The 247,936-nt window shown below is 37.9% G+C and overlaps 3 protein-coding genes and 1 long non-coding RNA gene across 11 annotated transcripts; 1 reads left to right on the top strand and 3 right to left on the bottom strand.

Annotated features, from left to right (window-relative positions):
• Positions 1-4,921: 4,921 nt before the first annotated feature.
• Positions 4,922-56,623, bottom strand: ACADL (acyl-CoA dehydrogenase long chain). 2 transcript variants are annotated; one of them, XM_019446111.2, is made up of 11 exons: positions 56,430-56,623; positions 51,039-51,194; positions 42,905-43,042; positions 40,723-40,887; positions 33,465-33,531; positions 28,355-28,519; positions 27,462-27,563; positions 26,238-26,351; positions 15,405-15,532; positions 11,467-11,553; positions 4,922-5,808 (listed from the first exon to the last, which is right to left on the bottom strand). In XM_019446111.2, the coding sequence occupies exons 1-11, from the start codon at positions 56,504-56,506 to the stop codon at positions 5,715-5,717; spliced, it is 1,293 nt and encodes a 430-aa protein (XP_019301656.2). In that variant the 5' UTR covers positions 56,507-56,623; the 3' UTR covers positions 4,922-5,714. The 2 variants fall into 2 exon arrangements, with proteins under 2 accessions (XP_019301656.2, XP_019301658.2); XM_019446113.2 differs by lacking the exon at positions 40,723-40,887.
• Positions 56,229-233,829, top strand: LOC109265129 (uncharacterized). Of its 4 annotated transcripts, none has more exons than XR_008423126.1 (7): positions 56,229-56,353; positions 62,000-62,153; positions 120,859-120,930; positions 217,685-217,830; positions 217,920-217,988; positions 218,087-218,189; positions 233,666-233,829. It is a non-coding gene; the product is annotated as an uncharacterized LOC109265129 (long non-coding RNA). The 4 variants fall into 4 exon arrangements; XR_008423125.1 differs by lacking the exon at positions 56,229-56,353 and adding an exon at positions 56,585-56,916 and having other exon boundaries at positions 62,026-62,153; XR_008423124.1 differs by lacking the exon at positions 56,229-56,353 and adding an exon at positions 56,585-56,916.
• Positions 120,493-142,618, bottom strand: MYL1 (myosin light chain 1). Of its 2 annotated transcripts, none has more exons than XM_019446118.2 (7): positions 142,358-142,618; positions 130,216-130,243; positions 126,246-126,389; positions 124,169-124,342; positions 123,639-123,716; positions 121,381-121,423; positions 120,493-120,809 (listed from the first exon to the last, which is right to left on the bottom strand). In XM_019446118.2, exons 1-6 carry the CDS (start codon positions 142,481-142,483, stop codon positions 121,395-121,397), a joined length of 579 nt encoding a protein of 192 aa, XP_019301663.1. In that variant the 5' UTR covers positions 142,484-142,618; the 3' UTR covers positions 120,493-120,809; positions 121,381-121,394. The 2 variants fall into 2 exon arrangements, with proteins under 2 accessions (XP_019301663.1, XP_019301665.1); XM_019446120.2 differs by lacking the exons at positions 130,216-130,243; positions 142,358-142,618 and adding exons at positions 130,497-130,521; positions 131,278-131,382.
• On the bottom strand, positions 194,145-231,126 carry LANCL1 (LanC like glutathione S-transferase 1). Of its 3 annotated transcripts, none has more exons than XM_019446116.2 (10): positions 231,063-231,126; positions 230,659-230,755; positions 227,220-227,337; positions 211,882-212,089; positions 203,492-203,627; positions 202,792-202,938; positions 200,399-200,581; positions 198,424-198,600; positions 197,867-197,939; positions 194,145-197,244 (listed from the first exon to the last, which is right to left on the bottom strand). In XM_019446116.2, exons 2-10 carry the CDS (start codon positions 230,737-230,739, stop codon positions 197,168-197,170), a joined length of 1,200 nt encoding a protein of 399 aa, XP_019301661.1. In that variant the 5' UTR covers positions 230,740-230,755; positions 231,063-231,126; the 3' UTR covers positions 194,145-197,167. The 3 variants fall into 3 exon arrangements, with proteins under 3 accessions (XP_019301661.1, XP_019301659.1, XP_019301662.1); XM_019446114.2 differs by lacking the exon at positions 231,063-231,126 and adding an exon at positions 230,842-231,056; XM_019446117.2 differs by lacking the exon at positions 231,063-231,126 and adding an exon at positions 230,930-231,056.
• Positions 233,830-247,936: the final 14,107 nt, after the last annotated feature.

Below are 247,936 nucleotides of genomic sequence, written 5' to 3'. Positions count from 1 at the left end.
AAAAAAGTAATGACATAAATCTCATATCTTATAAAAATTACCAAATGGAACACAGACCTAAATGAACAATGTAAAATAAAAAATTCTTAGAAGAAAACAGGAGAAAAACTTTATGACTTGAGTGTGAGCAAAAAGTTCTTAGATATGATACCAAATTCATGATCCATAGAAGAAAAAATTTCCAAATTCATGAAAATTAAAAATGTTTGCTCTATAATATCCACTTCAGAACTAGCTACAAGGGGTGTCTGGGTGGCTCAGTTGGTTAAGCAACTGACTCTTGGTTTTGGTTCAGGTCATGATCTCACAGTTTGTGGGTTTGAGCCACGCTTCAGGCTCCATGCTGGCAGTGCAGAGTCTGCTTGGGATTGTCTTTCTCTCCCTCTCCCTCTCATTCCCTCTCTCTTTCTCTTAAAAATAAATAAATAAACTTAAAAAACAAGAGAGAGAGAACTAGCTACAGATAGAGAGAAAATATTTACAAATCACATATCCGACAAAGGACTTGTATCCATTGAGGAAGAGCCAGAGACTGACGACCTTGCACATTTCCACACAGAATACTTGGTGAGCCCCCTGGAACACGAGAGCATGGGAGACTTGTGAGGTGCTGCTACAAGCTGTTTCTCAATGGCTTCCCTATCTACCCAGACAGCCCTCATTGTTTCAGGTTCTTATGGGGTATGAGGTTTTTCTGCCTTGTCACCCGTAAGGCACACCTACAGCTATAAAAGTAATGAGCAGCCATCATGGAATGGAATCTGCAACAAGAGAGTGTCCCCTCATTCCTACTATAGTCATCTGGCTTCTTTTGGCTTCTTTTGTTTCAGTGTCATCCCACACAAAGGCCACAGAGAGTGGATACCTTTAAGCTACTCATCTTTTAACTCTGTGTAAACAGTAAATTTAGTCAAAAAAGGGCTCATTGTTTATTTACTGGCTGAATCTGTCAGCCTGGCTTTGCCTTGTGCTTGACAGTATTAGAATAGATAAAGAATTCTTGAAGTTTAATATTAAGAACAAGCAACCCAACTAAAAAATGGGCAAAAGACCTGAACAGAAAATTCACCAAAGAAGGTATATGGAAGGCAGTACTTACGAAAAGCTGTTCAATATCATTAGGCATTAGGGGAATGCAAATTAAAGCCACAGTACCATATCACTACATACATATTAGAATGACTAAAATAAAAAATGCAGTGCTATAGAAGATTCAGAGCAACTGGAACTCTTGCATTGTTGGTGGGGAGCAAAATGGTTCAAGTATTCTGGAAAAACAGCTTGGCATTTTCTAGAAAGTTAAACATACAATTACCTTTATGACCTAACAATACCTTTCCTGGGTATTTAATCTCAGCAACCAAAATGTTGTAAAGCAGATGAATGAATGAATAAACTGTAGCCCATCCACAAAGTGACATACTATTTAGCACTAAAAAAAGGAACACCCTATTCACACAACATGCATAAACATTAAATTCATTTTGCTAAGAGAATGAAACCATTCTCAAGAAGTTACATACTGTATGATTCCATTTTTATGACAGTCCTGAAACAACAAAACCATAATAGAGAACAGATTGGTGGTAAAGGGGGAAGGAGAGTTAGAGGCACAAGAGAAGGTGTGACTATAAAGGATACAAGGTATTTTTTGGGGGTAATGGAACTATGGTAGGGCTTGCATGAATCTATTTACATGTTACATTCAGAGAACCAAAAAAGGCAATTTTACTGTAGGTATATGTACCAAAAACAGGGACATTTACTACATGTTAATTTGCAAAGTAAAATTTAAAAAGACAGAAACAAGAGAGAAGGGAGAATTGTTATAAGATTTAAGAGACAATAGGAAAAATGCAATTTGTGGACGTTGTTCAGATCCTGATTTGAACAAACCAACTACAAGAGGCATTCTTGATACAACCAAGAAAAAAAATCTGTTTAATTTGTATCTATTTATTTTGAGACAGAGAGAGAGAGAGAGGGAGAGAGAGAACCCCAAGTAGATTCCACACTCAGCATAGAGCCCAATGCAGGGCTCCATCTCAGGACCCACAGGGAGGTCACAACCTAAGCAGGTGTCAACATATCAATAGCTACCCAGGAGTCCCAACCACAACACTTTTAATGTTGATTTGGAACTGGAAGTTAAATTTAAGTTTTTAATTATAATGATGGCCTTGTGGTTATGTAAAAAACAAATCTTCATCAGTTAGATATTTATTCTGAAATATACGTGTGTGTGTGTCTGTGTGTGTCTGTGTGTGAGAAATAGGATTAAGTCTGGGATGTGATTTTTAAAAAATTGAGAAAAAAAGTAGGGAAGGTATATTAGCAAATATTGAAGCTAGAGGTTCATCATACCATCTTTATTTTTTAGTATGTTTAAAGTTTTCTGTAATTTGTCTTAAAAATAGAAAATGAGATTTCAAAAAGAGAGTAGAACTTCCTTTCCACAGTTAGTATAAAGCAGAAGATATGATAGGCCTACAGGTGGTTTTCATCTCAATGTCAAATCTTTCCAATGACTCCAAATAAATAAATGCTGTGTGTGCCAAAAATAATACTGACATATGAAAAAAAAAAGTCTCCTAGAAATCTTTCATCTTGAACAATGAACTCCTAAAATTACTAGATTAGTAAAGATTTGCAGTCAGATTTTAAAATAGCAAATCAAAACAGCTTCTTTTACATATTTCCACTTTCAACGACACTATCAAAGAAATAAAGGGCAAAAATAATTTTATAGCAATAATTATGATTCTAAAAACCTCAGCTAAAAACCAAAATTACTCAGGCTTTCCGATTCTCATTAATTATTTACACAGTGTGGCTTTCTTGCTGTGTTGGTCCAGTCTGTTCTTTTGAGCATTATTATTATTTATCATTTCTTGAGCACTTAGCACAGCGTGATATACAGATGACAAATTCCCTCCCTAGGGGACAACAATGAAAGCCACACAAGCAAAATACAAAGATTAGCTATTTAAGAAATGAAAACTACATGAAAGGTTAAAAAACACATTCTGTATTCCCTTTTTTTGCTTTCAGCTTTAAGCCCAGGATACAACACATATTTCTCTTAGGGGCCCAAAGCAAGAGTGAAATTGACAAGACAAAGAAAACAACTGGCTTAAATAGATAGAAAACATCCTAGACATCATTCCAAAAAGATACCCTATCTTACAAATCCTTTTCCTTTCTGAGGTATAAAAATTACTAAAACCTATTCCCAGCTCTAGTGGACTGTAATAGCTTTGTGCGTGGTGTATGATTTAGGTCTGCCCAGCGACTTTTCTGTTCCCTTTTTTTTTGATGATACCACTCTCTGCTTCAGGAACTGCTTCCCCTAGTCTGTGTATTCCTGATGAGACTGTCAATCATAATGCACCTTTCCCCTACCTTATAATGACATTGTGCTGAAAGCTGTAGGCCTAGAGAAGCCCAAGGTCATTTTTACAGACCGTGTAATGAAATTTCTCTACAGAGTCCATTAGGCCAATTTGCAAAAAAAAAAAAAAAAAAAAAAGTAAAATAAATGGAGGCAATGTAAGTGCTGGCAGTTCTAAGCCCCAGAACCAGGCTTTCTGAGACCCTGGTTCCTATAGTTCTTTACATTGTATGAGCTACTCCACAATCCTTTTAAGCTACCACATTCGAATTTGTGCTTACAATAGTAAAAATTAGGTTTCTTTTGTCATTTGCACCTGAAAGAATCCTGAGAAGTTAAAAGAACTTACCCAAGGTCCAGTGTCTCCTAAAAAGTAGAGTCATTATTCAAACTCAGGTCTGTGCACCTCTACATAGTAGGCTTTTCTTACTATGGCAATTTACTTTTTATGCTACGGATGTTCCTAAAATCTAGTTTCATTAAGATTGAGAAAGGAAGGAAAAGGAGCTGGGAGGAGGGGGGTCCATCTGTCTAATCCAATCTGGTTTCTTGGTAATAGGAGGGAGGTGAAAATTTATTTTAACCTGTTTTGCCTGGTATTTAAGGTATATAAACAAGAACTCCAGGTTGGGACCATACAAACTTCTATCCAAGAGCAAACCAAAGGTGTGGAATTCTAGGAAAGAATGGTATCAAAGTATTTTCTCTTCCCTTTGCTCTACCCAGTTGTAATGGTTGCATTAAAAAAAACGATGTTTGATACCAATAATACCAAATAAAATGTTTAGGTTTTCTAAGTTTACCAAGAATACATCTATTTGTTTCCATTAAAACTGTCTTTATTCACTGTATTGCAAGTATATGTAAAAAGAAAAAAAAAGTACTGAAATAATTCTAGAAGAATACAAATTAAATTAATGGTTTGTTTTTTGATAATAATTACTTTTAAGTGTCAAATCAAATGTTTCATCACTTTCTTATTTTGTTTTATTTATTTTACTTTTTAAAAGATTTTATTTTTAAGTAATCTCCACACACAATATGGGGCTTGAACTAATATCCCTGAGATCAAGAGTCTCATGCTCTATCAACTCTGCGAGCCAGCCACACACCCCCTTGCCTTCCTATTTTAAATGTTTACTTTGTTATTGCAGTTATCATGATTTGAAAGCATCTTGTTGTTTTTATTTAGTTCTTACTTAATTTATTGTAACTTACTTGTTTATTCACTTATTAGCAGGGATCTTGCCAGTTTCATTTGCCATCATATTTTTAACAGTTTAGCTTATAGAAGACACAATGTACTTGTTAAACAAATTTTTAAAAGTACACTGTTCCAAAATAAAAGTCACTGTTTTGGTATCTATAAATATACCAATATATTGAAACTAAAGGATGATAAATGATTCTGTGTTCTACTATAAATTAAACTGGGATGGTATCTGTTGAAAAGCCCAAGTGCCAGTAGATAAGAGAAACAACCACATTCTCTTTTTTTTTTAATGTTTATTTATTTATTTTTTTGAGAGAGAGAGAGCACAAGAGAGAGCAAGCTGGGGAGGGGCAGAGAGAGAGGGAAAGAGAAATCCCAAGCAGGCTCTGTGCTGTCAGCATAGTCTGAAGTGGGACTCGAACTCAAGACCTGAGCCCCAGAAACCAAGAGTCAGACGCTTAACCAACTAAGGCACCCAGGCACCTGATAAGCCACCACATTCTCTAGCTGGAGTTGGGCAAATGAATGCTCAGTTTGAGTCATAGTGGATCCAAGGCAATAAGGCAAGAGGGCTTCCTGCTTCCACTAAAAGCACTCATCACCGTTTCATAGAGACTCTTCATAAGCTTTTGTTTGAAGAAATGATTCCACTGCTTAGAAATAGGTTTAGGGGAGGGTGGTAGAAAACATTTGCATTGTATATTATATTTATTTTTCCCTTTCAAAGTCAATGATCTCTAACTGCTATTAATGTTTTTCTAGTATAATAACAAAACTATTGCTGTCTCAATTTGAAAGCAATTATTTTTTATTTATTTATTTATTTTAGAATTTTAGGGAAAAACCAAACACCAAGGTTTCTAGAATCAGAAAATCTTTGCCTTTTAGCTATATAAAAATTAAAAGTTAAGCCTATACTGGACAATTTTAGAATCTTTGAATTCAAAGATTTCTCCTATCATTGTACTAATCTCATATATGATTTCTCTTTCAACAGAGAGAACATATAAAAACATGTTTAGCATTTCCTCCCTTTCCAGGTTGCATTTTATCTTGAGTAGATTTAAAAGCAGATTAGTTGTAATAGGATTCCAGGATGTGGGCAGATGTCTACTTGTCACGGATGATCTCTCTTGCAATCAGCTCCTTCATTATTTCATTGGTACCACCATAGATTGGCTGAGCGCGGGCATCCACATAAGCTCTAAGTAAAATCAGAAGATTGAATGAATAAATAAAAGATATTGGAAGTTATAAGTTTTGTCTCAGCAGGAAACTATTGATTCCTTTAATGTATTCATTTAATGAAATCCAAAAAATAAAAGTTCTCTATAAATTACTTTTTTTTTCAGTATGGCATTCATCCTAGATTTGTATAATTATCAAATTCTATTAAGGTACTGATCATTTGTACAGCTTTTAGTTTGCTTGATGTTTAGATTACAATTTAGATTACAATTTCAAAATAACATTAAAAAATGTTTATTTATTTTTGAGAGAGAGGGAGCATGAGCAGGGAAGGGACAGGGAGAGAGGGAGAGAGAATCCCAAGCAGGCTCTGAGCCATCAGCACAGAGCCCGATGCAGGGCTTGAATTCACGAACCTTGAGATCATGACCTGAGAAGAAACCAAGAGTTGGTCGCTTAACTGACTGAGCCACCCAGGAACCCCAATAATAACATTTATTAGTATGTTTCATTTGATTTAATTTTGTAAACTTTAGCACATATACTAGCATTCTAAAAAAGGCTGTTTCAGATTTAGAGTGGATAGAATGTCTCAATTTCTTATTATCTTTAATGTTTCCTTAAAAATGTTGAAATCCACTGGTTTTATAGGAAACAAAAGAGAAAAGAAAGTATCTATTTTCTAACATCCCTTAGATTTCACCACCACTGCTGCCATCAGGAGTATAAATCGATGCTTTAGAAAATATTACTTCCCACAAAGTTAACAAGTAACTTATTTTTTAGAAATGGTTAATAGTCATTCCAGTAATGTATGACATTAAAATACTGAGTAGCTGAGTTTACTCTCACACACACACACACACACACACACACACACACACACGTTACCAGGAATTCACTTTCGGTAGCAAAGATAGCAACCGTGATACTGTATAGTTGTTTTTACCTTTTCTCATTTCATTTTATCCTCTCAACTCCAGCATCAGGAAGGATAAATATTATTATTGTTTTGTAGGTAAGGGAACTGAGATGCAGCGTAGTTAATACACATATTAATTAATGGTTGTTATTTAGTGATCACATAACAGATAATTGACAGGCTGGATTGAGAAGGTAGGTATCCTGCCACTTTGGCAAGTATCTTTTTTATTATATCATAGTATTTTCATTGGCCCAAGCATGTAGGATTAGTTATTGAGCTTTGGACTCAAATTCAAAGGCATTTTTTTTTTCAAGCATAGAATCTATTTTTGGTTTTTGCTTTTTATTTTTTAATGTTTTTTTAATTTAACATTTGAGACAAATTAAATATGCTGGCTCTCTAGGAACATGACCAATACTGGACTCTTCATATTCTTCATGGTACCTTATAAAAAGTAAGCATTCAGTAAATATTTACTGACTTAGTGTATTACCAAGGAATTTTAGAGTCTCAATACCTACTTTTTGTTGAAACTTGGAATCTAAAGACATTTGTATTTTCAAGTATATATATTTTTTCTTTTGAACAGATTTCATTGTTGCTCACAAAATCCAGCACTTGCAGATGGAGAATCTACGTGGCACTTTGGCCTACTTCAGCAATCTCAACGCTTTCAGACATTTTTGGATTGGATTGGGCTTTTTTTTTTTCTTTTTTTCACATTAAAGAAATTCCAATGGAGTAGGTAATGAAAGAGATCAGTAGACCTTTTATAGGTTACTAATTAAATTCAGTCATCAACTAAAATTAACAGAGAAAGGCAGCAGAAGGAATGTTTAACCACACAGTGATGGAGCTCTGTATCTCAGGCTATTCTTCCTAGCATGGCAGAGAGGTCTTGAAACGGCAATGCTTAAACCTCACCTCTTACAGGCCCCAAGCCTAATGAGTAAGAGTGAAATAAGTTCACTAGCTTAAGACCAGTTATTTAAAAAAAAACAACAACAAAATGAAACAAAGCAAAAAAGCAAAAAAAAAAAAAAAAAAAGAAAAGCACCTGTTTTATCTGCAAAATGAAGACTCAGCAACACACACACATAAATACACAAATAAAATAGCTTAATTCGAGGATATAAGAAACACCATTAGAGTGATTTTTTTTCCTATCAAATCAAAATCTGTGCACTGCAACCACATAACCCCTAATGTGTCTAATCAGCCTTTGATATTATCTACTACTCTATCTCTTGTCAACTTATGAAAAGTTCTTTCCTTGTATCTCTGGGGTGAGAAATAGCAGTCTAGTTTAAAAGTTCATACAATCTTTGAACTAACAAACCAGCCAAGAAGGGGATTATTATTCTTGAAAGGAAATATAAGTCTCTCAAATTGAAACCAGGGATTTCAAATAAGCCATCAAGCTACAATTTTTGCTTGCTACTGACCTGAAGGAATCGCCTCTAAGAAAACACAGAGCAAGACTTACTCTGCGCTCTAATCTTAAGTCATGTGGATGGGTGACCCCTCACCTCATGTATCTTCCTTAGAACCCGAACTAGACTAGACAAACTAATCCACTACATGTTTACATTTCCAGCAGCGGTTGGAACAACACATTTAAGTATAAAAATAGTACATTCATTATGATTTGACTTTCTTAGCATTGTGAATATTGTGAATAAGATGGATTAATACTATGAATAAAACATGAAAATGCACAGAAAAAAATTCCAGTGATGATTTAATTTGTGCTAGCATAACTCAGTGTTTACTTCTGATTTCATGACTACACAAAGATAAAAAAAAAATCTGCTTTTGATTAAGGCTCGTTTGAAGTAGTTCTGAAAGGATATACCAAAATCCAAGTCCAAGGATTGCCAAAAAAAGAAATATATAAATAAAATCATTTAGTTACTTCACGTCTACATTCCCAAAGAAAGGAAAAGCCCTAGTTGTTGCTGAGTTTTTATAAAGGTTATAAATTATACACACCCTGTGATTAAAGCTTTCTGAACTAATTTTACAGAAAATTAGCAGATTATATCTATGCTGCAGCTTCTGTTCTTAATTTAACTTAACTAAAATGTTTATTTTCCTCATTAAAGACCATAAATGTATCAAATGTTTCCAATTATGTTTGCCAAAATGATAAATGTCAAAGTCAGTTTGAATACTAATTTGATAATTTTCCCTTTAGATAGTATGTATTTACATTAAAATTAGAATAGAAAAAGTTTTTTTTTTTAAGTTTATTTATTTTTGCAAGGAAGAGAGAGTGTGTGTGCACAGGGAAGCAGCAGAGAGAGAGGGAGAGAGAGAGACAGAGAGAGAGAGAGAGAGAGAGAGAGAGAGAATCCCAAGCAGGCTCTGCACCATCAGCACAGAGCCCAATGCAGAGCTTGATGTGGGGCTTGATGTGGGGCTTGAACTCACCAACCATGAGATCATGACCTGAGTCAAAGTTAGACACTTAACCAACAGAGCCACTAGGAAAAAAAAAAAACAAACCAAACCAAAACAAAACAAAAAACAAAAAAACCTAGAAAACACTAAAAAAAACTAAAAACAAAAACAAAAAAATCTAAAAACTAGAAAAAGTTTTTAGAAGCCCATAGCATCCATATTCTCAGATTCAGAACTAAACCAGACCTGTCTCCATATAGTAAAACTTCTTTAAGTAAGTTTTATAAACTGAAAATATTGTTAAATTAGAGGAAAGGTTTATTTTCTAGAGCGATGACGAGAAATGTCAAGGGGAAGAGGGAAAGAAGAGATTATGGAAGTGGAGAAAGAAATATAGAAGAGGATGCTGCCTAGTGACAAACCAGTACTGCTCCAAACTAATAAGAATATTCATGTGTAAGAGAGTAAAAAAGGGTGCATTTAATTTCTTTGGAAGGAAATAAAAATTATATCTGGAAAAAATTATTACTTTTAACTTGTTTCTTAGAGAAAATAATCAAATGCTTAAGATATGACAACTTAGATCTTTTTCATGTGCAAGTTTTTTCCTAAAGTGCCTTTTTTTTTACTTTTAAAAAGTGATATTTTTAAAAGAAGACATATAAATGACCAACGGTATATGAATAAATGCTCACTGTCACCAGTCATCAGGCAAATACAAATCAAAACCACAAGGAGATACCACCTCACACCTGTGAGGATGGCTATTAACAAAAAACAAAGGCCAACAAGTGTTGGTGAGAATGTGGAGGAATTGGAACCCCTGCACACTGTTGGAGGGAATACAAAACAGGGCGGCTGTGATGGAAAATAGTATGGAGGTTCCTCAAGAAATTAAACAGAACTACCACATATCCTAAAATTCCACTTCTAGGCATTTATTGCAAAGAATTGAAATCAGGACCTGCAAGCGATATTAGCACTCACATGTTCATTGCAGTATTATTCACAATAGCCAAGATGTGGAAACAACCTAAGCGTCCACGGACAGACGAATGTATACGGAAAATGGAATGGAATACTAGTCAACCTTCAAATAGAAGGAAATTCTGCAATGTGTGACAACTTGGATGGACTTGAACATTCTGCTACGTGAAATAAGCCAGTCACTGAAAGACAAATACTACATGATTCCTACCTATAATGAAGTATCTAAAATAGCCGAATTCACAGAATCTAAGAGGTATGATGGTTGTCAGGAACAAAGGAAGGGGATAATGGGGAATTATTAATCAATGGGCATAGGGTTTCAGTTAAGCAAGATGAATAGGCCTTAGAGATCTGCAGCACAACGTTGTACCTACACTTAACAGTACAGCATGGCGGGGCGCCTGGGTGGCTCAGTTGGTTAAGCATCTGACTCTTGATTTCGGCTCAGGTCATGATCTCACAGTTCTTGAGTTCAAGCCCTGCATCAGGCTCTGTGCTGATAGTGCAGAGCCAGCTTGGGATTCTCTCCCTCCTCTCTCTCTGACCCTCCCCTGCTGACATGGACGTGTACTTTCTCTCTCTCTCTTTCAAAATAAATAAACATTTAAAAAAATACAGTATGCGACACATAAAAATTTATGAAGAGGGTAGATCTCATGTTAAATGTTCTTGCCAGAGTAAAATAAAATAAAATAAAATAAAATAACTAATAGCCAATGCAAATTAAAGGAAGAATAATAACCTATTTTCTATGCATTATGTTAGCACAAAGTTTAAAAAGCAAGAACATTCATAGTTTAGGAGGATAAGTTATCCTCAGACTTTTTTCATTTGAGTAAGAGTTGCTACTAACTGGAGAAAATGATTGGGCAATGTACTAAAATTTAAAATGTGCATATTTTTGAAATAGCAATACTACTTTTGGAATTCTGTCCCATTGTAATCGAAAACACATGTATCTAAGACAAACGCATAAAGGTGTTCTGTCGCAGCATTCATTGCTTGTCATAGCAAAAAAGTAGAAATAACCAGATTATGGTTAAGCAATAAAATACAATATTCAACTATAACAAAAGTGATATTAGTCCTGTAAAACGATTCAAATAAAGCCAAGTTTTATTATATACTGATCTCTTCCCTTTCTTTAAAAGCGATAAAATCCTTTCTTTAAAAGGTTATCAGGTGGGCTGATAACCTGAAGCTGTTTCATCTGGTTGAACACACTCTGTAGTCAGCTGACAAATGCAAAGATTTTGCATCTCTTTTCCCTCTACACTCAATGCACAAAGTACAGTAAAGAAATTTTCCTTTTTCTTCACATCATCCAGAAGTGCGTACCACAACAGCCATACTCACTTTGTAATCGGGTACTCCCACATGTATCCCCAGGCTCCATGGAGCTGGACACAGTCATAAGCTACAGTGTTTTGTAACTCACTTGCCCTGGATGACCAAAATGAAAAGCAAAAAAGGAACATTTGAAATGGGTTTTCGCGAGGTGCTTCACAATCAGGAAACAAATAATTTATGACTGTTTAAATACATACATTTATCAAACAATTACAATTAGACATATTAGCCAACAAGAGAAGACTGATATAAATTACATATGCAATAAACTTCTGGAAAATTTTCATGTAATGAATACTTTCTGCATCAGTTGGTTCTGGCTGGGTTTTTGTTAAAGCTAGAAATAAAAAGTGGAAAGCATAGTCTATTAGGTTTTGGGCTACTTTAGGCTTGAGAAGGACATAATAAAAACTTGAATTTTGTCTAATTTATTTAAATTCTCCATATAATCTCAGTTAAGTGTACAGTTATACAGCCATCTATTTTCTTTTGCATCGTGATACGTCTTTTTCTCCAAAGATGCCACTTCTACCCGAAAGTTGCAATTCTGAATTTCAGTAACTGTGAAAAAAATTTTTTAGAGTTTTTCAGAAATAAACTGAAAGTAAAAGTAAAAACCTAAAAAGTACTATTAAAGTACATACCATCATATAGGAAACTTTTAAAAGATTACTTGGGTATTATTATTCCCAAAGTATATGTATATTAATATGAAACACTTGAGAAATATTCTTGTTTGGTCTCATCACAGTAATTTTAACTACCATTAAAATTCATAAGATAACTGGTAGGGATTTTATTCATCTCAACATAAAAATATAAGTTCAAAATTCTTTTCACCCCATTTTTCTTTTTTTTCTTTTTTAATTAGAGATTCCTTTTCATGTTTATTTAGTTTTGAGAGAGAGAGAGAGAGAGCAAGCAGAAAAGGGGCAGAGAAAGAGGGAGACACAGAATCTGTAGCAGGCTCCATGCTGTCAGCACAAAGCCCGACATGGGGCTCAAACCCACGAACTGTGAGATCATGACCTGGGCCAAAATCGGACACTCAACCAAATGAGCCACCCAGGCATCTCATTTTTCCCTTAAAAAAATTTTTTTTTAATATTTATTTATTTTTGAGAGACAGACATAGTGTGAGTTGGGGAGGGGCAGAGAGAGAGGGAGACACAGAATCCAAAGCAGGCTCCAGGCTCTGAGCTGTCAGCACAGAGCCAGATGTGGGGCTTGAGCCCACAAATCGTGAGATCATGACCTGAGCTGAAGTCTGGCACTTAACCGACTGAGCCACCCAGGTGCCCCTCCTTTTTCTTTATTTTTTTTAACCTCTGCCCACAACATGGGACTTGAGCTCATGACCCTAAGATCAGGAGTTGCATGCTCTACTGACTGAGCCAGCCAGGCTCCCCTAAAAGTATTTTTCAATAATGGGAAACCTAAAGCAAAAGTAAGCATAGACACATTTGCCTATTTTAAATAATTTTTAACTCTCAGCAATAGCCAAACTATGGAAAGAGCCCAAGTGTCCATTGATTGAAGAATGATAAAGATGTAGTATATTTATATAATGGACTATTACTCAGCCATTAAAAATAATGAAATCTTGCCATTTGCAACAACGTGGATGGAGCTAGAGAGTATTATGCTAAGCGAAATAAGTCAGAGAATGACAAACACCATATGATTTCACTCTTATGTGGAATTTAGATACATGTGGGAAACAGATATACATATGGGAAGGGGGGAAAAAAGAGAGAGAGAGAGGGAAGCGAACCATAAGAGACTCTTCATGATAGAGAACAAACTCAGGGATCGATGGAGGGTGGTGGGTAGGGGATGGGTTAAATGGCTGATAGGTATTAAGGAGGGCATTTGTTATCATGAACACCGGGTGTTACATGTAAGTAATAAATCACTAAATTACACTCCTGCAATCAACATTACACTATATGTTAACTAATTAGAATTTAAATAAAAATTTGGGAAAAAAATAAAATAACTTTTAACTCAAGCCATAAGACAGGTGAGGATGTTTCTAAAAAGTACAGCAACAATATAATGATTAACAGGTAAGACTCAGGAGGCAACAATATTTGGAATTCTATAAATTTTTGTATTTTGCAAGTATTTTAGTGAAATATTCACTGGGTATAACTAGCTGCTTCCTCTCCTTCAATGTGAAGTAACAGTATGTCTATAAACTTGGTGTTTTTAAGAACAATGAGGTTAATAGCTATCTGAATATTTTTTTCTAAAAATACCTTACCTAAAAAATTTTACACTTTTCTAACTAGTCACAGGATTTGCTATAAATGTACATGTAAAATATCTCCCCCTAAAAGAAGTTCCCAGTAATTCCACATCAGTTCCAACCTGGCAGTTTTATTATTTTGGAATCATTTCATAAAGAACTATTCTGCATACTTCTCCACTCTAGTTCTGACTGAACTGAACACAGGTTAATGAATAATGACAGGAATTTTCTTCTAAGTTATTTTTGGGCTAATGAGATATGAGAATGTTTGTTTTTAAAACAGAGGAAACCAAACCCATTTTCAGTATCTGATTTAAACTATGTTCTTGCATCTTAAAATACACAAAGGCCTTATAGGAGTCTCTTTTCAATTAACTCATCTTTAATACAATTGCTATTCATCTTTAATACAAATGAAAGTTCTTTCCAAATTTAATAGGACACTTTCCCTTTCACTTAATAGAGCATGTGCAACTTCTGATTGGATAATCAATTTTTCAGAAATTTTTCTTAGATCTGGACACATTTTAAAATAAAAAATGGAGTCTAATCTACTCATTTCAGAGATATCAAAATGTTGGCCCAGAGAGAATTGTTAATATTTTTAAGTGTATTTATTTTGAGAGAGAGAGAGAGAGAGAGCGAGCACAAGAAGAGGAGGGGCAGAGAGAGAGGGAGAGTGAGGATTCCAAGCAGGCTCCAAACTGTCAGCACAGAGCCCAACTCGGGGCTCAAACTCATGAACTGTAAGATCATGACCTGAGCCAGAATTAAAAGTTGGACACTTAACCGAATGGTCACCCAGATGCCCCAACCCAGGGAGAATTAAATTTAATTATAGTTATTTAATGAAAGAATTGGGATTCAATCTCAGGACTCTAAGTGGTGCTGTTCTTTTGTGGTCTCACTATACTGCCACTCATCAGATAATTTGAAATTAAACTACTACTTGAATGAGTTAATCAGTCATCCTACTTCAATACCTTAATATCTTACTCTCTTTTTTAAATGTTTATTTATTTTAATGTTTATTTATATTTGAGAGAGAAAAAGAGAGAGAGCATGCACGCATTAGTGGGGGAGGGGCAGAGAGAGAGGGAGACACAGAATCTGAAGCAGGCTCCAGGCTCTGAGCTGTCAGCACAGGGCCTGATGTGGGGCTCAAACTCACGAACTATGAGATCATGACCTGAGCCATTAACTGCCTGAGCCACCTAGAGGCCCCAAATGTTTATCTATTTCTGAGAGAGAGAGAGAGAGAAAGAGAGAGACAGAGAGACAAAGTTCAGAAAGCGTGTGTGGAGTTGGGGAGAGGCAGAGAGAGAAGGGAACGGAGGATCCAAAGGTACCTCTGTGCTGACAGCAGAGAGCCCAATGCAGGGCTCGAACTCTCAAACCTTGAGATCATGACCTGAGCCGAAGTCAGACTCTTAACTGACTGAGCCACCCAGGCGCCGCAATATCTTATTCTCAATTGCAAGCTAAAAGTTAAATCAACTTGAGTAATTTTTAGCACACTATAAATAGGCTTAATGGGGCCTTTCAGCGTTTTTTAAAAAGTTGGTTCCTACTGTTAGTTTTCATTTTCACAGCCTTCTTCTTTTAAGACCCTCAAGATTGAGTTTAAAGTTGGAAGAATTCCATAACAGTCTATGCAAACACCACATTTTAATTACTGAGGCACGCATACCAATATTTCGCCATGGCAGCAGTGGCAGAGTCCAGACGTTTCTTTTCATGCAGCTGGAGACAGCTGTCCACAAAAGCTCTGGTTACACAAATGTGTGTTTTTAATTCTGCCAGCTTATGCTGCACTGTCTTGAGTTTAAAAGAAATGAAAGGGGGAAAAAAAGTGAGCATACTAAAAGAGCACATTTTTAGTCACCTAGCATATCTAAAATTATATAATAAAAGACCTTTAGAGCAAAACAAAAGTGGAATTACTGTTTGTTTGTTTGTTTGTTTGTTTTTTTACTCTCCAAAAGAGGCAAATATTAACTAAATGGCTTAAATTTAAAACCCAGAATACTCATCACCACTAAGGAAAGTTGTACTAGAAGATGGAAAAAAAAAAAAAAAAGATAAATGATAAATAACATCTCATGTTTTAGATTAAAAAGTTTAGACCATTTAGGGAAACTGCCTGAAAACCAGCATGACTTTAATAGGTGAGCACCATCTTGTGGTATAGTCCTTTAAGTACAGCTGTTAAAAACACATTTTCCTCTGGAATCTAAAACCATGAAGAATTTCTCTCTCTCTCTCTCTCTCTCTCTCTCTCTCTCTCTCTCTCTCTTTCTATTTTAGAGAGTGAGAGAGAACTGAGGAGAGGGGCAGAGAAAGAGACAGAGGGAGAGAGAGAGAGAATCTTAAGCAAGTTCCATGCTCAGCATACAGCCTGACTCAGGGCTCCATCCCACGACCCTGGGATCATTACCTGAGTCAAAATCAAGAGTGGGTTGCTCAACTGACTGAGCCACCCAGGCACCCCCCCCATCCTTTTTTTTTTTTAAGTATACATATTTTTTTAATTAAGTATATATATTTCTCTATTCTGATTCTTTGTTCTAGAGTAAAATAACAAAGTAACAAGCTGGAAAGACAACATTAAAAACATTAATTAAACATTATTTTATATTGGGAAGTAGTTAATCTAGATCAATAGAATGCAGTAGAAGAACGACATCAGCACTCAAGAGATCAAAGTCGTATCCTTCGGCCTCTTCCACCTCTCTCCACCCTCCCCCACTGACCCCCCTCAATAGCTAGTCTCTAACTTGAACTGAATGGTCTGGAATGGTCAACAACGTCAACATATTATACTTTCTCTTGCCAGCCACAGACAACCTATAGCAGCCTTGGAAATCATTCTATCTAGACTATTCTCAAGTGTTCTTGACTGCTTTCATTTCAATCAAATATTTTTACATTCCAGATTCTTGGCTCCCACACCTTAAATTCTGAGTTTACAATTTGGTCTCTTTGGCACCAACTTTTGAACCTCCTTCAGGAAACTGACTTGATTTTGACATATTGGCTTTCCACTTTGAGTAACTCCCCAAAATACACCCCATTCTAGTTGACCTCTCAAGTTCAAGGCCCAGGACTGGTCAGCTGGCTTTCCCTTCCTTATGAAAATACAGGCAGAAACAGAGTTTTGATCATTCTGCTATGGGATTTATAAGTGAGACCTTCACTGTGGCTAAAAAAAAGCATGGAAGTTAGTGAAAAAGGTTGCACAGTTCAACTCAAACAAGACATTAATATGCCCCACCTATGTACTGGCAAGTTCAAAACCAAGATTGAGTTCCTAATAGGAAGGCTTCAGGGACCAGATTCTCATGAGGATGCTGGCCCTGCCTGCCATTCGTACTGGTTATAGCAATTCTCAAACCACAAAACTGAACCTTTCAACATCATTGTAGTGGGGACAGTTTGGGAACTTTCCATTTCTAGAAAAGGAATATAATAAGACCGTGGACCAGGCAAAACCAGGGTGTCAGGAGGAGTAGGAACTCTGAGGGACAGATTCCTCAGAGGTCTATCAATATAACTACCATACTAATGAAAAACCCAATTGACTGCCTTTCCCTTGGCTTTATTCCATCCTGTTCTAGAAACAGACAATATAGCTGGCACCTAATGGTTCTAAAACCAAACAGTAGGATGGCTGATGCCACACATTTTCCACCTCTGTATCCTGGCCTCTAATTCAGAACATGCTGGATCACATCAAAACTTTCTTCCCCTCTCACTCTTTCCTTACATTGTCTATCTCCCTTTCTATCCATTTATATGTAATTAGGCCAAATCTCTACACAATAAATCAGCAAAGAGTTTCCCACCTCTGCCAAGATTACTCATAGAAAATCTAGAGAAAGAACAAGAAAAAAAAAGTGGGGAAATATTCTATACATTGAAAACAGATGAGTATATATTCCCTCTGAGTCGACTCCTGGCTTCGTTCAAGGACACCAACCATTATACTTCATTTGGAAGATAAGGGAGAATCTGACAAGTGTCCAGATAGTTTTGTCCTCTCCCTATTGTGATGGCACACTTGAAAATTTATGTACTATTTACAGTATGAAGGAATCAAGATCTCTAAGCCCAATTCCCTTCCATGAGAGCTGTTTTTCTGGGAATTCTGGGAGCTTCCAGAAGCTGAAGTTAAATTTTAGACCAGGATGGGCTCATTTAGAACTCTTTCTTTTAAAAGAAAAATGAAAAAAAAAAATTGTTTAATGTTTACCTATTTTGAGAGAGAGACAGAGACAGAGAGTGAGCGGGGGAGGGGCAGAGAGACAGAGAGAGGGAGACACAGAATCTGAAGCAGGCTCCAGGCTTCGAGCTGTCAGCACAGATCCCAATGCAGGGCTGGAACCCAGGAATCATAAGATCAAGACCTGAGCCAAAGTTGAACACTTAGCTGACTGACCCACCCAGGCGTTAAAGAACTCTTTCTTTAATTCGCTTAGTGAGGTCCACAGGTTTGAAGAAATTAATGCCTCCAAGAGTACATAATTTACTCTCTGGGGATAAACAGATTATATTTGCATATTCTTGGCATCACATTGGGTGTTACTATATAAAATTTGTCTGGGTTCTTCACCACAGACATTGTATCTAGCTTTCAGAAATTATTGTGTAATGGGTGGTGGCTAATAATTGTACCACACATTATTAGCAAGGTGTTTTTTGTGAATGATCAACACTTGTAACACTACTTTTAAACATTCATTACTAATCGCTAATAGATAATACTACAGCTAGCATTTAAAAAAAATTCCTCAAAACTTACTAAGTGCATCGGATCAAGTCTCTTTCAGAGTTCTGAATGACATTATTCTCAGAATCATGGAATTATAGAATTGGAATACACTTTGGAGAGGTTATTCAGCCCATATTCCATTTAAACAATACTGTTAATTGTACTGTAATATATTATGATTCAAATATAAAATATAACATCTTCGGTTTGCTACCTAATTTTATAATTAACCCCACACTCAAGGTCTTAAGAACAGGATAATTACATTTTGGAGGAATGTAAGGAAGAAGTATCATTTTTTTTTTCCTCTCCTATCCTTTTCATAATATTCTGTGCCCTTAGACTCAAGAGCACATCCCACACAGGAAATAACTAAAGTTTGTCTTAGAAAAGAACATTACATTTTCACTTCATCGCCCATGGGTGAGGGAAGTGAGGAAAGAAAAAAGGTCTATCTACTTTCAATTTCTGGGTAGTAAAACTAGGATAGGAGTTAAGAGTGTACGTTCCAGGACCGCCTGAGTGGCTCAGTCAGTTAAGCGTCCAGCATCGGCTCAGGTCACGATCTCAGGGTTCCTGGGTCCCAGCCCCGTGTCGGGCTCTGTACTGACAGCTCGGAACCTGGAATCTGCTTCAGATTCTGTGTCTCCATCTCCTCTGCCCCTTCCCAGCTTGTGCTTTGTCTCTCTCTCTCTCTCTCTCTCTCTCTCTCAAAAATAAACATTTGAAGTGTCTGGGTGGCTCAGTCGGTTAAGCATCTGACTCTTGGTTTTGTCTCAGGTCATGATCTTCCAGGTTTGTGAGTTCGAGCCCTTCATCGTTGGGATCTGCGCCGACAGCAGGGAGCTTGCTTGGGATTCTGTCTCCCTCTCTCTCTGCCCTTCCCCCACTCACGCTGTCTCTGTCTCTCTCAAAATAAAATAAACCTAAAAAATAAACATTAAAATTTAAGAAAAGATTTAAAAAAAAAGTGTAGTTTTCAGAGCTATAATGTCTGTGTAATCTTGGGAAACTTGCTTAACCTCTCCATGCCTCAATCTCTTTATCTGTAAAATGAAGTTAAAAAGAATGCTTATAAAGAGAGTTGTGAAGAAAAAAACAAGATAATCCATTTAGCACAGTGTCTAGTACATGGGAACAATGTAACAAATCAGTCATTATCATTATTTAATAACTGAATTTTACCATTTTATTATCTATTCCATGGAAAAATCATAAGATTTGACATCAAATATCTCCATATTTGAATGGATGAAAAGGAATAAAAATCTTATAATAATTGCAACTTAAGTATGGTTAGGTCTCTATTCTACAAAGAAAATGATTTTTTTTGTGAAATGCACCGAAATGGTCAGAAAGGCCCCAAATGTTCAAAATTCAAGCATAACAAAGATAAAGGAAACTGAATAGTTAAATGATTGTAAAATGACATTTGGCTAAGTATAATACAACATTTAAAGGTCTTCTATTTCATATTAATAACTGGAACAATAGTGTACCAAGCTCTAGAATAGGAGGTGTAACCATATATTGGTCATTCATCTTCTTTGAATACATTCCTAGATTGACTATGAAAACATTCAAAGATCTTTATTTCAGTACAGCAGAAAGATTAGAAGAAATATCCCAGAAATCTGAGAACATAATAAATTTACTTGAAAAACCAGACTACAGGTAACATAGTACACTGGTGGAAGTGATACTACTGCCACCTAGTGACAGTTTGGTAAACTCCCTTTGAAAGACGGTAGTGCTTCATAAAATAGCGCTCGCTTTGAAAAAGATTAAAACTATATTCTCTCTTTTTGCTGTCAAAGTGTATGTATTTATTTAGTAAATATTAGTCAAATACACATATTACAGACTTTTTTCTTCTCTGGGAAAACATTATACCAGTTTCCTATTTCCTTTATGGTCAAATGTCAAATCATATTTAACGTTCTGAGCTATAAACAACCTGGGTAATATCATAGTCATCTTTATTGTAATTTAATATGAATTCCATAAAAGGAGATGTAGATTTCCAAGGGGATGGAAAACATGCCTATTTGATTTACTTTTTATAGTGTCCATAACAGGGCCAAAGGCGTGAGGTGGTGATGGTTGGTTTTCAGAAGCAAAAGCTATTACAGGCACACTTTGTTTTATTGCTCTTTGCAGATGTTGCATTTTTTACAAATGAAAGGTCTGTGGCAAATCTGTGGAGCAAGTCAACTGGTGCCATTTTCCCAATAGCATTTGCTCACGTGTCTCTGCGTCATATTTTGGTAATTTTCACAGTATTTCAAACTTTTTCACTATCATATTTGTTATGGTGATCAGTGATCTTTGATGTTACTCGTCTTCTTGTTTTGAGGCACCATGAACCACGCCCATATAAGATGGCGAATTTGATCGATGCATGTGCGTGTTCTGACTGCTCCACTGGCCAGCCGTTCCCCATCTCTCCTTCTCCTTGAGCCTCCTTATTCCCTGAGACCCAACAATACTGAAATGAGACCAATTAATAACCCTACACTGGCTTCTAAGTGTCCAAGTGAAAGGAAGAGTCACACGTCTCTCACTTTAAATCAAAAGCTAGAAACGACTAAGCTTACTTATGTCAAAAGCCAAGATAGGCTGAAAGCCAGGCCTCTTGTGCCAGTTAGCCATGCTGTGAATGCAAAGGAAAAGTTCTTAAAGGAAATTAAAAGTGCTACTCCAGTGAACACATGAATGACAAAAAAGTGAAGAAGCCTTTTGCTGATATGGAGAAAGTTGTAGTGGTCTAAATAGAAGCTCTAACCAGCCACAACATCCCCTGAAGCCAACACCTAATCCAGAGCAAGGCCCTAACTCTCTTCAATTCTATGAAGGCTGAGAGAGGTAAGGAGCTTGAAGAAGTCTGAGGTTGGCAGAGGTTGGTTCATGAGGCTTAAGGAAAGAAGCCGTCTCCATAACGTAAATGTGCAAGGTGAAGCAGCAAGCGCTGATGCGGAAACTGAGGCAGGCTATCCAGAAATTCTAGCTAAGATAATTAACAAAGGTGGCCACACTAAACAACAGATTTTAAATGTAGATGAAACAGCCTTACATTGCAAGAAGATGACATCTAGGACTTTCACAGCAAGGAAGATGACAATACCTGGCTTCAAAGCTTCAAAGGACAGCTGACTTTCTTATTAGGGGCTATTGCAGCTGGTGACTTTAAGTTGAAGCCAATGTTCACTTACTATTCTGAAAATCCTAGGGCCTTTAAGAATTATGCTAAATCTACTGTGCCTCTGCTCTAGAACTGGAACAATAAAGTCTGGATGACAGTACATCTATTTACAACGTGTTTGGCTTATTGCATATTTTAAGCCCACTATTGAGATCTACTGCTCAGGAAAAAAATTCCTTTCAAATATTACTGTTCATTGACAATGCACCCGGTCACCCAAGAGTTCTGACTGAGATGGACAATGAGATTAATGCTGTTTTCATGCTTGCTAAGACAACATCCATTCTGCAGCCCATGCATTAAGGAGTAATTTTGATTTTCAAGTTGTATTATTTAAGAAATACATTGTATAAGGCTGTAGCTGTCATAGATAGTGATTCCTCTAGTGGATCCAGGCAAAGTAAATTGAAAACCTTCTGGAAAGAATCTACCATTCCAGATGCCATGAAAAACATTCATGATGCATAGGAAGAGGTTGAAATACTAACAATAACAGGAGTTTCAGAAGTTGATTCCAACCCTCCTGGATGACTCTGAGGGATTCAAGACTTCAGTGGAGAAAGTGACTGTGGGATGTTGTGGGAATAGCGAGAGAATTAGAATCGGGAGCCCACAGGTGCCTGGGTGGCTCAGTCAGTTGAGTGTCCAACTCTTGATCTTGGCTCAGGTCATGATCTCACAGTTCATGGGACTGAACCCCACATTGGGCTCTGCGTTGACAGCTTGGGATTCTCTTTCCCTCTCTCTCTCTGCCCCTCCCCTGCTTGTGCACACACCTCTCTCTCTCTCAAAAGAAATAAGCTTAAAAAAAAAAAAAAGAAGTGGAGCCTGGAGATACGACTGAATTGCCACAATCTTATAATAAAACTTTAATTGATGAGGAGTTGCTTCTTATGGATGCATAAAAAAAAAGTGGTTTTCTTGAAATGGAACTACTCCTGGGGAAAATGCTGCGAAGATTGTGGAAAAGAAGACAAAAGATACAGAATATTACATAAATTTAGTTGATAAATTTAGTTGATAAAGCATCAGGTTTGAGAGGATTGATTTCAATTTTGAAAGAAGTTCTACTGTGTATAAAATGCTATCAAACAGCACTGCATGCTACAGAGAAATTGTTTGTTGAAGGAAGAGTCAGTTGATGTCGCAAGTTTTGTTGTTGTCTTTTAAAAAAGGCACAGCCACCCAGCCTTCAGCAACCACCACCCTGATCAGTCAGCATCCATCAACATGAAGGCAAGACCCTCCATCAGCAAAAGATTACCACTCACTGAAAGGTAGATGATGGCTAGCACTTTTTAGCAATAAAGTATTTTTTAATAAAGGTATGGACACCATTTAGACATAATGCTATTGCACACTTAACAGACTACAGTATAGTGTAAACACAACTTTTATATGCACTGGGAACACAAAAATTTCATTATTATCGCTTTATTGTGATATTCTGGAACAGAACCTGCAATACTTCCGAGGTATGCCTATAACGCACTTTGGGTAAAGTTCCAAAAGTCACAGAGTAATACCACTTCGTATTGCTAGCAGCTTATAGTGTGTATTTTCAGAATCACACCTATCAAATTACATTTCAGCATCTAACCTTTAGAAGGCAGTCAATACATATTTGCTCAGTGAAACAAAATGGAATAAGTTATGTATATCACTATTTCTCAAAGGGAGACTCTTGGCATTTTGAGTGAGACAATTAGTTGCTATAGGAAACTATCTCTGAATTACAGGACATTTAACCATACTGGCCTCCAGAGCACTAAATACCAAACACACCCCCAGTTGCTGTGTACCCCACCTCCTGAGGGGTTCTAAATGCCTGAGGGGAAGAGGGCAATCACTGAGAATCACTCATAGGTATAAATTAATGATATGCAAATTAAAAGGAATTTACAGTATAAAATCCTCACTCTGTTTTTGTATAAAGTCAATTCTTCTCACTATTTTTTAAATGTTTATTTATTTGTTTTGAGAGACAGAGAGAGAACACGAGTGGGGGAGAGGCAGAGAGAGAGAGGGAGAGAGAGAATCTCAAGCAGGCTCTGCACTGAAGTGTGGAGCCTGACCCAGGGCTCGAACTCCTGAACTGCAAGATCATGACCTCAGCCCAAATCAAGTATTAGATGCTTAACTGACTGAGCCACCCAGGCACCTCTAAAATCCTTACTCTTTTTAAAATTTTTTTTATTATTTTTTCCTTTAAGTTTATTTATTTATTTTGAGAGACGGAGCACAAGCTGAGGAGGGGCAGAGAGAAAAAGAGAATCCCCAGCAGACTCCGCAGGGTCAGTGCAGAGCCTGATGTGGGGCTTGAACTCACAATACTGTGTGATCGTGACCTGAGCCGAAGTCAGATTCTCAACCGACTGAGCTACCCAGGCAACCCTAAAATCCTTACTCTTAAGGAAATCACAATTTAGGAAAGTCAAGTCATACTGCTTTTTTAAAATGTTTTCTAAAGTGTGTGCCTCATGTTTACAGATTCAGAACAACTATTTTTGGATCTGTTATGCCAATAAGAAAGTTAGGATCTAAAGAAGCTTTTTCAGAATGGAAAAAAGTTACTTTGATGAACAACGGAATAGGTTCCCTTTATTGGAACAAAATAGAAGACGACATTACATAAGGCAAAAATAGCAAACTGTAATGAGTGCTAAATTTGCCAGGCAATATTCTGACCACTTTGTGTATATTATCTCAGCTAATCCTCACAGCAATTCTATAAGGTAGCTACGGATATCATTCACATCTTGCAAATAAGAAAATGTTTCCTAGAGAGATCACACAACCTGACTAGACCACGGAGATCCAAGTAGCTGAGCTAGGACTTAAAAATGACTGAAGTTAATTCCATAAAGCTGGTCCTCAAAGGCTACCAAAGTGTTTCATCTCCGCCTTGCCCTTCACAAAGCCCTTCATAAGCCATTCCACTTGAAACTGTTTAGGTAGATTTCCAACTCCAGGTTTTTTGCTGGCAAAATGTTGAAGCAACTTTATGGCTAAATTGTTTATAAACTTTTCTTTCATTTAAGAAGAAACTAGAGTCTAATATTTGATTGGCATGGTTAGTGATTATGGCCACCTTATGCTGAGTTTTTTGGCAAATACCTTAAACTTCCTTGCAAAACCTTAAACAATCATCCACCTTCTCTGTGTGTGATCATCAACAGCTAAATCCTTCTAGTAAATCTAAAACACAAAAAAGCAGAAGGTACCACTATACACCCATAATCATTAACCTTATCTGAGTCCTCAATACTGCTCACAGCCTTATTATATTTCTCTAGTTAGTTCAGTCTCTTACTTTGAAAGGGTATTTCAAATATTCCTCTCTCTCCATGGACACCTGCATGCCCCCTTCACTCACCTCTTTTTCAAGAGCTGAGTTTCCCTATGTTATTTAAGGAAAATGGAAGTCTTCATAAAGAGCTTTTGCAATTTTCTACCAACAGAGCTAAGTGTCTGACTGAACCCATACCCATTCTTTCCTCTTTTCTTCCCGTTACAACGGAGGAAACACCTCTGCGGTGGAGGTGGGAAGGACTACCTTTCCATATGCTTTCACACCCACACCCTGATTCTTTCTCAAATATCATAGCAGTTGTCTTCTTCATATCTACAATCTTTCTTTCTTTACTAAATCATTTTTCTAGGTATTAAAACATGCTCCCAGGGGCACCTGGGTGGCTCAAGTTGGTTAAGAGTCAGCTCCTAACCAACTTCACCTCAGGTCATGATTTGAGGTTTGTGAGTTCAAGCCCCACGACGGGCTCTGCGCTGACAGCTCAGAGCCTGAAGCCTGCTTCAGCTTCTATGTCCCCCTCTCTCTCTCCCCCTCCCCTGCTTGCTTTCTCTCTACCCCTCTCCTGCTTGCTCTCTCTCTGTCGCTTAAAAATAAACATTAAAAAGTTTTTTAAAAAAGTGCTTCCAGCATTCTTATCCTAATAATAACAAAAAACCCTTAAATCTTACAAATATGTCACTTGACCCCAAGATTCTACCTGTCACCCGCCATCCTCTTCTTACTCCCTAGTAACCTACCTACCATTCACAGCCAAACTCAGGAAAGAGCTGTGTGCCATCAGTATCTTTACTTCCTCATTTCCATTTACCCCTTTACTTACTCTGGCCTGGTGCAACCACACTCTAGTCCGTTATCAGCTCCCTATTGCGATGTCCAATGGGCACTCTTGATTCTCATCTTGTTTTCCCTTTAAGCGACCTGTGGCCCTACTCCTGCCTACTTGAAATCTCCTTTTCTCTTGGCTTCTATGACCCTACTTGCTTGATTTGCTTTTTTCTTTCTAGTCCTTCATTCTGTGTTGTCTTTGCTGGTTTTTCCCTACTAGTCCACCTTTAAATACTAAATTTTTCTCAGGACTCTGTCCTAGGACTTCTTATCTTACTCTCTACTCTTTATCCCTCAATGGTCTCATCCACCTCAATGGATTCTAATACCACCTCTATGAGAGTTATTCCATATTTGTGTTTAGATGAGGAAACTGATGTCGCTCAATACTAAATCATGACAATAAGCTTACCTGTAGATGTGCAACTGTTTTCCCAAAAGCTTTTCTTTGTCTAACGTAATTCCTGGTTTCTTCGAACATGAATTCACTGGCTGAAAGTCCCATTTCAGCAATCAGTAGCCTTTCCTATAACCCCAAATTAGGTCTTAAGCATCATTCTAATTCCACAAGATTTTGATGATAATAAATTCAATAAATAATCGTTATAAAACTCCTAAAAGTTAATTTATTTCTTAATTCTATAAGAAAATGCTCCCATAGATTTATAAGAATATTGGACATAGCCATAGTAATTCTTTAAAACAAATCCTTTATTTTTATAAATGTCTGTCTTTACTACATATACATATATACATAATTTATTTAATTCCTTCATCAGTCATCTATGAGAAAAGAAATATGAAATTGTTGACTTTTATTTATTGATCTCTGCACACTGCATATTCTAATAGGTCTATGGAAATCAACCTTTTAAAGTGGATAGGTTAAATTCTGCCTACCAGTATCCATGGTCAGTTTAAATCCATCTTGCTGGTGATTTTTCTATTCTGTTCTATTTCCATGGCAGTATTCCTAACCTTGTCCCCAATTTAGCCCAGGCTGTGGCAGTCACTAGACAAATGCACCTATGTTTCTATGCTGGCACGTGAGGTTCAACAATCACGTAGGCACTACACTCCAAAAACACAGATGTGAGAGCTAACTATGATGGACTACAACTTTTCAGTATGATGATTCCCTGGTATCATTAAAAAAAAAAAATCCTGCCAAATATTTTGGCTGATATTTCCTTACAAGGAGATAAGAATTCTTGACTTGTAGCTAAGAAGCTAAAATCATTCTAAGAAGGTATCACAGAACTAAAATACCTAATTTTCCTACTCATTTATAAGCTTTGATTGGATATCCTTGAGTTCAGTTATTTACTTATCTAGGCTACAAAACTCAGGTTTTTTGTTGGTTGGTTGGTTGGTTTATGTAGGCTCCACACCCAGCACAGAGCCCAACGTGGGGCCTGAACTCATGACCCTGAGATCAAGATCTGAGCTGAGATTAAGAGTCAGATGCTTCACTGACTGAGCCATCCTGGCACCCCAAGAAGTCAGGGTTTTTTTCAACTTTAACTTTACTCAAATGATTGGCTATGTCATAAGTTTTATATGCACGAATTTACATAGTTCTATTTCATACCACTTTATTAACTAATCAAAAGATGGAATACTTAATAATTCTGACCTGTGGAAGTTCTTGCATGAGGTGATAGAAGCCTTTATTCTCTTCTCCAAGTAGGGCACTAGCTGGTAACCGTACATCTTCAAAGAATAATTCTGCAGTATCCTAAGGGATCACACAATTAAGTACAGAATGATCTCACTTAAATCTCCCAACACTCTAATGAGGTGACTATTATTTCCATTTAAGAAAACAAAAACAAGAACAAAAGAAACTGGAAGCCAAGTTGGAGTAGTTAATGAATACATCTAGTAGGTAATAAACCATGGATTCAAACCCAGATCCATTTGATTCTAAAAATTTGTGGCTTTCCCACTGCAATACACTGTCATTTTTCTTTTTGGTAATGAAAAAGCTACCAAATAATTACCAAATAATAGAAAAATATTTTCTGCTTTTATTCCATAATTTTCTTCAATCAATTTAATAGAAGGTCTATTAACATATAATTTTGCCATTTCTGAAGCAGATATTCAAAATATGCTGATTCACTTCCACTGCTGAACAACAGAGATAATTTGGATAAATGGAATAAATCTCTCTTACCATTTCTTTTCTTTTTTTCTTTTTAACATTTGTTTGTTTGTAGAGAGCAAGCACGAGTGGGGGAGGGACAGAGAGAGAGTGGGAGAGAAAGAATCCCAACCAGGCTCCGTGCTGACAGCACAGAGCCTGATGCAGGGCTCAAATTCACAAACTGTGAGATCATAACCTGAGTTGAAATCAAGAGTCAGAAACTTAATCAACTGAGCCTCCCAGCACCCCTCTCTTTCCATTTCTGAAAAGCATATTTTAGGAATCTGGCATAGGAAGGTATGATTTGCTATATGTAGTTCTATAAAGTATATTTGAGTACATGCAATTATTTGTAATTAATAATTCATATTGTGACTTACCTGGGCTTTTAGTCCCATTTTATGTAGCTTTCGTCCCTTGATAAATCCTTTCATTCCATTTTCCACCAGAAAAAGGCTAATGCCATGGGCAGGAGAGTGAGCTTCACGATTTGTGATTGCCACTACGATCACAATGTCACTTAGCTGCCCATTACTGATGAATACCTGCAAACCCCAAATTTACTGTGACACTTCACAATAAACCAGGTCGATGTTTAAGTCATGGTGGGAGGAAAGTATATTCAAGAAGACTAAACCAGACAAGACATGCTTTATGCCTCTCTTTGTACTCTACCCAAATATCTTCAGTGTTGATTATTCATATATGAGGTTATTAAAAAGTACAGGGAAAACAACCCATTGCTTCAAAGAATGAAGTCAGTACATTTTCATTCCATAATTAATACTGTAAATAATGAACAGAGCTTATTATGTCTTTTCTAAATTAAAGCAAAATACTCTATGATAACTATATGATAAACTATATTTTAGAAAGAAACTGCAGATGAGAAAAAGGAATCTGTTCTAAATGGCAACATTAAAGTATTTGTACTCTCACAACAGTTTTTGCAAAGGCATGGATTTGATTTTGATGATGGATGGCCTACTTCTTTCCAAATGGCCTCAATAAGGAGATAATGATTAAAGAGGGATAAAATAACATACTAAATAAGAGATATTAGATTACCAGATGATATTTATTTATCAAACAAATATACCCAGCACAAATTATTAACTTATTCTGTGCCTTTCTTGGGTCACCTCAAGCACTTCCATGGCTTTAATTACCATCTATCTGCTAATGACTCCAAATCTTTAAGTGAAATTTCTTGCTAAGTTTCAGACCTGTCTACCTACCTGCCTCTGGAGAGTCCACCTGATGACTCATGGGTAGAACATATCTTTTCCTACCCTTAACTCTTAACTAATCTTGAATATAAATCTATTTTTCCTATCTCAGTGAATGGTGCCAAAAAAAAAAAAAATCATGTTATCATCTTGCTTCATATTCAATTTGACTTCTAATTCTCTCTAATCCATTTCAATACTTTATGAATCCACTCACTTCCTTTCTCTTCTATTGCCATTACCTTATTTCGGGGCCTCATCATTTCTTAAGTTCCTACAACTGATGTCCCTGCACCTCTATTATTCATCATGATCTCAGAGACCTTTTTTACAATGCAATCTAATCATATCATTTTCATATTTTGAAATTTCTGAATAGCTCATAATAGGCCTCAGGATAAACTGTAAACCTTTAGGAGGACATATAAAACTCATCAAGAACTGGCACTAGCTTATCAGTCCAACCTTATCTTTTATCTCATTTTTCTCATTCCCTGTCCTTAGGTCAACTCCACTGAACTATTTGCTATCCTTTCTATTCTAAGGTCTTCTTTACCTATGTGTCTTCAGAAATCTTGTTTCCTCCACTGGGTGGCTATTTCCCAACGCTGCTAGGATAAATCCTACCATTCTGGACTAAAGTCTTCCCAAATTCTCCAGGCCAGATTAAGAGCTCCTGTAAGCACTCTGAATTCACCACCATCTTAGCATTTATCAAACTGTATTCAAATGATCTATTCTTGTCTCTATCCCTTTGAAATACTAGGAGTATAAAATGGCATCGGTTACTTCTATCACCTAACATCTATGCCCTTTATAAGATTTATCTTCTCAAATCCACAGTGCTGTACATAAAAATAATGGGAAATAAGCCAATGATGTTAGTGTTGTGTACATGATAGCAAGTGAAGGCCGTGGTGGTGGCCTGGTTATAAGTGACACAACAATCAGAGACCCTCAACATTTCTCTCTACAAGGAACTCCTCAAGGGCAGGGACTGTCATCAGTGCTTAGAGTAGTGTTTGGCATATAGAAGGCTTTCAAGGATGTTTGCTGAATAAATGAGAAAAATGTGTTCCTAGAAAAAAAAAATTATACATCATGGCCAATGTATTTTTTTCTACAATATTGCTCCATTATACCACTTGCTCAAAAACCTTTCAAGTCTCCCAATTTCATATTTTTCTAAGAGAATAATGACCATCTGTGTAGGTGCACAGTTGAATTGCTGAAATAGCGCTTTTCTGTTCTGAATCACATGTCCAGGGATTAGTGTCTATAAGCTCTAAATCCACGGCCTCAGACATATATTAACAGAGGTTATTATAGATAAAAGACAAACAATGGAATGAAAGGAAGGGAGGAGCTGTTTATACGAAAAAAATCGTTCACTTTAACACCCTGACTTCAATTTGGAAAAAGTGAATAGAATTCTTCAACAGTTTTTCTTAGACACAATTATGGAAGAAGGTTAATCGATTCTGAACCATGTCTGCAAGAGTCCAACAGAAGGCGAGTATTTCCAGCATGACTGCTTTCCTTTTCTTATAAGAAAATTCTCTTTGTAAAAGGACTTTCTCAATTTCGTTCTTAATTATGACAGTCAAAACTCTTAATAGGGCTGGGATTATCCCTACTGAGGGCCATCATTTTTTTGGGTATTGAATGTTTATAAGTTCATTGTAGACGTTATATATAGTATATTGTTATAAAGAAAAAAGAAAAAAAATCCTCAAGTCCGTCATGTAGATATCATTATGAATTTCCTTTCTGTTTTTTTTTTCCTTTTAACATAGTTGAAATGTATGTGCATTTTGTTACTTAGCTGAAATCTAGGTGTATAAAAGTTAATATGATCTCTTCACTTAATTATTTTCCTAAGCCATTAAAAACTTTGTGTCGACACTTTGATGGGCACATCTTAGGGTCATTTTTTTAAAGTTTATTTATTTGTGGGTGGGGGGGGGGCGGAGGGAAGGGCAGAGAGAGGGAAGAGAAAGAATCCCAAGACACAGGGATTGGTCTCTCGAACCGTGAGATCACGACCTGAGCCGAAATCAAGAGTTGATGCTTAACCTACTGAGCCACAAGGCACCCCTTAGGTCATCTTATTGAGGTACTATATTCACTTACGTATTCCTTTACTTTTGCTTCCTTTCAATTTTTTGTTATTTCTAATAGAGGTTTGGACATAGTCAGTGGAGTTTTCTTGGGTGGTTCCCACAGAAGAACTGCTAACAAAGCTGGAGTCATAAGAGAATGTGTTTCCCATTTGATCAAATATCTTAGTCTTCTGTGGCCCTCTGTGTGCAGAGTTAAGTGATTATTATACTGGAATCATCTTTATTATAATCTTTATTATACATCTTTACTATAATCCTTAAGACAAATAGTTTAGACTAAAATTTCTAACAGTTGGGGGGAATAAGCTTAGGAATTCCCTGAGGTTGCACCAATGGCTTAACAAGACATAAGGAATTAGAAACCCACAGAATGAACACACCCAAGTTTGGTTAAATAAGATTAGGTAAACAAAATTAGGTAAATAGGTTGCAAAGGCCCCAGTATAGGAGAAAGGTATAGGAATAGGAACCAGGATGTTTTCATCATCCAAAATGAGGTAAACAAGATTAGGCATTCAGGGTGAAAATGCCCCCCCCCCCCCCAAGTTAGTACAGTAACAGAAAGCTGCTTTCACAGGAAGGAAGGACAAAAACAGGAAAACAGGACTTTGGACCACAGGAGGATGAAGTTGCCCAGAGCTGGAGATAATTAGCAAAAGAAAGATGCCTTGTTGACTCTGAGGTAGCATGCTCTGCTGTTCTTGTCCCCTAGGCCAGTTTAGGTAAACAGAGGTGGCGCCTCATGTCTGCTGTAAACAACTTTCCACCCAGCTCCAGGTTTAGTGTTGACCCAAACCCCTAACACTGAATATCTTCAAAACCCCCTTTCCCTCATGCCCATGAGTTCATGTTCACGATTTCATTGTCTCTTTGTGTAAGTCCATCACGCTTGTAAGCCTTCTGGTCCTAATAAAAATGGAACAAGGACCCTTATTCGGCACTCTCGTCTCCTCCCTGACATTAGCCTCTCTCACATTTCAATCCTGCATCTGCTCTCTTGCTGGACAAGAGAGAACGCCAGACCTAGAGTCTATGACAAAAAGTATGCTTGGGAAAATACTAGTGACTCAATCTATAAAGATAATTTCCTAGGGCATAAGACATACTATACCAAACTTTTAGAGGTTTATAATGCACATTAGCATGTCAAAGAGTGAGAAATTGCACACATTTTCTAAATTTATTTGACACCACAAATACTGGTTTTTTGTATAACAACTATGAAACTAGATTATGAAATGGTCTTTAGACCTGGGCTGCTCAAAATGTGTTCTTCAGACCCATTCCAGTCCACAAACTGCTATTAGTCCTTGACAACATAAGTACAGAAATCAAGGCTGTTTACAAAATTGAGAGCAATTTGACAGTAGCACAACATTCAAACTTGTGATTTTGTAAATGCAAAGGTATTAGTCTAAAACTAATTAGAAGTTTTAAAAAAATTCAAAGAAAACAAACATAAATTAGTTCTTCAACAGGCTTTGAAACAATTTTCAGAAAGACCTCCTTAGTTGCAGAAAATAAACATCTTTCCTTCACTTAACACTCAGTCAACAATAAATATTTACTGAGTGTATACCAGACACAGTTTTAGGTAAACAAAATCCTCTGTCATCAGTGATATTAGATTCTAAGGGATGTATTTACTCCTAAGCCCATCTGTAACCTTAACTGGAGGGGCTTTCCAATTCATCTAGGCTGATGTGACTCTCAGAAGGACTGAAGGGCTCTCAAATTCTATCAAAGCTATCCTTCTTTCCTAAGAACTTTTGAAAGTCTTCTTGATATTTATAAGAAAATCTTATCTCCAATTTTTCACAAACATCAAGTTTATTAATTATCGTTTGTCTCATATTTGGACAATGTGAGCCTCTCCTTCCCCTTTTCTGGCTTGATAAGGGTCGTTTGGACAGTAAAACATTTGCCATAATAGTGAGGGGAGCATGTAAAATGGAACATACAAGAAGAACAGATCTCATGTAATATAAATGTTGCAAAGTTCACATTGTCCCCCAAACAAAACAAATACTTACATGAGTCCATAGAATGAGACAATCAATAATGAGCACTCTTTGAGACACTGTTACTTGTGGCATGGACTCTGGAGAGAAGGGCTATGGGAGCCCCTCTTTACATACCTTGCTTCCATTGAGAATCCAGTCACTCCCATCCCTTTTGGCATTTGTTCTTATTCCTTGCAAATCACTATAATTTTTTAAATAATGAAGGAAAATTCATTAGTTGGTGCAAACTAAGTTATTCAAGTATTGTTGTATAAGTATGCATATAATGTGCTAATTCAAACTGTTCATACTATGAAAAGAATTGACTTCTAACTAACATTAAGAATGTTCACACAAATGTACTGAAAAACCACATCTGATGTATTATATTCTAAACCACTTACACAAATGAATATATGATTAAGATTACATAAAGTAGCCAGATTTTATAAAGCATAAAAACTCCCAAGTAGATCCCCAAATTGGACTCAGATAGCATCTCAAAGCCCACTATATTTGAAATTATTTGCCACCATATATCTGCCTCCCTCTATTCACCTTGATTCCTTCCCTTATCTCTATTGATCAAAAGTTAGCTATTTAAAAGACTTATGTCTCAAATGCTTCCCTTAACAAGACTGCTCTAAAAGTAGAATAGATTATTTTTTCTAAGTATAAAATAAACAAATATCCATAGTTAAAATACAAAAGATAGACAATATTTCTGACAAAGAAAAAATACTGAAAAAAAAACTTACTTCCTGGAATAAACATTTCTAAAATACAACCTTCCAGAATTTTTCAGTGAAAATAGATACACACATATACATATTTTTATAAAACCAGAGCCATACATATGATTTTGACCTCTTAATAATATCTAATGTTTTTCTATACTTTCATTTCTATCAATGGCATAGAATTACATTGTATAGCTTTATCATTTTTTAAAAACAATCTATTATTGAATACTTAGTTTTCCATTTTCATAAATATCCTACAATGAATACCATCATGTATAAATAGTCTACATCACTTTTTCTGATTCTTCTTCTTGAATATGGTCTTTATATTGTAAGTCAGTATGAAATATTAGTTCTTAAAATCAATACATGGCTTATTAAAATACTTGTTCTATACAGGGCCATACCAAAAGTAACAAAGGTAATGACACAGCTCAGTTTGTGGATTAAAAAAAGCTCTTGAATGGTAAACATGAAATATTAAAAATATACTACTAAAATATATACTACTTAGTATTGCCAAGAATTCAGACCCTTACAATAATCGTATTAAGTAAGTATCACTGATACAGACATTGAGGTTCAGAGATTTCACCCACAATCACACAGCTGGTGTCAGAATACTCTGGATCCAATGTCATCATAGATTAGCTCTATGAGTTTGGTTACAATACTTCATTTCTCATTTTCTGTTCTCCTTTACATAGGAATCACAGTATATCTTCATGTAGATTATTGTGATAGTCCAAACAGAAAATCAACATGAAAGATACAAAATGTTAAGGTATCCTACAAATACACATAATTACACATTAAGGAGTCTCCTATGTACGTGGAAAGGAAAAGAGGCAGGGATACTCTGAATCTTTTCTAGCAAACTCCACCTTTTTTGGTGAAGGCCAAATGAAAGCAAGACTGTAAGAGTGGCCAAGTTGTTCCTAAAATCCGGCACAACAAACCATCTCCCATCTTTATTCCTTCTCTCCCACATGCTTTTTCTTTCTTTCTTTTGGAAGTCCTGAACACTCAAACACTCTTCTGCATCTGCCGTCTTCCTTCACTCCTGCACTCACTCATATGGCCCCTTTGCTCGGCTCTAAATACCTGACCAATTTGCTACCCTTCCATCACTTATACCAGCCTTCCAAACCATCTGCCTCTTTTCTCCATTCTCCTTCTCAGTTTCCATCTTAAGCATATTCACCTAACCCCAGATGAGGACAGAGAATTTAAATAAGCACAAATCAAGCAGCCTTTGTTTGCTTGTGTAAGTTGGGGACAAGTTAGGATCTCTGATTTATATTGCCTCTAAGTGAGAACTAGCGTTCAGTGGGTTGCAACAGGAACATACTGTTCCAGAGCTAGCATGATGTAATCCAAATTTTGGTCAGTCAGTCACTTTTCTTAGAAAAATTATCTAACTTAAAAGCAAAGGAAGATTAAATTTTTATTTCTTTTAGATCACATTTTTAGGCAAAAGAAGCAAACAAAAACCTTTTACCTTTGGCAAAACTAAGAATCAGGATTGGCCTCTAATAATAGGTTTATACTTGGGAAGGAGAAATACAATTCAAGCACGTTGCCAAGTCACACTATGGAGCGCTAAGCCATTTAAAAATAAACAGCAGTGTCAGAAAAGCAGTGCAAAACATGAGGGCCTGATCTTTGCAGAAACAAGCCTTGGGTTTTCAATTACTGCTTCTGCCACACCTTTAGGTTGTTGCTCTGCACTGCCTGTTTCCCGTTGGCCTAGAAGTTGCTGTTCCCTTCAACATAAACCCTTCCCCTTACTGTGCTGGCCTGTCACAGCACAGTACTGTCTCTCTTTACACTCTCTTTCACCACAAACTCTGAAAGATTAGTCTGTGTTCTCTACATCTGATTTCTCAATACCCAACTCTCTTCCAAAGTAGCCTCTCCTCTCGACTGAAATGACGATCTTTCGATTTTCAGGCAGTGGCCTGCCATGACCTTTTCTCAACTCTCAACATTTTTGTGGCCTCGACATTATTAACTTCTCACTCCTGTCCTATCACCTTTTCAAAGTCACTTCACCTCATGCTCATGACAGAGCACTGGTGTAGATCTCCTTCAGACTCAATCCTTTTGTCTCTGTGGCTGCCTTTTGTACAGTTCCAAAGGAAGCATAATGCCCAAGGTTTCCTGTCTGCTCTCCTTGTCATCCTTGAGGGTCAGGTCCCACTGTGTGGAAGCTCCTCCCCTCCATTCTTGCAGTTGGTTCTTTCTCATTTGTCACATCTCACTTTATTATTTTTTTAATGTAGTAATATAGGTGTTTATTTTATTTATTAAGTTTTTAATTTTAATTCTAGTAAATAGATAGTGTTACATTAATTTCAGGTATACAATATAGTGATTCAATAATTTTATGTGTTATTCAGTGTTCATCATGATAGGTGCACTACTTATTCCCCATTGCCTATCTCACCCATCCCCCTCACCTCCCTCTGGTAAGCCATCAGTTGGTTCTCTATAGTTAAGAGTTTTTTCTCAGTTTGTCTCTCTCTGTCTTTCTTTTTTCCCTTTGCTCATTTGTTTTGTTTTTTAAATGTCACATATGAGTGAAATCACACAGTATTTGTCTTTGACTTATTTCACTTAGCATTATACTCTCTAGCTCTGTTCATATTGTTGCAAAGGGCAAGATTTCATTCTTTTTTATGGCTAAGAAATATTCCAAAGTACATAAATATATACCACTTCTTTATCCATTCATCTATCAATGGACACTTGGGCTGCTTCCATAATGTGGCTATTATAAATAATGCTGCAATAAACAGAGGGAGATTTATTCCTTTGAGTTAGCATTTTTGTAATTTTTGGGTAATTGCCTACTAGTGCAATTACTGGATTGTAGGATAGTCCTATTTTTAATTTTTTGAGGAAACTCCATACTGTTTTCCACAGTGGCTACACCAGTTTGCATTCCCACTGAGAATGCATGAAGGTTCCTTTTTCTCATCTTCACCTACACTTGTGGTTTCTTATGTTTTTTGACCTAGCCATTCTGACAGGTGTGAGATGATATCTCATTGTAGTTTTGACTTACATTTCTGTGATGATGAATAATGTTGAGCATCCTTTCATGTGTCTGTTGGTCATCTGTATGTCTTTGGATAAATATCTGTTCATGTCTTCTGCCCATTTTCAAATTGGATTGTTTGGTCTTAGGGTGTTGAGTTGTAGAAGTTCTTTACGTATTTTGGATACTAATCTTTTATTGGATATGTCATTTGCAAATATCTTCTCCCATTCAGTGAGTTGTCTTTTAGTTTGGTTGATTGTTTCCTTTGCTGTAAAGGAGCTTTGTATTCTGATGTAGTCCCAACAGTTTATTTTTGCTATGTTGCTATGGCTGATGTCAGAGAAATTACTGCCTGTGCTCTCTTCTAGAATTTTTATGGTTTCAGGTCTCACATTAAGGTCTTATACATTTTGAGTTTATTTTCATGTATAGTGTAAAATGGTCCAGTTTAATTCTTTTGCATGTAGGTGTCCAGTTTTTGCAACACCATTTGTTGAAGAGAGTTTTTCTAATTGTATATTATTTCCTCCTTTGTCAAGGATTAATTGACCATATAATTGTGGGTTTATTTCTGGGTTTTCTATTCTATTCCATTGATCTATGTGTCTATCTTTATGCTAGTACTATACTATTTTGATTAGTACAGCTTTGTAATATGACTTGTAATATAACTGGAACATTCTCCAGAATAGATCACATATTAGGCTACAAAACAAGTTTCAACAAATTCAAAAAGATCAAAGTCATAGCACGCATCTTTTCTGACCACAACATTATGAAACTAGAAATCAACCACAAGAAAAAACCTAGAAAGAGCACAAATACAGGGAGGTTAAATAACATGCTACTAAGCAATTAATGGGTCAAATAAGAAATCAAAGAAAAATCAAAAAGTACATAGAAACAAATAAAAATAAAACACAATAGAATGCAGCAAAAGCAGCTCTAAGAGGGAAGTTTATAGTATTATAGATCTACCTGAAGAAGCAAGAAAAATCTCAAATAAACAACCTAGCCTTACACCTAAAGGAGCTAGAAAAAGAAGAACAAACAAAACCCCAAACCAGGAGAAGGAAGGAAATAATAGAGCAGAAATAAATAATATAGAAACTAAAACAGCAACAAAAACAACAAACAAAACAATAGAACAATCAATGAATCCAGGAGCTGGCTCTTTGAAAACATGAACAAAATTGATAAACCTCTAGCAAGACTCATCCAGAAAGAAAGAAAGAAAGAAAGAGAGAAAGAAAGACAGAAAGACAGACAGAAAGAAAGAAACAAAGAAAGAAAAAGAAAAAGAAGACCCAAATAAACAAAATCACAAATGAAAGAAGAAAAATAACAAATACCACAGAAACACAAACAATTGTAAGAGATATGGAAAATTTTATACTTAGAAGAAATGGATAAATTCCTAGAAACATATAATTTACCAAAACTGAAGCAGGAAAATATAGAATATTGGAACAGAGCAATTACCAACAAGGAAAGTGAATTAATAATCAAAAAACTTCCAGCAAACAATAGTTCAAGATCAGTGAGCTTCATAGGCAAATTCTACCAAACATGTAAAGAAGAGTTAATACCTATTCTTCTCAAACTATTTCAAAAAATATTGGGCACCTGGGTGGCTCAGTTGGTTAAGCATCCAGCTCTTGATTTGGCTCAGATCATGATCTTAGGATCGTGCTGGGCTCTGTGCTGGCACCCTGCTTGGGATTCTCTCTCTCCCTCTCTCTCTCTCTGCCCATCCCCCACTTGTGTTTGCATACTCTCTCTCTCTCAATAAACAAACAAATAAATAAATAAACATAAAAAGAAACTATTCAAAAAAATAGAATAGGAAAGAACACTTCCAAATTCATTCTATGAGGTCAGTATTACCCTGATACCAAAATCAGATAGCCCCCACAAAAAACGTGCAGCACAGGCTAAAATCTCTGATGAACATAGATACAAAAATCCTCAACAAAATCCTAGCAAAACGAATCCAACAATACATTAAAAAAAATCATTTACCATGTTATTCCCAATCAACGTGATAAATCACCTCAATAAGAGAAAGAGTAGATGCAGAAAAAAAAACCATTTGATGAAGTGCAACATCCAGATAAAAGCTCTCAACAAAGTAGGTCTAGCGGGAACATATCTCAACATAATAAAAATGTCATATGAAAAACCTACAGTGAACATCATACTCAATGGGGGAAAACTAAAAGTTTTTCCCTTAAGGTCAGGAACAACACAGAACTGTCCACTGTCACCACTTTTATTCCACATTGTACTGAAAGTCCTAGCCACAGCAATTAGACAACAAAAAGAAATAAAAATGCATCCAAATTGGTAAGGAATAAGTAAAACTTTTGCTATTTACAGATAACATGATACTATATATAGAAAACCCTAAAGACTCCATCAAAAATGTATTGGAACTGAAATGGATTCAGTAAAGTTGCAGGCTACAAAATCAATGTACAGAAATCTGTTGCATTCCTATATACTAATAATGAAGCAGCAGAAAGAGAAATTAAGAAAATAATCCCATTTATACTTGTACCAAAAATAATGAAATATCTAGGAAGAAACTTAGCCAAAGAGGTGAAAGACCCATACTCTGAAAACTATAAAACACTGATGAAAGAAATTCAATACAACACAAAGAAATGGAGAGACATTCCATGTCATGGGTTGGAATAACAAATACAGTTAAAATACCTATACTACCCAAAGAAATCTTCAGATTTAATGCAATCCCTATCAAAATACTAATAGCATTTTTCATAGAACTGGAACAAACTATCCGAAAATTTGTATAGAATCACGAAGGACCCCGAATAGCAAAGTGATCTTGAAAAACAAAACAAAACAAAACAAAACAAAATAAAACAAAACTGGAGGTGTCACAATTTGAGATTTCAATTATATTGTAAAGCTGTCATATCTCAGTTTACATGTAACTACTTTTTATAGGCCTTCTCTAGCACTCATATCTAAATTCATTTTTTTCCTTTTCTACCAAACACACATACACCATTAGTCTCTAGCATAGCACCATGTTCCCTTCATAGTACTTATCATAATTTATAATTAGGAATATATTTATTTTTGTGTTTCTCATTATTCTCCTCAATAAGCACAGAGACCACATCTGCTCTAGTTCACCACTGTGTATGTGGCACATTACAGGCACTTAGTAAGTAACCTTCAAATGACTGAATAAATGATCTTATTCTTTCTCATTGCTCCAATTCTTGCCACCCCAGCTTGCATCCAGAATCCCAAATCTTTCCTGGACATTGCCATGTGAATGTCGCACCACATCCAAAATCTACCATGCTCCAAATTCTAGTCATACCCTACCATTTTATTTGCATTGCCCTATATTAATATCTGAAAAACAGCATATATTATGTTTTATTGTTCTTTATATATGATAAGGCCTTATTTTCCTACTAGGCTTTGAAGTTGCTTGAGATTGTAAATTGAGCTTGTGTTAATCTTTGTATCCTTCCTCGTACATCATGCAAATATTTATACTGTGAAAATATTTGCTGTTAGGGCACTGCTTCCAAAAATCAAAACCAAATCAATGTTGATTTACCTTCCAGCCCCAGGCTCTGTCATCGCTAGGGCGCCAATACATTTCCCAGCAGTCATCTGGGGGATGAAGTGCTTAATCTGTTCTTCAGAGCCATAGTTTACAATATAGGGCATGACAATATCTGAATGAAGACTAAAACCTGGGCCTGTACAATTTGAATATGCTCTTAGAGAGAGAAAAAAGAAAATTTAAAGCACAAAAGAGTTATTTTGTTCTGCTTTCAGTTTCTTTGATTTTCAACTAAAGAACAACAAATCATTAAATCTTATCACATTGTGTCACAATAGCCTGTCTCCCCACAAACCTAGAGCTCCTGAGGATTTTCTCTTTGTTTTTACTAATCTTTTAATTTTTGCACATTGACAGTACTGTAACAGAGCTCCATGAGTACTTACCTAATGAATTAAAAGATAAAACATTTCAAAGTATGGATCACCTACAAGTGTATTACCCTAACATAGCAACTGTTTTCATTTTGGCAAATTACCTTTGCCCATAAGCATATATTCTAATATAGTTGCAGTCGTGGTGTGAATTTGTACTTAACTAATTTTTTTTAAGTGTTTATTTATTTTTGAGAGAGAGAGACAGAGTGTAAGTGGAGAAGGGGCAGAGTGAGAGGGAGATGTAGAATCCAAGGCAGGCTCCAGGCTCTGAGTTGTCAGCACAGAGACTGTCTGATGCAGGGCTCAAACTCACAAACCGTGAGATCATGACCTGAGTCGAAGTCGGATGCTTAACCAATTGAGCCACCCAGGCATCTCGTTAACTATTTTTTTTTTTTATTATTATATGGCATGAAAAAGTCCTTTTTTTTTTTTTTTACATGTTGTCACAACGATAATCTGAAATAGCTATAAAGTATTCCAAATTGTTTATGTAATATAATTTACATTTTTTTTTTTTATAATTTACTTATTCATTCTCCCAATACCAGACATTTAGATTGCTTCCATATTTGGATGTTTATGATCTAACATGATAATGATTTCTGTACATAGCTCCTCTTTTTTCTATTAAATTATTTCCTTAAGATAAATTCTCCAAAGTGATGCCCTGGATCAAAGAGCAGAAACATTTTCATTTTTTGAATGAAAATTGGTGAATGCTTCACCAAAGCATTTGTTGTTCTAATTTATAATGCCACTAATAGTGTGAGTATGCCATTTTCATGGCAACCTTGTCAGCAGAGGGTATTATGATTTTGAATTTTCACTGACTTTTGCAAATACTCAAAATGATCACCTCCAGGTTAATTTAATTTACATTTGATTGGCAGTAAGGGTGAGCTTTTTTCATCTAGAAGAACCTATTTGGGGGTGTCTAGGTGGCTCAGTTGGTTAAGCATCCTCCTTCGGCTCAGGTCATGATCTTGTGGTTCGTGAGTTGGAGCCCCTTGTGGGGCTCTGTGCTGACAGCTCAGAGGTTGGAGCCTGCTTCTGATTCTGTGTCTTCTTCTGTCTGCCCCTCCCCTGTTCATACTCTGTGTGTGTGTGTCTCTCTCTCTCAAAAATAAATAAACATTAAATAATTTTTTAATAAAAAAATAAAAGAACCTGGGGCGCCTGGGTGGCGCAGTCGGTTAAGCGTCCCACTTCGGCCAGGTCACGATCTCACGGTCCGTGAGTTCGAGCCCCGCGTCAGGCTCTGGGCTGATGGCTCGGAGCCTGGAGCCTGTTTCCGATTCTGTGTCTCCCTCTCTCTCTGCCCCTCCCCCGTTCATGCTCTGTCTCTCTCTGTCCCAAAAATAAATAAAAAACGTTGAAAAAAAAATTAAAAAAAAATAAAAATAAAAATAAAAGAACCTATTTGTATTTTGTTTTGATGAACTGTTGGTTCAAATCTTTTGCCCATTCATCAACTGAAACCTTTATTTCTTCTTGTATATTAAACTTTAAGTATATTTGATGGGGATATTTTTCCACTTTTTTTTTAAAAGAAGAAAATGAACACATAAGGCAATTAGAAATGAAGCAATCTCTAATTTTCAGCAGCAACTATTTTAATAACTTAATAGGGCATTTTTCTATCTTCACACATTAAAAAATGTGCAAATGATACATATATTCATTCGCATTTTAGTTTTCAATATTATAAGATTAGAAAGCATATTTTATCATCTCAGAAAAGTGAGCAGTGTGCTTACAAAACAAGATTCCACCTCAGATGTCTGTATACTTACTGTTCTTCCCACATTATAGCTGCTGAATACAAGTCTCCACCAATACCACCATGATGCTTTGCAATATTGACACCGAGAAGTCCTTGTTTGCCAGCTTTTTCCCAAAGCTCCCTGCTCACTTCTCCAGCTTTCTCCCATCTGCAAATAGCAAACATTTTAAAATCAGAGAAGCTTTCTTCATGTTATTTAAATGGTCATAATTTGAATTTATGAATGATCTTGTACTGGAATGTTCCTTTAAGGTAATTGTTGTTGACATTGGCCATAACTTTCTATTTGCATTGGACTCTTTCATCATTTCTCTCCTTATTCTCTTCTTTACTTCTTCATATTTGCCACTGTTCTCCTCCCTTGACTTTTCATCAGACCTATAAATTACATGTACTGACATTCATGGGTACAGTTTGTCTCAGCTGGTCCTCTTAAGATGGAATCTTAGTTGTGCCATATAGTCATGGGAATCTGTCCAACTTATCCTGTAAAGGCAATAGCCCTCTGTATATTTCCTTAAAGTGCTGAACTTAACGGGATGAGCACATAAAAAGGTGACAAGAGCAGACAATCTTATTACAGTTTAAGTTGGAACAACAGAAGCACATAAGCATCTTGCAGCACAACTGCTGTCCAATGAACTTCTGAAAAGAGTGGACATTCGAATAAGATTGGGCAACCTCTGCTTTTTTAAAAACAAGAATAGCAGGGCGCCTGGGTGGCAAGGTCAGTTAAACTGTTAAGGGTCTGACTCATGATTTCAGCTCAGGTTATGATCTCACAGTTTGTGAGATGGAGCGCTGCACTGGGCTCTGTGCTGACGGCTTGGGATTCTCTCCCTCTCTCCCTCTGCCCCTGCTCTGCTCACACGTGCACTCGCTCATTCTCTCTCTCTCTCAAAATAAATAAACATTTTTACAAAATGAGACAGGCATGATGAGGAAAGAGATAGCTAGTTGGAAATAAAGAATCTGAGAATTTTTGTTTCATTTTATTTTTTTAAGTGCGAGTTAGATATACTTACCAAAAATGAGGTATATTTTTGGAGATACTGATGAAAGGGAAACACAGATGCCTCAAGAAATTTTAAAAGAGTTTGATTATCATGTATGTTTTGATGTACATATTGCCTAAATTAGCTCTGGAAACATTTTTATCATTAATCTCAAATCTGTCAACTTCTATCATTTTTACTTCAAATCTTCATCAATAATTTTTCTGGAACAAAGTTTCGAATCAGTAGAGTAATGAATAAAAAAGATTCTCCTAGAGTGTACCATAATAAATTTCTTTCTTTCTTTCTTTCTTTCTTTCTTTTTCTTTCTTTCTTTCTTTCTTTCTTTCTTTCTTTCTTTCTTTCTTTCTCTTTCTTTTTAGAAATAGTTGCTTTTCACCAAAGACTAGTCATGGCATTAGGTTTAGCTAATTTTGGTCATTTTTATAGAGAAAGCATTAATAAAATCTTAATGGAAGCTATATAAATATGTTTTAAAAAACATTTTAATTATAGTAAATTACTGGCAGTGAATGAATTTTAGAAATATAGCAAAATCCTACTTTCATAGAAATGAGAGTGTTTTGGTCAAAAAAATAGGTGATCACTGCCTAAATAACCCAGAAAACCACCAGAAGACAAGCAGAACTGAGTCTTGGGAGCCAAGCACAGACGAGAGGCCCACGGAAGAGGGTAGGAAGGGCGGTGAGGCGGTGCGCGCTCCACGGACTGGTGGGAGGGAGCCGGGGCGGAGGGGCAGCCTCCCGGAGAAGCAGAGCCCCCGAGTCTGGCTTGCAAAAGCGGAGGGGCCGGACGGAGTGTGTTCTGACAGCGAGAGGGACCTGACATCTGGAAGGTTATAAACTAACAGCTCTGCTCGGAGAACGGGAGGGCTGGGGGACAAAAGGAGGGAGAGTTGCTGAGCCCCGGGACAACAGAGCTCAGCTTGGCGGGGAACAAAGGCGCTCGCCAGCGCCATCTCCCTTGCCCATCCCCCAGCCAAAATCCCAAAGGGAACCAGTTCCTGCCAGGGAACTTGCTCGCTCCGTGCAAACACCCAACTCTGTGCTTCTGTGGAGCCAAACCTCTGGCAGTGGATCTGACTCCCTCCCGCTGCCACAGGGCCCCTCCTGAAGTGGATCACCTAAGGAGAAGCGAGCTAAGCCTGCCCCTCCTGCCCCCGTGCACCTTGCCTACCCACCCCAGCTAATACGCCAGATCCCCAGCACCACAAGCCTGGCAGTGTGCAAGTAGCCCAGACGGGCCACGCCACCCCATAGTAAATCCCGCCCCTAGGAGAGGGGAAGAGAAGGCACACACCAGTCTGACTGTGGCCCCAGCGGTGGGCTGGGGGCAGACATCAGGTTGGACTGCGGCCCCGCCCACCAACCCCAGTTATACACCACAGCACAGGGGAAGTGCCCTGCAGGTCCTCACCACTCCAGGGACTATCCAAAATGACCAAACGGAAGAATTCCCCTCAGAAGAATCTCCAGGAAATAACAACAGCTAATGAACTGATCAAAAAGGATTTAAATAATATAACAGAAAGTGAATTTAGGATAATAGTCATAAAATTAATCGCTGGGCTTGAAAACAATATAGAGGACAGCAGAAAATCTATTGCTACAGAGATCAAGGGACTAAGGAACAGTCAGGAGGAGCTGAAAAACGCTTTAAACGAGATGCAAAATAAAATGGAAATGACCACGACTCAGATTGAAGAGGCAGAGGAGAGAATAGGTGAACTAGAAGATAAAATTATGGAAAAAGAGGAAGCTGAGAAAAAGAGAGATAAAAAAATCCAGGAGTATGAGGGGAAAACTAGAGAACTAAGTGATACACTAAAAAGAAATAATATACGCATATGTGGTATCCCAGAGGAGGAAGAGAGAGGGAAAGGTGCTGAAGGGGTACTTGAAGAAATCATAGCTGAGAACTTCCCTGAACTGGGGAAGGAAAAAGGCATTGAAATCCAAGAGGCACAGAGAACTCCCTTCAGACGTAACTTGAACTGATCTTCTGCACAACATATCATAGTGAAATTGGCAAAATACAAGGATAAAGAGAAAATTCTGAAAGCAGCTAGGGATAAAAACTCTCTAACATATAAAGGGAGACCTATAAGACTTGTGACCGATCTCTCTTTTGAAACTTGGCAGGCCAGAAAGAAATGGCAGGAAATCTTCAATGTGATGAACAGAAAAAAATATGCAGCCAAGAATCCTTTATCCAGCAAGTCTGTCATTTAGAATAGAAGGAGAGATAAAGGTCTTCCCAAACAAACAAAAACTGAAGGAATTCGTCACCACTAAACCAGCCCTACAAGAGATCCTAAGGGGGATCCTGTGAGACAAAGTACCAGAGACATCGCTACGAGCATAAAACATACAGACATCATGATGACTCTAAAACCGTATCTTTCTATAATAACACTGAATGTAAATGGATTAAATGTGCCAACCAAAAGACATAGGGTATCAGAATGGATAAAAAAAACAAGACCCATCTATTTGCTGTCTACAAGAGACTCATTTTGGACCTCAGGACACCTTTAGATTGAGAGTGAGGGGATGGAGAACTATTTATCATGCTACTGGAAGCCAAAAGAAAGCTGGAGTAGCCATACTTATATCAGACAAACTAGACTTTAAATTAAAGGCTGTAACAAGAGATGAAGAAGGGCATTATATAATAATTACAGGGTCTATCCATCAGGAAGAGCTAACAATTATAAATGTCTATGCGCCGAATACCAGAGCCCCCAAATATATAAAACAATTACTCACAAACATAAGCAACCTTATTGATAAGAATGTGGTAATTGCAGGGGACTTTAACACTCCACTTACAGAAATGGATAGATCATCTAGACACACGGTCAATAAAGAAACAAGGGCCCTGAATGATACATTGGATCAAATGGACTTGACAGATGTATTTAGAACTCTGCATCCCAAAGCAACAGAATATACTTTCTTCTCCAGTGCACATGAAACATTCTCCAAGATAGATCATATACTGGGTCACAAAACAGCCCTTCATAAGTATACAAGAATTGAAATTATACCATGCATACTTTCAGACCACAATGCTATGAAGCTTGAAATCAACCACAGGAAAAAGTCTGGAAAACCTCCAAAAGCATGGAGGTTAAAGAACACCCTACTAAAGAGTGAGTGGGTCAACCAGGCAATTAGAGAAGAAATTAAAAAATATATGGAAACAAGCGAAAATGAAAATACAACAATCCAAACGCTTTGGGATGCAGCGAAGGCACTCGTGAGAGGAAAATACATTGCAATCCAGGCCTATCTCAAGAAACAAGAAAAATCCCAAATACAAAATCTAACAGCACACCTAAAGGAAATAGAAGCAGAACAGCAAAGCCAGCCTAAACCCAGCAGAAGAAGAGAAATAATAAAGATCAGAGCAGAAATAAACAATATAGAATCTAAAAAAACTGTAGAGCAGATCAACGAAACCAAGAGTTGGTTTTTTGAAAAAATAAACAAAATTGACAAACCTCTAGCCAGGCTTCTCAAAAAGAAAAGGGAGATGACCCAAATAGATAAAATCATGAATGAAAATGGAATTATTACAACCAATCCCTCAGAGATACAATCAATTATCAGGGAATACTATGAAAAATTATATGCCAACAAATTGGACAACCTGGAAGAAATGGACAAATTCCTAAACACCCACACTCTTCTAAAACTCAATCAGGAGGAAATAGAAAGCTTGAACAGACCCATAACCAGTGAGGAAATTGAATCAGTAATCAAAAATCTCCCAACAAATAAGAGTCCAGGACCAGATGGCTTCCCAGGGGAGTTCTACCAGACGTTTAAAGCAGAAATAATACCTATCCTTCTCAAGCTATTCCAAAAAACAGAAAGGGAAGGAAAACTTCCAGACTCATTCTATGAAGCCAGCATTACTTTGATTCCTAAACCAGACAGAGACCCAGTAAAAAAAGAGAACTACAGGCCAATATCCCTGATGAATATGGATGCAAAAATTCTCAATAAGATACTAGCAAATCGAATTCGACGGCATATAAAAAGAATTATTCACCATGATCAAGTGGGATTCATTCCTGGGATGCAGGGCTGGTTCAACATTCGCAAATCAATCAACGTGATGCATCACATTAATAAAAGAAAAGAGAAGTACCATATGATCCTGTCAATCGATGCAGAAAAGGCCTTTGACAAAATTCAGCACCCTTTCTTAATAAAAACCCTTGAGAAAGTCGGGATAGAAAGAACATACTTAAACACCATAAAAGCCATTTATGAAAAGCCCACAGCTAACATCATCCTCAATGGGGAAAAACTGAAAGCTTTTTCCCTGATATCAGGAACACGACAGGGATGCCCACTGTCACTGCTGTTGTTTAACATAGTGTTGGAAGTTCTAGCTTCAGCAATCAGACAACAAAAGGAAATCAAAGGCATCAAAATTGGCAAAGATGAAGTCAAGCTTTCGCTTTTTGCAGATGACATGATACTATACATGGAAAATCCGAAAGACTCCACCAAAAGTCTGCTAGAACTGATACATGAATTCAGCAAAGTTGCAGGATACAAAATCAATGTACAGAAATCAGTTGCATTCTTATACACTAACAATGAAGCAACAGAAAGACAAATAAAGAAACCGATCCCATTCACAATTGTACCAAGAAGCATAAAATACCTAGGAATAAATCTAACCAAGGATATAAAAAATCTGTATGCTGAAAACTATAGAAAGCTTATGAAGGTATTGAAGAAGATATAAAGAAATGGAAAGACATTCCCTGCTCATGGATTGGAAGAATAAATATTGTCAAAATGTCAATACTACCCAAAGCTATCTACACATTCAATGCAATCCCAATCAAAATTGCACCAGCATTCTTCTCGAAACTAGAACAAGCAATCCTAAAATTCATATGGAACCACAAAAGGCTCCGAATAGCCAAAGTAATTTTGAAGAAGAAGACCAAAGCAGGAGGCATCACAATCCCAGACTTTAGCCTCTACTACAAAGCTGTCATCATCAAGACAGCATGGTATTGGCACAAAAACAGACACATAGACCAATGGAATAGAATAGAAACCCCAGAACTAGACCCACAAACGTATGGCCAACTCATCTTTGACAAAGCAGGAAAGAACATCCAATGGAAAAAAGACAGTCTCTTTAACAAATGGTGCTGGGAGAACTGGACAGCAACATGCAGAAGGTTGAAACTAGACCACTTTCTCACACCATTCACAAAAATAAACTCAAAATGGATAAAGGACCTGAATGTGAGACAGGAAACCATCAAAACCCTAGAGGAGAAAGCAGTAAACGACCTCTCTGACCTCAGCCGTAGCAATCTCTTACTCGACACATCCCCAAAGGCAAGGGAATTAAAAGCAAAAGTGAATTACTGGGACCTTATGAAGATAAAAAGCTTCTGCATAGCAAAGGAAACAACCAACAAAACTAAAAGGCAACCAACGGAATGGGAAAACATATTTGCAAATGACATATCGGACAAAGGGCTAGTATCCAAAATCTATAAAGAGCTCACCAAACTCCACATCCGAAAAACAAATAACCCAGTGAAGAAATGGGCAGAAAACATGAATAGACATCTCTAAAGAAGACATCCGGATGGCCAACAGACACATGAAAAGATGCTCAACGTTGCTCCTTATCAGGGAAATACAAATCAAAACCACACTCAGATATCACCTCACGCCAGTCAGAGTGGCCAAAATGAACAAATCAGGAGACTATAGATGCTGGAGAGGATGTGGAGAAACAGGAACCCTCTTGCACTGTTGGTGGGAATGCAAATTGGTGCAGCCGCTCTGGAAAACAGTGTGGAGGTTCCTCAGAAAATGAAAAATAGACCTACCCTATGACCCAGCAATAGCACTGCTAGGAATTGACCCAAGGGATACAGGAGTACTGATGCATAGGGGCACTTGTACCCCAATGTTTAGAGCAGCACTCTCAACAATAGCCAAATTGTGGACAGAGCCTAAATGTCCATCAACTGATGAATGGATAAAGAAATTGTGGTTTATATACACAATGGAATACTATGTGGCAATGAGAAAGAACGAAATATGGCCTTTTGTAGCAACGTGGATGGAACTGGAGAGTGTGATGCTAAGTGAAATAAGCCATACAGAGAAAGACAGATACCATATGTTTTCACTCTTATGTGGATCCTGAGAAACTTAACAGAAACCCATAGGGGAGGGGAAGGAAAAAAAAAAAAAGACGTTAGAGTGGGAGAGAGCCAAAGCATAAGAGACTCAGAACAAACTGAGGGTTGATGGGGGGGAGGGAGGGAGGGGAGGGTGGGTGATGGGTATTGAGGAGGGCACCTTTTGGGATGAGCACTGGGTGTTGTATGGAAAGCAATTTGACAATAAATTTCATATATTGAAAAAAAAAAAGTAGGTGATCAGTAATTAATCAGTTATGCAATATACATCTCATCCAGTAGTAAAAATACTTTAAGGTGGTCCATTGCCAACCAAGATTTGTCAACTGGTCTGTTGAGCTTTCATGTATTTTAATTCACTCATGAAGCAGAAAAAAAAAAAAAAACATTTGGAATTGACTAGTAATTACTTAATTGCCATTTAACCAGAGTATTCAAAATACTACTCTTAGCTTGAGCTGCAAATTTTCAAATTTACTTACTTTTAATTGTATATTTTAAAATTAATTTAAATAGCTTTGGACTAACTTAAGAATCCTGAGATCTTAGAGTATTACAGTTAAGAACAGCAAAATGTTAATAAAGCAATTAATACAGTATATTTTCTGTAGAACAACATACAACATTCTAGGAAATGGTTCGTTTTTTTCTTTTTTAAATTTATTTATTTTGAAAGAGAGAGAAGAAAGAGAGAGCGGCATACGGAACATGTGAGAGGGAGAGGGGTAGGGAGAGACAGAATCCCAGCAGGCCACGTGTTGTCTGTGCAGAGCCTGACTCAGGGCTCGAACTCATGAACCCTGAGATCATGACCTGAGCCAAAATCAAGAGTCAGACACTTAACCGACTGAGCCACCTAGGCGCCCCTAGGAAATGGTTCTCAATGTTCTCTTTATGCAAATTACTTTAAAGGAAAATGTACCACTTACTCTGCGTGGTGAGGAATCACTTCTTCTTGAAAAAACTTCCTTACACTTTCCCGGAAAATGTCATGTTCTGAAGAAAAGATTCTTCGAGTTCCTATATCTGTTAATTTTTCAGCAGAAGGAGTTTCTAGACGTTTCTCCTCTCCGGAATGAGAAAATCTTTAAAATATACGTATACATTAAGAAAATTAAGTGAAATTGTTACCCTTCATACCCAAATTAATGCCACCGAACAACATGGAAAAATGCTGATTTTCTTTCCCCCAGAGACACTATAGAGGTAGGTAGGAAGAGTGTGAAATTCGACAGACCTGAACATTCAGACAAATCTGAACATTACCACTTTTGATAGGATCTACCTCACCTGGATGAGATCAAGTAGTATGTTCTTACTCAGCTCACTCTTCACTTCCAAACCCATGACTAACCTACATGTCTGAGTTGAGGTAAAATGGTGTTATCACATGATGCAAATTAAATGATGTAAAAATTCCAAAACCACCATAGAATATTGATAAGTATTCATGTCATGTACAATATTTAAGATATTAACATTTCCAAATTACTATTTCATACAGTACCACCATAGCATATTGAAAAGTTTTCATGTCATGTACAATATTTAAGATGATATTAACATTTCCAAATTACTATTTCATTCAGAATCGCACAATTTGAAATGGCAGGTGTGTAAGATACAACTATGGCGATGCTACTGCCATATTAGAGGCAACCTGGGTATAAATTTAAAAAAAAAATGTCCATGAATCTCTGTAAGGATTAGTACAGAATTATTCAAGATCTTTGGAAACTGACCCTTCCCTCTCCATACCCCCCTCATACTACACTTAAAGTAAGACTGTTTTGTAGTTCCTTTTAGTTCAACAGTCTTCAGATTTATTTCCCTCTTGGGGTACTCCTGAAAAGATTCTGAAAATCTGTGTGTCAGTTTGTATAATTCAAGCTCATATTTAAAAAACAAAACAAAACAAAACTTTTTATCATATATCGAAATATTAGCAAAGGATGTTTTTCTGTTTTGCATGAAATGCTGTTTGGGGTTTCTCTCTTCCTTAAATGGACCCTTGTTTGTTTGTTTGTTTTCTCTTTCCTTTCCTCCTCCTCTCCTTCTTCACATTTTTGTTTAAAAGACAGTCTTATTTATGGGCAATTAGGTTGTCTCAACCTTTTTTTCCCCATGAAATGAATTATTTTTACTTTATGCATTTTCATTTAACGCTATGAATTGAGTTGTGTCCCTCCCAAATTCATGTTGAAGCTCTAACTCCCACTGTGATTTTACTGAGTTAGTTAAACGAAGTCATGTGGGTGGGATCCTAATCCAAGAGGATATGTGGCCTTATAACAGGAAGAGAGATCTCTCTCTATCTCTGTCTCGCTCTCCCAGTGTGCATGAAACAAGACCATGTGAAGATACAGAAAGAAGGCAGCCATCTACAAACAAGAAACAGCGCTCTCACCAGCACTTTGATCTTGGGTTATCCAGCCTTTAGAACTATGAGAAATAAATTTCTGTTATTTAGGCCACCCAGTCTATGGTATTTTGTTATGGCAGCATGAGCTGAGTAATACATTTAACATGCATTTTCTGTCATTGTGCTTTAGGTTTATCTTTTATATGCAACTTTTAGTGGAGTTTATGAATATAATTTGAGATGCTTTTTAGGTAGTAGTCGTTGGTTGTGAACATGCAGTACTACAAATTTTATACTCAGTCTGCCTTTTGCCTTCTTAGTTACTACCCATTCATCCAAATCATCATTTTTAATAGCTTATTCATTCATTTGGTCAACAAATACTTTGAGTACCCTTTATGTACTAAGGACTGTTCAGGTAACTTGGGATACAACAGTGAGCAAAATAAAGATCCCTGTCTCCAGATTCACATTTCTAGAAGGAGAGTCTGAATAACTATACTATTTATAGTAAGGAAGCAAATTAAAGCATATATGAGAAGATGATAAATTCTATGGAAAAGAAAAGCAGAGTAAAGATCAGAGTGTGTGTCTGGAACAAGGCTGGGACATTGGCTGCAGCATGGAATAGTGCGGTCAGGGTAGGTTAAGTTAGAAAAATGAGAATTTGAGCAAACGTCTCAAGGTGACAGTCAAGCAGATTTCTCAGTAGAATTTAAGTCAAGAAAACAATTAGAGCTGGGTGCATGGGTAGCTCAGTCAGTTAAGCGTCTGACTGCAACTCAGGTCATGATCTCTCAGTTTGTGGGTTCGAACCCCACATTGGGCTCTGTGCTGACAGCTTGGAGCCTGGAGTCTGCTTCAGATCCTGTGTCTCCTTCTCTCTCTGCCCTTCCCCCCGCTCATGCTCTACCTGTCTGTCTCTCTCAAAAATAAACACTAAAAGAATTAAAAAAAAAAAAAAAAAGCAATTAGAGCAAAAGCTGTCAGGCACGATGGTATTTGATGCATTCTAGAAAGAGTGGGGACACCAAGTGTGGATTGAGTGCAAACAGTAGATGAAGTGAGAGGTAACAAGATCAGGATGTACAGGGGTCTTACATACCACTGTATCGTTACATCAAATAGACTAAAATTTACTTTATCCTCTAATTGAAATGATTGGTTCCAATTTCCTGCTATTGGAAATAAAACTATCATGCACACTTTTGTCCATATAGCTTTTCTTTTCCATACTGAGAATTTTTCCTCAGGATAAAAATGTGCTGAGACTAGGCAACTGGTGCTCTGCAACACTGAATCATTTGGTAACGTAATTAACAAATAACAGAATGGAATTTATATTCCAGTCTGCCTGGATCTTAAAATTTTATATCCCATATTACCTTAAGAAAACCTTGGAATATTTCTAAGTTAAATACACCAAGACATTAGAAAGTGAAAGAAGTGCCAGAAAGAATAAAGACTTTCAGGTCAGTCAGAAGTATTCAAGAGAGCATATGAAGAAGAAAACCAAAACACTTGCACCAAGTATGTTGGTACATCCATTTCTTGAAGACCAAGAAAACTTCACTGAATTGGCCCCTTTTCTCCCTATAAAGACCAGGAAATCTGTACAAAAAGAAATTTCTACCAATTTAACAGGCTAAGCTCTAATTGTTAGTTTTACATTTTTTTAAATGTTTATTTATATTTGAGAGAGACGGAGACAGAATGTGAGTGGGTTAGGGGCAGAGAGAGAGGGAGACACAATCCGAAGCACAGAGCTTCAGCACAGAAGCTCTGAGCTGTCAGCACAAAGCCTGACGTGGAACTCGAACCCACGATCTGTGAGATCATGACCTGAGCTGAAGTCCAACCGACTGAGCCACCCAGGCGCCCCTAATTGTTATTTTTAAAAAACTTCATTTACATTATAAAAGGGAGACAGCTTCCACCAACACCTTCAGCAATACTTGGGAACTGGTTACAAATATACAATTTCAGATCTCACCCCAGATCTACTGAATCGAATCTGTATTTTTTTTTCATTTTTTAAGTTTTATTTATTTATTTTGAGAGAGAAAGAGACAGCATGAGCAGGGGAGGAGCAAAGAGAGGGAGAGAGAATCCCAAGCAGGTTTCACACTGTCAGTGCAGAGCCCTATGTGGGGCTCGAACTCACAAACCGTGAGATCATGACCTGAGCTGAAATCAGGAGTTGGATGCTTAACTGACTGAGCCACCCAGGCACCCCAGAATCTATATTTTTAACAACATCCCTGAATGATCCATATGCACATTAAGAAGCCTGCTATAATAAAACAGTCCCAAGCCTATTCAGATGGTCCCTCAGGTCCTCCTTTTCCCAAAATTCCCTGTGAGATTTTCTTCCTATACTTCAACCATAATAACTTACCCCAACAGACGTAATGCAGAAACAGATATGAGAATTGGGCTGTCTTCTACTAAATCGGACATTAAAGAATCCATGAAAATGTAAATAATGTCTCTCTTCTTGTTTTGAAAAAGCTATTTTTCATAAAAATGTTATTTATGTTATCATGCAATGGGCTTATTATTGTTACTTTTACTTATTTATTATTGAGATATAATTGACATAATACCATTACAGTAGTTTCAGATGCACATGATTTCAATATATGTATTCACTGTAAATAATCAACACGGTAAGTCTAGTTAACATCCATCACTACACATACTCATTTTTTCCTTCTAATGACAACTTTTAAGATATACTCTTTTAACAACTTTGAAATATACATGCAGTATTAACTATGGTCACTGAGCTGTACATTACATTCCCATGACTTACTTTATAGCTGGAAGTTTGTACCTTTTGACCCCCTTCACCCATTTCCACGCCCTGCCCCCAACCACAAATCTGTTCTCTGTGTCTAGGAGTTCTTTTTTTTTTTTTGCTTGTTTTCTGTAAGAGTCAACTTCTAAGTGAAATCATACAGTATCTGTCTGACTTACTTCACTTACCATAATCTCTATTGTTCCTTTTAATGAACTAAATTATGTACTTGTACAATTGGTTTTGTAGATATCTTTTGAAACCCATATGGATAGATACAACCCCCCCCCCCCCCCCCCCCCCAGTAAAAACAATCTCTGAGGTGGTCCTTTAACTTTCAGGGCATAAAAAAGTAGTGACACCAAAAATCTGAGGATCACACTCTTATGACGTTCTGGGGAAGAGCTTAGAAAAGTATGTGCATCCTAAAGTCAGGTCACCGCCTCGGTGAAGTCTTCCCAACTCTCCTCTGGAATAACACACATGTTTCCTCTCCCATAGCATCTCAGAGTTCCACCAATGTTATAATGAGCTAGTTTATCATTCCTGTCATTCTCCTTAATAGCGAATCCCGGACGCTTCCAGTTTATCCGGTGAATGGATTTTATATGATCTAAACCTTTTGATCTTATAAACACTACCTTAATAGGCACAGAGCCACTTAGAAACTCTATTAACTCTTCTGGATTTAATTAATTAAAGGATTTGTTAAATAAATCTCAGTGTCGTTGTGTGATGGGGCTGGTGTCAGGTCTTTGCTGTCCCAGGCTGCCTTCTTCGGGGCACTCCTCCACATAGGCTTCGCAAAGGGTGCTCCTGCGATCTCCAGATCTGCCAGTCGGGGAGTTCCAGTGACCCGTTCACAATCAGGACGCGGCCTTCAGCCACCTTTCTAAGATGAAAGGTTGCAGCCCGAACTCGAGCAACCCCGCGGTGGGCTTTCCCGCGGTGAGGCGGTCACGGCCGACACCCCCGCCCGCCCTCGCCGACGCGGGTCCCACCAGGCCCAGCCCCTATCCGCGGAGTCTCCCGCCCAGACTGGCGCGCCTTGCGCGCCGCCGCGTTCAGGGTCCCCAGGAAGGGTAGGTGTCGCCGCCCGTACCCCTTAGACCACCCCCTGCCCCCGGGCCGTTCAGCTGGAGCCCTACGGACACTGACCTCGCGGCCGGCGGTGAACGCAGGGCACAGCGGCCACCCGACATGCGCAGGGAGCTGCGGAGCAGGCGTGCAGCCATGGCTGGACGGCGAAGGGAGGCCGGCGCTCAGGATGCCACTCCTCGGCGACTCTAGGGCGGAGTTCCCCGCGAGCCGACAGTCTTTCACGGTCCTACTCGGCTTAATGGGGATAAATGCGCCCGGCTGCGGAGCCGGAAGCCAGAAGACCTGCCAGCCCTCGAGCAGGCGGGCGGAGCGTAGCCCAGCGTTGCAACACTCCCCTCTTCAGAGTCGCAGCCACCCAAGTAGTATTTGATTTGAATTCCTGCTATGCCAGTTTACAGAAGTCATGAAATACTGTGTAATAACCAACATTCCAACGGGATGATAGTCTGAGCTGTTGAAATTTACGAACTTGGTTTTTGGAGATGGGAAATCTCTGAAGGATTTTGAACTCCAAACAGGGTTTGGCGAGTGGAATTCTAAGGAAGTAAGGGAGGCCATTTAGACCATTCGACTAGTGAAGGACAGTTATCAAGGCCTGAACTTGGGCAAGTGAAAACAAGATTTTGTGTTTTCTTAATAAGTTCAAGAAATCAAGAACTTATTCACTGAATGCAGAATATCAGGAAGTTAAAAACTAAAAAGGGAGTTAATACCGATCAGGTATTAATATTAGGTGAATAATACTTGTTGACTTGAGGGAAGCACCGGGCTTCGTGCAGGCTTTCCAAAATTCTAGACTTGGCTGGCTGGTGGTCTTAGGACCTCCGCCATTAGGAGTCTGTGCCGGGTATTTATAAGCTTCATGGGACCAGACTTGGTTTTTCAAGATGGTAATTGGCTGATCAAATTACCTGTCTGTATGGGGCAATAAGAGACCTTTTTCTGCATGATCTTGCTGAACGTCTGAAAAAAAATAATACAACACTGCTTTAGAGTGCCTCAGTGTGGTCTGAGAATCAGGCAGCAGCAGCACTACATTTTGAATCATAACATTTGATGATGAGGTCCAGGATCCTATGGTTACACATCTCACAGGTGATTTTTTTTATAGGCTTATTAATTCACTTTTAATTACCTCCTATGAAAACACTGTGGTGGCAACAGCTGGAGACTGGATCCTCTGCATGGAGACTCTTCTGTGTTTTACTAGAAGGTTCATGAACTCCTGTTAGGGAAACTTGGTGAACGGGGCCACTTTCTAGAGGCTGTCTTGTTGAGATAGCCATAGATCTTAGAGACGGCATAAAAGGTGACCTTGGCAAAATTGCCCGTGGTGGCAGTGCAATCTTTGGTGTAGGTGTGGCTGTTGTCTCTATCAGTTATCCTCAGCAGCTTCTTGGGCCCAGATGAGTCTAGTGCTTCCAGAGGAAGCACTACCAGCTGGAAGCACTACCAGGCTAGCCATACCAGTGATGAAATTTGAAGTGGGGTTTGCAAGAAAACGGCTAAGAAAGAATTATTGAGACATCTTTGGTGCAAAAAAGGTGATTTTATTAAAGCACGTAAACAGGACCTATGGGCAGAAAGCGCTGCACTGGGACTGTGAGATGCGACTGATGATAATACTTTCAAGTTTGTGAAGGGAGGGGGGTATAGCTAACTTAGGTCTCCAAGGAATTTCTGGATGCTGAAAGTAGGGTCTCACAGGACCCTGAAGATTTAGCTATTCTCAAGATAAGGTTGCTTTTAGTTTAGTTTTTTTTTTTTAATGTTTATTTATTTTTAAGAGAGAGACAAAGTGAGAGTGGGGGAGGGGCAGAGAGAGAGGGAGACAGAATCTGAAGCAGGTTTCAGGCTCTGAGCTGTCAGCACAGGGACTCACACGGGGCTCGAACCCAGGAACCGTGAGACCATGATCTGCGTGGAAGTCAGATGCACTGAGCCACCCAGGTGCCCCTAGTTTTTAAGGAAGTGTAAACGTTAAGGCATTATGGCAACCATAAAGGTCTTGGGGAGTGTTACATGCTGCAGGTCTCTGACATCTATCAGTGGGTTGCAGGCTAGAAGGGAATTTAATTTAAACTACATTTTTCTTGCCTTTATTTACCTCATTTCCCCCCCTGAACAACTTTGACCCTTAAATCTTTAAGGTTGTTAAAGGCAGAAGGTCTCATCTTCTGTAGCATCTTCATGCTGCAATAAGGGCGTAGAGATGGGCTTACCTAAGGGTCAAGGCTAGTCAGTTGAGAATTTAATAGGAGTTAGAAAAGCCTAACTGAGCAGTATCTAGAGGGGATATCATATGGGAGTTTTCTTGAGGAGAAAGGATCATCTGTTGGCTTGAAGTTATAGCATTGAAGGAGTCTCGGCACCAGGTGGAGAGTCATGGGAGAAAACAGCAAAACATGATTAAAGTAACAAAAAGAGGCCCAAATAAGAGTCCTTTGATAGTTGACAAAAATCTTCCTTTAGTTCGGTCCAGGAGTTCAACCACTTATTAAAGGAAAGACAAGGATCATTTAAAGTGCCAATTTGAGTATTTTTCAGTTAGAAACTCAGAAATATTTCTGTGGTAATCTGAATGTATACACAGCACTTTGTTTTTATGAGACCACAAATTCCACCTGTGCAACAGGTAAAATATCTAAGGCATTTTATTTTGAAGAATTGTTTAATGCATTTGAGTTATTTTAGTGTTTAATAATTAATATAATGTTATTTTGAGAATCGTTTAAGGCCTTCATTGTGTAATAGGTAGTGTTAATCATCATACAGATTCTGTTTTGCTTAGTCAGGTGATTAGTAAGTGATAATTATAGAAACAAAAATACAGGTTAATGGTTAAAGCAAAATTATAAACCCAGAGTCTGTCAGTTCTACCAGTGAGATTTTTAGATGTTAACCTTGAGGCATCCTCAGATAGACTGAGAACAGGCAGCAAGAATCAGATGGGGTTTTCTGGTTTGTAATTCAAATGTCTGTGGTGATCCATCTGAATGGCCCATAGAGCAACAGGCACAAAGATTGTCTATACATGAGTTTTGTGACAATTTCTCTGAAGTTTGCCTCAAGTTGTCTAGTGTAGGCAAACAACAAACATTTAAAGGCAATCAGAACTAGAATTTAACATCCATAAAGGTGCGTTATTGAAATATAATTTTTCTCTCTAGTAACCCTGATTTCCAGAGAGAGCCAAATCAAGATGAATACATTTGTAGAATGAGTCCACTTTTAACAAACTCAGCCTAATTATTTACATCAGCTCATCAAGAACAGTGATTGGTCATATAGATCTTTTAAAATTTGCTTTGCTGGAACTTTTTATAAGGAACCTCTAGACTGAACTTCTAGTAGCCTCGCCAGGCCAGAAGCCAAGCCAAGTACTTGCCATCAGACATGCCTGCAATACCTATAGGATTCTGTGAATTCCTCTTCATGAGGTCCCCAAGGTATCCTGAGGTTCCTGCACCTGCCGGGAAGTGACCTTCTTTACTCACCTAGTAAGGCTGCTGGGAACTCTCTAAGCGAGGTATCAGACCAACATTTCCAAGGGGCTTTATTGGCTTCATGCTTCATAAAGTCAACCTTAGTTCCTTAAAACTGTCTGGTCATATCTGAGTCTATGCATGTCGCTCTCAAATATGACATTCCAGTCAAACCCTTGGTAAAATAACCAGTACCTCCAAGGGTGAACTGTTACAAGGAGAACAGATTCTTATTGAATTTATGCAAATAACTGTAATGACCATGAAAGAAAGAATCCTTATTGAGAGCTTTTGAATTTCAGAGGGTTCAGGTAGGGAGAAGATTAAATGCTTTATTTTGTTCACAAAGGAATATTTTATCACATTTTTGTAAGTCATAGGTATCTTAAGAGAAAGTTTCCTTAATCTGGAAGAACAAACATTAGAGGACAAGCAATATTTCCAACAAGAGTCACAAAAACTATAATTTTCCTTTGTGTGTGTGTGTGTGTATATATATATATATATATATATATATATATATATATATATATATATGTAATTTTTGAGCAGTGACAGCATTTACCCAAGCAATACAACCTCAGGTTTACCATTATTTGTTTGATAGTGAGGAGGAAGCATAAGGCAGGCTGAGGGCAAAGTATAGGCTGACAGCAATCCTGCTTCTCCCCACCTCGCAGGTGGAATATGTGTGATATTCCTTGGATACTCCTGGCCACCCAAAAACAAAGGAAAGGGGTTTAAGTGCTTGCCATGGTGATGTGGGAAACTAAGGCAAATGAAAAATTAAATTCCCTTACTGCCTACAGTCCACTGACAAGTCCTTGAAACAGGCAGAGTGACTTCCCTCTATGAGCTCAGCTGCCTCCGTAATGACACTTTGCTGGGGGCAAAAGGGAATCTTGGCTTAACATTATCCTGACCGCCCCCCACCCCAGGGTCCTGTAAGTCTACTTTAACATATAAAAATTCCTTTGGAAACTTCCTTTATCTCAACTACCCTAACATATATGCTGGCAATCATAGCCTAAGCTTATGGCCCCCTGATATACATCTGAAGGGTCTCATGACTGAGGTTTTACTAAATGGCAATAAATGGTGTTTTCCTAACAGCATCTCCCTTCTCAAGGTCCTGGAAACTTTGCTTCCAAAATGCCTTAGAGACTTACTCCATCCCTAACTCCCTCTCAACCTGAGGGTATATAATTAGTTACCTGTCACAACCTCAGGGCAGCTCTTTCTGACCACAGGTCCTGTCCCCATGCTTTAATAAAATTACCATTTTGTACCAAAACCCCATCACTCACTGCCCTGTGTCTATAGAGAAGTGGGCCAAGACCATGCTCCAGCATGTGGCAGAGGCTGTCTCCTTGGAGCACATAACACCCAGAAACAACTTGGTCATTGTAGTTCCGGATGGTGAAAAATGCCTTGAACTCAGTCTACTGGCCAGCGCAGGTCTCCTTTTGCATGGCCCTAATCTTTAAAGAGACACATTAACAGAAAAAAAGTTGATCTCAAACTCCTTAATAGGCAAGGAGAAGAGTTAGAACGCCAAGGGATATGGTATGATGTGTTGACCTTTGGAGCCAACTGCCAAAAAAAGAATTCTTGAGACATCTTTGGTGCAAAAAGTGGTTTTATTAAAGCATGGGGACAGGACCCGTGGGCAGAAAGACCTGCACTGAGGTTATGAAGAGTGACTGATTATATACTTTCAGGGTGGGAGGTGGGTAGGGACAGCATAAGTCTCTAAGGTAGTTTGGAAACAAGGTTTCCGGGACCTTGAGGGGCTAGCTGTTGTTAGGAAAAGGTCATTTATTACTGTTTAGTAAAAACTTAGTTATGAGACCCTTCAGAAGTATATCAGTGGGCCATAAGCTTGGAGTATGATTGCCAGCCTATATCTTGGTACAAGAAGTTTCCAAAGGACTTTTTATATGTTAAAGTGGACTTACAGGACCCTGGGGGTTTGGGATAATGTTAAGTTAAGATTGCATTTTGCCCCTTAGCGAAGTGTCATCATTGAGACAGCCGAGCTCCTAGAGGAAGGTCACTCTGCCTGTGTCAAGGACTTGTCAATGGGCTATAGGTTATAAGGAAATTTAATTTTTCATTTACCTTTCTTTCCCACATCACAAGGAGTTTATCTTCATGTCCTTGACCAGGAGGCCCAACTTAGTGAGGAGATATCCTTGGCCTTGCCTTGGCAAGTTCTGCAGCCTCCATCTCACCTGGACCACATCTAGGACCCGGACTAGGGCACTGTTGCTGAAGCCTCTGCATAGAACTTTCTGTAAGTGTAAGCTGTTTTTATTCTCCTCCACTCACATATTCACATTTTCAGGTAATCCTGACTTTTAATAATGGCCTTTAATAATCAATTTGACAACAATCAGATTTTTTCTAACTCAAATAATTGGCTCTGATAGTGATATTTCAGATCAAGAAGATCTGAACAAGATAAAAATTCATTTGCCTCAAGAGGAAATAGAAGTTTTGGGGCAGACCTATGGGGGAGCTGTCTGAAGCAAGCAGGCCTTTGTGGTACTTTGTGGCTATGTTTTGAGTCTCTGAGCAGGACCAGGCATGCCCATGTAGATGGCAAAGGCAAGATTTCTCTAGAGAGTTTTAGAATTATTGCCAAATCCCTAGGAAATGCAGTAACGTAAGTGAGGTGATTTGAAGTGTTGGGGTCCAGAGTCAATGGCCAAGAAAGATTTCTTGAGATGTCTTCAGTGCAAAAAGGTGTTTTTATTATAGCATGACAGGACCCTTGAACAAAAAGAGCTGCACTGAGATTCTGAAGAGCAGTTGACTGTATACTTTGGAGTGGGGGGTGGGGTGGGGCGTGTAAAGACAAAGGAAATTTCCAAAAGGATTTTCATATGTTAAAGAAGACTTGCAGGATCCTGGAGGCCTGGCTATTGTCAAGCTAAGGTTCTTTTTCCCTCTAGCCAGGCATCACCATTAACACAGCTGGGGGAGTCCCTGGAGGAATGTTACACTCTGTGTCAAGTATTTGTCAATGGGCTGCAGGTAAAAGGAAATTTATTTTTGTCCACGTTTCCTTTTGCCTTTGTTCTCCACATCATTGAAGAAACCCCAAGACTCCTAATTTTAGAGGCAGTGATTAGTGATGTTTGTGGAGATGGGTTTCATTATACATTTCCATTTACATGAAGAGATTAGGAAGATATTATCTATGTGTTTAATGAAATACAACATTAAATGATCTATAAGCCATTTTCAAATGTGAAAATACTAAATAATTGTTTTGGATACTTGCCATACCTCCTTGAAATGTGAGCTGATTGCCCCCTTGACATGTAATCTTGTTATTTTGCACCTTTATCTCTTCTTTTCCTCAATGAACTTTTTTGTTTTTCAAAATAAAGTTTTTTTGAGCACTTTAGGTCATCTTAATTTTTCATCAAAATTAGCTCCTTTGTGGATAGATTGGATACATCATGTCCCGTTCACTTCTAGTGTATATTTCCTAAGAATAAAGGAGTTCTCTTAATAACTGTAGCACAGTTATCCAATGTAGAAATTTAACCCTGATATATATTCTTTATTTAGTTATATTATTCTTATTTTGTAGAGTAAGCTGTACTCCCACTGTGAGGCTTGAATTTACAACCCTGAAATTGAGTCACATGCTCTACTGACTGAGCCAGCCAGGTGCCCTGAACCCTGATATAATATTCTTAAATTATATCTACAGTCCATATTCCAATTTCAACAAGTGTTCTAATAATATCCTTCCATTACAGTGAAGTCTGATAAAATAAAAAATGGAGATCAGCCCTTAAAATTGCCTGAGTGCACAAAACCAGTTCAGTCATAAAACTGAATGTAGCTTATTTTCAAGACTAGCTTGACCTGGGTCATTTATTCCTACTGCCTCTGAAAATCGCTGGCAAAACTTGAACTCTTTTTCCAAGATTGATATGAGGACCAACTCCCTTTCATTTAAGAAAATCCCAATATTATAAATAATAACTAACCACTGTGAAGAATAGTCACTGTCTTCCTTACCATACAGTAGTGCTTCCCCAATTACCTGCTGGGGATAAGTTCCAAGACCCCATAGTGGATGCCTGAAACCCTGTATATACCATGTTTTTTATACATACTATTGTACCTGGGATTCAGGGGTGCAAGAGCACCTGACTTCTGGGGTCTGAAACAGACTGGGTTCAGCAATTCTCTGCTGACGAAATCCAAAAGTGGAGAAACCAACTGTGGTGAAACAAGAAAGGAATGTATTTCAGTGAGGGCAACACCAGGAAGACCGTGGACTAGTGTCTCAAAGACTATCTTCAAAGTGCTGAAATACTTCCAGGTTTATATAAGGAAAGTCTGGGGCAAAGGTGAGTGGGTCCATGTGGGTAGGCAGTGAAAGTCAAGTCAATCATTGTCTTAGAGTTAATCCAAACTTATTTGTCAGGTCTTGCTGGCTCAGGGCAGCCTTATTGCTTAAGAGGGTAGTTTGGATTCCCATCAGGGGATGTTTCGGCCCCAGGGTCTTCTTTTTTTTTTTTTTTCTTTTAATGTTTATTTATTTTTGAGAGAGAGAGAGAGAGAGAGAGAGAGAGAGAGAGAGAGAGATAGTGCAAGCTAGGGAGGGGCAGTGAGAGAGGGAGACACAGGATCCAAAGCAGGTTCTGCGCTGACAACAGACAGCCAGATGTGGGGCTCTAACTAATGAACCATGAGATCACGACCTGAGCCGAAGTCAGACTCTTAACCAACTGAGCTACCTGGGCACCCACCCCCAGGGTCTTCTCCCTGAGTCAAGAAACAAACTGGAAAGAAGAACCCAACTAGAAACTGTGAGGTCAAAATGCGGGCAGCAGAAATCCTCCTTCACTATGATAAAGCTTAATTTATGAGTTAGGCATAGTAACAGATTACCAACAATAATAGAATAATTATAATAATGTACTATTAAAAAGTTATGTGCATATGATCTCTCAAACTGTCTCATTGTACTGTACTCACCATTCTTCCTGTGATGTCTATGTGATGAGATGTAGTGAGGTGAATCACGTGGTCACCATGACATAGTGTTAGGCTACTGACGATTTGTCAGAAGGAAGATCCTCTGCCTCTGGATCACAGATGACCATGGGGAACTGAAACTGTGGAAAGCAAAACTAGATTGGGGTGGGGGTGGGGTACACTACTGTTAAACTGCTTTATAATAATAAACCCCTAAGCCTTATTCTATGTTTTGGTTTGAGTGCTTCCCATTTGTGAACTTTTGGTGTGTGCGGAAGAAACTTTTACTAATTACTTCTTCAATGATTCACTGGTTTGATTTGGCTATTTCTGAACTTACTGACAAGTCCAATGTAGAATATTTTGTTATCTTGCCTCTCTAATATCCTTTCACCTGGCACAGTTCCTTTTGTCTGATAATTCATGACATTAACATTCTTTGAAGAATACAGCCAGGTAATTTCAAAAATATAATTTATTGTCAAATTGGCTAACATACAGTGTCTAAAGTGTGCTCTTGGTTTTGGGGGTAGATTCCCGTGGTTCATCGCTTACATGCAACACCCAGTGTTCATCCCAACAAGTGCCCTCCTCAATGCCCATCACCCATTTCCCCCTCTCCCCTGCCCCACCATCAACTCTCAGTTTGTTCTCTGTATTTAAGAGTCTCTTGTGGTTTGCCTCCCTCCCTCTCTGTTTGTAACTATTTTATTTCCCCTTCCCTTCCCCCATGGTCTTCTGTTAAGTTTCTCAAGGTCCACATATGAGTGAAAACATATGATATATGTCTTTTTCTGACTTATTTCACTCAGCAAAAACCTTCCAATTTCATCCATGTTGTTGCAAATGGCATGATTTCATTTTTTCTCATTGCCAAGTAGTATTCCATTATATATATAAACTACATCTTTATCCATTCATCAATTGATGGACATTTAGGATCGTTCCATAATTTGGCTATTGTTGAAAGTGCTGCTCTAAACATTGGGGTACACGTGTCCCTATGAATCAGCACTCCTGTATCCTTTGGATAAATTCCTAGTAGTGCTATTGCTGGGTATTAGGGTAGTTCTATTTTTACTTTTCTGAGGAACCTCCACACTGTTTTCCAGAGTGGCTGCATCAGTTTGCATTCCCACCAACAGTGCAAGAGGGTTCCTGTTTCTCCACATCCTTGCCAGCATCTGTTGTTTCCTGAGTTGTTAATTTTAGCCACTCTGACCGGTGTGAGGTGGTATCTCAGTGTGGTTTTGATTTCTATTTCCCTGATGATGAGTGATGTTGAGCATCTTTTCATGTGTCGGTTGGCCATCTGGATATCTTCTTTGGAAAAGTGTCTATTCATGTCTTCTGCCCATTTCTTCACTGGATTATTTGTTTTTTGGGTGTTGAGTTTGGTAAGTTCTTTATAGATTTTGGATACTAACCCTTTATCCGATATGTCATTGCAAATATCTTGTTCCATTCTGTCAGTTGCCTTTTAGTTTTGTTGTGTTTCCTATGCAGTGCGGAAGCTTTTTATCTTGATGAGGTCCCAATAGTTCATTTTTGCTTTTAATTCCTTTGCCTTTGGAGATGTGTCAAGCAATAAATTGCTGAGGCTGAGGTCAAAGAGGTTGTTGCCTGCTTTTCCTCTAGGGTTTTGATGGTTTCCTGTCTCACATTTAGGTCTTTCATCAATTTTGAGTTTATTTTTGTGTATGGAAGAAAGTGGTCTAGTTTCATTCTTCTGCATGTTGCTGTCCAGTTTTCCCAGCACCATTTGCTAAAGACACTGTCTTTTTACCATTGGATACCCTTTCCTGCTTTGTCAAAGATTAGTTGGCCATACATTTGTGGGTCCAATTCTGGGTTCTCTATTCTATTCCATTGGTCTATGTGTCTGTTTTTGTGCCAATATTATACTGTCTTGATGATTACAGCTTTGTAGTAGAGGCTGAAGTCTGCCTTCCACTTTGGTTTTCTTCTTCAATATTACTTTGGCTATTCGGGGTCCTTTGTGGTTGCATACAAATTTTAGTATTGTTTGTCCTAGCTTTGAGAAGAATGCCAGTGCAATTTTGATTGGGATTGCATTGAATGTGTAGATTGCTTCGGGGAGTATTGACATTTTAACAATATTTATTCTTCCAATCCATGAGCATGGGACGTTTTTCCATTTCTTTGTGTCTTCTTCAATTTTTCTCATATGTTTTCTATAGTTTTCAACATACAGATCTTTTATATCTTTGGTTAGTGTTTTTTTAATTTTTAAAACATTTTTATTTATTTTTGAGAGACAGAGAGCATGAGTGAGAGACGGGCACAGAGAGAGGGAGACACAGAATCCAAAGCAGGCTCCAGGCTCCAAGCTTTCAGCACAGAGCCCAGTGCAGGGCTCAAACCCACAAACTGTGAGATCATGACCTGAGCCGAAGTCAGACACCCAACTGACTGAGCCACCCAAGTGCCCCTTTGGTTAGGTTTATTCCTAGGTATTTTATGCAATTGTATAAATGCAAATGTTCTTTGTGCAATTGTAAATGTGATTAATTTCTTTTTCTTTTTTTTTTTAAATGTTTATTTATTTTGGAGACAGAGAGAGAGACAGAGCATGAACGGGGGAGGGTCAGAGAGAGAGGGAGACACAGAATCTGAAACAGGCTCCAGGCTCTGAGCTGTCAGCACAGAGCCCCATGCGGGGCTCGAACTCACGGACCGTGAGATCATGACCTGAGCCGAAGTTGGACGCTCAACCGACTGAGCCACCCAGGCGCCCCGTAAATGTGATTAATTTCTTGATTTCTCTTTCTGTTGCTTCATTATTGGTGTATAGAAATGCAACCAATTTCTGTACATTGATTTTTTACCCTGTGACTTTGCTGAATTCATGTATCAGTTCTAGCAGCCTTTTGGTGGAGCCTTTCGGGTTTTTCATGTAGAGTATCATGTCGTCTGCAAAAAGTGAAAGTTTGACTTCTTTGCCAATTTTGATGCCTTTTATTTGGTTTTGTTGTCTGATTGCTGATGCTAGGACTTCTAACACTATGTTAAACAACAGTGGTGAGAGTGCACATCCCTGTTGTATTCCTGATCTCAAGGGGAAAGCTCACAGTTTTTCTCCATTGAGGATGATATTAGCTGTGGGCTTTTCAAATATGGCTTTTATAATGTTTATGTATGTTCCTTCTATCCTGATTTTTTTGAGGGTTTTTATTAAGAAAAGTTGCTGTATTTTGTCAAATGCTTTTTCTGCATCTATTGACAGGATCATATGATTCTTTTACTTTCTTTTATTAATGTGATGTATCATGTTGATTGATGTGCAAATATTGAACCAGCCCTGCAGCCCAGGAATGAATCCCACTTGATCATGGTGAATAATGCTTTTAATATGCTTTTGAATTCTATTTGCTAGTATCTTGTTGAGAATTTCTGCATCCATGTTCATTTGGGATATTGGCCTGTATGTGGGGTCTCTGTCTGGTTTGGGAACCAAGGTAATGCTGGCTTCATAGAATGAATCCTGAAGCTTTCCTTCCATTTCTAGTTTTTGGAATGGCTTGAGAAGGATAGGTATTAAGTCTGGTAGAATTCCCCTGGGAAGCCATCTGGCCCAGGACTCTTATTTGTTGGGAGAGTTTTGATAACTAATTCAATTTCTTCACTAGTTATGGGTCTGTTCAAATTTTCTATTTCTTTCTGTTTGATTTTGGTAGTGTGTGGGTGTCTAGGAATTTGTCCATTTCTTCCAGGTTGTCCAGTTTGTTGGCATGTAATTTTTCATAGGGGGCGCCTGGGTGGCTCAGTCGGTTGAGCATCTGACTTTGGCTCAGGTCATGATCTCGCGGTCTGTGAGTTTGAGCCCCGCGTTGGGCTTTGTGCTGCTGACAGCTCAGTGCCTGGAGCCTACTTCGGATTCTGTGTCTCCCTCTCTCTCTGCCCGTCCCCCGCTCATGTTCTGTCTCTGTCTGTCAAAAATAAATAAACATTAAAAAAAATTTTTTTTCATAGTATTCTCTGATAATTGCTTGTATTTCTTGTCTTGGACTCTAAGTCTAAAGTTCTTTCTTGTCTAGCAAGAATGCGGGACACAGGATTAAATGCGAGAGATGACTAATGTCTGGGAAAAGACAAGAGCCCCGATTAAGGGTCCTTGCTCTGTTTTTATTAGGATCATAAGGCTTACAAACATAGTGATGGACGTGCACAAAGAGACAATGAAACTGTGAACATTAATTCATGGATGTGAGGGAAAGGGCATCTTGAAGATATTTGAGGTTAGGGGTTTGGGTTAATACAAAACAAAATCCTGGTGCCAGACAGCTGGGCTGAAGGTTGTTTACAGCAGACATGAGGCACCACCTCTGTTTATCTTAGCTAGCCTAGGGAATAAGACAGAGAGAGCAAGTAACTTCAGCGTTAACAAGGCACCTTTTCTTTTGCTAATCAGCTCTGCTCTGGGCAGCTTCACCTGCAGTTCAGGGGTCTATAGCCCTATTTACCTGTTTGCCTAATTTGGTCCTTCCTTCCTGTGAAAGCAGCTTTCTGCTATAGTACTAAATTGGGGGACACTTTTGCCCTGCATACCTAATCTTGTTTACCTCATATACTGTAATGCGGGCCTTTGCCCCACCCTTTCTATCCTGGGGCCTCAGCTCTGCCTTCTCTATACTGGGGCTTTTGCCCCACCCTCTCTATACTTATTTACTTAATCTTGTTCACCCAAACTTGGGTATGAGCATCCTATGGCTTTGTAATTCTTTTTGCCTTGTTAACTCATCAGCGCAGGCTCAGGGAATTCCAAAGCTTATTCCCCACAATTTCTGAGGGATTGTTGTGATAAATTCGTTTTCATTTGTGATTTTATCTATTTAGCTCCTCTCTCTTTTCTTTTTGAGAAGCCTGGCAGGTGGTTTATCAGTTTTGTGTTGTTGTTTTTTCTTTTTTTTTCTCAAAAAACCAGCTCTTAGTTTCATTGATCTGTTCTACTTTTTTTTTTTATTCTATATTGTTTATTTCTGCTCTGATCTTTATTATTTCTCTTCTTCTGCTGGCCTTGGGGTTTCTTTGTTGTTCTGCTTCTAGTTCCTTTAGGTGAGCTGTTAGATTTTGTATTTGGGATTTTTCTTGTTTCTTGAGATAGGGCTGGATTTTAATGTATTTTCCTCTTAGGATGCCTTTGCTGCACCCCAAAGGGTTGGACTGTTGTGATTTCATTTTCATTTGTTTCCATATATTTTAAAATTTCTTCTTTAATTTCCTGGTTGATCCATTCATTCTTTAGTAGGATGTTCTTTAACCTCCATGCATTTGGAGGTTTTCCAAACTTTTCCTGTGGTTGATTTCGAGTTTCATAGCACTGTGATCTGAAAATGTGCATGGTATGATCTCAATTGTTTTATATTTGTTGAGGGCTATTTTGTGACCCAGTATGTGATCTATCTTGGAGAATGTTCCACGTGCACTTGAGAAGAGTGTGTATACTGCTGCTTTAGGATGAAAAGCTGAATATATCTGTGTCAAGTCCATGTGGTCCAGTGTATCATTCAGGGCCATTGGTTCTTTGTTGATTTTCTGTCTGGATGATCTGTCCATTGTTGTAAGTGGAGTATTAAAGTCCCCTGCAATTACCACATTCTTACCAATAAGATTTCTTATGTTTGTGATTAATTGTTTTAAATATTTGGGTGCCTCTGAATTTGGTGCCTAAACATTTATAATTTTTAGCCCTTCTTGATGGATATACCCCGTAATTATGATATAATGCCCTTCTTCATCTCTTGTTACAGCCTTTAGTTTAAAATCTAGGTTGCCTAATGTAAGTATGGCTACTCCAGCTTTCTTTTAACTTCCAGTAACATGATAGATGGTTCTCCATCCCCTCACTTTCAGTCTGAAGGTGTCCTCAGGTCTAAAATGGGTCTCTTGTAGACAGCAAAGAGATGGGTCTTTTTTTTTTTTTTAATCCATTCTGATATTCTACGTCTTTTGGTTGGAGCATTTAGTCCATTTACATTCAGTGTTATTATTGAAAGATATGGATTTAGAGTAATTGTGTTATCTGTAGATTTCATGCTTGTAGTGATGTCTCTGGTCCTTCGTGGTCTTTGCAACATTCTACTCAGAGTTCCCCTTAGGATCTCTTCTTATAGGGCTGGTTTAGTGGTGATGAATTCCTTCAGTTTTTGTTTGTCTAGGAAAACCTTTATCTCTCCTTCTATTCTGAATGACAGACTTGCTGGATAAAGGATTCTTGGCTGCATATTTTTCATATTGAGCACATTGAATATTTCCTGCCACTCCTTTCTGGCCTGCCAAGTTTCAGTAGATAGGTCTGCTACTACTGTTATGTGTCTGCCCTTGTATGTTAACGCATGTTTGTCCCTAGCTGCTTTCAGAATTCTCTGTTTATCTTTGATTTTGCCGTTTTTATGATATGTCATGTAGAAGATTGATTCAAGTTATGTCTAAAGGGAGTTCTCTGTGCCTCCTAGATTTCAATGTCTGTTTCCTTACCCAGAGTGGGGAAGTTCTCAGCTATGATTTGTTCAAGTACACCTTCTGCCCCTTTTTCTCTCTTCTTCTTCTGGAACTCCTATGGTACAGATATTATTCCATTTCATTGAATCACTTAGTTCTCTAATTCTCCCCTAGTGGTCCAGAATTTTTTTTTTATCTCTGTTTGTCTCAGCTTCATCTTTTCCTATAATTTTATCTTCTGTTTCACCTATTCTCCCCTCTCACTTTTCAATCCTCGCTGTCACTGCCTCTAGTTTATTTTGCACCTCATTTACAGCTTTTTTTAAAATAACCTTCTCATCCTGTTTTTTTGAATTTTTTTAATGGTTTATTTATTCTTGAGAGAGAGAGAGAGAGAGAGAGAGACAGAGCATGAGCGGGAGAGTGACAGTACGAAAGAGGGACACAGAATCAGAAGCAGATTCCAGGCTCTGAGCTGTCCGCCCAGAGACCAATGTGGGGCTCAAACTCACAGGCCATGAGATCATGACCTGAGCCGAAGTCGGATGCTTTACTGACTGAGCCACCCAGGTGCCCCTCATTTACAGCTTTTTTAATTCATCATTACTATTTTAGTATTTACTCATTTACTATTTTAGTTCCTTGATCTCTGAAGCAATAGATTCTCTGCTGTCTTCTATGCATTTTTCAAGCCCAGACAAAGAGAGTTATGACAGGGATGGGAAAAAGAAAAGAAAAGAAAATTGACCAGGCAAAGAAAATCTATGGCTTAATCCAGAGAGAGAGATGGGAAAATAAAGGAGATACAGAACAGGTATAAAGAGAATAGATTAAATATGTCTGCTTAAACAAACCAATAACCAGGATAACCAGACTAGAGAAGGGAAGAAATAAGGAGAAAAGGAAGAGGAAAAAAAAAAAAAAAATATATATATATAGATATATCTATATATATATCTATATATATATATATAATAAGAATTGTCCAATAATTAAATCAGGAAATGAAAAACTGCTGGGTGCCTTGCAACCAGTGGCACTGCTAGTCTGGAGGAGGGGCTGTCTGGTTTATCAGCATCAATTCCGCTCCAGTAGCAATGCAGTTCCCAGGCACAGAGGGTTGTGGTTTGGTGTAGGCTGGTCCTGCCTCCCCTGTGGGCCCTCTTTCCATTCCCTGAGATCCCACCTTATTGGTGATGGGGAGAAAAATGGTGAAATCCCAGTCTCTCCTCTACGGATCGGGTGTCCCAAACCACTCTGTTCTGGCTGTCCTTGCAGTGCCGTGGGCATGAATGAGGCAGTTTGTCTAACTCCGCTGACTCTCGTGCTTCCCTGGTGCTCGACTGGGCTTAAAACCCCAATGTCTTAAAGGGTCCCACTCCGTGCGCCCCAGTACCAGGGGGAGTGCCTCTCCATGCTGCCGCTGCCCATATATGGTCTCTGCTGGCGGGTGCAGGCAGTCTTTGTCCTTTGAACGGTTTTATACCTTCTTCTCACAGCACTCCAGGGAGGGGATTGCTTTCTCCCACTGCAGACTATGCCTCTGAACTAGTCATAGCCCAGGACTGGCTCCCCTCCTCCCCAGGTATGCAAACTGAGCAGCTGGCCCCAGTCTGGAGGAAGCCCCGCAGTTAGAGATTGGATCTTTCTGTCCTAGTCCATGGTTTTTCACTTGTTCAGATACAGATGTACACTCCCCAGCCTCTTGTTCTCTTCCCTGTGTCTCTCCACAGAAGGGGATCCCTCCCCTTCATGCCTATGCCACCCATTTTATCTCTCCCAGTTTGCAATCACACACCTATGGCCCACCAGGTTGTCCCAGTGGGCCCCTGGAGACATTTTTGTCCCTCTACAGCCCGGACTCTTGGAATTCAAGGTCCTTTGGCATCAACACTGCTGTGTTTGAGGGACGAGGGAACTCCGGGTCCCCCTACTTTTCCGCCATGTTGGATCTCTCTTGTCTGAACCACCTTAATTTTAATATCTTAACTTGGTTAAGATGATGTTCACCAGGTTTCTCCATCACAAAGGTAGTATTTCATAAGTTCCTGTGTTTCATTTTGTGAATTAAGATCAAATGTGCTTCTGAATGCAGAAATGATTTAGTCAAATTGCCCAGTGTTTCATGAATACTTTGAGCCGTTTATATCTCCTTGGCAGGAATAAGTCACATCTTTTACTTGAGAGTTCTACTGGCAGGTTAGCATACTTTTATTAATTGAAATGTAAATTAGGGCCAGAGTAATCAAGGAATGTTCCAGTTAGTGCATATACCTTGAATTTAGAGCTTTAGTAATTAACAGAAGGGAATGAAAGATCAGGGCACTAGAGGAGCTTGGAACAAAACTAGGAAGGCTTCTAGAAAGGAAGGACAGTCTGGAGGATGGATATTGGGAAGAAGTAGGAATTCAGGTTCATCAGATAAGTAGTGGCTGGGAGGCACCCTGGGACATAGGCTTGCTGTATGGATTTGGGCATGAGACCACCTGGGTTTAATCCTAACTCTCTTCCTTACCAGTTGCCTGTTGTCATTGTGGGAATTAAGTTCTGATGCTTATGTGAAGGGTATTGCAGAGCCGTTTGCTGCATTGTAGCTATTCAGTTCAGTTACTGTTGGCCAGTATTTTTATTATTACTAAATATCACACCAATTTAGATTTGATGTAGTAGGAGGTAGAGTCCATAAGACCTAGGAGAGTAGAGTTCATTCATTTATTTATTCTCTTATTCAGTAAATACTAGTTGGGTTCCTCCTAATGTTAAGGGTACAATATTGTACAAGATAAAATATCTGCTTTCAAAGATCTTGGAATACAGTTATGAAAATAAGACTGGTATAAGATAATTTAAAATGTAAGACAGAGCATGATAAATGTAGGAGTAAGGTAACAGTCCAGAGCAGGGAACTGATACTGTGGGTGGCCTACTTGATTTGCCTCTTTTTCCCACTTTATTTTTATGGGCTAGTGGAAAAATCATGGGCATATAACATTCCACAGTTCAAGACTGAAGTTGGAAACCTCTCCCTTGAGTTAATTAATCTCTCCTCCATGCCTCTGTTTCCTTATTTGTAAAATGGAGATATTAATAGTGTCTACCTCACAGGGTTATTCTGAGGCTAAAACAAGGCAAAACATGGGTAGCATCCAGTCTGGCAGCAATAAGAGCCCAGTTCATAGTAACATCATTACTGTTTTTCCTTACCTTCATCCTTAGGAGAGGCCATCCTCTTCCCAAGTTGGTAGGGAAACAAAACCCATAGAAACTGCCCCTTCCTTCCAACTGAGTTAGCCCTCATTCATTTGGAAAGCTGCTTCTTCTAGTTTCAGATATTTAGGCCAGTGTCTACTGGTCACTTTAGTTAACCCTTGTATTGTGAGGGTGAGCAAGGGTTAGGGGCGCTAGCTTTAAGTCTCTGTTGTGTTGATTTCTTTCCATAGCTTGTTCCCATTTTAGAGAAAGCTAAAGTAAGCCTCCATTACTAATATCATTTGAGAAAATGCTGCCCTTTGCTTGTCCTTCATCTGAGAGTTTGCAACCAACACTAGGGATCTTTCAAGATAAAACAGATGTAAGCTAAGGTGCAAAAGACTTTCATTTGTCCAGATTCTAAAATTGAGCAATAATCCTGGTTAAATGTTCTGATATGGTATAAACAACCACTTTGAATGTTAGACTTTAAGCTTTATTTGCCTTTAGGGGAACAGATATTTTATATTTCATATTTTAATATTTTAAAGGAAAACCCAAGATTACAGACCATGAAGGGACAGATGGGTTGTTAAACTCTCTGGAAACTTTCAAATTTATTTAGCTATGGCAATAAATACATCAAAGTCACAGGATCACAAGTCAGACAGCAGTAAAGTCCAGGAAGTGGAGCCAAGAATAAGAGGTAAGATGAGATTGATATCTCATGATTAAGACAGATGCAAGGGAAGGCGTGGCAAGGATAGGGCTCACTGGAATCTACCAGATGTTGGGATACCTCTCTGGCTTGCTTGGATTTTTTTTTTTTTTTTTTTGAGAGACGGAGAAATCTTGAAATCGTGAGCGTGCATGGGACGCAGGAGGGGGAGAGGGAGAGGAGCCCAATGGGGTTCCATCTCATGACTGTGAGCCAAAATCAGGAGTCTGATACTTAATCTAGTGAATCACATAGGCACTCCTTGCTTCAATTTTCTTAAGGCTCCTTTGTACACAGTCTGATTGACACAGGTCACCTCAGAGGTGGCATGGACTTAGTAGATACAGCATAATTCTCTTAACTTCCACTTACATGTAAATGAAGAATAACAGTGTCTATATCATGGAATTGTTGGGAGGATTTTTCAGAAAAAGAGGATGAAGTGGTTAGAACAATGGCAGGATTATAGTAAGCGCTCAATAACTTGCAACTATTCTCATCCTTGAGAAATATCTATATTTTGGAATACAAAAAAAGGCAGAGAAACTCCTAAAAACACTAAAAAAAAAACAAACCCACAAAACTACAAGTTTAAAGAAGAAGAAAAAATTACCACCAGTTCTCCAATTGAAATATAAGAATCTTTAACCCTTTGGAGTATATGAAGGAAAAAACATCTCCTTAACTGTATTTAGCTCTCTCTCTCTTAATAGTACTTATTAGAGATTATACAAAGATACACTGTCTTATATGTTTAAGAATTGTGTATGCCATGTCTCTTAATTAGAGGGTAAGTGAGGTATAGGGATTGCATATGTTTCTGTCCTGATACCTGTTTGTAAATATCAGGTCCACATGGTCCTTTTCTGGACTGATGGAAAAGCCAGCTTCTCTAACTTCAGTCACTCGCTGTCTGTTTATAAATCTATACAAATGGAGTGACTAAGATTATTTTATTATTTTATATTTGATCTGAAGAGTATCTTTTTTTTAATGTTTTATTTTTGAGAGAGAGAGATTGAGAGAGAGAGAGACAAAGTATGACTGGGGGAGGGGGGGCAGAGAGAGAGAGAGAGAGAGAGAGGGAGAGAGAGACAGAATCTGAAGCAGGCTCCAGGCTGCTTGGTATCCCAGGACAAATTTCATTACCAGTGCTCATGGAGGAGAAACAGCCCCAAAGCTTACAGAAGCCACAAGAGACACCCTATGCTTTCAGAGAATGCAACGTTTTGCCTGAACTTCCTGAACTCTGGCTGGTTGCTTGAGGTCTGCAATTTGCTGTTGTCTCGGTCACAAGCTGGGTAGACTCTCCAGATTGGTGGTGAATATTGCCTTGGCAAACCAGCAGTGAGAAATGCCAGAGTTTTCTTTATTTACCCAGAGGGTGAAAATGGTTTTCTTTTATTATTCAGAGAGAGAGAGAGAGAGAGAGAGAGAGAGAGAGAGACTAAATAACAATTGCATTGTGAATTTTCACCCAGATACTTCTGGGTGGAAATACGCTTTATCTGTGCTGCAATATATCATCTTTGCAGCTAATGAAAATTCTGGCACAATGTTACCTGTTGAAACTGACAGTCAAAGAGTTGATAAATACTGTCCCATTTTTTCAGTCTAAAGGTATTTACCTTCTGGAATATTTAGCAAAGCATCTTCATGATCTATAAAGCAAGCCATAAATTTGAAGGTAATTACATTTGAAGGTTCACTCAATTAAATAAGATCTATTTATGTATCTCAAAGTTTAACCTAAGTTATGAAGGACATACATACCTTGATCCAAAGCTGTATAAAATTGCTTTAGAGATCACCTTTCTCCTAGTACACTATTACAAAATCAGAGTTGTACTAGAAACATCCCTAGAGTTTAATAATTTAATCCCAGTGGGAAAAAATAAGAGTTCTTTCCTTTTTTAATTTCTTTGAACTTTCTTCTTATTATGGAGGATGATTTTCCCGGTCCTTGGGAGTTATGCAAGAACTCATTATTCCATTAAGTTTATACTCCATTCTTATGATCCCAGATTTTAGAATTTAAACAAGAATACAGTCAACTGATACATTTAGCCATGTGTATTTTTTGCTTAGCTCTTAAAAGCCGAAATATTTTACTGTACCTGTTGTAGTGAACTTCAGTCACAAATAATATATTTAAATTGCTGGAATTAAAGTCTATTAAAAATTATAATAGCAGCAAATATTGGCTCTCCATCTAAAATTATTATTCCTGGGGGTTACTAAATATGGTCTCTTATGATTTTTGAAACTAGGAACTAATTGCTTAACATTTACTCAACATAACTACTACTATAAATGGACTTAAGCCTATTTGGCCACATACAACCCTTAAGATTCTTTTTGTCAGATAATAGTAACCACGGAAAAGTTTGAGGTGGGTGAAGGTTGTCCATTTCCCCACATTTTGATGACAGATTATAGTAAAAGCAAGTCTCAGACAAAATTTTACCCCTTACACAGACATTTATTAAACATGTATTTGCAGGCAAGCACAAAACAGTTCATACTACAAAATAAAAAAAAAAACCTAGCTCTTTGTTAAGTGTGGGAAGCATGTATGATATATTTCAGCCAATCATGTATCTTGAACACCACGAATTTTCCCAGTGATAATCTGAATAACAATTATGATGACCAGCAAGTCATTAATTTTACCTGTGAAAATATCTTTCTGATATTCACTTTGCTGATTAAGAAAGCATCTGAGTTTGATATCCCTTTGGTAAAACATGAAAAGCAGAAGTATTCTGATGTAACTGAGGCACAGAAAGATAAGTAATTCCTCGAAAGTCACCTAGCCAGCAAGTGGCCCAGTTTGTCTGATTCTGTATCCCACAACAATGGGCCCGTCCGTATTCTTCCTCTTAATCTCTCTAAATTACCGGTATTGGTAAGTTCTCTAGAAGCAAGTTGATCTACTGCTTTGAGGGTAGAACTAAAAAGTATAGGCTGTAATCGAACCTGCAGAAGAGAGAAAAGAAAATCTGACACAAGAAACAGCTCCAGGTTTTAACCATAGAATGCAGAAAGCTATCCTAACTAAAGACATCTATTTTTAGAAAGATAATATCAGATCACCACTTACCTTGATGGTCATTGGGTAGAGATATTCTGGTTAAAAGGAAACATCCTGCTTAGTAGAGATTCACAATAGAATCTCTACTTTGATCTACTCATTTAAAGGGAATCAGATGCTAACCAAATAAACAGGGCACAAACCCTGAATTGAATTGTATTATTTTCTTGATAATATTGATTGTATTGATATCCTGAAAACATCACATGATATTGAGCGCTTCAAGATTTTATGATACTGGTAGAGCATAATTGTTCCTGTTAATAGGAACAAAATACTAATGATTTTTCTAGAAACTCATCCTCCAAGATACCGGAAGGTATCTTTGCAATAAAGGTAATGAGTATGATGAAGAGTTGGCTATAAAGACCTGAGATGAAATTCAGAGTACAACTTCTGAAAATTCTGGTTTTCAAGGAAAGTTTTTGTACTTCAGACTCAGCTAGATGAACATCTTCGATTTATCCCCCTCCATTTCAGTTTTATTTTCTTTTTCTTCACCCATCTATACACTATGTTTAAAATAAAATTTATTGTTTCCTTCACTCCCTTACCCTGAAACTTATCCGAGTCTGATGTACCACTGTTCTCCAGTCCACTTAGGCTTGAATCATTGGGCCAATTTCTCTCACTTCTAAATATAGTCATAAAATACTAATGATTCTACTTCTAACATTTTTCAGACATTGCTTTCTTCACATTTCTACTACTAAACACTCTGTATTAGTTTGTATTTAAAAAGTTTCTTTTAATGTTTATTCATTTTTTGAGAGAGAGATGGAGACAGAGCATGAGTGGGAGAGGGGCAGAGAGAGGGAGAACAGAATCTGAAGCAGACTCCAGGCTCTGAGCTGTCAGCACAGAGCCTGATGCAGGCCTTGAACCCACGAACTGTGAGATCATGACCTGAGCCAAAGTCAGACACTTAACTGACTGAGCCACCCAGGTGCCCCAGTTAGTTTGTGTTTTATCTTTATTGGACCCTTTATAATAGCATCTGTAGTGAGTTGAATTGTAGCCCCCAAAAAGGTATTTCCAAGTTCTAACCCTTGGTACTTGTGAATGTGACCTTATTTGGGAAAAGAGAATTTGCAGATGGAATTAGGGATCTCAAAATGACATCATTCTGGATTAACTAGTGGACCTTGAATCTAATGAAAAGTGCCTAAATTAAAACAATGAGATATACCTGCATACTTACTAAAATGGCCAACTTCTAAAACCCCAATATCTCTAAATGATGAGGTTATGGAACAACAAGAACTCTTATTCATTGCTGGTGGGAATTCAAAATGGTACAGCCATTTTGGAAGACAGTTTTGACAGTTTCTTATGAAACTGAACATATTCTTACCATGTGATCCAACAATCGTGCTTCTTGGTATTTATCCACAAAGGAGCTGAAAGCTTATTGTCCACAAAAAACCTGCACATGAATGTGAACAATTTTACTCATAGTTTCTAAAACTTGGAGGCAACCAAGATGTCCTTCGGTAGGTAAATAGATAAATAAACCAGGGCACATGTAGACAATAGAATAGTATTTAGTACTAAAGGAAATGAGCTATCAAGCCTGAAAAGACACAGAGGACCCTTAAATACATATTACTAAGTGAAATAAGCCAGTCTACAAAGGCCATATGCTGTAAGTTTCCAACTATATGACATTCTAGAAATGGCAAAACGATGGAGAAAATAAAAGATCAGTGGTCGCTAGGTTGCCAAGGGTTCGGGGAGGGGATGATGGGTAAATAGATGGAGTTCAGAAGCTCCCTAGGGCAGCAAAAATACTCTGTATGATACTATTATGATGGATATATGGCATCATACATTTGGACAAACCCATAGAATATACAACACCAAAAGTGAACTGTGGTGTAAACTAACTTTGGGTAATTATAATGTGTCAATGTAGGTTTGTCAAACGTACCTCTTTGGTGTGGAATGTTGATACTGCGGAAGACTAAGCATGTTTGGGAGCAGAGTATATATGGGAAGTCTCTGTACCTTCCTCTCAGTTTTGCTGTGAACCTAAAACTGTGCTCTAAAAAAATAAAGTTTTTTTAAATTTTTAAAATTTTATTTTAAGTAGGTCCCATACCTAACATGGGGCTTGAGCTCATGACCCTGAGATCAAGGGTCACATGCTATACAGACTAAGCCAGCCAGGCACACACCCCTCCTTTGTTTTGTAAAGTTATCTTTTAAGTTTTTTGTACTGGGAAAGGAGAAGGCATATGGAGGAAAAGGCCAAGTGGAGATAGAAGTAGCCATTGGAGTTTTGTAGCCCCAAGCCAAGGAGTGCCAGGAGCCACTGGAAAATGGAAGAGGCAAAGAAAATTTCTTCTCAGACCCCACGGAGGGAGCATTGCCCTGCTGAGACCTTGATTTTAGACCCCTGGACTTGCAACACTGTGAGAGACTAGATTTTTGTTGTTTTAAGCCAGCCCATTTGTAGCAATTTATTATAGCAGCCCTGGGAAACAAATACCATATCTATTTTCCTACACTATGCTTTCTACTGTGGTCTGTCAGCCAGAAGTAGTCATCTATTGACTTTGCTAACCCGAATCTATTCACCACTTTTTCCATTAATAGCATTCATGTTTTCCTTGGAATAGCATCTCTCTCCCATTCTGCCCATAGGGTATCCAGGGTTGTGGTAGATGGTTCGCTTTAGTGGTCTAAGTCCTTCATCCTTCTTTGTAGTACACCCGTTAGTATGTAACTTTGGGGTTGAAATTCATTTCCCCAACCTATGTGATTTTCTTTGGCCTATAGCCTTATGGGAAAGTGAATCAAAGCCTCAAGAAGATTTGCATGTTTCTGATTCTTCTTTTGCACTCCTGCTGTGCCATGGAGGTTCACGAAAGGGACCAGAGCCTTCCTATAGCCAACTCCCAGCTCTCCCCCAGGCATGTGAGCAATAATGCTTATTATTGGAGGCTTTTGAAGCTGTGTAGTTGTTTGTTACACAGCATTACTACTGTAATAAGTAATAGATATAATGGGTTATGGTGGGGTTCAGAGCAGGCTTTTCTCAAATATGCCTCTTTGGCATATTGATTATTTTGAGTTAAAGTTACTGAAATAGATGGTACCAGAAGGACACCCTGACTGTCCTTTGTCCCCCTGAAAGCAGGACATGAATTCTTCATGGAAAGACTACTCTCCCTGTTCTCACAAGTTGCCTTCTATCCAGAAAGCATCCTTATTATCAAAGGTAGGAAACTCAGGTCTGACAAGGCTGTATAAACAAGCCTTGTTACTGCTTCATTAATGTGCTACTCCAAACCCCAACTTCTTTGTCTTGTCAATTCTTCACAAGTTTATTTTTTCTTTGTCTGAAAGGTATAAGAGCTATCTGCTTTGGTTACTTCTTTGAGTCTCATTTTTATGAGCTCCTGTAGGTATGAAATTAAATTTGTTTTTCTCCATTTGATCTGTCTTATGTCAATTTAATTATTATATCAATCAAAGAATGTAGAAGGGAAAAAAAGGAAAAACATTTCCTCCCCAACAGTTTCTATTCTCTGGCAGCCAAGAGCCTGTGACCTGGACCTGAGCACAGTGATTATTTTGAGCTGTGCATGTTAATCATGTTCTCTAAAAATAAACTCACTTCTGAGTTACAAAAGAGAATCTTGTTCTGCTGGACTTGATGCTAATAGAAAATAAGATTGGAGTTACTGGGAAACATCATGACTATCATAAGAGATAATAGATAATAGAATAAACTATTACAGGGGAAAGCTGAGTAATCCAGGGAGAGACTGAGTTCAGAGTCTTATTGAAACCCTCAATCCAACTATGCCTGACTTTTTAGTTATGGGAGTCAGTAAATTCTCTTTTCCGATAATTTAACTTGAGTTGTGATTTTATCCCATCCAAAGAACTAAAAGTTTTATCCAGATGACACTGCTGCCATCTAGATTTCCTAAAATACTATTTTGATTGTGTCACTTTTGGAAAATTACTGCTCTTCGTTTGCTTTCAGATTAGTTCATCAATCAAAGCCCTCCTGGCCTCTGACTGGGTGTTTCATTAGGTTTGATTTCTTCTGACTCTTTTCTTTCTTACACTTTGCAACCATTTGATATTACTGTCCTTCCTTTTTGCTTTTGTTCCTGTGGCTCCCTCTGCCTGGAAAGCCATCCTTTTCTGTATTAGTCAGAGCTTAACTACTGTAATAAACAATCCCAACATTTCAAGAGCTCAATATAATAAAAGTTTAATGTTTGCTTATATCACAGTCTTCATGAAAGTGGTAGGGAGGGAGGTGGTTAATGACATGAAGACATTTATGTACCCAGATCTTTCTGTTACATAACACCATGTCTTTGATTTGTGACCTCTAAGATTGTTGAGAAAAAAGAAAAAAATGGAGCAGAAAATCTAAGTGGAGACCGACTTTAGGGGCTGCCCTGAAGTAGCCTACATTCTTTTGACCCATGTCCCATGGGTCATAACTAATCACATGATCCCATATGGCTTCATTTGACCCCATCACGATTGAGAAGTCTGGAAAATATTGTCTTCCTAGGGGCCTGAGTGGCTTAGTTAAGCGTCTGACCTTGGCTCAGGTCATGATCTCACAGTTTGTGGGTTTGAACCCCGTGTTGGGCTGTGTGCTGACAGCTCAGAACCTGGAGCCTGCTTTGGATTCTGTGTCTCCCTCTCTCTCTGCCCCTCCCCCACTCATGCGCTGTCTCTCTCTCTCTCTCTTCTCAAAAATAAACATTAAACAAAAATTTTTTTTTATAAAAAAAATATTGTGTTCCTTTGTGTTCAGGTGGGAAAAAAAAAAGGTTGGTGACTTTATAGCCTTGACTCTGTCACATTTGCCATCTCCATCTGTAAAATCCCCCCAGTAAAATGTGATTTTCCATATTCTTTTTGATTTGTCAAGGTGATTTTCTGTCTGTTTACCTTAGCCTCCTTTTAAATTCATTCATTCAATCAGGAACATATGTAAGCACACGTTTGTTGAATTCCACAGATATAAAGATGAATATGACCTGCTTCCTGTCCACAAGAGCTCACTGTCTTGGAGGAGACATAGATATAAACAATTGTAATCTGATGTAAGAGGCACGGTAATAAAGGTATTTACAAATTGCTAATAAAGCATAGAGGAAATAAGTTTCTTGATGGTAAGGACTATGTCTTTTTTGTCTGTTTATCTCCACAAGTACAAAGAATGTGTGCAGGGGAGGCATACACATGCTAAACACTCAATGATTTCATTGAGTATGAGTAAGTGAGCTAATAGAGGAAGAATGAGTGAATGAATTCATAAGGACTTTGAGGTATACAGAGGTAGAGTATAGAGGCACCTATACAGATGGGGGTTTTGTTTTTTGTAATTAAATATCAAAAAATATATACAAGAAGATTAAATGAGAGTGTTAGACATGTATAAAAGGCAAAATGCAGAAAAGTCTCAAAGAATAAAGGTTTCTCCTGCTATTCAAAAATAGCGTATTCCTTTGAACAAAATAGAAGCAATAACCATTAATTTATATGTTAAAATTTGGGGCATACCCTCACCCCAAAAATAACCTCTTTTAGGCTTTACTGGTACCTCAGGGTACATTTTGCTAACAGATGCACAAAATAAATTGTGATAAAGCACAGAGGATCACAGACACAGTTCAAGTCTACAGTGGCTTGATGGTGAGCTGCTGTGTGGTCCCTGGGGAAGGATCTTGGAGGGGCCCTCCAGCCTCACCAGGTGTATGCCAGCTCAATAACAGCTTGCTACAAAACATACAAAGCTATTTTCGCTTTTTACCTTTCATTGTGAAAGTGAAAATTCTTCAAATCTCTTTCAGTTAGTGAAAACAAGTACTAATGTGGATCTTTTATAAAAGCCAAGTGGCCTAACGTGAACTCAAAAAATGGGGGAACCTGTATTGGCAAAGTACCTCCATCTGTGATCTGCCAAGAGGTAAATCTACAAAGAGGTAAAAACCTCTTCATAAAATTGTACTTTATATTATTTTGACTTCATCTTCAATATACTTAGTTCCAATGCTTAATTTCAGTTGCTAGGGGGATATAACAACTTAGGACAGTTATAGATAATCACTGGGATATAATGAAATGTAGTTTTTACCTGGAGTTCTACATCCTGCATCAAATTTTAAGAGATAGTGCTGATCTTTCATTTACCTACCAAAAGCTTTTATCCAAGTGTGAGTGACTATTGGAGGCACTTCAGGAACATTTTCAGAGTAACCTGGTCCCATAAAAGATTTCATAAGTCAGTCACTAGAAGGCAGAGAACCAGTACCTACTTCCTAAAAGTTCTGTCTTCCTGTATTAGTTTCCTTTTGCTGGGATAACAAATTACCACAAAGTTAGTGGCTTAAAACAACACAAACTTATTACCTTACCCTTCTGGAGGTCCGAAGACAAATAAGTTTCACTGGGCTAAAATCAAGGGTGTTGACAGGCATGTGTTCTCCTGGAACCTCCAAGGAGGGCTCTGTTCCCTTGCCTGTTTCATCCTCTAAAGGTTGCCTCCATTTCTTGGTTCATATCTTCTTCAACCACTCTGCTCTGCTTCTGCCTACATATCTATTAATGAGTTAGATCCTCCTCCCTCCCTGCTATAAGGAAGGACCTTTGTGAACATCGGGCTCACCTGGAATCCAGAATCTACCAGTCTTGATTTAATCATTTCTGGGAGGTCCAATCTTACCATGTAAATTAACTTATTCACAGGTTCTGTGGTTTAGAACATGGACATCTTTGGGAAGCCATTATTCAGCCTACTGCATTTCCTTCATATGCAATTAAAAAATATATTTATTTTGAGAGTGAGACTGCAGGCACCCCCAAGTGGGAGAGGAGAGAGAGAATCCCAAGCAGGCTGTGCTTTATCAGCACAGAGCCCGACTTGGGGTTCGATCTCATGAACTGTGAAATCATAACCTGAGCTGACAAAAGAGTCGGACGCTTAACTGACTGAGCCATCCAGACGCCTCCCTTTCATATATAATTTTTAAAAGATGAGGATTAATTTACATTTGTGAGTAGATGAGTAAATTACAAGAGTAAATGAGAAATGCATGTGAATAAAATCATAGGACCTGCTGCATAATCAGTAGCAAAGAAATGTTAGCTATTATACTTTTAAAATGTTTTTTTTTTAAATTTTTTTTTTTAATATTTATTTATTTTTGAGACAGAGAGAGATAGAGCATGAACGGGGGAGGGTCACAGTGAGAGGGAGACACAGAATCTGAAACAGGCTCCAGGCTCTGAGCTGTCAGCACAGAGCCTGACGCGGGGCTCGAACCCACGGACCGTGAGATCATGACCTGAGCCGAAGTCGGACGCTTAACCGACCAAGCCACCCAGGCGCCCCTAAAATATGTTTTTAAATAGAATTCTGATGAGTGTAGCATTGTCTTGCCTTATTCACTGCCACATTTGTCTTGTATAGGGTAAATGTTCAATGAATACTTAGTAAATGAGTGAATAAATGCTGAATTTCTACAGTGGGTGCATACTAACTTTTCCTTATGTTCTATTGTTTCCTTATGTTTCACAATCACATGAACGAATTCCTTGTAGGGAGATTATCCATCCTACTGTTCCTGTTCTCTGGAGAACCTGCTTAAAACATACTGAAAATTTGAAAATTTAGAATTCTGGTAGAGCTGGTGGTAGTTGCTTCATTAATTTTCAGTGGGAACTCAAATAGTGAGCTGCCCAGGCTAGGAGTGTGTGATCTAATTTCATCCTCCCCACTTGTATGATCTTTCTTTTGACTTGAATCCAGAGTAAAGCAGCTATTATAGCTGTAGAAAGTAAATAATGCATATTTTGTTTCTGAATATGAAGCTGGAGAATTCTTTTGAAAGCTCTCAGAATTATAAAGATCCAATAATTAGGATTAAGTAATGCAATTCTCTGAAACATTTCTAGGAGGACAGATGCTTTTAATAAACCCATTCATCCCTAATTCAGTTTCCTGCTCCATCTAGAATCATTGCAATTATACCAGTGATCTAATTCTTGATATTAGCAGAAAAATGACATTAAATATGATAGCTTTAAAATGTCTATATTTCTAAATGAGGGAGCACAGGCATGTACTGGCTAGCATTTTAGCCTGAAGGGAAATTCTATGTTGTTTATAGCTTTTAAATCTGTCTCAAGTGGAAAAAAAATAGAGGGGCAGGGGTTTATTTTCTTGTTCCTATCTTGCCCATTCAAAACCAAATACACACTCATTAGCATACTGTGATATAGAATTGTCTCCATGACTCCTCCCCCACCTCCCATTTTTCTTTCTAACCTATCCCATTAGTTTTGAGGAGTGGATTCTCGATGTATACACTATTTCTTGGTTAAAGTAAAAAGATACATGAGACCACAAAATAGAGGAGCAGATGGTTTTTCATTTTGTGGATCATCTCTACCTTTCAGGTAGAGAAGAGCACTTACAAAGCCTGGAGGGAAAGCCTGGAGGAGGAACAGCTTGAAGGTTTAGCCTGTTTGGAATATAATGTAGTGAATGAGTGGGAGGCTGGTGTAAGATGTGGGAAGGGGGCAGCTAATCTGAGGCCAAGGCATACAGAGCATTGGAACCCAGGAGAAGGGTTTGAGATTTTATTTTAGCATCAAAAAGAGGCCAGGGGAGGGTTTTAAGCAGGGGAGTGGAATGATTGTTTACATTTGTGGAGAGGGGATTGGTGGGTGGTTCTGTGGATCCCAGTTAAGAGGTTACTGTGCTCTTTTGGTGAGAGATGATGGTCATCTGGAAATAGATGTAGTGGGGATGGAAGGAAATGAATGGATTCTCAATATATATTTTTTGGAGATAGAATTGACAGGGTTTGACAACAGCCTTGATCTGTTCAGGCTGCCATAACAAAATATCATGCTCTGGGTAGCTTGTTCAAGAGTGGGGTGCCAGTACATAGGTTTTGGTTTCTCTTCCAGGTTACAGACTTCTCATTCTATCCTCACAAGGGGGAAGGGACAAGATATCCTTCTGGAGCCTCTTTTATAAAGGCACAAATTCCATTTCTGAGAGCTCCACCCTTATGACCAAAACACTTCCCAAAGGCCCCATCTCCTTATACCATCCCATTGGGCATTAGGATTTCGACATGAATTTTGTGGAGAAAGAAGGCCACAAACATTCAGACTACAGCATCAACAGATTAGATGTGGAAGCTATAACGCCCCCGATTTCGAATCCGAGAGACCACCAAGGAGCCGATACCGATGCAAACACACGAGCGTTTATTTGCAAGCTCGAGCTTGGGCCCAAGTATACCCGACACAGTGGAGCAGGGACTTGGACCCCTAGGTTAAAAGTAGTAGCAGTTTTATAGGGGCCAGTGGCCAATGAGATTGTAACACACACAGAAAGTTGCATAGTCATGCCAGTCCACACGCAGGTAGCCAATTGAATTACAATTTACCCTATAGTAACTGTTTGAACTAGCCTATCACTCTGGTCAGAATTGGCGTGCAAGTTTGGCGGGCAAAAGGCGGGGTTTACATTCTTTGGCGGTTAGGGGTTCCGCATTCCTATATGAGCCAGTTTCCAGTAAGGCTGTGCTCAGCGGCTTGACTAGGGTGGGGGAGTGTCTTAAGCAATAAGTAGGTCATGTGGGGGTTATACATGAGATGGTGGGTGTAGCACAAAATGGAGTTAGTCTTGCTCTGCTTGTCCAGGGGTAGGGGATTTTTGTTAAATTCCTTGGGTCCCACAGAAGCAACATTTCACTTGAATATTGATAGAAGATATAGCTCAGTAAGTGGTTGGAAATATGGTCGCTTTACAGTCATGAAATAGTCATGAAATAGTTTATGGAAAAATCTGTCATTTCTTGTCACTTCTACCTTGAACTGTTAAGATTTCTCTGGTGTGGATTCTAAGTTTATAAGACTGGTTCAATGAACCATTCTACTCTTAAATAACATGTGACACTATTTAAACAACAGTTACTGGGATTTCATGTTCTCTTCATTTAGGAAGGAAGTCATTGTCTTGTGCTATAAACTCCCCAGTGATTTAATGCAGGAATGGAAAATAGAAAGGGTAAAGTAAGAAGGGAGGAAAAGTGGGGAGAGAGTGGATGAGCTGGAAGCCAGTGAGTAAGGTCTGCAGAAGTGGATCTTTTTCATTAAGTATTAGTCTTTAACTGAAGAGTGAGCCACTTCTGTGGGCCCAGAGGATTCAGGAGGATTTGGGATTCAATATTTTTGAGTGTATTAAACTAAAGTTCTTATCCCATGCTTCAAGGTCTCAGTCCTTTCTAATCCAGGAATCGTTAGATTTAGCAAGATTGAGAATTTAATCTCCTCTGTAGCTCTGACACTGTTATAATTAAGCCCTGGGCCTCATCCTCAATCTTTACCCTCTCTGGCATGAGAATGCTTAAAATTTTCTTTCTTATATCCTTTGTGTATACTAAAATAAAATAAAAAACGTTGTCTTTTATAAAATAAAAAACATTGGTGAATAAAAAATTTCTCAGTAAAGTAAGGATTGATGGATATTTCTTCAAACTATAGACTATTCTATTTCGGCCCCCAAACCAGTATCATGATGACTGGAAGCACTAGAGGTTTTTCATTTCACGTCAAAAAACAAAAAACAAAGACAAAGCTTTCAAATAGGGTATGTGAGGGCAAGGCCCTGGTTTCATCTCTACTGAGGAGACCTGGATAAACAAACAAGCAGAAACGCAATCTCATTTATGTTTAGAGCTTTTAAAGAACGTAATGAAGACTGAGTAAAGTCTTCAGAAAGAGTGAATCATAGAGGATCTGGGTGGCACATCAGAGAGACCTTCAGACATTTCCACCCCCAGGGGCAGTTGTCGTGGGAGACAGTGGGCAGAGGAAGTCTACTAGGGCAAGGAGAAGCCAGTTGAATTTTTAGTTTAGTGGCTGAACATAAGCTGGTATGGAGCATTGGGATTTCCAGGAACCCAAACTCAGAGCTAATCATTCCTGTCCAGGTTTCCACCCTGAACTTCTGCTCAGTAAACCTCAGTACCACTAAGAGGATTACACATTATTGGTGGCAAGTGCAAATTGTTACAACCTGTAAGGAAGACAACTTAGTAATAACTGTCCAAATATCAAGTGCTTATACCTTTTGACCCAGTAATACAATTTGGAGGAATTTATCTGATAGTTATGCTTGCATGCCCAGCAAATGATCTATATGTAAATTATTCTTTGCAACATAGTTTGTAATAGAGGAAAATGTAAATATTACAAATGTAGGCAACTGATCAGCTAAATTATGTTCACTCATGCAATATAATGTAACATGTCTGTATAAAATGAGAAAGCATCATATGTAGAAATGTGGAAAGATCTCCCAAGATATATTGTTAAGTAAGAAAAAAAGCAATGCACAGGATATTGTGTATGGTATGGTGCCTTTTGAATAAAAAGGGGGCTATAATTAGAATATATTTTGTATTTGATTGTACAAGTATAAAGAAAATCTGGAGACATATACAAGAAGCAGTAGTGGTTACTTGTGGGGTTATTTGTGGCGAGAATTAGTGGCAAGAATATAAGCCAAATCATGATAAAAATGTGGTGTAGAGAGAATTTTCATAGCTTATTTAAAATTTGTTATGCTATATTAATATATTACACTTCGAAATCTACCACAAGAAAAATTTTGGAAAGACAAGAAATACTTGGAGACTAAAGAACATCCTACTAAAGAATGAATGGGTGGGGCGCCTGGGTGGCTCATTTGGTTAAGTCTCTGACTTCTGCTCAGGTCATGATCTCTCAGTTCTTGAGTTTGAGCCCCACGTTGGGAGCTCTGTGTTGACAGCTCAGAGCCTGGAGCCTTCTTTGGATTCTGTGTCTCCCTTTCTCTGTGCCCCTCTCCCATTTGTGCACGCTCTCTCTCTGTCTCTGTCTCTCTCAAAAATAAACATAAAAAAAAAAAAAAAGAATGAATGGGCTAACCAAGAAGTTAAAGAGAAAATTAAAAAGTACATGGAAACCAATGAAAATGATAACACCACAACCCAAAACCTCTGGGATCCAGCAAAGGCGGTCATAAGAGGGAGGTATATAGCAATCCAGGCCTTCCTAAAGAAGGAAGAAAGGTCTCAGATACAATGTAACCTTACACCTTAAAGAGCTGGAAAAAGAACAGCAAATAAAACCCCAAACCAACAGAAGATGGGGAAATATTAAGATTAGAGCAGAAATCAATGCTATCGAAACAAACAAACAAACAAACAAACAAAACGGTAGAACAGATCAATGAAACCAGGAGCTTGTTCTTTGAAAGAATTAACAAAATTGATAAACCACTAGCCAGTTTGGTCAAAAAGAAAAAGGACAGGACCCAAATAAATAAAATCAAGAATGAAAGAGGAGAGATCACAACCAACATTGTAGAAATACAAACAATAATAAGAGAATATTATGAGCATTATATGTCAATAAATTGAGCAATCTGGAAGAAATGGACAAATTCCTAGACACATATAAGCTACCAAAACTGAAACAAGAAGAAATAGAAAATTTGAACAGACCTATAACCAGTAAAGAAATCGAATGAGTAATCAAAAGTCTCCCAAAAATCAAGAGTCCAGGGCCACATGGCTTCCCAGGGGAATTCTATCACACATTTAAATAAGAGTTAACACCTATTCTCTTGAAGCTGTTCCAAAAAATATAAATGGAAGGGACACTTCCAAACTCATTGTTGAAGCCAGCGTTACCTTGAATCCAAAACTAGACAAAGACCCCACTAAAAAGGAGAACTACAGACCAATTTCCCTGATGAAAATGGATGCAAAAACCCTCAGCAAGATACTAGCCAACCGGATCCAACAATACATTAAAGGAATTATTCACCACGACCAAGCGGGATTTATACCTGGGATGCAGGGCTGGCTCAATATCCACAAAACAATCAATGTGATATATCACATTAATAAAAGAAAGGACAAGGATGACATTATCCTCTTAATAGATACAGAGAAAGCATTTGACAAAATAGAGCATCTTTTCTTGGTAAAAACCCTCAAGAAAGTTGGGATAGAAGGATCATATCTCAAAATCTTAAAAGCCATATATGAAAGACCCAACGCAAATATCATCCTCAATGGGGAAAAACTGAGAGCTTTCCCCCTAAGATCAGGGACAAGACAGGGATGTCCACTCTGGCTCCTGTTATTCAACATAGTGTTGGAAGTCCTAGCCTCAGCAATCAGACAACACAAAGGAATAAAAAGCATCCAAATTGTCAAGGAGGAAGTCAAACTTTCACTCTTCGCAGATGACATGATACTCTATCTGGAAAACCGAAAAGACTCCACCCCAAAACTGCTAGAACTGATCCACGAATTCAGAAAAGTCTCAGGATACAAAATCAATGCACACTTCTAAAATTTAAATTAAAATTCATAGTCGAATTACAAGAAAGTTAGGTAAAGCCCAGCTATCAAAAATGAAGAGGGAAACAAATAGCAGAGTAAGTGGGAATTGGAAATGTAGTTGCCTTTGGAGGCAGGAAGGGACCTTCCTTGATCTTGGTAATTAAGGGCTTGAGTTTAAGTGTTTAATTTAAAAGGTGGGAAGTAGATACTGAGAACCTACATTAAACTGGAATCCTCAAAGGGCTACATGCTAAGTGAAAAGGCAAAGAAAATGCCTGCTGTTGCTAAAACAGTAGATCTTACAAAGTTCTCATCATCACAAGAAAGAAAAATAATTGTACCTATATGGTGATGGATGTTAACTAGACTTATTGTAGTGATCATTTTGCAGTATATACACATAGAAAATCATTATGCTGTATATCTGGAACTAATAATATGTTATATGGGAATTATATCTCAAAAAAAAAAAAAGAAAGAAACAAAAAGAAAGAAAAAAGAAAAAGAAAAATGTCTACCCATAAATGCAAGCACATAGGTGATAAGGAAGTTTATGCATCTCAACCTGACTCTGGGTATGAGAAAAATACTTTCCTAAGGATTTAGAACTATTGGCCTGACTTCACTTAGGTTTAGGTTTCAAATATGTACCCACAAGAATGGCTAAAATTAAAAAAAATAACACAAAGTTGTCCATTACTGCCATTATTATTTAACATTTTATTGCAGTCAAGAAAAATATATACATAAAAATTGAAAAGGAAAACTAATTACAGATAATAATATTTTATATCTAGAAACCCAAGAAATCAACTAAAGAAAGTATTTTATACAACAATTTTTGTAAGGTAGCAGGGTAAAAAATAGTGAACAGAAATTTTCCAATACATGAACAAGTAATTTTTTTCTGTGCAAATATATGAACAAGTAGTTTGAGGAAACAATAGAAAAAATATTTTGAGAAAATGGAAAGAAGACACAAATAAATGAAAAACATTGTGGGGAATGTAAATGAGTTAAGCTTGCCAGTTGAAAGACAGATCATCTGGTTGGATTAAAACCATTAAAACAACAACAAACTCCTAAAATTAAACAAACAAACAAACAAACAACTATGGGCTGTTTATGAGAGACATGCTTAAAACATACTTAAAACCTGGAAAGTTTGTAAGTAAAAACATGTAAAATAGGTTAGCTAAGAGTGAACCAGTAGAAAGCTAATGTAGCTATATTAATATGAAACAAATCAGATTAATGGAAAAATTGTTTGAGAATAAAAGGACCATTTGATAAAATATAAACCAAATCATGACAAAAACTTTTAGTAATGTAGAAGAAAGGAACATCATAAACCCATTAAAGGGTGTGTACAATACAATCTGCAGTAAATATTATAATAAATGTCAAAATCTCACAAGTATTCCTTTTCTGATATCACATCTATCCAAAATTAATTTCTAGTTATTAGAATGGTAAAATTGGGGGTCTCCTGGCTGGCTCAATTGGTAGAGTGTGCAACTCTTGATCTCAGGTTTGTTAGTTTGAGCCCCATGTTGGGTGTAGAGATTACTTAAAAATAATAAAATCTTAAAAAAAAAGAATGGTTGGAAAAGAAATAAAAGTTATAAATAATGAATAGAAAGTACAAAAGTTGTTATTATTATCAGATAAAGATTGCCTGTATGGAAAAATCCAAAGGAATGCTGGGACAAATTATTAGAAATAAGATCTCAAAGTTTACTGTATATGAGATCGGCATTAAAAACTCAATTACTTTCCCATACACATCAGCAACAGAAAATGTGAAAGTGGCAGAGCTGACTGTGTACCAGACCAACCACCTAGTGTTCATTGTCAAGACTGTTTATTAAGTAATCTGCAATTGATGAGTAATCAGTGTGGATGAAATACAGCTTCACTGAAGAATGGGCACCAGTCACGTAGCCCTGAGAGGACTTCGTGACTAGAGGGTAGAAACCTGGAGGCCCTCAGTGCTGATGGCTTCACTGAGCTGAGCTATTCTTCACATTCAGTTTTGTCTTTCATGACCGCAAATGACCATATGGTGATTTTTGGAAATTAGGAAGCCAGGCCTGGGCATCACCAGACTTTATGTCGTCATGTATGCTGTATGGCTGGCTGTTGTATTTTCTTTCTTCATGTTAAGTAAATGTGGTACTGGATGAAGTCATTCATTTCTTGTGAATTTAATTGCCAGTCCATACTCAAGACTACTACTGTTCATAGAGAAGAGTGGGTGTTTCTTCTCCTGAAATTATTTTATAAATTTAATAAAATTACCATCAAAGCAAAATCATATATATATATATATATATATATATATATATATATATATATATGACCAAAGGATCAAGAAAAACACATTTCTGAAGAAAGACAAGATGGGGAAGGGGCTTACAAAGTTGTGTTAATTAAGACAGTGTGTTATTAATGAGAAGATAAACAAATGAACCAATAGGACAAATTAAGAGAGCCTCAAAACATACCTTTTCATTTGTGGAAACTTAATTTATGAGAGATGGCATTAAAAAATGGTGTGAGGGGTGCCTGGGTGGTTCAGTTGGTTAAGCATCAGACTCTTGATATTGGCTCAGGTCATGATCTCATAGTTCATGGGGTTTAGCTCCATGTTGGGCTCTGAGCTGACAGCACAGAGCCTGCTTGAGACTCTCTCTCTCTCCCTCTCTCTCTGCCCTTCTCTCACTTGCATGTGCGCGCGCGCGCACACACACACACACACACACACACACACACACACACACACATCTTTTTCTCTCTAAATGAATAAATAAAAATAAAGACATTAAAAATTGTGTGAAAATGGGTGAATTGTTCTATATAAATTGTGCTGGGACAACTCCTTACCTATATGCAAAGATAATATACGTTCTTAGTTTATACCTTATCCCAAACTCAACTTTAGATGTAAAGAAAAGCTATAAAACATTTAGAAGAGAAAAATAGGAGATTATCCTTGTGGTCTCAAAGTAGATTTTTAAAAAATGTTTTACACAAATTTTAAAGGAAAGGATTGGTAAGTTTGATTATGGTAGAATTGAAATATTCTGTGCATTACAGACATTGGATTATTATCCAAAATATAGGAGCACTGGGTGACTCAGTCCGTTGAGCATCTGACTTCAGCTCAGGTCATGATCTCAGGGTTCATGAGTTTGAACCCTGCATTGGGCTCTGTGCTGACAGCTTGGAGCCTGCTTCGGATCCTCTGTCTCCCTCTCTCTCTGGCCTGCTTGTGTGCACGTTCTCTCTCTCTCAAATATAAACATTAAAAAAACCCCCACAAAATACAGAAAATACTTCTACAAATCAGTGAGAAAATGGTCAAAACTCCTAAAATAAACAATGAGAAGAATAGGCAAAAGAGAGAAAAACCAATCGACAAATAAATACATGAAAAGATGATCAATCAGATCAGTAATCAGAAAACTAATTAAATCTATAATGGGATAGCATTTCAAATCTGGCAAGTTGACAAATATAAATATGAAAATACCAAATGTTGAACAAAGAGAATTTACAAAAACTGATAATGGAATTATCAGTTCTTATACTGTCTTTGGAAGTGCAATGTGGCAATATCTAAATAAGTTCAAGATGTATTTATCTTGAATGGAAGCCAGTGTAGATCGTGCATGGAGTGGTTCCATTCTTCAGTGTAGATCGTAATGGAGTGGTTCTCGAAGGGTATCCCTAGACCAGCAGCATCAGGGTCATGTGGGAACTTTTTAGAATTGATAATTTTAGGTTCTCGCCCCTGACCATCTGAATTGGAAAAAATGTTGGAGATGGGGCCTATCAACAGTGTTTTAACCAGCTCTCCAGGTGATACTGTTAAACACTAAATTTTGAGATCCACTCCCCTAGAGAAAAATTATGTGTGACCATGAAGTGACATCTACAAGAATGTTTATTGCAGAGTTATTATAATACTGGAAAAATGAGAAGTATCCTAAATATTCATTAGTGTAGAATAATGTGTAAATAATGTAAAGAATAATGTAAGAATGTATAAATAAATATGTATTTGTATGATTTATTATATTAAATAGAGAATAATTTTACATATAAAATGGATCATATGGGGAGATGTAGTCAGGATTAAGGCAAACTAGAAATCATGCCCCATCCAAAGGGGACACTGTCTACTTGGGGCTAGCCCATTATTACTGTGGAAGAATGCTTATGCAATTGTAGATCTTCCAATTTTTCAAGCACAGTCAAAAGTTATAATTTTATATAAAACACACTAATATTTGAATATTTGTAAGTAATTAAAAAAGAAATCCACTATGCAGAGCTAACAAAGTGGGACTATATTTGCTTCAGTTAGCATGTTATTTAATTTGCTTCTTGTATAGTACAGATAATGTCAACTCTAAGGTATTAAAAGTTTGGGATAATTCCATTTGATTTTGGATTTGTCTTTTCCTATAGTTACATTTGAGTTTATTGGTTCACATTAAAGCTATAGTGTTTTAAGTATGGTAATGGACAACATTCTCCAGCTTGTATGCAGCTGACTACAATGTGTTAATGCTGGGCATTAAGTTAAAGGAAAGAAGGGTGGGGTGTAAGAGTGGAATGGTGTAGACAAGGGCTAGATATTGTTTTCTGTAATTGCTTTAGATTTTTATTCAAATAGTGCTAATTAAGTGCTTCATATAACACTAAAGCATACATGTAACTGGGTGATGATAAACTCGGGCTGCCATATGTCTATGGAACACCTGGGTGGCTTTGAATAAGCCTTTTCCTTTACTTAGGGCTCTAGCTTTTCCTGATGGGATGACCATGTCTTGGTTGTTTTATCACAGGCACTCAGCTCAGTCACAGATTCATTAAAATTTGTTTAATTAATACATGTATTGGGGTGCCTGGGTGGCTCAGTCAGTTGAGTGTCCAACTCTTGATTTCAGCAGATGTCAGGATCCCAGAGTCGTGGGACTGGGCCCCACGTTGGGCTCCTTGCTCAGTGTGGAGCCTGCTTAAAATTCTCTTTCTTTCTTCTTCTGTCCCTCTCCCCCATCATGTGCATGCTCTCTCTCTCGTTCTCTCTCTCGCTCTCTCTCAAATTAAAAAAACAAAACAAAAAAACAAAAAACAAACCCTAAAGGATACCCACTTTAAAAAATAAAATAAATGTGTTAAAAAATAAGTAAACTCATATATAAAGTGAAGAGCTTAGTTTAAAACCATGCTGTGTTGCAATTTCCAGAATTCACATCTTGAAATACATAATGCTATGATGATGTTTCTCACCTAGCTGTGCAACCAGATTAACATTTATAAAGTGCATTTTAGAATAAAACCAGAAGATGGCAATAGAGTAACATAAATCTTAACAGTAGAGGCATTTATGTAGTTTTTCCTAGCCCTTGTCCTTCAATATGCTTATATTGGCTACTTATCCAAACTTTGTCTCAAAATTCTTACAAATAGTTTATTTTGCAAGTAGACTGAAATTCATACTTAAAAAAAAAAAGAAAGAAAAAAGAAAGTCAGTGACAACAAAACCTTACCTGATATCAGCATTCTCTTGTTCTGTGCAAAAGAATCCTCAGGACCCTTTTTTTTCCCCGAAACTTAATTTTCTCTTATGTAAAATAGGAGGAATAATAGCTGTTATTTTGTGGTGATATTGTAAGGATTAGATGAAATGATACATTTAGCTCAGTGCCTGACATGTAATATGAAGCTAAAAAATGTTAGCTATTATTCTTCCCACTAAACTAAGGTGGAAGAAATTTGTGTTGTACTGTTGACCCTTGAACAACACAGGTTTGAACTGTATGGGTCCACTTACATGTGGATTTTTTCCCATAAATACAGAACAGTACTATAAAATGTATTTTCTCTTCCTTATGGTTTTCTTAACATTTTCTTTTCTTTAGCTTACTGTATTGTAAAAATACAGTAGATAACACATATAACATATAAAATATGTGTAAATCTACTGTTTATGTTATCAGTAAGGCTTCTAGTCAATAGGAAACTATTAGTAGCTAAGTTTTTGGTAAATCAAAAGTTATATGCAGATTTTTAAGTTGCCCCTAACCCCACATTATTCAAGGGTCAACTGTAGTTTTGAAAAAACACTAACCATTAGATTCTGTCAAAACATTTTTTGTTGCTTCTTAAGTATATAATTGAAACAAAATAAAATAAATAAAAATTTCCAAGAACAGGTTGCATGTTTCTATTTATGGTGGACACTAATTACTCCCATTATGTCAGAGATAGGTAGAGTGTGGTGTTTTATTTAGAGTGTTTTCCTTTCTTTGCCACAGATACTTTATCCTTAACATGGTGCATTCAATCTCCTCTAATCAGTTTGTGAAGTAAATGCAGGCTCATTTCCACTCATTGATGATGTGATTATAGCTTTATAGAGCAGGACTTGTGAAGTGATCTCATTGTGTCAGTAAAGGTAGTAAAAATATCAATAAACTGAGATCTTTCTATTGCTGGACCTGAGAGATCTGGTACTCTATAGGAATATGTTAAGTTTTGCATTTTAATTTGCATAAAATAACAAACTGGATTCAGATTAGCAGAGGGGGCTCCAATCTATAACTTAAAAGAGAGAGAGATACACACACACACACACAGAGAGAGAAAGAGAGAGAGAGAGGCAGAGACAGAGACTCACAAAGAAAACTACCATTAAGGGTGACTTTTCTTCATAGAAGTCTGTGTGTCTGTAGAGAGAAATTAGCACCATTATTGATAATTTCTTTCATAACAGTTAAAGCAGAGAGTAGTGAACTGTAGTACACAGAATTATCCAATTCACTGTCTTTATAGACATGTTACCTGTACACTGTCATTTTTTCTCCTTATGAAATCTACACAGTACCAATAATTGATGCTAAGTACTTTCCATTTTTCCATTTAAATACCAAAGTTCTATGAAGCCAGAGGTTCTCATGTTTGGCTGCACATTAGTGACCTTCGAGGGTTTTAAAAATGCCAGAGTCTCATCCGGATTTCTTAAATTAGAATTTCCGTGGGCAAGAATATAAATTATTTTTTAAAAAGCATTTCCAGGTGATTCTACTATGCATCTAGGATTGAGAACAACTGAGCTAAGTATTATTAGTATTCGTGAGACTAACACTTCTAGCTTGGCCTTGAACAATCTTTTATCAATTCTCATCCCATTTTCTCTAGCTTTTGTGCAAACGTGTTCCAGTCTCCTCAGCTTTCCCGCCTGTATCTTTTGCCAGGCCTATCCTACTTAACCAGATCTAGTTCATCTGATGGGATTTCCTCAGTTTCCCTCCTCTCTATTCTCCACTGTGCCTCCACTTCATAGATCCAGTTCTCTCCCTTTGTCACAAAGGCAGACGCGTCCTTTTTCCTTTCCAGAGGCTTTCTCCTCCACTTCAAACTCTCCCACTTCCTTCAAGACCATCCTCTTTCAATGATCCTCTTCTGTCTTGAATTTTCAGTTCAAGCTCTACAAACTTTTGAGTGTCCCCTATGTGCCCGGAGCTAGGGCTACAAAGGAGAATGAGATAGTTAAGGAGTGCAGTCAAGAAGGAGAGACAAAAATACACACCTAATTATATTGTCGTGTGATTTGGACATGGAAAATATGCAAAGAGCACAGAAATAGCAAAAACGAAGGTGATTGCCAATTTTTCTGTCCCTAATCCCTTCTTTGCTGGAAAAAAGTCAGTTTTGTAGTATTGTAAACGGCAATTACTTTCCCTTGATTTTTAAATTAATTGTCCTTTTCTTCCGTGTCTTTTCTTTCTTTGCCAAGTTTCTTAAAAGGGTAGCTCACATTCTATGTCTTTAGTTTCTTAGTCTTCTTCTAGCATCCATTTTTACTGCTAACATTTCCTGGCTCACCAGTAGCCTTGCTGTTCAATAACCTAACTCTCAACAGTATCACACACATTGAAACTTTCATTTTTGCTGACTTATGTGATATTACAGTCCCTTCAGTCTCCTCCTGACCTCTCTGAAAAGTCTTTGCCTATTTCTTATTTAGGTTCTTCTTCTTCCTCCCACCCATTAAATAGGTGCTCTTAAATATTCTAATTTAAGACTTCTGTCTTTTTCTGTACCTTCCTTTCCTTGAAGATCTCATCAAATGATTATTCCTATATAGAAAAACAATCTAAAATTTGGATTTCTAGTCTAATAAACAACACATTGAAGTTGGGAAGAGCAAAGTATATTTAAAAACATTTGATAAGTTTTAGATCAATTCAGTTTGACAAATTCCTAAGGTTCAGCTCTTTATTTCTAATTGGTGGTTATCTCTATATGCTCTCAAAAATCTATTTTGTCCTAAACTGATCTTTTAATTTATTCTCCTAAATTAATCTATTCATCTTTTTTTTTTAAAGAAAGTTTATTTATTTTTGAGAGAGAGACAGAGACAGAGACAGAGCATGAGAAGGGGAGGGGCAGAGAGAGAGGAAGACACAGAATCCAAAGCAGGCTTCAGGCTCGGAGCTGTCAGCACAGAGCCTGATGCGGGGCTCCAACCCATGAACTGCGAGATCATGTCCTGAGTAGAAGTTGGTCGCTTAACTGACTAAGTAAGCCACCCAGGAGCCCCAATCTACTCATCTTTTGAACATATATGGACCGAATAATCACCAGGTACCATGTACACTAGCCACAAGGGATACGTACATTGTTGAACAAAGATGATCTGATTGCCTTTCTCAATAAAGATTACCCTCTAAGGAGTTCCTGATTTATCACAATACTGTTTACCATTTTTTTTAGATATCTAGGTCTAATAACTGACTTCTCATTCATTGATCAGGTCTTTAATATTTTACCTCTCCAATGGCTCTAGCATAACTGGATCATTGTGATACTCTCTGAATTACTTTTCAATGTCTTCTTGTCCAAAAAAATATTCCTAGAGCCCTACTCTGAGCATTTTATACTTCTGTTTGAATACCTTCAATAGTTTCCTTTTTAAAAAATTTTTGTTTTAATATTTATTTATTTTTGAGAGAGAGAGAGACAGAGCATGAAGAGGGAGGGGCAGAGAGAGAGGGAGACACAGAATCTGAAGCAGGCTCCAGGCTCTGAACTGTCAGCACAGACCTGACAAGGGGCTCAAACTCATGAACTGTGAGATTATGACCTGAGCCACAGTTGGATGCTTATCCTACTGAGCCACCCAGATGTCCCCTTTCTTTTTTTCTTTTTTTTTTAAGTAGGCTCTACACCCAACATGGGGCTCAAACTCATGACCCTGAGATCAAAAGTTGCATGCTCTACCAACTGAGCTAGCCTGGTGCTCCCAGTGGTTTCCATTTCACTTCTCTGCTCACTTTCAGTGGGTTCAGAACCCATAGGCCAATATGCAGGGTCTTCTTCAGTAAGGCCCCACTTCCCTTGCCAGCATTTTCTTGTGTTGCTCTCTTTCAGTACACACCTGTTCCAATCAGACTGGTCACTTCGCTGCTCCCTGAGCACACATTTCACTTATTTTTTTTTTACTTCTGGGCCCTTACTCTTTCCATGTGTTCTGTAAGATGTGGCCTCCTCTCCTTTTCTTATTTATTGGAATCCAAGCCACTTGTAACAGTTCGGCTCAAATACTACCTTCTTTCTGAACCCCTTTGCCTCTGCACAACATAATCTCCTTTACTTAGAAATTGCTGTAAGGATTGCTGTTATCATTGTTTTTTTTTTCCTAGAACTTTTTGGTTACCCCCTATTGCATCCATAATATACTATCTGCATTTATCTTTCTGGTAGCAATATGAATACATAAGACCAACATCCCCAGTTCAAGTTTTTTCTATAGGACATGTCCTTTCATTGCTCAAGCTGACCAAGTTATTTCATATTATTAGGTATTTCTGTACTTTTTTATAAAAGGAATAAAGTAAAGAACATACATTGCTCATCAAAAAATTGAGTCACAATAACTCATTATATGAATTATTTTACTAATCTCAATTCATAAAGTTAGAAAGAATTGCATGTGGGTTTATAATTTTCCATGTTAGTCAATTAGTGGTATTTTTAGTTTACTTATTATTTCCATTTGAAATTAGTAGATATGAGAAGCCAGCATGTAAACTGAAGTGCTTAGGAATAAAAGAGTATGATATTTACAACTTAGTTCCTTATGTGCGTGCATGAGAGGAAATGATAAAGTAAATGTGGAAAAATGTTAGTGATTACAAATACAGTGAAGTATACATGGGAGTTCTTTGTACTATTCTTGCAACTTTCCTATAAGCTTGAAATTGTTTTACAGTAAATTAAAAAAATTAATCCGGGGTATAAATATCTTTCCTCTAGTTCTTTGTGTTGAGGATAATGCCCAAATAAATTCTGTTGAATGTTAATAAATAAAATTTAAAAATCTTACAACTTTTAAACCCTTAAAATTTCTTTTAAAATTCTTTAAAACAAAAAATTTTAACTCAAAAGAACAATAAAACATTTCTTTTATATTTAAAGATTACTTGGATAGCTTTTATTTTTTATTTTTTTTGTACGACAAATAAGCAAATATTTTTCAGTAAATATTTACTGAAATATCTACTTTGTGCTAGGCACTGTTCAAGGTGCTGCACACAGTCCCTGCCCTTATGAAGTTAAATTCTGCTGGGGGAGGGAGGTGCTGATAAATGAACAAATGATGGCGTATCTGAAGATGATAAGATCTACAGGGATGAATGGAGCAAAACAAGAAAGATAGGTGGTCAAGGTCAGTGATATGGTTCATCTGAGCAGAGATTCATAGGAAGTAATGTAGTGAGCCAAGAGTGTAACCAGTGAAGTGTTGTCCAGTTAGGAGAATAACAGAGGTAAAGACCCTATGTGCTCACCATGTTCAGAAAACAGAAAGGGGACTGGAGTAGCAAGCAAAGAATGTGCTAAAGGGAAAATGATTAAGGGACGAAGTGAGAGATGTAGTGGGAGCCAGACAATATAAGACCTTACAGCACATTGTAAGGTCATTGGCTTTTACTCCAAGTGAGCTGGAAATGGATTGGAGAATTTTAAGCAGGGAGTGAGATAATTCCATTTCTATTTTAAAAAGGATAATTGTGGCCATGTTGTAGAGAATAGATTGTAAGATGGACAAGATGGAAATTGGTAGATGAATTCAGAGGCTATTGCTATAATCCAGTTGAGATATAGTAGCTTGAACACCAGGGTTCTAGCATTTGTGGTGGAGTGAGGAAAGGTCAGAATTTGAGTCTATTCTAAAGATAGAGTTGACAAGATTTGTTAAAAGATTGGGTGTGCCAAGTGAGAGAAAAAAAGACCAATCAAGGCTGATTCCAAGGTTTTTCACTGAGATGGGGGATAATGTGTGAGGAGGAGACTCTGGAGGGGGAAAATCAGAATATTAGTTTTGAATATGCTATGTTTGAGGTAACTGAGACATTTCCATGAAGAGGTTGACCAGAACTTAGATATATGAACCTGGAGTTCAGACGAAAGAACTGGCCTGGAGAATCAATTTGGGAGTTATTAGCATATAGATGGTATTTAAAGTTATAAGACTGGATGGGATCCCCTAGGAAGTGAATGAAGAAAAAAGCCAATGACTGAAGTTATGAAAACAAGTGAACTTCCAGGAGATAGAAGGAAAACCATGAAAGTAGCAGAGTCCTGAAGTAAGCGTTTCAAGGAAGAGGAACGATTGACTTTCTCAAATGCAACTGAAACATCAATTAAATTGAGGACTGAGAATTCACTTATGAAATGAAGTGCTTTGATCAGAACAGTTTTGGCGGAGTGGTGGGAGAGAAAGTCCAGTGGGTTCAAAAGAGAGAATTAGAAGGGAGAAATTAAAAACAATGAGTGAAGACAATGCTTTACTAGTTTCTCTGTAAAGGGCAGCAGAGAATTAGGGAAGAGCTGGAAGAGAGAGTTACATCAAGAGGTAACTTTTTGAAAACATGGGAGGTATTACAATTGTGTATATTGATGGAAATGATCAAGTAGAGAGTGAATATTAATAATGGTGGTGGTGGAGGGATTGTAGAACCTATGTCCTTGAGGAGCCACCAGAGGATGGAATCCATGCACAAGTGAACAAAAGTGGCCACAGCTAGATTTTCCATAATAAAATGGAGATAAGGCAAAGTGTATGGGCACAGATGCATATAGGCTGGTAGAAAGGTTGGGGAGGGCTTGTGGAAGCTCTTTTCTGGTTTATTCTATTCTGTCAGTGATGTAGGAAGTAAGGGCATCCTCTGAGAGTGAGATGGGTTAGGAAGTTTAGAGATTTGAGAGGGGAGGAAGAAGTGAGAAATAGTCATCTAGAAGAGTGAGAAAGTAAATGTCTGAGGAAAATGTAATAGTTTTACTAAACCAACGTCATGGTTGGTTTACTAAACCAAAGTAAATTTAAATGGAGACTAGTCACCACCACTGTTTTTCTAGTCACTCTCAACCGTGCCAGGTGTCACAAAGTAGGCTGTGTGATGGATTTCACCAAGGTTGAGGTTTGGCCATGTGAGTACTACAGACAACAAAAGGGTGAGGAAATTGAAGCTGTGTACAGGGGTGTAATTATAATTATGGATCATGGAAGCTAAACTAGATAAAGTGTGAAGTGATGTGATAAAGGATGTGAAGGGGTGAGAGACAATAGAAAATCAAATGGAAATAAGATCTGTGGTTTGCTGAGTTGTTGGGGTCAAGCTACCAAAGACGGTGAGGAAGAAAATTAGGGAGTGCTATGAAGCTGAAATTTGAGATTTTGGAGGGTGTGTAGTGATGGGTGATGGCAATGGCTTAGGGCATGACCATATGAGTAGGTGGCTGAGACAAGGTTAGAGGACAAGATCATTGAAGTGGAAAGGGCCATGGTACTGTGAGGTCAAAATGTTAGAAAGATCATCTGAATGGATATTTGAATCCTCAATACTTGTGACAGGGAATGACCTAGGGATCTGTAGATGACTATGGTAAGAAGGGACAGCAGCTGACATGGCTTGATAGCAGGAACTTCAAAGCTGGAGTGTTCTAGGGTGAAGGGAGAATTTTCTGGAAGTGGCTCACTTCATCTCCAGATATAATATATAATATCATAGATATGATATATATATGTATATGGGATTCAGTGTGGAAAAAAAATAGGTACTACTTGCAGGGCAAACCGAGTCTCTGGGGAAGATCAAATATTGGTTAGAATAAGAAGAGGAAGGGAACTTCAAGAGATTGAGGATATACTTTCTCTCTCACTCCTTCTCTCTCTAAACTGATCCAATGCATTTTCTTTTAAGAGATTAACAGTTGTTCATCCTACCACAAACTGTTTTAAGAATGTTGCTGTCAATCATTGCTACATTAACTTGAGATAAAATGTTTACGAAGTAACCTATATTTTCCTTATGAAGTACAGATTATTGGCAAAAGCAAGTTCAGTTGAATTCTCTAATGAAGTGTACTGTATGCCATTGAACCAATTAATCTAGAAGGCTTATGTAAGACTAAGATTTTTTTTGTAGCTAATCAGATGTTCTGAGCATAATTATCTGAATAAAGAGCAGTATTACTTAAAACAAGACAGAAATAATAGGATCACATCTGATAAATAGTTGCTTCATCTAAAAGTAAATTTTTTTTCTACCAAATGAGGATAAGCATTTGTAATTACATGGGAAGATTTCAAAGGAGACATCTGAAGAATGATGACTTCATTTGGATTTTAAACTCAGTTTGATACACATAACAACTTGGATGGACCTCAAGGAAATTATTCTGAGTGAAAAAAGCTAATCTTGTATGATTCCATTTTTATGACATTCCTGAAATAACACAATTATAGAGATGGGGAATAGATTGAACGTTAGAGATTTGGGAGAAAGAGTGAGTGAGTTTAACAAAATTTTTTTTAATGTTTATTTAGTTTGAGAGAGAGAGAGAGACAGAGCACGAGTGGGGGAGGGGCAGAGAGAGAAGGAGACACAGTATCTGAAGCAGGCTCCAGGCTCTGAACTGTCAGTACCGAGCCCAACTTGGGGCTCAAACCCATGAACCACAAGATCATGACCTGAGCAGAAGTCGGACACTTAGCTGACTGAGCCACCCGGGCGCCCCAAGAGTGAGTGTGTTTATAAAGGAGTAGCAAGAGGAAGTTTTGTGGTTATGGCAAGGTTTTGTATTTTGATTATGGTGGTAGTTACATAAAGCTACACATCTGATAAAATTGCATAAAACCACATGCATACACACACACACACACACACACACACACACACAAATGAATGTCTGTATAACACAAATGATGTCTGAATAAGCTCTGTGGAGTATACTCATGTCAATTTCCTAGTTTTGTTATTATATAGTAGATATACAAGATGTCAATACTGGTGGAGGAAGAATGATTCATGGCAGTTGCCTGCATATTTATTTGCAACTTCAGGTGAATCTACAAAACAAAAAGCTTATAAAAATCTTGCTAGATCTCAAGAAACATACACACAAACACAAAAAAAATCATAAAAATAAGTAGATGCATGATTTAGAAATGAATAGTGAGTTGTGGGAGAAGAATGGCATCCAATTTAAAAGTAACACAAAGAGGAGTGCCTGGGTGGCTCAGTCGGTTGAGCATCCAACCCTTGGTTTCCATTCAGGTCATGATTTCACGGTTTGTGGGTTCGAGCCCCACATTGGGCTTCTTGCTGACAGCGTGGATCCTGCTTGGGATTCTTTCTCTCTACCCCTTCCCAGCTTGCTCGCCCTCTCAAAATAAATAAATAAAAACTTAGAAAAAAAGTAACACAAAGAACCCTTTCCTATTTTCATGCCTTGTTGAACATGAACAATTAACTGCTATCCCAATAGACTTTCCAACATTTAAAGACTAGAAATGTATTCTCAATACTTTCCACATATTTGTCTTATTAGCTCATCATTATCTAGCTTTTTTCCCCTACATTCTTGACATAATTTACCTTGGACATGGGTTCCATAAACTCTACTGTGTTTACATGAAGAATTATTAATGCTTCTTCTAGTAGGCGATGATAGCAGTGTAGTCCGCTGTTTCCATTTTGCCTTGACTCTATGGAAATTCAGAGCTAATATATAAGAAATAAAAAATAAGATTTACATACAAGAGCAAAAGGCATTACTTTCATACATAAGTAAATTAATAAGAAAAATATCTTTAAAATGTCATTAGAAGTAAATGAGGAGTACTCTTCCACTTACCCTGACTTTGGTTCTTCTGTGGCCCTCTCTGTTTTAGTTTTTCAGTAATTAATCTTACTTTGTTAGCATCCTGCCTCTGCTTGATCCTCTTTCAACTACCAGAGTGCCTCTCTTATACAATAATTTCTGTCTCTTTAGTTTCACTAGTCACCTATAGGAGAAATAAGAAAGATGTCTACAGCAGGTCCTAGGAAAGAATTCAGATTTTCTTAAGGCAGTGTATTGCTCTTTTGGCAAGACTATGTTCAAGTGTTTGATTCTGTTTATTTAAATGAGCACACTCATGGCACCCTGCTCAAAGTCTTAGAGCTAGTTAGACATAGACCCAGGGCTCAGCACTCTCCCTTCAGTGCTCTATCATATGTTTCATGAGGTTGGGAGATGAATTGTTCATATACATGCATGTTGCTGACACTAGCAAATTGTGTAATAATTTTTAAATGCAAGGAATAATTATCTTTTGAAATTTAATTGTAGTAAAAGTACTTCTTGAAAATGTATTGCAGTAATGGTATATATATATATATATATGTGTGTGTGTGTATATATACACACATATATATGTGTATGTATATATATCAGTTTGTATGTTTAAACAATATCCCATTTAGTAAGCATCATTATATGAAGAGTCTTTCATTATAACAGGTTTTCTAGGTCCTTGTGGATAGCAGATGATAACAATGATTTACATTTATCCGGTGCTTTTATAGTTTCTCAAATATTTCCATTTGATATTCACAGCAACCACGTAAAATAAGCAGAATTGATTTTGCCATCATTTTGTGGCTTAGAAAATTGGCGTTGGCCAGAACCAGTGGCAATGCTGGGATTAGAACCCAGACGCTTTGCTGTTGAACCTTGTGCTCTTCTCACTAAATCAAAGTGTTTCTCAAGTCAGCAAATGTTGCTGAAAGACTCGTGGAGGAACAGGTTGTATGTCTTCACTTGCTGCCGCCTCTGTGCGGAGAAATGGCACATCTTAAGGGCAGGACAGTGCAACTCAAGGTGAACGTGGATCCTGGAAGTATAGTTGAAATCTGGCAGTATATAAATATTTATCCTTCAATTTATGGATTAAGGTATTATTCAAACTATAAAATATTATTTCACAAATTATTTCATGGAAAGTTATGTCCAGCATTGAGATAATATACAGGACTATTTCGTGATTGTAGGATTATGGCTTCTGTCTAAGGGATACTAATCTATGCCTGATCATGTCTGGCAAATTAGGTGAGAGGGCTTTTCAGAAGCTCCTTTGCACAAGGATCCAGGGGCCTTCTGGGATCACTCATTGAAGAAAAATGGTGGTGTGCACAATGCATTTGATTAAGGAAGAGAGCCATGATTCTTGATTCCGAGAAGGTGGAGGGAAGGGTGGCTCTGAAACTGCACAGTGTGGGTCTCTTGGTTTGGTTCCTTGCTCCAGCCTCACTAAGTAGATACATGTGCCATGGGTTGCTGCAGCCCTTGTAGTGCTGTTGTGCAAACTAGGAAAAGGCACCGCCTTTGGTCACATGTGGCCCCAGCAGCACAAGGCTCAGTGGCTCAGCAAGATAATGCAGCCTTTGTGGGAAGAAAAAGACTTCTCATCCTCCAAGGAGATGTAGCTCCTAGAAGTGTGGGCACTAACAGTCCCTACTCGACTCTTCATTTGGGGACCAATTGTGTACTCTTATGCAGTTGACCTAACATGCCCTATTTGGGGAGGTTATAAAATTGTACCTTAATAAAAACTAATTTCATTTAGACTATAAAATGTTGACCACATCAGCAGCAGTAGGTAGGGACCCTTCCATAGAACTTAACATAAGGGTGGGGAGTGACATTGTCTCCTACTTTTATTTTTATTTATTTTTTTAATGTTTATTTATTTTTGAGACAGAGAGACAGAGCATGAATGGGGGAGGGGCAGAGAGAGAGGGAGACACAGAATCGGAAGCAGGCTCCAGGCTCTGAGCCGTCAGCCCAGAGCCCGACATGGGGCTCGAACTCACGGACCGCGAGATCGTGACCTGAGCTGAAGTTGGACGCTCAACCGACTGAGCCACCCAGGCGACCCTCTCCTACTTTTAAATAGAAAACTATGTTGCTCTGACAACCTAAGAGACTTTGGTCGCTCAATAGGGGCAAGAGAATAGTGGTGTCCAGCTACATGGCCATATGCAGCAGACACACAGTGGCAAACTGTAGGTGTCCAAAAACATCCTGGTGTCCAGTGGGTGCCTATGGAAAATGGCACGTACACAGCAGAGTTGGTAGGATTTAGCAGCTGCCACCAAGCTAAGGTGCATGGTGGTTTGTACTAGATGTACTTACTCAGTAAGGCAGCGGTGAGGCTCAGCATGGGGGACTTGAATACATACCTGTGAAAAAGACCTGGAGACTTCCAGAAACAACTGCTGGGAGCAGGCAGTACCCTTTGTAGGAGCTTAGAGGTATTGCCTTAACAAGGTGGGGCGTTGGGGGCGGGGGGGAAGAAACATGAGTGAAGTCTGGGTTTTTGCTGTTATCATCTGCCCATCTGTTCCCACAATCTGGTGGGAAGCCTGGAGTAACTCAGGTTACACAAATAAAACATTAGAGATATGCTCCTTAATGTAGCTCACCCTTAATATTTTGCTCGAGGTCAAACATTAAAAGGATTTTAGGAAAAAAACATGTGTGATCCAGTGCCATTCCTATAAGAATATTATATTTTTTCTTTTCTGGGAAAGAAAATTTGATAGGCTTGTACTTTTGTTCAAGCCACATCCAAATAATCCTATAATTAATTCTTAATGTAAGAAGGAATGATCCTCCACACCCCATAAATAGCTTTAATAAAAGCGAGCTGGCTGAACAGGTGCAAATTGACAAGGAGGTGATGAGGAGGGTCATTGCATAAGTGATGCACAAATAATAGGTTTTAGAATTTAACTGACTGGTTGAATTCAATGAAGAGGAAAATGACTTTTGGGGAGGTGAGAAAATCACTTAGAAAAGTTCTTTTGGTATTTGGTTTAGTAATTAATTTTGCATAGAGAGGGCAATGACGCAGTACAAAGGCGGTGGCATAGCTACACAGTCATCATCGTCTTCTGCTGTGAAAGAGGTAGGATCACAAGGAATTAGAGTCCCAAAATAGCCATGCTTTTGAGTGGGCGGCCTTGATTGGGTACAAGCAGAAAACAGCTTCATTTAGTCTCACCACTCTTCTTGAGTCTCTCTGTTGAATCTCTTCCCTTCCGGATCAAATTTTCCATTTGTGATGTATCTCCCACTCACTCTTATGCAATAAAAACATTCCTGTTACTTTCCGGCACTATATTAAGGCATTTCTTAAAAGCATATACGACACTCTTCCTGAGAAAAATCCTACTAAATGTAGTTTTCTCCATCTCATTCCACAAAACATGACTGGTGTAGTTAAATGGACAAGGGAGGGGGAAGTTGTGAAAAGCAAGCCTTTCATTTGTTGACTTTGTCCCCTGTCTGATGGAAGACAGGTGACAGGAGGCTTCCTAACAGAGACCATCTCCAGTTATAAATTATTTAATGGTCGTCCTGTTCCAAAACAGCACTATTAAAAAAGAACCACCAATGCATTTGCTTTACATAATTAGAGCTTGCAAGGTGAGGTAATAAGTGTCAGTAATTAAGTAAATCGGGACTTTTTCCTCGGAGGAGGAGAGCTTTAATCCTACTTTTTGAAACATGCTAATCCCCCTTCCGCTCTTCTCCACTTCAAAGGTTTGGGTCATTGCAATGACATTATCAGAGAACTGCCGCTGCTCTTCCTGCAAGCTCAGCATGGTGCTCTTGCTGTATACCACATGGAGTCCCTAGATACAGACTCAAATGTTTCCTCTTTTCAGGAAGGCCATTGTGGTGCCTTTATATGTGTTTGTTAAGAGGCCGATTCATATATTTTCCTTCCCAAAAGTATCTCATCCCTGTCACTATAGTAACATGTCTTTTCAGGATGACAACTTAGGTGACTCCCTAAATGCTGTGAGTAATTAAGGTAAAAGCCACAGTAGTTCACACCCTAAAATGTTGTATATTCAATTCCAGTGGGACCTTTTGGAGAGCATTCAGCACAAATATTGGAAGAAAAGTTAACCAGAGATATCATATTTATATGAACTATATGCAATTTAATTTAGTCATATTTATATGATATGGTATATTATATTATATTATCTATATGATATGTATATATTACCCATAGCAAAACTTACAACACAGAGCCATAAGCTGCACATCAGAATAGCAGCTTACACCTAGAGAGTAATTATTATATATGCCAAATGCAGGCAAGATCACCCAGTCCTCACCATGCCTGGGAATGCAGTTTTATCCCTGTTTTTATAAAAAAGGAAACAGAAATTCAGCAAGATTAAGGGACTTGCTTATGATTTCCTATCTAAATCTTTCTGGCTTTTTAGCCCATAACCTTCTAACAAAACAGCCTGCCCAAAGAGCAAAACAAATGCAAATAACTTTTCTTATTACTTTATAAAACGGTAAGCAAGCCATCATTTATTCAATAAATATTTAATTTATAATTGTGTGTTCTACCTCACTCCAGAAAGGATGAGGAAGCTTATCAGAGCAAATATAGTAAACTGAATAGGTTATCAAAGGAAAAAAAAACCCACTACCTACAGGGAATATAAAAGCAAACTAGGTGAATCAAGAGAGATAAAGTTACCATAACATAGGTACAAAAACTGTCTGTATTGCAAGTGTGGACCCAAAGAGTTACGTAACAAAAGGAATGTTCTTTGCCTTTTAGTCTCAGTATTTGCATTATACATTTCCAGTTTTTCAACATGTTCTTTTAATTTATAATCGAATATCTAGTCAACCAACACATGAATATGGAATTGAGGCTGTCTTGCTGCTTTGGTACACTTAATAATTTCCATCTTTGTTGATTTGTTTTATATTTATGGAGCCTATGCTTTTATCAATATCACAAACACTTTCAATTTTCAGTTTTTAACTCATTTTTATAGAATAGGTACAAAATGCAGTAAATATTCAACTAATTCCAGAAAGACAGAGGTGCAGGCAGTCCACTGAACAAATTCAGTGTTCCTGGCCAAAGGTAAACTTAGTTGGCAGGAAATGACAGAGAGAGATAGGTGGAAGCATCCATTTGACTAGAGGCCAAAAAACAACGAAACCCCCATATTAATTTAGCGTATGAAAAGAGATTAAAGAATTTCACTATAGTGTTTAAAAGAATAAGTTGTACAAAAGTTGAACCTCAAAGATTCGCACAGAAACTCATATCATAGAGTCCTTCTGGCACAGTTGCTGGAAATGGGTTGCAAATGTGTCCCATAGATCATGGGAGATAGAAACTAAGTCAGTTACAGGTTTTACGGTGTCACAAAATTAGAAAAAAAAATCCATTATCCAGGACAAGTTTTCAAAGAGAAAATCTATGGGGTGCCTGGGTGGCTCAGTCAGTTAAGTGTCAGACTTCGGCTCAAGTCATGATCTTTCAGTTCATGAGTTCAAGCCCCGCATTAGGCTCTGTGCTGACAGCTTGGAGCCTGGAGCGTGCTTTGGAGTCTGTGTCTTTCTCTCTCTCTGCCCCTCCCCCGCTCACACTTTGTTTCTGTCTCTCTCAAAAATAAATAAACATTAAAAAAATTCAAAGAGAAAACCTATGCATACGAATATTTGATGTCTCTCCCTTTAAGAGTCAAGAGGATACCCTTTTGGAAAGAAGTCTTCAATGGGTAGAATTGTTTCTTGTTTTCTACAACTTCTCTAGTAAAGTACAGAAATTTGCAAATGGCAACATTGACTTCTAAGCCTATCTAACAATCTGGAAACAAATTTGTATTCGGTACAGATTTTTTATTTGTATTCAAGCTTAGTGTAGTTCAAGAGACAAACAACACACGATGAAGTGATGGTACCACAATCAAGGAAAGAATGGCATGGGGTTTGAATTTCAATCCTGATTCTACAGGTTAGTATGAAGGGAATTTCAAGTGTCAGTTTGACCTCTGAAGTAAGGACACCCACCCTAAGATAGTTGAATTTATCATTATTATTACTATCTTGGGAGGGGTCCTCATATTTTCTATTATATTATGATGACCCTTGTTGATTTTGATTTTTTTTTCAGTTAGAACAGGAAAAAAATAGAATTTTGGTTGTTTAGAAAACTTTAGCTAATTCTCTTTTTATCTGGGTTTAGCAAACTCAGCAAATAATAAGTGTTAAACTCTTAGCCTAAAGCCATGTGAATTTCAAGGGAAATTAAATCTGTTTCTGATTTAGTTATACATTACTCATTGAAATATTATTTGGTGGAAAATGCTTGATGTCCAGAAACCTTATGAGCCATTTTATCATCTTTTTATTTGATCCAGGAAGTTGATTTTCATGGGTAGTAAATAAAGTTTATATCTGGAAAGATGAAACCATGAAGTCTATCAATATGGTTATTATAGTTTATACCACCAATCTTTGCAAACAGATTGAAATGGCTTAAAATAAAAGAAATTTCAATAGGACAATTAAAAATAAAGGTAAAAATTGAGATAAAAAAGATGTAAAGAAGAGGAAAATATTATATGGAGAGAATTGTAAAATATATCAAATTTGTTGTGAGCTTCCTGACCACCAAGGCAAAAGGCAAAGTAGATGGTTTTACGTGAAAACAGTCTGAAACTTACTTTCATTGTGGCTAGTGCACCCATCATGTTATGAGAGCAAAAACTAAGTAAAGAAACCAACAATACTGGAACACCTGTTTAGCAATAGTTCTCATAATAAGTAAAAACTTCAGCCTTCTTGCAAAGTACTTCCTAACAGAAATAGCTTTATCCCTGTCTTTTGAAATCACATGGGAAAATTTTATATTATATTATATTATATTATATTATATTATATTATATTATATTATATTATATTATTATATTGTATTATTATAACCATAAACAACTGAAAAATGAAAACTGGGTAATGTGGTAATTACATGGAAATTTTCGTTAAATCTTTACTTTTGATATGGATACCCATTCCTTTTAAAACCTAAACCTCCTTACAATCTTTCTTTCAAGTAAACTGTCTTTTAAAAATGTTTTTGTTACCGTATCTTCCTTTTGACATTAGTTCTACTACTATTATGTGGTATTTCAAAATTCAAAGACTTCAAAATTAAAAAAAGTATTTATTTTGTTTTTAATTGCTAATCACAAAAGCAATATACCCCTACTATGAAAGTCAAGAATTCCTACATAAAGAAAACATGCAAACAAACAAGCAAAAATCTCATCATTATCCATATCGACATCAACAATACTTGTATCTTTCTTAGCCTTTTGAGTGTGTGTGTATATTTTGCAGCATAAAGTTTTATTGTGTTTTATTTGCTGTAACTTATAGAACTTGAATTTGGAATATTGAGACAAAAATCAACTGGAGAGATATACTAATTTTACTGGATTAAATATTGGTAGATTTTATTTGCCATGTGATGTTCAGGGGCTACAACTTAAGGACTTAAAAAAATTTTTTTTAATGTTTATTTACTTTTGAGAGAAAGCGTGCCTGCACACAAGCGGGGGAGGGGCAGAGAGAGGAGAGAGACAATCCTAAGCCGGGCTAGAACTCACAAACTGTGAGATCATGACCTGACCCGAAATCAAGAGTTGGATATTTAACCTACTGAGCCGCCTAGGTGCCCCCACAACTTAAGGGATTTGACAGATAAATTCTAAACTCCTATATTCACAAGGGATCCACAAGGGAAAACAAGGCAGTGATTTGGATTACTTATCAATGTAATCCAATGGAGACGAAACCATTTTTGGAATTAAATACATGAAACAATTGGCTTAACCTATTCCGAGTTTTTTCTCAGCTTTCTCTGGTCTTCCCTGGTCTGTCCCTAGCCCTCTCCTTCCCTTTTTGCTTTGCATTCCCTCTCCCTACTTTCCATTTCTCTATAACATAATAGCCTTCTAAAATCCTATATTATTTATTTATGTATTTGGTTAGTTATCTGTTTTCCCACCTGCAGAATGGAAATCTATGATGACTGCTGTATTTTTATGTTTTGTTCATTGATGTGCTGAGATAGAACATGGCCCAATGAATAATTTTAAAATGTGATCAGTTCAGTATTGATCTTATAATATCTGACATTATTGAAATGGACTGATTTGATGAAGAAAACTCCCTAGACTCTCAGAAGCAACAAATTCATGGCATGCATGCCATTACTTACCCATCCTATCTTAGGGCAGACTTCACAATACTTATTTTGATGCTAATCAATCACAGCATTCTTTCCTGTTGAACTTGGGCATAGCCACATAATTCTGGTTAAAAAGGTGTTCCAGACAAACACTACCAATCAAAAAGTTTGTGCCCATTTGTTACCTGGTCCTAGAAGGTGGTTATATACTTCAGAGTATAGGAATTGTATTCAGAGTTGTAGGAATTTTCATTTATTAATACATTCTTATGTAAATTAATTCATGAATACATTCACTGAACTTTTAGTGAATTGAATACCTATTGAGTTTATTATTCACCTAAAAATTCAGGATACACATGTCAATAGGACATGTTTTTTTTTGTTTGTTTGTTTTGTTTTTGTTTTTACTTCAAGACTGAGGGAAGGGAAGACATTAGATATAGTTTCATTCATCTATTTATTCATGCTTTTAAAAATATTTAATGCTAACCATGTGTCAGGCACTGTTCTACACTCTGGGGATACAGATATGTTGTGATGCAAACAAGTAATTATGCTATATTATACATATGGTAATAGATACAAGGTACTATAGGATACACATTGGTGAGGATTTCTGGGTGGATGAAGTGAGGAAAGGTCAATGGAAGAGGTGATAGCTGAGTAAAGTCTTAGATGTAACGGGCACCTGGGTGTCCCAGTCAGTAAGCATCTGACTCTTGATTTTGGCTCAGGTCATGATCTCATGGTTTGTGGGTTCCAGCCCTGAGTCAGGCTCTGTGGTGACAGCATGGAGCCTGATTCGGATTCTCTGTCTCTCTCTTTCGCTCTTTGCCCCTCTCAAAAATAAATAAATAAACATTAAAAATGATATGAAATAATTTTTCTCAGTAGGAACTTTCATAACAATTTCAAGAGGTGATGATTATAATACCTACCATTTCCTTTGTTTAGATTTCACAATAAATAGCTCTTCCATAGGCACTCTATCTATATTGCCTCATTTAACTCACACAGCAGGGCTTCCTAAGTATTCTATTTTATGTATGATGTAATCAATATTACATATCTAGGATGTGACAGAAAAGATTGAAACCTAAGTCAGAGCTCTTACCCACTGTACCATTCAGTATGATTGGGAGGAAGAGTAATTAAGAAGAAATACCAGGAGACAACACTGAAAAAGTTCCTAAAAGCTCTTGTGTGTCTTGATAATTTCAGAATTTTATTCTCTCAGTAATGGGGAGTTATTAAAGATTTAACTCAATACTCCATATAAACCCAGAGGATAGTACTAAAGAAACCGAGAAGAAAAATAGTTGAGTGCTTGCCACATGCCAAATACCTCACATTCTTAATTTATTTTAATCCATAAAACAATCCTTCCTTTTTAAAAGACATTTTATGGAAGATAAACTTGAGACTTGCAAAGGTTGAGTGATTGTGCCATGGTCACACAGCTACTGCTGTTACAGGAGTAGTAGCAGTAAGGATCAAACCCAAGCCTTGACTAAAGCACCTGCCCCTTAAGGTGCCCCTCAAGGTCTTCCTAAGAATATCTAACTGATGACGATGGAAAAGTAAGCAAGAGAAAGTACATGTTTGCTATTTGAACATTTCTGCTGAATTATGGTTCCAGTGAATCTTACCAGTGGTCATCAAATGATTATCATTAAGCACACTTTTATACAAGTTATGGGTTAAGTCTTTAATATATATATTTTAAGTATAAAAATTTTCTGCAAATATTTTTTTGCCAACCACTTTTTTTTAATGTTTATTTATTTTTGAGAGACAGAGCATGAGCAGGGGAGGGGAAGAGAGAGAGGGAGACACAGAATCTGAAGCAGGCTCCAGGCTCTGAGCTGTCAGCACAGACAGAGCTTGAACTCATGAACTGCAAGATCGTGACCTGCACTGAAGTCGATGCTTAACCAACTGAGCCACCCAGGCGCGCCTGCCCATCACTTTTAAATTCACTTTTTATTTTTTTAATTGTACCACTAAGCATTATTATCCATTACTACTCTTCTAATAGCATTATACTTATTCTTACCATACACAATGAATATTATGAGATGAGTTGATTTTCTCCTTCATAGGTTGGAGGAAGACAATAGGAAAGGATAATCTTTCTTTTTTTTTAAGTTTATTTACTTTGAGAGAGAGAAAGAGTGAAAGAATGTGAGTGAGGATGAGGGAGGGGCAGAGAGAGGAGACAGAATCCCAAGCAGGCCCCGTGCTGTCAGCATACAGCCTGATGCCGGGTTCTATCTCACAAACCATGAGATCATGACCTGACCTGAAATCAAGAGTTGGATGCTTAACCAACTGAGCCGCCCAGGCACCCCAGAAAAGGATAAGCTTTTTTGTTTTTTTTTTTTTTTTAAATAGAAAGAAAAGCCCAACTTATTTGCTACTCAAATTTTTCTTGGCCACCTATGTGATTACTGACAAAGGAATTTAACTTCTGTTATTTTTTTTTTTTTTTTTAAATTTTTTTTTTCAACGTTTCTTTATTTTTGGGACAGAGAGAGACAGAGCATGAACGGGGGAGGGGCAGAGAGAGAGGGAGACACAGAATCGGAAACAGGCTCCAGGCTCCGAGCCATCAGCCCAGAGCCCGACGCGGGGCTCGAACTCACGGACCGCGAGATCGTGACCTGGCTGAAGTCGGACGCTTAACCGACTGCGCCACCCAGGCGCCCCAACTTCTGTTATTTTTTAAAAGTTCAAGAAGAAGAGGAGTATTTCTACTTTTTTTTTTTTTTTTTTTGAGCATTTCTGGGCAACTTCAAGATCTGTCCCTGAAAAGTCTGACTTTGTTCTTTCTCAGCAGGCCTACCCCTATATGTCTGGGGCTTACTCATTGAACTATAAAATTGAGATCATTGACTGAATTATTCCATCATTATGCTCTTCCTTAATTTCAGTTATTCTGGTAATTTAAGGGAACATAACTCTTCAGTCTGGACTCCCGATACTTGCTGTTTAATCTCTTTTTTGGAGGGGGTGGTATAGACTTGGTTCGCTAAATAAATCTATAGATTCATAGTTTCACTAGACTTAGAATTTAAAGGAAGACATTCTTTATCCATTCTATGATAAAGAATGTTTATGAAGTTCCAAGTTTTATTTGCCAGTATAGAAAAAAACATGTAAATATAGTTAGAAAAATATATGTTAAGAGCTCTTTCTGATATGTTTTTTTGAGAAATATTACTATGAAGTCTCAAAAACTAATTTTTATTTCCCTGATTTAATAATTGTTTATTTTATTCATAGAGGGGAATAAATTAAGTTCCTGTATGCTAAGTTTCAAATATATATATATACCTTGAGGCCCACAGTGTATAATATTACATTTTTTTTCAGGAAGGTAACTTGAAGGTAGTTAAAAAAACAAATTTGAGAATATTTGCTTATGCAGCACAGGCTTTCAAAAGTTATTTTTAAAGACTGAGGAATTAAGCACCTGTCGTTTCTGCCAGCTGGTATAGATGTTAAAAATTACTGTCACTCTCCCGCTCGCTGCTCTATTTTGCACCTGCTACTACTTGAGTTATGGGCATTTCACACATGGTAACTTAATAAGGTTAAGTCCCATGATAGTGTACAAGATGTTATTCCACTGGGAGTTAAAGCAGTTTTATAAGGTCTTCAGGGAAAAGCATTAAAGAGGAAGCTTGAGACTAAAACTTTAGTACCTTGTAGACACCACATTTTTCCAATTAAAAAACATTAAAGAAGTGTAAATGTTAAATAAGTGAAATTTAGTCACATATTCCAAAACAAAAATGAGTCTTTTATGATTGGATTATTTGTACCAGCCACCTTCTCTCCATGGTGACATTTGTCATTTTTGAAGAGCCTTTTTATTGCCTGATGTGACAACCGAATTAAATATATATTGAAACCTGTGCTGTTCAGTATGGTATTCATGAGCCACAAGTAGCTATTTAGATCAATAAAAAATTTAATTTCAGTCACACTGGACACATTTCAAGTGCTCAGGTGCCACATGTGGGTAGTGGTTACCAAATAGGACAATGTACATGAAGATTTCTATATTTACTGAAAGTTCTAGTAGGCAGTGCTGTGCAAAATTTCTGAATCCTGATCTTAGGAAAACGTCCTAGATCCTTGAGGCCATAGTGAATTTTCCTTAAAAGAGTGATTATAGGGGCACCTGGGAGGCTCAGTCAGTTAAGTGTCTGACTTCAGCTCAGGTCATGATCTCACGGTTCCTGAGTTCCAGCCCCATGTCAGACTCTGCTGACAGCTCAGAGCCTGGAGCCTGTTTAGTATTCTATGTCTCCCTGTCTCTCTGCTCCTCCCCCACTCACTCTCTCTCTCTTTCCGTCTCTCTCTCTCAAAAGTAAATAAACAAAAAAAATTTTTTTTTAAAAAGAGTGATTATAATGTCTCAACATCATCTTGGCTACAAAAGCATAGGTCAGAGTTGAAGCTGTTGGCTCCCCGAGCTCTGGGTACCCTTTGCTAAAGGTGGAAGGTCATGTTGACCTGAAGCACCCAAAAATTTCAGCTTCCAAAAATGTATAGGCAGACAGGTACTTTTCAGAGATTTTATAATCACATATATTACAGGTCTCTCTTTAGAGAGCGGGAGAACTATTTGTCACTTTATCTCTTACGTATAGATGACTATTAATTTGCAAATTCTTCCTCTGTTCTAAAGAAAAAAGTGATACCTGATAGCATGATGAGATTATAAAGTAAGTTTACACTCTGAACTTTTCAATCATTAGTCTTACCATTTAGGACAAGTGTTAAAAGGTTGAACCAAGATTCAGGGACATGGGCATGCAAAGTAGAGGGGTCATATTTGGAGACAGAATATAAATAGACAGGATCTTGAGTTCTTGAGTAACAGTCTCATGCAGAGAGGTTTTTTCAAGTAACCATGGAAAGGTCACTTTAAATTTTATCCTTGAAGACATTCAGTGAGAAGGATCAGGGCTTCGTAGGACTTTCTCTTATGAATAGGCTAGATTGTCACTAGAAGTGATAAGTCAAGGCATGTACACGATGATTTACACAAAACTGAAAAAACCTGCTTCATTCTTAAACTGCCTGGATAATTTATATTAAAATGTCTCTGATCCTACCTGAATTTCCTCAGTTCCCTATTTCATATTTTCAATAATATTTTGATGATGATTATTCCATTTGTGATTACTATGCAGACTGCAAGGATTTATTCTTTAGAAGCTTACAATTCATCCATATTCTGTACATTAACAAAAGACTTGAAAATTTAAAAATTATTTTCTCTAAGGAATAAGGTAAAAACACAATGCAACTTGAACGTTCCCGACTGACCAGAATTATTTATTGATTTAGTGTTTTAAGGATGTTCAATGACCCATGGTAGAAAATAAAGAATGGTGCTTGAATTTGAGGTTGTGAGTATTTTATCCTTCTTGTCTAGAGCAGGAAGACACTTGGCTTGTGTGGTATGAATACAATTCATAGAGGAACGTGAAGTATATAAAAATTCAGGGAGTCCTTCCATCTAGAACGGTCCATATCGTTTTGTTTTCTGAATGATGGGACACAGATCTGGGCAGTGAGTCATGGGTGTTATTGCAATAAGTTTCCAGCCAGTTGTCCTAAAAATGCTTGATCTACAAAGGAAAAGGGAAAATGAGTTAGATGTTGATTGCATCTTTTCAGAAAGAAAGCTGGGGAGGAAATAGTCTGAAGTGCAAAAGAAGAAAAAACACAAAATGAACCAGCACTTCCAAGGTAAGCCTTTTCCTGCTTATAATAACCTTGTTTCAAGTGCTTAACTTTGAACTGTGATAACCTCGTTTTCTAGAGCAGTAATTATTAAAAGTGACATCTATTATTCAAAGAACTTAGGCCCCTACTTTTATTCGTGTTATGTTCCAGATAAATTAATGAACTAGTCTCTGGCTTGTTTGAATCTTCACTGCATAATTACAACACAATGAAAGATAGGGTTTATAGATGGAAGCAAAGGTCTCAGAGATTTTTGCTTACACATTTATACAAAAGCCCTCTATTTCCAAATAACCCATTTCGACGGGTTGATATTTTCTGGTAAATATAAATAAATCTTAATTATGAACTAATACTAATTATGTTTATAGCACAAAGTGAAACTGTTAAATTTATTAAAAAAATACAGCATCAAGAAAGAGCTTATATAATAAAGAGCAAACAGATATTTACCTTGAGAGCTCCATTTAATTAGACATGATATGCTTGACAAAAGCTGTGGGCATAATATAGACGGTTTAGAGTTAGAAAACCATCAAGTTTAATAAAAGAGAGGTTTAGCAAGTTAGTTCAATCTTAATTTTCCTTAGCTGTAATACTAGTATTTATTTTTTTAAAGCTCGGTATAGTCTACTATTCTTCATCCTGGATTCATGGCCTTTCCCCTGACTTTGTAAATTTAATTTTTGGAATAAATGGTACATTAACATGGTTAGAAGTTTCTTTAAAGTATGAAAGAGTTTATAATAAAAAAGAAATATTCCTCACCACTGCCTCCCATCTATCTAGTGTCTCTCTTTATGGTGAAATTGGTGGAGGTATTATGCATGTATGAGAAAATACAAATATGTGTTTCTGAAACTCTTTTTCACCCTAATGGTGGCATATTCTACAAACTATTTTTCTTTTTCTTTTCTCACTTAATGACTGCAAACCAGAGTATCCTTATTATTTGGGGAGTGGGGAGGGAGCTGTGGGGAATTTCATTGTGTAGGCGTATTTCATTGTGTAGTGTACCAGAGTCTATTTGATACATACCACGTTAGTGAACATTAAGTTATTAAAACATTTGGCTATTACCAACAACAACGTAGTGAATAATCATGTATCACTTGTTTCAAGTGCAAGCATATCTAAAAGCTACATCCCGTGATGTAGATTCGCTAGAATTAATAGTTAGTACTACATAACCATATTGGTATTTTAATGATATGCCTTCCCAATGGGAATGCATGAGATTTCCTGTTTCCATCCACTCTTCTCAACCCAAAATGTTGTCACACTTCTAATGCTTGGCAATCAGCTTATTGAAAAATGGTATCTCCTTGTACTGTTAATCTGCATTTCTTTTATTATTAGTGAAGTTTAACATTGTATTTATAGATTTTTAAAATTTCTTTTTATGTGAATTTCCAATGTACTTATGAATTTTGCTATTGGGTTGTAGTCTTTTTATTAATATGCAATAGTTTTTTTTTTAATTAGGAAAATGAGCTTTTTCTGATACTGATTACTTTTTTTAATGGTTTGCTATTTGTCTTTTGGCTTTGCTTCTGGTGGCTTTTGCCATATGGAATTTAAAAAAATTATGTAGTTGAATTTATCAAAACTTGTAATGCCTTCTGGGTTTTTATCAGTGTTAGAAGGACCTTCCCACTCTAAAAGTTATAAAAGAATTCGTCCATGGCTTTTATGCTTTTGGCTTTTACATTTAAATTTTTGAACCATTTGAAATTTATCCTGGTATGAGATCCAGATCTGACTTTATTTTCTAAATGACTAACCACTTGTGCAAACAATATTTATTGAATGATTCTTCTTTTATATAATGCATTTATGGCAATAACCAAACGTAAAACATTGTTTGCAGGGGAAAAAGTGTTTAATTAAGATTGTCAGTGAAAATGTGCTTGGCTGACTGCTTGCCTCTTCTCCTGCCCTCTCCTCCCCTCTTCTTCTCCCTGCTTTTCTGTTCTTACTTTTCCCCAAGTCATTAGCCTTCATCTCGACATTTACATCAAAGCTATCAACGTAGCTTTATTGAAAAGTGGCTAGATTAGTCTTTTTGATAGAAAAGTTTCTCAATTTTTTTGGAAATTTTAAATTTTACAAATTATGTCATGGAATTTTATTTTGCATCTGTATTTTGTGTGGAGTGTTGTTTTTCCAACTCTTTGGGTGAAGCTGCTCTAAATTGGTAGCACAGCATAGAGAGTTGGCCATGAAAGGAAGAACACCAGACAAGGAGAAGAACTAAATTTTAGTACCAGCCCTTCCATTAATGGTGTGACCTTCACTGAGAAACTAAACCTCTTTGGCCCTCAGTTTCCTCATTTTCATAATTACTTGCTGTTAAAGATTTTGAGATCTCTCCAACTTTAATATTCTATTAAACCCTATTCTGGCATAAACCCTGTCTATCTTACAGAAATGTGGTAAAGATCTAGCAAGAAAGAATACATGTGAAAACATTTTAAGCTATTTAACAATGCCCAGGATTGTCAAAACCCACAGGAATAAAAATCTTATGTACACGGGCAGATTCTTAGAGAATATCTTTTTAGAGTTATTGTGTAATTGATTGATAATAAATAACATGTATATGTTCAGTAAAGAAGACAGAGATGAAGTTATTTTAAGCTTGGAAGGAGTCCATCAACAACCCAATCAGTTAAGAGTTGCTGTAAATACCAAAGCACATGAGATTGTACCTTCATAGTTGATGCAGCCATTGGAGTCTTCTTGACCTGCCATCAAGGCTTCCACTTCTTCCTCTTTCATTTTCTCACCTGATGAAAGAAAACTCTTTGTTCAGAAAGAAGGCCAGAGAATATTTTCAGAATTTCACCATAACTGATCAGTTTTGGGTTCCTTGAGACTATGATTAAGCTCTTAGAGGATAGAAATCAAGCCCATCCTTTCTTCTGGCACTTAGTATGTTGTCAATGAATTGTTTCTAATGAATGACCTAAATACACATTATGCCTGATCATCCAAGCTCTATCCTATGTGGACTACCATGCTTTACTTTAGTTACTCATTACTAGTAACTTAAGTTACCACTTTCCCCAAACAAACTTGTTGGCACTGAGGCCAGTAGAAATGGTCATTAATTTTTGACTATTCTTTTTTACCAATAGCTTTTCTTCCCTACCTACTTTGTTATAACTTGATTTCCTTAATTCATGCTCTTTCCTATATATTCTGTCCTATGAAGCCTACTGAAATAAATTTTCCTTACCCAATGTGGCTAGAACATGACGGAGTTCAGCACCCATGACTGTGCCATTGCCTTCCTTGTCAAAGACACGCAGACCCTCAACAAAGTCTTCATATGTGGCCTGGTCCTTGTTGTTGGAAATAGCTTGCATCATGGGCAGAAATTGTTCAAACTCAATTTTCTTGGCATTCATCTCTGGAAGAAATTGCAATTTGGAGAGTTATTAGTTACCATAAAATGTCATCTCTGAATCACAAATTGAACTTGAAAGTTCATTCCAGCTGATCTAAAATATCTTCATATAGCTTAAATTTCAGTTAGTAAATTGCTGATGACAAAAAGTTGGTGATAGATGATAGCATGAGTTCTGGAGTCCCAGTGCTTAAACTTCTATCCCCAATCCACCATTTATAACTGTGTGATCACGGGCAACTTTCTCACCCTTTTTTGTACCTCAACTTTTTCATCTGTAAAAGAGAGATTCCTCAGAGTGTTAGTGTGAGCCCTAAATGAGATAACACATGCGAAATTTATTACAATACCTGGGACAAACCGAGTGCTGAATAAGTGTTAACTGCTTTTTATTAGTATTGTCAATTTAATATTTTCTACAAATACTAAAGAAGCAATGTAAAAATATACAACAAACAAGGTAAATCGCATTTACAACAAAAGTATAAAACAAACTATCCAGATGTATGTGAATGGACAAAGTTATGTAGCCCTTAAGTCAAAATTCCCTTTTATTAGTCCTTCCTCATAGAATGTAAATTGAACGATATTGAAAAGACCACATCTGAACATTGAATAAATGAACATTTATTTACCTAATAATGCTGTTAAAGATAGATGTTTGGTAATTTACAAAATGGCATTTACAAAGTAAGATTTGGCTTATCATTTTCTCACTTTATCTCATGCTCTCAGCTACCTTTTGAATGATTTACCTAGACATTTTCCTCTAAAGAAAGTGAAGTTTGAGAAAAATTCCAGTGGAGTGATTTAGAAGTCCGTTTGCATAAATTCAAGCTCCACTTCCCCCGCTTTGGTATAAAAGGAAAATAGTCTTTTCAGTTATCAAGGGGAAAATGAGATTACTTGTTCTCCCCTCCTTCTTTCCCCCTCATGGCAAAGATAAACAGCTCAAATATCTACTTGAAAAAATTTCAGTTTTTTTCTCATCTTTTTTGTTCAGTGTGCTATTCTCCAATAGACTATTACACTGTGCCATGAATCTTTGGAATTAAAAAAATATTTTTGTTCCAGACTAATAACTGGATGACCATATCAAGCAAATGATGTCTACAATTTGCCACTTAAATACCTACTGTCTTTTGTCCTGGGATTTACTTTGGGGGACTGAATGTACATTTTGGCTTCAATTTTTAAGTCCTCTTGTGATTCTTTGGGAATAGAAAATACTCTTATTAAAATGACATCCTGTCTATTCTTAATTAGGAGAGGTGAGTTTCTTTTAAAATGGCACAGAGCAGGGTGTCAAGAGACTGAGCACTGGGCAAAGTCAGCAGGCATTGTCAACCTCTTGAAAGCACTGTGATTTTATTTCCACAGCTCTTATCAGAGTAGATCTTTTCTAGAAGTGTGCCATTGCAATTTGCTGAGTTGTTCACAAAATGTATTGTGTTTTGGCCATGTTAAACATCTTTGTCAAAATGTATTTTTGCCTTTGAAGGTTTGGAAAAAATGTGCAGATTTGGATATGATTTTATTCATTAACCTTTAAATTATGAGCATTAGATGGGATGATGATGATGACAATGTTAGCATTAGATTTTATTTCTTTTCATTGGCATGAAATTTTATCATGCTTGCAAATTCTCAAAGGAAGGTTCACTTATTTTATGAGGAAAAACTGAGATTCTAGACAGACAAGAAGCACATTTACCATCAAGAACAAGTTAAGCTCTATTCTATGGATCTTATTTCTCAATAAAGTTCCCTTTCTGTGTCTCTCCCCTCCCCCCTCCTTGTGGTGTGTGTGTGTGTGTGTGTGTGTGTGTGTGTGTGTGTGTGCGTGTGTGCGTGTGTGCATGCACACACAATCTTGCTTCCCAACTTCTTGGGAAAACACGGTTACCTTCATTGCTGGGGTTTCCCAGAACCTTCTTGACTTCTGCATTGGTGGGATTTGTGCCCAGAGCCCGAAGGACATCACCGACCTGGCTTAAGGTGATCTTAGAATCACCTGTTCTGTCAAACAGGAGAAACGCCTCCTTGAATTCTGCAAGAAGCAAGAAGCTTTAGGATACTTTTTCTCCCTTAGACCTATAAATTACCCCTAATTTCATCAAGGATCCAGTTCACTCTCCTCTGTTTTCACCTTTTGCAACCACTTATGTTGTTATCTTTGAACTCTTCCTTTTCTTAGCTCAAACAGTCATTGGCAATCCTTTCTGACACTTCTTTTGGGGACTATTTTAAAGCAGCATTTCCAGCCTCAAATCATATATTGTTTTTAATCAGATATGGAAATTGAAGCTCCTTGATGTATTTATTCATATTTCCTTCATCTGCCTGAGAAGTATGACTGGGTTAAGAAATTCTGAGGTCTTGAGAAACCTTAAGAACTCCTCATAATTGAGAAAGTTAATAAAATTTCAAGAAGACAAATTTTCAATCAGGGTTGTGTTATAAGAGGTTAACCCAGGTTTCTCAAATTATTTAGAAAACCCTCTTCCTGAAGGACAAATCTCTTAGCCTCCCCCCTGGACTAGTTATCTTCAGGAGCAACTTCATTTCTCAGGAAAAAAAATTAGAAAGGTGAAACAAATCTCTGAGTTCAATAGTGTCGTTTAACCACTGCAGTGTATGACTTTAATGGGCTCCCAATGTAATCGATTCAGAAGGAGAAATATTTGTTTGGATATATCACTATCATAATCTGTTTAAACTTTACTCTTTTTCAGATAATACATATGACAGCATGTCGCCATATTGGCTTTAGAATTTAAGTACACATTTTTTTAAATTACAATTTTATGCAGATAATTGTAAATTCACCTGCAATGTTAAGGAAAAAAAATTACAGAGAGATCTCTTAAATACTCTATCTAGTTTCCCCCAATAGTAACATTTTGCAAAATTATGGCAATATTGTCACAAACAGAATATTCACATTGATAGACTCCACCAATTTTATTCAGATATTTCTAGTTTTATTTGAACTTTTATGTGTGTGTATAAGTACATATCTTTAAAGTGTTGTCTATTTTTATCACAATCACTTTGTTGCTGACTTTACCTAAATTTTGTCACTCTATGTTGATGGAATTGTTTTTGCCTTTCAGGATTATGTTAACAAAGTATATGCCAAAAAGACAGAAAAGGGTACTACTATGGATTTAGGGGCCAGAAGTGACATTTTAACTGAAACTTTCTAAACTTAACTAAATTAGACTTTCTGGAGAACCCAAAAGTATTGATGACAACTTGTTGGATTAATCCCGACAACACTCAAAACAACCACTTTTTAATGAGCTGAAAACAGTGTTTTTAGACCATTAATGGCCTTAGATCAAAAGATGCCATCTAGATAGATTACTCAGCAAAATGCCCTATTTTATCATCCCTCCATCCCTTGATGGAAGGTTGTACCAGACATATTCACAATCAACTATAGATCATGTCACCATTCTTGGCTAAAGGTTTCCCTTCAGATTCTATGCAATTTGACTATATCAGACCATTCCCTTAACCTAAAAAGCACGCTGCAGGCACAGTAGGATTATTAGTCAAATATTATTTTTCATCTTTCTAAGGGACATGTGAAACTGAACTATTCTTGTTACTGGCTCCATGCTTTCATGCACAGATTGCTCGGAGGGCTCACTATTACCCTGCTTAGATGCTGATATACAAATAGGATTTTATGGGCTGTAATAGAATCTCTCTGACATTAACCCTTTGTTGATTTAAATGCCAAGGACAGACAGATATTGCTCTTCCTACCCGCAATTTTTAAGATTTATTCTCTTCAAGAGTCTAGAATATGGATTAGCAAACTGCTACCTAGGGGCTGGCCACCTGTTTTTTAAAATAAAGTTTGATTGGAATGTAGCCCATTATTTTATGTATTGTTTATGGCTATTTTTAAACCTCAACAATGGAGTGGAGTTGTTTTCTGTACTCCCAATAAAGCCTAACATATTGACAATTCGGCCCTTTAAGAAAAAAATTTGACAGCCCCTGGTCTAGACCAACACTAGAAACCTTTTTTGTGACAATCAAAATGTTCTATGTCTGGGCTGCCCCCAAAGCCCTGTGTGGCCCCTGAGCACTAATATGAGTAGTGCAACTGAGAAAATAGCTGCTTAAATGCTTTTATTTTTAATTAATTAAAATTCAGGTTTAAATGGCCACATGTGGCTAAGTGGCAACTCCACTGGACATCACAGGACTTAGACCTTTAGAATGCAATCATGTTCCTTTTTTTTCCCTTTTCTTCCAACCTGTGATACATTCAGATGGAGCAGCCATGACCAAAACTCTTTAATCATTGAACAAGGAAGGAAACCAAAGAAGTTTTCATTCATTTCCACAAGCATTGTATTTCCATTGAAATTTTAAGAGCTTACATTCGCTTTCCTGGCACAAGGAGAAAACCAGTCCACCCCACCAATGCTTCCTGAACGTTTATATCTAAAACTTCTTTCATATATGTAGTTATAGGTTTAATGGTCAACAGTAAGTCCTTCTGTCCTTCTGGCCAACAGTAAGTCTTCTGTTGCTTAGTCCCACCATAGTTTGGCAGCCAAAGTGACACCGTAAATTGGATATTTGAGAGGACTGGGATGCAGTAGCTGATAATGTAGCAGCATCACTCATTAAAAATGCATTAAAATTCAAACAAAATATAGTAGGATTACCATTTTTTTTCAATAAGAAAAAAATAGTCCTTTGTAGTATAATTTCAAATACTCTTGAGTTCTGAGTCATTGAATCACCTGATCTGTTGACATGAGATCATCAACCATGATGTAGATACATGTGAGTTTTTACTACAGCAAATATCCTTTTTTTTTCTTAATTGACGTCCAGACATGAAATATTCTAGGCATTGAAACAGACTGAAAAATGTGGCATTTCTTAGGTACAGAACCAAGTATTTGAATAGTTTCTTATTAAACACCTATAATTATAATTATTTATGTATGCTATCATATAACTAAAGTTTTTCTCTCCCTCACTTCTTTAGATGTAATTTCTGTGTCAGTTTGTTTGAACTTGTGACACTTTCAGTCCATAAAACATTCTCTCCTACGCTTCTAGTGAAAAAACAAACTTCGTGGGACATGGGATCTCTTGGGTCCAAAGACCTGAAGGAAATGTTAGGGAAAGTACTCAGGTTCTCTTGAATTTTAAAAATTTGAAATCTTCTAGTTAGTAACTTTTTGTGAAATGAATTTCTAATTAGTTTAAACTAATACCAGAGTTTGGGCCTGTTACTAATATTTTGGGTCATTGAACAAGTCCTATCAGCTCTCTAAAGACAGACCAGGAGATGTCTAATGTTTCTTGCACAGTTTTATGATAAACTTTTCCTCCTTCTCTGTCTCTGAATTCACTTTTATTCTGTATCCACTTCACTTGTTTCTCTCAACTCACTGTGATGCCCATTGAAATTATGTAGGTTTGGTAATTGGGCAGGTTCACAATCAATATTATTTTCTAAATGGAACAATTCAGACCTCTCAAATCTGTCTTCAGGAATTTGATGAACAGATTAGCCTTTCAAAATCTACAACTTTTTTGGGGTTTATCTATGGTATTGGCTACTCTATCAAAATGGTTTTACTTAGAACAGTGATTGCAAGGACCTATTTTATGGTGTCTATCTTTTGTTTGCATAAACCTTTGATTACTGATTATAAGCAAGAGGTTCAAGTTGAGAAAACTTCTATTTAGAGTGATTGAGAGCATTTATATTTAGAGTGGCTACACCAGTGGGGATAATTAGGAAGAGCTGATCTCATCTCAGGGGAGTTGGTTTTCTCACATGCCATCTTTATGAGTGTGCACACATTAACAACTGTATCTTTTAAACTTACCATCCTGCTGTGCCTTAGAGAACTCGATCTGTTAGAAAGAAATTAACCACAAAGAATATTTTAACCAAACAAAAATGTCCTTATTTTTAAGTGTATCCAAGCTCATTCCCTGAGTATTCTTCAAAGTAAGCTCCAAAAGCAAGCCTACTTTTCAGAGGTCAGGCATAGCTTGGACACAAACAGGTTGAGCCACGCAGTAACATGCCTTAGAGATAAGGGATATTTCAGAAACCAGGCAGTGCTCTGCCTACATCTGGAGTAGAGAAGCTCAATTCACTTACCAGCAATCTGGTCGGCACTGAAGGACTGCAGTGTCGAGAAAGGGAGAAAGAAAGAAACAATAGTACTCTTTCAAATGCATTGACAGAAGCATGAGTGCTCTCTGTTCTGAGATTTCTAGGAAGATATGTAGGTGTCATAGAATAAGAGGTGGCCTTAGGATACTTTGGAATCTAGGAAAAATAAGCTATTGCAAAAGATAATTAGGGAATATCTCTCTGCATCTTAATCAATGAATCAATGATTTAACAAATGCTAAGTCAAATACTTCCTGGAATAACATAATAGTCTGTGATGTATTTAAAATATGTCTAATACAGATACACTGAATTAAGAAATAGAGATACACTGCATTAAAAAGATCACCTTAAGTCTTTCTTCTATTTAACTAGGAGGTTTTTGCTCGACCATGTGTCTGATGGGTCGGAAATAGCTTACTTATTTTAGCTGTCTTCATCAGACTGTTTTTAAAAGTATAGTATTTTGCTATAGTAGCAATTTCCTTTCCCCCATGTTTAGATATAATAAACCTTATGTCATATAACAAAAGTTAGTGAAGCATAAAGTACTGCTTTGGGAAGTAAGATGTACTTTTTCAGTTAGCATAATAGCTCGAATTCATCTATCCTCACCCCACCTCAACAAAAGCAAAAGTAGATTCTACAGACTTATACTGAATGTTCTTTCCTTAGTTCTGCTCCTTTACTGCCTTTCTATTCAGTAAGGTCATATCCACGGCTATATCCTCCTATAAAGGACAAAGAGTTTTCTCACAGGACCCACCATGGCAGAACTTCTGGGCTGAGGAACAGCGGCAAAGCTGAAGAGTGAGTTGAGGGCCGCTCCAGTCCCTGAGTGGGGCCTGCTTGCCGAGGCTGCCTTTTATTTCTGGGGAAGCTGTGACCTCACAGCTAGCATCAGGTTTCAGAGAGACGTGGCCACTCCCCTTGGAGAGTTCTTTAGCTTTCTTAGGGCAAAGGGAAGGAGGGCTCTGTACCCTGAGGGCTATTTTTAGGAAACCAGAACCTAGGAGTGGACAGCCATAATGAGACGAAGCCTGTCAGTACTTTTATGGTCTTTATCCCTGAGATGTTCTCTTGGAGCCTCTTCCTTTAAGAAGCTTCTTACTTGTTCAGTGGCAGAGGAGCTTAGAATTTCTCGAACACTCAGGCTGACCCCTTCTCTCGTTGAATTATGGACTTTGCAAACTTTGCATCAGCAAGTTTTGATATTTAATGGAATTTATTGGATGGGACTGGGTTGGGGTTTCAAATGGCAATTACTATAGAAGGAAGAGCCTGCGGAGCTCTGTCCTTGGTGGTAAAGTTCAGAAGACTTGAAAAGGCCATGCACATTCTTCGTGTTTCTTAGAGTTCAGCCAAGTGAAGGTGTGGTCAGTTCTTGAAATCTCTAACTAAAGACCACTCTTTTGCAAGTTGTGTTCTCGGATGTATAGAGTTTATCTAAGCCAGGATAGTTCAAAGCTCCATTTTCACCATTCTCCCTTAGTTTTTGTACAGTAAAATGGGTATTTCCTCCATCCTCAGAGTCCAGACTGAGAACCAGAAAAACCCAAAGCAGGGGCTGTAAAGTGCCAGTTGGCACTTTAGGATTTTAAAGGTATCTAAGGGATTGGCTGGTAGTGGGTTTTCATGGCAGCTTACCTGAAAATAGGAAGGAACTCGATTCTTGGAATGATACTGTGAAAAGTGGTCCTTAGGAAAGATCAGTCCTAGAATGTCCACGTACATTCAGACATGTTTATCAGTTTTCTGCATACCTAAAGCAGCTTATATGTGCAAAGAACGTTGGAGATAAATTTTGATTTAAGTATTGTCTCAGCAACTATTTTTAAGGGAATGGTCACAAAAAGCATGAAGTCTCCATTCACTAGACAGAAGAATCCTTTGTGGCTTTACTTCAAAACATTTAGGAAGAAATCAAATATTAAATGCATATCACTTTTTGTCCCAAATTCACAAGTAGTGAAACAAATTTCATAGGGTGTTAAGTCCCAAAGTGAGGACTGAAAACATAATTTAAAAAATATTAGTACCCAATAAAATGTATTTTAATAAATAGACATTTTGAGAATTTATGAGAAATGGAAGTTAATAGAAAAACTTAGATGCTTTGGATTATTAGGAGGAAATGGAAGGGAGGGACAAAGGTGGAAATTTCTAACCTTTGATAAGTGTGTAATTTGGAGCCTCATGGTTTTTGATGCCCAAATTAAAGCCATGAGAGCAGACCATATTTCTTTGTGTTCTTTTTAGTCTTATAATTATATTTATGTATTGTGTCATTAAATTGAAATTGCCCTATGGCTAACATTGAAAACTAGTATATATCTTTAGTAGAACTAAAAACTACAAATAATGCAAAATAAATCCATCAAAGTTGCCCTACAGAATGCCTATCATTTGCCCTACATAATGCTTATTGGCGAGGTTTATTTTTGAGCAGAAAAATGTGTCCTTGGATACATACAAAATATGGTCAATTTGTATAATAACTTGTGGAGTACACTGGAGAATAATTCTTAAAGTTGTATTTATACTATGATTAAGCTATTCCTAACCACTTCAATATTATGTAAACGTTTACTATTATTAAAATAGAAGTGGCAGGCGGTTGTCAGACAATTTTACTCTACTTTCTCTATATAACTTTACTACATAAAGGATGAGAGCTTAGATTTTTTTGTACCTATTGAGAATCAAAGTAAACATTTAAGCAAGTTATTGATAACAGCAGAAAAGCGACAGTGTATTCTAGCCTAGAGAATAAACTACAATTTAAAAGTTAAAAGACCTGAACGCTGTGGTCATAGAATAAATGGGAACTGCTACTTATTCTCTGGTACACTTCTACAAATGATGAAAAGTTTCCTTTGCATCTCTTTCTTGGTGTTGGAATGATGAAGTAATCAGTTCTTTGAACAAAGACATGATATTAATACAAAATGTCAGCTGATTTTGGCCTCTGTTTGCTTTGTCATCATTTGGTTTGTTTTAAAAAATTAGATTTAAGTCCATTCTACCTGGAATCCTCTCCTCTCATCTCTGTTTCTTAGAAATTAACTATTCTTCAAAGCCCTGATAAAATCTCCTCTTGAAAGAATCTTTTCTCTCTATTTACTCAGCTCCTTTCTTCCCACTGAAAGATGTTTAACCTTCCTGGTTGTAAACTTCTGGAAAGTCCAGGCCATTAGTGAAAGCCATTTACCTTTGTCCATGATGCAAACTGGGCATGGGCCCACCCCAATTTTTTCCCCCTAGAGTGCTTCCTCTGTCTTATTTTTATAACTCATTTCCCATAGCTCTATAAAATACCTTGTCTGTATTAGTTGTTCAACAGATTTTCTATAAATTAAAATCATTAGAGCATATGCACAGTAAGTTCCAACCTCAAACATTAGCTTCTCCTCTAGAATATTATATTCCATGAGGGAGGAGATTTCATCATCTCCTTCAAAGAGCTTACATTCTATAGAAGGTGATATGTTCTTCTTCAGGGGTATAGGTCCAGCACCTAGAAATGCCAAGCACATACGAGGCATGCTCATTTTGAATTATTGATGTATGTGCCTTTATATTTCCACAGTCTTTCCTTAGATTTTATGTAAATGTTTATGCTTAGGAATTCTAATTTGCCAACCCTCAATTTGCTTTTCCATCTTAGCCTACATACCTATATTAGACTGTTAGTACAACAGCTATATGCCATATTTTTGTGACTCCTGTGCTCTTTAGAACTGGATTTAAGTAAGTAGTAGTTTACAAGGGACTGGTGATGAAAAGGATTTTTATTGCAATGTTTACAGATGTTTTCTCACTTTGAAAAGTACTCGTGATGTTCGGTTAACTAATTAAAGACAAAATAAAGCTTCTAGTGTATAGAAGGAATTAATTTATAGGGGAAATATTAAGATGAATTTAATCAAACAGGCTCTGAAATTGTTGTATGTTAAGCTTTAGTGTATCAAGAAGAGCTATAATTAAGGATGATCTGGGAGATCCGTGACGTTGAATACTGAGAGAAAATGCCCTAGGAAGGAACATAGACTATGGTCTTTAAACAGCCTTCATCTTCCCTGCAAGACATAATGAGGCTAATGACTGGTAAGGCTAAGTAAAGAAGTTAATCTAAGCAGGGCCAGTTTTCAAGCAAGAAAACATTGCTGCATGTTCTCTGATTTAATGCCTGGCAGAGAGGCATTTAAAGACCTAGAATGTATGCAAAACCTAAGAAAAACTTAGATTATTATTTTTCATTCTAATCTCACAGAGTTACCGTGAATCACCATAAAAAGGCAGCAGAAATACTGTTTTGGAAATTAGAATTTTGTGCCTCAGAGTAACTTATTTGATTTAAAGGAAATGCATATTTTTCATTTCATTTTTTATTTTACCTCAACAAAGGATATACTTAGGCTGGTGGCTATAATATGAAATAAAAGGGAGAAATTAAGAACAATGAGAATACAGTACCAGTCCAGGCTGTCCAATATAAGAGAGAGTAGATGGCTATATTGGATACATTGATCTGAACAGAAGGAGAAATAAGTAATTCTATGCTCAGAAAGTGTGGACTAGTCAACTGAATTCAGTCACATTGGAGCAAAGGCTGAATTTGTAAGATAACACAATTCAGACCTACAAGACTTAATGAGAGGCCTAGGTGAATTTTAATAAAAATTTAAACATGTGGCCTAAGTCTATACTTCTTCAGCTTACCTATGGTTAATAACTGATAAATTTAAGATTTTTTAAGAGTTGTACCTTCTCTACTTTGTACATTTATTTATATGCAATTTATTAACAATCCAAGTCGTGTTTTTGTTCCTTCCTTCCTCTTTTTATTTAAAAAATGTGAGCATTTGAAAAATTCTTGGTGTATGTGTTTTAAGAAATTTAAAGTATCTGCTTTTTCCTCATCTGGAATAAAAGTTCTTTTTGTGACCACAGGGATTTATGAATATTGGCATTAACATTTTAGAGATTTCAGGTCTTTTGATATGATGGGAATGGAACTAGACAGGGACTGAAACATTCAGAATTTTGTTCTATTATAATAAAGCATGTGTCTTTTCATTAAATAACTTATCTGGGTCGCAGCTTCCTCTGTATGATTTCTAGGTTTGCTATGTTCTGCACTGGTGTGAATTTTCCATGCTTTTGTTAGTAGAATCAACCTCAACTTCCTTTTTTAATGGAAAAGGGCTTAGTGCTTAAAAACTCATTAAGCAAAATTATTTTCAAGTAATTTAGATAAAGAGGAGTTAAAATATAATTTCATAAACTGTGTTCAAGTGAGTCAGATGCTTCAGAAACAGGAGACGTTGAACCATTAGGCACGTGCTATGTACAAAGACTTCACTCGCCACAACAGAAGAAAGACTATTAAGTTGAGTATATGTGGTTTTATCTCTAAGGTAATTTTTTTTTCCTCTGGCTTCAATTCACTATTATTAATTTATGGCCAGAATAACAAGGATCTGTCATCCATATAGTTTGAATTTTTAACTAATATAATTGAAGCGACTACAGCTTGTATATTGCAACTTTTGCCCTCCAAATTCTGATTTGGAGTGAGAAACAAACTGTAGAAGTTGATATAGAAACAAACTATAGATCTCATTTTCATACAAAAAGTATTTCAGTATGAGGAGAAGCAGAAGAAAGTGTCGTATCAGCAGACTAAATATAATCCTTTCCATAATTTCCATGAGTCAGATGGTGCTTAATGCTGGGTAATTATGGAACGACTTCTAAAGACAACTTGCCAGGGGATTCATTTGCAACATTAGAATGTCAAGAGTCTAAATTTGTCACTGTCACTTTGTGGTCTCCTTGTCTTGCAAAGATTTCATTATCTTTAAAATTAAAAGTGCTATTCACTATTAATTGGTGAACATATCTATTCCTTTCCAAACTGCATTTTACTTCGCAAAGATATTATCCAGGTACATATCATTCAAAATGTAATTTTGGAGAGTTACAGAATGCCCTTTAGTGTTTTCTCACTCCATTCCACCTGTTCCCTTCTTGTACATCATAGATGTTTAAAAGTGGAAACTTGATATGGTATCTAGTGGTAATCTCAAATAATTTTTTATTTGCTCCTGAGGTTAAATTCACACTGCAAATGGATTGATATCGCAATTTGTTACATTATAGTTGTATTAAAAATTAATTTGTGTTATTGAAAGGTCAAGATAAAAAAACAAATTCTTACAATTACCTAAAGAAAACTTAGAGACACCTTATAAATGTTTTCAGTCATTCCTTCTAATCAGAAATTGATTATATGTGTTCTTTTCCTAGTTCTTTTTCTCAAGCTGGTTAAGGTTAAGATTTAATCATTACACATGTGGTATTATATTTCTGCATATCACTCCAAAAGACATATGGTTGATATTTCCTTACAGTTAAAATCATGCTATTTGTAAAAAAAATAGAGATCCCATATTTTTCTCAGAATATTGGCCTGATGGCAAAATTTGGAGGTCAGTTTTGGTATATGTGTATACTTAATTAAACAAAACCAAAATTATTTTAAAATTCAATATGTTTCATTACATTTAAGAGCATTTAAAAAACTTTTTTTAATGTTTTTATTTATTTTTGAGACAGAGAGAGACAGAGAATGAGCAGGGGAGGGGCAGAAAGAGGGGGAGACACAGAATCTGAAGCGGGCTCCAGGCTCTGAGCTGTCAGCACAGAGCCCAACGTGGGGCTTGAACTCACGGAGTGTGAGATCATGACCTCAGCTGAAGTCGGACACTTAGCCGACTGAACCACTCAGGTGCCTCACATTTAAGAGCATTTTAAAAATACTTTGGTATAGTTTATTTTTTCCAGCTTTATTGAGATATAACTGACATAGCATCATGTAAGTTTAAGTAAGGTGTACAACATGATTTGATGTGTGATGATTTTGATATTGTAAAATGATTACCATGGTAAGGTTAGTTGATACATCTATTTAATAGTTTTTTAAAATTAAAAAACAATTTGTGTACTGTGTGTGTGTGTATGGTAAGAACTTTTAAGATCTACTCTCTTAGCACCTTTTAAGTGTACAATATGGTATTATTAACTATAGTCACTATTCTGTATATTAGATCCCAGAACTTATTCATCTTTTTAAAAAAGTTTTTAAATGATGTTTTTAATGTTTATTTAATTTTTGAGAGAGAGAGAGAGAGAGAGAGAGAGAGAGAGAGAGAGAGAGGCAGAGAGAGAGGGAGACCCAAATCTGAAGCAGGCTCAGGGTCTGAGCTGTCAGCACAGAGCCTGATGCGGGGCTCAAACCCATGAACCACGAGATCATGACCTGAGCCGAAGTCAGACACTCAACTGACTGAGTCACCCAGGTGCCCCTAGAACTTATTCATCTTCTAACTGGAATCTTGTACCCTCTGACCACCTTTACACATTTACCCCATCCCCAGCTCCATCCCTGACAACTACTAATCTACTCACATAATGACTTTTTTTTTTTAATATCTATGTTCCATTTACAAATGTTTTATAGGAAGCTAGAACAAAGTGACTAGGAGTCTTTCTAGGTTCCTAATATTCCCACCTTCCATCTGTAAAAGAGAGCACCCAACCTGTCAGTAACAGGTGCTAAGATAGGGGAAATCTGTAGAGAACAGAAAAGTAGTGAACGGCCAAGGTCAACAGTCTTCGTGAACCTGCTCTGATTTGTGTCTATCACCCCTGACTCTGGCTACACAGGACTGTGCAGGGCAATATGAGATCCACTCTACCCCATACATTTAAGAATAAAAAAAAGCCTTCTTCATGTATTCTTAACAGCAATTTACTCTTTATGAACAGGAAGTAGTTTGGGATACAATTACCACAGTTGACTCTGGACTTGGCCTGCAAGATTAAATCCTAGCTCCACCACCTACTAGTTATCTGATTGTGAACATAGCACTGAACCTCATTAGACTCAATTTATTTTCTTGCAAAACAAGGCTAAAAACCACCCCAGTGTAACATTTTGAGGATTAAATAAGCTAATAGGGCACAGGAGTTAATTCACAATGAATATTTATTATTATATTACAAAGAACTTTGTAGTTTTCAGAGCCTTTCATGGGCCATGACCTCATTTGATTTTCTCAACAATTCTTCAAAATGGGACTGGGTTTGTATTAGCCTTGTTAGAGCTGAGGAAAAATGAATTTGTAGATTAAAACAAATAATCCTATACCTGGACCAGAGCCAGTCAGGTAATGCAGTGTATATATAATATTTGCCTCCACTAAATACCCGTCAGTAAATACATGCATTTATTGGGAATGCTGTATTCCTACATTACCATTAAATTGAAAGTTTAAATCTCCCCAAGTGTGTGTTGAATCATTTAGATTTGTTATTTGATAAGTTTCTGTCAATGCATTCTGTACCTTTACCACTTTTTGTAAATACCACCTGCAGCGTCTAGGCAGAGATGACCTGATTGAATTACAGTGAAAACAGTGAGAATTAAAACTTAAACAGCACAAGGACAAACATCATTCAAAGTCTTATATCCTCATAGCAATCCTGACATATCAGCTGCGGCATGCATCGTGCAAAAAATTTATTTACACATTGATCTTTTAAAATCTAGGCACATAGTCATCTCATTATTTATTTTCTTTTCATTATTTCAACACTTGGCTGAAGTGTTGGGCAGCAGGTGTTAATTCTTGTGTTTGCGCCTGCAACTATGCTCATGGGGGGTTTTAATTCCTACACTTGAGAGTCTGTCAGACAGTGTTCTTTAGTCGGGCATTGTTGCTGCAAGTGTCAGCTCTCTGAAGGCAAAGAGTGTTTAGAACCATCCAGGAAAGTAACTTTAGTGTTCAAATATCAGCTGTCTTTGTGTTTTTGAAAAGGACACTCCTGGAAAATCCATGGTCATAGGACATCAGGTAAGCATTCCCTCAGTGAATATCAGAGGTTTTATGTCAGAACAACTGAACAAATGTTCTAAATAACCAACAAACTAGGAAATCAGGTTGCAAAGCACATTAAAGAAATTGATAAAACTAATTAACAATATTAAAGATTGTTCAGAGTTTATGGGGACTTAAATACATAGCTGTTAAAGATGGTATATTATAAGGCAGAACATAGTAGCTGGGAATAGTAGTGAAGAATTAAATATTACTGTTGCCATGCCTATAATACTACTGAGATAGTTACTTAAACTTTAGCATTACTCAAAGTCTCAAGGACAGCTGGATTTCTAATATTATATGATTTATGAAAGAAAGTTTAAAATCCAATTAAGTTTTGTTCTTTATCGAGTTTTCAGAAAGTTAATGAACACATATAACAGCTCTATTAATTTCTTTAGAGTTCATTTTCTCTGCCTGAAAAAAGTTTATAACTTATATGAGGTAATATATCTAGAAATATCATTAGGTGATTAAAAGCATCATAATATGAAATGTTTTAATGTACATTTTAATTTGCCTTGTTACCTACTGGGATGAAATTAAATTTTATATACTTCTCAAGATGTAGTCCATTCTTTGACTATAATACCTATAAATGTGCACTGGTTTCATAGTGATGAATGCAAATCATTGAAGGCCTTTAAATTCCTTTACAAAAACATGTTACTTTCAGTCTTATCCTTCTCCCTTTCTCTCTCTTTATTAAGAATAGGCCCTCTGAAAGAAATATAAAGGTTAAATTCCTCCTGTTTCTTCTAGATGCATTTAACTGCTCCATTTTAGTTTGCGTCCCTTATCAGGATCCATCGCATCTCTTGTTCTGCAATGAACTAGTGAAGATGTTACATACCTCATCACTGCAGAGATGCCCTAAGATTGTTTTCTTCTTTTGCTTAGTTGTGCTAGCTACATTAGCCACCCTAGCATGAATTCAACATATAGATGAAAGGATAAACCTTCAAGATTCAAAACAGCGTCACTTCTGTGCTGTGGACAATCAGTTTAATCTCTGGATTTAAAAAAGTGATGTTTTGTCTTTCCTTAGACACTTACTGCCAAACTAAATTTTTAATCAATCGGTCAATCAATCAATCAATCAATCATCAATCAGTGTTATTTGTATTTCTTCAGGGAAGAAAATTAATGCTTGCCTTCATTAGTGGGATATTTTGTTTTCTTCTTAAGAAGGCACATCCTCTATCCCCCCACAGATATTTGTAATACTGGATACAAAGAGGTAACATTGTCTTATAAATCACAATAAATATAGTGGAATAGCTTTGACACTGATTCATATCTCTAGTCTTAGTATGGAATGGAGAGTCAAATAATACGGATGATTAGGATTCTTGTAGTGGCCATAATCACGTTCATTGTATAATGTAGTCAGTGTGCATCTATAAAGATACATTAACTAGAATTGCTGGAGATGAAAAATTTGGTTTTTTCTTAATGAACTATAGCAGTCCTTTAGGCAGAACACCATTTATCAGAAAATCTGACATGCATTTCTCCTCCTAAGTGGATATTCATTAAGAAGAGTTCCTAACCAGTATTAGATTCTCTGACCAACTTTTTTCAAATATGGCTTTAGGTACCTAAAAACTCAAGATAAAATATTTGTATTAATCCACTCCTACTTTGGAACATATAATTTCATGTTTAACCAGAATGCTATAAAAATTATGAATATATTTATTTAATGTCATCACATAGATCTGAGGATGATCCAATTCAATATTTATGTGGGGAGTATTTTTTTAAATCTATGATTATACTAAAATAGTCAATGAAATGTTTATAGGTCAGCTTGGTCATTACAGGTAAACAGTATTAAATTAGCAAAATTTAGATTTATTATGTACAGAACTTTTGGCTTAAGAGAAAAGATCACCTAATAGGACCTTTTGCCCATTAGTTTTCCATATAAGGCAGAGTTCCTGAAAGATTTCAAACTGTCATTCAGACCAGTCAAGCCCCAGTGAATGAGGAGAAGGAGAACATTTGATGGATCACAGCACTGAGAGGTAATAGGCACATACATGCACAGCGTCATTTTCCCAAAAGCAGATAATCTGTGGCAACTGAGAACTTTGATCACAGCAAAGTGTCGACACAAAAATCAATCACATTCTCCTTAGTTGAAGATCAGTATGCAAGAGCTCAAAGACATAAGCTAAAAGCCATATAACCAAGTTTTATAGTATTTTGGGGGTTAGTTTCATTTAGAAGCAACTCACACATTCTGAATTAAATACTATATATAAATAAACAAGATGACAGTTATAGTCACTGAAACACTTGAGTGCATAATTGTCTGCACTGAGATCTAATTTGGTGTTGTATCAAATTTTATTAAGCAAAGCTGAAGGGGGAATTAACTTGAATTGCAAAAATCCTCTGTTTTTCAGAAGAAATAAAGCAGCTGTCAAATAAATACGCCCAGGACAACTGGGTCATCAGCTGTTTTAAAACTTTTGGAAACAAGTCGGGGCTAAAAATTTCTTTTGATGTAGCATTAAGGTAAGGGATCCAGTTTCCACAGAGATTTTGTTTAAAACAAAACAGAACAAAATAAAACACTGGTTTAAGTATTTGCGAAACACCTTTTCACACTCACACATTTTGTCCCTAAATTGCACTTTGACCATTTAGGGAAAAAAGAAAACCAGAGAACAAAAACTGGAGCAAAATACAGGCTCCATAGGCAATATCACATTCATGGTAATGACAGAGTTTATTTATTTTTAATTTGGATTCTTTTCTCCCCAAATCTACCAGTCTGTGTGGTAACGCCACTTCTCTCAATGAAAAATATGCCCCTTTGCAAGTTCCTAGAGTTTCCTACTGTTGAAAGATGTTTCAGTGACCAAACATTTCACCCCTTTTAGTTACCTTAATGGCAGAGAGGTCAATTTTTTCTTCTTTGGGTTTGGCTGGGGCGGGTGCAGGTGCAGGTGCAGGTGCCGGGGCAGGGGCTGGGGCGGCAGCAGGTTTCTTCACGTCCTTCTTTGGTGCCATTTTGTTTAAAAGGATAGGTTAAAAAAAAAGGAGCACCTCCAAAAGAACCTGTCAAAATGATTCTTGGAAGAGGAGTGGTGCTTCAGTTGATCCACAGCCCAGTGTCTTGAAGGTGGACCCAGAGTGTTAAATGGTATAAGGGCATGCATATATATTTCACTAAGTGCCTAATAGAATCTTGACACATGCGGCTGGATTGGACGGTTCGCTAGTCAAGGGGGATGGCATTCAGGCTCAGACTATAAATGGAATCTAAAGGGTCAGGGCTTCATCAATTTTTTTTAAACTCCTCTTGCTTTTTTTTTTTTTCCCCCACCTCCATATATAAAGGAGAAAGAAGTATGACAAAGCCAGCTTCAGATCCTTTGGTGACAGTAAAGTAGATTGACTGATACTTTTTCTTGGTAGAATTACAGTTCTGCTGAAGTTGTAAATCTTTTTTTTTTTTTTTTTTTCATGCCCAAGAAACTTTACCGAAGGATTTGATTTCAACTTGGAACTTTGGCAGGGAGTATCACTAACTTTCACCCTGCTCCTTTGCTCATGCTCCGCCCCCCTTGCCATAATTTGCAAGAAATTGTTGGTCAGCAAAGAGGTGGTGGTGTTTAAAAATAAAAAGCAGACGTAAAAGGAGAGCCCATCAAATATTAAAAGCTTTCCCTTCTAGGGAGCACAAACTCTGCCTCCCTCACTCTCTCTATCTCTCTCTCCTTCTCTTTTTGTAATTGTAAGGAACTGCATATTAAAGAAAAATAATTCAAAACTACTTCCTATAATTTAATTTTCTTTCTATAATGAAAAAAAAATTAAACAGGATGTAAGTTTTACCTTCTTGCAAAAGAGATTTTCTAATAATGAAATAACAGTCAATCAAAGTAGACACTTATCCATTTTACTTCTTAAATGGCGTAAAGCCTAGTTATTTATCACCTGATTTTTTTTTATCCATATTAGGGAGATAAGGTATATTTTTAATCTAAGTGGCCAGACAAATAAGGAGAGAGAGAAGGACTTTAATTACTAATACTGTGTGAATTTTGGTGGGTAACTTGAAAGTTTTTCCTTTTCTGTCTTTGGGTTCCTCAGTTGATGAAGCTAGATTCTCATATTAAGAAGCATAAGATTAAACAATGTACCATCTTCACTTCAGTTCTTTTAACTTGTGAGATATTTAATGAAAGAGTAGTTATTAGTTAGTAAACAACAACAACAAAATAAACCAAAATAAACAAACAAAAAAACCCCCAAAAACCCACTAGCTAGTTTGGGGTTTTACAAAAACATATATCAGATATATAAGATATATAAGAGCATATAAATATATATACATACATGTATAAGTATGTATGTGTAAGTACACATATTTGTATTCTAATTGTTGCATATTGTTATTTAAAGATATAGATTTATTAGCCATTTTCTTTTGGTCTGATATAAAAGCATTCCCCAATTTGGGGAAGGTCACTATTCCTCTCCACATATTATAGCTAAGAGTGATTTAAAGTCTCATATTAGCAATAATTCACTTATCACATCTGACCCATAGTTATCAGTCTCCTTATATCCTGAAGTGGCATGATCTACTTGACTATATTACCCACATAGGTTCAGGAGAAGTATTTTATTAGTTCTTTCCTTCGCTACCCCACACCAAGGATTCAATCATTACCTACATTAGCTGCTGGTACTCATTTTTTATATGCAAGACAGTCAGGAGAACCTGAACATATTTTACCTAAGAATATGGAATATCTCAAATTTAAATAATTAGAATAGAATTTAAAAAAGAATGCTATGTTTTATAATAGAAACACTGTATTTTAAATAATAGAAATGTAGTCACCAATTTGTTTTCCTTTGGACTATCAAGGGAAGAATAGGGTTTTTCTGAAATTACTGAGTGATGGATAAACTGTTACTTTAATTCACAGCCTGTTTTATTTTATTTTTTAAGGTTTATTTATTTTGAGAGAGAGAAAGAGAGAGCGAGCAGGGGAGGGGCAGAGAGAGAGGAAGAGAATCCCAAGCATGCTCCATGCTGTCAGCATGGAGCCCAACTAGGGGGTCAATGTCACAAGTTGAACTGTGAGGTCAGGACCTGAACTGAAATCTAGAGTTGGAAGCTTAACCGACTGAACCATCCAGGAGCCTCCACAGCCTATTTTAATACTTCCCTATGTGCAAAATCCTTTAAAGTCTAAAAAAAAAAAAAAAAAAAAAAAAAAATTAAAAAAGGAAATCCCTGAAAATCTATGACAGGCTTACATGTAAAAGAACTTTTTATGTTCTGAGTCAAAAAAAAATTGAAATAAGAATACTTCATATTAAGGAGGAAATGACTTGATTTCACTATATATCTAAATCTCTTTATGTTACCAATTATATATCTCAGATTTATTTATTGACCAGAGGAAAGTATGTTGGTATAGAAGTTTCTACTTAAAAAGTGGAGCTCACAAACGTACACGTGCCATTCATATCATATCAAGGGTACATGCTATCAATATGATATTACTATTGATATTAACCTTGACCATGTTGCTGAGGTAATGTTTGACACGTTCGTCCCAAAACCATAACCTAGTATAATCATGAGAAGAACATCAATCAAATCCAAATTGAGGAACATTCTACAAAATTCCTGATAAGCACTTTTAATAATTGTCAAGATTATCGAAAACAAGGAAAGACTAAGAAAACTTCATAGACTAAAGGAGCCTGAGGCAACATGATGGGTCAATGTAATATGGTGTCCTAGATGTAATCCTGAAATAAAAGAGGAACGTTAAGTAGAAAACGAGGAAATATGAATAAATCATGGACTTTAGCTAATAATAGCACATCAATATTGGTTTGTTAATTGTGACAAATGTACCATACTGAAATAAGATGTTAGTAATAGAGAAACTGGGTGTGGAATGCATGGGAACTTCCCTCAACTTTTCCATAAATCTAGATCTATCCTAAAATAAATTAATTTAGAAATTCTAAAACATGTAAAAATTCATCCTGAAACTTCAGATAAAAGAGATGTGAGGTCTCATTCCTACTTAGTCAATGTTCTTTGTGTTTTAGTCAGGTATAGTATAGAAGGACAGTCTAAACATGTTCATAATTTATAACACTGAGGTCTTTTTAAAAATGGTTAGTCCTATTGGGCACAATGTGTATGTCACTTGGTTAGCCATTATTTGTTATACACAGAACTTACATGTAGAGAAAGTAGAATTTTTTAAAAATATTTTTTAGGTTTATTTATTTATTTTGAGAGACAGAGAGACAGTGTGAGTGGGGGAGGGGCAGAGAGAGAAGGAGAGAGAGAATCTCAAGCAGGCTCAGCACTGTCAGCGCAGAGCCTGACGGGGGGCTCGAACTCATGAAACCATGAGATCATGACCTGAGCTGAAACTGAGAGTCGGACGCTTAACCAACTGAGCCACCCAGGTGCCCCCTGCCTTTTTTTTTTTTTTTTTAATATTCTTTAGGTTTTGAGAAAGTAGAATTTAGAGACCTTCTACAACTATGATCCTGAGTAATTTAATATGATAATCAGAATCAAAACAAAATTGCTGTCTTGACCCCTCCTTTTTATAGGACTATGTGACAAGACTTACTTATAAGGGGAAAGAAGGGGAACAGCTGAGGAATCATGTTCTCAGTGACAGCTGATATGCTCTGTGCCCAGATCTTCCAAGTGTTCCTCATGCTTAACTGTACCATTGCTGTATAAGTTTTCTTAGATGTTTACCAAAATGCAGGAGAATGGCAGAGAGGGGACAAATTTATTACTAAAGACGGCTCATCATATTCTACCTTCTAATCTCTTTGTGTTTTTGTTTTTGTTTGTGTGTGTGTGTGTGTGTGTGTGTTGTGTGTGTATGTTTTTTGTTTGTTTGTTTTGTTTTTACCACACGGTCAAGATTTGTCACACATTAATCTGTTTCTTGTATGGTAGTGTAGGTTTTTAGGTTCTTTTTGGCTAAGATAAAATACTTGTTTTTTGTTAACTACACTGCAATTAAAATAAAAAATAAAATAAAATAAAATAAAATAAAATAAAATAAAATAAAATAAATACTGTTTTCTATTTGGAAATTCTAGGCCTGGGAAATGAGAGCAACCAGCATTTCTCCTTCATTTTACTGGTCCTTCTCAGAGCCTAACATGCTGAATGACTGATTAAACAACCACAGGGACTGATTCATTCTACACATATTTACCATGTATTAAATTCTATGTGCTTTTATAATAGGCATTAGGATTACTGGGTGAGCAAGACAGATTGGGTTCCTGATCTCTTGGAGTTCTGTTGGAGATTTGGGGTGTGAAAGATCAATGACATGAAATGATTGCAAATTGTCACAAGTACAGACATACTCATTTTTACTGTGCTCCGCTCTACTGTGCTTCACAGATACTGTTTTGTGTTTTTTCTTTCCTTTTTTCTTTTTTTGTTTTTTTTACAAATTGAAGGTTTATGGCAACCCGATGTTGAGCAATTTTACCGGTGCCATTTTTTTCCAGCAGCATTTGCTCACTTTGTATCTCTGTGTCATGTTTTCATAATTCTTGTAATATTTTTAACTTTTTCATTATTATCATATTTATTGTGGTGATCTGTGCTCAGTGATTATGCTTGCTGAAAGCTTAGAGGATGGTTAACATTTTTTTTTAGCAATAAAGTATTTTGTAATTAAGGTATATACATTGTTTTTTGAGACATAAGGCTATCGCACACTTAATCGACTACAGTATCATGTAAACATTACTTTTATGTGTACTAGAAAACAAAAAGTTCATTTGACTAACTTTGTAGTGATGTTTGCTTTAATTTGGTGGTCTGGAACCAAACCAGCAACATCTCTGAGCCATGCCTGTGATACAAAGAAAGCAAACCCAGTGCTGTGAAAATAATGACTTCGGGTGGAGCAGGCACTCACTTTATATAGGCATTTCGGAGGAGCTCCCATTTCAACTTAAACAGAGACCCTTTTTTTGGTACTTGGTTTATGCTTTTGGATTTCCTGAGAACTTTACTTAGAGCAGAAGTAATGATACTACATAATTTAAACTGTATATAATTTAACTGTTTACAAAATGAGTTCAAAATGCAAAATGTATAGACCCTTCAGCTCAACTATTCCAATTCTTCATAATTAGTAATGATTCTCCACCTTGACTGCATATTAAAATTACTTGGGGAGATTTTATTAAACACCCATGCCTGAGCTCCACTCCCAGATTCTGATTTAACTGGCCTAGTGGAGGGAGGGGCTAGGGAGCATGGGCAGCAGTATTTCTAAAAGCTCTCCGGAGGATTCTAATGTGAAGCCAGATTTGAGAAACACTAACTATAAATACTCACACCTATGAACCAGGAGTCTGAACAAGGATGGTATTACAGCATTGTTTCTAATAGGAAGAAGGTCACAACACAAATGCCTGTCAATAAAAATTGGTTAAATTGACATGGTATGTGTGTTTTTTTTTCCTATACAATTCTATGGAATAATGAGGTAGGCCAATATATTCTGATATGGAAAGATCTGTAAGACATGAAAATAGCAATTTACAGAATATGAAGTATAGTTTGATACCATATGTGTAAATATACTCACAAAAATCTATATAATTCTTTATGCATATATCAATGCATGTCTGTGTCGGCTATTGTTCAGATAGGTGAGAAAGGAGTTATGGGAACTTCGGAAAGATCCAAGCTCAGTGTAGATTCAGGGACAGTAGGGAAATATTAGGAAGACTACCTCCCATTATGCCTCAGAACAATGAAGCATGATATCAATCTTAGGATATGAATTTGAAAATGATGTCACTATGTTTTCTAAAATGTTCATGGCTAAGTGTGTTGCAGTGGAAAGGTGATAGCTGAAAATGACTTGGGATCTGGAAGGAGAAGGAACAGGGACTCAATTTTTGCAGTCTCACTCATTGTTATGCTCTCCCTTTAATGGCACTCTATGCTTTCTCAGTTGTGCCCAATTTATGGATGTCTGGGAGACGTACTCTACACAGACATGTGCACACACACACACACACACACACACACACAAACCCTACAAGGACACACAAACTCACTGACACACACACACACACACGCTAAGAGCTTCTTATTACTTGTCAAAGGAGATGAATTTTGAATGCCTATAATTGTGATGTGAAAAATAGTAATGCATGTAGATTATGGCTTTTCCTCTTAGCATTTGTCCTCTGATGAAAGAGAAAGTCTTCTGAGTAGTTCCTGTGAGGAATGCAATTAAACAAAGAACCACACTACTCAGGGATTACTAAAATGGAAGGTAAGAGCTTTGGGGAGCTCGCTGTGGGGGACACAGGTGCTGGCGGAGAACCAAGATGGCAGGACAGGGCAGACGTCTCTAGAGGTAATAGAGGAAGGGGGGACTTAGGAATTGTGAAGTACTAGAGAGCAAGAGATGACAGGAAATTGTAGTAAGAGTTGTCATGGACTAAGTTCTTGGACTTCCTTGATGTCTTAGAGAGAGAGGTGAATAAAATGTAAACCCCTGTTTGGGCTGGATTTCTTTAATTGTGACAACACTCAGCGTTGTGGCTGACCCATATCAGATGCTCAGAGTTTGTGATGAATAGATAATTTTGGACAATAACATGTAATTGTTTAAAGAAAACGAGTTTTATCTGAAACCACAAGGAAAAGCAAGACGACTTAAATAAAAAAAAATGTGTGTCTCAATTAAGCAAGTGAATAAATGGCAACAACTTTTAACAGGACTTTTGGGTTCCTCTTTTAGTATGGGGAAGGTGAGCAGACCTGGAATTCGTATTTCTCAGGTATACGATGAATCATTGTTAAACTCAGTCAAACCTTTCCATAAGCCACGGACAGAGAGTATAGATTTACCCTATGCTCCTCTTCTAGTGATAATGCAGTGTACGGAGCCTGCTGTGGGTATTGCTATATTTAGAACAAGATGCTTATTTATTTTATTTTATTTTATTTTATTTTATTTTTTAATGTTTATTTATTTTGAGAAAGAAAGAGAGTGCGCATGCATTGGGGAAGAGCAGAGAAAAAGAGGGAGAGAGAAAATCCCAAGCAGGCTCCACAGTCAGTGAACATGATGACCTGACCCCAAATCAAGAGTAAGGCGCTTAGGGGCGCCTGGGTGGCTCAGTTGGTTGGGCGTCCGACTTCGGCTCAGGTCACGATCTCGCCGTCCGTGAGTTCCAGCCCCGCGTCGGGCTCTGGGCTGATGGCTCAGAGCCTGGAGCCTGCTTCCGATTCTGTGTCTCCCTCTCTCTCTGCCCCTCCCCCGTTCATGCTCTGTCTCTCTCTGTCTCAAAAATAAGTAAAACATTAAAAAAAAAAAAAAAAAAGAGTAAGGCGCTTAAACGACTGAACCACCCACATGCCCCTAGAGAAAGATGTTTTTATTAAGGAGGGGTTACTTACTTTAGATGGGTGAAAAAATGATTCTCATGATTCTTGAAAAAAATATATTAATGCAAATGTGTAGTAGAGTTCCCAAGTATCTACGCAGTGAATGCCAAGCATTTACCGTATACTACACCTACCTTGTGTAGAGCACTGCATCCAGATGATTGGTTTTAGGGAACTTTATTCAACAAACATTTGTTATCTAGCATGTCCTATGCATTCTTCTGGGCATTGTAGATACAGTTGTGAGCAAAAACTTGAGCTTACAGTCTGGTGAGGGAAACACTGGTAAATCATTACCCAAAGAAACATCAACTTATAACCGAGATGAGTGTTTGAGAGAAAATATGAACAGGGCTGTGAAAACACTGAGTTGGAAAAACTTGTGGGCATCACGAAGTCCTCCCTGTGGGCATGATGAAGTCCTCTCTAAGGAGAGGATATTTGGGTTAAGAAGAGGAAGAGAGGGTTTCATAGGTGAGGGGGAAGGCGTGAGGGTTCTAGACAAAGAGAAGAGCAGTGCACAAGCCATCCTGGTAGGGGCTGCCATATGCAATAAAGCCAATATTTATATAAAAGAAATATTAAGGCAAATTAGAAACTACAGTACTTCAATGAGAGTAAAATTTTAAAGTAGATTTATAGTGGCTGCATCAATTGTCTTCCAAATCAAAAAGGCATTTAAAATTTAAAAACTTGACTTGTTGGCTGAGTCCATGTCTGCAAAATAACTCAGGAATCCCATCTGTCCAGCAGAGTTTTAGCAAACTCAAAAAAAATCTTGAGAACACAAAGTGTGTAATGGACTTTACTGTCTTTCTCCTTGTGAGGAAAGGAAAAGACAGGTAGTAGTCCCATTTCACAGTGAAGACTTTGAAAAAGAAGAGCATTGACCGCCTTAGAATCAGAAATTCAATGTGTGTTTCTCTCCTTCTACCAATCATGTTGCTCAAGTGTCTGAATTTTTTCTGTGTGTTCCTCGCAGATATAATTTCTCAAAAGCATAGACGCTGTTTTGTGCTTCCCCCAATATTGGGACCATTACAGGTGTTTAGTAAAGTCTTGTTGAATTACAATGGAATTTTTTGTCGTAAATCCCTTATATATTCCCGAGGAAAAGAGGTTGTTGGTTAAGTATCTAGTAAACAATCATTGTGAAAATTTGAAGTTTTTCACATAAAATGTTTTTTCCCTTGTGATAATCACTTTTCAGTATAATGTTTGGTTTAAAACTTTGTGTCAATTTCCTTTGATGTATTACTTTAGGTAAAATAAGAATTAACTTGGATATGGGAAGAATTTGTGTGTGTGTGTGTGTGTGTGTGTGTGTGTGTGTGTAGATGGCAAGATGTTAATAATAGTTATCTCTGACTGGTAAAATTATACATAAATTTCCTTTTGCTTCTTCATATTTTTATATTTCCTATTTTTCTCCTACGATTGCAGTTTATTTATATAATAAATAAGCAAATAATAAAATAATTTTAAAACCCAATAGTAAGGACTAAATACAAGTATAATATGCAGAGTTCATGTAAAAGCCTACTTTTTAAACTTATGCTTAAGGCTCAGGATTTTTCCCCCTCACACTTATATAGGTCAGTTCATGTCTGTGTGATAACTATGTGAAAACCTGCCAATGACAGGCACTTGAAATAAGAGGGTTTCATATAATTCCATGCCAGAACAGCTACTTCTCTAGATTTTGGCCCTTAGATGACATATTCACTGTGCCCAAAAATTTGCTTACTAAAGCTCTTCTATAACCTGTAATTTATTTTCTTGTGAGAGCTTTGACTATAAATTACAATCCACATTTGGTGGATGAGATCTGTATAACAGCCACATCTTCTTATTGACTTTTTCCACTTAACAAATTGGATAAAAAGTAGAATCCATGGTTCTGAATCTCTCAAGTCCTCAAAAATAGCATTTATTAAACCACACACTTTTCCAATCACAATTTGCTCCATCAGGTATCAGAATGTCTGCATGATTTATTCAAATAATGATTATGTAGCTCATAAAGCCCAATCTCAAAGCTAAAGCAAGTGGTGAATGGTTGAATTATTCCTCTGTAAGACTATTGACTTGAGAAATTTGGTGAACTTCTGACTATGTGACCATTGATAATTTATTTAGCTTCAGAGAGGCTTAAATACAAAATAAGAGAAATAAATGGAGTAATATCTAACTGGTTTTACTACAAAGTTCTATCGTTTTTGCTTTTTGAATGTCATTGTTATTAATGACCATCTCTTGAGGGTTAATGTGTATTATCTCCATCAATCATTACAGCAACTCTTAGGTAGATATATAATTTCCACTTTATGGATAAAAAAAAAACAACTCAGGAAGGTAAAGTAATATGCTAGTTACACACAGTAAAAGTGTCAAAAAACAGAAACACAACCTGGTTTCGATTCAATCTAAAGCTTAATCTCTTAACTATTGCTTCCTATTGGTCAAGGGTAAGATAGTTACATGGCAAAAACTAGGTGTATTGTGTCTCAGCCCTTCTGTTATGGTAGAATTAAATCTTAGCTTGTAAAAAAGGATTCATTTGAAGGTTGTGTTTCAGAAGAAGAGGGGCTTTAAGATAAAAAAGGAGGCTAGCAATGCTGATGGCAGAGAGACCTTGGGAGTTCCGGCAACCACAAAGTGGAAGTGCGCATGCAACAGTGATAGGATCACACTCTTGGATTCGTTATCCAGAGAAAAACTTACATATATGATCACCAATGACCTGTGGGATTTGCAAGTCAGACTCCTAATGATAGCCAACAAGGCTGGATTTGATCTGGTTCCCAACTGCCTCCCTAGTGTCCCCACACTGTTCCCTTCCCTTTGAGTATCATGCTGTGGTCACAGTGACTTTCCCTACACAGGGTCTGTCATTGCCGTATCCTTTGCCTGGAACCCCTTTTCACATACATTTTCCTTGGCACCTCCTAAGATCATTTAGATTTCAGCCAAGTGAAATCTCTTCGGAAAGACCTTCCACAATCATACAATCCTAAGTAGCTCCTATTCCAGTCATTCTTTAGGCCAACATATGGTTTTATTTTCTTCATAGCCTTTATAAGTTTTATATTTTTACTTTATTTTCTAATATATTTTGGAAGTGAGACCCATGAGATGAGGGATTCATCTGTCTAGTTCTATACTGAAGCTCAAGCTCTTACTCACAGTAAGCTTAAAACAATTATCTGGTTACCGAATGGATGAATAAACAAATTGAAGACTGTCATGAATTTTGATGTTACCAGTTATAATTGAATGACCCAAGACAGTTTGGAACTCCAAAAGTTGAGTTTGGAGTATGGCAATGTGTGAGTAGAGAATTGATGGCTAGAACCCATTCTGGAAAGATGAAGACTTTGATGTTATTTAGTCAAAGGAAGGAAAAACAGTGGCTCAAGGGAAATTTTCATTACGTAAAGTGTCATAGTAAGAGAATAGTCATCAGCTATTCTTAATATGAGACTAATGGGGATGAGTGAAAAGATTTCCAGTTGCAAAGAAGTAACTTACCAACTGGAGATTATGAGATATTCAAACGTGTTCTGAAATGTTGGAAACTGTTTCCTCTTAAGAATAGATAGGTGTTAAAGTGCAAGCTTGCTAAAAGACTAGAAGTGGGTAATAAAGATAATTTTTTAAATAGTTATACTCCTTTCATCACTAAGTTTTTAACCGTATTATTTCTTTAACACTCCATAAATCCCATCCTTGTGTAAGTAGGAGATGGGTATTATTTTTCTCCTTCTGCTCTTAGAGTTACCTTGTTAGAGGTCATGCCACATCCAGGGTAAGCCATGGCCAGTGCTTGGGAATCTTGTCTTCCAAGGGAGAAGGTGAGCCATGTGGAAGTGGAGACAGAGTGATTCTTTACATGGTTAGCATGCTACTTCCCTTGGAGTGGCGGGGGGTGTAGGGTTTCTCAAGGAAGGACATTTATAGTGATTAAAATTGCTCAGAGCTTGCTTCATTGTGTAATTCTGATACTGTAGTATGTGATTCTGGCAAGAGGGGAGTATGAAAGGGACAGAAAATCCCAGACAGTGGCACAGAAGGACATACGGTATTGATGTTACCTCATGAGAAGGGGCTGTGGCAGCAAGAGAACACTCACTGATTGGTCAGACTCTCATTCAGGAATGCTTCTTGGTTGCCTCCTGAGAAGGAGGGGTGAGAGTCCAAATGCCCAAGGGCAAAGACTGTCCATTGGTCCACTATCATTCTGTGATAGAGAGTAGAGCTCCAAGAACAAACTGGCAGAAGCAGCTCTGGGAGTTGATATTTTTCTGGGAAAGAAGGCACAAAGTTTCTTCTAGGACAAAAGCATCAAGAACAATTTCTAACTGGGGGCACCTGGGTGGCTCAGTCAGTTGAGCGTCTGACTTCGGCTCAGGTCATGATCTCACGGTTTGTGGGTTCCAGCCCCACATCCGGCTCTGTGCTGACAGCTCAGAGCCTGGAGCCTGTTTCGGATTCTGTGTCTCCCTCTCTCTCTGCCCCTCCCCCCGCTCATGCTCTGTCTCTCTCTGTCTCTCAAAAATAAATAAATGTTAAATTTTTTTTAAAAGAACAATTTCTAAATGTGTGCACACATTAAAAGCTAGGTATAGCTTAGCTCCACTCCTAGGCGTATGCCCTCCAAAAATGTCTGCATATATGCATCAAGATGTACATAAATGTCTTTAGTAACATTCACAATAGCACAAAACTGGAAACAATTCAAATGTCCATCAATAGTAGAAAGGATAAGTAAAGTATGGTATATGATCATATATTGCCCAGCAATAAGAATGGACAAAGTACAAGTATGTATAGAAGATGGATGAATTCATGTAGTATTGAGTTATTGAACTCAGATCAAAAACCAATATGTACTGTCTGATGCCATTCATCTGAAGTTCAAAGCCAAGTGAAACTGGCTGATGGCATTACCCCTGAGAGGAGGGTGGGCTAGGGATGGAGAGTGAAGTGGCAAGCGGTTACACGAATATGTTCACTTGGTGATAACATCATCAGGCTGTACTCTGAAGATTTTTGCACTCTTCTGAACGTAGCTCATACTTTAATTAAAAACTTAATTAAGAAAAAGATGTAATACTACCTTCCAAAGCAAAGTGAATGACATTAAATGGAATCAAAGGGTCAGGGGGCTTTGTTTTTAAGCTTGTGTTGGTAGCTTCAGATGGCATGAGTGTCACTGTCTCCATATTGAGGACAGGCAGCAACTGCAGGGACAGGAATAGCCCATGGCTGACGGTGCATTTACTTCTGGTCCTGGTCAAGGTTTTCTAATTCAGGCGCAGGAGAGTATCCATGTCTCCAGGAGACCACACTGTGGCACGTTAGGCATCCTCTAGGGACCGGCAGCCTTAGTTCGTGCATTTGGAGGAGCTCTGGAGGAGGGGACAGGACAATGGTCTCGCCTGTTCTGCTGTAAACCAGCACCAGGATTTTTAAAATGCGAGACACCTGCTCCCCTGTAATTATAAATCTCCACGTGAGATTTCTAGCTTTTGAATTGCCCGATACATTCTTCTTTATCAAGTAATTGTGGGCTTTTCTGACATGGAGAGAGTTGGGACCATTACAGCTCGGAAGGAGGTAAATGGAGTGACAGCGGCCCTTTTCTCAGCGTGGAATGAACTATTTGTAGTCAAGACCAACTACACGTATTGATTCTCATCAAGCGGGATTCTTTACAGAGTGAAAACATTGTCTGCCCTGGAGGTGAGCCCCACAGGACTGTTCCTGCCATTCTCTTTCAAATGCACAGATTAAACTCCTCATAAAAGGAGTCTTCTGACACATCCACACTGTATATATTAAAATCCCCTTGGTGCCTTTTTGACAGTTAGGATTCAAGTAGCTTCGATGGTACAGCCTGTGTACCAGCTGGCAAGGTAATTTTTTTTTTCCTTCCCTGGAAACTGTAAAGGAACAAGTCGATTGCTGTTTGTTGAAATAGGCTGTATATCTCACAAGTTCCATCTCAATAATCTTCTAGAGGCAAGAATGAATTTGGGATTGTAAAGGGCATTACAACGTGGCTAAGTAAATAGCATAAGGTCCCTCAACACCTGGCCAGCTAGCAATGTTACAATGTGATTTGGAGACTTTACATTCCAGTGTCTTTCTTCAGCAAACACAGCCTGAAAGGTCTTACACAGAGACGGAATTTTAAGTCCAAACACTGAGCACACTTGGTCTTCAAACTCCAAAGCAGTCATATAATCCTCTGAGAAGTGCCAGAAACTTCCCAGCTAAACTTTCTTGTCTCCATTATTTTTTTTAAGAGAGAGTGCGTGTGAGAGGGTGAAAAGGGCAGAGAGAGAGGGAGAGAGTCCTAGACAAGCTCCATGCTCAATGCAGAGCCCGATGTGGGGCTCGATCTCACACCCTGGGATCATGACCTGAGCCAAAATCAAGTCAGATGCTCAACCAACTGAGTCACCCAGGCACCCCTCCGATGATTGTTAAATCCAATATGCCTTAGATTTTCCCTAAAATTTAGCTTTTTGAGATGTATTCATATTCTTGTATATTTCCCCAGCTTTAAGACTAGACTCTGCCATTATGTGTCTCTAAAGAAAACCTATAGTGCTGTGCATTGATATTACAAGTCTAGAAATCCAAGATATCTTGGCAAAAAGAGGAAGACATGTGGTTGGGGCTTGGAAGAGTGAAGAACCAGCAGGTTGAGTGCTCAAGTTTGTTGTTTGGTTTGATCCCATTTCTTCTACCAAATTGTAAATGTTTCTTTAAGTGTGAAGGAGGAGGACTATCTAAAGCAGGCCTTGTATGTGAGTGAGATTATTTTTATAGTCTTCTCACAATGATGTATTTCTCCTAGAATGTTGAAGACACATGGATAAACTCGTACTTCAGGTCTTGCTACTTTTCTCCTCACACATTGGATTCTTGTCATTCTTCCCTTCTTCAGTTCATTCATTTTTATCCATGTACTTCAACTCCTTTGGATACTTGGATACGCTATCTTCTCTCCCTGGATTGCCCTTCCCACCTTTCTTTCAATGATCGTTTTCTTCCTATTTGCCAAATCTTAACCTAGATATCTCCTTGGAGAGGCCTTACCTATCACACTAACCTGAAGTAGATTCTACTTCCCCTCTTACATATTGCAATACTTCATTCACTGAACTCATGGCATTTATAAGAATTTGAATTATTTGTTTACTTGATTGTTGTGCATCTTGCTGATTCCAATGCAAATCCCATGAGGCAGCATTCATGACTCTCTTGTTTAGTGTTGTAGTTATCTAACTTAGCACAGTATCTGACATATAGTATGCTCAATACATATTTGTTGAATAAGTGAATGAATAAACTCATTTTTGGTGATATATTTTTCTTTTTACTATAGGTTTTTTTTTTTTCTGAGAATGGTGTCTTAGATGTCTCCCCAACCTCTCCCCAGGAGAGGACTGTTTTAATTTTTTTATCTTTATTTTTTTTTAATATTTGAGACAGAGAGAGAGTGCGTGAGCAGGAGAGGGACAGAGAGAGACAGAGACAGAATCTGAACAGGTTCCAGGCTCCGAGTTATCAGCACAGAGCCTGACGTGGGGCTAGAACTCACAAACCACAAGATCATGACCTGAGCCGAAGTCAGACACTTAAACTACTGAGCCACCCAGGTGCCCCAACTGATTTAATTCTTTAAATAAAAAAAGTAAAAATAAACATTCATTACAGTTTTGGAGAAAGGAAGTAAGAGAGCTGCTTTTCATTCCTCTTTCCAACCCTATATTTGTTATCTATTGCTGCATAACAAATTACCTCAAAACAGCCTAAAACAACAATTAACATTTATTATTTCACACAATTTCTATGGGTCAGGAACTCAGGATCAGCTTAAATGTGTGGTTCTGGCTCAGAGATTCTCATGGGGTTGTCAATATGTCAGCCAGAGCTGCAGTCACCTGTAGACTTGCTTGGAACTGGAGGGTCCATTTCCAGCGTGGTCCACTCATCTGGCTAGCTTATAGGGGCTGGATATTGAGAGGAGGGCTCAATTTCTTGCCAGATTGGCCTCTGTTTATGACCATTTGAAGGTCTTCACAAAATGGCAGGTGACTTCCTCTACAGCAAGTGATCCAAGAGGGCAATCTTAAGCCACAATGATTTTTATGACCTTGCCTTGAGAGTCACGCTTTTTATTCTCAATGTACTATTTTTATTCATGTCAACCTATTTGATGTGGAAGGGGACTTCCTAAAGGTGTGGATACTAGGAGAGAAAAAATCCTTGGAGGCCAGTTAAAAGCTGGCTTTCACAAGCCTCTCTTTAGTTTCTAGGTTTTTTTCATTCTGCTTCTTTTCCTCAGTCAGCCAGTAGCCACATCAACCCCGTAATAAAGGGATAGCTCAGGACATAGGAGACACCATAGTAGATATCTGCATGCAGGAAGACAATATTGTCTGTGCTTATCAATATCAATTTCTGTGTGCACAAAGATCTCTTAGGCCTATCACTGTGCCTGCATAAACAACAATATATAGAGCGTTCTCCACAAATAAAAAATTTTTTGAGTGAGAATGAAAAAGCAAACAACGGGATTGATTTCTTCCCTCATGAACCTGAGGGCCAGTTTTGTGCTGTGACTTCCATATACAATTACCAGTCTTCAGAAATACATATCAGTTTTAATAAAAAATAATTAAGCATGCTATTAACTTCTAACTTTCATCGTCTGAGTAGATGCCTAAAAGACTCAAAACCCACTCAACACAAACCAGACAATTCTTTCACTTTCACTCATGGGTAGTTTTATCCCTTTCTTTTTCTCTGATTTAAAAAAAAAGAGTACTTGCATTTGGTGAAGCTTATTCCAGTCATTAAATTTAATGTCCAACACACAGAATGGGTATTTCTAATCCTGTACCTACTTACCTTAGTCATAATTCATCACCAAAAACTGTTCTATATATGTTAACCCTATGGACACAATTACTTTAAGTTTATATCCTACTTATTTGTAAAATGCTTTGGGGTTTTTAAAAATATCCACACTCCATTAATACTTACCCAAGTTATCTTTCCATAAAAGGTACAAAGACTGTAAGACCCAACTTCAGCAGTGGTGCATCAGGTGACATTTTATATCATGAGAATGTCATTCATTCTGACTCTTCTTTAAGTGATTTGGTAGTTAGGCTTTGCTAAAGAGAATTTTAAAAGGACTGCCAGAAAATTAAAATTAGGAACTCTCATCCTGTGCTTGTGGGAGTATACGTCTATGGCATAACTACTTTGTAGATCAATTTAACAGTATCCAGTGAGGTTGAAGTTGTATATATCTGATGGCCCAGTAATCCCAGTCCTGGGTACATATATTAGGAATACTCAGCCACACAGCATGAAAATGTGCCCCGAGCATTGTTGTAGTGAAAAATTTAGAAAGCATAAAAGGTAAAAACACAAATGAGTGGCAACATAAACCATGAAATATATGAGATACTGATATAATGCATTCAATGCAATACTCTCCAGAAGCAAAAATGAATAAAACAGTACATATATCAACATAGACGAGTCTCTCAAACATTACACTTAAAGATAAAAAACAAATTGTAGAAGCTATACATAGCATATGATTCCATTTGTATAGCTTAAAACATGCAAAACAATATTATGTATTGTTGATGGTCTAAACAGAATAAAAGTACAACATTGATGAAAGTGACAAACCCTGAATGTAAGATAGAAATTTTCTTTGTAAGAAGAAGAGAAGGCAAATGGGATCTGGGGAAGGTAGATAAAGGGGTATAATTATAGTTGTAATGTGTTATTTCTTGTGCTACATGATGAATGTATGAGTTTTATTTATTTATTTATTTATTTATTTATTTATTTATTTATAAGAGAGAGAGAGGGAACACACTACTGGGGGAGGGCAGAGAGAGAGAGAAGAGAGAGAGAGAGAGAGAGAGAGAGAGAGAGAGAGAGAGAGAGAGAATCGTAAGCAGGCTCCACACTCAAGTGCAGAGCCCGATGCAGGGCTTGATCCCATGACTCTGAGATCATAACCTAAGCCAAAATCAAGATTCGGATGCTCAACCGACTGAGCCACTCAGGTGCCCCTGTTTTAGTATTTTTTTTCTTTGTGAAATGTTTTGTAATTAAAAATCCAAATGAAGTGCTAAAATCTTCTGAGAACTATTAAGTGTGGTTACTTAATGGTAAAAATTGGGAAAGAATTCTAACATTGCTCAACTTGTATGCAAATATTTTCTGTGATATTTTTTACTGGAATTTCTGTATTTTTTATATAGACCTCTGCGCTTCCAACATTGACTTCACTTTTTATCCAGGTGATTATTTTGTATAAAATCAAATGTACCTCTCTTTCACTTCAATTGGTGACATAAGGTCCTTTTTGGCTTGATGTATTATTTGACTGTAATGTTTGATTTATATATAAAAATCTGGCTTTTAAAAAATAAAGATCCTAAGAAATAAATCTAGGTTCATAAAAGTGACAACTACATGCTTTAGGATTTCCAAACTGCTTCCCCCACATATTCTAAATAAGCTTTAAAATAGAGCATTCAACAATTATTTGCTCTTCTGCGCTTTCTGTTTGCCTTTTCAGTCTTTCATAAGAGTTCAGGAAAAGGAAGAAAGGAAGACAGGAAGGAAAGGACACTGAGAGTGGCTAGCTTTTTTCTGTGCATGATGTAGTTGCTGCACTTTCATCCTCAGGCAAGTGCTTAGGGGTTTACAGATTAAATTTATCTCATATAGTGCTTTGGAATTTTTCTCATATAGTCTCTGGAGAAATGCACATCTTGAAGCTTGGCACTGGCTATCCTGGAATGGCTGTACCAGTTATATGTTCCAATAATTATATCTAAATATCTGTGATCTTTCAAAAATGTCACCCCAATATTCATAGAGTGAAATTTCCAGCAACCTGTCAGAAACATAGCAAACAACAAACAAAAACCTAGGGAAAAAGGAAAAATAAATCCCAGATGCAAAGACATAGTTGTCCAAGTTTCATTAAAGCCTTTGTTCTCACCCCATCCAGATTTCTCAAAAAGAAAAAGGAAAGGACACAAATAATAAAATCACAAATGAAAGAGGGGAGATCACAACCGACACCACAGAAATACAAACAATAATAAGAGAATATTATGAGCAATTATATGCCAACAAATTGGGCAATCTGGAAGAAATGGACAAATTCCTAGAAACATATAAACTACCCAAACCAAAACAAGAAAAAATAGAAAATTTGAACAGACCCACAACCAGTAAAGAAATTGAATCAGTAATCAAAACTCTCCCAAGAAAAAAAAATCCAGGGCTGGATGGATTCCCAGGGGAATTATTTTAAAGAGGAGTTAACACCTATTCTTTGAAGCTGTTCCAAAAAATAGAAATGGAAGGAAAACTTCCAAATCCATTCTATGATGTCAGTATTACCTCAATTCCAAAACCAGACAAAGACCCCACTAAAAGGGAGAATTACAGACCAATCTCCCTAATGAACATGGATGCAAAAATTCTCAACAAAATACTAGCAAACCAAATCCAACTATACATTAAAATAATTATTCACCACGATCAAGTGGGATTTATTCCTGAGCTACAGAGCTGGTTCAATATCCACAACCCAATCAACATGATACATCACATAAGTAAAAGAAAGGATAAGAACCACATGATCTTCTCAATAGATGCAGAAAAAGCATTTGATGAAATGCAGCATTCTTTCTTGATAAAAACCCTCAAGAAAGTAGGGATAGAAGGAACATACCTCAAGGTCATAAAGGCCATATATGAAAGATCCACCACTAATATCATCCTCAATAGGGAAAAACTGAGAGCTTTCCTCCTAAGGTCAGGAACACTACAAAGATGTCCACTCTCACCCCTGTTGTTCAACATAGTGTTGGAAGCTCAGCAATCGGACAACAAAAATAAATAAAAGGCATCCAAATCAGCAAGGAAGAAGTCAACTTTCACTCTTCACAGAAGATATGTTATGCTACATGGAAAACCCAAAAGACTCCCCCAAAAAACTGCTAAAACTGATACATGAATTCAGCAAAGTCTCAGGATATAAAATCAACATACAGAAATTGATTGCATTTCTATACACCAATAATGAAGCAGCAGAAATAAATCAAGGAATCAATTCCATTTACAATTGCACCAAAAAACATAAAATACCTAGGAATACACCTAACACAAAAGGTAAAAGATCTGTAGGCTGAAAATTATAGAAAGCTTATGAAATAAATTGAAGAAGACACAAAGAAATGGAAAACCATTCCATGCTCATGGATTGGAAGAACAAATATTGTTAAAATGTTGATATTACCCAAAGCTATCTACCCATTCAATGAAATACTTATCAAAATAACATGAGTATTCTTCACAGAGCTACAAAAAGCAATTATAACCAGAAAAGATCCTGAATAGCCAAAGCAATCTTGAAAAACAAAACCAAAGCTGGAGGCATCACAATTCCAGACTTCAAGCTGTATTACAAAGTCATAATCATCAAGACAGTATGGTACTGGCACAAAAACAGACACAGAGATCAATGGAATAGAATGGAGAACCCAGAAATGGACCGACAAATGTACGGCCAACTAATCTTCAACAAAGCAGGAAAGAATATCCAATGGAAAAAAGATAGTCTCTTTAGCAAATGATGTTAGGAAAACTGGACAGTGGCATGCAAAAGAATTAACCTGGACCACTTTCTTACACCATACACAAAAATAAACTTAAAATGAATGAAAGACTAAAATGTAAGATAGGAAATCATTAAAATCCTAGAGGAGAAACCAGGCAACAATTTCTTTGACCTCAGCCACAGCAACTTCTTATTAGACCTGCCTCCCAAGGCAAGAGAAACAAAAGCAAAAATGAACTATTGGGACCTCATCAAGATAAAAAGCTTCTGCACAGTGAAGGAAACAATCAATAAAACTAAAAGGCAATTGGCGGAATGGGAGAAGATATTTGCAAATGACATATCAGATAAAGGGTTAGTATCCAAAATCTATACAGGATTTATAAAACTCAACACACAAAAAAACAAATAATCCAGTGAAGAAATGCACAAAGATATGAACACTTTTCCAAAGAAGACATCCAAATAGCTAACAGACATGAAAAGATGTTCAACGTCACTCATCATCAGGGAATTATGAATCAAAACTACAATGAGATACCACCTCACACCTGTCAGAATGGCTAACATTAACAATTCAGGAAACAACAGATGTTGGCAAGGGTGTGGAGAAAGGAGAACTCTTTTGCACTGCTAGTGGGAATGCAAACTGGTGCAGCCACTCTAAAAAACAGTATGGAGGTGCCTCAAAAAGTTAAAAATAGAACTACCCTACTACCCAGCAATTGTACTACTAGGTATTTATCCAAAGGATATAAAAATGCTGAATAGAAGGGGCACAAACACCCCAAAGTTTATTGAAGCACTATCGACAATAGCCAGCATATGGTAAGAGCCCAAATGTCCATAGAGTGACTAATGTATAAAAAAAAATGTGTTATATACCCCCCCCCCCCCCCCACACACACACTGGAATATTACTCAGTGATCAAAAAGAATGAAATCTTGCCATTTGCAAGATTTGTGGATGGAACTAGAATATATTATGCTAAGCGAAATAAGAGAAAGATAAATATCATATAATTTCACTCATATGTGGAATTTAAGAAACCAACTGATGAACATAAGGGAAGGGAAAGAAAATTAAGATAAAAACAGAGAGGGAGGCAAACCATAGGAGACTGTTAAATACATAGAACAAACTTAGGGTTGCTGGAGGGGTGTTGGGTGGGGGGGATGGGTTAAATGGGTGATGGGCATTCAGTAGGGAACTTGTTAAGATGAGCAGTGGGTGTTACACATAAGTGATGAATCACTAAATTCTACTCTTGAAACCGTTATTACACTATATGTTAACTAACTTGCATTTAAAAAATAGTGTTGATTTTTAATCTTGGCTACACATTGGAATCACTTGGGGAACTGTGAAAAAACCCACTGATGCCTGGTGTCCTTCCGGAGATTCTAATTTATAAGGTGTGGATGCAGTCTGGGCATCAGAATTTTAAAGAAACTTCCAGGTGATTCTAACGTGCAGTAAAGTTTATGAGCCACTGCATTAAATTGTTTAACTTTTTTTTCTGTATGAGAGAACTTGAAAGTGTGATTCAAAATTTACTGAATCCTAATTCATATATAGTCCTAACCACTGTTGAATCAGATTATGCAGATTAAAGGTAACTAGTTAAAGGCTAATTCTGTGTAAAGCCAGGCCCAATGCAGACTGTAATGAGAGCCGGCAGCTAGAATGCAAAGGAGGAGGAGGAATGCTCATTCTTTCCTCCTGTGTGAGTAGAAGCAGAAGCCTATTAACAGTACTTCTGGATGTTAAGCATCTGAGAAATGATGTCATGAGTACTGAGCAGTGCTTTGGACATAGTGAGCATCTAATACAGATTCATGAAAAAAAATGGATGAATAAATGAATAAAAGGAGGAAATGTTGAGACGAATACTCAGTGAAAGACGCATGCTTGGGTGAACTAAAATCACCCTGCAATTCTCTAACACTTCTGAAGTAAAGAGGTTGCGAGTTTCATATCTCTCTTCTATTTATTCCCCTGGCATTTTCTGTAGAAAGGAACTATATCTTTGCAATGTTGATTCTCCCTGATCCTAAACAGGAATGGAGATTGCTGTTCATCTCCGTTCTGGTTTGAGTTCACTCATCACTTACTTCCCTCCCAGGAAGCTAGAAAAGGAAAGTTCTTTCTTCACAGCTGTCCCAAGATCAAGAGGTTCCCAAAATAAAATTAAACACCGAACATTCAAGGACATTTCAAGATGAGATATGCTTCCTTTTTTACTTTCTCAGCACTACCTTAAGTATTGAAAAGAACATTTGATGAATGATAGTTTTGGGGCGATTTTTAATTTCCTCACCAGCTCAGGAAGCATGTTCCCTCTCCCACTTTGCCATGCTTGCCTCGCTGCCCTCTGCCCTGCACCGCTGTAAACTTGTTCACAGAGGATGTGCCTGTGCTTTGAGACAGCCCTCAGCTCCCTCACATCAATTCTGTTAACGGGGCTTCGTCTCAGGATATTTACACCACTTCAGGTTGAATTAAGTCCTCCTTAACCTTCCCGGAGGAGGCAGGGAAATATTGAAGTGCCTGCTTCCCTTATCCCTTCGCTAAATCAATACTGCACTTGACTGGCTTCCACTTGACTCCTTATGTGCAGTATTAAAGAATTTCTTTCCAGCAAACACTGAAGAGGATCGGACCAAAAAATGAAGTGCCTAAGTATGTCAGACTAATGAGGACAGAGAAAAAAAAAGCGGGAAAAAGTTTTGTCTATTTTTGCCTTTTATGAGTCCTGGTGTCATGATACAAGGTTGCCATTTCCGTTCAGTCTCCAATACAGAAGGGAAGAAAGGCATAGGGAAGTGTCTGGTTTTTCACTTTATTTTTTTAAGTGTATTTATTTATTTTGATAGAGAGAGAGACAGAGGGAGAGAGAGAGAACAAGAGGTGGAGGGGCAGAGAGAAAGAGACAGAATCCCAAGCAGGCTCCACGTTGCCACCACAGAGCCTGACATGGGGTTCAAACTCACAAACAGTGAGATCATGTCCTGACCTCAGATCAAGAGTCAGTTGCTTAACCGACTGAGCCACCCATGTGCCCCTAGCTTTTTACTTTAAAAATAGAATAACCGGGTTTCCTGGGTGGCTCAGTCAGTTAAGTGTCTGACTTCAGCTCAGGTCATGCATGATCTCAGGGTTCATGGGTTCGAGCCCCACGTGGGTCTCTGTGCTGACAACTCAGAGCCTGGAACCTGCTTCAGATTCTGTGTGTCCCTCTCTCTCTGCCTCTCCCCTGCTCGTGCTAGGTCTCTCTCTCCCTCTCTCTCTCTCTCTCTCTCTCTCTCTCTCAAAAATAAACATAAAAAAAAGAATTGCCCCCACTTATTTATTTTAGGAAAAGTCTTATCTTTTATTGTAAATAAAATAAAAATTTTAACATGAAAACAAAAATAGGCAAAAGACTCAATGACATAACTCTTGGGTTAAGTTTTTTTAATGATTTTCTTTGTTGTTTAATACACTAACATCTGCTCATTGTAAAACATTTAAATACTGTAGAATTCCATAATTTAGAAAGGGCAAATTTTCCATAATGCTAATCCCAACAATAATAGTTAAACATATCTTTTTCAAGTTTTTTTCTATATCTATCCTACCACATATAAAAATAATGGCATTTTAAAAATAAAAACTAGATTGTATTTTATGTATTGCTCTGCAACTTTCTTTGTTTTAGTTCACAATATATCTATACTAGAATGTGTTGTATTGCTCATTCTGGGTCACTTAATCCAAAAAAATGTGTGTCAAATTTTCATATCTCGGGTGGATTCAAAACCTTACTCTCAGGCAATTGCCTGAGAAAGGATTTTGCTACTTGATTGTTTATTCTCATTCATAGAAATAGTAGCCAAGTTCCATTTGGAATGGCAACACAAGCATTTACTGAACACATACCATATACTATGTGTAGGGTGACATAAAAATGAAGAAATTGTTTCAGCCCAGGATCTAGTGCAGGTGACAGACAAGAGTAATTACAGTCTAAAGCCATTAAGTTTAGGTTCCACAACAGTAGTCTAAGTGAACTTGCTTGGTAGAATAGAGGAGGAGAGACTAATTCTGACCCAGGAGAATGAGCAACACATTGAGAAGAAAGTGCATTTTGCATTTTAATGACCTCAAAGGTTGGGTTGGATTTTGAAAAGTGGGTAAGGAGAAATCTTTTGCACACAGCTCAATTACAGAACAAAGCATGTTGTGTTGTGATTGTTTACTTATGTGGTTTGTAAATGTCTTCCACAAAACAAAACAAAAAACCCCAAACAAACCAACAAACGAAACAGCGCTTTTGGAACAAGAGATAATTTCTTATTCAGCTTTGTAGACCCAAAACCTGGTAAAGGGACTGTCACAGTAAGTATTTAATAACCATTCAGTTGGTTTTTAAAAGTTATTTATTGAGTAACTGCTGTGAGCTAAGTAGGTTCTCACACATGATATTTCAATTACGCTTGTAAGACAAGTATTATAGTCTTCCTTTAAGAAATGATGAAATGGAGCTCAGAGAAGTTCTGAATTTGGCTTGGAGTCACACAGCTAGAGAGCTGCCATTCAAACTGAGGGTCTGTTAACCAAGTCCTGTTTTTCTTTTCTTTCTTTTTCTTGCTACTCCACATTACTTCCTAACAGAAATTGTCATGCTTAGAGTGAATTTCTGGGCTATGAGTGTACCTTTGTGTTAAGATGCATTTATAGTAGAAAATTATTTCTTGTTTATCTGAAATTCGACCTTAACTACGAGTCCTGCATTTTCATCTGCTAAATCTTGCAACCCTACTTATGTACAGTTAGCCTTCTCCAGTTAGTCCAGCTGATTCTCTTCTTTTCCTTTCTCTTGCTTTTTCTTTAGCACCTCCAGATGCAGCCTCTAACTGGTTAGTTGTGCCAATAAGTGCTAGGATTCAATGCGCAGGGTTGTTTTGCAGATCTATGGGAAGGGGATGGAGATCCTTTCTTTCTTGTATGCTTTTAACGGTATCAGCACCCAGTACCTTTGGGAAAAGAGATTGCGATTCTGCTTTGTTTTGATTTTGAAGACATAAGCGCATGTAATATAAGTTCCCTCTCAGGAAATTTTGATTAATATAAGACCCATCCTGGACTTTGAGTCAACCTTGTGCTTAAAACAGCTACTGTAGGGCACACCTAAGAGAGATACCAGGTGTTTGCTTTCTGGTACTCATGATGGAAGTTTTTATTCTTTTTTTTAACCTATAAAAATTATAAACTATTTCATACATATAAAAATATAGGGACTCATAATAAAATACACTTCTATATTGTACATAGTGAATATACTTCTTCATTTTGCTTTATAGATTTAGCATTGTTTTCAAGATTTATTCCTGTTAATACATGTTACTCTAACCTGTTCATTTTTCATGACTGTATAATTTGAAGGTCCAAATTACCATAATTTATTTATTCATTCTTCTATTGATTTTGAATGATTATTCCTGTATATATGTCCTTACATACCTGTAAGAGTTTCTTTCAGAGCTATAGAATGGATTTGCTAATCCATAGGGTACAGGCGTCTTCAACTTCGCTATATATTGTTGGATTGATCTCCAAAGATGGACCTCAATTATACATTCCTGTCATGGATGAGATTTCATAATGCTACAACTTCTCACTCCAAACTGAAAAAATCAGGCTTTGGAATCATATGTTAGTCTAAATAGGTATAAGTTAACTTCTAATTTTAATCAGCATTTTGATCGATTATTAATGAAGTTGAGTATTGCTAGTAATATGCTTAGTAGCCATTCAGATTTACATTTTGTGAAATGCCTGTATGTAGCCTTTGTCTATTTTATGACTTTTTTTTGCCTTTTTCTAATTTTTGTAGGAGCTCTTTCTATATTCTGAATATAAATGATTTTTATATGGCTTGTAAATATCTTCTTTAAATCTGTGGTATATCTTTTCATTCATGTGTTGTTGTATATGAGTTTTTAATTTTAAAGTCAAATTTAATAATCTTTTATAGTTTGTACTTTTTCTTTAAGAAATTATTTTTTTTTATTTTGAAGTTTATTTATTTTGAGAGAGAGAGAGACAGCAGGAGCAGGGGAGGGACATATATATATATATATATATATATATATTATATATGATATATATATATATGATATATGATATATATATATATATTATATATGATATATATATATATGATATATGATATATATATATATCTTAAGAGAGAGAGAGAGAGAGAGAGAGAGAGAGAACCCAAAGCAGGCCCCTCCCTGTCAGCCTGGAGCCCAGTGTGGGGTTCCAGCTTGTGAACCATGAGATCATGACCTGAGCTGAACAGGATGACACTTAACTGACTGAGCCACCTATGTGCCCCTTAAGAAATTATTATTATTATTATTATTATTATTATTATTATTATTATTTTAATGCTTATCCATCTATTTTTGAAAGAGAGAGAGAGCACAAGCAGGGGAGGGGCATAGAGAGAGGGAGACACAGAATCCGAAGCAGACTCCAGGCTCTGAGCTGTCAGTGCAGAGCCTGATGCCGGGCTCAAACTCATAAACTGAGAGATCATGACCTGAGCCAAAGCTGGCCCCTTAACTGACTGAGGTACTCAGATGCCCCAAGAAATTATTTTTAAGAAAACTTCCCAAATCCAAGTTCTTTAAGATATTTTGTCTTTTCTTCTATACTTCTGTATTTTTGAGTGTAATATAAAATAGGGATAATTTTTTACATATTAATAATATGTCTTAACACTAGATATTGAACAGCGAATTTTTCCCCTACTGATTTGTCATAACACTTCCAAGAAACATGCGTCCATATATCTGAGAATCTGCTTGTTGAATTTCTGTTCTGCTCCTTTATTCATTTTCTCTCTACCTCCACTAAAATCTCAAGGGCCAATCACTACAGTTGTATAATAGCCATGCTGTAAGGAAGGATACTTTTCCCAGCGATGCCGTTTTGGAGAAATATCATATTCAAGTGTGTTGATGGTTATTATTCAATTAAAATACATTTAATCCTAAATGTATGATTCATAGAACAGACCCACGCACCTCCTTATTCCCTCTAGTTCCCTCATTTTTTTATTGTAAAGAGGAAATTAGACTCTTGGCTATAAGATCTCTTCCTCTAAATTCAAGCTTTGCAAAGAGTACATAGCATGCTTGAAGGTCATTGCTGATGAACATCTTGGAATCAGGCTATTAATATTCACGGAACATGCCTATGCTAAGTGACATGATTGTAAAATATTCTAGAAGCCAACCTTGTAGTACTTTCTGGTAGCATTAAGTGTTTCCAATAAAATCCCATTAAAGATGGAAGATTAGTATCACTAGTAACAACTTTGTATGTTTCATCTCACTATAACTTTATCAAAAAATGAATCTAATGTACATAAACCTTTCTGCCTTTAAGAATTGATCACATTTTCTTCATTTATTTTTTTTTCCATTTTGCTAGTTACCTAGAAGTTTTACACCTATTGTTGAATAAATTTAAGGATAGTTACAAATATATTTCACTATGAACCTTAACAATTAAGCAGTTTCTACTGGCTTCCCCCTGAGAAAGCTGAACACTTTACATACATACTTACCTTCTCCCTCTCATTTCCTAGAATTTATTGATCTAATCTGGAATTTTGGATTCAGATAATTATTTTTTTCATTATACATCTTCTTCAAAAACCATTTCTTAACATTGACAATAGTTGTTTGCATAATTCTTCAACTTATTTTAAATTCTAGGTCTTCCTCTTCCTCAAGTTCTTTATTCTAATTTGGATGGATCACATCATTGAATAAAAATTTAAAAACAAGATTTCCAGCAATGTCACCTAACCATACAACCTATACATGTGGGTTGTAAGAAGTTCATGGGTCCCCTTTCAATGTAGACTCCTGTGTTGATATGGAGAGACTCAGGCAAGATGGAACTTCTTTCCACAGTATTGTTCCATCCCCTTCTCATTTCCATCTCATCTTCTGATTGAGAGAATTTTCCTGGGAATTCAGAGACAAGAGAGAATCCATTCTATCTTCTACTTGGCTTCTCCTCAGCCTGTGATAAACAGTGACTGTCATTGCTTCCCTCATACTTTTTTTTTTTTTTTTTTAGCTGCTGTATTTCCTGTAGAATTTAGTCAAAATGTCATGGTTTTGGTGTGATTCAGTTTCCCTCAGAGGTAGTAAGGGTCATTCGTATACTCAGAAAATGCCCATGTTTCCAGGTTATGGGCAAAGCTGTCATCAATTGAATTGTGGTGTTAGACTTGACCTAGCCGTAGTGCTTAATAAATATTTGTTGAATAAATAATGCATGAGTTCCAATTAAAGTAGGGGCAGAGAGCTATACTGTCCTGGGGTTTCCTACCTTGAGAAAATGCCGGCTCATGAGAAATGCCTCAATTCATCTTTTCCAATTCCCTTGTTGATAGGTTTCTGTGGAAAAATTTTTAGTGTTTCCTTAATCAATTTTACAATGATTCTGTATCCAAAAGTTGAGGTATTTTTCATTGAAATGGATTTTATTTAGTAAAATGTTGCTAATCAATGAAGGTAACTTGTAATAAGAATCGATATGCATCTCTAATCACTTAAATATTTTTAAAATACCCAGAAAATGCTTTTAATTACTAAATTTAATGACAAATGTTTGTAAAGTTCTCTTTGAAAGCATTAATATTTAACGTGCAGCATGGAGTCTCTGGACACGCACATTCTCTTTCCAGTTGGAGATTTTGAGGCAGTGCAAAGCTCTCTTTCAAATATAGTGCCATTGCGCGTAATTGAAGGCTATTGGAGAATACAATGGGGCTTAAAGTGGTATTTGTGTAATTAGTTCTAAATGCATCTTGTTGATTGTGTGTGAGATTCAAAAGAAAAAAGGAACAAGGCTTCAGCCATGGTATTAAAATGAACGACAGCAGAATATTTCTGAATTCTCTTTCTGAGCCTATTCTCTGTTCTCAGAGATTATGTGAACAATGTTCTTTTCCCCTGAGCAGCACAGAGTAAAATGAATGGAGGGAACAGTCCAAGAAAATGATGCTGGGGAATGCTTATAGCAATGACATCTGGAATCAGGAGGACTTTCTTACTCAAAATCTATATGGCTCAAAAATAATACAATAAAATAAAAAACAATTAATGCACGATTAGGGGAATATCTTCTGGAAGCTGGTGTTACCCACTTAATCATTGTTTTAACAAATACAATGGTGATATAATGGTAGGATTTGTAACTTTTTGTACGTGGCCCTGGCAAGTTTGAGTATGAGTTTTATCAGCAGTTATACCATGTTATACTTTTCTCTCTTCTTTGTCATAACTCTTGCTCAGATTTTAAATTACAAGAATGATTAATCATTGACAGGAATGAGTGTCCAGCATGTGTGTGGTGCGACACTAGGGCTAGAGGTGCAAACTTGGATTTGACAACCTCTGCATGGCCAACCCTCACTAGAATTCTGAAGAGTTCTCCACACATATGTACAACTTCTTACTCTCTAGACATGTGACTCTGAACCGCCCCCCGCCCCGGCCTTTTACTTTCCTTTCCTTTTTCAGATCAATGTGAATTTTGATGCCTTGTTTTCGTCTTTTACCTTAAGGTGTAGATTGAATGCAGTTGAAAAGGACCTGTTCCTATTTCCCTTTTGCCAAGGTCTTTGTGAAGCTCTGGGGCTTTTTTTTTTAATTGCTAGAGAAGGAGGTAAGGAAGAGTACAGAAAAAAAAACCCAGAGAGGCATCCTTAATTCCCCAAAGAGAACTGGCCTAACCCTCAATTTCCTTTCATCTGGTTCTATTCAGATTCTGTCTGACATCCAAAAGGGAGTGGACACCTCTGTGTCCCATTTACCACACAAACCAACAGCAAGGGAGAGAGGGGAGAACCATTGAAAGAACACCATGTAAAGGAGAATTCTGAGAAGAACAGAGTTCTAGAAAGTGTTTGTCTTGACCTCACACAAAGGGTTCATGCATATGTTTCTTAAGACTCCATTTTGCCCAAGACTTATATCTCTGAGCTTCTGCTCCTGGGGAGAAAAGTGGAGGAGAGAGTGGGAGGTCAGTGTTGATCCTTTGAGGGTTACTTTTATTGCTATTTCAATGGTCCATGCTGAGTATTTGAATATGTAATATAGAACACATGTCAAGTATATTGTCTATAATTTAATTCTAAATACTCAAGTATTTTAAAACATAAGAGGTATGAAATGTATGCATACGGTTTAATGTAGTATATATCCAAGGAGCAGGAGCACATTAGTGGTTCTATAGTGTTTGAAAAACCCTCTTCCGGAGCCTGCACTCCAGAAACAATAAGTACTTCAAATGTTGCTCTCTGAACCTACATTAGAGAGTTCATTACCTAGCATGAAGGAAGTTAGAAGTACTTTTTCAATGGTGCATTGAGTGGTGTTAAAGATATATGGATTGGCCAGAAATACAGAACACGCACTTCTACAAAACGTTTTATAAATATGGAGGTATCAAAAATATCCTTTGAAAGGTATTCTATTCTAGGGCCCCTTTGTTTCTGGTCCCCACAACTTAACCAGGAATTCAGTTGACTTCTCTGACCTGAAGGCTGATGATCCTGCTGTTAGAACACTGTCATATCTGCCTTGGGACACTATTTTGTGCAAGGTGCTGATTCCAGTGCCGGGTGGACAATGAGCTGGATTTCACAGAGCCTCCCAGGACAGGCTGTATGCCTAGATAGATGCTTTTGTGACAGAATTCTGTCTTGAGATTCATTTTTCTAGATAATATGCCAATGTGGCAGCCAGATTACAAGGAGATATGGGTCTCACCTCTTTTATTGTTAGAGGCTACTAATATCTACCAGACAGATCCAACCACTGTGAAGCTCAAATTGGCTTAAGTCACTTTGCAATATCAGGAAGAATACTGATAAAAATAAGGCTCAACAAACACTGGCACTTCTTGGTGGGATGACCATTATTTTCCAAACTGAGACACTTTTAGTAATGAAAAGAGCATGATTAGTAATTAGGCCAATTACAGTAGGCATAAATCAGGACACTCCCAGGATGTGTGGTCATCCAATGTCTTTGAGACCCTATGTACCTGCCACCGTGCTAAGTCCTAAGGATAAAAAGTGAATGTGTTTGCCTTTATAGTAGACAGAGGGTGGTGAGAAACCTGGGTGAAAGTGACCAGCAGAGTATAATTCCTATATTCACTGTGTTCACTCTAAAATTCCAGTTTTCTCTACTAAGTATTTTTGTATCTAAATAGAAGGGCTGAGAACCACCACTTTTCTGGACCCTGCCCTATTTTAATCCTGATGAAGTCTTTATTAATCTTTGAAATTGTTTCTCCAATTCATTTAAAAATATTAACTTTGTTAATAAATGGCAATAAGGCTTAGAATCTAGAGTTCCTAAAACAAATCCATTTCAGTAATTAAAAAGTAAGAAGATAGATTTCTAATAAAAAGGTTATTTTTCTAATTTTTTTATTGAGATGTGACTTATAAAAAGTACAAAATGAATTTTTACTACCACTTCAATCAAGATATAGATCACTCTTGACAGCTCAGAAGGTCACCTTATGCCTTCTTGGGAAGCCATTTTGATGATTTCCAGGTATAGTGGATACTCAAATAGGCGTATTAATTTGTTGTCAAATTTCGTATTTGGTCTCAAACCCTTTGCATTCAAAGGCTCAAGAAACTGTTATAACAGCAGGGATTGGCAATTTCTTCCTAAGTCTCCAAGGAAAGTAGGAAAGGAGTGGAGGGGTAAAGGAGCAAACGGCAAGTTCTATGTTCATCCCAGATAAACTTATCTAGGATAAACATAGAACAGGCACTGTCCAGCTCTTCTTCCTCCTTGATCATTCCAGAAATGATAAATAGCTAGTTGCATCTTTTTTTTTTAATGTTTTATTTATTTTTTGAGAGAGTGTGAGTGGGGGTGGGGCAGAGGCAGGGGAAAAGGATCTGAAGCTGGCTCTGCACTGACAGGATGAGAGCAGCGAGCCTGATGTGGGGCTCGAACTTAAGAACCATGAGATAATGACCTGAGCCAAAGTTGGATGCTCAACCTACTGAGCCACCCAGGTGCCCCATCAGCTAGTTGCATCTTTAACATTTGAATATTGAGTATTCACTAGGAGCCTGGGAGCCAGGTGTGCTAGACGCTTTTTGTACTTTATGTACGTTGCCCTGTGGAATCCTCAAAACCACTCTATAAAGTGAAGAGCAGTATCATTGTCTTCATTTTATACTTAGGGAATCTAACGTCCCAGAAATGTTAAGCAATTTGCCTCAAATCACACAACTTCTAAGTGTAGGAACCAGGATTCAAGTCCTTTCTGCCATTACACCAGTTTTCTTCCAACAATGTAAATGCCATTCCAGTGCAAACTTCTCATCTATAAAATAAAAGATGGACTTACCATTGGTGAAATAACTTGATTGGCGTGGATAGTCTCCAGTCAACAGCACTCGTGCGCAGTTTACCACTAGTTAGGCAGATAGGGAAAGGGGAGGATAAAGCTAATAGCAATCAGCATTGCCTTCTTTTACTCCTTATTCATTTGCCTATACATCCTTTATATTTTTGTGGGCAATATATGAACTTGCAAAGAGGAATTCCAAAAGATGTCTACACAGGGAAGTAAAAGAGAGAGCTGAGCCAATTATCTGGACATATAAATAAATATTATGTAAATAATAAATATTTATGTGAACCATATGAAATTGCAGTTTTATGGGTCAGAAAACAGTAGCATATCAGCGAGGTTATGATTCAACTATTACTGCAGTGGAAGAGAATCTGTGATTTGAATATGAGCTCTTTTCGAAGATGAAGTCAGGTATTATTCTTTAACTCTACACCTGATGCTGTCTCTAAAAGCCAAGTCTATTTGCTCACTCTATTTATTTTTTATTTTTTTTATTTTTTTATTTAAAAACAATTTTTTTTAATGTTTATTTATTTTTGAGAGAGACAGAGACAGAATACCAGTGGGTTAGGGGCAGAGAGAGAGGGAGACACAGAATCCGAAGCAGGCTCCAGGCTCCGAGCTGTCAGCACAGAGCGCGACGCGGGGCTCGAACTCATGAGCTGTGAGATCATGACCTGAGCCAAAGTCGGACACTCAAACAACTGAGCCACCCAGGCACCCCTATTTGCTCACTTTTTAACCTTGATCTCAAAAACACTCTATTTCACCCAGGAAGTGTGGGAAAGTGCAGGAAAAATCGCTCTCTCAGGAAGATTTCATTAATTTATTTTCGAGGAGAGATGATTGTAAGCATGTCAAGACAAGGAGGCCGCCTCTGTGATGTTACGGAACAGCTGCACAACTGGTTTGCTGCATACTGGCTTGCAGGACAGATACAGCATGTGGTGCTTCTACTTGAGGAATCTTCTCTCAGGGTTAAGGCAGTGTGGGCTTCACCAGTGAGAAAGTGCTAGGCCTTAAAAAGGGAGCAAAGGGACTTGGGGACTAAAATAAAACTAAACCAAATGGTGGAAACATGCTCAAGTCCTTAATTTATCTGATTAGAGCCAACAGGCACCACAGCGTAGAACATTTGCTCCCATCCCAAATACCATTAAGGAACAGAGAACTATTTCTAGGCTTGGCTCCAGATTGGTGAAGGCATGAACTAACCGTGGATTTGGTTTCAGCCTGGAGTCACTGTCGAACGGTGACAGACTGCAGTCACTGCAAAAGTCTGTAGGCATCAAGTGTCCCCAGTACTGCCTGAAGAGGCTTCCCCGCCCCTCAGAAACATTCCTCTGACCCCATCCCAGTCCAACCCCACCTCTTCCCCTATATTTCTCTGCTTTGTTCTTTTAATACAGGAACATGGTTGCTTAGACTTAAGAGTTTTGAGTAGAGTTTGTTACGCGTAGTAGGCTACCTTAATACAGTAGTTAATCATTGCCTGTTAAAATTGCACTATGAAGAAGGTACAAAGGGGGGTAAACTATCTTTTGCTGTTCTGGGAAAATAGCTATCAGCAAGAAAAAAAAAGAGAAGGCTTTGTTTTAAGGCAGTGTATGGAAATTCTGACAACCGTCTCCCGACCTTCCGCCAAATCAGTAGGCCTGTGCCTGCCCCCTTCCCTCTTCCCTCCATCAATCTGTTGCTAGCTGTGTGCCCTTGGATTACTTAACCTCTTTGGGACTGACTGTTCGCTCATTTACAAAGGGAAATGTTTGAAGATCTCTTAGGATTTTCAAAGTGCCAACATGTAAATGCTATGAGTATGAATGTGAAAGTGGCTTTAAAAAGGTTAAAATTTCTATAGAGAAAGTTATTACATAAAAGTCTTCCCCAAATTAGCCCCTTCCAACTCTGTTGTTAGGTGACTGGTCAATACCATTCACTCTGTTTCACAGAAGTAGAGATGATTTTTCTAATAATTTAATTGAAATGTTTATTGAGCCCTTGTGCTAGATACAGAAGTGTGTCCAGGTTTGTGGGAACTGAGTCTTCTATGATTTGGGAGACGCTGTTTACAAAAAGGCAACTACAAATACAACCTTAGATGCAAACATTTATTTGGAATGAGAAAGGCAATCATAGCAAGATACTGAGGCTTACAGGTTTAAGTCCCTTTCTTTGAGCATTCTTTAGGCAATTTACCAGAATTGCTTATGTAGAAATGCTTCTGATTGAAACCTGGCTTCATTTCCTTACCTAGATAGAACATTCTATGGCTTCCAGCAACTCCTAGTGCTCAATGGAGCCTATGCCAGCGAACATCCCTGAAGTTTAAGCTTCATGAAGCTTCACGGTAAATCTGCTTCTAATTCCCTAAGTTCTTTAGGGAATCAAGACACATAAAATAGGGTTCCCAGCCTCAAGAAAAATTACAGTAGTTTATAGCCACTACCCCCAGAAGAACTGTCTGGTAGTGTTTATTTATCTGGAACAGTTCCACAGGCCAGCAAAAGGATTCAAATGATGACAGTTATTTACTTTATTTAAAAATTAATTTTGAAATACATTTAGACTTACAGAAAGATTACAAAAATAGTATGCAGAGTGCCCATATAGTCTTCACCTACCTTCCTTCATGTTAACACTTTACTATGTGTAATTATGGATGCCAGGACATTAACATTCTTACAATACTATTAACTGAATTACAGATTTTAAATTTTACCAGTTTCTCACCAAATTTTCACACTGGTTTATTGTGTTTTAGGATCCAATTCAGGATCCTACATTGCATTGGGTCATCCCGTTCCCTTAGTCTCTCCTGTTTGTGACAATCCTTCAGTCTCTTTCTTGACTCTTCTGAAGAGTACTGCTCAGGTATTTTGTAGATGTTTCTCAGTATGTTAGTTGTCTGATGTTTCCTCATGATTAGATTGAGGTTATGTATTTTTGGCCAGAATACTACAGAAGTGATGTGCTCCTGGGCCATAATCCAATACTATTATTTATTTTCTTGCTAAATTTCTTCAGCTTTGGCTCTTAGGAGCAGCTTAGATTGGCTCTTGTGTCATTTCAGCATTCCCTCAATATTTTATTGAGCATTTCCTTACTTTGTGGCACCCAAAGAGGTTTCAGGCTCATCCTAGCTTTCCCCTTCCCACCCAAACCTGGATCAGTCACTTCCACAAGAAATTTAATATCTGGTCTTTTTGGTTAGTGGTTTCTTCTCTTTGTTCCTAAAATCCTGGGTCTTGAATAGATTCTTTCCTAAAATAACTCAAATACATGTATCATCAATCACTAATAATAGGACTGTATATTCCTTTTTATTTTAATTTTTTTAAGTTTATTTATTTATTTTAGACAGAAAAAGAGAGAGAGAACAATGGGAGGGGCAGAGAGAGAGGGAGAGAGAGAATCACAAGCAGGTTCTATACTGCCAGCACAGAGCCTGATGCCGGGCTCAAATCCATGAACCAGGAGATCATGACCTGAGCCAAACCTAAGAGTCAGAGCTCAACTGACTGAGCCTCCCAGGTGCCCCTGCATATTCCTGAAATTGTAAAAGAACACAGTATGTGAGTTCTGACCACACTATCAAAGGCCAGGTGTGCTTCAAGGACTTCCAAGCAAGCCTTTCAAGGCAGTTGCTAAATAGATCATCATTGACATTTCCCTCCCCTTATCACCTATATTAAACTCGCCCCCACCTACAGTTATGACAAGGCTACCCCCTGTGTTCATCTTCACTGACACTTCTTGAGTTCTGATCTTTTCTGGGTTTCCCTGGGACATTGCACAGCCTCCAAATGGCCTTCTTGCCTCTAGCCTTTTCTTTCTTCCAATCCATTTTCCATGTGAATAAATCAATAATCTTTCTATTTGCAATTCTAGCCATATCATTTACTCTGCTGAATATAGAAGAGGATCATTTTTCCCCTCCATTTTTGGTGGTTTCTCTGAACCTATCATTAGTGATTTGGCTCCCTAATGTTCTCAAATTTTAGTGTAAATCAGAATTGGCTGGAGGGCTTGTTAAAACACAGATGAGTAGGTTCCACCCTCAGATTTCAGAGTCAGTAGGTCTGGAATGGGGTCTGAGAATGTACATTTCCAACAAGTTCCCACGTGATGTTGATGATGCTGGTTCCGATAACACTAGCCAACAAGGTGAAATCTAAACTGCTTAACAAGAAACCTAAGACCCTGTCACAGTTATGTCCTTGCACTTACTTCCCACCTCTCCCCACCTTTTCCTCAACTGTGCCTTCGCTTTTCACATCTTTGCAGGACCCTGAATGTACTGATCCCCCGAATGGTTTTCCCATGCCTCCTTGTCACCCACGGTTTTACACATGTTGCAGACAACTATCCTGGTTCCCCTTCATTTCTTTATTTTTCTCGAATCTCAGAAGGACTGTCTCTCTTCTGTGGTCCAATACTACTTGGTAGCACTGGCCATGAGAATTACAACTTGGTATTGGATTTAGTGGTTTACTTATTTGATTCTCTCTGTAGTTAATGAGTTTTCTAAAGGCAGGACAGTGCCAAAGTCTTATTCGGCTTTGGCTCCTCAGCACCCAACCCTTGTAGTATCTGGCTGACATCAGATGGGCACTGAATAAATGCTGTTGAATGAAACATGACCTTTTCAAGGAAGGTATTGTGGTCCTCACACTAAAGAAGGTAATAAAGAGTTTATAAGAACACTTCAAGGTTTATTACTGTTATAGGTGAAAAGGATATTTTATGTATTTATTTTTTTAGATATCAAATTTATTGTCAAATTAGTTTCCATACAACACCCAATGCTCATCCCAAAAAAAGGATATTTTATTTATTTTTTTAAGTTTATTTATTTTGAGAGAGAGAGGAAACAAGCAGAGAAGGGGCAGAGAGAGAGAGAGAGAGAATCCCAAGCAGGCTGTGCACTGACAGCTCAAACTCATGAACCCTGAGATCATGACCTGAGCTGAAATCAAGACTTGGATGCCTAACCAACTAAGCCACCAAGGTACCCCAAAAGGATACTTTAAGAGAGTATACTAAGATATGGAATTAGCCAAATGACTTAGGGGCTCTGAACAGTTCTTTAAACCAGGTAATTAGAATCAGTATCCTCTCATAAGTCTGGGATGGGCCTATATGGTCTGGAAACATGGAATGAAATGGAATGGATATCTGACAATGCTGCTGTGATTGAGATAGGTGGTTCAGCCCTCATATCTGTCTAGGCTGTTAATTAGCTAACTAAGGAATTGCAGATTGCCCTTTGCATTCTGTTTTTGCCATCCACACTTGCCAGCCTAGTGACCGCCCTTAGTCTTAATGGCATCATACACATCTACCTAACTATAGAACCACAGTTCTTAACCAACCGTGATGGTTGTTAAGTAGATTTGGTGGTCTACAAACATGGGTGGAAAACAATCACACTTTAGTTTTTGCCATGTTTTAACTGAACTTAACCATTTCCCTCAATTATTTTTTTAAAATATTTATTTTTGAGAGAGCACAAGCAGGAGAGGGGCAGAGATAGGGGCACAGAGGATCTGAAGTGGGCTCCACACTGATAGCAGTGAGCCCGATGTGGGGCTTGAATTCACAAACCATGAGGTCATGACTTGCATCAAAGCCACACGCTCAACTGACTGAGCCACTGAGGCTCCACTCCCTCAATTATTAATGTAGGTAATGAAAACAATAGTGTTTGCACTCCCAAGACTTTGTCATTGCTGGGAATGACCCATATTTTTAAATCACATGATAGCAATTATTTCTATTCGTCATACTTCAAAATAATAATAGATACAGCACTAGATTTAGTTATTAGATGTGCTAATAAAAAAGTACATATACAATATCATAATGAAAACTACTTTGGTATCTATATTTCAATACAGTTGTTTTCCTTTGTAATCTTACATATTAAGATGTTATTTATACACTGAAAACAAAAATCCTAAGTATTTATTTTATATATTTAAAACATGTTCTAAGAAGGGATCCATAGCCTGCAATAGATTGTTAGAAAGATCCATAACACCAGAACAGTTAAGCACCCTCATTGTAGAAGGGAAGGTTAGGATTGAATTTTGTTCACATTTACTCTGTAGCATAAATTTGGTAGGAGAAATTTTTAAAAGCAGTACCAAAAATTCAAATTCACTCTGGGTGCTCAAGTTTCCATTTAAAGAGTTTGTAAAACAATAGAATAGTTAATGAGCAGTAACAGAACATTCTCTTCTATTGTTGTGTACAAACTGCAAGTGAAGCATTCTTTGATTTCTTGGGCTACATGCTCACAGTGCAGTAATAGTTAAATTAATTTCTAATATGTCTCATCTCATTATAGATCTATGCAATCGTCTCTTTCAATTTTAAATTGAGCTTCAGGGAAGATTAAATACTTAGGTATTCCAGTTTGTATAAAATTTCTAGATCCATACAAATTAAACTTCCTCTGTCTAAATGACCCTAATCATTCTAATTTAACTAGATGGAGCCTATTTCCTTTTGACAGAGCTTGTCATGTTGAATCTTATCCATGGAGATGAACAGCATGCCAAATGGGTAATAAGTATTCCAGATGTTGTCTTGCCACTTTCCAACAAAGTTATTAATACAAGTCAGTTGCTTCTTGTCTTTTTTTATCCTCTAATGTTGGTGAGAATATAAACTTCTTTTCTCCCCATTAAGATATGGTAATTTAAAAAGTACAGTAATGGGCTGCTGCAGAGGAAAGTGATTTTATAAAAGTACCTCTCCATCGTGAATGGTACCTCAGGGACTCAGGGTAGTGTGAGACGTGTCGGGACTGTGGATGGGGGAAGTATTAGGAGATATGAAGAAGACTGTTGAGCCCTGAGGTTGAGATCGTGTGTGTGGGGTGTGTGTGTGTGTGTGTGTGTGTGTGTGTGTGTGTGTGTAGGAGACTGAGCTTCAAAAGAGCCATTTCATTTACTGTTGGTTGGGAATAAGCCAATAAAATGGAAATAGCTGCTCAATTGACAAGGACCTGTCCTGGCTGAAGTGTGGCAGGATGCCCAAGGCCTGGCAGCCTACCTTCTATCTGCATCTCCCTGCACTATCCCTGGGGCAGCAAGAGAGACCTCCAACCTGTGACCTCTGAGGTTTTTTGGTGGGATTTCATGAATCTGTCCTCAAGGCAATGGAAGGAAGATGTGGGTGCAGTGTGGAGAAGAACAATGGAGGCTGGAGGGGAGAGTCAGAGGCCAAAGGACACCAAGCTTGATTCCAGGACAATCTGTGCTAGCTGAAGATATTTCTTTTAAGCTTTACCAGAAGGATCTGATGTTTCTTAGCTATAAACAAATTAGACATTCAGAGCTAGGAAAAGCCTAATGATACTAATGATAATTATAATATTTCCATTGTGATGGTTTCATCAGTCTCTTTCAAAACACTTTGGGTTTGGTGAATTTGAAATGGATTTCCCTTCAATAACACACCCACACACAGTACTTTTACTTTGCCCCCTATGTTTTTAAATGTAAAGCCATGGAAAGGCCTTTATATTTCTAGAAGTATAAAAGTATCATTTAATATTACTCTACAGAAAGAAGTCCAAATAATTGGTGAAGTGAAATAAAGTTCTGGTCTTCAGAAAACAGTCTCACCAGCATCATAATCCACATATGAATAATCTTATATATACAGCCTTGCTCTCCTCCCCTCACTAATGACTTTGACTCTAGTTAGCAATAACCTGATGTCCAGTGTAAAATACTTTGAACTTTGAAGTGGAAGAAATTTACCATTAAGGCCATGGTTGTTTTGAAGTCATATACTGTTGTGAAGCCAATACTTGCAGCACTTCCAATATGCTTGAATTGTTGTAAGGAGTTTTTGTTGCAGACACCATTTCCTAAATGTCAACAAAGAAATGCTATCCCTCTTATTATCATCTCCATTAATTTTTCAAGTTCATTAACAACTAAATTATTAAACTGAGCTCTACTGACATCTGCTGGACAAAACCTGTTTTTCATTGTTACCAACTTTGTAATGCTCAGGTTTTACTAACTAGATGGTTACTATTAAAACAACCAAGCAAAGTTGTACTTAACAAATAGAAAATAGAACTAAGCTAAATATAAGATCAGCATGTAGTAAATCTAAGTAAAGGTTTCTAAGTCCATTTCTCTAGCTGGTCAAATCGTATCTCAGTTGAACATTTAACACACATTTTCTCAGTGCTGTGTGTGTGCTATACAAGTACTTACACATTGGGTCCAGAACTTGGAAGGGCCCCTTCCTGCATGAGGTGCTGACTTAATAGGTCTTGGTTGGGCCTTAGAATGTGCATTTCCAACAAGTTTCAGGTAATGCTACTTAATGTGGCTGGTCCAGAGACCGTGTTTTGAGAACCAAGTGGGAGAATGTTAATTAACCTTTTTTGGCTTAAGCAGCCAGGTAATACCATGAACTGAATTAGGAAATTCAGCTGAGGGGCAACTTGAAGGAGAGGTGGAGAAGGTGATAAACTTGGCCTTTTCAAGGAAATGGAAGAAAAGATCATCAAAGCCAGACCTAAAGAGGTTCATTTAATACATTTCAATAAAATATGAATGCAACTCCATTTTAAGAACTTGTAAAAGATAAACATTCTCTGTAATAAGTGGTAGGAAATGTACTGGTAATGTGAGCCATCTAAATTTGGATAAGCGCCTAGTACAGAACACCCAGGAAATACCCAGGAAGCTTATGTGAACACGAGTATATGGCCACACTTATTTGTATTAGCCTTTCAGTTTAGGAGTTGAGAACTAATGGGTTCTTCCTATTTCCAGTGAAGTTTCCAGACTTCCTGGGTCAGCCCTGTTCTTTAGTTCTGAAGTTTTCCTGGATGAATGGCACCTGAGGCACTGTAGACCCATAGCCCTTGATAAAATTCTCATTTACGAAACATGGTAAATGAGAGATGATGGTAAATAAAAGCAAAGAACACTTCTAGTGTCCATTTACTACTCAGAACATGCTGAGGAAAAAAAGTGGAAACAGGAATGTGATTGACCTGCTTTTGTGTTTCAAGCACCTTCAAAAAGTTGGCTGGCTAATTATGGCTCCTCATAAATTCTAAACAAGGGGCAGAGGGGTCTGATTTTCCTCATACAAGCCTTGACGATCCTAGATGACTCAAATTAACTTATTTTATTTTATTTTATTTTATTTTATTTTATTTTATTTTATTTTATTTTATTTTAATTTTTAATTTTTTTTAACTTACATCCAAGTTAGTTAACATATAGTGCAACAATGATTTCAGGAGTAGATTCCTTAATGACCCTTAACCATTTAGCCCATCCCCCCTCCCACAACCCCTACAGTAACCCTCTGTTTGTTCTCCATATTTGAGTCTCTTATGTTTTGTTCTCCTCCCTGTTTTTATATTATTTTTGCTTCCCTTCCCTTATGTTCATCTGTTTTGTATCTTAAAGTCCTCAAAAGAGTGAAGTCATATGATATTTATCTTTCTCTGACTAATTTGGCTTAGCATAATACCATCTAGTTCCATCCACGTAGCTGCAAATGGAAAGATTTCATTCTTTTTGATTGCCGAGTAATACTCCATTGTGTGTGTGTGTGTGTGTGTGTGTGTGTGTGTGTGTGTGTGTGTATATACCACATCTTCTTTATCCATTCATCCATCGATGGACATTTGGACTCTTTCCATACTTTGGCTATTGTTGATAGTGCTGCTATAAACATGGGGGTGCATGTGCCCCTTCGAAACAGCATACCTGTATCTCTTGGATAAATACCTAGTAGTGCAATTGCTGGGTCGTGGAGTAGTTCTATTTTTAATTTTTTGAGGAAACTCCATACTGTTTTCCAGAGTGGCTGCAGCAGTTTGCATTCCCACCAGTGGTGCAAAAGAGATCCTCTTTCTCTGTATCCTCGCCAACATCTGTTGTTGCCTGAGTTGTTAATATTAGCCATTAGGTGTAAGATGGTATCTCATTGTGGTTTTGATTTGTATTTCCCTGATGATGAGTGATGTTGAGCATTTTTTCATGTGTCAGTTGGCCATCTGGATGTCTTCTTTGGAGAAGTGTCTATTCATGTCTTTTGCCCATGTCTTCACTGGATTATTTGTTTCTTGGGTGTTGAGTTTGATAAGTTCTTTATAGATTTTGGATACTAACCCTTTACCTGATATGTCATTTGCAAATATCTTCTCCCACTTTGTCAGTTGCCTTTTAGTTTTGCTGATTGTTTCCTTTGCTGTGCAGAAGGTTTTTATTTTGATGAGGTCCCAATAGTTCATTTTTGCTTTTGTTTCCCTTGCCTCTGGAGATGTGTTTAGTAAGAAGTTGCCGCAGGCAAGATCAAAGAGGTTTTTTCCTGCTTTCTCAAGGATTTTGATGGCTTCCTGTCTTACGTTTAGGTCTTTCTTCCATTTTGAGATTATTTTTCTGTATGGTGTAAGAAAGTGGTCCCGGTTCATTCTTCTGCATGTCGCTGTCCAGTTTTCCCAGCACCACTTGCTGAAGAGACTGTCTTTATTCCATTGAATATTCTTTCCTGCTTTGTCAAAGATTAGTTGGCCATTCGTTTGTGGGTCCATTTCTGGGTTCTCTATTCTGTTCCATTGATCGGAGTACCATACTGTCTTGATGATTACAGCTTTATAATACAGCTTGAAGTCCAGGATTGTGATGCCTCATGGTTTGGTTTTCTTTGTCAAGATTGCTTTGGCTATTCGGGGTCTTTTCTGGTTCCATACAAATTTTAGGATTATTTCTTCTAGCTCTGTGAAGAATGCTGTGCCAGTACCATACTGTCTTGATGATTACAGCTTTGTAATACAGCTTCAAGTCCAGGATTGTGATGCCTCATGCTTTGGTGTTCTTTTTCAAGACTGCTTTGGCTATTCGGGGTCTTTTCTGGTTCCATACACATTTCAGGATTATTTCTTCTAGCTCTGTGAAGAATGCTGGTGTTATTTTGATAGGTATTACATTGAATATGTAGATTGCTTTAGGTAGTATTGACATTTTAATGATATTTGTTCTTCCTATCCAGGAGCATGGAATATTTTTCCATTTTTTGTGTGTATCTTCTTCAATTTCTTACATAAGCTTTCTGTAGTTTTCAGTGTATGGGTTTTCACCTCTTTGTTTAGGTTTATTCCTAGGTATTTTATGGTTTTTGGTGCAACTGTAAATGGGGTCAATTCCTTGATTTCTCTTTCTGTTGCTTCATTGCTGGTGTATAGGAATGCAACTGATTTCTGTGTGTTGATTTTATGTCCTGCCACTTTGCTGAAATCATGGATCAGTTCTAGCAGTTTTTTAGTGGAATCTTTTGGGTTTTCCATATAGAGTATCATGTCATCTGTGAAGAGTGAAAGTTTGACCTTCTCCTGTCTTATTTGGATGGCTTTTATTTCTTTGTGTTGTCTGATTGCTGAGGCTAAGACTTCCAATACTATGTTGAATAACAGGGGTGAGAGTGGACATCCCTGTATTGTCCCTGACCTTAGGGGGAAAGCTCTCAGTTTATTATTGTTTTTATTTCTGCTGTGTTGGTTGTGATCTCTCCTCTTTCATTCTTGATTTTATTTATTTGGGCCCTTTCCTTTTTCTTTTTGATCAAACTGGTTAGTGGTTTATCAATTTTGTTAATTCTTTCAATCAGTTTCTGGTTTCATTGATCTATTCTACTGTTTGTTTGTTTGTTTGGTTTCGATAGCATTGATTTTTGCTCTAATCTTGATTATTTCAAGTCTTCTGCTGGTTTTGGGTTTTGTTTTTTGTTTTTTGTTTTTTTTTAACGTTTATTTATTTTTGAGACAGAGAGAGACAGAGCATGAACGGGGAAGGGGCAGAGAGAGAGGGAGACACAGAATCGGAAGCAGGCTCCAGGCTCCGAGCCATCAGCCCAGAGCCCGATGCGGGGCTCGAACTCACAGACCGCGAGATCGTGACCTGAGCCGAAGTCGGCCACCCAACCGACTGAGCCACCCAGGTGCCCCTGGTTTTGGGTTTTATTTGCTGTTCTTTTTCCAGCTCTTTAAGGCGTAAGGTTAGGTTATGTATCTCAGACCTTTCTTCCTTCTTTAGGAAGGCCTGGATTGCTATTTACTTCCCTCTTATGACTGCCTTTGCTGCTTCCCAGAGGTTTTGGGCTGTGGTGTTATTTTCATTGGCTTCCATGTGCTTTTTAATTTCCTCTGTAACTTCTTGGTTAGCCCATTCATTCTTTAGTAGGATGTTCTTTAGTCTCCAAGTGTTTGTTATCTTTCCAAATTTTTGCTTGTGTTTGATTTTCAGTTTCATAGCATTGTGGTCTGAAAATATGCACAGTATGATCTCGATTTTTTGTACCTGTTGAGGGCTGATTTGTGTCGTAGTATGTGATCTATTCTGGAGAACGTTCCATGTGCACTGGAGAAGAATGTGTATTCCACTTCTTTAGGTTGAAATGTTCTGAATATATCTGTTATATCCATCTGGTCCAGTGTGTCATTCAAAGCCATTGTTTCCTTGTTGATTTTCTGATTAGATGATTTGTCCATTGTTGTAAGTGGGGTGTTTAAGTCCCCTACTATTATGGTATTATTATCAATGAGTTTCTGTATGTTTGTGGTTAATTGATTTATACATTTGGGTGATCCACATTTATAACAATTGTTTACGTATGTTAGGTCTTCCTGGTGGATAGACCTCTTAATTATGATATAATGCCCTTCTTCATCTCTTGTTACAGTCTTTATTTTAAAGTCTAGATTGTCTGATGTAAGTATGACTACTCCAGCTTTCTTTTGTCACCCATTAGCATGATAGGTGGTTCTCCATCCCCTTACTTTCAGTCTGAAGGTGTCTTTAGGTTTAAAGTGGGTCTCTTGTAAACAGCATATAGATGGATCTTGTTTTCTCATCCATTCTGTTACCCTGTGTCTTTTGATTGGAGCATTTAGTCCATTGATGTTTAGAGTGAGTACTGAAATATATGAGTTTCTTGCCATTATATGTCTTGTAGAGTTGGAGTTTCTGGTGGTATTCTCTGGCCCTTTCTAGTCTTTGTTGCTTTCGGTCTTTTTGTTTTTCTTTCTTTCTTTCTTTTTTTCCATCTTTTGTCCCCTCAGAGAGTCCCCCTGAAAATTTCTTGCAGAGCTGGTTCAGTGGTCATGAACTCCTTTAATTTTTGTTTGTCTGGGAAACTTAATTTCTCCTTCTATTTTGAATGGCAGCCTTGCTGGATAAAGAATTCTTGGCTGCATATTTTTCTGGTTCAGCATATTGAATATATCCTGCCATTCCTTTCTAGCATGCCAAGTTTCTGTGGATAGGACTGCTGCAAACCTGATCTGTCTTCCCTTTTAGGTTAAGGACTGTTTTTCCCTTGCTGCTTTCATAATTCTTTCCTTGCCTGAGTATTTTGTGAATCTGACTAGGATATGCCTTGTTGATGGTCAGTTTTTGTTGAATCTTGTGGGAGTCCTCTGTGCTTCCTGGATTTTGATATCTGTCTTTCCCCAGGTTAGGAAAGTTTTCCCCTATGATTTGCTTACATAATCCTTCTACCCATTTTTCTCTCTCTTCATCTTCTGGGACCCCTATTGTTCTGATGTGTTTCTTTTTCACAAGTCACTGATTTCTCTAATTCTTAAATTGTGCTCTTTTACCTTAGTCCCTCTCTTTTTTTCTGCTTCATTATTCTACATAAGTTTGTCCTTTATATCACTGATTTGCTGCTCTGCCTCATCCATCCTTGCCACCATAGCATCCATTCGAGATTGCGGCTCAGTTATAGCATTTTTTATTTCAGCCTGACTAGTTTTTAGTTCTTTTATCTCCACAGAGAGGGATTCTAATCTATTTTCTACCCCAGGTAGTTATTCTTAACATCGTGATTCTAAATTTTGGTTCTGACATCTTGCTTGTATCTGTGTTGATTAAGTCCCTGGCTGTCATTTCTTCATGTTCTTTCTTTTGGGGTAAATTCCTTCATTTTATCATTTTGAAAGAGGAAAGGAATTAAAATAAAAAAATTAAAATAAAAAAATTAAAACAACACACACATACAAATCACATAAATGATGCTAGATCCTAGGTGTGTTTTGGTCTGGTTATTGAAAGGAGCTTGATAGAGGAAAAAAAAAGGAGAAAAAGAGGGAAAAAAAAGAAAAGAAAAAAAGGAAAACATTTTATAATTTGAGAAAATGAATACAATGAAATAGAATAAATTGAAATGATGGAAGTAAAATAAAATTTTAAAAATTTACAAAAAAGTAAAAAATATAGTAGAAAAAATGAAGAAAAATATTTTTAATAAAAATTGAAAAAATAAATTTTTTCTTTCTGTATTCAAGAAAAAGAAACAAAAAAAATTGAATAGGTGGACCAGTGAACAGACTGAAATTTGATGAAATTACATCGTTTTCCCCTAGAAATAAAAGTATGAAGTATTTTATAGTCTGTAAACTAAGCAGGCAGAGAGATTTGTGGTGTCCCTGAAGAGTGAGGTTGCCCCAGGTTAGTGTAGCGGCTCCATTCTCCATTAGATGGCGCTGATTAGCTTACTGGGGTGCATTGTTGTGGCGCTTGTAGGTGTGTATGTGCACACGTGGGAGGGGTGAAAATGGCATCACCCAGCTACCCAGTCTCTAGTATCGGAACTCTGCTCTCCCAGACCAGCAATCATGCACGGGTCCTTTGTCTCCAGCTTCTGTCCACTCCCCGTTTTTATCCTGTCTGTGACCAAGCCATCAGGTTGCCAGACGGCACCTCCCTCCAGAGTTTTATCTCATATGTGGCTGTGTTTCCTGACCCCTCACTTCTGAGGGACTGTGGCTTTGACCCATTCAGATCCTCTGGGGAGGGTCTCACCAAGCAATGGCTGGGTGCTGGCCGCACCCAGGAACGTTCATGGGACTGCCGCTGCTGATGCCCAGAGACTGTGGCTGGGTGTCAGCCTGCCCCAGAAAAAGTTCATGCAATCGTGTAGCAGCAGCATTTCAGGGATTATGGAAAAACAGCACATATTTGGTGCCAGGCTTCACCATTAGCAACCTTGTTCCAGCACCAGCATATGTGGTTGTTCTCTGGGGTCTGCTGGGACCGAGTGGCTGCAAAGCCTCTACCAAATGTCCTTCCAGCAGTGGAACTGATTCTCCCCGTGTGGCCTGAGGTCCTCCCAGACCTCACTCTGCTCCTGGGGATTCACCTTTCCCACCAGAGAACCACCAGGTATTGAGCTGCAGTTTCAGACTCTGTGCTCCCCCTGTTTATAGAATCCTAATGGAATTTAAACCCTCTCCTTTCTCCCTTTTTAGTTCAGTCCCTGCAGCTGTTTCCACTTTTCCACTTTCTCTCCAGCTGCTTTTGGTGGGAGTGCTTTTCCAGTACTCTCCCCCCATCTCCGTCCTCGCTCTGAAAGCAAAAACAGCTCCTTGCCCTCTGTGGCTTCTCTCTCCCCCAGTATACCTCTATGTGCTGCATACCTGCTGAGTTCTGTGGTTCAGGTTGTACAGATTGTTGTGTTAATCCTCAAATCAGTTTTCTAGGTGTGCAGGATGGTTTAGTGTTGATCTTGCTGTATTTCATGGTCTCGAGACACAAAAAAAAAGACTTCCATGCTGTTTCACCATCTTGGCTCCTCCCCTCAAATTAACTCTTTAATATAAATATCTTCCATATGATTCTTAAATTACCAGAAGCTTATTACTCTCTTTGGATTGAAAAGATATCAAATTTTGGCAAATTTTCCATTAAAATTATAAACAAATATATGTTCCAAATCTGTTTCTTTCACTTGCTACCATCACCATCACAGAAAATTAATCACCCCAAGACCTGTTGCCTGATGTTATGTGCAACTGAGTCACATCAGAAATCAGACTCCAGGGGTGCCTGGGTGGCTCAGTCAGTTGAGCGTCCGACTCTTGATTTTAGCTCAGGTCATGTTCTCAGTTTGTGGGTTTAAGCCTGGTGTCAGGCTCTGCACTGACGAAGCAGAGCTGCTTTGGATTCTCTCTCTCTCTCTCTCTCTCTCTCCCTTTCTCTCTGCCCCTCCCATGCTCATGCCCTCTCTCTCTCAAAGTATGTAAGTAAACATTAAAAAAAAAATCAGACTCCAATCATTCCAGCTTTTATGCTCTTTGTACTAGTGCTTGTGCTCTTTGATTCACACATATCAGTCCTATCAATTCATCAGCCAACTCGTGACCTCACTTCCTTCTTGTCTACTAAGTCGGGATTCCATGCTGGAGTATCTGGGTCCATCGTACTGAAAGTAGCCTCTGTGGACAGCAGTACAGGTATTGTATGAGAGCTTGTTAAAACTGCAGCATCTCAGGCCCCATCAAATGGCATTTTGGTATCATTTTAACAAGATCCCCAGGTGATTTGTATGCATATATGGTTAAGAAGCGCTGACCTCAAATTTTTCTTAACAAGTTTCCTTGACTCTCCTACACCTGCCTTTCCCCCACTCACAAAGAGCGAGTCCTGGTGAGGCTCTGTATCATACCGAAATTATTTATTTATATTTATCTCCAGATTTAAACAGTCTTTTGTGAGCAGGTATCATCTTCCGAATCCTAGCTAGATGCTGTACCTAGCATGTGCTAGTAGCACACTTAATGTTGTTGGGATTGAAGTTCTTCAAATTAATTGCTGCGTAGGTCATGAAAACCAGGTACTAAAATGCTAATGAATAATAGCAGGTTGATTAACTACCTTTTTAAAATTTTTTGCATTTTAACCAGATTCCCGAAGGAAATGGATTTAACCTAAATTATTAATAATGCTGATGCTGGGAGTTTTGAGAAGTTAGCCAACTGAGTGAAAGTAATTTTGGGGGCAAGTGACTTTATGTGCTCAAATTTCCCTCCATCTCACCCATCATCAGGGTGATCCAAATGAAAGAACTCTGAGTGCTTCTCGACCGGCCGAGTGGCTTTTAAAGTGTCTTCTTCCCTGCAGGATTATAAACTCCAAATCTCTAATTATAGCCAGACACTGTGGATCACAGGAAAGATCTGGGCATTCTTGAAATTTGTGGAACAAGGAAGAGTAGGTGGGGGCTGAACAGGAATATTCAAATACATTTCGTTGTAACTTATCTCATCACTCGTCTTTCTCACCAGGCTGAGTCACCAGAGTAAGGGATGTCTATCCTGTGCACACAGAATGCCCCTGCCAGGCACCTTGCATACAGACATACGTGCTTAATGAGTTTGGGGGATAAAATGGTTTTAAAGCATTGCTCATGGCATGTTTAAATAAAATGGCATGTTTGCAGCATATAAACAGTGCCACCACTTTGGATTTTACCGGCAAGGGGGTGCCCATCTTAATTCCTAACTGCTGAATCCTGAGAGACCAATATTAACCATCCACTTTCACAGTGAGCCACCGCAGTATTTTTTGGGTCACAGATGCCTTTCTTACTATCCCAGCTACATCAGGGAAGAGAAATTAGGCAACTATGACATTACTTTATAAACTGATTTATCAAGAGTCCTGCCTTTCCCTGCGTAATAACTAAGTGCCTCAGAAATGCTTTCTCGAACACTTATTTGTAGAGTGACAGAACATTAGCTGCAGATTTAATGTCACCATGGTTGTCATTTGCATGTGCATGGAAGTTAACATAATGTAGAAATGTGAAATTGAACTGGCTGAGTATGAACAGTGGTCCTGCTAAGATCCATTTCTCTATGCTCATTATTTCACCTCTTGGTTTATTGTGTGCACTCTCTCCCATTACTCACAAAATTGTCAAAGAAGTCCCTGAGGATGCACAAGCACAGGGCTTCTGGAAAATACTGTTTCAATACTTTACATAATGGGACCAATCAAGCCAATATGTTCTCCATTGTAAAAAAGCCAATGTTCTCTTGCTTTGTTAATTGACCCTCAGCTTTAGAAGGAAAAGGGCAAGTCTGGATGGGAAACAGAATGTGAAAGCAAATCATCAGGGAGTGACTTATAGGTTTTTCTCAGTTTCAATGACGCTTAGAAGAATCAAGAATGCACAAAACTTTTAATGACACTGAATCCACAGTGGGAACTATCTAGGGAAAAAGAAATGACACAAAAAAACTTATCATTCTATTCAGAGAGTGTAGGGGGAGGGAGGCAAAGGTCTTTTCTAATGCAAAGTTAGGGGAAAAAAACAACTATGGGTTAAATCGCAGGAGACTTAGTTCTTCAGGTTTTGTTTGTTCATGAGCTTACAAGTGTGGTGCAATTTAATATGCCTGTCATTATTTTTCCTCCATTCGAAGGACGAGCCAGGGAGTGGTAAACCAGACAGTGGGGCTGGCCAGCTTTACCCACTGCAGTGTAATCTTGCCAACAGGGAGCAGGAATGCTCCAGACATCAATTTGGGGTCTCTGGGTGGCCTCTGTGAGCCACTGTCCCCTTCACTCCTCATCACCTGCATCTAAAGATGTGATTATCACCAACTATACATTCATTCATTCAAAACAGTGTAATAAAAATAACTGTGCATTTATCCTTCCTATGATGAGTCATTTAGACACAACACTAGAGGGATGAAGGGCATTTTAATGATACGTGCCAGAGGATGAAATCTTAATTCAGGGATGAAAATAAGGATTTATTATTTGGCAGATCTCTGTTGTGCCATCACACTACACGGCTGTGGCATGAAAGTTAAGTGCCACAAGGTCCTGCCAGGTGATACAGCAGAGCTCCTTTCCTACCTCTGAATATACACTTCATAATTATGCCTCATGTAATCTCTTCCTCTCTTCAAAGTTCCTTTCAGAATTGGTCATCAGGGAAATCAATTTCTAGAATTAGGCCTTTACTTATTAACCACAGGGTGGATTCTCATATGTATGAGATGGTTAATACACTGCTCTGTTTGGATCCTAGTAGATTCCTCCTAATTCTATAATAATCAGATTTAAAAATATTTCCCTCTGAATCTATCTTGTTTGATAAAATAATGATGAAAAGTCAGGAACAAATCCTAGGGAATGAGAGTATAGAGGAAAAGCCCTCATTTACCATATAAAGAAAAGATTTCTCAAGTTTAAACCAAAGCAAACAGAAAGCACATGACATGTACAGTCCTAATAAAATTTTATTGAGAATCAGTAAGTGAAATCCTTTACAGAACATAGAAATACCTATGACCCCAGCCCTTCCCAATAAATGGCAATATAACACTGGGGTGGGTTCCCTGAATATCCCACTCTGTTCTGTATCTACAGGAGAAACAGTTCTACAGCTCAGTACTAGAGAAATGGGGTGCTCTGACCTATTGATGGGAAGCAAAGGTGGAATTAGAATTTGGTATGAGTAATAAAGGACTGCAGATAAGTTCTAGTAGCCAAAGGAGTAGACGAATAAATGTTCACTCTTCACATTTTGTATTTCAAATCAGCCAGTAGCAGCGGGATCATCTTGGGTCCACTTTTACCTAAAACTCTTCCTGCCATGAAGGCTTTTGATGCCAAAGAATTGGAACTGACATCAAAGATGAAAAGGAAATCAATGACTCTAAGGATTAAAGACCAACAACTCGAAGGAGACCAAAACCCAATGGGATGATGGAAATGGCTGTGAGAATGTTAACATTTTTACATGATGAAAAGTTAACTACTGTAATTTCTCATCACCACAGGAACAGAAATGCATGGCAAGATAAATGAACACTGCTCAAGAAGCTTTTAGGATTTTACTACCTCATTTTTGTATGGGGAGGGAAGAGATACTATGAAGTTTTTTGGGAGGCAACTTTTGGAAAGGTTTGTTTTGTTTTTTTTTTTTTTCACCAAAAGAAAAGAAAATATCTGAGGGAAAAATGATGTAACAGAAATAGAACTGCAATGATGCCTCTTCCTTCTAAAACTAATAAAGCTGGTATAAAAGTTTCAGTTTCCTCCATGGCTTTAGGATATTGGTCTTAGTTTTACGGCTTTTGCTGGAGTTTAAAATCCTATCCGATTTTCTTACCTCTTAAGCATAAATAAAAGAAATAATGGCATGAATAGAAAATCCACCAGCTTAATTAAAGTCCTAAAAAGCTTAAGAAAAAAAAAAAAAAAAAGAAACCTGAATTATGTTTGTATTGATGACTTTGTTAATGGATGACAGTAAATTGCAACCTAAATATTAATGACTCTTATTCAGAATGTTCTTCTCCCCACCTAGAAGTCTTCCTGGGGTTAAATTAATCAAGATGCTGGAGATGCACTGTGATCAAGTTTCCTCTGGCTAAGAGAAAGTGTGTTTTGCTCTCTTTCCCTTGGTAATTACAGTAGCTAAAAGTACAGGCACAGTATTGTAAGACATTTAACTAAACCAAATGGGTTTTCTTCTTTCAAGTTGGATATCCAGCCAAAGGCAAATTAGCTTTACTAGGAATGCCAACAGTGCTCACCTGAAACACACAGGAGAAAGGCAAAGTTTACCAGCAGCTTCAGACATCTGAGAGGCACAAGGTTTTCCCAACTAGTGCGAGTCACTGAGGAATAAGCTAATCCTAGGAACTGAGCAGTGGGCTGGTTTTTAGATCCTTCCATCAGAAGCCTTTAAAGGGTCAATTTCCAATAATATAAGCTATTTTGGGACTAAATGTAAAATAATAGGGGACTACTATCCTGAGGAACCAACATATACCCATTGGGATTTGGTTCCAATTTAAAATAAAAACAGCATGCTTTTATGACCAAGAAAGCCATGAAACAGGCACATTTAAAATTCTTAGACCCTGATTTTCAAAGCTGCAAAATGTTCTAAAATCAGTCAGAACATGCAAGAAATGATGAAACAAGCCTGGGAAAGGCAGCAAAGGAAGGAGGAGGAAGGGAAGCTGATGAGTGAAAACATTTGTAGAGAATGTGAAGCACCAGGGACCCTTCATCTACCAGGTTAAATACAGGATCCTGAGGGCTCAGAAACTGATGAGTGTTAAACCTAGGATATGCAAAGAGATGGGATGTGTTTGTTCTAATCCTTTGCACTGGATAATACCTCCCAAATAAACAGCATTTCAATGGAAACCTTAGTGTTTTCATTCAAGTTATTGGCTATATAGCACCCTTTCCCCCTTTTAGAGAGATGCAGAGTACTGTACTATTCAGTGAAAAGACAAACATCCAGATAGATTGAAAGGAAGGAAAATATCTTATGGCTTGTACCAAACTGCGAGCAGTAACGCATAGTCATTGCCAAGTAAGTAAAACACAAATCTAAGTTTACAAGGTCAATTGGACAAGGTGAACTCAAATCCTAAGTCACCACATACTCACATATAGAAAATCGTTTCCTGATCTTATACTAAATCCAAGGAACAAACAAATGTAAATAAATAGTTCAAAGATACAATAACTTATTTTAGGATAAACAATAAACTTTTTTGTTAGCTTATCTTAAACTAATCTTCAAACCAGAATTTTCAAAACCACCAATGCATTTTAGAAATTTTTGATAAAAATGTTGACTAATAGAACCTGGATGCTTTACTACCAAAAAGAAGTAAATCTGAAAGTATCGTTATCTAGTTAAACAAGCACTATGGTCCTTAAACCAGTTTGCATCTCTTGCAACTTTTGTCTCAGAAGCATATAGTTAATATTTTTGTCCCCCTTCATAATCAACCACCTAAAGAAAAACAAAGTTATAAAACTGTCCGCCCTGTTGGAGGAAAAATACTAAGGAGGTGGATAGCAATGTCCAGCAATAACCATATATTTTTCTTTATCTACATTTTTAGTTTCTTTTAAACAGTTTTGGAACAGCAAAGGATGGTTATATTCATAAGCTTAAGTAAGAGTAAGGTTTCCTCCAAGTTCTGAAATATATACATCTATGCCCTCAAAACACTGCACATATCACTCACCCTTCCTTTAGGAAGAAACTGCAGTTAAAGTTAAAGGATTTCCTTGGATACTTTTAAGTAAAAGTGAATGATAAACAGAAGCAACCGAACTGAAGACAAATTCCAAAATTAAAAAAAAAAAATCAACTAAATCAAGTACACGGTTTGACCCTATGTCTCCTTGAAAAGCAATAAAAGCACTTCGTCCAGGTTTGATATACAGAAAGGCTCATGCAGTGAGTTGCAGGGGGCAGGCTTTCCTTTTACAATTCAAACGCAGGGAACCTGGCTTTTGTGGGCACTAGAAGGTCAGCCAGGAAATATATTGTTCCAGCCATTCCTGAAGGAAGAAAAAGAGGCAAAAGTTATCACACCACATGACTCCGTTTTATAGAGTGGCTTCATTCGCTAGCACCAACGACATTATGATACTAATGGCAACGACTTAAAGGAACCAAGCATCTGTTTAATATATGATGCAGGTCAATACGCGAGGAGATCACTAGTGAGGTGCTCAGTCTCTTCATCCAGGTGGAAGACAGGAGGGAGAGTTGAACCAGAGAAGTTCAAGGCACAGCCCTGTCATTTATCACGTCAGCTCCTTCACATGGCACCACGGGCCACTTACCTGTCTGAGCTTCCGTGTCCTCATTTGTGACATGAGGATAATAATGTCTGTATGTTTTTGCTGAGATGATTTATGGTGGCATCTGCAAAATGCCAGGCCTGTGCTTGGCTCCATAAAGGGTAGTCACCATTATGACTACTTGTATTAGGTCTGAGATGGTCCCTGTACTACTTGATTTTTAATATTGAGTTCTCATATTAGGAGGTAAAGAGGTAGTTTAAGAAATGACTATAAAATTAACTTGTTGATAAAGCTCAAATTCAAATACATTAATTACCAAGCAGAGAAGTAGATGCTGACATTATAAGGCAACTAAGTAAGGAGTGAAAAATACCTTCAAAGAGGGAGAAGGGGGTGTCCGGTGTTCTGCATCCGTGTTCTCCATAATCTAAGCACCACTCAGCAAACTGAAAGTGAGACCATGTTAATTATGGTAGTGATTTCTTCCAGAGACCCCCAAAAGTTGATAGTTGATAGTAAGAATTACTCTGAAAAGCCCAAAGCTATCTTCAGGCAGAAAAAAGGGGTTAGTACAGAGAAACAGACGGTCTGAAAGAGTATGAAGGATGGGAGGGAGGAATGTCATGAGCCATCTGAGCCGCTGTCTTCAAGGTTATCAGAGAAAAATTTCTTTCTTTTTTTTCCCCCCATAAACGTTGAATAGAACTGTGTCCTTATACAAGAAAGCTAATTCAAATACTCTATGTCTGTATGTCCTTATACAGACATAGAGTATTTGTCTGAAGGGGTTTAGAAGGCTTTTCTTAAATAACTGGATTTGTTCTACAGACTCGTGGTTATAAAGGTAAATGAATTAAATCAGATTGACTGGAGCCCTCTCTACAATCTCCTGGGGGAATGTGTTTTCTTGCCGGTGGTTCTGGTGCCTACCTTACAGGCCCTATACAGGTACTTCACGTCCTGTGTGAGGTTGTACAGTGTCAGGAAGGCATAGGCGTTCCCAGCGGTGCCGTGGCACAGCCCGTACCCCTTCTTCAACAACCCATACTGCCAGATCATGTCAGCACACTGGTACGCATCATTGAGGTAGTGTTCCTCTCTGAACACCTGCAGAGCCAAGGGAAAGTTTTATTACAAGGGATATAAAAAGAAACGTCTATTGACATTCCTTCCTGATGGGAAAGGGGGGGGAGATAGGGCAAGAGGGGCGAGATAGAGGTGGCTTGGTAAGAAAGGGTAAGGGATTTAGAGCCAGAGAGATGTGTCGTGTGGGTGGGGACAAATTATAAAAGCTTACTAGCTTTGCTTTTTTTTTTTTGCTTTTAAATAACTGCACATGACCTTGTCTGTGCCATCCGCGTTTTGTGTGCGCTCTGTGTTTATGTACATAGGTGTTAGTGGTGAAGTAGCATTGATTTTACTTGTGACTTGCTATTATCATCAGTTAATTTCCAAAGAACTGCATGCTATCTTCTTTGGTTAATAATAATGCCCTTCACTGTTAGGAAGTTTCTTTATATATGGGGAAGAAACTGTATATAAAATTGATTATAAAAACTGATTTGATTACAAAATACTACGTCAGAAAAATACAGACACATCTCTCCAATCTTTTGTGGCCTCCTATATATTGATCAAAGACTCAAGAAATATTCTCAGTAGACAGCTTTAATATCTCATTGCAAACTAAATGTTCTGAAAAGTAGAATAAGGTGGTTTAGAAAGTTCTTCCATTATATCCAACTTTCTGAAAGTAAAATTTGATGTACTAAATGCTTACTTAGAGTATGAGATACCAATGCCTATTCATAGTCCACAGATTTGTAATTTGTTGATTGGGCACCAACAGACATAGATATCTTGGTTTACTTCTATTTTGTTTTTCTTTTTCTTTCAAATAAAACCCTGTTCTTTGATTATGGCTCTGCCATCACATGCTTTTTTAAGAAATGATATTTGCATTTCTTTTATTTGGTAAAGTAAGAGAAAATATAAAAGTTGTAAATTTTGTCATTTGAAGTGTATAATTCAGTGGCATTAACTACATTTACAATGTTGTATAATCATCACTATTATTTCCAAAACGTTTCCATCATCCCAAACAAACTTGGTGCCCATGAAGTGAGCCTGCACCTCGTCCCCCATCCCTCCCACCGGGCACCAGTCCCTGCTAGCTTCTGTTCTATTCTCTTCCTGTATGCATTTGCCTGTTCAGATATTACATATTAACCATCACATCATATAAAAGGAATCATAGAGTATTTGTCCTTGAGCATCTGGCTTATTTCACTTGGCATAATGTTTCCAAGGTCCCTGCTGTTGTAGTATGGATCAGAAGTTTATTCTTTTGTATGGCTGAGTAACATTCCAGTGAGTGTGTAGGGGCGGGATATCACATTTTGTATTTTGGCAATTGTGAATGATGCTGCTGTGGAACATATGTGCACAAATATCTACTTGAATCTTTGTGTTTAAATTTTGGGGAATATAAACCTAGGAGTTGAACTGCTGGATCATATACTAATTCTACGTTTAATTTTTTGAGGAACTACCAAACTCTCTTCTATGGCAGCTGCACCGTTTTACAATCCCACCAGCAATGCACAAGAAAGGTTCTGTTTTCAACCGAACTTCTGGGATACTTCTCTTGGCTCTACTACTGCTGCTACCATCTTGACTATTCTACCTGTCAGTGAAGCAGCCTCCCGATCTAGGAAAATAGTATCTGCTTTGGTACAGAGGGATACTGTAAGAATGATTAGAATCCATTTAGCAAAATGATCTTAGGTCCAACAAGTAATGTATCTACTGCTCCTTTAAAGATTATACATAAAAATAATTTTAAGTTATAGAATTTTATGTCACATTTTCCAAATTATTTCAAAAATGAGAAAACTCACAGTACCTTATAGGCCTGGATGAGCATGTAGATTACTCCAGGTGAACCATGACACCAATGGACTAGCAGATCTCGATTATCATCCACACAAGGAGGGTAATTGCCAGAAGGAAATTTCAGCTGGCAGACATAGTCTACACTGGGCTTGACCAAACCATGTAACTTCATGTGGCTCACCTGAAGGCTGGGCTAAAAATGAGGAAAGGAATCATTAGTTCTGCTGAAGCAAACAGATCTTCCTAAGTCTCAGGGATGAGATTTAAACCAGAAAGAAAACATGACCACAAGGAACTAGATTTGGATTCCATTCCATATATTTTAACCTATTGGAACAAACTAAAATTAGGCTATCAGTTAACTCTTGAGATCTTACATACATACTATTTTTCAATATTTATCGTTGTATACATACATATAATTTTCCTAAGTCAATGCAGGAACACAAGAGACCTTTCCTAAGGTTTTAATACCTTAAGCAAACTCTGAAAGCCACAAAGAGATGCATTAGACAACACAAGCATAACTTTCACCATTACATTTAGAGAAATGGTAGCTGTTTCCAATAGAGGAGGATGCTAACAAGTTGGAAGACCTGGAATTTAGATCCAGGTTCTAGATTAAAGCCTTTTTGCAGAGGATTTGGGACTGATATTTATGCAGGATTATTCTGATACAATGATGTACGGATTGATGGGACACACTGCCATAGGGCATATGAGCCTCATTTTTGATCTAAGTTTTTAGTTTCTCCTTTGGTCCTATCCTTAATTCATTGCATTGTTCGCTTTTTCAAAGAAAAAAATCAAAGTGTCTTTGCCAAGCAGTGGGTGGGCATGTGGGGTGAGGGAACAGGCAGGGGCATGAAGCACACGTACTGACCGTGCACGAAGTTCTTCAGGGCATGTACAGATTTCACTTTACCCACGGAATATCGTACAAGCTCAGTTTAAACTGCTAGAGGAGAATTTTCCTTAAATTTGCAGAATTTATCTCAAATGAACTACAAATAATAGTTTGTTTTATGTTGATACATAAGCACCTACTGGAATGGACTTTTTGGATTAAGAATTAAATCACTTCAAATAGACAATAACCTGCCAATGGAAAATTTGGAACACAGGTTTCCAGGTTTCTCACTATAGCCACCAAAAGGAGGCAGATGGACAGTAAAATGACTCCTGATGATCTGCTTCAATGAAAGGTCATGAGGCTGTCCAGTCACTGACATGGAGGACTCTACCTCACCTTTAAACTTCAGAACACAACTCTCTTTTCCTGAAAACTTAAGAATATATATTTACTTCTGGAAATACAGAGCCAGTGGAGGCTTATGCCAGAAAAACAGTCTAAGTCTGAATTGTCAAAACCCCTCATTCTAAAACTCTTAATTGAGAAGTGCAGAACAAATACAAAAGTTGGTCTCTTACTGCCACTAACACTCCAAGTGTGACTTTGCATTCAAAGGCAATAATAACCTTGAGTTTTTCAGCTTCGTTGTCATTGTTTAGCTATAGGGAGAGGGAAAGTCTGACATTGATTTTGCATTATTGCAGCCGGCTACTCAACCAGCTAATAGTATGTATATCCAAGCACTCATGTTGAACATATTAATGAAACACTTTTCTTTATGCTGCATTGTACTTTGGGAAGGCGAGGGGGGCACCTTTGCTGCCATTAAAAATCAATTTTCTTTTGCTATGGATTTTTATTCCCGAGTGCCAATTTCTCCTTAAAAAGAGCTAAATAAGCCCCCAGAAAGGATGCTTTCATGAGAAGTCCTCTTCTGACCTCCCCTGCCAGGTTATGCTTGCTGCAGTAAATTTTATTTGGCCTTAGTCTTTTCGACTTTGGCTAACGTCCCTCTATAGTATTAGATCCAAAGAGCTGTTGGGCACAGCGCATTCAGCTATTTTTCAGGTAAGTTACACAAAATCCGCCAAAAAGGCTCTGTGGCTTTGCTCTCTAAGTGAACCTCAGGCAACATATGGTCATTTGTTTTCTATTGATTTTGTTCTTACTTCTGGAATTTGTTTCAATGGGTTGTGTCTAATCATATGCAATAATATTAATCCAAGGCATCTGCTGAGACAGCAGAGCAGAGCACGAGGCACTGCATGCTGAAGGACAGGAGAACACTTCAGTCTGCAGGAGTGGCACTAGGTGGGCAAGGACGGTCACCTACAAATTGAATGTCATCTCACAGCGCGGTGCCTTTTCTGTGCATGCACTTTCACATGCACCTTGGCAAACACTGCCCTTGTTTGTCTAGGCCAGGAAACTGCAAGGAGAGTGATGCAGCAGTCGGCAGGGTGCAACACCCGAGGGCAGTGCTGGTGTCCTCACCCCGGACAGTCCAATCGGCAGGCGCATTAGCAAGTTACACCATCTTCCCCTCTTACCTGCAGCAGGTAGTAATAAATTCCTGCCAGGCCATGAGCAGCCCCCACATAATATTCTTGGTACCATTCATACATCAGTGGAGTCTTTGCTGTGAAGTTTCTCTTTTTAGCTAGGTTTTCTCCAGAGGTTAAGATTGTTTCACAAACCTACAGGGAGAAAACCGATAGCAATAATGAGAGAACCAGAATAAAAATCTTCCCAGTGGAACTTTCTGCTAAGAGGTATGGAGAACATAGTGAATGGAACGTGATCTTTTGGCCATGGACGGGCACAGATTAATTTTCCTCGCAGAAAGTAGGGGTGACTGTGTTCTGCCTAAAGGACAGAGATACAGAAATCCTGAACTCTCTTTACTAGAGCTGACAAGAATTCACTTGTCCGAGGAAAGCATGAATTCCTTCAGGCATGAAAGGAGACACCTGCACGTGGGAGGTGAGATCCGGCCCTCATCTTTGGAAGGGCCATACTCTCACATGGAGCAGGCTGTTCTTCTCACTCCCAGTCACTCTCTGTGTTTCCAACAGCACTCAGAAGGACAGTGTCAGCTCCCTGATCCCGCCTGATCTTTAGAGGCCGACACACCTATTTTCCACCTGGGCTATGCTAACCGGAGAAACAAAACCAGTAGTTGAGGCATCCTAACAAGGGGATCCTAACTGAGATCCTAACAAGATTCCAAAAAGCACAAAAATGTGGTACCTGCTGAATATGGCTTTGAGGAATCTTTTCCACTCCAAAGTGCTTATTCACAAAGAGAAGAGCGTAAATGTAGCCCATTCGTCCATAGAGAATTTCATTTGGAGCATGGGGATCAATCTTATTTAGATGAATTAGCCTGGGAATAAAAATACATGCCTAAGATAACTTGAAAGGGATCAGATAATGGTATATACTTAAACTGGGACATTCAAAAATACATACACATAAATATATGCATAGAAATATTATATATTAATTTACTATTACAGTTATTTTTAAACATTTTAAATATAATTAATATATAAACTAAACATTTTCATAGGTTTATATTATAAATTGTTATATATTATTACCCATTAAGTGCGCTGAGCCAGACCACAAAGGGTAGTCCAGGTTCAAAAATTATCCCTTGACTAAATTTTTCTTCAGTTCACAATAGAAATGAGAAACAAATTCAAAGGATGAAATCTACTTGCACTGAATGAAAAGCCTGCTACACCCCAGTTACTTACCTCCTTCCTTAGTTCATTTCTTAACATGTCATCAGGCCTCCGTGAAGTGTCTGTACCACAGCCTGATGTACCACAGCCGATAAGACGTGAGAGAGCACAGAGGCATCAGTCAGCCTCCCTGTCTTCCCAGTCTCCCAGCCGTCCCACCCTTCTTTTCAGAAACAACCACGGTTACCAAATTCTTGGATAGTCCTAGAATTATTTTATGCACATAGAAGCATAAATATGCATATCTATATCTCCCCAAATGTTCTGTGGCTTGCTATTTATCAATACATCTTGACAAACATTCTACATCAGCACATCCAGAGTAGTCTCATTCTTTATCGCAGCTGTATAGTATCCCACTGAAGGGATATATTATAAGATATTGATTCCCTACTGATAGACTCAGCGTGGCTTGCCACAAAAAGTTGTTTCTGGTTTTGGCTCCATGTAAGACGGAGTAAGCACACTCCAGCCTGCCTCTCCTGGTAAACGCAGCTCCAAGACCTGGAGAGAATGCGCAGAGCGGCTCTTTGAGGACTCCAAACAGTAAACAGCAGCAGGCAGAGTGGGGAGGACCAGAATTTGAAGTACTACCAAACCAGTGGTGAGTTTACCGTATTTTCATCTACGGTATTCCCCTGGCCTGAATTCAGAATAGTCCCAAACCTGGAAGTGAGCCCCAAGGGCTGAAAGAGAGTCCCGGAAGAAACCCTTGAGTTCTGTCTCAAGAAACAATGGGAAAGGGCATGCCTGACATCAGAGACAGTGAGTAAAGCCTCTCAGTTTTCTTTATTTTCTCTCTTCTTCCCTCTGTTTACTCACACCCCGGGCCGCAAGCAGTCTCACAGGGTTGGCAGAAACGAAGGCAACAGGAGCCCATGGAAGCCAGGTCTCTGAGGGAGGGACCCTTCCTCACAGACTGGAGGAGCTGTGGTCCCAGGAGGGTGGGGTAAGCCTCTACTGTTTCACTCCTTTCTCACGTTGCCAGCATTTAGCCCCAGATTCAGCTGCAGTCGTGGGAATACTTGGCAGAGTGGATTTCTTTCCAGAGGACCAAAAAGGGAAGCCCCAGGGAACCAGGAACTAGGTGGGGTTCGCAAGGAAAGGAGCTCAGGAAAGCAACCATATTTGTAGTCTGAACTCAGAGAATGAACCTTTCTGCCTTTCGTAGGGGGGTGGTGGGGAGGGTGTGGAAAGCAAATAGGATAAGTAGGGAAAATGTCTTTGCTCTTTTGGATTTTTATCACATGAAATTTTGAAAGTACATCTCAATTACCCCTAAATTACCCTATATAGTCAATGTGTTTTCAGTTATTAAAACAATATAATTTTTGGTGAAACTTGACAAAATATCAGTCTACTGGAAAAGTAAGAGGGAAGAGCCAGGGAATTTCAGGAAAAGAGCAGTAATGAGAGGACATCGGCCCTACCAAATAATAATGGCTTTGTCCTCAGGTAGCAGATGACACTGACCGCACTGCCTGAGGACAAAGCCATTATTTGTTTGTAAAATTCTCTTGTTGTCTGTGTAGAAATTTACTTTCAAAGTAGTTAAGTATAAACAGTGCCTGTGCAAGTATCTCATCTAACTTTATATATCGGGAATTATAAGCATATTTAATATATGCTTTAATTTTTAGCATATTTAATATATGCTTTAATTAATAAGCACTATTTAATATAAACACTATAATAAACATTTGAAGTATCCAGAATCACACCCCTGGGGTGCCTGGCTATACTTGAACGACTCTTATCAGGAATCACCATTCAGAGGCAGTCGGCACTTGAAATAAGTTTACCAAAATCTACACCAGAGGATTTGCCGATAAGTGAGGTAAAGAATGTTAAAGACGGTTTTTTTGTTGGTGGGATGAATGGTGAAGACAGGTGGAAGGTGTGGAAGATGGTACTGGCTCTACTACTGTTTGATCAAGAAGACCTAATAAGATTGTCTGGGGACAAACGTGGTTTTCTCTAAGTCACAAGAACAGGGCAGGAGACTACCTGTGTGTATGTGCATGTGTCTTACTTCCTAATCAGTGTTTGTACACTTGGTTTCTTTATTTGGTAGGACTTGGTTCACTGCTCGTGCTCTCATTTTAACGTACTTAGTGTTAAGGTTACAGCTGAGGGGGGATACAGCTCCTACTGCTAATCTCTGGAGACCACCAATATCTACAAACAACAAAAACAAACAAACAAAAACCTAACGAGTGCTGCCACGTCTATAACCAATGGGTATAATGAAGAGTGTCCTGGCTCCATAGGGAAGGTACTTGTGGCAGAACAGACAATTCCTTTAGCCCAGCCCTCCCCACTCCACTTCCATAAGGCTGTGGTCGGGGGAGAGGAACACTCACAATTTAAAATTAAAAAGCCACGTCTTAATAACCAGAATGAGATGCTTTTAGTGACTGGGAGGGGCTAACAATTATGAAATAGACTGAGTAAAAGTTATAAAAGTGTCCTTAAGAGAACTCACTCCTGGTCAGGAAAGAGGGGTGTGAAAAAGCACGGCGGGTTGCAGTTACCGACAGTTCTATTATACCTTGTCGGTTATATTATACCTCAACAAATGGAGGCATCTCATCAGATTGGTTAAACATGCAAATGCTGGCTCATGTATGTTTTTTCTTCTATATGTATAGGCATTAAACTCGCAGTGGAACAGTGGTTATCTTAGGAATAGGGACATGGTGGGCAAAGGTCACTTTCAATTTTCTTGTTGTTTCTTAAGATTTTCCCCAATGTCAGCAGGCCTGTCTGGGTTGGTAGAATTATGGGCCATTTTTTTTTTCTACTTCAGTATCATACACAGACACACCCCTAATATTTTTAAAGAACTTAAGAACATTTATTAAAAAAATTCTATTTTATTCTCATGCCAGAACTGGTAACTCAGTAATGTTGAGATCTTAACAAAATAAAATATTTTTAGTGGATAAAAACTCAACTGTTGTAGTAAACAGAAGGAATACTTCAGAGGTTTGATTTAAAAATTTATTACCAAGTTTTAATGTAAGCATATTAAATTGTATTGAATTTAGATATGAAAAAGCATTTTTGGTCTGCTATTATAAAGGAAATTGAATTATTCAAAAAAGGAAAATTACTGTGAATTTTTTAAACAAATACTGCTCTATGGAAGTTACTCAGAACAATTATTGCATTAACTCCAATGATGTTCTCACCTAAATGTGTTTGAACCACGTTTCCTTTACAGGCCAATGTTATGGATTATATTACCACTAGGTGGCGATACATAATCAGCATTCCAATTATTTTGCAGCCAAACGCATTTGCATTTTGGAAGTTTAAAGTAGATAGCAAAATCCTTTCAAATGTTTGAAGATGAAGTATTGCTCAGAGTATCTCCTTAAAATAATACTTCAGACTTTAGGGTAAGAAAGGAAGTATTCCTTTTTTTTTTTCTGGATTTGAATTCAAATCCTTAAAACTCATTAGCTGGTTCTGATGATTACTAAAGGTAGCATTTTTAACTGCATGTTTTACAAGCTACATTCTCAAGATAAAGTGAAGAAATGATAGCATTTATAGTCATAAAGGTTATTTTGTGTGTTTTCAAAAACTCAAAACCAGAAGCACATCATTGCAGCTCCATTTGTTTTGCTATGTTGATATTAATAGCAACCGATCTTCAGAAGAGACATGGTACTGAAATGTCACTGAAGGAAGAATAAGGACATATAAAACCAGGATAGTTCTGTTCCACTCCTATTTCCCGAGAGTGTTACTGGGGAGAGTTTTTACCTTATATCATCTAAAGGATTGTAACTTTTTAAAAAGGAGTCCTTTTCTTACTCATCACACTACAAAAGAGAGAGTGGATACTTTCTGACCAGAAAGCCCAAATTCATTATTCTAAGTCTTGGCCCCAAAACACTTTGTATATCACATCAGTCACTGAACAGTCAGTAGGAACAGTCAGTAGGCAGTGCTCTCTCTGCACGGTGGCACCAACTGTGTGTGGAAGGAAGGGTGAAAATGAACACAGTACAAATCAAACAGAAGGGAAAAAATTGTGCTATTTATCCTTTTCCTTGCCACCTGCCTCCACTAACAGCAGGACATTTGAACATGGACACAGACACAAAGACACACACTCCTTTTTAGGGAGTTATAGACCCGTCTGAGAAAAGTGTTAAGTGTTCTCTCCATGCTGACTACAATTTGGGGTTTTCTACAGACCTGTGGAAGCCCTAAGATTCTCAGGGCCCCAAAGTTAAGAATCCCTATCTTAGGGAAACATTGACTCCTTTGTCTCTATAACTCAAAATGATGATTCTGAAAGACCATCATATTAAGAAAAACCAGGAAAGGTAAGCTGAAATGGGATGTGAGGTGCCACACACAGAACTCTGCCATTTCCAAAGGGCTATGTGATGTGAAGAAGAAGGGTCAGTAAAAAATGAAACAAACCAGTAGGTTTAATATCTAATGACATCAAATTATTTCAATTGAATTGAGAAGACTTACAGATTTTTCCCTTAAAAGGGAAGAAATGTGAAAGCAATTTATAAATAATTCCTCTTTTTTTTCCCTTGTTGTACCATGAACTCTAGAAATGAAAAATCAAAACTGTGGCCACGAGTAGCTTATTTTCCTACCATATATCCACATTCTATATGTTTCATCTTAACAAATCTATTGGCTATAATTATTATCGAAATGTTGATAACGTTTTTAAAAAGATGTAAATAACAAAAACACCTTTATTATCAAGGTGTCAAAAAAAAGAAATTTTGGTTTACCGTTAAGAGTATTTTATAATAAACCAGTATTAATATATGGTACTATTCCCCCAAAGAGTGTTTCTTAGAACAGTAGGCCCTGAAATGTCCTGAGAAAAGGGGCTGTCTACTTGACAAGTTTGGCAAATTCCACTCCCTACGGTCACGAGTTTCCCCCGCGCATAAAAGCTACTGAAGGCTCTGAGCAGCCAGTAAAGGTGCATATTTAACTTTGTTTAATTAGCATGTACCCAGTCTGAATACATAAATCTTATTCTCATGTTTCACATAACAAACAATTACTATCTGGTTGTACATGTTTTGAGAAAGGCTGGCATTACGTATAAAATACTGGGACCACTACAGCTTATTTTTATGATACTTAAGAATGATTCACTGAATGAGACTCCCTTCGGAGTCTATAAAGCAGATGTGTGGCTAAAAAAACCCAGAAACGTAGTTTCTGTGTTGCAAATCTAGATGGTATATGCATTTGCCAAAACTCAACAAATATCAATCAAACTTGGGCAGGTCACTGTGTGTAAACTTTATGTCAAAAGAAGAAAACTAAACAGGTATTGAACCCAAGTAAATGATATATATGCTTTAGTATTTAGAAGGAAGGATACCGATGTCTGCAATTTACTCTGAAATACATCCCCCGCCCCCCCACAAAAGGATTAATAGTGGATAGAGGAATAGATTGATGGATTAGATCTGTGATAAAGCAAGTACGGTAAAATGTGAATGTGAATGCTAGAAGTTATGTGGGTAGATATACAGGTATTCACTATTCTTTCAACATTTCTGCATGTTTGAAATTTTTCATAATAAAGTTTTGAGGGGGGAAAAACCTGTAGTTATTAGAATTTTAGGTCAAAGCCTGTTAATGAAATACACACCACTGCACAGTGTAAAGTTAACCAAAGATCCTCCACCAACGAAATCGGTGATGATAATGCCATTCCAACAGTAATTTATAAGAAAGAGTAGTGGGAATCAAAAACCATGGTCAAACTGGGGGCAATCACTGATTAAAATGTTGCTGGACCCAATTAAAAAATGCACTAAAGACCTTAACAGACACTTCACCAAAGAAGAAATACAGATGGCAAATAAGTATATAAAAAGATGCTCCATATTGTATGTCAGGGAAATGCAAATTAAAATAAGGACGGGGCGCCTGGGTAGCTCCGTCGGTTAAGCGTCTGACTTCGGCTCAGGTCATGATCTCACAGTTCGTGAGTTTGAGCCCCACATTAGGCTCACTGCTGTCAGCACAGAGCCTGCTTCGGATCCTCTGTCCCTCTCCCTGTGCCCCTCCCCAGCTTGTGCTCTCTCACTCTCTCAAAAAGTAAATAAACATTAAGAATAAATACTAAAACAAGCAAGAAGCAAGGAGATACCACGACACATCTATTAGAGTGGCCAAAATCTGGAACACTGGCAGGATGCGCAGCAATAGGAACTTTCACTCATTGCTGATGGGAATGCAAAATGGTACAGCCACTTTGGAAGATAGTTTGGAAATTCTTACAAAATTAAACCTACCCTTATAATATGACCCAGCAATTGCGCTCCTTGATATTTACCCAAAGGAGCTATAAGGTTACGTCCACACAAACAATTGCACATAGACATTTACATTAGCTTTATTCATAATTTCCAAAACTTGAAAGCAACCAAGATGTCCTTCAGTAGGGTAATGGATAAACTCTGGTACATCCAGACAATGGACTGTAATTTAGCACTAAAAAGAAATGAGCTGTCATGCCATGAAAAGACATGAGAGAACCTTAAATACATATTACTAAGTGAAAGAAGCCAATTGGAAAAGGCAACATACTGTATGATTCCAACTATGACATTCTGGAAAAGACAAAACCAAGAAGACAGTAAAATGATGAGTAGTTTCTGGGGTTAGGGAGGAGAGAAGAGGGATTGATAAGCAGGGCACAGAGGATTCTTAGGGCGGTGAAACTACTCTCTATGATAGTATGATGATGGATACACGTCATTACACATTTGTCCCAACCCACCGACTGCACCACACCAAAAGGTAACTAATGTAACTAATGTAAATTATGGGCTTGGATGATCATGGTGTGTCAGCATAGGTTCATCCACTGTAACAAGTGCGCCCCTCTGGTGGGGAATGTTGATAATGGGGAGATTATGCAGGTGTGGGGATAGCACGTATATGGGAAATCTCTGTACCTTCCTCTCAAGTTTTCTGTGAATGGAAAATTGCTCTAAAAAGTAAAGTCTAGGGACGCTTGGGTGGCTCAGTCAGTTGATCATGTGACTTGATTTCGGTTCAGGTCAAGATCCCAGGATCATGGGATTGAGCTCTGCGTTGGGCTCCGTGCTGAGCGTGGAGCCTGCTTAGGATTCTCTTTCTCCCCCTTCCTCTGTCCCTCTCTCCCACTATGCTCTCTCCAGTAATAAATGAAATGAAAAAAAAAAAAAAAAAAAAAAAGTAAAGTCTATTAAACAACAAAACAAAACCAAAAACCTTTGCTGGAATTGCAACTTCCTGTGTGTTAATATGTTCAGCAGAGCCTAACAGCACTGCTTGCAGTATTGCATGGAGCCAGACTTCTTGATAGAATTTGTGCTCAATAAGCTCTAGTCAAACAATAATTGTAGTTTATTAGTACCACAGTTTAGTAATTCTTCATAATTCACAAGCTTCTAGTGAGCTGCCCTGCTCTACATTAAAAATAAGAATCCGGATTTGCATGGTATTTGCTCCTACGAAAAACAATTTTGAATCAGTCTGTCATCCGTTAGGAGGCCTCCCCCAGCCCACGAAAGGAAGTGAAGTGAAGCACATTTTTTGGATTATTGATCTTGGACAGCACCTTATGTTAGTAATCACATGATCAAACTTTTGATCTCATTTTTGTTATTAAACTAATGTTTGATCTGGTGTGTGTCAGTGTCATTACATCTTACAATAAAATAGGAACTATAATGGTTGTTCCTTAACTAAATCGGGATTATGTGTGATCAAATGACAGTAGTAAGATTTACTGCTGGAAGAAAAGTACCTTCACTAAAATGTTCTTGTGCTAACACATACAGAATCCATTATGACATCTAGATCATAATCCTCAAAAAGAAATATGATTACCGGGTGATGCAGTCTTCCGCCTGCTTCTCATTGTTCATCTTGTGATACACCACAGCGCCCACCGCCAGGGGGCCCGCGTCCCCACACAGGAAGGTGATGGAACGCTTGGTCAAACTGTTCAGACCTTGCTTTACATAGCCATGTGCCATCTGTAGGTAAGCAGGGTCCCCGAACACATCATAGAGATGTAAGTAAAGCACAGAGATACCTGAAAGGCAAAAAGAGAATAATGTAACGATGAAGAATGGGCCACTGTTTTATTTTGGTTTGCTGCCAACTCAGCAGTGTTGATTGTCGATAAGCCATAACACATATATAAGTAAACTCTCCGGAAGTTTAGATGACCTTAGTTCTAGACTCAGCAGCTCTAAGAACCAGACGAAGGCACTTGCTCTGTTTCTTCATCATTGCAACTGTACATAATAGGAACTCTGAGACCATCTCTGAACTCTAACCTAAGTTTATTATTAACCCTTGTTGCACTCTACTGTGTGTAAATGTATTCTTCTTGATGGTTAAATGGCAGGTTATCAAAACTATATTTCTAATAGTCACTTCTTTATTTAACATATAATCATTTACTTAATCAATAAGTAAACAAGTAATACTTGTCCTTGCGAGCTACAGAAATTCAAAGACTAGGGAGTGAAAAATTCAATTTCTCTTTCTATGGGAAGGTAATTTTGTGAATGAGAAGGTAGGGACAGTAACCAAATTCCCTACTTCAGTATCGTTCCAGGCAGGGATTATAAAACAACTACTAAGTTATTTGAGATCTGAGAAAATAAATTCAATTCCTCCTTAATTTCTTTTCTCTGTCAAGGACTCTGCTACTTGAGAAATTATACTGTAAAAACTGCCAATGACTTTTGCTTTGGGCCTTCCTCGATTTGCTTCTTATTCTTCAAGAGAAGCCTGCTATATATATATATATATATATATATATATATATATATATATATATATATATATATTTGAGGTGTTGTCTGAATGCCTGTCACAGTAGATAGAGCCTTCCCTCTGAAGCCGATTGGTCTCAGGGCAGACTCAAAGATGTGGAGTAGGGAACCTACCTGCCTGCAGCATTTCCAGAAACTCATTTCTCCCCTTAAAGTACATTTTCCATCTCATTTACCATTTTTAGAAGATACAGAGCCTCTGTTTAAATCTAAATTAATAGAGCCAATCTCTTCATGGATTTCAGTGCAGTAAAAATGCAGTCTGCAAAATTACTTTTCACTGTACTGAGGACAATTTTAAATTTAGATAGTTTTCTCATTTTGCATGGGTAATCTCCAAAGCTTTGTGCTACAGACAATTCAATTTCACATGTATATTAAGGCCAAATTTTCATTTCCTGCCTAAGTTAATAACCTTGTCTGCTCTTTCAAAGTGGCTTGGTGTTAGGAATTCCACAAGCTGATGATCGGACGTACCAGTGCTGAAGGTCTGCAGACCTAAGTGTACAAAACCATGTATGTAAGAAAAAAAAAGCTCCTTTTCACAAATGATCAATGTCAAGAGCTTCTTCTGCAATTAGGTCCTTAAATGGCTTCATCTCCATCCACACAAGGCATCTGCCAGTGATCCATTTAAATTGTTACCCTTTCATTTTGGCCTCCTATTCCCATTGCTGCCTGAACTCCCCTAATTGAGTTCTGTGAGCACTGCAGCCAGATAATGACATGACTGAAGTCTGAGAAAATACAAAGTGATTAAATACGAGCCCAATGATTGTTTTCCTTTTCAAACCTTTGTCTCTCATTATCAACAATTCCTCTTGGCCTAAATATTTAACAAACAAAACCCACTGAAGTTTGCAGTGGTAAGGTTTGATGCATTTCTCACGAAAAACAGGTAGTCATTTCTCCATCCCACCATATTTCATTTAGATGGAAAACTTTTTTTCTTTTTGATTAGCAGAGAATTCTCTTCCTGGGTCCTGTTCCTCTTCTTCTCATTCTGGGCCTCAGCATCCCTGTATTTTGGTTCAGCGATCTGCGCCTCAGTTTACGGTGTCTACCTCCTGTCACAAGACACCCATGGATGAAAGGGTTTCAAGTGAGGAGTGTTGCTGCCAATTCACAGAAGTTTCTTGTATAAACTTACTAGAAATGAGTCTAGGTCCAGAAAGTAAGACAAAATGTGTAAGTCGAAGACATTTAATGACTCATCAATTCTGTGTACCCCAGATGACCCGATAGAAAAAATGGGGGAACTGTGTGTGGTTAAATGTCTTAAACCCGATCGTTATGTTCTCCCAACCTTTAGCAATATTCATGCATATAACATCACCTTTGCATAAATACTGAATGCTGAGAGATAACTAGCAAGGTGGGAAATAAAGACACAACCTTGAAGGCTTGGCAGGGAAAACTCACCCCAGTCCCCTTACATATACCTGCAACCCTGGCCCCGGTCTATGCTTTAAAAAACTTTTCAAATGTTAATTTTTATAAAAATAAGTTTGTTATTCATGGAAAAAGTCAAATGGTACTGCAAGGCTACTATGCTTCTCATCCACTGAGATATTAATATGCCTCTAGGGCAGGGCCAGGTTTGGGAGGGAGGACTGCAGTTGTATCCATTCATAAACTCATCCCCAAGTATGATTTCAGCCTGTAAATGACATTTAATATAATGAGAAAGAACATTCGTACTGGCTTCTAGGATAACAACCATCCAAACTGGTCATGAGACTCAACACAGGATGATATATGGAGCTTAATCTTTTTAATGTTTCATTTTTCTTTTTATCACAGGATGTGCCACTTAATCAGAGTATTTGGGGCTTAAATTTGAGCAGCAGATAAAATTTCATTCTATATTGTTCACTAAGCGAAAGGCAGGATAAAGGAGATTTGCTTCCTTCTTCTACCCTTTCACCTTTTCTTCCAGAACAGAAAAGACTAAAGTCAGACGTAAATTTTGATTGCATTGGGGTGCCTGGCTCAGTTGATTAAGCGTCCCACTAGATTTTGGCTCAGGTGATAATCTCACAGTTTGTGGGATCGAGGCCTGCATGGGGCTCTGTGTGGACAGTGGAGAGCCTGCTTGGGATTCTGTTTCTCCTCTTCTCTCTCTGCCCCTCACACACTCACTCTCTCAAAATAAATAAACATTCAAAAATAAATTTTGAATGCATTTAGTTGTAAAAATATACTTCAAATAGTTTTAGATATTAGAATTACTTCATAAAAAGGAAAAAAAAAAAAGGTGCCTGGATGGCTCAGTCGGTTAAGCATCCAACTCTTGATTTCACCTCAGGTCATGATCCCACTTTTTGTGAGTTTGAGACCTGTGTCAGGCTCTGTGTTGACAGTATGAAGCCTGCTTGGGATACCCTCTCTCCCTGTCTCTCTGCCCTCCCCTGCTTGTGCGTGTACTCTCTCTCTCAAAAATAAGTAAATACACATTTAAAAAAAGAAAGAAAAAAAAAAAAAGAAAGCTGCCCCCCCCTTAAATCTGGAGGGATTTTGACATCTTCATTGACATAAAATTGATGTTAAAATATCCTATTTCTTAGCTGGTCCACTCCCTGATAACCACTGTCATTATTAGGCTATGAAAACTAATGCTTTTTTGGTCTGAATTTTATTGTCTTGTTAAATTTTCTCATATATATGACTTAAACTTATTGACATATTCTAAATGGGAAAATAATCCATATGAAGAGAGATACATTAAGAAATGAGTAAAGCAAAATCTAATCCATTATTTGCCCATTAATCCCAAAGTCATTAAAGGTGACCAATAAAGCATTTGGGATAACTAATCCTGTTCAGTAATGAGTACTCTCCTTCAGGAACAAGAGATTATTGCTACTCTGGTTGGTCGTACTTCATTTCCTATAGGGTATAGGAAAGTTGTAATAGGGATACCCCCTCTATTTTACATGCAAATCCAGATAAATATAACATCAGGAAAAAAAATCATTCAAGTACCTTTTAGAATCAAGCATGTGAAGTTAGCAAATGCTTTAGATATGGCAAGTGCATTCCTTAGTTATTCACAGCTTTGGAGGCTGGGTTGGTAGAAGAAGCATGGACAGAAGTGGGCAGAGTATTCCCTCCATCCCAGGGTGAAAAACAATACCATCAAGGAGAAGGAGGTATGATGGGGCGTGGACCACAAGGGGAAGACTGAACTGGAGCCAGTGCATGGTATTCCCGGAGAGTGGAATTAATTACCTGAGAAAATCCATGTGGATGAGAAGGCTAGGAGATGACACGGTTAATAAGGACAGTTTCCTTGGGGGTTCAAATTAAAACCAGACATAGAAATTTAGGTTTGATGCTAATCTATGGTTGGTTTATGTCGAGGAGTAGTATTTTTTTAAAAAGGCATTTTTCAAAGGTAACCCGATGGGTTAGTCTAGGCCCTCCAAGATGGGACTGAACATGCAGGACTTTGTTAGGGAACTGCATCCTGGACACCTACCACATGAAGAAAACACCAGCAATTACACACTTTGGCTTGTAATCACATGCCACTTCCACCTGCACCCCCTGGACTCGAAGAGGTTGCCTCACGTAACTACACTGAAGTTGAGAGGTTTAATCCTCCTAGGAGTCCAGAAGGAGAGGGACACCAGATATGGGTGGGCACTAGGCACGTCTAACACAGGGCCTGGCAGTGGGGAAGAGGCAGAGAATGAGCCAAACCTGTACAGTTCAGGTTTGGGATGTTCACTAGACATCCAAGCAGAGAGGTCAGATAGGCAGCTGGATGTAAAAGTCCAGAGTTCAGGGGAGAAAGGCTGGACAAATGTCCTCCAAAGGTGTGGGGAATCATGTGACTACTAGAGTAGTCAATGATTCTCTGATGGAGCAAGTGGGCTGCAAGATTCATCAATCCTATGTAGGCAGGGGTTGCTTTTAACTATAAAAACAAACAAACAAACAAACAAACAAAACCAAAAATCAAAAACCTCCTTTGTGGTCTGAAAGGCCAGAAGCAGTCCAGACATACACTACTTTGAGCTTACAACTCCTAAATCTTGTCTGGTTACTTATAACTGGGGGCCAATATGACAGCTTCTAACCGTAAGCGTCTACACAAATTTAATTAAAAGTGAACAATTTACAATAAAGTGTCTCAGTCACACTAGCCACATTTCAAATGCTCCAGAGCTACAGGTGGCTAGCAGCTGCCATAATGGACAACAAAATAACTTCTCTATCACTGCAGAACGTTCTAAGGACAGCACTGCTCTGAACACCAGAGACAGATGTCATTCTGCATAAGAAGTTCAGGAAGCCTGGCACTGCCCCCACAGTTCATCCTAGAAATCTGTTTTTGGAATGTTGGTAACTAATTTAAAGAAAAAATGATACCGTGAGGACTGAAGAGAACTTTGCTGTAATAGGAATCTGTCCTGATTTTTAGTACGGAAGCTCTGAACTAGATTTTTCTGTTCGGTTTCCTTCTGTAGCTACTACTTGGGGAAGGGAGGATAAACTGCTTAGGGACACTTCTAAATCTGCAATTTCCTTACTCAGCTACTTATCCCCAGTAGTACTATAAATATAGCCAGCTGTTGAGAAGTAATTAATACCAAGCCTTTGAATTTCCGAGGGATCATTAGTCCTATTCATCTTGACCAATCAAGACCTTGGTGTGTCTCAAATGTATATGGAAATGATAAAAATCTCCAGAGATGTATGAACTCTCAAAAACACTTGTCTGTGAGTCTGCATTTTAGAGATTATGCCTTAACATTATTCATTTATTTTATGACCAGTCTGCACTGATGTGAAAACCTCTGCCACTGCACATCCTCTTACGGAGTATTTGCTTGCAGGTCAGGGTCTTTTCAAGATTCTCTTCGTGTAATCTGCTGGGAAGAGCCGTGTTCAGACTGCAATACTGCTGGAGTCACTAGAGATGCTACCACCGACGATGGTCTTAATGGTTCTGAGCGGTACGGAAGCGGGGACTCCCTGGAAGGTGATGGATGACTGAGTTTCAAATAAACTGTTCCCTAGTCAAAACTTTGAAAGTTCACCAATTACCACAGTTTTCTTTTTTCCTTTCAGATTTAGGAAAACATAAGTGACTGTTTTCTCTAATTAACCCCGTACAGTATGATCATCTGTCTACATCAGGTTGGTACTTTCTGATACGCTGTTCATTTTGTCAACAAAATCACAGCTGTCTTTAGGGCACAGTTCCCATTCCTAGTCACTGCTGTTTCTGTGCACAGTGCTCTCCACGGAGCCCGCAGTGGACACTGCCCGGACCAGTAGCTCTGCTCAGCTGTCAGAGGAAAGCCAAGCATGACAAGCCTCGGCGCATCGGGAGTACAGGTAGCATGGGGAGAAGACCAGTGTGCCTCTGCACCATTAATTACGTAGTATCGTCCCGCACAGAGAAGTAGGAAAGGCAGAGGGCAAAAAAGCCCTTGGAACATGTGTCTTCTTTTCTCTCTGATGCATTTCCAGAGCTGACTGTCTGAGAGGAAAACAGATTTTCAAAAAAGGACACATCATACTTTCCTCCTCCTTCCCTCAGTACCCTGCTTCATAACTGTCAAATTAGGAAGTGCTCCTAGTCTTTTATTCATTAATAGGCCATTAATAGGTGATAAATCTTTCAGCATAGTGGTCATTAAGAGCACGGGCTCAGGAATTGATGTCTGGGATTGAAGTCTCGCTCTACCACTCACTAGCTGTGTGATTTTACCTCACTTACTAAACCTCTCTGTGCCTAAGCATGTTTACCTATAAAATGGAAATAATAGTACTACTCTATAGCTACTGTGAATCATGCTGATCAGTACAAGTCCCCAGCACACAGTGACTAAATAAATGCCCAACTCCATTATACTGTGAACTTCACCAAGTGTTAAAAGAGTGACTCCATCTTATTTGTGATGCCTGATTGAAAGGGACAGAAAGTACAGAGGGAACTATACTCTTCTTCCCATGTCCCTGCCTCTCTCCACCCTTACTGGCTCCTCTGACTAGAAAAATGTTCCCTATACACGTGCCATCTGGCCCCTCTCTTGAGCTTCTGGGAGTCTTCTCTGTTTTCAGGCTCTCCCTCTTTTCTCTCCTGTTTCCCAAGGGCTAATCCATACATGGGCTATCCAGATGCTCTGAGTCTAAGGAGGTAAGTTCAAATCAGGTGGCAAGAAGGAAGAAACCCACTTGACATCCAGGTCTAAACAACAGGCTCTCTATCCAGCTTTACCAAGTATACAGCAGATGTCATGAGCCCTACCTAATTTCCGAGTTCATTTCTCAACTGGATCAGAAGTTAAGGGGAAAGAGATGTGATTAATTCTTCTACATCCTAACAGAAACGAAATGAGTTGAATTCCACTGTCTTCCCATTCCATCTAGTTTTGTTTAAGTGACTGTTTTTAGCTTGCATAGGTGGTAGCTAGAATAGTAATAGCAGGACACTGTCCATTCATTCATTTGTTCATTCATTCAACAAATATTTATTAAGCACCAACTATGGACCTGGCATTGTGTTAAATGCTGAAGATGCTCAGAATCAAAATGACAAAACATAGCCCCGCCTCCTTGGTGTTGTCTAGAAAAGTCAAATTGCTTAGATAGGTCTTCTTTCTTTCCCTCCTGCCATTTCTTCTGGTCTATCAACATTCTCTTCCTGTTCTCAGTGTTTCGCCCCAGCACACTGGTAGCATTTGAACCCTATACTTGTTTCAAGCCCGTATCTTAGCCACTTAAGATAACCTACAGTGTAATGAAATCAACACAGTAAAAAGTGCAGTCAGAAAGGAAGTAGGTGATACCCTGGCAGTTCTCTATCTAGTGCTCACTGTGAAGGGCTCTAATAAACCCAGTGTGGATCCACGCCCTTTTTTCCTTCCACTTGCCTTGGCAGCGCTGGCTGCGAGGCACAGGCGCTTCTCATGAAGGTGAAGGACACTTGGCTGGGGCTCAAATTAGACACTGAAATGCTGGCTCTCATTGAAAAGTTACGTAATAAAAAGATGAAGTTGCAAAGAAAAGATACCTGGCCAGAGTGATTCCTTTCAAATAAGTCTGGTATCAGCAGAAACTAAGCCCCACGTGCTAAAGCTGTAGCTCAAAGGCTATACATTTGGCAGATCAGAGGAACAGCATCTTGAAACACTTTAATGACTTGCATTTAGAGCGCAAGTTAATATTACTCCAGGGATTATGCTGCATATCCTCTTATTTAAAATGTTATCTAATACTTGAAAAGGGGAAATATATGCTGATCTTAGCCTCATTAACTTTGTGAGTTGGTTATAGAAGACTGGGTTATGTCTTTTAGAACTAAAGCCCCTAGAGTCCTGTGTGTGTGTGTGTGTGTGTGTGTTTAAGTGTGAGCTGATCATCATTTCCCTTAGGAATCATCATAGTTAAGACTGGGAAAAAATGAAATTAAATGAGGGCTAGCACTTTCCCTCATTCTTTCTTAAAGACACTAGTGAGATCAGCTATCTCTTGGGTTTACTTAACTTTTCTACTATGCTATCTGCAAGGGAAGCAATCTTTTCTCCTAAATGCTTATTTCTAACACAAAAATACTTCATCTGCTCATTTAATTCTCTGTAATATCAATTCCTCACCAGTGCTTTATAATTTCTATTTTACTAAGGTACTTTAAAATCTCTTCCTCCCTGGAAGCTACCTGGAATGAAAACCAGAGCAGCCCAAAGATAGGTGCCATCAGGCTCTCAAATGAGTCCCAACAGATTCCAGGACACCACCTAGGACCACTTAGTAGCTGGCCATTGGGTATGATCTTAAGGGGACTCCATGCTTGTCATTTTTCCGTACTGTCTGCTGCTATGTGCACAGGCATAAAGAGCAATTCTTGATGGAGCACCTAAAGAACAGAAATGTTTTCCTTGCTTCACAAGCTGGGAGCACATTCTGTAAAGAACTCCTGGTAAGTCCAGCAGGAAAGGATTATGGCTAAGAGCGAACAATTCAGTGCTTATTGCTGGCACATGTCATACATCAGTATCACGATGCATTACACTTCAATGTACTAAATTCTATAAAGGATATTCTATAAAGGAATTCTATAAAGAACTATAAAGTTCAGTGAAAGGAACTGGGCCTGTTCATTTCAAATATTGCTTATTAACAGCTGTAACAGCTACCGATTATTTTCAGACTAACAGATACTTCATATGAGAAGATCCACAACAAGCATTTTCAAATACAAGCAATTATGAAGAAACGCTTCTGTTCTGGCCCAGTGAATTTTCTACCCTGAAACCATGTTGAATATATTAATTTAGGATTAGGAAGCATGGAAACAACTTCTATAGCACAATGCTGGAGATTTCATTTTTCTGGCTGCAAATGCCCATAAATCTTTCCACGGTTTGCTTTATGTCCGATCCCAAATAACTTCTTCCTATAGACTTTTAGTTATTACTCATGCCTGTCTAGCTCATGTTTCCCTCTTTCCTTCCAAATTCCTTTCATGTTTTATCCTAATTTTTTTCTAAAACACTTAAAACTCACTAGTCATTAGTCACCTCTAAAATGTTTGGACAGCACGAGTATCATCATGTTACCACTGCTCAAGCGACCCCACCCTACAGCTCATGTGCACACATTCTCCATACGTGATTCATCCTAAAATGTAGGGAGTGAACCCAGATGTAGAAGTGGAGAGTAAATACACACACAGGCACACACTCTCATGGGGTAAAGACAGGGCCTCTAAAGTCAGACTTGCTGAGCTGAAGCTTAACTTTCTAATTTACCGGCTGTGTAACCAGGAATAGGTACTCAGCCTTGCTTTGCTTCAGTTTTCTCATCTGTGAAATGGGGATACAAAGAGTATCCACACCACAGAGCTGTTCTGAGATTTAGGTCAGTTAACGAATGCCAAGCACTTAGAATGGTGTCCTGGCATATAACATTAGTTACTGGCATATGCGCGCACACACTGGATCCTGTCAAATGTCAATCCCAGCAACGTTTTATTAATAGGCATCATTTTTAACCTTTACTTCTGTCCTTTATCAGTCAAATGATCATGAAACTGCATATTGATGATCCTCATTCCCTTGGGAACCAAAATTTACTCCATATATTTTATTATTAAATTACTGAATTCTTGTTTCTGAACATCAGTAATAATTTGTTACCTCTCAATTACTGCCTACAAAATTGATTATTCGCAATACTTCATTCCTGGATAAGCATGAACCCCAGAGCGATGTAACTGCCTCAATGGCCAATATGAGACAGCTGCTGGTTTGAACAATTCTCCCCTCCTTTCTTTCCTAGGGTAAAGGCATCTTATTTCTCTGTTGTGAATAATAATAATTAAAAAAAAAAAAAAAGGTAAAAGTCAGTTAAGCCTCTGACTTAGGCTCAGGTCATGGTATCACAGCTTGTGAGTTCAAGCCCCGCATTGGGCTCTGTGCCGACAGCTCAGAGCCTGGACTGCTTTGAATTCTGTGTCTCTCTCTCTCTTTCTCTCTCTCTCTCTGTCTCTGCCCCTCCCCCACCTGGGCTCTGTCTCTCTCACTCTCTCAAAAATAAACATTAAAACAAAAAAAAAGGTAAAAGTCAGGAATACAGACTGTAATACTGCACTGTGACACCCACAGCATGTAAATATGTAGGCTTTAGTGAAAATGATGCTTGAATCCTATTAAAAGCCTACACTGACCGTTCTCATCACTGTGTTATATCCTCTGCTTCCATTTTATAATAAAAGCCAAGATAATTTCAGTTGTAAACTAGTTTGTAAAGGCAATGTACTTTCTAAAGCAATGACTTGCTACTTTTAAATTTTTATTTAACCTGTACACATCACCCTTACCAATAAAGCATTATGCACACAGTGTTTTCTAAAGCACATATAACACAGGTACAGAAATTCTAATAAGTAGCTTGTCACTCTTAGTCTCAATTTTTCCTAAAAAAATAGAAAGTGGGAAAAAATGATGGGAGTCCAATTTTTCAGTTTTAAGGGCATATGTGATATTAAAAACACATGGGCACGGCACCTAGGTGGCTCAGTCAGTTAAGCATCCGACTCTTGGTTTTGGCTCAGGTCATGATCTCACGGTTTGTGATTTCGAGCCTGGCATTGAGCTCTGTGCTGGCAGCAAGGAGCCTGCTTGGAATTCTCTCTCTCCCCCTCTCTCTCTGCCCCTCCCCTGCACATGCTGTCTCTCTCAAAATAGATAAATAAACTTAAAAAAAATAAAAGAACAAAACAAAACCACATGGGCTTCTTTCCTAAAACTTTCATTTTCAAGATCAAGTGAGCAACTGAGGCAAATCCAGTCATAGCATGAATGAGGTATTATGAAGCTGGACAGTTTCCATTTGTAGCTTTTTATAGTCACAAAGCAGAAACACAGACATATGACTATGGGGTTTACTATGGATTAATGCAGGGTAAAAACAAATTAAGAATTTTATAACCCTGTGACAAGCAAGCAGGAGTTTGAGAGGATGTGGAAAGGAGAGGCAGGTAACGTTTCAGTCACGCTGAGAAAACGCTGACATCTCCCAGTCTTTAGAACCAGTTGCAGCCCCTTTCTTGATAGAAGTTACACTTAGCTCTAGAAAAATTACTTATGAATTGGCATTCCTATCATACTTGCTTTCAATGGCAGGTTTTATGAAAGGACTATTACTTATTGAAATGAAAACAAAATTAAAAGTGTTTTGAAACAAACTCCAAATGTGAGTCTCCCGAGACACCCAGAGCAGGCAAAGTATTGTTTAGGAAACTTCAAAATATTTTAAAGATAAAAATTCCCTCCAAATTGGCAGACATTAGAGATCTTTCTATAGGTGGAAAAAAATTAAGGCTCGTTGTCCAAATGCTTTGTGCAAACAATAAAAAAAATCATTTTTCTTGTTATATAGGACTCATAGCAGAGATTACTAGGATCTTACCCCAAATCCACTTAACCCCAGCTAACAGACTACGCTTATTATCCTTCCTGACAGGAGTGACCATGTGACTATGTTCCAGACAATGAAAAGTAGGTAGAGTTGAAATGTTGAGTGGGGCTTCCAGAAAGTCCTTTAAAAGGGGATGAGGGAAGCTTGTTGGATGAGAGGGCTCAGTTGGTTAAGCTTCCGACTCTTGGTTAGGCCCAGGTCATGATTTCACAGCCATGGGATACAGCCCTGCATCGGACTCCATGCTGACCACACAGATCCTGCTTGGGATTCTCTCTCTCAGCCCCTCTCGGCTTGTACTCTCTCTCTTAAATGAATAAATAAACTTAAAAAAATAAATAAAGGAGAGGAATGCATTCTTTTTTTTTTTTTTTTGCCTCTTTTTCCTTTCTGCAGCCTGAAAGGCTGATGTAATGCATTAATCTTCAGCAGTGATCTAGCCAAGAGGTAGACGTCAGTGGCTGAGGGATGATAGAGCAGAAAGATATCCAGAGGCCATTATATCAACCCTGAACTGCACTGGCCTTCTTTTACAGAAGAGAAATAAACGTCTATCTTATTTAAGTCACTGTCATTTTGGTTTTTTCATATATGTGCAGCAGAACCTAACCCTATTCTAAATCCTGATTCTATCTGAATGAGCATTAACTATTAGATCATACTTCCACTGGGGAATGAAACTTAACAAAATAGGATGGTAACTTAAAGTTCTAATTAATAATAATCATAAAGTTCTCTCATACAAACTACATAATGATCACCAAATGCTCAATAAATACCAATGCTGAAGAAGGTGATCAAGTTTTAAAGCTTTTCTGTGATAAATTAGTGTTTCCCAAAGTAATATAATTTTGGACAAGTTAGCAACAAGAACAAACAACAATTAATATTTATAAAAAATATGACACTAAATTTTGGGAACAAATTAAAGAAAACAGAATCCTTATTTTCTAAAAAGTATCCCTTTTTGGAAGACAGAAAGGGGAATACAAAGTAACATACAAATTAATACATAATTATGTAAACACTGGTTTGACACACAACACCAAGTGTGTTTATTACCTTAAAATGTTTATGAATCCACTTAATGGCAATAAAATAGCAATAATGAAGAGATGATACTTGGTAAGATAGAACAATGGGAAGAGAAGGTACTGACATGATTTCTTGTGTCAAATTAGCATTATGTAGTTTCTTATGCAACTCAGAGTTTTATACTGTTCAGACCGTCTGAACACTGGCAAGGGAACAAAAGCATTTTACTTACGAAAACATTGGAGGAGACAGTCCATTTTATGTGGGAATAATGGCTTTTTAACAGTGCTCAATTAGCAGACATCAGGATCCCTTCCTTCCAAAGCCATTAGCAAATTTATCTAGAAGATTTTATGCTACATCATAAAACAACCCAAACTGCTTAGTATGCCAATTTGCCTAAGACACTTGCCATATAAGCTGCTTTCAGGAGCCAGCAGTAAGTATCATAAATACTTAAAGACAAAAAGTTGAAGGATATTGGCATTCAAAGGAGATGACACTGGAAACTCATACTGCCAAAACATTTAGCCACACTTGCATTTTGCTTGGAGTGGAATTCCTTTTCTATTTCCTCTTCTATTTAACCTTTAGTATCTCATTCAGCCCCAGCAGTAGAGGGCCTGACTGATGGTTTTTCAACATTGTCAAAATACTAATTCAAACCTGAAGTCAATCCCCACTTCTTTTCTCCCTAAAGCAATGTACCTTATAATATGTAATAATAATAGCTCACCTGAATGAGTGAGTAGGACAGAGATTTCAGTCATTCTTTTTGTAGTCAGGGAATTAAATCTAGCCATCTGTCTTAGTATTCTTTTTTTTTTTTTTTTTGCCAGGAATAACAAAATAATAGAAACTCGAAATATATTGGGAAAAGATCTGTGTAAGTGTGGGCTTTAGATGTGGAAATCAAGAGGAAAGCTAAAGATAACCACGCATTGTACTTGTTCTATTTTGCTCAAATACTTGTAATTTTATTTTTTTAATTTTTTAATTTTTCTAAAGTTTATTTATTTTGAGAGAGAGAGAGAGAGAGCATGAACAAGGCAAGGGCAGAGAGAAAGGGAGAGAAAATCCCAAGCAGGCTCCCCTCAGTCAGCGTGGAGCCTAACTTGGGGCTGATCCCACGAACTGTGAGATCATGACCTGAGCCAAAACCAAGGGTTGGACACTTAACCAACTGAGCCACCCAGGAGCCCCAAATTCTCACAATTTTAAATAAAAAACAGTAATGTTCATTTAAATGACAAATGTTGTTACAACTTTCTTCTTGAAGCAAAATACTTTCACATTTATTCTCATTTTCAATAAACCTTGTATTAAGCTTCTAAAATCCCCTGAAATTATAAAACGAAGCTAAGAAGGCAGGCCGAACATTAACTAGTCCATTCCTTTTATTTTAGAAAATAATGACCTTAAATATCCCTAACAGAATTTTATTCTGATTTTTCTCTGCCTCCCCACCCTCATAAGGACAGAATCACTTGTCATTACTAAAAGGTTTGCTATTAGTAAATTCCTGCTATAGAAAAACTCTCCAAGTGCAGTCCACAGAGGACTATATACATCAGGACCACTGAGGCTTGCAAAATGCATATTCCTGGGCCTCACTCAAGACCTGCTAAACTGATATCTCCACTGTGAGGCCCAGGAACCTGCATTTTCATGACAAGCAACCTGCCTTAAAATCTAATTCCTTGAGCTGAAAACTTGTTCCTCCTTTTGCCTTCTTTTCTGAGTAACTGGAAAACATGGAGTCTCTAAACCGTGCTTCAAGATTATAAAGCCGTCTTTCTGTCTCTCTACATCAGTAAACTAACTCAAGTTCTTCAGCATTCCTTCTTTGGTTTGTCTCTCTCTCACTTCCTTGAAACCTATATACTATTTCTTCCCAAACTCTGTCCACATCTCAATAACCAGCAAAACAGTGAATGCAAACCAACTAGCGATGACTATCTGGAAGGATCAGTTCAAGCAATCTATGGTTCACGCTGTGTTCATGTACGATCCCTGTTTGTTTCCTGTGGATAAATTGCCTTTATTTCTGTTTCACATGTTGTATTCTGAGATGCTTCCCAGCTCTTCCCACTGAAATTCCATCTCCAAATTGACTATGTAATGCTAAACATCATGTTTTCTTTCCACAAGCAGCTATCCAAATTTGTGTCAGGTATGATATATTCCATGAATATGCTTACCCTGCCCTAAATTCAGAGCACTGTTAAAAACCCAAAGATATCAAGGGTAGGCTGAGAGCACCGCATTCTCCTGGAAGCAATTACTCATATACAGATGCAGTAATAAGCACTTAAGGGCATCCCATTCTGTCAGACAGCTCTCCAAAGGTAATGCTTTGGCTCTCCTCTGTAATGCTTATGCCAGCTCACGGTCAGCACTTCATACCTGTCCAGCCAGTGTAAACAGTGCTATCCCGAGGGTCTGCTGACTTTAGGCCTCTCTCCATTTGCTGAAGAAGCTCTCGAATCTTATTGTTCAAGCGTTGTGAGAACTCGGGAGTTAGCTGTAAGTATTAAAGGGAAAACAAGTATCAAAAAATATGGACCACTCAACTTCCCAGACTATAGGCTATCAAAAATAGGAGGGTACTTCATTTCCACTTAGGTCACATTTTTTTTTTGCCTGGGAGAACTGGACAATTATTTTACTCTTAACAACAAATTAATAAAACTTTAAGGTGCTACTATATTTTCCTACTCAAGGCAGGAAATACTTTTGTTGCAACTTAAATGTTTTACATAAAATTTGTAAATAAATGCTAAAATAGACTGCTGTAATTTCCACCTATTAGGGAACATCTGTTACTTAAACCAATATTTTTTATTATAATAAAAATCATTTTAATAAACTAAGCACAAATCATAAGATGTTTGCTATTTTCTAGCCATTCAAGCAGCAGCAATATTAATTTCCAAAAGAAACACTCTAGTTGTTTTTGTTATTTAAAAAATGAGGATAAACATTTATTAAAGTCCATCTGTGAAAAAATGGATAAACAATTTTTACAAATTGTAGAAGTAGGATAAGAAAATCAAAATAAATTCATGGATATCAGGAGGCTTAGGCGGAGTAGAAAGAATATCAGACCTAGTATCAAAAAACCCGTGCCCAGCATAGTGCCTGGCAAAGGAGGGGCTTTGCCCAGATGAATAAGGCTGCCTATTTCTTTATCTGTGATTGGCTGGGTGATCTCGCTCTACATATGACTTCTTTATGCTTCAGTTACCTCTATAAAATCAGGATGATAATACCTGCCCCACCAATTTCAAAAAGTACTTTGAGGATCAAATGAAATCATGGGCCTTGGGTCTTTCACATTCAGGGATATAAATGTTGATATTTTTAAAAAATTTAAGCAGTCCAAGGGTCTATAACAAGTAATTAGTTGGATATGGATTAAAAGCACACTAAAGTGGAGGCTGTGGGTTAGTGACATCCATATGAAGGCCCATAGATGCTGGGCAAACTGTGAGGCCCACATAATCATTATGTTATTCATCCTACAGGCAACTGAAAAACATTTTGAAAGTTCTGTATACACTGAATCATGAAGTGTCTTAAAAGGTCACTTTAATGTATCCCTCAAAAATTTTAGGAACCTGCTGTGATTCCCAGACTTGGACTTTACAAAGCAGTAAAACTTCAAAAGGTTGGGGAATATCACATGGTTACAAACATTTCATTTCACCATAAGGATTATAAACAAACCTAACTACTACCTGTTAGCATCATAATTTCATTTTTTAAAAAGGGCATCTCAACACTGAAAAAAGTAAGAAGACAGTATCAGAATTATTATAAAAGATATAAAATTTTACTTCTGAAGAGCATCTCTGATAAGGCAAACCAGACTATCAACCATATCTGGATTATTTATCCTGAAGCACCACTATGATCCCTTATTTTATACTCTGAAGAAGAAACCACGTTGTTTGACAGACACACTCCCATTATTTAACAATTTCTGCCAAGAGCTTAAGATTTCAACAAGTCTTGAAAATACATTTAGTAAGATAAAATATACTTCAGTATTAATATAAAAGGTCTATAAATCTCAACTAGATAGAAGAGTGCATCTACATGAGAACATGTCATTTTCTGTTCATAGATCACGGATAATTTATCGTCTTGCCTGGCCTTACTCTGAGCCCAAGAATGAGAACACCTCAATCTCAGGAAGGGAAGTCACTTCCTATTTGTCATATAACTGCATTTAATAAAGGTAACCTGCCTGACAAAATTGATTGTTTGTGGCAGACCACAAAATTATTCAAACTCTAGCAATAATTTGCAGACTCTCCAAAAGCCCCCCCCCCCCTTTTTTTTTTATAGACGGCAGAAAACAGACCAATTCCTAATTGGAAGGTCTGTGTTAACAAATTAAGGAGGACAGATCTCCAGGGTCTGAACCTTGATGTTCGACGTTAAACAATTTTAGAACTGGTATGCTCGTTTCTTTCTGGAATCTCTCCAAAACCATGTGTTAGGTGATAAATCACTTTATTTTTGGACCAGAGTTTAAATTTATGAATACCTTTTTTCTCCCGTGGAAACAGTTAAATTGGTAAAAGCATTTAATTTATAAACAGTCTAAATAGCGAGCTGTATTTTACTGAAGGCTTGTGTCATTTGGATAAATCCTCAAACGTTCTCTTTGCCAAGTTAGCATGAAACAGCAGGTCTCTCTCCAACAAGACCAGACAAAATACTTGAGCTTCAGGATCGGCAAAGCTAGACAGAACACAGGTCCAAATGGCCAAAAGGAAGCCATATGACGTCAAGATTGTTCTTAGAAGCTTTGCTTGGGTAGTTCAATTTTGGTCTAAAAAAAATCGACTGACTCTAGATTCATACATACTTTGGTACTCTTCTATCCTGCAACTCTTCTCCATCTATTTCATCCCTCCCACTTGCATTACTGATGATTATGTTAAGTTAATCCATAGTGACAAGTGTTTTAAGGAAAGAATCAAAAGAGCCACATAGAGTTGACTTGGCAGATACAAAATCTCTAAGGCCTTTATACATGTGAAATGCTTTGCGCATTATGAGTTTAGAAGGAATAAACTGGTAGAATTAAAAGTGTGTGCACTTCAAAGAGATCACTCTTCCAACCTAATGCACTCTGATTTCTCAACTAGGTATTCTTAAAAGGAACTACATTCCCCCTTAACAATTACATTCACTCAAAGAGGCATGAGAAAACACAGGCCTCTGGTATCTTACATCCAGCTTCTCTTTTGCTCAGTGGCTTATAAAGTGCTAACCATTAATTTACTGGGTTTTTTTTTTGTTTTGTTTTGTTTTTGCTTTCCAGCTGTGGGGGTGTTCTGCAGAGTGGCAACAGTAGGAAGAATTTCAGGCCTATGTCCCTAATTTCTCTTAGCACTTTCAGTTTAAAGATGTCTTTACCACACTCTCCAATTTACGCTCATCATTTACCCTGCCCGTATATGTGTACAAATATAAAGCAATAACATGGCACATGTGACATACCACCAGGACTCCTCCCTTCTTAAAAATGCATACCAAAATCGAACAAAACTGCAAAACTACATGGAAAACGCCATATTCGTCATTTTTGTAATTTAAATTATCAATGACTGAGGTTATTTCAGTTATAAATTATTAATAACAATGACTTTTACAAATGTTAAAACTCAAATTGCATATTTTGACATGTATTTGATATATTTATCTTCCAATTATATATATATTTTAAAAGGGGATGCTCATCCCTTTCTTTCAGGCAAAACTGAGCTCCTTTCTGAACACCAGGGCCTGGATGGAGGTAGGGATGCAGGCAGATGTATCCCAAACTCACCCTCCCGGCAGAATCAAAGTAGCCTTCGGCCAGGGATTTGTTAAAATCGGCATAAGGATTCGGGAAGGCCCTTTGAGCCATGGCGCCGGAAGCGAGCCTGCAGAACAGGGAAAAAAAAGAACCTAGGTTGAGACAGGGGCCTCGGCCGAGTTGCCAGGACAGGGGCAAGCCGCCGAGCAACACCTTCCTTGCAGCTCCTGGGCCACCCCGCGGTCTTGGTGGTCTGAGTGGACCCCGCGCCGATCGTGGCCCAGCTGCAAGGGCGCTGCACCTCCGCGAAAAGGCTGTCAGGGCCCCGCGCCCACAGCGAAGAAGGGACCCCGTTTTGCACCCTCCGTTCCCACTCCCGCGATTTGAAGCTACGGCACAGCGTCCAGAAGCCCAGCCAGGCCTCGGCCTCTCACCCAGCAGCCTCGGACACCAACAGAAGCCACGCTTTCACCGCCCACTTCCTGCCAGTCGGACCAATCAGAACCTTCGGCACTCTGGAGGCCCGCCCTCTTCTCGCTTACAGTTTGTTAAAGAGACAGGAGTGTGATTTCTAAAAGCTACAAGGGTGATTTAATTCCTGGGTACTTCGAATGCGGACGTACCTTAGGGTAACGTGCAATTGTGCCCCATATTTCCTGCCTTTCTTCTCTCTTAATATTTGTTTATTAAAAAAATAATTCAGGTCCACATGATTCATAAAAATTAGGAATGTATGTGTAGAAGAAAAAAAGACTGCCTTGAGATCTGAACATATTCGTATTTCTACTGCTCAGACTGAATAAAACAGGGAGGATAATGTCTCTCCAGAGACCTTCCAAACTTTTTCTTTTGTTTCTAAAAAACAAACACACCCCCAAAACCCAAAGAGACAAAATAAAAAAAAAAACCCACTGCCACCATTAGCTTCATCAAGGACCGAAAACAGGATTATGTTGAAGAGCTGTAAAAAGAGTCTTTTGGGGATAATTGATAATTTAACCTCCAAGGTACTGAAGAAGAGATGTGAATGCCTAAGGGACAAGCTGTCAAATGGCAATTAACACTTCAAGGAAAATGCATGAAAACACAAATCACAGCTCTTAAGAATTTTGATCTGCTCATTAGCCTAAATTGGACTGTAACACTGTGTACCCGAGTACTTAAAAAAATTAACGAAGTCCAACAAAGCAGGACATCCATAACTTTGAAATTCAATGTTTTAACTGTCTCCATTATCTGAAAATCAGTCCTTTCATTTACACTTAAATCCCACCTGGCACACATTGGGCCCGTTCTGTTGCTCAGAGAATTTTGGAGTCCAGTTTAAAAAGTCAGAAACAGTCACTCTCTCTGCTCTTTGCCTTCCTCTGGTTTCAGTGGAGGACTCTCAAGCATCAAACATCCAATGACTGAAGCTCAATCACCACCCCACTGCCACCTTGGCTTCTGACCCCCTCTGGCTCAGTCCGTTTTTTAAGTGTTACTTCTAAGACATTTGTTAGCTCCTTCACCTAATTCATGAAGATTTAGTTGAGGTCCTCAGTGAATCTCAAATTGGATAGCCTTCCTATTTTAATAGATGGGTGTGTGGGGGAGCAACTCATAAGGAAGAAGAGGAAAGAGAGTGAGAGGCACTTTATCAATTACTTTTCTTGAATTATTAATGGCTTACTATCAGTTTATCTCACTCACAGTCTTTATATGAGCAATTAAAAGCAGTGTGGTATTTAATAGATTAATGACTACTACGGGGAAAGAGGCAAACTAAGACTGTTGATTGTGCTTGAGCAGAAATAAGAGTAGAAGCGGGCAACGATGGAAGGAGAGTAAGTAGGAGAGTAGGATGGGAAAGAGGAAAGGAGTATCTTGGTCAGCCTGAAGGACAGCCTCTCAAAGACCGAAGAAGTAAATGGAAAATGCAGTGAGGTTGTGTAGAGACTATAGGGGTTCCCAATCTCAGCACTATTGATATTTGGAAAAGGATGCTTCTCTGTTGCCTGTCTCGTTCATTGCAGTATGTTTAGCAGCATCCCTGGCCCCTGCTCACTAGGTGCCAGTAGCACCCAATCCCTGAGTGGTCACAACCAAAAAATTTTTTACAGACATTGCCAAATGCCGACTATCCATGGGAGGAGGCGACAGATTACCCCAGGGATTGTGAATACAGAGATAGTATAACCAAAAGTGTTTAATAAGATTAGGCAACTGTCTGGTTAATTCCAGTATCCTCATTCAAGATTTAGCTTGCTGGAATAATGTGCTGAAAAATACAGGAGGAACTTGGGGAGAGGTTTTGTTGTTGTGTGTGTGTGTGTGTGTGTGTGTGTGTGTATTTAAATCTCAGGTGCAGAAACGAGCTAATCATACTCCTTGGTTTTTAGTATAACATTATTGGTGCATACAAGACCCTATTCTAATTTTTCTCTTAGTTCCCAGTTCCCACCCATTCTTCTCCTCTAGAAGGCAAACACCACAATATGTTTAATTTATATATCCTTTGGAAAATATGGGTTTTGTAGGAATGTCCTTTAAAGACTTTTTTTTTAACATTTGTTTATTTTTGAGAAAGAAAATGTGTATGTGTGAGTGGGGAAGGGGCAGAGAGAGAGAGAGAGACAAAGGATCTGAAGCAGGCCCCTTGCTGTCAGTGCAGAGCCCTGCTTATGGTTCAAACTCAGGAACACTGAGATCATAACCAGAGCCGAAATCAAAAGTCGACTTCTTAACCAACTGAGCCACCCAGGCGCCCTCGTATGTGTTTTAATAAATGGAATAGTGCTGCAAATACTCAACAACTTGTGATTTAGATCTGTGTTGCTCTGTATACAGTTGGTTGTATTAGATAATGTATAATATCTTCATAGTTGTCTCCACCTCGTTTTACTTATCCTTTCCCCTAAGGATGGGCATTGTTTCTCACTTCCACATCATAGATAATACAGCCAGGTAAATCCAGGCACATCTTCTCAATCTGTATGGGAGTATTCTTGAGATATATACTATAGTCCGCCCTCATTGGTGGTTTCTTTTTCCGCAGTTTCAGTTCCCCATGGTCGACCTTTCGCTGGAAGCAGATGATCCTCCTTGTGACAAATTGTCAGAAGCTCAATAATAGCCTAATGCTACCTCATGATGCCTACGTTGTTCACCTCACCTATCTCACTGTGCAGGCATTTTATCATCTCACATTATCACAAGAAGAAGGGTGAGTATAGTGTGATATAGTACAATAAGATATTTTTAGGGACTCCTGGGTGGCTCAGTCACTTACGCCTCCAACTCTTGATTTTGGCTCAGGTCATGAACTCATGGTTTGTGAGTTCGAGACCACATTGGGCTCTAGGCTGACAGTGTGGAGCCTGCTTGGGATTCTCTCTCTCTCTCTCTCTCTCTCTCACTCTCTCACTGCCTGCCCACCCCTTCCTGCTCGCTCTCTATCCCTCTCTCTCAAAATAAGTTAATAAACATATAAAAAGAAAAAAAAATTAAAAATAAGATATTTTTAGAAAAAGATACCACATGCACATAACTTTTATTACAATATATTTTTATAATTTGTCTATTATTATTGTTGTTTATCTCTTACCATGCTTAAGTTATAAATTGAACTTTATAATAGATATGAATGCCTAGGGGGAAAAACATAGTATATGTAGGGTTCAGTGCTATCTGTGGTTTCAGGCATCCACTGAGGATCATAGCTTCCACAGATAAGGGGGGACTACTGTACCCATTGCTGAATCAAAGGACATCTTATACTTAGTTTCCCTAGTCCCTTTAGATTGCTTTCCAGAATACTGGACGAATCTATATTCCCTTCAATAGTATCTAATAGTTTCTGTCATTCCCATATCCTCTCCAACACTGGATATTATTTAGTGTTCTAGTGTTTGCAATTTGTTTTTGAGAGAGAGATAACGAGAGTGAGGGAAAGGGGGAGAGGGAGAGAGAGAGACAGAGAGACAGAGAGAGAGAGAGAGAGAGAATCTTAAGCAAGCTCCATGCCAAGCTCAGATCCTGACATGGGGTTTGATTTCCCCACCATGAGATCATGACCTGAACTGAAATCAAGAGTTGGATGCTTAACTGACTGAGCCAGCCACTCTGGTGACCCTAGTTCTTGCAATTCTAATGGACAATGTGGAAAAGTCATCGATGGTTAAACTTCCAGTATTTTTGTTGCTAAATATGTTGATTGAGTTTTTCTTCATATGCCTTTCAGACATCTGGCCTTTCTCTGAGATTTATTTATTCATATCCTTCACCCATTTTCCTCTTAGGTATTGCATTGTTTTCTTGTTGATTTACAGGAGTTGTCTTTTGTTTTTGTTTTTGGAGGGGAGGATATTGCAGGTATCCTTTGGCTTTAGAATCTCCACTAATCTGTTAGCTTTTTCTAGGGTATCTTTCATTGAACTCTAATTCTTCATTTTAATGAAATTAAACCCATCCAACTTTGACATTGGGATTTGAGGATTTAGCTTCATGTCCAAAAAGTCTTTCTCCACTCCGAGGCTACAAAGATGGCTTTCTGCATTTTATTTTCTTATATTTTAGATCTTTAACCTACTGGAGTTTACTTTTGAATATAGCATAAGGCATGGATCCAAACTTACTATGGGGAGTGTATAGAATTGTTTTGAAAGTTCAGATACAAAGTATGAACAAGTTCTCTCTTGGTTAGTTTGAAGAACCCAAAGAATCTCTCCCTAGTTCTGACTGAAAAGAAAAAACGTTTGGCATTGACATACCTGTGCTAGTCTTCTGGAGCTGTCATAACAAAGGGCCATCAGATTGGGTGGCTTAAACAACAGAAATTTATTGTCTCACAGTTCTGGAGGTTGGATATCCAACATAAAGGTGTTGGCAGGGTTGATTTCTTCTGAGGGCTCTCTCTTTAGGTTGCACATGGCTGCCTTCTCCTTGTGTCTTCCATATGGTATTTCTGTATGTCTGTTTGGTAATCTCGTCTTATAAGGAAACCAGTCCTAATACAGTAGGACCCACTCTAATGACCTTATCTCACCTTACTTGCATCCTTACAGGACCTGTATCTCCAAGTGCGGCAACATGCTAAGGTACTTGGGAGTTAGGGCTTCAACATATGTATTTGGGGAAGGGGGAGGCAATTTAGCCCATAACAGTACTGTTTCATCTATGGCTGTAGTGGCTGAACACATCTGTGGTTAATATAGTTTTGACTGTTGACAATTTTTCAAGGACCATTTCATTTTTGATAAATCTAGAATAATTTTTTTTTGGAAAACGTATTATAGTGTTCCTTCTCCTAATTTGTAAATGTGCCTTGTATGAACTCTCAGGAAATAATCATTGTATTATTGCCTTTAAAACAGAATACTCTAGAAATCTGGTAATGTCAATGGTAAACTGAGAAAACGAGTGTCTTCTGAGGTCTCTTTCCTTCTGTTCTAAGACCTTAGTTTCAAAATGTTATAATGTGCACTAGTTAGGGTGAAAGTAAGTTATAGTTATAAAGAGGCTCAAAAACATGGCAGGGAAATAAACACATTTGTTTTTCTTTACTTTAGGTTAGCTTTGCTCCTTGAAGCCATTCAGGATCACAGATTCATTCCATCTTAGTGTGTCACACTTGTCTGTAAGATCCATAGTGGTCATAGGCATATCTGTATTCCAGCCTGTGGGAAGGTCAGGGAAACACAGAGGTGCACATGCCTTCAGCTCCAGACCAGGAATCCATTGCTTCCGGAGGATTCCACGGAGGATTAAGCCACCTCTAGCCTCCCAGCAGCCTGTGAAATAGTCTTCTGCTGAGCTGCTGAGTGTCCAGCCACAATGCAAGAGGACTGCTTTTGGTGGCCAGTTACTGGCTCCAATGCATAATGGCCGTTCTAGTAACTGCTACTACGTGTATCCGATCGAGGGCATGGCATGCTTACATTTCTGTGGTATTTCCTCTGCTTCTGACCTCCCAGCAACCACACATTCTCTGTTTCCTCCTCCAATTTCCCTAGAGCTTTCTTGGCAACTAGGTCATTGACCTTTGGTAGAAGGTGGATCATGAGACTCCATAGTCTCTCTTTTTTCTAGAAAATTCTCCCCCTTCACAAAACAAAACTCACACACAAAATTTGGCAAATGGCTGTTGCTTTTTACACTTTTCTCCTCAGTATTGCATCTGTTGTGGAGAGTACCCTATTTCGTTTTCAGCTCAAAGAAGCATAAAGCAAGAGTTATCTAAGCTTGAGTTTAAAATCACCATGCTGTTGGTTTAACATCCAGCTGGGACTTTTTAATACAGAAACAATTTCCTATTTCATTCATAATAGAGAATTCATGGATTGACAGGAGCTATTGCCAGTGAAGGAAACAAGATCATAAACACACATACACCATGCACACTGCAGTACACTTTTAATTTCCCAGAGATAGTATTTCCTATGGTGCTGGCAGCGTTTCCTCCCTCCCTTGTCAGGACTGTTATTAGTGTGCGGACAGATTCTTTTCTCTAAATGTACCTGCTGGGTGAGAGCCACTCTCATGTGAAACACAGGTGTGCTGGGGTTTTCTTAGGAGATGAAAGACTGTGGAGTACGGAAAGCCGGTAAAAAAATGTATAAACATTTAAACTGTCTTGTCCTCTCGACACTTAATATTTGAGAAGGGATCTTGATCAACCATGTTAGCCCATGTCTTTACAAGCAAAATGAAAACGGAGCTTTCCCCTTTATTGTTGAAAATATGTACCTACATTGCATTGTTAAAATTATGCGGGTCCCTGTTTCTCTCTATGCTTAAAATGCGTAATGAAGGTAGAAGTGGAAAGTATCCCTTACCAGAGCAGACTTCTTGCAGCGATGAGTCATTAATCAGGAAGATTACATTTTCTTCTATCCCCAGTCAACCATATAAAACTCACCTATGGAATGGAGATGATGTATTGCCAAAGCCCCATAAAACAGTGCCCCATTTTGAGGTATTTTTTTGGCATATCTGGCAGTCCTGTTTCCTGGCAGGGTAAGGTAACCAACAGAGAGACACTGTGGCCCAGACAGTCTCTCTTTTAAGCTTCAGAATTGCCTCACAGCAGGTACCTTTCAGTTATTTAAAAGAGAAACTTCAAAATTTTCTGACTTGCTCGGTAGCCACGTTTTCCGTGCTTCTTTTTTCCTTCCTATTTGCCATGAGAGGCAAGAGTTCAAATGTGACGGTGAGTAACTACAGAAGATTAGCTTATGATAAGAGTTGGGGGAAACTGCACCTGTAGAGCAATGTGGCTTGAGGAGTATAACTTCGATCTGGAAGGAAACTTGAGGAATTCAGCTGCTGCCATGTAGGATCATCTGAAACCGATCACATTACTGGTCGACCTATAGCTGCGGTGTAGACAAGAGGGGCTGTAGCCACAAGGAGGAGCTGACCTCTCTGCCATCGTCCTCCAAACCTGGGTTGAGCCTTAAAGCTGGGGGCCAGAGCAGCTCTTGGAGTTGGCAGAGAAAGCAGGGATCAAATGCTCAGGCTTAACTTTCTGCCCCCTGGGGGACGGGACTTGGAGTCCAAGGGGTTATACAAAACTTTTTGCCCTGGTAACTTTAAGTTCTAGAGCAGTATTGCTGATATATTATGACACCTTGAGAGCTTATTAAAGATACAGATTTTCAGACTTCACTGCCAGAGATTTTGATTTAGAAAGTTTGGGTTGAATCTGTATTTTTAAAAAACAACTTCTCCATATGATTGTCTTTCTGACTAAACTTTGAAAAATAACTGGTAACACACACACACAGAGAGAAAGAGAGAGAGAGAGAGGGAGAAAATCTTGACTACAAAAACTATGGTGCTAAATGGTAACAAGTAAATTCTGTGAATTATCATAACCTCCAGTTTATATTTGACACGTTATTGTTCCTCACGTATTTCCCGGGCTACTATTAAAAAACAAAAGAAAAAAAAAGAAGGAAGAGAAATGGCTGTTTAACCTACCACAACCTCTACTTATGGGTAGCTATTTCACTTGAGATCCTTCTGGAAAAGGAGCATCCATACTCCTTTTGGCGGCTGATTAGGGATTTTAATATCCTCATACTTGTAGGAGCTCTTTGTTGGATGTAGCCTAAATATCTCTCAACCAGAAGTTTAGACATGTTTTGAGCAAGGTGGAGAGCAACTCGTCAGGACACGTCTTTTCGAGTTGCAAAACTTTAACTCGATTTTCTTCAGGCAGAATTGTTCCATTGAACACATTTTCATCATGGGGCCTAACTCAAAGCTCTTTAGTAAAGCCCTTGTCCTGAAGCCCAGGGGCCAGGCAGAGTAGTGCTGAGGGTTGTTTTTTCATCTTCTTAACCCTGTCTCTGGAGAACATCTAATGACCGGTCATTTGGGGGAAGTATAAGCGCCCAGAACCCTTGCTTCAATCTGGGATCAATCTGAAGGGACACCTTAATCTAGAGCTGCCCGTGGGACTGGCTGGGTCCTCCGCTGCAACTGCATTGCCATCAGCTTCTCCCACTGCTCAGTCTGCCCCTCTCCTTTACCACCCTCATTCCAGAGGCACCTTGCAGTAACCTCCTACACGCAGCCCCTCTCTCAGGGTCAGTTTCAAACGACCAAGCTTAAAGCAGGTCCTATGACTGTCTTTGCTTGCTTTAAATCCTTACTCTGTAAATGAATCCTACCCTATACAAACACACACACAAAAAGTACATTGAAACACATCTTTGTCGCTACTTACAACTTCTGGACATGAAGTCTAATTCAAGAATATTCTTCACCTTCTACCCTCTCATGTCCTCAAAGAGTCTATACATTGCTTTCTCAGAAGAATCTACTGAATAACATGTCACTCTGCTTGCCTTTCGTGTGGCCCTAGCTGTAGCGATACTCCAAACCACCACCTCTTTCCTGCTTCGAGCTTATGGTCATCTCTCCCGTGCCCTCTGCCCTTAGCCATTTAGATATTCGGCAGGAGGGTTTGCACTCTGGTGACTTACAAGTAGCTTACAAATCATAGGTGGATCCTGATATATAACAGATTGAATTTGAATCATCTGAATTTTGTGGCAGCTCCATAATTTATACATGGGAGTGGTTGAAGCAGCTGTCCCATGGGGCGGGACACAGAACAGGATTGTTTGGACACGCATGTGCAAAATGCTTCACATAAAACAGAAGAGCATCAACTGTGCGATTTAAGTTACAAGGGATGAGGAAGTGGATGGAAATTACACCATGTTCCTCCAAGCCACTTCCTGGCAGCTGCATTCTTTGAATGACCTGCTGTCTTTGTGTTTAAGATCATTTTAGGCGTTAGTTAGTACATCATGATGCCCCTGTGCCCCCTTTAAAGCTAAGTCTGATTTCTCTTTTTTAGTTTTCTTTCCTCCACAGTTTGTCTTTCTTCATTCAAGAGTTTGGATAGTAAATTTACCTTTACACATGTTTGTGCTCCCAGCTATATGTATCAATTTGTAAAAAGCCAAATGGAGAACAGTTTAGCATCAGTGAAATGTCAGGAAAATGCCCAGAAGGCACCAATGCAATACTGGAGTTTCGAATTTTGAGAATGGAATTAGGCCACTAAATCAGTTTTCCTGCCTATGTCAGGGACCACAGGGATATGTCCTAGTTCTTTTTAAAAAGGGGCATCTGAACCTCACTCAGTATAACTCACAGGTCTTTGCTGGGGACCTGTGGGAAACCTTTGGACTTGAAACTAATTGAATCTGCATTGAAATGGCCTTTTCCTTTCTTTATTAAATATCTGATTTGCTTTACAACCTTTTTCTTTGGCTTGCTTGCATTATTCTTTTTTAGCTGCACATGTTGGCTATTCTCCAAGGTTGAAAGAGAAGAAAGAAAAAGAAAAAAGATCAGGACTGAATTATACTGTTTGTTAGATCATGAGTATAACTTTCCCCTTTGTGTTAGAGGAAAGGACACACCTCCTCTGATTTAGAGGGGAGATGAGCCAGTTATCAGTGTAAAGTATTATTATAATGTTTCCAGTGCTATAGGAGGAGCAAAAACATCCTTTCTATTTGAAAAGTGAGGAAGGAGGGCAGCATATGTCTGGGCTCATCATTATCATTCAGACCCATACCAAGAAAACTCTGTCTCTGATTGCAGGCTGAATTTGCTCATGACCACATTTCTTTTCCAGGGCTCGACAGATTGCAGTTTTCTAACCGTCTCCTTATTAGCATGCTGCCTGTTCTCTCTATCTACTCCTGCTGCACCTGCTGTGGTAGTGATTGTGTATATAGGTACCATTGCCTTGAGAGATTAAGGGCGCATTGTGAGCAGGGCTAAACCAATGGATTTATCAGGGTATAAATTCCGCCCATCTTTTGAACAATAACGGAAACATCTGTCTTGTGAAAGTAATGTTTCTCTTTGGGAATTCTGGGTTAAAAACTTGTGTTTACCACTGCACCTATATCCCCTTTCCCACTCCCATATCTCTTTTACTTTTTAGTTTGTAATTGCATGCAATAGCCAGAAAAATGGTAGAAAGGTTTACTTTTATATTTATAGAAAAAAAGTAGAAATTATTTCTCAAGTTTACTGAGATTTTTCTAGCAAATCTAAGAGAAGTCTTAGTGGACTGCAGATTCATACTTTTCGTGAATACTTTACTTTCATACACATCTGGGAAATTAAAGTTGCAACAGATGATTAAGGATTATTGCAATTTGTCCATTGGAGATCTTAGTAAGAAAATTACTTATTATTTTAATATTTGAAAAATTATTTGGTTTCCACTGAAAATTTATAGATGATGGGAAAGCTTATCTCTAAGGCTTGGATCAGGGCAAACAGCCTTCAAGAAGGACTTTAGTTTGAGTACCTTTTAGGACTGAAGAATATATATCCCACAGTTTAAAAGGAAAGGGGTTTTGGGACACCTGGGTGGCTCAGTTGGGTAAGCACCCAAGTTTGACTCAGGTCACGATCTCACGGTTTGTGAGTTCGAGCCCCATATCGGGATCCATGCAGACGATGCAGAGACTGCCTGGGATTCTCTCTCTCTCTCCCTCTCTCTCCCTGCCCCTCCCCTACTTGCACTCTCTTTCTCAAAATAATAAATAAACTTAAAAATAAAAAAAAATGAGTAAAAGGAAAGGGGTTTTCCCCTTTCTCTCTCAGATGTTACTATTTGCCACTAGGGTTAATTTGACTTGAAGAGTGAGGTATTCAACTGCTGCTGACTTTGTCTTGAATTTCTGGCCAGAGAGCTTTTTAGAGGACAGATGAAATCTCTTGGTGCAATATGGGTGGAGGAGTGTTGGCACTGGTTCACTCCCTGACAAATCTCAGGAATGAATGCTTTCCTCTCTGCATGTTGACTACCAGAAGTAAAGTGGAGCGACCTAGAAACACGGCTACGCTATTTTCATGTGTGCATGAGGGAACAATGTTCCCTGGTGCATTTATTGGCTAGAACTTTGACATTTCCAATTTGGAGGTCATAGGAGCAAGTAAATAAATATTATGTAAGGAGCAATCAAAGATATGGAAATGTAGTGTAAGCCAAAAATCATAAAATGGGGAGACGGAGCCATAAACTAGTCACAGGACCTCAGTTATACTTGCCTTTCCCCATGCTATCATAAGAATGAAAAGAAGAAGGAAGGAGGGAAGAGAGAAAGGAAAGCAGGAAGGAGGGAGAAAGAGAAAAAGAAATTTCACTTTATATATAGTCTTGCTTCAGTTGGAGGGCGATTCAACTGTGAACAACATTCTGTGTTATGTTAGCATGTAAGTTACCAGCATTGTTCTGCCTCTCAGCACACCAGTTGGGAAATTTCTTAGAGCTGGAGCCTAGTTGCTAACCTTAATACTCTCAAAGGTTATGTAGGTATTTGTACGTTTATAGACCTACCACTCACCCCACAAACTGTCCCCACTATAGATTGTAATTGTTCATAATTCCTTCTTTTCCCTCCTGCACAGCCAGGGTGAGTTTCTGTATGTGGGTTTATGTCACTTTAGTTGATCAATGTCAGCATTGGTTGTATGAGAGAATTTTGTATCTAATACATGCATTGACTTTTATAAGTAAATACAGAAAATCTTAAAAAAAATCTTAAAATCTTAAGTGATTTTACAATAGCATTTTAAATGCAGAATTGGAGATTTAAAAATGATGCATATTAACATCTAAATGTATCCACTGCAACTTGAACTCCTGTTCCAGTTGTGGAGTTGACTTTTGCATTTGTATTGTATTGCATTTGCAGACAGCTCCGGGATACTTGGGATACTTGCAGGAGGTAGTGGGGATATGGGGAAGGACCTTTAGTGGCATAATAAATTGTGATAGTGTATATCAAGTGTTAGAAGAGAGGCTCTCTTTTTCCCATGGTGGCCATGACCGTAATTAACCGAAGTCAATTCTTTGGAAAACTGAAGTGGGATTGTTCAATTTTTGGACCCACAAAGTATCATCTACAATTTGAGCCATGCAACACATGTGTGTACAGTGTATTTGTTGGCCTGTTAATGTAATTCTTGAAAAGCTTAGTTTATACTTTTCCTGTGTGTGTGAAATAAGAATATTGTCTATAGAGCTCTAGCTTGGGAGTCCAGTCCTATTTCTTCCTCAGAAGTCTCTTATCTCAGAAATCTCTTATCTCAGTCTCTCAAAGCTCCATGGTCTCTGGATTCCTCATGTGTAATAAGATACAGGAGGTTGTGGGGGCAAAGCTGGAAAATCCCCCAAAGCTGATGCTCTGGACTGGGACACTTTATAATATTTCCAGGGAGCTAATTTCTGAAAGCCATTAATCAGTTTATAAACACATTCTTTGACACGAAGGTTTGAATTGTATATTGGCAGGAATTGTTTGAATAATTGACTTGAATGAGTTTAATTGGTTATAAGGGAGTGCTTTGTTTCTTTGGCTGATGTAATTACTGCCTGTACTCAGTTCCTGCAGGAATGATTTAAATGTTGGATGATGTATCAGAATTGCATTGGTTGTACTAGTGTGCATTTGATGCCTGTGGATTTGTTTAGGTCTCCCTGGTGCTCTGTGTGTCCTGTGACAGTGGGCGTTACCATCTTGCCATCACCATTAGGGAACCAAGGCTCTACCAGTTACCCCATAAAAAAAATATGTAGGATCACCTTCAGCAGATCTGTTGGCACTAGGGATTGAAGATGCCTCTCTCCTAGAGGAATCTTTTCCTGGGGGCCCTATTCCAGTTAAAGGACCAAGCTTTCCCTCCCTCCTGTTAGCCTGAAGAATAGTCACATCTCAGTCTCTCTGAGTCTCAGTTCTATCTCCTTAACTTAGCAGGGGCCTCAGTAGAGATTTAAGCATGGGTGGCATCAGAGCTGGTGAGAATCAGCTGATCCACTGGCAGCCGCTGCCCCTATGATGGGGGAGTTGCTGGTAATCAAAAACTTGGTGGCACAGCCAAAGCCAACACAGTTGGCTGTTATGAATTGACGTTGAGGCCAACCCAATATACCAACTGACAAGAGTTGGTCAACAAGAGTTGACAAGGCTTCACTATCCTTCCAGAATTATTCTTCTGTGCTGTACCGTTTTATGATTATATAACATTCATCTCAGAAGTCTCAAAATATATTGTAAGCAATAGCAGCGTTTGCTCACTAGAGAACCTTTAAATGTAGTTGTACAGTTTAATGACCCACAACTTTATGCTTTTTACACATAGAGAAGTAGAAGTTCCAAAAGGTTAAGTTAATTGCCATAATCCTCTCGCAAGTCACTACAGAAGTCAGAAATAGGATAGCTACCGTGAATGGGTAGTGGACAATTTCTTTTCTTCGTTGAGAAATGCAGGCGAAAGCCTTTCATAGCATTGAAGTGATCATCTGCAGAAAATAACTTTTCATGTGTTCTTTGGATGAAGTGTAGAGGATACCTGCTTTCTTCACCCCCCACCATAAAGCCCAGAGGGCCACTGCTAGCAAAGAGTCTAGTAGAGGATATTTTGTTTCTTGCCTTCCTTGATATGAATTTAGGATTACATACTCAGGAGAGCTAGTAAGAGAATATGGAAATCTAATTTCCAATAATTACAATGAAAAGAGAAATTTCTCTATTTCAAGGTTCTTGAATATTTTGTGTTTTGACTGCTTTGGCTTGTTACTCCTCCTCAAAAAAAAAAAACATTTTTAAATAAAATATAAAGGATTCAAAGAAAACAATTGCATTGAAATATAGTTATCAAAATAAACTAAAAATCGTGATACAGTAATGTATGTGCTTCTTATTTACACATTAAATTTTTTTTAGGTTTTACTTATTTTGAGAGAGAGAGAGGAAGAGAGGGAGAGAGGGAGCATGAGTGGGGGAGGGGCAGAGAGAGGGAGAGAGAGAATCCCAAGCAGGCTCCACGCTGTCAGTGTGGAGCCCACCTCAGGGCTCCAACTCATGCACCATGGGATTATGACCTGAGCTGAAACCAAGAATTGGACACTCAACCAACCAAGCCACTCAGGCACCCCTAAATAACACAGTCTAGTGGCTGGCCTAATAATCATCACAAATTCAAAGTAACAGTATATACATTATTTCAATAGATGTGGAAAAACTGCAATAAGAAATAAACATCAGGGGCGCCTGGGTGGCTCAGTCGGTTAAGTGTCCAACTCTTGATGTCGGCTCAGGTCATGATCTCACAGTTGTGAGATCGAGCTCTGCGTTAGGCTCCGCCATGAGCATGGAACCCGCTTGGGATTCTCTCTCTCCCTCTTTCTCTGTCCCTCCCCCACTCATGCTCTCCTTCTCTCTCTCTCTCTCTCTCAAAATAAATAAATAAAAATTAAAAAAAAGAAATAAAAAACATAAGTAAATTCCTTTGACTTCTATTCCCAGACCCCTGTCTGTGGGTTCAAGATGAAGAACTCCTTCTCTGAACTCCTTCTCTGATAGAAGATGAAATCATCTTCCATCACGTGCTTGTCTGAGATGGTGTTCAAATAGGTTTTCTGATAGGGGGCAAACTGGTGGCTTCATTGGAGGGGAACTTCATTGGAGGAGTACAGATGATTGCAGTAAGAACACAGGCCAGGTGAATCCTAGATCAAATAATAAAGTAATAAAGTTGTGGGGTTTTTTTGTTTGTTTGTTTTTGTCTCGATCATTTTTTTTCTCCATAACCTTTCTCCAAGTGAGGTGCTAAGTGCTTTTGAGTGATATTAACAATTAAATTAGATTTAATTGTTAGTGACAATGCTTTAGACTTTACCTGGATATTAAGTATGTACATTTACATAGAGTCTACAGGGAGACAGCACTATTAAATCCAAAGGAATCTATTGCCAATCATGGATCTGAGGGTTCTTTTTGGGCACTTGGATAATGGGTAAAGGGATATTTTTGTTAGTTACTGATACCTTTCATTCACCTTGTGGTTGGCTGCTTTCACACGTACTCATAAGCTAGTTGTAGGTTTTATTGGGCAAACAGGGGAAGTAGTTCTTTTTTCAGTTTGCTCTCGGTTCTATTTATCCTGGCAGTAACATTTCCCTAGGGGCAGGCAAATAGTCTTTCAAGTTGAACATCTCATTTGCAGTGCTGTCATTTGAAGTGATAGTCATTTGTAGTTTGTAGAGGAATGATTTCATTCATATGAGTGAACAGATGGGTTAATAAAGCTGTCTGAAGTTGTAATCTGGTTCACAAGCTATTTCAGGGACATCCATCATGGTGTCATGATGCTGGATGCTGAACTACCAATAGTCTATTAGATTATAAGCACCTTGAAAACCAGGGTTAAAGCTCATCTAAAGCAAGTCCATATTAGCACAAAGTAGAGAAGTATGCTTTACCTCTAGGCTTTAATAGATAAAGGTAGTGTAGAGTATGTTGCTGTCATGTATCATAGAGGAAAATATTTAAAATAAATTAGTTTCATAAAAAAGAATTAAAATCAGTTTTGTGCTATTTTATTCTGCATGTGTTTTCTATACTTCCTAACACTTATTATAAAATGGCTTTGCCATCTTGAAAGAAATGCTCATGTAAATGCAAACACACTTTTTAAAGAATCAATATTGTATGAGCTTTAGGGGAAGGGATTCTTTTTTTCTTTTTAAATATTTATTTATTTATTTTTGAGAGAGAGAGAGAGTGTGTGTGTGTGTGTGTGTGTGTGATCAGGGTAGGAGCAGAGAGAAAGGGAGACAGAATCTGAAGCAGGCTCCGGGCTCTGAGCTGTCAGCACAGAGCCCCATGTGGGGCTCGAACTCACAAACTGCAAGATCATGATCTGAGCCAAAATCAGAGGCTTAACCAACTCAGCCACCCAGGTGCCCGGGATTCTTTTAAATTCGTTGTTTGAATTGTGTTTCCAAGCTCTCTTACTTTTTGTAGCGAGCTTGGTTTTGTTTCATGCTTCACTGCAGTATGCACTGAGATTTGTTTTGAAGCCATATAAGAAGGGAAGATAGGGAAGACGGGGTGGGGGGGGGGTGCTGTTTTGCTGGACCTCTGCTAGGCTCAACTGTCAGAATGTACGTGGCATGCACCATGGTGCTTGTTACCATAAGTCAATGGCTTCTGGTCCTGGCTTCATGTTAGAATAACTTGGAGAGCTTTTAAAACATACCAATGAAATCAGAATCTCGGGGTGGAGGGTGCTGTATCTTTGGTACGTATTAAACGCACTCTAGGTGATTCTAATGTGCAGTCAGTGTTGAGAATTATTGACAAAATGGGTGTGAACATCAGCCTATGAATTCAATGGACAAGAAACAGAACTCAAATTATTTTTTATTCCTAACCTTGATTTTGCTATTAACCTCACTTTTTCCTTTAAGGTTTACGTAACCTCACGGTTCCAAGTTCTTACAGAGTGCAAAATTGGAGGGAACGGAGGAGCTTCTATTCGTAGGTCATCTGTCCACTGAGGTTACCTTTGGGTGCCTGTCATCACACTGGCATGATATTCTGGGTCTAGCGGTGTGGCATGCTTGGAACCTTGGCATCTTTCTGTGATGTGCTGCATTCAGACACCAGAACTAGGTAGGACTAAGGGGGGCCACAAAAGTCAGCAGAGCACGAATCATATTCCAATGCAAAAAAAGAAAAAATTTGAATTAATGCAAAAAAAAAAATCCTTGTCGAAGAATAGAGCAGAATTTTAAAGAAAGACGAGATCTGTACACCTTCCATCAGCAGCCTCTTTCCTTGTGGGAAATACAGTCTCTCTAGCAAGAGTACACTTTCTTCCTTCCTGTCCCTTCCAGGTGAGGAAAATCTCATTTAATCCAAGAAAAATCCTTTTGCCTTCATGTTTTCATATTTTACTTGCATATCTGATCTCTTAGGACCATTTTCTCTTATCC

The sequence above is a fragment of the Panthera pardus genome, unplaced genomic scaffold, assembly GCF_024362965.1.
Source record: "Panthera pardus isolate Hobbes unplaced genomic scaffold, ASM2436296v1 HiC_scaffold_10, whole genome shotgun sequence".
In the NCBI taxonomy this organism is placed as follows: domain Eukaryota; kingdom Metazoa; phylum Chordata; class Mammalia; order Carnivora; family Felidae; genus Panthera; species Panthera pardus.
The sequence above is the reverse complement of the archived record's forward strand: the minus strand, read 5'-3'. Positions and strand labels throughout refer to the sequence as shown.

What these genes read in the sequence shown, in the direction of transcription:
- ACADL (XM_019446111.2), bottom strand. Translation starts at nt 56,506, where the DNA reads ATGGCTGCACGCCTGCTCCGCAGCTCCCTGCGCATGTCGGGTGGCCGC. An exon ending in GTGATTCCTCACCACGCAGA is followed by an intron (nt 43,043 to 51,038) that starts GTAAGTGGTACA and finishes TGCTATTTGCAG; the next exon opens with ATGGGAGAAAGCTGGAGAAG. An exon ending in AAATGGGACTAAAAGCCCAG is followed by an intron (nt 27,564 to 28,354) that starts GTAAGTCACAAT and finishes GTGATCCCTTAG; the next exon opens with GATACTGCAGAATTATTCTT.
- MYL1 (XM_019446118.2), bottom strand. Translation starts at nt 142,483, where the DNA reads ATGGCACCAAAGAAGGACGTGAAGAAACCTGCTGCCGCCCCAGCCCCT. An exon ending in GGGAAACCCCAGCAATGAAG is followed by an intron (nt 124,343 to 126,245) that starts GTAACCGTGTTT and finishes AATTTCTTCCAG; the next exon opens with AGATGAATGCCAAGAAAATT. An exon ending in TGGCTGCATCAACTATGAAG is followed by an intron (nt 121,424 to 123,638) that starts GTACAATCTCAT and finishes TTATGCCCACAG; the next exon opens with CTTTTGTCAAGCATATCATG.
- LANCL1 (XM_019446116.2), bottom strand. Translation starts at nt 230,739, where the DNA reads ATGGCTCAAAGGGCCTTCCCGAATCCTTATGCCGATTTTAACAAATCC. An exon ending in TTTATTACTACCTGCTGCAG is followed by an intron (nt 200,582 to 202,791) that starts GTAAGAGGGGAA and finishes CCTCATTTTTAG; the next exon opens with CCCAGCCTTCAGGTGAGCCA. An exon ending in ACCTGTATAGGGCCTGTAAG is followed by an intron (nt 197,940 to 198,423) that starts GTAGGCACCAGA and finishes TCTCACTTTCAG; the next exon opens with TTTGCTGAGTGGTGCTTAGA.